The sequence below is a fragment of the Cynocephalus volans genome, chromosome 2 (genome assembly GCF_027409185.1).
Source record: "Cynocephalus volans isolate mCynVol1 chromosome 2, mCynVol1.pri, whole genome shotgun sequence".
NCBI lineage: Eukaryota > Metazoa > Chordata > Mammalia > Dermoptera > Cynocephalidae > Cynocephalus > Cynocephalus volans.
In genome coordinates, this window is record NC_084461.1 from 112,867,020 (window position 1) to 113,155,377 (window position 288,358).

General features: G+C 36.3%; 1 protein-coding gene across 1 annotated transcript; it reads right to left on the minus strand.

Annotated features, from left to right (window-relative positions):
- Nucleotides 1-3,613: 3,613 nt before the first annotated feature.
- FBN2 (fibrillin 2) lies at nt 3,614-233,785 on the minus strand. Its single transcript, XM_063085746.1, has 65 exons — nt 233,532-233,785; nt 232,592-232,674; nt 227,966-228,064; nt 225,010-225,105; nt 216,221-216,316; nt 165,861-166,058; nt 155,634-155,759; nt 127,845-127,970; nt 116,445-116,597; nt 114,969-115,202; nt 113,857-113,994; nt 104,293-104,412; nt 103,228-103,353; nt 102,240-102,362; nt 100,521-100,643; nt 94,973-95,125; nt 92,668-92,721; nt 90,890-91,015; nt 88,190-88,315; nt 83,587-83,706; nt 77,932-78,069; nt 77,227-77,277; nt 76,633-76,758; nt 73,310-73,537; nt 72,727-72,852; nt 70,830-70,958; nt 70,010-70,135; nt 67,647-67,772; nt 67,071-67,193; nt 66,786-66,911; nt 66,368-66,493; nt 64,529-64,651; nt 62,199-62,321; nt 60,284-60,409; nt 56,821-56,943; nt 56,135-56,257; nt 51,293-51,454; nt 50,498-50,566; nt 49,856-49,981; nt 48,584-48,709; nt 47,840-47,992; nt 43,441-43,509; nt 42,296-42,421; nt 41,981-42,106; nt 41,400-41,525; nt 39,480-39,596; nt 37,866-37,994; nt 37,258-37,377; nt 34,161-34,286; nt 33,340-33,492; nt 32,520-32,585; nt 32,081-32,206; nt 31,388-31,507; nt 30,361-30,483; nt 29,769-29,900; nt 21,252-21,377; nt 19,698-19,904; nt 18,658-18,783; nt 16,937-17,059; nt 14,546-14,662; nt 13,699-13,827; nt 11,732-11,851; nt 7,060-7,291; nt 5,666-5,837; nt 3,614-3,988 (listed from the first exon to the last, which is right to left on the minus strand). Exons 1-65 carry the CDS (start codon nt 233,783-233,785, stop codon nt 3,614-3,616), a joined length of 8,739 nt encoding a protein of 2,912 aa, XP_062941816.1.
- Between the last annotated feature and the right edge of the window lie 54,573 nt (nt 233,786-288,358).

The following is a 288,358-nucleotide window of genomic DNA, read 5'->3' on the forward strand; positions in this document are numbered from 1 at the left end:
AAGATCCCTGAAGTTTCCCCCTTTTCCGTTTTTAAAAACATTGTGCTATAGTCCAACCCTTCCCAATAGATTTGCCTCTGTCTTTAAACAGCTTCTAGAAATCCCATGAAGGTCCTGAATATGTGTGGTTTAGACTCTTCCCAGTGTCTTTGCAGCATAAAAGAAAGTGGTGGTCTGAACAAATTACATATACTCTCCCGTGGTCTATTGCGAATTAGGAGTGTAAGTGAGCCACAGGCGGCATGGACAGGAGTGAATGGAATTTATTGTCTTTTGAAGAGAAGACAGATTTTCAGACTTCCAGTCTATTCTTGAAGAAAAGAAATATTTCTGAACTATTAAATCGAACCATATGAAATTGCTATTTTGTAGGTGAAACATGGCCACGTATGGGCAATTTTACATGGTTCAACTTAATATATGAAGATTGATGCTCTATAATTTTTAGTTCTAGTCCTCTCTGTCAACCCTAAGCATTTATTCTGTGAACCAAGAAGGCAATTAATTTAAAATAAAACCTTAGTGTATTTAGAAGGGAAGATTGTACGAATGATCCTGTTTGATATTCCTAGATGATATAAAGGGCAGATCCTTGAATTTAGTGTAACTCTAATATGTTACTCTGTATTATTTTTTCAATGTTCACGTGCAAACATAACCAACATTCATCTACCACAAGTAAGCAGCAAAAGCAAAAGCTACTAAATAGTACTAAATTTTTTAAAAGCTCCAAATCTAAATCAAGTGGAAAGAGAATTCTCATCAGCTGAAGACAAAATTATTGCCTACTATTATAGATACACATAACCACTGGATTTGGTTTATATGTCTGGGCTTATATTATACTTTAGTCTTCTGCAGGGTTTTCTATAACTCAGCTAAGGAAATTTCTGAAACAAATGAGAAATGAATGGGAATGACAAAATAGTATAGAAAATATCATTAGTACTTGGTTATCATAGAGGTGTAAATTCATCATGGCTGTGTCAGTGTTCACAGTAAGAGAATCACAACAAAGCTACCAGAGGTGCCTGAGAAAGTTCCTTCTGGAAGGAGCATCTTGAAGTGGTCATTTCCTTCTAGTACATTCTTCTAACGTCCCTAGAGATGTGGATTCTCAAACATTCTCAAGAGCAGGTTAAAGCTAAACGAAGAAGGGTGTTGCTTAATATCCAAAGCTAGAGTCAAATTTGGTTCCAGGTAATTTCATATTACAGCGCTCACGCTGTTCCAATAATAGATGCCAGATGAAACGGAATATGCATGTTAAGTTTTAAAGGATACCCCGAGGCAAATACTTTTCTTATTCCATGCAACTAATTTCTGACTGGCAAAGAACAGCATTAAGATCAGTCATAATATTTTCTTGTTTTCTTATTTCTTGGAGGAAAAATTTAGGCACACAAATTCTTAAACCATGTATTGAATTAACATCGAAGACTCTTGGAAACATTTCTGTTTGTTTCAGCAGTGCCTCAAAAGAGAGTTCACGTTAAATAACTTGTTAAATCCATTTCACTGCGTAAAATGGCTAGCATTGCAAGAGATAAGAAACTTTGGATTATTTTGGGTGAAGATGCTATTTGGCTTGGGTATGCCTGCTATTACTTTTGCTTAAAAACTTGGGTTCAGAAAAATTTCTGCCTTAAAGAAGGAAGACTTTCTAAAAAAAGTTTCATTTCCTTGTGGATACTTAAAGGACTTTAACATGATGATTGCATTCAAAGCTGACCTATGGAAGGAGTGAAGAAATTCTTTGAGGTCTCTAGGAAGATGAGTCCCAGGAAACTCAGAAACTATGCAGGAGTGAACAACTAATGGCCTTAAGTCCTTCTATTTGAATATAACTTTAAATTGTAATTATTAGTTGAACACTACTGCTTATGTTGTTTCACAGATTTGACAACATTCTCTTCTCTTCCTGTAAGTGAGCCTGGTTCTCTGTCTGGTTGTTTAATACAGGTCCCTATAAGCAAAGTCCCTGGACCCTTCCACAGATACAACAGGGGCTGTAGTCCCATAAAACTCTCAGCCACAAAACTACCCCAAAATAAGCTTTATTGCGAGAAAAGTGTCATATTTGATACATAGACCTACGAAAACAAACAAAACCAAAACCCATAAGTTTTTCCTCACAAACACTTGATTACAAATTTACAGTTTTTTTTTTTTTTTAGTTATTAAAAACAAAAACAAAAACAAAAAAACAAAACCCAAAACACTGGATATAACTGGATCTAATCTTTGGTCAGCACAGGTGTGAGCGGAACAACCGGGAATCTGTGTATACTTTGGCCATTTCACATATGAGGTTTGGTCACTGGTCCAGGGACAGGTTCTTGGGTTGACAACAACATGGAGACGTACTCTTATTATTAGCACATCCTGGTACAATATCTCTTTAAATGACTAAAGCAAACTAAACATCAATTCATTGTACAAACATCTTTCATACACAATAGGCTATGATAAAATGAGGCATATGGTGTATAACTACAGTATTAATGAAAATTCTAAAAAAATGGATTTAATAAAAAACAACAACATATATTCCTTGGCTGTACTGCATGATTTGTTTGCACATATGGCAATCCTGAAATAGCTTGAACATAATAAATGCACCATTAATCTAAGACAGCACCAAACACTACAGAACGCCAGGTGTTCCTTTTCAAAGGAAAGGCGGTTCTTCAGCTGCCTACGGTTCCACAAGTACGCAGCGCACCCTGGGTAAGAATGAGGTGTTGTGGGTAGCACATGTGGTTCCTTGAGGTCATGAGAAGAAAATACAGTACAGTCTGGCCTGCAACGCTAACGGTCTCACAAGCAGTCAAGGTATTTTGCTACAGTGGTTGTGCTTCATCTTCCGTTGCCTGGTGTGTCTGGTGATATGAAATATTGTCCCAATGAGCTGCTCTGGCTTTGATCTCCTTTATAAGGGATCTAATGACATTCATGTCTTTAAAATTATTGATTATGCTGCCCATTCAGCTCTGTGAGGCTTTCTTTAAAATAATCAGGTGCGAACCAGTTGGATGACTGGCAGAAAACCAAAGGAAACATCTCTTGAATCTACTGAATTTTTTAAAAGCACCTCTAAAAGAAATAGCTCAAATTTATAAATCTAAAGAAAAACAAGTGAGTTTCCCTTTTTGTTTACATAGTTTGTTCTTTTCTCCATATATTACTGCATTAAAAATAAATAAACATCTATATTTTTTTAATTAGCAACTATAGCAAAATACCCAAAGTGTTACAGACTGCTAACAGGAAAAAAAAAAAAAAAAAAAAAAAAAAAAAAAGCTCACATTATTTTTGTGCATTTACTGCCATATGCTGATCTCTTGAACATTTCGTTTCTTTTTTAATATATTTTTAAATGAAGTTATATAAAAAATACAGTAACCACGGTTGCCTTTGTACTCAAATCTTTGGCCACACCAGAATCTAAATTATCTCTCCCTGTGAGAGTCAACATTCTGAAGTCTGAGACAGGGAGGAAAGAAACAAAAGTCATTTTTTTTTTCCTCTTTATAATTAGTCACTGACTTTTCAAACACTTCTGAAGGCTGGCTGTGCTGGGATTTGAGCCTGGAGCCAAGTCTGTGAAGGATTAATAGAGTTGAATCTGCAGCCTCATTCTGAGAGCCTCCCCGAGCTCCCCTAGGAGGTAGTCATCCTCATTGCTCTCTTCCAGTTTCTTAAGCTCCTTCTTCCTGTAGAGAGGGATGCTAGTGATTTCCAGTGTGTATGTGCCGGGCATGAGCTGCTTCTTGGCTGTGTGCAAGTAGCTGAGCCCATTCCTTTGGTGGATGCGGAAGACGCCCTCATCATTCCCTTGGGAGATGACATAGCGGATGTGGTTGTTGAGGGGTTCGATGGCAGGCATGAGTTCTAAGATGTGCTCCTTAGAGCCAAGGCCAGAGAGGTTGAACTTCATGTTGACAGGGCTGTCCATGTCGACACTCTCTAGGCTGATCTGTTCAAGCTGGGGAGAGAGCAGAAAATGGCTGGAGACGAGCTTCTACAGCACAAGCAGAGGACTAGAAAGGAAACTGCTGCTGGGGCTACCTACAGCCACAAGGACAGGTGGTGGCTTCCCCCACCTTTCTGCACTCCCCTTACAACCAGTGGATGTGAAAGAGGCTATTGTTAAATTCCTGTCATCTGGGAGAAAAGGTCAATTCCACAGAGAATGCCCTGTAAATCTTTATGACTTCTCACTCAGCCTTAACAAGGTAATTAAAGTTTACAGGACTGAGCCTACAGAGAGCTTTCACATTTTAAGTTTTTTTGGATGAGTTTATGGACTATCACGCTTATTAATATTTTTTTTAAAAGACAATTTAGGAAATAATTGTAGTTTTCTTTCCCCTGGAGTCAAAATGAGTACTGCTATGTCCTGCAGCACAGATTGCAACCTGAAGAATCTTCACTCTGAAGGCTTGGTTTCAATTTGTAAGGCTCGTGCATGATGTGGGGGTTTTACCTGCAGTCGTGAGTGCTATGCAGAGTGAGTAATTTGCAAAGTCCTCAGGGCTCCAGTAGAATGAGCTTTGGTAAAAGCCAGTGGGGCAGGGCCCAGATGAACCAAGTCTGACTTGATTGGCATCTACACTGGCATACTTAAACATCAGTTGGGCACCTTACTTAGGGTAAGTGCAACATGGGCTTATTTGCTATTATAAAATAGGATCACAAACTTTTTGGCTAAAGAAGTGTTATCATATAGATCAGAAAAGTTTCTGAGCCCAAAAAACTGAAGCAAATTGCCCAATTCACACGGCCAGTTAGTTGTTAGCTAGGTTTTTTTGTGAGGTGATCTCTCAGTAACATTAACTGAAGAGAGTGACGACCTTACGCTGATTCTAATTTTCAGGGAAATCATCATCTCTAGATAAGGGATATTAATTCCTGACAAGGACTGAACACGTGCAATGTATATGCCAGACACCATTCCAGGCACTTCACATGTTTCAACTCAATCCTCCCGTCAACCTTCAGAGCTAAGTATTTTCATTTCCATTTTACAGGTGAGGAAATCGAGGTAGAGAGAGGTTATGTAAACATGCCTCAGGTACTGAGTGGAGAGGACCAGTGTGGCCCCCCTTTAACCACTCTGCTAAAATGTCACTGAAGGATGGGAAACACCAGTGGCAGATAATTTAGATCTTTAGTTCCCTGAAAAATAAATAAAAGTTACCTGAAGACAAATTTTTTTATGGCAGGAACAACTTTCTTACAAATAAGTCACAGAATATGAGACCTAGTTGGCTTATTTGCTGAAAATTAAAATCAGCCTAGTAGGCTCCACGTGCATAAAACAGAACTGAGCAAATTCAAAATAATTTCATTTTTCTGAATCATTTCAAAGTAACCATCTCATAGAGGGACATCTCATACCCTAGGGCACAAATCAAAAACTAAAACAAAAGGAAGTGATCTGAAACTGAATCTTAAAGTGTTTTCCCCAGCCTTTGTGTTTTGAGCTAATAATTCAACTAATTTTAATTTATTTGTCTTTACCACATTGGATTCATTAATTTACCCATTAAATTTCAAGACAGGTTTAACTTCACAGAGGCTGAAAACTACATAAACTGCATTGTATACTTGACTCCATATGGATAATACTTTGTGGCAAAACAAAGTGAGATCTACTCACAGCAGTCGTTTGGGGCTCGTGAACACTTCTCTTTTGCCTGCTGTCTTTCTTAGGGTAGCCATTGATTTTGCACTCGTAGCATGCTTCTGGGGAGAGAGCGTTTTCCTCATCGACCTCTGTATCCAGTGACAGGTACTGCCCTTTGTTAAATCCCATTCCTGAGACACAGTGTCTATTTGCAAGAAGCAAAGTATTATTAGTCTTTCCCATTAACTTTGACCATAGTTTTCCAGTGGTAAAACAAACACTTCAGAAATATGAAACCAACAAAGCAAACTCTAACCTCATGAACAGAAAAACCCAATATTCTTTGTAACTCTTTTCTTTATCACTCAGTACATGAGATTTTGCCTTATTTTGAAACAGCAAAATTCTTCTGAGGGCAAGCCCTAGGCCTCCCCAACTTTCAGTCCTAATTGGACTGAAGCCTGGTAAAAGCAGGGTATGAATTTCCAGAGAGAAGGCTAAGAGGAGTTCATCAGCCTGAGGCCTGTGTGTCTGCTGCTCACAACCAAGCTCCCTGCTTTAACAATTGAGATTTCTGAACTCATAGTTTGGTTAGTGGAAGAGTCAAGTGAATTGGCTCTAAATGACCCTTGTGTAGACCAAACCTTTTGTTTTAAGTTAAAAAGACCAAGCTTTTGTTTTATTGTATACCGATGTTGGGCAGACGGGTCCACGTCGCCCAGCCCCAGCCTTGCACACTGCTCCTTCCGAGGACAGCGACCCTGACTGACTCCTAAATTCCCATCTTCTGTGCTACTGAGCACCGCTGCCTTATAGAAGGATACACGTGGCCAGTACCTCAGCCGCAGCCTACAGGATTCGAGAGAGAGTGATTTGCTGGAGGGAAGCCAGCCTCATGGGGATGAGCCTGCGATGAGAGGTGCCACATTAACTAGACACCATCCTCTCTCTGTGCAGCAGAAAAGCGCGATGAGCAAACAGAGGGACAAACTCCACCCTCGGGGACTGCTGGGCTAGCACCTGCCAACACTCATACAAGAATCTGGGGCCATGCCATTCCCACTTCTACCTTACAGCCCAGGCATCTGTGGCAACATGTGAGCCATATTTTTAAACATCTGCTTTTCTCCGGCGTTGGGTCTGACTGAATCAATTCTGGTCATTATGAAGGGAAAAGAGCGATACAGGTATAAAGGTTCAAGTCTTACGCTTGCCACAAAGAAGGTAATTCCTCTACCATGGGCATGCAGTCTGTGTCGCATCCTGGTGCTTATTCGCACACCCTACAAGCTCTGATGAACACTTTTGCCTCGTGGGCCTTTAAACACTGACCCTTCCCTGCAGTGGTAGGTGGTCAGGGAGCCTGGACTCAGTGGGGGAGGGATGACCAGGCTTTCCTGTGCGGGGAGGCTGGTGGGCTGCCTTACCCCTGTCCCACTCTGTAGTACCCAGGTGGGCAGCCGCAGAGGTAGCCCCCTTCGGTGTTGGAGCAGCCATAATTGCATGGGTTCTTGGAGGACGAGCACTCGTTCACGTCGTGGCAGGCACTGGAGAACTGGTCGAAGGAGAACCCTGAGGGGCAGGCGCACTTGTAACTCCCCAGGGTGTTGTAGCAGGATGCAGAGCCACAGGCATTTGGGTTGGAGCATTCATTCTCATCTGTTGAAACAATATGGGAAACTTACTCAGGGAAGCGAGCAGAGCTGGAGTTTCAAGGTACCTACGATTTTATGGAAGAAATAACTCCAGAATCATATTAAAATCGTTTTACTCTGATGGCTGATTTGCAAAGCATATGATATAAAAAAACACTCCCTAAATTATGACTTTAAAAAAAACCTTGCTTTACCCTTTTATCATTATTTTATTTACTTATTTTTTTGGCAGCTGGCTTGTACCGGGATCCAAACCCTTGACCTTGGTATTGTAACAACTATGCTCTAACCAACTGACCTAACCGGCCAGCTTATGTCCCTCCATATTCTGTTTGTGCTGTCCCACAGAGGCAGAGAGTAGATTAGGACTTGCCAGGGATTGGAGGAAGTGAGAAACGAGGAATGATTGCTGTCGCGGATGGGGTTTCTTTTGGGGGTGATGAGCATGTTCCGGAACTAGAAGTGTTGATGGTTGCACACTCTTGTGAGACTATACTAAAAACCATTTAACTGGACTCTTTAAAAGGGTGAATTTTATGGTATGTGAATTATATCCCAATTTTTAAAAATCTATATCTCTACCTGTTTTTGTATCTATTCTCCCAGCAAACCTTTATTACATATGGAGAAAATTTAAAAGCTCTAAATGAAAACAATGAAAATAAACACTATTTAATTGGGTCTATTGGACTAATAACCTAGTACAGATATTTAACTGCTTAAGAATGCATTTGATGTGGACTGTGCCTTCTGAGATAGACTTGCATCCAGCCATCAGCTGACACACAGCTTTTACTAGTTTAGTGACTAACATTATACTATAAATGCCTGACAGCAGGATAATGATAGGTTATATTTCAGTTGCTGTTATCATTTTTACACATTCAAAGCCTGATTGTGCTTTTAACTTTGGAGGTTATAATTTTGCTCTTAACTGTCTGGTTGATATACAGCATGTGGCTTGACTCCTTTGGGCTTTATTATAATCCAAATTTTACTCTGGGCGCAAATCACATCTGTTCTGTGGAATTCTTGCAATTCTTGTGACTCCATGTGGAGCACAGAGTGTCTGTTTACCTAATATATAAGTATATATTTCAGCCCATGTGGGGAAACGAGCCCATCTGCAAGCAGGTGTATGCGGGGGACACCATGGCTAGGAGGCAACTGCGGAGCTGCAGTGACGGAAGATGCAGACAGTCTCAGTGAAGAGTCCTCTCAGACAGGAAATTACACTTCATTAAGGACAGGATAGAGGTTACAGAAAGGGCAGATGTTATTAGGTACATACATATTTGTATCATGATTGTAGTTTCGGAATTAAATGAGACCACCAAATGAAGAATTTTTAATCACCGAATATAAAATATGCTATAATTACTTAATATGTGAAAATTCTTAGCTTAATTTTATTACATGGAGGAAAAGTATATAAATAAATTCCCAATAGCTTGGCTACATATGACATAAATATAAATGCTATTTTATTACTATATTACAAAAGACTTGGAATTCTGCCACAAAGGCTCATCTACTTTTATAATTAGATCTGACATTCATATGCAGTGTTTCTCTCCTAACAAGGAATCTAAATTAGATTACAATTTAAGGAAACGATCTCCCCATGAATACAGTATTAAACATTGTGTTAGGCAGAAAAATTACCAGGCAAAACCAATTAGCTGAATAAACTTCATTTAAAATACCACTTAGAATATTTAAAAATATGCGATATTTTTGGAAGCACCATAATATGCCTCATATTTATATGCTGTAAATATATATCATGGTAAAATTTTATAGATTTAGATAAAGATGTTCTTCTCTGAGACATACTTTGATTCAAGCCTCCCTAAGCTATGCTTAAATTATTTTGAAAAAGCTACAGAAGCAACTGGAAGTTATTAACATTAAATAACAAAAGCTTCATATGTTAAGACATTTCTTTTCATATGCAAATGTTAATAATATTCACATATTCTCAATTTAGAATAATTTATGTTTGAAAATAGTTGAGAATGTTACATATATCTGTACAATCCATATGCCAGAATGTTATAAATTCTCCCTGGGAAATGGCTCAAAACTTCCTAAAGTGTTAGTTTGAACTGAAAGCTTTTTTCAATATTAGTACTTTCAATGAACCTTTATTTTTCTTAAATTGGTGGAAGAATTAATAACATCATAGGTTTACAATTTTATCTATTTAAATTATCTAATGTATTAACCAACAGTTTTGACCGTTTACTAGCAGACTCCAGTAAATCTGTCTGAAATGCTTTGTTCTATAATCCCCCGTCAATCACATCAATGACTGAAGGTATTCACACAAGTAGGGACAGATAAAAATGTTTGTGGCCTTTGAATTTTCATTTTATTAAAATTCTTGTTCTTTTGCTAACTTGTTGATTTTATTAGTTTCCTGATTGGCTATTTCACTCTACTTCTGCCATATATTTGAGTCAAAGTTACAACTGTATTATGTGGATTCAAGGCAAGAAAGTAATCAATTTTATTAGAAACCAGGTATATTCCTCAACCCTGCAGAGAAGAATCTAGAATCTTTTGAATTAAATTCCTGCTGTCTTACCCAGGAGCCTGCTGCTTGGAGGTAGCCATTTTGAGGAGTAGGCTCGCAAATTAATACCGGCCAATGGGGAGATCTGCTCATGTACTTTTCAGTTTGCATTCATATTTGAAGCCATTTATTCCTCTGCCCATAGGGTCTCTCCTGATTAGAAGGCACACAGGCTTCTGGCTGGACAGCAGAGTGAGCCACTCTTGGGTGACTGCCTTGCCCAAGTGTCTGCCCCAAGGATCTCATAAAGGGGAACTTGGATATACCACAGCATCTTAAGTGAGACCATTCTAAACAGAACCTCTAAATTTAGTAAAAATCTGTGCAGCTATTTTTGCCCTAGATGTTTACAGACAGAAACTTCAGGAAACTTAAAAATCTTGAGAACTGAGTTCATACACTATACATGTTCCTGTTTCTGCCTATGTTCTCTTCAAAAGCAAGAATTCTATTTAAGCTGCCACAATGTGAAATATTAAAGAATCATTCTTTTGTTTTAAGCTCCATAGAATTAACCAAGAAGTCCTTGGTATTTACTAAAGTGGTGGGCCTCATATTTTATAAATACTGCAATATAATAAAATTGTTTTACACTATTTTAATATCTAAAAAGTACTGTTCCCTGTATTCTAAAGAGTGTGCCTCCACTTAGGCTGTGTTTATGAATCAATAAATCAGTGCATAAAGTGTTTTGTGACATTTTGTCTTCTATACAGAGAAAAAGAAGTGAATTAAATCTATGAAATTATTTTGATTGACCACTTGATCATTTGGTAATCTTTAAATCTTTGTGCTTCACTTCTTGATCACTCATGGTTTGTGTATTTCCTCTCATGAGTATGTATTCATGGGGTGGCAAAGCATCTGTCTTTGACCTGGCATAAGGCCACAGCATAGTTGTGACCTCTCAGAGTTAGATTCCCTTCTTTGAAATTTATCTTGATTTTCTGCTCAATTCACTATACTGTCATTAGAAACTCCTTTTGAGAAGACCACCAAGGATAAAATCAGATTAATTTATTTAGTGGATCACTACACTACAATATTTGAATGACACGTGGAGTAGCTTAAATCACTACAGAGAAACAGGAAGTACCCTGCCACTTCTCTGCAGGACCATTGCTCAGTTGTGACAGCGTCTAACACCAAAATGTGTCGGACAGTGTATCTATGAAGTGCATTCAAATGGAACCAAGAAATTAGGCTTATGCTAAGCAAGTCAGCTGGCTATTCAAGTAGAGAATAAAGTTGTCTTTGATCCATTGCTCCTTAAAAGGAGAATTTCCACGACTATCATCAATGCAAGGAACACAGCTGAGTGACTACTCATTTCAGTTTACAAACGCTTGTCTGGAGTTGTCAACAGTATTTGCTGTAACTAAGTACTTTTTCTATGTTAAAATACTTTACATCTTTCATTAAATCTATGTTACAGGACAGCACAGATGAACTGTCCTCATTAAGTTGATGTGAGTTCCTTTAGATTTGCACGAGGGGAGTGGATGGGTAATACTTTTACTCCAAATCTATGGATATCAAATTACGGATAAAAAGCAGCTGACCTTGGCAAATGAAGATGATGATTCTTGACACCATCTTCAGGAACTTAAAACTACATGTACCAGAAATTTAAAATGATAAAACCTCTAGTTGAGTTACCTTTTAGGTCTATTCAAAAATGACATTTTTATTATGAATACTTTCAACCATCGTAAGTATAGAGGTAAGCAGAATGAATTCCCATGCATCAATCTGAACCACTGATTCAAAGGCCATATTGCAACTTCAGCCCTTATCATTTGCTCATTTTATTCAGAGACACTTTAGGTGAGAAAAGCAGGTGATGTGTAAGGAACAAGCACTCACCGACACACTGATTCCACTGGTAGTGCTGAATGTACCCTTGAGGGCAGCCACACCTGTAGCCGCCTAGGATGTTCTGGCAGCCATGCTGGCACCTGTGGTTTCCATCACATTCATCAACATCTGCAAGAACAATTCCGGCAAAATCTTAACATCTCCTCTCCTCTACTATTCTTAAATGCATTCCAAAGATAATGTGGAGTAACTATTATCAGGGAACAAACAAACAAGACACAGCACACAGAGAGGCTGAGATTTTTCCAACTTGCGTGGTTATTAGTCAGTGGTGTTGCAAAGAATGGCCCCGAGATAAGAAACCACCCCATTCTTATGCTGTACATCAAACCATGGCACATCAGTGCTCTACATAACGTCTTAATTTCAGCAAATCAACCAGAGCAACCACAAATGTTGTGCATTTTGGATTGATTAACTGCATACGGTACGATTTACTTGATAATATATATCTATATTTGCATTACATATTCCAGTAGATTCAAAAGTGATTTTCAGGAAGATACAAGCACTACAGAGATACCTAAAAAGTATAATAGTTGTTTTGCACGCAAACATTTTTACCATTCAAGATTAATTAGATGCAAATCCTTTTTAAGTATTTAAATATGTTATCTTTAGACAAGATGTGGTATTATTATACATATGGAATAATTTCTTTGTTCATATATGAATTTTTTTTGGAATGACAACTGAGGCTTTGAAATCTACCCATAAAGAGTGAAATAAAATTGGCATGTCTGATGTGTGTGTAACAAATTTACATGGATAATTTATAAGTGGTATCTTATGTGAATGGTCACGAGCTGAGTTCACACGTGGCAAGCAGCTGTAGGTTCAGAATACTCTCAATGTCTCAATGATTTCAAATATAAAATATTAAAATTGAAATTTTTAAAACTGAATTTTTCTTGGCTGAAAATGGGATACATATAAAAGTCCAATCTATCTTTTTTTTTTTTTTTTTGTCATTTTTGTGACCGGCTGCACTGCGCTCAGCCAGGGAGCGCACCGGCCATCCTTATATAGGATCCGAACCCGCGCCGGGAGCACTGCTGCGCTCCCAGCGCCGCACTCTCCTGAGTGCGCCACGGGTCGGCCCTAAAAGTCCCATAGTTCTAATAGAGAGCATATTAAGTACCTTGAATATATTTCAAAATTCAAAATTACATATTTCTAAGAATAACTAATTTGAAAAGGGTGACTAAGATCAATAAAAATATAAATTGTAATACTATACAAAAATGTAAAGTGAATGTATATAATCTTATAATCTCTGGCATGAGTATTTTGTAAAAGATACCAATCCTCATATATTTATTTTATCATACACTAGAACTTGCAATGTAAATGTTGAAGAACTACGTGATATTTTATTGACCGCAGGCAGATTCTTATTTTGTTTCTACTTAAATGCTCTCTTGGACTTTACATGAAATACCTATTGCAGGGGACACTATAGGAGATGCACATTGTAGAAAACAGAGTGAGGCAGGAGTCTCAGCCCATATAAAACAGAAATAGCCGTAAGTTACATTTCTCCAGATCTCTACGACGGTAGGTTTTCTTTTAACACTTAACTTTAACACAGTTAGGTATCATGGGAAAAAAGCATAATTATTTTTTTTTTCTGGTATGCAAATACACTAGGGCAAACCATATTGGGCACAGAGTTCTTTTTCAGCTCAATTCTTTTTCTTATCAGTGATCATGTTAATAGTTCAGATATCTTAAAAGTTAATTTGTAATCTCAGAATTTTTGTTTCATCACATTGTCTCTCCCCCCAAAATGATATACGAAAATTTATAAACAAAAATCACTTGCCGGGTCCTTTTTTATTAAATACTTTTTTTCTTTTTTGAGATTATCTCAATTTCTTAATTACTGTCTTGGAAGTTTAAAGAAATATAGTTCACTGTTTAATAATTAAAGATTTTTGAGCAAATAAACTCACCTTCACAGTTCAGTCCAGAGGCATCAAGAGAGAACCCTCTCTGGCACTCGCAGCTGAAACTTCCAGGGGTGTTTTGACAGATTCCCTTTGCTCCACAAAGAGAAGGCTGAGACCCACATTCATTGTTGTCTAGCAAAGCACAGAGAAGGGGAGGGTCACGCTGCGCAACTAGCACTTGCCTTAAATTTCACTACATAAAGTAAAAAGTGAAGTATGAAAGCCTAAGTTTCATGATGTGAAAACAGCATTTTAGGGAAATTTATGCCAGAATTCACTGTCATGTTAAAGGCAAAAGTGTTAAGAAAAAATATTCTTCAAGAGGCTTGAAATTAGAACATGTTTTGGGGTAATTGATGGCATGGTTTTAGATAATACACACTGAAAGTCTCTTAACCCATGTCTTCTAAAATTAAACAAACAAACAAACCTAGTGTGTTTGTTAGCATGTTCTACATTACAGTGAGCCTATAATCATATTCTATCTGAAAACCACAGTTGTATTTAGAATGAGATATAAAGGCACTGCTTGGAATATGCTTGCAGTGCATGTGCTTGAACTATCTCTAGGCCTTTTTTCTTTTGGATATTGTTCTTGTGAAAAAATACCTATATAATTAGTAACTTCTTTAGACCACTTATTTATGAGGTATTTGTTCTAAAAATAAGTATTGAGACATTATTTTATCTTTTTTTTTGGCAGTTGGCAGGTATGAGGATCCAAACCCATGACCTTGGTGTTATAAGGCTGTGCTGTAACCAACTGAGCTAAGCAGCCAGTCATTTTAAATACAATTTTTATGCATCTACCAAAAGTTTGTAAAATTTCCCATTTGTAATTTTGTCTTACCAATACAAGCAGTGTGATGCTGTGTGAAACCAGGTGGACATTTACAAGTAAAACCCCCAAGGGTGTTGACACAGAGGAACTGGCAATTGTGCTGTTTGGTTTGACATTCATCGAGGTCTGAAATTAAAGAGAAGGTAATGAAAATCCCAGCAGAGTTACCTGGCTATGCCTTTCTCGTGAAGCCACAGGAGGTGTGCACGTTCCATTGGGAACATTGTGTCTAGATTTTTGCTGAAAGCTATGTGGACTTCCATATGCATATGGCAAGCAGTTTCTTTTCACATACTTATACAGCATAAATATTATGAGCTACTGTTATAGGATGGCTAAGGTGATACATAACATAATGTTTTCTGTTTTTTTTTTTTGTCAAAGTGAAAGGGTTGTTGTCAACTTTTTTATTTTGAATTTTTCAGTGTTATTTATATTAATCTTTTGTGGGGCAGTATGTTGTTTCAATACATGCATATACTGTACAATGATTCACTTAGGGTAGATAGAATAGTTTTGTACCCATTAGTCCACCCCTTTCCATTCCCCTTCCCCCTTCGCCTCCCAGCCTGTGATAAAGATTTTTCTACTCTCTACTGCTATGAATACAATGTTTTCTTAAGAAACTAGCCAAATCACAGCAGTTTTCATCAACTGTTCTCCCAGCTAATATCCAAAGGTTATAAATCTTGCATTTAATGCACAGTATAGTACATGGCTAGTCACTTATTCCTATTAAAGAAGGGATTAAACAAAAATGAAACAGAATCTGTAAATTGATGAAGATCCTAACACAAACACTGAGTCAGATTCCGCAGATCCAAAGCACCATCATTAATATCAGAGGAACAAAAACACAGCATCTGTAATTCTAGTCATAAATGGTATTAATATTTGGACTCTACTACTAGAAAACTCAAAATCTGATTTTGGCTAGATTGGAACTTAATTGGGAAAAATGTACTTAAAATGAATTTACCACATAATATAAGATATAGACAAGTCTCATTCATTATTTTATAGGTTAAAAATCACTGTATTTGTACTCATTTGTAATTGATATGCAAAATTAAACTGACCCATACTGGTGCACCAAACAGGTCCAAGATAGTAGCAGCACTTGAAATTATTTTATTTATTTTGTTTTGTCTTGGAAATAAAACCTCCTTTTATTGAGAAAAATCTATATTTAAAAAATTTCCTCTGTCCATTAATTTCATATTGATAAGGTTTATTATAAAATCAAATATGAGTATATGAACATAGTATTGAAGCTATTTTAATGATCTAATTTTGCTTAATAAATGATTACTTTTAATAGTACTTGTGATGTTTATTTTAGGTGTCAACTTGACAAGATTAAAGAATACCTAGAAATCTGGTAAAGCATTATTCTGGGGTATGTCTGTGAGGATGTGTTTCCAGAGGAGATCAGCATGTGAACCTGAGTGGACTAGGTGGGGAAGATCCATCGTCAACATGGGCAGGCATCATACAGTCTGCTGGAGGCCGGGAGAGAACACAGAGGAAAAGGCAAATCTCTCGCTCTATTCCACTGGAGCTGGGATACACTCTTCTCTCCTGTCTGTGGACATCAGAACTCCAGGCTCTTCAGCCTTTGAATTCTAGGACTTACAGCAGCGGCACCCCAGGCTCTCAGGACTTCAGCTTCAGACTGAGAATCACACCATCAGCTTCCCTGGTCCTGAGGCTTCTGGACTTGGACTGAGCCTCGCTGCCAGCATCCAGTTTGCAGATGGCCTATTGTGGGACTTCTCAGCCTGCACAATTATGTGAGCCAATTTTCCTAATAAATCCCCTACCATATGTCTATATACATATCTTATTGGTTCTGTCTCTCTGGATAACCCTGACTAAATGCATTACCTAAACATTAAATTTACCCGTTCATTTTCATTTTCTGCATTAAATGTGTAATAGAGATAGCTTGGGGATATGAAATCTTAGATAAGCGAAAACCAAAAAATCACACAGGTATTGATACTCAATGCTGTACCCCACAGATATGTGCAATCAATTGTTCCAATAAAAATAAATAAATAAATGAATAAAAATATTTGTGACAACTGAAAAAAAAACAACCAAAATCTTATTTTAGTGATTTGTTTCCATCTCCTTCCTCAGCCAAATTTTGTTTGGTTTTGTTCCATTTTTAAAAATTTATGTAAGAAGCAAACTATTATAAATTGGGTTTTTACTTCTTTCCCTCCTACAATGGGCCTGTTAATAGCATTTTCTGCAAGTAATAAAATGGCCACTGGGAAGATGCATTTTAATGAAGGTGATGCACATGGTGTAATCCCTGATTATCTAATATTTGCACCTAAAAGAAGAGAGCTTGGCAAGGGTCACAATTGCCAGAGACTCTTCTTCACTCACCTTTGCACGTCTTGCCATCCTCCTGCAGGACGTACCCCCGCGGACAAGAACACTGGTAACTCCCCTCACTGTTCTTGCAGATAAAGTTGCATGGTTTTGGGGACTGGGAACATTCATCAAGGTCTAAGTAAAAGTGATGTGAGGATTAAATTCCTGGTTAAAAAGAACATTGAATTTCTATCCTCCCTCCATATTCTCATTTAATTCTGTTTGCTTTCCCCCTTCAACTTAAAATGGAATATAGCCACAGAGAAAAGATGCACAGAACACTTTTCTCTAACATACTGGTTTACTTTGTAGCTCAATGTACAGATCTTGGGTAAATATTATAATGTCTAGACAACTGTCTGGGTTCAAAAATATCCACTACATTCCTTAGATTTAGTCTGGCTTACAACTTGAGAATTATAAACTTAAAAGTAAGAGTTCCTCTTTTTTTTTTTTTTTTGACACATAGATGTAGGAGTGTTCTCTCAAAGTCTCTTAGCTGAAGCTCCCCTGAGCATCTTGGGGGATCATGGATTGTGCTGGAAATCTTCCACCTGCCTCTTCGGGTCCAGTCCTCATCCTGGTCCACCCTGCTCTTGAGCCTGGAAGGCTCTATGGATGCCATCAGCAGGCTCTCTTGCCCTCTGTCTTCTGGCTGGTCCTTATTTCCTCAGCTCCCTCCCTGCAAGATGGGCTCAGGCTGGCTTGGTCATTGTGGCCCTCTGAGCACAGCTTTCTCCTTCCAGGTCCCAATAGCCACTCCTTCTTTTCTTTTAGCACAGCACTATTCCTGTGGCTTCTGCATACTCTGCTCACACCTTTATGGATAGTTCCTTTGTTAGGCCCACCTAGAACTGTCCTCATTGGAATATGCAACTTCTTTCCTGCCAGGACTCTGTTAGCAGACAATGTCCATTTCCTCCATGGAACATACTGGGGTGATGGCCACAGAATGCTGAAAGCTCATGATTCCTATTCTCCATACTCTCATGACCTTCTATTTCTACCAAATAAGTTAAATGCTTATAAAGAGTCAGTCTGGTTTTTCTTAACCTTTTTATGCCAGGTGTACTTGCTATTGAAATAGGTGATTTAAAGGAATATCATTTAATTGATATAATTGATATGACTGATATGTTCTTTAATGAAAATTAAGTTAAATACTTTGGAAAAGCTCAGTAACGGCAAGTCCCCCCCAACCCCCATTATCCTAAAATGGTGTGGGTGAGACAATAAAAAAATTAAATAAGAAAAAGAAATTGTAAAATTGTAGGATTTTGTACTGAGAGTGCTTTGCAACTAGAAATTTTAGATGATGCTTAACTGCTTTACTTTTTGCCAAAAGTAGTGATGAGGAACAAGCAAAATGTACTCTCTTCATATACACAAACACATAAATTCATAATAAAAGCTCTTTTCTTTCATGAAAAGAATAACAAACATATGTGCACTTACAAATTTTAAATTAAAATATAAAACACTGAAAGTGTATTCTTGTAATTTTTATGTTTCCCTGATTGCACAGAATTTTTTTTGATGAGTTGAACAATTCTGCATCCCAAATTATTGGACAAAGTGCTGTGTTATTAAGAACCACATTATTGAGATAAGTGGCATCATTTTAATCAAATGTACATTCCAAAGCTCCATAATAAAGATACTCTACTGACAGTAAGTGATTTGTCAGGAATAGTAGTTGCCAGCCCCCCAGACATAGAGGTGCCTTGCCTTACCTACACAAGAGGTTCCACTGATGTCTGTGGTGTAGCCAACTTTGCAGAAGCATCGGAATGAGCCCATGGTATTGATGCACTGACCGTTGGCACAGAGGTTGGGCATTACCTTACATTCATCAATATCTGAGGACAAAATAAAAATAGAGGTTAACATATATGTGATGGCAAAATTGACTAGAATTAGGGATGAGGTAACTAACGGCGCACATGCATGAGTGCTAGAGTATCTTCCTCATTCAGGTGCATGGCAACACGGAAGGGAAAGAGAAATAATCTGAAGTGATGGGACGAGATAAAGAGAGGCTATGTTGAAAGCTCTGTTTAAGAATACTTATTTTGCAACGTAAATACAAATTTTGGTGCGGGGCAATCTAGAAAGCTACCTCTTTGAAGTCTCAGTAACTTAGAATTTGTGACAATTTTCCACGGATTTGGCCTCAAATTCATATTTGAATTTGACTGTAAAGAACAGGTTTTGTTGGCACAGTCATGCACTGTTTGGGAATCTGTACAGTAACGAAGGAAAATGGTATTTTTCAGGACACTAGTACATTAGTTGGTTGTCCAAAAAATGGAAACCACTAATCAATCACGAGACTTGCTAGTTTGTAAATATATTGCAAATAGAATGAGCTCCTGTGTACACACAAATAAGCAATATTTATTTAAATAGGGCAAGTACAGTTTGGGGATTACAAGCATGGCCTTTAGGGTCAGAGAGATTGTTCCATTCCTGGGTCCATCCCTTAAAAAGGATGTGATCTTGGGATCATTACTTATTGTTACCTTAGCTTTGTGCTTCAGTTTCTTCATCTGTTAAAATGGGAATAATAAACTCTACCTCTTAGGTTTGATATGAAGAGTAAATCTTTTAAAAATTTTAAAGCATTAGCAAAGAGAATTCTCTCTCTGCATATAAACACACATATACATACACATATTATTATTATATGAATTTTTCACTTTTCCTTCAAATTAATCTTAATTAATGTAATCCTCTGTATTAATAATATTCATGAATTTCCTCAACTCCTTACCTCTTCCATCAGTGGTGTATCCTGGGCCATGAGGACATATCTTTTTGTACTGGGCAGTTCCAGGAAGTGGGCAAAGCTCACACTGGTGACCCCAGCCTCGCCCACCATCGCAGCAGCATTCTGACTTGGTGACAAGATTGCGGCTACTGGATGCCATCTGACACATTGTCTGCAATACCTCTGCAAAGCAGAGTCCCTGTCGATTGTCTGAAATGGCAATGTAGTAAGTAAGAGTCAAGTTCATGGAACTGACACTTCATTATCTTGGTTTTAAAATTAAACAGGACAATCAATGCTCTCCTTCTTGGCAATAATTTTTTAAAAGATAAGTATTCTTTCATATGAACAGTCACACTGCTTAAGACAGCTGAATTATTTAAAGTTTTGATGTTGGTTAAGTTCAAAGTGTGTTCTTTCGCCATAGACAGTGTAATAAATTTGATAAAAAGTGACACTGTACTTTAGAAATAGATTTATTATTTTCCTTAAATCTATTAGCATCTAAATGATAGTAAGCTACCATTCCTGTAGAAGACAAATGAAAGGAAAATCAAATTAAATTATTTCCCTTTGAATAAGTAAATGAGTATCAGGACTTGTTTTTGAAAAGCAAATTCAGCACTATGCTATGAATATGATACACTCTCGTATTTTCTATGCTTAAAAGACTGAATATTTGGATTGAGTAGATTTTTTAGCATAAAGTGATTTTTCTAATGTAAACAGGCAAAAAAATCTTTAATATGGTTTTATAAGCCATCCTAGCAAAACTGTTAATAATATGAGCAAAAAAACACACTTTCCATGTAGGTTTTCTTTTCAATTTCCTAAAGATTGATTATTAGTAAAGCATAAATTTCAGACAGAAATAAACAAAATATATTTTCTTGAATAAAAATTTCCTAGGATTTCAAGCAGATGACATCATTCTGAGAAAAATCTGATATAGTTGAAACATGCTCTTTTTATGCCAAATCAAGTGATGAGTCAGATTACTGCTCTTATTTTTCTGTTTGCCTTAAATTTTACTATACCATACTTTCACAGCTGCAATAATTAACAAAAATGGTTTAAAATGTATGCATTTTAGCATTAAAATATAACATCTGAGACTTATATTTTCCACAAGAAAATATTTTGTAAAACATTTTTCTGTCCCATAATATAAAAATTTATTGCAATTTTGAAATGTGGCATTTTACTTTGCATTAATATCAGCAGAACTTACCTCATATCGCAAATATTTTCTTTTGGAATTAAATCATCCCCTGATGTAAGTCTTACTAAAGTCACATTTTCCATACAGCTTAATTAATCTTAATTTTGGAAAGACTAAGATTGTTATTTACATTACACATAGATGTACGTACAACACACAAAGGTACAGATATGTTACTTTAATAGATGAGTATCTCTAGGAAGAGGTGTGTAAATTATTCAGATTGGGGGATTTTTTTTTAGCTGACAATAATACATATGCAGAGCTCTTCTGTGATGACATCATAAAGCAGATGTTGTATTTACCAAGTAAAATATATTTGTATGTCGACTTACCAAGGCATTCAGTGCCTGAGGAACTTGACTGGAATCCTTCATTACACTCACACCTGTAGCTTCCAATAATGTTAACACAACGTCCATTTTCACAAATTCCTGGCTTGGCCCTGCATTCATTTTCATCTTTAGAAAAACAAATAATATGAAAAATGAGTATAGACTGTAAAACTGTAATTTACAAATTATCTTCTAATAGGTTATCTTTTATTTAAAACTTCTTCAGCAAAATACTAACAAGATGGGACTTAAAATAGTCATAAGGGAATATAGTTTATTTTTAACTTTACCTCATTCTTCCAGGTGGGTTCTTTCTTAAGATAGCATTTGCTACCCACCTACCCGGGGTGGCAGATGGTGTTTAATGCAGAATTGGAAAATTGGCATATGAAAGGGATAGACTTGCCCTGAGACATCAGACAAGGAGGAGAACTTGGGGAAAGAGGACATCAGCTGATGTGACTTGGTAGAAAGGCTGGGGGGGAGGGCGGTAGGTGTTGTGTGGTGGTGGTGGATAACCTCACAGGCCAGGAATAAAGGACAAGCTCCTAGACTGGCTTTCAGTAAAGTCACAGGAACAGATGTGGTCTGCGAAGGCAGCTAATGGGTGAGGGAATTTGGGTAATTCTGCTCTTCTCATTGGTAATAAATAAGTCAATCTATTTAAGCATTATTGTTTTACTAAAGTTCTCTATATCTTTAGTTACTGAGTTTTTGTTTTTTTCATACTTTGTAAATTTCATTTGAGACTTTTTTGAAGCTATTTTGTTAGGAGCATAAGAGAGCTCATGACAATTATATCTTTTTGATAAACTAATCCTTTTCTCTTTATACTTTTAAGTTTTTTAGTCTTCAATTTACCGACATTTACTTTGTACATGCTTTGTTTTTATTACCATTTGCCTTGAATATCTTGTTCCATCCCTTTATTTTCAACCTGGGTCACATTTTTTTTTTTTTTTTTTTTAATGACCGGCAAGGGGATCGCAACCCTTGGCTTGGTGTCGCCTGCACTGCGCTCAGCCAGTGAGCTCACTGGCCATCCCGATATAGGATCCGAACCCGGGGCGGGCTGGGTCACATTTTCATGTAGGTGTATTTCTTGTAAAAAGCAACTAGCTGGATTTAAAAACAATTTGAAAAAGTACCTTTAAACTAGCAATTTAAACTATTTATACCTATAATGATCACTGGTATGTATGAATTCTCACCCGCTATTGTATATTGTTCTGTATTTACCGTGCTATTGCCTCTTTCTCCCAACATTTTTCATTCTACTTTCCTATGCCCTGCACTTGCCCCCAAGTCATATTTGGAAGTTACAGTTTTCTTTCTCTTCTTGTAATGATAACTATTAAACAATTTCAACACACATTCTTACTGAATACTTTTCTATTAACGTCAAGAAGTATCTGTTTCAAAGGCTTATGGCCATAACAAGCACCAGGGCATGACTTTATGAGAATTCTTTTTGCTCTCTCCCTGTGCCACCTGCTATGTTGATGTGATCTAGAAGTTTTGGTTCGTTACATTTATAATGTACCATCAGCACCTATTTATACTAATCAGGCTTACTGGTTTCTTGGCTCGCCATTGCTTCACATATACTATTACTTCCCCTTGGATTGATTTAAAAATTACATTAGAGTATACAGGTTGGTAATTATTTCAGAGACAGTCTCTGGGTGGTAAATATTCTAAAACAGATTTCTGACAATGTCTTATTTTGTTTGTTTTCACACTTGATTAAGTACAGGATATTAGTTCAAAATTTTTTTCTTAGGACATTTTGAAAATAGTGCTCAATTGTTTTCTTTTACTCAGTGTTACTATTCATTTGTAGGAAATCTGGTTTTTCTTTCTACAAGCTTTAAGGATTTTCACTTTACTTTTAGTATTTTGAAATTCACCATGATGTGTCTTGGTATAGATATTTATCTCCCTCTTAGGGAAAAAACACTTATCACAGAAATTTAAAAATATATTTAAAATGTAATGAATTAAGCTATGAATTTAGAAAAAAAATTTGTTCAAAAAAGTTTGTTATTTCTAGAATCTGAGGGTGCAAGATCTGCCATCTTGATCTAATCTTATCCCTAAAGTAATTCACCTCTATTTTGATTTATATTTTAGTTGCCCAAATTGAATTAGTTTTTTCAAAAAGGGCTCTTGTTGGGTTTACTGCCTAAATTCCTACGTGTTTGGTGATGTACAATATAGCTTTTATACTTGAAAGATAACTTGATGTGCCTCAAATTCTTGGATGACTTTTGCTTTCCTGCCATTGGCACTGAGAATTACTGAGAGAACTTGAAAAAAATATAGCCAGATATTTTTTCTCCTGTTGTTGAAATTTGTGACTTCACTAGGGTGTATCTTGGTGTGATGTTACACCTCCTTTGACATTTTGATTTCCAGCATTACATTTTCTATCCTTTGGCAATTTCTGGACTGCATCAGAATTGACAATTGTTGATATTTTCACTGTCCATCACTCCTGTGTAATGCTCACCTGACTGCACCTACTCTTTGCCTAATCCAGGGCAGCACGAGAGGCTACAGGAAAACAAGTCTCATTCTAATTCCTGACTCAAATCTCAAGTGGACACTTGATCCTCCCTTGACAATCCTACTCTACTGCCTAGTATGTTCATGCTCCCATTTTCAAAAATGACTGCTACACATTAAGTGCGTAAGACATCTCTCTCCTATGAACCACCTGTCTGTGCCCTCACTTTCAATCTTTTGTCCTTTCCAACAGCTGAAGTACCTTTCTTTTTTCTCCAAGGCCAGCCCTTGTACTTGTACTCTGGATTGTGTTCTAGGATTTCACAACTCTCCTTTTTCAAGAAATCATGCCCTCAGCATACGTTCTCTAGTAACTTCTATCTTAAAAAAACAATCTCTCTCAATCACATATTACCTCTCTAGCTAGTGCCACATTTCTTTATTCTTTTTCAGGACAAAATTTCTTGAAAGAATAATCTGTGGTTGTCATTTCCACTTCCTCATCTCCGATTCTTTCCTTAACCAACATGCTCTACACCCCTCCGCTGAAACTTCCTGAAAAGGTCACCAAATCTAATTACTACTTCTCTTTCTATATCTTACTCTACATATCTCAGTATCGTTATATAAAAGTGACCACTCCCTAGCTGCTTGAATAAGTTCTTTCAGCAACACCAGATTGACCTGGAAAACTTCCTGTCTCACTGACTACTCTTTTTTAGTCTTCTAAACATTTTTAGTCACTCTAAATATTGGAATGCCAGGGCTCAGTGCTGCTTCTGCTGTCTCTGAGCTCTCTCGCTCTTCTCATCCAATCCCATGATTTTTTAAGCACTACCTATTTGCTGGCTATTTACATCTATGGCTCATAAATATGTCTGCCTACTTGATATCACCACGTGAAAAGCAAATACATATCTGACACTTAACATGGTCAAAACAGAACTTTTATTCTTCTGTGCCCTCATCCAAACCTATTTCCTCCAGTCTTTTCCCTAGCAGTTAGGAGTAGTGTCATCTAACCAGGATTCAAGTAAAAATCCTAGAACTCATCTTTCGTACCTCTCTTTTTTCATCCACCATGTCCAATGACTCCATCTAATTCAATCTGTTGATTATGTCCAGTGCATATTCTGATTCGGTCCATTTCGCTTCTTTTCCACACTACTATGGCCCTCATCTGAGCCTCCTCCTCTCCTCTAGATGATTTTAAATAGCCACTTAGATGAAATCACTGCTTTTGCTCCTACTTCCTTGCAATGCATTGCCAACAAGGCAGCCAGAGATCTTTAAAAATGTAAATTAGATAGTAACAACAATTCACATTTAATTGAAATTTTACTATATGCCAGGCACTGTTCCAAAGATTTTACTAAATTCTTTAAGTTAATGCTCCCAGCAATCCTAGGAGGTAAGTGCTTGCTGTTTTTACATGAGGAATTTGAGGCACACAATGAAGCCAACTTGCGCAGGGTCACAGAGCTAGAAGATATGAATCTAGATTTCTCATATTCAGAGTCCATCTCCAGGGCCCACACTCTGAATCACTCTGCTATAATGCTCTTAGCATAAAACCAAATTCTTTACCATGGCCTGCAGTGCATTTGCCTACCTTTGGACTTCATTCGTGCCATTCTCCTGCACAAATTCCAGCTACATTGGCCTCCATTCCTGCCTCAGGGGTCTTTGCTTTTGCTGTTTTCTTATTTTTCATTTCCAGATCCCAGCGCAAATGTCCCCTCATCAGGAAAGCATTCCTTGAAAATGTATTCTGAAGTAACTCCCACTCAATTATGAAGTCTTATTTTCTTAAAAAGAACTTTCCTCGGTATGAAATTATCACATTGATTTCTTTCTTTGTTTGATGCCTGTTTCTCCCTGACTGCAGTGTAAACTACTTGTCCTCCTGGTTTATTATTGCATCCCCAGCACCACAGACATAACAAGTATTCAATAAATACAACTGGATAAATGAACAACTGTTCTGCAACAGTTTTTCATCGGGCAGTGTGCTCTTTTGATGTAGACTTTAATATTTTCTACAAGAATTTCTTCCACAAATACTCAAATATATTTGAATATCTTCTGTTTCATTTGTTCAGCTGCACATATTGGATTTCTTTGTCTTCCACCTCTATCATCTTACTAATCACTTCCATATCCACATTTCTGATTGTGTTTTTAGCCTCTATCTACTTTTTATTATTTCTAATGTGACTTTAATTTCTGCAGCAGGTTTCTTTCTGCTAGATCATCTCGGTATGTTCTTACCTTCTTTTTTCCAATCTCTTGTATCTATCTGAATTTTTATTTAATGGTATCTCTTACAGATTATTAAAACTATTTTTCTAAATTCTTGTTTCCTGAGGTGTTTGGATCTGTTTCTTGTTTATTTTCCTTTCTTCCTTTTCTGCCCCAGCATGTATACACATTAGTTGCAGACTTGTGTAAGTATTCATCTTTGCACCATCTACTCCAGTTCAGCTATTTGCTAAAAAATAGTGTAGCAGGTCACTTGCACTGAACTGAGCATAATCTACAGTATCAATTCATGTTTGTTGTATGAACATTCTCTCAACAAATCTGTCATGCTCTCTGCCCTTGGGGCATTAGGTCAGGCTTTCAGATAATTCAGGAGGTCAGTGTGGCTCTGAGTACTTTTAAGTCTTAGAATCTCTAGTGGTTGCTTCCACCCCTCTCCTTGCTGCCTTACCTCTAGCAGCCTCCACATCTAGGAGACTAGTTTGCTGATAATTAAGCAGCACGCCACCACCCTCTCTCTCACTGCCCCTCTCCTGACACTTCAATGAACATTCACCTGTGCCTGTACCTCTCTCATTCACCATGTCCCGAAACTTCTAACCGAAGATTGCTGGATGAACTTTTTAAAATTGGGACAGTTGGCCAAAGTCTAAAGAAGAATATCCCACTGAACATCTTCTACGTTTTGTTTGAATTTCTTTCATTATTTAAAAAACATTCTTCAGAGTCTACAATTGTGACCACTTCTTTGATTAAATTAAGATAGTACAGCACTCTCCTTCCCCTGCCATATTCCTAAAATCAAGGTTTAAGAGTGAGATTAAAAAAGAATTTTAACCCATCATCTTTAAAATAAAACCTTCCTTCCCCTAAATTACATTAAAAATGTTAATGAACCTCAAAAAGCACTGTCATTTTCATTAAAATGTAATGATCATGGTAAAATTTTTCTATTTATTAGATTTCTTTATTCATTTATTTGTTTAAGAAATAATTACTAAGTATAATATATTGCATAGTCACATTGCCATATCTGATTGAATACAGTTTTATTTACAGAGGTTTTAGATTTCCTGCATAACTTTAATCCCCCCCCCCATAATATTTTTAGTTTCTACTGCAATCGATGTTTTTCGGTTAATATTGTTGGATTCTAATTTCACGTACTCAGCGAAATTTTATTTATTTTTTTGTGGCTTTGTCTTTCATCCTGACTTTTGTAAATACTTTTTATTTATAATAATATTTGGCTATTTCTTAATGAAATTTCTCACTGTGAAAACATATTGTCTGCATAAAGTAATGCTTTTCTACAGTTTTCTGATGCTCAAAAAACGTTTTGTAGACATTTTAGCTAGCAACATAGCAGAATGAAAAGACTGAGGATCAGAAGTTTCAGAACCAATATGTTTTGTAGTGTCTTTTAACAATGATAAAATACAAATATATAATGCTGCACTGGGTCTTTTCCTTGAAAAAGTAAATTCATAGGATCATAGAATAGTAGAACTAGAGCGGATATCCTCCTTTCCTCAATTCCCCCCCTTCCTCAATCCCCCCCACCCCCCACTAAGGATGTAGACTAAATTTCTCACTGTACACAGATGAGGAAACTGAGGAGCAGAGAATTAAATCACTTCGAAGTCATCCAACTCATTCAGAGCGAACCCAGGACCAGAAACCTGGGTTCTTAACTTGATTGCTACCCTCTATCCCCAGGAAACAAAGATATACATGTAATGACAGTAAAACATAAAATTCAGCTAGTTACAAAAATAAGAAATTTTCCATGCATAAAAAGAAAAACACATGTATAAGTATTTTAGCCATATGAAATTAGAATACACATACACCTCAAAAAAAAAAATAGACAAATAAATGAAAGCAAGTCTCATGTGCAATAAGAAGAAAGAATGGTTAACAATGTCTATTTCTTCCCTTCCACAGGTGTTAGCATTTTGCCCTGTGGTAGGTTTTGAGAAATGTATATTATGACTTAGGAATCTAGGTTAATCTTCTGGGTTTACAGATCTTGGAAGAATAGTGTTTTTGAAAGAACCACTGCATAACTAAACCTCTGGTGTAGGTCTATTTTTAACTTCATTAAACAGTGCATTTGAATGAAATATCTAATAAATTAAAAGAAACTATAAAAATCCAGTCAGAATTTGATGGGTTGTTGCATACATTTTAAAATTAATTTTATATTACACATGTAATTCAGGAATTCACTCTTTTGCAAAAAATTAAAATTGACAGATGAAGTTAAAATCACTTCAGACCAGTAAGCTCTAATCTCATTATCTTCCCTGGAGGTAACTCCTTCTATGAATTGGGTTTTATCTTTTTAAACTTGTTCCTGTGTATGTATGTGCTTGCATATGTATCTACAGAAAACATATAATATTATTACAATTTTCTTTAAAATGTGATACTTTGCATTATATTGTTCTTTAACTATATGTTTAGAGTTCTTTCTGTATCAGTACATATACACATACAGCTCATTCATTTTAACTGCTGTATACTTTATAGCATGCATATGCCCCAATTTATCTACCTTTCCTTCTATAATGGACATTGAGGTAGTTTTCTTTTCATTTTTCTTTTTTTTGGTACTACAAACAGCACTGTAGTGAACATCCTTGTATTTCTTTTCCTGTGGCAGATTAATATTTTTGAAAAAGCTTTATAGAACTAAAATTTACATGCCATAAAACTCATGTGTTTTAAGTGTACAACTCAATGGTTTTTAGTAAGCTAGAGGATTGTGCAGCCAGCTCTGCAATCCAGTTTCAGAACATTTCCATCTTCTACAGGGCTCCCTCGTGTCCATTTGCAGCCACTCTCCATTCTGACCCCTGGCACCAGGAAATCACTAATACATTCATTTTTAAGAAATCTTATTCCTACTTTGGTATTTTTTTAAAAAAAAATAAGAAATCATTAATAATCTTCAGATGTTCCTCTAAAAATACCCATATTTTTCTAGGTATTGGCGGTTAGGAAGGGAGCAGCAGGTTCTTAATTAAAGGAGGGGGAGTCACCTCTTCTCAAGAAGGGGGAAGGCTTTGTAGTGGGCTGCAGGGTCCCAGGTTACAGCGACTTTAGAAAGAAGTGCTGAGATAAAGAATGCAGTGGTTGTGACCAGCTTCCATGGCATGAGACTTTGGCATGCATCATCAAGTCACAGACCTACCTCTTCCCTTTATAAATGACTTAACTGAGGTCAAAATATGTTAAAATATATATATATATATATATAATATATATATATATATATATATATATATATATATATATATATATATATATATGTGGCTAAAGTCACAGAGATATCCAGCCTGTAGCAAGGATCTGGAGATTACCTGCCTCTTTAGATACGCTCTCTTCATTCATGGAATGACACAACAATGACACCATTACCTCATACTTTTATTTTGCTACATGAGCAGAGCTGTTTCAAGGAGTTTTTCTACACTTCTAAATTTAGAGTTTTAGATATATAGGACACAGGATTATAAAAACTAAAAGGGTAAGTAGGAGTAGACTCAGGCAGGCATAACTGCCACTGCATTATCCAGAGCCCTATTACATTGGCATGAATCCTGAAATAGAAGAAAGCTAGTTATGGCATATCTTTGACACCATTGAAAAAATTGTTGGCTTGCCGTTAAGACGATTTGGGCATAAATTTAGCTTGGGGTAGGGGCGTTCCATAAGCAGATGCCACCCTTTAAAGCTTACCTACACAGCCTTCTCCATCAGGCCTTCGGGCCATTCCAGGGGGGCAGATACACATGAAGGTGCCAATCAGATTCTTACACATCATGCCTCTAGATTCACAGTCGTGCAACCCTTCGGCACATTCATCCAGATCTATAAAATATTTTTAATATGAAAAAAATAAAAATAGGAAATTCTCCAGAGCAGGCTATAGTTTAGTACATTTAAGTAATATTTTTGGCCTTCTGGCTCCTAACATATAATCTTACAGTGTGACAGAGAGAGGAGGAGCTGGTCTTTTTCAACTGTTGCTATGTTCCGATGTATAACAGTTTCAGCATCACTCTGAATGGTAAGTTCAGGGAATGGCAATCTTTGCTTTAGTAAGAGCCCAAGCGTGTGACAACAGTGGGCTTCTCAACCCATCTTATCTTTGACTTGATTGTGCAATCCAGTAACTTATTAACTAGGTATGAAAATCTACCAGCAAAATGTTGTCATATATATTTCTGTAAAGCTCTAGCAGAAGTTAGCTGAAAACTATAAAATCATTAACATGTATTTCCAGCATGGTAAATAAATTTCTAACTTGTTCCCTTGTCTGTGGCCTTACCTTTGCACATCTTTTGGTCTTCCCTGAGGGCATAGCCAATGGGACACGTGCATTCATAGGACCCAAAGGTGTTCATGCAGCGGAAAGCACAGAGCAGTGGGTTCTGGGCACATTCATTGATATCTGATCAAAGAAATGGACAGGCATGTGCTCAGCCTAGAGTATGCAGAATTTGGTACCTAGCAAACTCATCTTCCAAGAAATAACACCTACAAACTCTGGAAAAAAAATATAAACTGCCTGAAGTTTTTAGTGGTGAGTTGAAACAGAACAAACAATGAGGAAGGAGGAAATTCCACATTGTTCTTAAATATTTTTTCTGAAACTGCCCTGTAGATGACCACTGTCCTGTAGTGTCAGTACTTGGTAGCTAAATTTCCAACAGAAACTTTCTGAGATTCTGTTCAGAGGAACCAGGGTAGGGAGCCTCGGGGCAACCAAGGCTGCTGAAAAGTAAGGGGAACCCTAGAAAGGAGAGAGCCAGGGAACGAGAAACACTATTTTTTTCATATACTCAGACCAAATTGCTGACTGTACCAGGCATTTGTGAAGCAAAATCAAGGAAGCTAGCTTCTAAGGTTTAAAGAGCAGAACTGAAATCTGAAACAACCCTCCAGAGGCCTGACAGTCTGCTATTATGTCTACCAAAGTTAATTGTCTGCTAAGACAAATGTATCAACATTCTTCAGAGTAATACAACTGATTCCAGAATCTGTCATTCACAATATCCAGGGTATAAATCCAAAATTAACCAATGTTCTGAAGAGCCAGGAAAATGTGATCCAATCTCAAGGGAAAAGACTATCAACATATGCCAACCCTGAGATGACCCAGATGCTAGAATTATCAGTCAAGGGCTTTAGAGCTGCTGCTGTAACTGCGCTCACTTGAAGTAAAGGGAAATATATTTGTGATGAATATGATGATCAGCAGAACATCATAACAATGTAAGTAAAGAATGGGACCTTAAAAACATTATATAATTGTATACCAAGAACGAATAATGCTTACGACAGGGATTACTTGCCTTCACAATTCATCATGGGCCCTGGCTCAAAGCCTTCATTGCAATTGCATTCAAAACTCCCAATAACATTGGTGCATGTACCATTTCCACATGGATTGCCGATTGAACACTCATCAGTATCTAAAAAAAAAAAAAAAAAGCCACAAAGTCTGGAGACATTTTAGTTTAATAGGAGCATGCCCAGAAAGACCCACACTAACCCTCACCCATTTTCAGGATCTGGGAAGGACACAAATGACCCCTGCATCCCCTTGGCCTTGTTTGGCTGTCATTTATGTGGTACAGAGGACCCTGAAGGATCAGTGTGCAAAACCCTGACCCCCAGACAGCAATGCTTGCCCTAAAGGTCACAAATTCAGAAGACAGATGTGACCCTCTGCTTCAAGAGCAGACATAGAAAGTCATAAAGTAAAATGGATCTCTCTCCTAATTAGAGCTTTTGGCAATTTTAAGTCTCTAGACACATTAGAATTTATATATTTGGTTGAAGACAGAGGTTGGACAACTTCTCTCCATCTTCACATAAACTGGGTGGGACTGGAAAATGTAGGATGAGTGAAGAAGGAACTGTTACTAGCCACTTATCCTGGCTTTGGAAATCCCACCACCATACAGGGTACCTAAGAGACCTTTCACTGAACATGAAAAATAAAATACAACTTTAAAATTGTGTAAAGTGGAGCCAGCACTCACCCACGCAACGCACTCCAGTGTAATCAAGGTTGTAGCCCATTGGACATTCACAGCGAAAAGATCCATCGGTGTTGATACATTGACCATTTGAACAAATGCCTGGGCTCTCAAGACACTCATTGACATCTAAAACATAGAACTGCCCATGAACATCCTCATATAAAAAGATAGGGCAATGTTATTTATATCTATTCAACACAGACTTAAAATTAATAAAACATGTAAATACTTTTGTCAGAGAAATATATATTTTACATATTGTGACATAGTCTTATGGTATACATAATGCATATGATTCATAATAAATATTATACAGGTGCATTAAATAAAAAATACTATATGTTATACAGTAAAATTAGCATGATTTATAAAATAAATATAAAGTAATATATTTGTATGAAATAAGAAGAATATAGGAATAAAATATATCAAAGCACACCTTCACGTGTATCATGAAGACTAGGGACAGTTCCATGGCCATATGGACACAAATCCTGGAATGCAACTACAGAAAAAAATGTGAATTTTCCATTATTGAAGACAAGAACCAATTAACAGCATGCACACATGAAATTGTACTTAATTATCTTTCCTCTACAAAGCTGTCTTTAACAAGAGCCTTTTGTTTTTAGATTTACTTCAAAAGCAACACTGAGCCTATTTAGAGAAGGCCACCCAAGCTTGTCCTTCCAGGGTGCTACCTACTGAGGACTCCTGGTTCTTTCTGTTTGTTCATTTAATGCTGAGTAGCCAAAGAGACCTCCCTGCCCATTAAGTACAGAAGCCACTGCTTACCTACAGAACAAGCCAGTTCGAGCCTGCTGAGAACGATCCTACAATTCACTGGTGCTAATGAGAACCGTGAGGCTGCTGGTCTCTTCCAGCAAACAGCCCTCGTGCTGACTCATCTTCTCAGAATTGCATGTAATATTCTAAGAGTCACAGCCTGTGAGATACAATACCCACGTGGGACTCCCACAGCAATTTGGAATATAACTTGCATTCCCTTTTCGCATCTCCTGCCCTGCACTCTTAGATCCATTCTTTTGAAAACAATCAATACTAATCTCAGGGGGAATAAAATAAAAAGGTAACTCCATCTGTGCTTACATGTGCTGTCTTTGTTACAAAAAACGGGAGAGAAGTCCCTCCGACTAGGTTGCCCACCGAACCATCAAAATTTATATGTGAGAGAATAATTTCATCCTCAAAATATTAAAAAACTGGTCCAAAGTAGTATTTTATGTTGTTACTCTTACCTTCATCATCTTTGGGGCACAGCTCACAGGGGTCCCCCCAGCCCTCTCCTGGCATCTTACTACAGCAGCATTTTGCTTTTGTGGTGTTGAAAGCTTTGGGTACTGAACACTTCCCATTTTCAAAATTTGTGAAGCAGAAGCTCTGGCGAGTATCTAATGAGGAGAGCGACATTACAGAGCTCCTTACCAGTCTTTGAAAAGATGGAGTAATCTGCATACAACTGTTTCTGACAGAACGTTTCTCACAGTCAGATCACATCATGCAGGTTCGATCAGCAATTAAGACAGGTCTGGAAATCCTCAACTGCTAATTTCATTTGCCCATTTAAATTGACTTGTCTATACAATTTTATTCAATTATTTAAAATGTTTATTTTTATAATGTGCTTAGGAAACTTGAGACAGCATACTCAATATTAAAATGATTTCCACACAGAATCTTTCTTTTTTCACAGTTACATTGTAGCCTAACAAAAACAATCTAGGTAACTTTCAGTATGTTAAAGCGCATCAGAAGCAGCTCATACACCAACATACCAAAAACTATGCCAGCAACAAAATGAAAATGGTGAATCAGATAACAATTTTTCTTCTAGCATAAAATTTTTAAAATATGTAGAAACAGTGCCAATAATTCAAAGTACCTTAAAAATTGTCCATTGTATACTTTTGTCTCACAAGTATATTTGAGACCTATATTTTTACTTTACAGATGATGTATTTACCACAGACATGTACTTTGTCATGCCAAACACCAGCACGATGGTTTCCCACCTAGCTTTGAAGTTTCGGAGGGTGAATTATGACAGAGGAATCCTTACCAAAGCATCTCCGCCCGTTGTCAGACAGTACAAAGCCAGGCGGGCAGATGCACTGGAAGCCCCCTGGAGTATTGGTGCAGGAACCAAAAAGACAAATGTTGGGATCTTCATCACATTCGTTTATATCTGCAGAACAGTGGGAGAATTTATCAGTTCAATCAAGTCAACACACTGCTCAATATTTGAAATTAAATAACTGTCCATACTACTAGTCCACTAGCCAATGGATGTTTATTATGAAACAAGAGATTACATTACATATGTTTAACTTATTCTTTAAAAAATAAACTATTAAGGTTGGCCAGATAGCTCAGTTGTATAAGCATGGCCTTATAACACCAAAGTCACAGATTCAGACCCCCTTCCCTGCCAGCCACAAAAACCAAAAAAAAAAACAAACCCAAATCAAAAAACTATTATTACTTCAAAAGTCAAACATTATATCCAGTTTCACCAGTTTCAAGCAACCGTATGTTGGAGAGTCCCAAGCCCACGTCCAGCTTTGCACACCTGATCTCTCGGTATGTGTATGTCCATCTGTCTACCTGACACGACCCGCTCAACATCTCACATGCACTGCAGACTCAATGTGGCCAAACATGTTCTACTGACTGATTCCCCTCCCTGACGCTTTTCCCTGTGACCCAAATTGGGATCCTGGAGTCACCCTTATTTCTGCCCCTGACCTTCGAACCTTCACATGCAAGCAACATGCGGCCTGCCAGTTCTACCTCCTCAGTACTTCCAGGCCATCCATCATTTGCCACCTGGGTCACTGTAAGTCTCTTAACTGACCTCTGCACGTCCCCTTTCTTCTTCTCTTCACATTGTCACCGGGGCTCCCCTTCTCAAACGTACACGTGATTATATTTGAAAATCTGTGCCTATGGAACTAGAACTCAGACTTATTTTGAGAATGTTATCATTCTTCCCTGACCCCAGAATGGTTCCTTAAAATAAATAAATATACCTTACCAGTGATTTTTTTTTTCATGGGAAGTGCTTATTTAATGGGTCATTTAAACTAAATAAATACATGTTACACAATTTCAGGCACATTAGAATGTAAAATCCATGAGGACCTGAGTGACGTCTGTCTAGTTCACAGCTGAACCCCCAGCTCCTAGCATGGTGTCCTGGCACATACTAAGTTCTCAATTTATATTTGCAGAAATTTAATAAATGAGTCATATCACATCCCTTCTAAAAAAAACAAACAAAAACACAAGAAACAAACAAAAAAACAACCCCTGCAATGGCTCCACACTGCCTAGAGCAGTAAGTTCCGTCTTCTTAGCCAGCCATTCGATACCCGCTACTGTGCTCATGTTGCCTGTATTCTCAAATAGCCTCTTCTGTTCTCTTTGCTTCTCTGATTAGTCAATTCATTCTCTACATATGAGTGACTTAAAATGCTACCGATCCTTTGTGGCGAGCTTCCTTGACACACCATCCTATCACCACCTCTATAATTATTCATAACCTCCTACTGCGCTCCTGTATCTTGAACATACCTCCAGTACAATGCTTGTCAGATTGTATTATAAGGATGTCTTTTCAAAACAGGTTCACTTATCTATAAAACAGTCTCTCCCATTAAGCAGTAAGTTACCCAAGGCAGACTATTTCTGTATTTCCAGCACCTAGAAGGCACCCCCAAGGGTTCACTGTAATGCCCACTGAATGTACAAATGGATTAATATGTGTGCATATGGGGTGTGTGGGTGTGTGTGTGTGTACACACATCTATGTGTGAATGTGTGTATGGCCGTGTTAGGAAGGATTTCATCTGAGAAAAATTGGTAGAAGATATACTAATCTGAAGGAAATATTCTTACAGTGAAGTAAGTTAGTTAAATACCAATTTTTCAGAGAAGCAAAATAGTGGCATTGCTGATAATGGATAGAGAAAAGAAAATATTTCAGAAATTTAATAAAATGTAACTCAATCATAGATATAGTTTCACTAAAAGGCAGCCAAGACTATCTGATACAAAGCATACGTATTTCTATTTCCCTCCTAGTGGTTAACATACAGCGGCTATTACCCTTTCATGAGCAGATGAATCATGGAGACAATGAAGAATCATGATTAAATATGAAAAACGAAAATGAAAGAGAGGATCTTAAACTCTTCAAGAAACTTCTCACTAGGATGATTCTAGTATTATTATATTTAGGTATTAAAAACACTAGATAATCTTACAATGAACAGAAAATCAGAATGACTAGGGATACCCATAATATCTCATTATATGATCTGAAAAATAGTTAAATTAGAAGAAGTCAGCTGCTTCCTTCAGCTTTGTCTATATAACTCCCTTGAATGTGAACAGTAGAGTTACATATCTTTAGATGAAATGTTGCCAAGAGTGATAGAATTTTTTTAAAAATTGGATAACTCAAAGGCAAAAAAATCTTAGCAACCCTCTCATGTTAGAAAAACCACACTAAGATGCTGGTGCTTCTGAATTTCAACAAGGCTGGAGAAAATAATTTGTATAAAAGTAAAATAAAATGAATTGTAAAAAGGACAGCCTTCATCATGTCCACCGGGCAATTCTAGGACCCACTTTTGATGTGGTTACAGTGTTCTTGTGTGTTGGAAGAGTTTCAACAGAAAAACATCTGTTATGACAAATGGATTAATATTTTCTGTTTTGACATGAGGCCTTCCCAAGGGGGAAAAAAAGTCTCTACAGCATTGTCAAGATTTTCTGCTTCACATTTCTGGGACTCTAGACACCTTTAATAGCTGTTTTAAAATTGGTTGCCAAAGATTACAATTTTTGTAGACACTCTTTAAATTCAGTAGAAAGTCTGTTGACATTTGGAAAAAAGATTAGAGTATGCCGAAAATTCTTTGACTAGCATAAGATTTCTGTTAATGAAAAATCCCACACCCTTTAGGCTTTTATTCCTACCACTCCACCATCAAATCGTCTCTGATGGTTCAATAAAACAGATGTAGGCAGCTATATGTTTAATTCCTTAGGTGAGCAAGCTCGCAGTGTTGCAACTCAGTGTTTTTCTACTGCCTGTACTAAGTCTGACTATACTGAACAAGTGTGGACCTCAGAATAAATGTTAGTCTTACCAATGCAGTTCTCGCTTTTTACTTCATACCCTGGGGGACAGATGCATCTAAAGGATCCCTCCAAATTTTGACAGGTACCAGGAGAACAAGAGCCGGGAAGGGCAACACACTCATTCGTATCTTTAGAGAGAAAGAAGAGGAAAAAAAAAAAATGTAAACATGAGATAATGGTTGCATAGATTTATCTGTCTGCCAAATGATATGAACATGAATTCATCTCAAACCCTCTGATCTGCTTGGTTGCCATGGACAAATACTCCCTGAAATACTCTTTTGACATCTTGGATATGTCTTATTTGGCTAATGGCTAAATTTCTTGATTTGTTTCCTTTGTCTACTTTTATTGAGACACAAATAGCCTCAAGCCCTGTCTCCCATGAAAACATTGCCAGTGAGACAGTCCCAATTGTCGGTTATACCTTATATCAAAATTTCCCATCATAGCTTATCTTGGTCATGTGATCTGATGATAAAATGAAATGTAAATGAGCTCCGAAGCCGTGGTGGTGGTGGTGGTGGTGGTGGTGGTGGTGGTGGTGGTGGGGGATTCCCATCATTATCTTACAAGACAAAACACCATAACAACTGTTTATTGTTTAGATACTTACCTATACAGTTTTTGCCATCTGGGGTAAGTTCATAACCTTCATTGCATAAACACTTGAAGGAGCCAATTTCATTGAAACACCGTCCATTTCTGCACACCTGACCAAAAAAGGAACTGCACTCATCTATGTCTGTAAGCAAACAGGAATTAGGTTTTCAGAGACAGCTCTGACATACACAGTGTTTCATGAATCGCAACTTAAAAACATACTTTCTGGCATACATTTACGAAAGCCCTACATTACAATTCCTCATCAACACAGAGAAAAATGGCACATTTCATAAGGACTATGTCACTAATAAGGTCACATAGATCCCTACTGTATTTCAATCACAAGTACATTTTTGATGTTGATATAACTCATAAATTTATAACCAGATAAAAATTGAAGGTTTAAGGTATTTCTTTTCCCAGAGGCAAGGGAATATATGAGATTTAACTTGATTGCCTAATTTGCACATACTTTACTTGGAGATAAGCTAACCATACTCAAAGGACAAACAAATGATCATATTAAATACAGAAAGATCAATTATATTAAAGACACTCAAATTGTTGACATAATACATAATTTGGAAAAAGAGAAGAACATTAAGTGTTAGGTTTTCAGTTAAACTTAGGGTTGATTACATTTGAGTAATTTCCTGGGTTGTTTGAAGATTGTACTTTGATCACAGCCGTGACTGTATCTTTAGTTCTCCCTGACTGTACAAAGGGTCTGAGAAACTATAGTTAAAAAGGGTGGTAGCTGAATAAAACATCCAATTAACTCTAGAATTTTTTCACAGTTGCAAGATTTTGAAAAACAAAGAAAACCAAGGGAAACATAGGTAGGATTAAATTAGGAGGTGGGGTTGTGCCATGATGATCTCACGTGGTAGAAAACCTGAGTTACTTTCATACGCCCTGCAGGGTCATGTAAATTAAAACACCAGCATAGTGCCTGGCACACGGTAAACAAAAAAAAAATAAACATTCGCTGTCATTTCTCTCATTACCTCCTCCACCACTTTGGGAACTTGCCCCACTCCCTCTCAATTCTCATTTCATGTTTGTGTGTTAATGTGAGCCAAAGGCTAAAATCCTGTACCGTGAGTAGCAGAGGTTTCTGAGGGCTGACCTGGAAACCTAGTCACTATGCACTATTTTTGTGGGGAAAGGCATCCTGGCTTCAAAAGCGGATGGCAAATGGAATTTCAAGACATGACATGTTTATTCTCAGTAGGAGGCTACTGGTATTTGAATGTAAATCAAGAATGGATTTATGTGAAATACTTGTAATACCACTGAAACAATGAAGTGTCTATCTTCTATCCTATCTAAGGGGTAAAAATGCCCCAAACCATAAATCAGCCCCAACATGTTTACTGTCATTTAAATGGCCTTTTCTCTTGAACCGATTGGTTGAATGACAGAAGTGCTCAAATAGTACATTGTCTTGTGATTATTTAGGCCGATACTATGGTTTTAGTTAGTTAGATGATGATGTTACATAACTTCAGGCACACATTTTCAATTTTAATAATGGAAAATTTTTTGTTTCTTGTTATTTTTTATTTTGGTATATTGTATGAAAATGAACTAGAAGCAATAAAGGACCGACTGAAATACTTACCTAGGCAATCGTTATTATGAGTGAGTTCGAACCCTGGGTAGCACAGACAGTTATAGGATCCAACGGTGTTTTTACAAGTTCCATTTCCACAGGGATGGCGCTCACACTCATCAACATCTGCAATGAAACACTGGCTCAAAGGAATTCAATTTTTGACTAGAAAAAAATAGGCGGTTAATCTTTTATGTTTTTTAAACTATTGAATTATTTAGATTTTCCTCATTCAGTACTAGAAACCCGTATTTATTAAAGGAAAATGAATACAAGGTAAAGAAGAATCAAAATCATAAAATTATAAGAAAAAGGTGCAGTTTAATTACTTACAGGCACATACAATTATTAGAAGTAGTCTAAGCAAGCATCCTCTTTGCAGAGATGTTTGAATGAGCAGGTTTGCTTACCAATTGTAAGTAAACCGATCTTTTGAAATGTTAGAACAATTTGTTTTATTCAGCATTATAAACACTTGCCCATACATATAAATACCTTAATTTGATCAGGAAATCAAAGATAAACTTTAGTTTCCTTAATTTTATGAAGGAGTGGAACCCAAGTTGGAGAATTTAATATTAGCCTTCCAAAAAACCGAACTAAGAAAATATTTAGAAAGGTCATCCATCATATGAAACAGCAGATTCCCCAAGCTATGAATTCCAGGGTGCTGAAACACTACCATGCAAAAAAAAAAAAAAAAAAAAAAATGGTATTGTTCTTCAGGCAGGAAACTCTGTTTAAGGGAGGTCTTGCCAAGGAGCCTGACTGAGTTTTATCATGGAAGAACTGTTATGAATGAGGGCAGATTTTCTCCATATGAATTTCTGAATCATAAATCTCACATATTTTCTAGTAAATCATACTCTCTCAGGGAGTATAGAAAGAAGTATGTGTAAGTAAGCATTTTCAGAAAGTTCACGCAAACAGGACCAGCTCCTGTATTTTCCTTTGCACAAGCATCACCTACAGCATTTTTCCTGTCATCATGGTAGAAGTCCACAGGGGGTCTCTAAGGAAGTGAGGAATGAATGGAGCCGCTCTCCAGGGATTCCGTGTTTTGCGGACACGCCATAAAGGAAACTAGTTCTGTAGTATTGAAACCTGATTTTGATATTCACATAGATAGTATCTGGAATACCAAAAGAGTAGATGTACAAGCCTAGCTTCTTCTACACTGAGAACATGCTAATTATAAACAGCCAAGTTTTAAATGTAATTTTCCTCCTTCAAGTGCAAAGCATAGAGAGAGAACTCTTTTGCACAGGAAGCACCAATTGCAGACATGAGACTTATGGAGTTAGGCTCAGTCCCAGCCTTAAGGCATCCAGTCCATTTTCCTTTGAAAATGTACTGATTATCAGTTCAGCAAGCACTTACTAAGCACTATTATCACTTTACTGAGCATTATGGCTATTGGGAATTTTTAGAGAGTTTAGTCATATTTGCATTTAAAATTATTTTTAAACACAAAAGATGTAGGTAAATTCCATGTATTCAATAATTTGTGTAAAAAAAGTGTGTGTGTGTGTGTGTGTGTGTGTGTGTAAATACATTCATTTTAATACTGTCACTCTTACTACTCCCTTGTATCCTAAAATGCTTTCTTGAGTGGGAACATACAAGGAGTAAAGGGCAGCTGGTATTGTGGCAAATTCCACATAACCTCAAGTGTCCCAGAGTTCAGGGCAAGCCATGTGAACATGTTCTGGGGAAAAGGTTGAGAATCACTAAACTTAAGAGCATATTGTCTTTTGTCCCTGCTTGCAAATTTTAGATTGACTAAAGCTTAAACAGTTTAACATGGTTAACTTCTTGCAAGACCGTTTCTTACAGAGACAGGTAGTTATGCATAGCACGTGACATAACTATAATTTATTCTGGAGTCTCAGACCCACTTCACTCCCTGGAAGTAAACATCCTTCTTACCCATGCACATGGTCTGGTCCTGAGAAGCCTTAAAGCCATTGTGACAGATGCACTGGTAACCTCCTTGCAAATCAACACATAGGCCATGACTGCAAACATTAGGAATTTCTAAACATTCATTGCGATCTAGAATTTAAAAAAAAGGAACATATGTTACACGTATCTGATTTTTATTAAGATTCTTTCATTTTTCACAGATGTGTTTCTCTAACCAGCTATTAATTATTACAGACAGGCTGAAAGTGAATCATAGCAACAGCTTAACCAAAATAAGTAAGTCTTTAATGTATCCAAGCCTCTTTTTTTAATCATGTAATTTTTGATGTTGATTGGTATTTCAAGGATACTATTTCAAGGACAACCCTAGGGAAATCCATTCAAGAGACCTCTTTTCCTAGCAAAATAATCTAAAAGTTATGGTGAAATGGGTTCACCATAAATGAATAGATTGAGTTAGGAAATCTTTTCAAAGTTATTCTTGAAGATTTTTTTTTATAGGAAAGCATGGACATTTGTTTTAGTATAGGAAATCTAAAGAATCGTGTGTTCCATGCCAATGAATGAATCAGCCTCCTGCTTACCCACACAGGCCCCATTGGGTGAAAGTTTGAAGCCCGCCGCACATTCGCAGCGGTAACTGCCGGGACTGTTGATGCAGTCTGCGTTTCGCTGGCAGAGGTTATCGCCATTGCTGCACTCGTCAATATCTGAAAGAGCAACAATTCCATTCTGAAGATTCTCTCACTAGTGCATTAGGATTACAGTCACTTCAACACCTTAATGATCAACTCTTGAATAATTACAGGGAAAAAAACAGTAAAAATCAGAGTACTGTCTAAAAGCTATTTATGTATACCTCACTTTTCTGGATGAAGGACATATATTATTCGGATTACCTTCACAGACCAAGAGCAGATCATTGTAACTGAATCCTGTAGGGCATTCACAGCGGAAACTGCCAATCTGGTTAATGCATACACCATTTGCACAAATGCCTGGAATCTCTTTACATTCATCGATGTCTGAAATTGAACAGATTTGGTCAAATATATGTGGATCTGCTTAACGGACTTACCACAAAATCTCAAATAATGTGTGTGTAGCCTGGTATGAGGACACACATTCAGTGTCAGAAAAATCAATTATATACTGGCATTAAATGATTTTGTGGTTTATGAAAACATGCACCATAAAATAGATCAGTTCCTCCAAACAGTGACAGAAAAATTTAAGTAGCTGATAAAATACACCAAGTGATTTTATAGTCAGTATAGCAATAAACTGCCTAGGAAATCAGGCCCCTTCTTCAAGTTATGTGTCAGGTTACCCTAACTGACACTATTCATCTGACAAAGAAAGTTATGTTTTCTTAATTTTATATATTTTGTTACATATATATTCATAATGGAGCCTTAAAACTACATTGCTTATTAAATCTTTAAGGAAGAAAAATAGAGTGAGCAACAGAAAGTAATTTGTATAAATAATAATTCTGCAAATTCAAAATTTGACCAGTAGAAAGGTATACTGCCAAAATACATCAAAAACTTAAACATGGGGACCGAGCCTGTGGCGCACTCGGGAGAGTGCGGCACTGGGAGTGCAGCGATGCTCGCGCCGCGGGTTCGGATCCTATATGGGAATGGCCGGTGCACTCACTGGCTGAGTGCCGGTCACGAAAAAAAAAAAGACAAAAAAAAAAGAAAAAAAAAAAAAAAACTTAAACATGGACTTGTGAAAATAGGTTAAAATACGGTGAATAATTTAGCCATGTTGTAATACAAGATGCACGACAAAGAAAATTGAAATCTTGAGATAGTCATGTAACTGTCATAAATCAATCACCAGCTTATGCTGATGTAATAATACCATATTAACACTTTAAAGTCTATAAGTATATTATTTCTCTCTTATAACTATATGAGATTGGAATCCAGATTACTATATTTTGTGATACTCTTGAATTTAAAAAAAACACTGAACATATAGATTTTAATAAAATGTTACATAAATGAATTGAAAATAATCTGGAAAAACTCACCAACAGCTTTTCCTGTGTGAATGTCAAAGGTGAATCCAGGAATATTCCCACATATGGTTTTAAAGTCAGCTTTAAAATATAAAAAAAGGAATGCAGTGTTAAAATTTTCAAACACCTTCAAAATAACATTTTATATAATATTACTTTCACAAATTAATATATTTATATTATTCACAACCAAACAAGTTGTGACAAGTTAATTCATTATATTTATTTGATAACAATGCCAGCTTCTTGCAAGGCGTGGGTCTAGTCATTGCATTCTTTACCACTACTATTACTGTTATTATCATTATTATCATTAACTTTTTACTGCTCTGACATTAGTAGGTACGGTAATCATTTCAATATTTAAAATATCTACTTAGGGAATTAAATTCTTTTTTTCTTTTGATATGCAAAGTTTTAAAAATAATCAAATTTAAACAGATTAAAAAAACAGATTAGAGTACAAGTATTAAGGTATTATGAATTGCACAAAGGCACAGACACACAGAAATAATGTGTAGTGAAGAAACAGGTTAATAATGAACAATGAATGAGACATGAATTTTGTCTTTTTATCCAGAAATGTCTATTTGTCAGAATGTGAAATTTGAAGCATCAAAAACAATGCATCATGAAATAAAATAGGGACTATAGGAGTTACTTCTACACATAATTCATCAAATCCGTGGGAATTTAAAAGAATTCTAATTTTTAAGAAGCAAAATGCTTCTGATGCCCTCTGCTACACAAGTGAGTAAAACTCCTGAAAACAGTATTAGGTAAACCTTGTGCTGCACATTATACACCAAGTACTATCAGGGCAGGGATCTCGTATATTTCATCCACCAATACACACTGCACATCCAGAACAAATAGAGGCCGATAACAGATGCTCAATTTAATGGTTTCTAATTGCCTGGCAATGTGCAAGTTATAATTTATATATATCATCTCATTAATCATCATTACAACCATGTGAATTAGTCACTAACATTATTTATTTATTCTCCCTATTTTATATGTGAGGAATCAGTTTCAGAAAGCATAAATATGCTACATGAGGTCACACAATAAGTGGCAGGGCTTTGATTTGAACATAGACCTGTCTCTCAAACCTAGGCCCTTCATGTCCTCTAACAAAGAAAGTGGTATTTTAATTCCTCAAACTAGTGATCTTCAATTTCTAATTATGGATTTTTAAAATTGAGAATTATAAGAATGTTTCTATTTAATTTTATGTAACATAACTATTGCAAGATAGGACTAAGAAAATCCATATGACCACTGAATTTGAGCCACTAACTGAGGCCCAGGTGTCACTTTTAATACCGTCTCTCCATTTCATTTCATCATCACATTAAGTGAAATGTTTAAATGCATATACCCTAAATAATATTTGGTAACAAATGCATGATCACTGTTTCCTATTTGTCCTATTGGTTCAACCCCTAGTATCTACAGCTATTAAAAATTACCATTCTCTAGGTCCTAAAAGAACCTGAGTGGTTGACAATTTTAAGACAAGTAGTTTTTGTTCTTGCCTCTATTATTTTTCACTTTTTCTTTCAAAAGAATCTGTACTTGCGAAAAACATACTACTGTGTAAAGAGAAGTTCTATTTTCTGCCTGAAAATTTCACTAAAGTCTGAGGGAGAGCATGCATAAGGAACACTTTTTGTAAAAAACTTATTAATTAATTATTTTTAAAAAAATTTTGGTCACAAAATAAGTCTTAATACATTTAAAAAGACTAATAAGATCTTAGAAAATTTGTTCTCTGACCACAATAACAGAAGGAAATTTAGAAAATTCACAAATGTGTGGACATTAAACAACACTCTTCTAAATAAACAATGGGTAAACAGAAAAATCACAGGGAAATTAGAGAGTATTTTGAGATAAAAATCAAAGTGCAACATATCAAAATTTATAGGATTCAGGCTCATGCAGTGCTTAGAGGAAAATTTATACTTGTAAACACCTATATTAAAAAGTAAGAAAAGTCTCAATCAGTAATGTAAACTTCTACTTTAAGAAAATAGAAAAAAAAAGAGCAAACTAAACCAAAAGCAAATATAAGTAGGAAACAACAAAGATTACAATAGAAAAATATGAAATAGAGAATTAAAAAACAATAGAGAAAATCAACAAAACCAAAAGTTAATTCTTTAAAAAGATCAACAAAATTTGCAAACCTTATCTAGACTGAACAAGAAAGAGAGAAGACCAAAATTACTCAAATCAGAAATAAAGCAGGGGCATTATTCCATCGTCATTATGGTTCTTTTGTGGTGGTAAGATTGTTTCTTTCTCTTTCTCGTTTGCATTTTTGTTCTACTGGTCGGTTTTTTTCTTTCTTATGTATTTGTGGTAGTGTTTATCATTTTCAGATTCCAAATGCAGGAATTTCTTGAGGATTTCTTACAGGGCTGTTCATGTGGTGGTGAATTCCTGCAGTTTTTGTCTGTTTGAAAAATACACTACTTTCCCCTCATTTCTGAAGGATAGCCTTGCTAGGTATAGTATTCTTCACTGGCAGTTTTTTTCTTTTAGTATTTTGAATATATCATCCCATTTTCTTCTGGCTTGTAGAGTTTCTGTTGAGAAGTCTGCTGTGAGTCTGATAGGAGCTCTTTTAGAAGTGACTTGATACTTTTCTCTTGCTTCTTTTAAGATTCCTCTTTGTCTTTGAACTTTGCCAGTTTGACTACAAACTGTCTTGAAGAGGATCTTTTGGGGTTGAATTTGTTTGGGGATCTTTGAACCTCCTGGATCTGAAGGTCCATGTCTCTCCCTATACCTGGGAAGTTTTCTACAATTATTTCACCGAATAGGCTTTCCATGCCTTTCCCTTTCTCCTCCCCTTCTGGAACACCCATGATTTGAATGTTTGTTTGTTTAAGGTTGTCTGCTATCTCTTAGATTTTCTTCATTTTTTAAAAATTCTTTTTTCCTTTTTTCCTTCATCTGCCTGGGTTATTTCAAAAAGACTATCTTTGATATCAGAAATTCTTTCTTCTGCTTCTTCTAGCCTGCTAATTAAGCTCTAGGTTGTGTTTTTTATTTTGTTAGTGAATCTTTCAGGTCCATGAATCCTGCTACATTCTTTTTTAAGGTATTAATCTCTTTGTAAATTTCCTCCTTCATATCCTGGATTTTTTTCCTCATTTCATTATGTTGTCTCACTGAATCTTCTCATATCTCAGTAAGTTTCCTTAAGATTGTTGCTTGGAATTCCTTTTCAGTCATTTCAAGGGTTTCCTGTTCTACAGGGTCTGGTATTTGAGAACTGCTACATTCTTTTGGTGCTGTCATACTTTCTTGGGTTTTTGTATTTCTAGTATCTCTACATTGATGTCTGGTCATCTGCTGGGCAGTTGCTTCTTCTATTACTCTGGAGCAGGCTTTGAGGAGAGAGATGTCCTCTTCTTTTTCTGGTCTCTGCTTCTGACTCTCCTTGTGTCAATACAGTCGATTGGCTGGCAGGCTGCCTACACAGTAGCTGTGGCTACTGCTGTGGCATTGAGCTGCTTTCATGGCAGCTGTGGCGGTGGTGGTGGGTATGGTGGGGCACCCTCATACAAGTGGTGCTTTTGGTGTGCTCCTTGCCTGCTTCTGGGTGGAGCAGGGGCTGCCCTCACCTCTTGCCTTATGACCCTGAATGTGCTCTCTTGCCTCTGGGCCGAGAGGGTTGCCCTCAGCTCCTTGCATAAGCAACACTTTGATAATAAGTTGTTTTTATGTAAAGTTTCATCAAATATGTAAATGTATTCATCAAATACATTTTTTTTCATATTTTTTAAGATTGAACCAAAATAAAGATACTTGCTAAATTTGATGGCTTTTAAATTACCATAAGTTATTTTTTTTTGACCGGTAAGGGGATCGCAACCCTCAGCTTGGTGTCGTCTGCATTACGCTCAGCCAGTGAGCACACTGGCCATCTCTATATAGGATCCGAACCTGCGGCTTCGGTGCTAACAGCACCGCACTCACCCAAGTGAGCCACAGGGCCAGCCCAAATTACCTTATGTTTTTAATCAAAATATTAACCTTCCATGTCTAGCACAGTGACACACAGTAGAAGCTCACTAAATATTTTTTGGGTGAATAAATCACTAATGAGCAGCAAGGTTTAAGATAATGAATTTAAGTGCATCAAGGCTATAAATTCTAACTCTTCAGCAACGGAGCCTATTTTTAGATTCCCAAAGCCTATTCAACATATGTCTCGGAAATTAGTGTTTGAATTCCAAAGAGGACCACTTGGGAATGTGAACCATATGATAGTCTCAGATATTTTCAGAACTGAGAATCTCTGGTTTCAGTACACATTGACTTCTACTATACTGTTACACATATGTGTGTATCACTGACTCGGCCTTCAACAGAAGCATAGCTGTGCGCTTACCTGTTCCTGGTGTTGGGCATGGTTCACAAGGTTTGTTCCAGGCTTTGCCCACATTATATGTGCAGCAGCACATCCTCTTTGTCACATTAAAAGGTAACTCGTTTTCACAAGTGGTTCCATTATAGCTTCGGTAGCAAAAGCTTTTTCTCATGTCTACACAGAGAAAAACAAATAGGCTAGCCAGTCATAACAGCAAGCAGTTAATAACAAAGGCTGAATACTTTCTTGATTAATGACTCTGAATAATTTCTCAGTCAAATGCAGGTATCTTAAAACATCTCTTCAATTTGAGCATAGATCATCATTAGATTAACATTTCTCTTGTGTTTAAGATAAGGAATTTCACTCATAGTTTTCTTAGGAGACAATGCTAAAACATATTTGTTTCTGTAATCAAAAGCACTCATTTAATTTAAAAAGTATTAAGAATTAAGTTTTCAATGTTCTCTTATTTGTATAATAATGCTCACTTTATATGAATGGAAAATAAAAACTATTTAAGAATATACAACTTCAATATTTGATAAAATTTCCTACCTTAGACTCATACATTTTCAAATGTAACTGCATGTCAAAGGTCAAAAACTTGAAACAGAGCCAGCAGTTTATAAGACTGAAATACTTCATCATTCATGAAAATTTAATTTCCAAGCTTTCTTGAACAATAATTCTGAGACACAAGTGCCTTAGATGTGCAGTCAACAACTGTGACCTGATTAATTAATCTCAGAGACATTTACCTACCCATGCAGTTGTGACCTCCATTGACCTGCATGTATTCAGGTGGGCAAATGCAGGTGTAGTTTCCCAGGGTGTTATAGCAGGTCCCAGGCCCACACACACCAGGATGTGTAAAACACTCATCAATATCTAGACGAGGCATGAATATCCATTAATTAATAAAGACTTATTCCAAAAAATTTATATTATTTGAACTACAGAATAAAGTATAGATGATTCTCAAAACCCATATTTATACAAAATGTAGAAATAAAGAAAATAGCCCCAAATATACATTTATATGTGTATCTTTCTTCAAAAGAAAAAAAACCCAACATTAAAAAATATAAGTCATCAAAATAAATTATTCTAAAGTGGGAGAAATAATTTACATAGCACTGATATATGTTTTTCTAGTGAAATTCACATTCTTCAAATGGAATTTCTTTAAAGCCTGCTTTCCTCTTATGTCATTTAAACTAAGTTTTAATGCCAACTTTAAATGGAATGCAGGTTAGGAGAGCCTTTATCTTTGTAGCTCCTTTCAAATTAGTACCCATTCAGAGATTCTAGAGCAGTGCAGCTGCTGGTTGTTTTCCTTATTAAATCATATTTCTTCCAGATGCATTTATTTAACATGTTCCAAAGGAAAGGTTATAATGGAAATAACTATGCTACATGTTTGATGTTCTTTTTTAGAAGCATTCATTCATTCCAGAAATAAGTACTGAGATTCTGTTGTAAGCTAAGCTGGAACTTGTAGCTATAAAGATGTATTAGATGTGGACCTTGCCTCCAAGCCCCCAGTCCAGCAAGACAGGCCCCCAAAAGGATAATGATAATGCCACGTGATAAATGAGGGGTGGAAGCAAGAAAGGCATCTCCACAACCCTCGAACTTCTTCATGCCATGTACTCCAGCATTTAAACATTACTGAACAACATTAATTCAACAGCCACATTTAAGCTTACTGATTTTCCCTACATAAAATGTAATTCTTATCAATATTTCAACAAATAATTTATTTGATATTGTATGTTTTCACACTACTCCATTTTCCCCATTTATATTTAATCAACCCTCTCAGAAAAATAACAGGAAATTACAGCTCACGAGCTGTAAATTCATTTATCTATCATCCTGCAACTTAGCAATATTGATATGAAAATAAAAACGCTATGAACCAGTCTCAACAGAGCTTTTGACAGAATTTGAGAATGGAGCCTTTCCCCCAGGCCTGAGCAGTCACTTTGTTTTATACAGCGCTAAGCATTTTTAGGTATCAGTTCACTTCACCTTCGCAGATGCGGGTTTCCTCGCTGAGGTAGTAGCCTTGTGGGCACTCACACTGGAAGCTCCCGAAAGTGTTGATGCAGTTTCCACCCTGGCAGAGGCCTGGCAACTCCTGGCATTCGTCAATGTCTACAAAAGGGGAGACAGTTCACTTACAACAAACACCACATTATACGTGCAGCAGCACATTCTCTTTGTCACGCTTTCAAATGCGTGATCTTGGAAGACCCGCAGACTTCCATGCATCCAAATGAATGCACACTTAGATGGTAGGTTTATTTTGACCTACGTCTAAGTGTGCATTCATTTGGGTGAATGCATATTTACACTGTGTTTTCTTGGCTTTGTCATGGAACTTTGCCTTTATCTGAGAAGAGTAATAAAAGCAAGGTTGGGATGATTCAAGGTGGGGGATAATGGTAAAGAGAGTTTCTCTGCAGAAAGTCAGACATCAGATCACTGCAGTGAATCATCACTTCTTGATAAAAGCAGTTATTTAACATACTAGTAACTGATTGCCCATTTGTAGTTGTACTAAATAGTCTTGTTGGGACTGCTCTGCACTAACTTTTTTTTCATTAGCTTTTCTCAAAAATAAACTCTTTACCTTGTTTAAATCTAGGTGACCATTAGAAATGAGCTCACCTTCTAAGATGATTGTGATGGGGTTAGGTCTGAAGCCTTCACCTCCAGGACACAGGGTGTAATATTCAGCTACAAAAACAATGGAAAAGAAGGATTTGACAGCTGTGTTCATGTGGCTGAGACAATGAGCAAGCACTGAGCAACTGCCAGGCTCAAAACACACGTCCTAAGGGGTGTATCCATGTTTTTCTCAGTGTCCTTTGAAATACATTTAAAGTAATATATATTATCTTTTTCTTGAAAAAAGATCATTACTTCATAAATCATATACACAGCAGAACAACAAAAACCATTTACTTTTAATTAAAGAAAAAAGTCCCTTGCAGACAATTTATATCACAACTTTTTTGGCTAGTAAATCAAAACCAAAAGAGACTCTACGGTACAAAGATTTCAGCTCATGTTCATATGGGAGCATATATTTCAGTTTAAGGCATTCAACGATTGACTTTAGGAATACAACACACCCATGAACCTGAACTAAATAAGCTCTGAGAGAACAAATGACCTTTGTCTATGACACCATGAAGAACTGATATTATTACCATTCACAGTGGACTGTGGTTAAAATATTTTTCTTAACATACCGTGAAAAACAACAGAAAGAGAGGAATTCAAATTCCATTTATACAAAATACTCTTGGCACGTTTCAGCATATTCATTGAAAGTAATCCAAATTCAATTTTTTTTTTTTGCCTTCACTATTTCCCCTGTCCCCAACCCAAGAATAACATGGCAACTAGTCTTTAGAATTACTAGTACGTTCCCTTTCTCTTCTTCAGCTCCATACTTACTGCTATTGACAGGGGGGCACGTCTCGCAGGGGTTCCCCCAGGCCTTCCCCAGTGAGCAGCAGCACGAGGAACGGCTGACGCCCACCCCAATCTCGGTGTTGCACGACAGACTCCCGTCTCCTCGAGGACCAAACTTCAAGTAGCAGTTGCCCACACGGTTGTCTGCAGAGCAACAGAGGAGCTTACCATTGCCCTTGCTAGAGTAAGAACTCCTTTTTAGAGAAAAGTCGGACCTTCAAGTATACGAATGCAAGAAATTTTGGGTATAATCAACCTATATTATGAGTTAATGAATAATGAAACAAATCCAGGGTAAGTTAATTTAAAGCTTTGTGTTACATCAAGGAACTGTTGACAGTGCCCATCTCTTTTCTCTCCTCCCCATCACCATCTCCCTTTTCCCATGGTTTAGTTTCAATATGCATAGTGAGCTTTGCAGGTTTGGGGGACATTTAGATTTAACAGATTTAGAAGGGATGTTTAAGGGATCAGTGAATCTGACTTTTTCTTGTCTCTACAGTTACTATCTAGATTACTTCATTGATTCTATGGCTTTCAACACTACTTTTCGTAGCTGAGAACTCTCAAATTTGTGGTTCCATTTCTCACCTCTCCTCTGAACACTAGACATTTCTGTTAACTGCCTTTTTGATGTCTCCTCTTAGATACATAATTGTTATTTCAAAGTTAACATGTCTAAAATCAAACTCTTGATACTGTCTCCTCCACATACAAAATCTCCTCTACTTCTCTCCCACTCTTCTGCATTTTCAATAAATGGATACTCAAATTTTTTAGTTTTGCAGGCCCTAAGCCATGGGGTCATCTCTGGCTCCTCGTTACCATTCTTGAATAAATTCAGTAATAAAGCCTGTCAACTCTACCTTCAAAATATACCCAGGAGCTGACTGCTTCCCACTGCCTCTGTCACTACAACCTGAGCTCCAGCCACCGTTGTCCCTCCACCTGGACTCTTGCAAGCGTTTCCTATCTCACCTCTCACCTTCTATCCTGGACCCAGCTATGGTCAATTTTTCCCTCTGTAGCCAGAGTAATCCTTTGGAAGCACTAGGACCTTCTGCTATTGCAGGCCACCTCCAATGGCTTCTCATCTCAGCCAGAGGAAAATCTGAAGTCTTTACTAATCTACAAAGTAGTTTTCATCCCTTGCTGCACATTAGAATCATTTAGCTGCTTTTTATTATTTTATTTTCTCATTTCATTCATTTTGTTTTTGTTTCTGAATCTTGGATTCAGAGAGGTGAGTTAACTCATGGTCCCTCTCTTATTAGAATTGCATTTATTCATCCTTCCTTCCTCTCTCCTTTCCCCTCTCTTTTATCCCTCTTTTCCGTTCCCATTCCTCTTCCCCTACCGGACCACCAAAATGTATTTAATGTTATTTTTTTACATGTGTTCTTGCAAAATAAATATTTTTGTTTTAATATGTTCATTTTAATTTACATAAATGATACTTTGTCATGTGTCTCATTTCATTTCTATAAACTTTTCCAGTCATGCTTACTTTACGAACATCCAATCTGTCAACACCATGGTATGCAATTGCCTTTAAAAAAAAAAAATGTGTCCACTCTCCAAAAATGCCACTACAAACAATGTTTCAATGAACATCCTATACATGTCTCTGTATGGGCCTGTGAGTTAATTTCTTTGGCATACAGAACCAGCAGAGGAACTGCAGGTTCACAGAGTTTGCATATATTTAGCCTTCAGTATCAGGAAAAACAATCATCATCATTTACCATCTGCATCCAATGGACCCTTTTAATTTTTTATATTTCGAAGTCTTTAAGAAAATAACTTACAAAAGAAAAAAGATAAACTGAAAACAATTCTATTAGTTAATTTCAATAACAATTTAATCACATCTAACTCAAATTTTTGTTCCATATTTTCTTGGTCTTGAAGATATTGCACCCAAAATGGTCCTCCAAATGCAGTTAGTAGTGACTTATCAGTTGTCATTCGTGAACTTGGAATGTATTCATTTTGTAAAAACTGATCGCAGATTTGGAACACACCTCTCATAGGTTCTAGCTTACCATTACTTCTGGTTCTTCTTGTTCTTTCATCATGAAAACACAATATCCAAAGAAATTTTTGGAAATGTTAACAGCTCATAATTTCGTTGACGAGAGGACAGCTACCTTCTTTGCTTCACTTCTGGAAAGGGTTTTTCACTTTCAGATTTATGAACGCCAATTAGGACCATCAATTCGATGACTTTCTTTTATTTCTACCTCACGTATTTCCTTCAAGTAACCTTTTATACATACCTGCCCTCATTGTTTATCCACTTGTGAACCATATCAATTAAATCTTGGTACAGAAAAATCATAAAATATGAAAGAATACAAGAACCTGGGATGGTACACATTCTTGCTGCCAAATATTGTGTGTTGAAGCTTTTCCTACTGACTAAGTGGATGAGAATACCATATTTCTTTGGCTACAGAAATACATTGTTCACTCACTGATTTTCGAGTGTGAAAAATTTCACCTAGGATACTGTTCTCTGAAGAGTTATGGCCTGGAATTGTGCTTAGATGATAATTTCACAATCATCTTTAGAATCTAGACAAGAGTGCTGCTCTGTCTCTTGGCAATCATCTTCTGATTCACCTAACAATTGGGAAATGCTTTCCCCTGCCAACTTTTCCTCTTTGTCATTATGGCCAGTAAGCAAAACTTCTGAATTCTCAACTGTGTTCAATAAATGCTATAAGAAGATTTCAAATAAGGCGTCTCCTGTCTTCTTTTGCGCTTTCTTGAAAGATGATACAATCCTTTGGGCAACACGATAAGAAAACTAAAGAATGATGCGACAGTGATATTTTACTTCACTATTGCATCTTCCTTCTAGGTGACGCTGTATTTCCCACCCTCTTATTATTTTAATCTGTTTTTAGTATCATTGGGCATAACTGATAAGTCTTGATAAAATAAAACCTAGGATAATAAAATGGAAAAACGTTTCAAGATAAAGGAAAAATAAGATTACTAACATCTCATAACGTATCTTAGACTTACAAAAGGGTCTAATGGACTCTTATGGTATTTGTGACACAGAATGAGTCCTTTGTTTTTGGAAGGTTGCTAAGAAAGAATGAAAGCCACGAAGTATCAAGCCATACAAACGAAATTGCTCCAAAAAGAAACTCAAAAATTAAAATTGGTTGTAGGCCGACAGTTAATCTGAATACTATTGTGCAAGAATATTCTCTGCAGGGGTGCCCTGGTCTCATTCTTCTGCCAGCAGAACAGAGGGTTCCTCAAGGTCTATGTCTCTACCAGCACTGCACATTATCTAGGTTTCCTAATTTTTGCAAGCATATTAGGTGTAAAGTGATATTCATATAGTTGTTTTCACTGGATTTTTTCTTATTACTAATGATTTTAGGCATTTGTTTACATCTGTTAACTCTTGCAGTACTGATTTTTATTAGTTGCCTGTTCCCAGCCTTTGCTCCGAGGAAGCTTTTAAGAAATACTGAGGCTCTAGCGAATCAGAATTTCTGCAGGTGGAGCAGGTATCAGTATGTTTTTTTAGTTTCTAAGTGAGATTTTACTGTGCAGCCAGGGTTGAGAATCACTTTGCGGTCTGGCCTACTGCTCCTCCTTTGATTACTCTCCTAATTCCCTATCACCCCCACTCACTCCACTCTTGCTACACACGGTAATGCTATGTCTCTAACACCAGCATCCGCCTGCCACAGGCCCTTTGCACTGGCTGCTCCTTTTATTTGGAGTCATCTTTCAGAGGTCCAACTGACTTGCTCTTTCTTTCAAGGCTATGACTCCCCTTCCCAATACAACAAAGCATTTCTCCAACAACCTCCAGTGTCAAACACTGTTCTTGTTTTATTTGTCTCCTTGCCACCAAAATGTAAATACAAAAGCCGAGAATTTGCTTGTTCTGTTCACTGTGGTAGCTCCACCCTTAGACAGAAGGCACTCAATATTTACTAAATGAATAATTTCGAATGAAAAAGGCAGAACTTGGAGTAGCTATAAATCATAACTAAATGTATTCTACAAAATTTGAAAACAATATATAAATTGTGTATAAATCACAGCAGCATCCTCCATTTGCTGCAGGCCCATAGAAAAACTGATACTGAAGACAGTAGGCAGACTTCCACTGAAGTAAGGAACTTCCTTCTGCCCCTCATTTTTGTGTGCATTCTTAAACGAAATTCTCCAGACCACTAACTCCTCTAGGCAAATGCTCACTAAGATGCAGGAATAGGGCAGATGGCAAAAGCTGGACAATAATTTTCTAAAGATCAGAGATGTTGATGACAGATCCTGAACCTTCATTATGCCTCCTCACCTCCCCTTCATCTCCCAACTGCTTCCATTCCAATGGCTTGGTCATGAAAACCATCTCTCCAATTCTGTTCTCATTACTGCATTTATTCTACTCCTGCATGACCCTTCCCATAGGCAAGATAAATGGGTATTTCAACAGCTACACCACTTTGGGCTGTTCTGGCCAAGTGTGGGATAAGGTGCCAGAAAGCAACACGAAGCAAAGTCTCAGCTCTGCCATTTGCAGGCTCTGAGACCTTGAACCAATTATTGCACCTCTCTGCCCTTCGGTTCTCACGTCTGTGTGAGAAACCAGTTGGAACAGATGACTCGAAAGGTCCTGTTTCCAAATATGACTTATAAAGGTGACCATATAATATTTGGTAATTTAAAGTTTCTTAAGGGAAGGGATTATTTTGCTTTTAAAATAATTGTAGCAAATACTCATTACCAAGAGAGTGTGAACATTCACCTCTGTGTAACACTGTTTGTTTCATAGCTTCTACTTACCAACACAACCCACGCCAGTGGGGTTCAACTGAAAATCAGGTGGGCAGTTACACTCATAGCGACCAGGTGTGTTGACACATAGGCCATTGACACAGTTTATGGGATCTGCACACTCATCAATGTCTGGAAGAAGCATTTAAAATGCCAATGTTAACATCTTTATTTTCTCAACATATACTGCTGTTCTAAAGAATTCAGTAGATTTTTTGTAAGTCAGTAGGCTAAAGATCATCAGGAAGGACTCAGCACAATAAAATAAAAATCTTAAATCCCTGTATATACCTAAAACAGGTTCCATGTATCAAGCACATGGTATTTACGACAATGTCATTTAACATCCTTAATAGATAAATAGAAATTAAATGTTGCAATCCTGAAGAAAAAAGTCGTTATTTGTTTAACTAAAATTATATACACGTACACATGTATGTGTACATATATATGCACATACATAGACACAAGGAGATACTTTAGTAGTTTCATGTTAAACATTTAATATTGTTGTTTACACAAAAATGGATTAAATTCCATAATTAAAAATAAATGTACCAGAATGTAACTTTATTTTTAAGAAAAATGCAAAATCCAATACATAGACGAGCTAAGCAGAAATTTAAGGAATTTTAATGCTTAGTATAGAATATTCATTTCAGGTAATCAGAACACAATGAGCTCACTGGCCATACCTGTACAGTTCCCTCCTGTTCTGTCCAATTCATAACCATCATCGCAGATACAATGAAACATTCCAGGCAAATTATTACATGTTCCAAAGACACAAATATTTTGGAAGGAGCATTCATCAATATCTGAAGAGTTAAAAAAAAACAGTAATCTCTTATTTACAAAAATATTTTAAAACTTTGATTTAATGTACAACATTAATGAATTTTTCTAACTCCTCTAAGGTTTTTATGTAGTAAAAAATTTTCTTTTTCTTTATCTAGATAGGTATCACAAATGGCAAACAACTAATGTTAATCTATGGAACTAACATGTAAAAGAAATATTGTTTTCTTGGAGTATCTTGGATTGTACTATATACCCAAGAAAGAGTTGGCTGAAGGCATAAATAATACAAAAATAAAATGTAAATGTACAAAAAAATAAAATTGTAAAAAATGAAAGATAAACTCAAAGATTCTAATATATTAGCGCAAACTGGATGTTTTATAATTGGCAAATTAAAACAAAAATATATAACAATTGTTAAATATTAAAGATACTAAAATTAAGTTCAACTTTAAAAAAGTTTTTGCTTCTTTTTATTCTATAATCTGATCTTTTATCATAAAGTCAGTTATAAACAGGAAAAGAATTTTTTTCTTAACACCATGTAATAAGATGGTCTATTGCCCTAACATTCTTACAAATTTCATAAACATATCTCTATTGAATTAAAGTCAGAAATTCAGCTTATGAAACACTTGTATGAGATGTTAACTCAAGGTCAATAAATATGAAGTTATCACTTCTCACTGATACAAAAATGAAGGCATATATGTGTATGTACAGCTGTGGAAATAATCTGTAAATCTACTCATAAAAAGAAGGTGGACATTTTTGCACATAAATTGCCTAATATTCTGAGTATGCCAACAAGGCACACCATTTTAGGCTAGACTAGACAGGCCATCCTAAATTTCTGTCTTAAGACAGTGATATCTTAAGTCTAAAGGGGTCTTTGGTCATTTGTGATAGTTAATATAATTAGTTTCAACCACCTTAGATTGAAGGTATGGTTCAAATCATGTTTAAAAGTTCAACTGATATGCAAAGGTGTTTTTTCACACATCAGGGTAATAAAATTATTCTCTCTATATAAATGAGCAAAGATTCATTAAACAAAATTATAGTTAAATTGTGTTAATCTATAAGTGAAAATGCAGTTGTATTATCAGCCCTCTGAGTATGCATTTTACTTTTAAATTACCTTTTAATAGAGCTGGCTGGTTAGCTCAATTGGTTAGAGCATGGTATTATAATTGGAAAGGTTTAGATGGAGTCTCCTAACTCCCTTCTTTGTTTATCAGGATTTTATTTGGAAGACAGGCTGGGGTCTGGGTTTCATTAAAGCTTCTATCCAGTAGCCTCAAGTTTGATAAGTTGGGGGAAGAGGGAAACACGGATGGGAAGAGCTCCAATGGGGCTCTGTGTGCTCTTTGTTGGTGAGCCTGGCCCTGGCTCTTTCTTTAGACACTATACTAACTGGTCTGTACCCAGGTTCACACCACTTAGTGAAATTCTGTCTTGTTCCTGGAGGTTCCTTCAGGTTTTGTAGTCCCCCATATTGGTAGAGAATACTGGGAAATGGCCAACTCCAGTAATTTTTTGGATTCCATACAAATTCTGAAAATTTGTGGTGAGAAGTAGATGTTGGGTGAAAAATGTTGACCTGAGGGTCGGTTCAGAGGGGTATATGTTTATAATGAGATGGGAAAACAGAAAAGAATTCAATTAGTAAATTCAGGAGAAACTGTCCAGTTGAGCCAGATGTTGTGGAATGAGAGAGGACAAAAACAAGGAGAAACAGGCAGAACCATGGAATTATATTTTTGAGATCTCAAAAGTTGGTATTCATCTAACATGGAGCAGAGGGTCTAACTGAGGGTGAACTATGTGTCTGGGACTTCTCTCCGTGGTAATGACTTATGAGAAAGCTAACATGTGAAGGAAGTACAGTACACAGTCACTATTTAGCCACCTTGGGGGGCGGGGGCTGGGGAGAAGTTTGGGAAGGGCCTATGCCACAGACAAAGGAATAAAATTATGAGGTGGAAATTCTGTCTAGGTATAAAGAATCTGTTGGCAAAACGTCTGGCTACTGTTGACTTGTTCCTTTTCCCACTAACTCTTGTCAAGCTGATGAAGACAATAAATCATGCAATTCCATATCCACACTGAGTCACGTTTTCTACCAGTTGGCTTCAGTGCCTAGAAGAAAGCTAGACTGGAAAAAAAATGAAGCTCACTCTACAGTTGCCTTGTATAAAGTAGATTAGATTTTGCCCAATCTAGCGAGTCAACATAGAAGCAGTAATACTTTCAGCTTCTAGTATCACCTGCCCCAGGGCCTACTGTTCATGTCCTTGTTCTGATTCTCTCCAAATTGGTGGAAATTTATGGAAAATCTCATGATATTTCTTCAGTGCCACTACTGGTGGTGAGGCAGAGTTAGACTCTACTCTGACCAACCCCAAATTGTATAATTTATTTTTGTTTGGTTGACGCTGATGAAATACGTGTGTGTGTGTGTGTGTGAGTGTGTGTGTGTGTGTGAGTGTGTGTGTGTGTGAGTGTGTGTGTGTGTGTGTGTGTGTGTGTGTGTTGGTACTTACCATTTTTGTTCATTTGGTTAGACATTAGTGTAGGGGGAATTTTTTTTTTGTCAACTTTAGCAAGCAGTTAGCCTGAGTTATTTTTTAAGGTTTTCTTTGAATCAGAAATTCTGTTGAAACTTCATGGAATATGAATTACTTTCTGTCTCTTTCCTCTTTTAATTTATATTTTCATGTATTCCATATAACATAGTGATGGTCCAAACTACATGTAATATGCATTGAGTTTCTACTTTAAAAGAAGATCAAAATTATTTTTCTTAGAAAGGTATCATACTAGGCACCAAGTCCCATTTCTAGGAAAGGGAAATGATGTCATAGCTAAGACGAAGGAGACATTACTTTTAAGGTGAGGTCATGATGAACACTGAAAAGGACTTCCAGTCCCAGACATACAGACAGAAGACTCAAATGGAAGATAAATGCCAAAAATGAGCTACATAGATTTTGATAAAAACAGTAAATAATTGTGACTAGAGTATGTAATAGATCATATCTTAAAAGGTGAATAGTTTTTCCACATGTCATTCATTTAGGGATACAAAAAGAAAAAGAGAAAAAGAAATGGTTAAAAAAAAATGAGCCAAACTTCCAACTACTGGCTCCTAGCCAGGAAAACTTCATAAGAGATGAAAGCCGGCTTCATCATTATTCATTCGGCAAAATAATCCATGCTTAAACGAATGACTTTTATATGTGCAGCATGTGCTATGTATTTTGCTTCCAGGTGGAGCCTGTTCCAGCCCTTTTTGTGGTTTCATTTGCTGTAGTTGGTCCAACTTGAAAATGAGTTGGAATCCTGGTGACCTACCTTGGCAGGATCTGCTGTCTGAGGCTGGAGTGAAGCCCATCTCACACTCACAGCGATATGCACCCGGGACGTTGAGGCACTGTCCGTTTTCACAGAGATTTATGTTTTCTGCACACTCATCAACATCTGTGCAAGAAGCAAATTACATCTCTATTAAGTTCCAAATTTCAGGACACATTTTTTCCTTGCTCTATGACTAAATCAATTTTTTTACTGACTAGACTTACTGATCCTTAACATGAAATAATTAATCACATTCATCTAAATATGGGTATACAATCTGATAGAGATATTTAACCTACACCTTAACATTCAACGGTTATATGCTTAATAGGAGAAAGGCAGATGTCTCTCATATTTGTTTTAGGTGGTCTTTAATGCCGATTTGATGTATCTGTATTATATCAGCATCATTTAGATATGACCAAGAACATTGGAATGAATCTTAAAATGGTGTTCATTCATTTAAAAATGTTAAAGTGTTAGAATAAACAACAAGTTCTTTTGATAGTCCAAGTATTTTAAAGCAAATTAGGGATACAATGAAAATGTAGAAAGTTTCTCTCATGTCATTACAATCTTATGAAAATACTCCTATCTTAATTATGTAAACAGGCATTACTCAAGTACCTTAAAGATAATTTATTTAATTCTAGCAAGCAGAAAAAAGGGGAGAGGACAGAAACCAATGTTTACGAAGGGCCTAAAATATTTGCCTAGTTGTGTGTCAGTTGCCTGATGTGCAGTTTTTCACTGAGTTCACCAATCCTGTGGGGTTTACAAGAGGAAGAACCTGATGCTAAGGGCGGCCAAGTGAGCTCTGAGAGTCACTCTGAGCTAACGTGGAGCTGAGCCGGGAGCTGACAGCAGGTGTATCTGACGCCAAAGCCATGCTCTTTCCTTGACTCCACAGTGCAGAGAAATGCTAGGGAAGATGCAACATCCCAGGCTCAAAAGTAATAAACCTTTAAAGTGGAATAAACATGTTTTCTTAAAGAGGCATTTGAAAATGATGAGTCTGCATTTTTGACGTCAATTAAAAAAAATTAGAGTTTATCTTTTAATTATGGGTTTCAAGTGTGGGCTGAAAATAAACCGAGAAACAACTATCTTAAAAACTGAAAAGTATCCAACATTATGTCCAGCAAAATGATCTAGTGTTATATATGCATATAATGAGAGGATGTTTTATCCTCAAGAAATACATAATGAATAAAACTGCAGCTAACTGGTGATGGTCAGTTTTGTACCCCATGAATACGCATAACCAATAAAATAAAATAAAATAAAATTGCAGCTAATATTTACCAAACTCTTATGGATGTATTTTTCTAAGTCCTTTACTTGTATTATTCCATTTAATCCTTTGCTTATCATGTGATAAGCTACTGAGATTCTGATACACTCAATAAATAGGAGTAATTGTGTAAGTCACACATTCTCCCTTAAAAAGCTGCATAGTTTTCCCACATTATTTCTTTAGTGATAAAAAATGGTATTATTATCACTATGTCTATTTTAAAACAGGGAAACTAAGAGCAGACAGGTTAAGAACTACTTTAAGGTTACATGAGGAGGAAGCAGCACAGGCAAGATTTTAATCCAGGTGGTCTGACCCAAACAAAGCCTAGGTTTTTAAACAATTATGGTATAAATGAATAAGAGAAAATGATAGTTATTAACAATACATAATTGTAATAAATGTTATTATTTTAAAACTTCCTCCAATGTTTTGGAAAATCATTCAGGTTTTTGTGTTTAATGTAAGAGGAAGATACATTTTCACCTGTAAGTCAAGTATGAAAACAGAAGTAGGCATCTTAGCCTCCTTTAACTACAGTTTTTTTCATACTAGGAAAGCACAGAAGTGTTTCATGACAATCACATCAGAGTACATCTCAGGACTGTCACCTACCTGAGCAGGTAAAGCCATCTCCAGTGAAACCTTCAGAGCAGGCACATCGGTATGAACCCGGGGTATTTACACACTGAGCATTTATGCTGCACTGGTGGGTTCCATTAGAACATTCATCCAGATCTGCATGCCAAGAGAACACAGCAATAAAGTTTAGAAATGGAAATGGAACATTTAAATACGTAGTAAGATTTTCATGTTTTAATTAAAATATAAGGTAGCCAAATGGAATGTGTTTTTATTTGTCTGCATGGTCACAGCTCCAATTCTCTAAGATCTCAGACCCATAACCTAAAATGTCCATGTCACAAATGTGGGCCAAAAAGATGAAGTCAAGCATCTTGTGAGATACCTAAGCAATTAGAATTTTAATGGTTAAAGGAAAGCAGTGTGAGATTCTATTCTCATTTCTGCTGAGTGTGGATTTTATTGCCAGTTCCTTTTAGTAAAGACGGGTCAATTTTTAAGATACTACTGAATTTCAGACAGAAAAATTAGCATAGCATTTTCAAGTTTATTTTATGTAAATGAGGAAACTGAGATATGATTCTTGACCTCTTGGAGACCACAGTCTAGCAGGAAAGACAGATGTTAAACACAGAAAAAACCAATATTGTTATATGTACGGTGAAGAAAAGTCACAAGGTGCAGTGAGAGAATAAAGGCAACTAATTTGGGCACACGCAGGAACAAGGTAGGCCGCACGGGGGAAGGGACTTTTAGTTACCCTCAGACCTGATGAAGAGGAGGTAGCTGACTGAACACCAGCAGGGAAGACTGTCCCTTGCAGAGGGGACAGCACATATAAAGACCCAGAGGAGGAAAATAGCTTGGTGCGAGAAAAGAAATTAAAGGAGGTCAGAGAGGGAAAGCGCAATGCAGGAGATGGAAGGTGATGAAAGATGGAGCTCGAGAAACAGCGGGAACATTCTCTGTGTCTTACAAACCAGGGGAGGAAGCTGGACTTTATCCTCAACTCCACGGGGAATCACGATTGTGAAGAGATCAGATCCGTGGTTCGAAAGAGAATGGATCGCAGGAGGAACGGAGAGCAAATGAGCAGACATATGAGGGGCTTCTCTTAGCGCCCAGTGGAGGAGCTAGGGGTGCGAGAGTGGTTAAGACTAGAGCGGCGGGTTAGACGGGACGGAGAGAGCATGTAGACGATGTTCTGCAGCACAGGTGCCCGGACACTGCTGAATTTCTTGTATTGGAGGGCTGTCTTGGGATGCCAGGGTGACAAATGGACAAGAAGCACAAAAAAGGAGGCTAAAAGAGAGAAAAATAGTAGATATACATGTGGCTAGGAAAACGGGAATGAGGGTATGGCTGAAAAGTTGTGAGATTAAGGATAGAGAGATGACTGGACTAGGAAGCGGCAGCTTGTGAACTTGATGAAGCCATCACAGGACATCACTTAGCAAAGTTATTTGGAAACTATGATAATTTAAATTCTATAGTCAGTTCATAAACACTTGCCGGGCAAGAAATATTTGAATAGATAGGAAAGTGTATTCAAATTAACTTATACTATTGGTAAGGGATTTTAGGCTGTTCTCTAATCCTTACTGCTGGTCTGTAAGCTTTTTCTGAGTAATTGTGCGGATGTCAGTTCAGCTTGCTTTCTTCTCTATTTTCAACTGACCTGGGTAATTTTTACCAGTTGGAAAAATGCTTTATTGTTAAGGCACGTAAAACACTGAGCCTATTAAATAGCACCGAGAATGATACCAAGGGTATATAATCCAGTGCCCTGCCTCACAGCTATAGAAGACTTATTAGACTCTGGCTTAAGAACTACAAAACTTGGAGAAACTGCCTTCCTATGCTCCTTTCTTCAAGTCAGATCTCTGGAATCCAACAAACATTCAGGTTTGACCCTAAGAAGAATTCTATCTTCTAGCAAGAAGCTGCTATTGACTACTTATTATAAACTTACGCTATCTGAAAAAACCTTCTCATTTTCTCCATTTATTTTACCAGGTTTTAAAATCTCACTGACTACTCTATGAAAAGATTGGGAAAACATATTAGTCATTTTTCATCATACAGCTGTTTGGATCACTGGCTGCACATCGAATGATTTTTCCAAACAACAACACATTAAAAAGCAGATGCCAAGGCATACTGTTGTAATTTGATCATTTATATTAAGGCTAAAAGAAACTCTTAGCAAAAATTGTCTTGTAACTAAAGACAGCCTTTGATTTACAAGAGAGTAAATGAAAGTGAAGAGTATGTTCCTATGCAAGTGTGTGGGTTAGCAACTGTGCAAAGAAGCTTTACAAACTTTGAGTCTTAGCAAAGGATATGTATATTTGCAAACCCACCAATACATTTGATGCCATTTCCAACCCAGCCTTCTCTGCAGCCACATTTGAAGCTTCCTGGGACATTCAGACACGAAGCGTGCATGTCGCAGTTGTGAGCACCAATTTCACACTCGTCCACATCTGAGAAACCAGAGTTAATATGAAAAAGATAAAAAGCAAACCAATTGGTTCCACTTCTGAGTATATTTCTCTATCGGTAAAATTTTAAAGTAAATAAAGAACTGTACAGAGAAAATATTAACATCACTTTTATTTTTAATTTTTGTAGACTCCAACAAGATTTGGAAGTTCATGATCTGAATCAAACAAGTCTTTCCCTAGAAGAAATTGCCAGCCACTTTCTGGGAGCAGGGAGACATAGCAGTTACTGCTCCCGGCAGGTGTGTGTGTCATCCCCTACCCAGCCCAGGAACTTACTCCCTGCCTGGGCCCAGGGAAAATTCTGTGTAGAGGACACCTGATTATAGATGTCAAGAGAAATCTTATTTCCAACAAGAGAACGTGCTATTCCTTCCTATTAATATTCATTACATACTTTTCAAGAAGATAAGAACAAGACTGCCTTCTTTAAAAAAGTAATAGTCCATTCTCTTTTTAAAATTACATCATCATTTGTCATTTTAAAAGTCAATAAAATATTTTATAGAGTTTTCAAAACTATCATTTAGATATGCATTTTTTTTCTTCTATTTACCTGAGAATATAGAAAAATATTCACTGGACATGTTATCTGGAAAGTATACCAGATGCATTTACCTGCATGTGTGCATATGCGCATATATGAGGAGTCTTCAAAAAGTTCATGGAAAGATTCATGTTATTTTTTAATTCTATTTTTCCACAACTTTTTTGCAGTATATTTATATATTTGTGTGTATATTTTACGCAAATACACACGCACATATATGTATGCATAACCTATGTAGATTTGGTTCCTCAGAGCTTTCTAGAATATAAAGAATAGTCTGTTCTGCCTAGTTCAGTGATTACATATACTATATGTGGACATCATGCATGCACACATGCTCCTGGCTTCACATCAACCCCGCTAGTGGTGAGCATGCAGAGTACACCTTCTTTTATTACTTGCCTTTTCAGGGAGGGTCAACTTTAGGGATGGGATGCATCCTAAGCCACCCACCTCCTGCCTTGAGCAAAATACCATATGCAAATCTTAAATTGAGCAATGAGAAACACCTGGTCCAAAACCCTGACTTTGGCACTTCCTAGCCCCACCTGTGCACAAAAGGCTAACACTATTTAGTAGAGAAAGGGACCAAGAGGTAAAGTGGATGGAGTGAGCAAAGAAAGACAGTGGAGAGAAAAAAGAGAGAGGCAATTTGGGTAGGAAGAAGAGAAGACACAAGCAAATGGAGAGAGAAGAGAAAAGTAGAGAAGAAAATACGGGGGAAAGGAAAGAAGGGGAAGGGTCTAAACAGAACTCGAGATTCATTTTTAGTAATTTAGAAGAATTGCAAAAATAAACAGAAATTGGGATCCCTCCAGGTGTTTCAACTCTCCTTCTTAATGCGTATTCCCCATTGGGGCAGCAATCATACTAAGAAAGCAAATGCTGCTGCAACAGCCACAAAAGCACATCAGGACCTTGGGAGCAGACTCCACTCCCACTCAGTCTGTGCGAGGACCCACAGCCAGCTCTGTGGTGGGTGGCACAGATAGTGTGCCACCACAGAGAGGAGCCCAGCACAATACGCACACAGTCACAGCCCAGCTGTGGGTCACTGGTCTGAGAGAGGCAAGAGAACAAACGATGCTGAAAGTTAGTTCCTGAAATCTAAGATGCTGGAGCATAGAGGATACAAGCTTGAAACCTACCTGTGCATCCTGTGGTCCCCTTCTTTACTGAATAACCCAGCTGACAGTGGCAAATGAAGGATCCCTTGGTGTTCTCACATTCCCCAAACATGCAGATGTTTGAATTTAAGTCACATTCATTCACATCTAGAAAGTGTATTTTCAATATCTTGGTTAATATTTCTTCATCACAGTAATTTTGAAGCTATCTTTTAAACTAAATAGCATGATACTGAAATATAATCAATTTACAAGGCACAGTACTGCAGATAAATACACTCTCTGGATTTTTTTCAAATAATTTTTTCCTTTTCAGATTTTATAGTTCTAGTAAAATGGTTTGAATTTTTTAAATAAGTGAAAAAGCCTTCCTCTTCTCATGTTTATATGTGTGTGTACATGTGTGTATAACTATCTATCCTTTTCTCATGATACCCACCAATGCATGTTTTCATGTCCATTGAAGCCATGAAGCCATCATAACAGAGACAGCGATACTCTCCAGGAATGTTGGTACACTGGCCACCATCACAGATATCAGGGTTGTTTTCACATTCATCAATATCTGATGACACAAAATGAACATCAAATGAAAGCAAGGATGCCTTTCATCACCCTCAAATGTTTTTTTTTTTCTGTCCAGTTCCACTCAATAATATCTGGAGCTACATTTGTAAGATAAAATACTTAGATGTACAAAGTCTGTGTGTATTCTTTTCCCTACCTGCACACGATCTCCCATCTGGCATCAGGGCATAGCCTTCACTGCAGCTGCATTCGTAGCTTCCTTCTGAATTAGTGCACTGGGTGTCACAGCCTCCGTTCATTATCATACATTCATCTATATCTGGGAAAACAACATGGCAAACACATTACTTGTAAGGTCTACTTCCTTAAAAAGAAGTAAGGAGTTTTTCTCTTTTTTAAACAGATAATTCTTGAATGGCTTACGATTTTTCTCCCCACTATTTGTGTTGGTTTATCACTATACCATTAGTCCTTCTTAGTTCTTTTTACTTCCTTTTAAACAGCATTCCATTTGACATTTAACTCCAGTACCTCAAGATTAAAGAACTCAGAAATACAATAACTATGGAGTTTAGAGCATTTTCTAAAATAAGACCAGTGAATCCACTGCAAAACGAACCAACCACGGCATCTTAGAGATCTGCTCCCATTCTTAGATTCATTTTTGGGACACAGGATTCTCATAGGCTTCATTATATTATATATTCAGCGCCAAAAGTTTTCCTAGATGACTTGAAAAATACAAGTTTCAGACCTGCTTGTCACTCCTTACCTGTACAGCCCTGGCGGTCTGGCGTGGCCTGGTATCCAGGATTGCAGGAGCACTGATAGGTTCCAATCATGTTCACACACTTCCCATTTCTGCAGAGATTGTCACTCAGGGAGCATTCATTAATATCTACAACAGATACACAGAATTAACATTCTTACGCAACAGCCAAATCACTGAAGTCATCATGAATGTGCTTCACTGGGGCAGGGGTCTGCATGGGGTTTGCATACTTCAGGAGGAAGTAAGATGATCTCTTTGCTGTTCAAAGAAAACGCTCGAATCTCTACTTCTGTTATCTCTACCTACAACACTTCTGTCTAGCAGAACTTTCTACAATGATGAAACTCTTATATCTATGCTGTCCTTATGCTATTGAGCATTCAAACATGGACATCATGACAAAGGAATTTTTAATGCAATTTAATTTTAATTAAATTTACCTACCCACTTGTTGCTCAAGACTATGATGTTAGACCATGGAGATCTGGCACATGCCAGAAATGAAGCTTACTACTATTTAATATATGAATTTATACTGTCACGCTCACCTGGTCATTATTAAATGGTCAAGTATTGCCTACATAACTTGAAGTTTCCTGAGGGAAGATGGCTGGCTCCATAAAAGAGAGGCATGACAAAGTGCCCTCACTTGTTACTTGTTTTCACCACATTGTATGTACGTACCAGGTGGATCTACAAATTATATTGCCTATTTTAAAATAAACTCTTATAAGATGGGCAAGTGCCTTTAAAAAACTCATGCAGAGATCTGCGCAATAAACTAGTACTAATAATGCAATCACAAGAGAACAGCAAGGAAATGGCAGTGTGACACATTCCCTCCTATGAGCTCCTTGTCAGACATAATATAAGGTAAAAACAATAACAATACAATTATATATAACAAGAAATTCATCCCAAATTCTCAAAATTACTAAGACGACTATGTGACATGGATTTATTATGATCATTAAGTAAATATTTTATGTTGTACAGAAATATATATTTTATACTGTGCATTGTAACTTTGAGGGGTACTTTTTTCCAGCTACAAGATTCATAAAAACTAAGTAAGAAATAAACTGAACTTAGAAACAGGTTCCTAAATCACTGAACCACAATATGTTCAACAGTGAATAAATATTCTGTAGTTATCAGTGTGACAAATTTTTTCCTACAACTATTAAAATGAAATAAAAATATTCAAAACTTTTAATCCATCTTTTAAAATGTCTGCTTAGTTGATGTAAGATTCACTTCATATATTAGCATAGCAATATAGAGTCATGTATTGCATGACAACATTTTAGTCACTGATGGAAAACATAAACTATGGTCATCTCATAAGATTATAATGGAGCTGAAAAACTTCTATTGCCTAGTGACATTGTAGCCACAGTAATGTCATTGCACAATGCATTACTCACATGTTTGTGGTGAAGCTGGCTAGGAGCAATAGACTATAGCATATAGCCTAGGTGTGTAGTAGGCTATGACATCGAGGTTTGGGTAAGTACATTCTATGATGTTGGCACAATGATGAAATCACCTAACAATGCATTTCTCAGAATGAATCTTGGTTGTTTGTGATGCATGATGTATATGGCTTATAAATAAATATATATGTATTAACAAAGTGTGCTCAAATTATTTTATTAAATGTGGTGTGTGATTTGGTCTATTTTAAGCTGGTCTGCTTAGTTTCAAGAAAGAGTTCCTGTGAAGAAAATACTTCCTGACTAAATCAAAGTTTTAAAGCCAGTATATTAGAACACGGTAAGCCCAGAGGCCTTCATACATTTATGAAAAGCAAGAGGCTGGAATGCTCAAAGAGCAGCCATTAGTCTTCTTCAAATCCCTCTGCCATCCCTACTGAGCTCAGGGCTAGGAGAGAGCATGGGGTTTCTGTGAGAAGTAGGGGTTGAGGGAGCTCACACATTCACACAGATGTGGAAGATCCATGAGTACACACAGGGGTGCAGAGTGGACTCAGCCTGAGTGGATGGAGAAGACGCTGGGCGGGGGACACACAGTGCACAGGTGTGTGCACAGGTGAGCAATCAGAGGGCAGCCCTTTGACCAGGGGCAACCTTCCCATTCTCTCCCACCTGGAGGATGGAACCACATGGTCTTACACAAGGCCCCTCACAGAGGGACAGTCACCAGAATAATGCCAACTCCTTTCAGTGTGTCACTGAAGCATCCTTTAAAGACACAGCCCAAATCCAGATGTAGGGAATCTGAATTTCCAACTTTTAATAAGCTCTGTTTCACGTGCCCCCAAACAACAAGTTTGTTAGAATTGATCCCTGATGTTTTACCAGTGTGCTCGGTGGGTTTATGTGCTGAGGGGACAAACTCACCCACACAGTCCTCACGTGATGGTGACAGCTCGTGTCCCAGTGGGCAGTCACACTGAAAGCTGCCCTCAGTGTTCACACAGGTGCCACCCCTACAAAGGAGAGGGTTACGTTCACATTCGTCAATGTCTGAAAGGTAAAAACGTGAGATCCATTAAAGAACTCTGAGGAAAACAATATTCACGCATACAGCATGGGAGAGAGAATATCAGCCGAGGTAGGTGTGTGCATCAAATGTAAGAGATACAATTAACAGGAGATGAAATAATGTTCTCCTCACTTTTCCTACTACCAGTAGAAAAATTGTAAACATCCTTCTCTTAAAGATATCAAGCTATCAAGAAATTCACTTTCATGAAATGAGCAGGCTCACAAGAGGTAAAAATAAACAATATTTGCTTTATGTCTATGTCTCTAATCAAAATGAAAGAAAAATCGTAGACTCATCACCCAATCCATCCTACGAGGTGAGTCCTAAAAGCCACTGAAAATGAAGCAGTGGGCTAAAAGGCTGGGAATGTCAAAAGCGTTTGTAATAACACACAAATAAGGGAAATAACACGGATTAACATGACAATACAAATTTTGGGGTCACTCAAAATCTAAAAACTGATTTTTGGCACTATGAGTAAACAATCTAGTTTCAACATCTTGCTGTCATTAAGGTGTCAGGAGGTTGGGGCTCCTCGAGAGCTATCTGGGAGCAGGTTTCCTGTCTGACGTTTAAGTCTCCTCCCTGTCCCCCCTGCTCCAGGCCGAACTTGCCCTTCACAGCTCTGAAACAGGCAAAGGTGAGTGGAACAGGCATGCTGGGCTGGCTTACCCATGCAGTTCTTCATCATCATGAAGCCACTTTCGTAGCCCTCGAAGCACTCGCACTCAAAGCTGCCAGGGGTGTTGACACAGATACCGCTGCCACAGAGGTCAGGAGAAATCCTGCACTCGTCGATGTCTGCGTCACACAGTTTAAAAGAAACAAAAACACAGAATGAGATGAGAAGGCGTCAAAGGCCGTCGAGAGCGATCTCGTCTTCCACATGAAGTGCCACACGCTTGAAATGTTGAGGACATCAGTGGCTAAAAGCGCATGGATGTGGTTTCAGTAGATCAGATAGAGGGGGACAGAGCCTTACACGCATTCCTTTCTCCAACTGCCATAACTGTCACAGTTAACGGGCAGGTGGTGACTTTCCACCTTTAAGAATTCTGGAATTGTGGATTTCTCTTTGTGGCTTAGAAATGGTAACAGAAAAATGAACCAAGCAACTGTGGCATGGGCCGAAGGACGCAGGCAGCAAGTGTGGAAGCAGCATAAATTTGGAATGAAGTCCTGTGAGGGACTTGAAGGCACTGCTGGTTCTGCAGCATCCCTGGTGGGAGGCTGAGGAGACAGGGCTACTGCCCCTGAGCAGGTGCTGTAGATCACAGGGAGACAGCCCAGGGTCACATACCAGCAGCTAACCTGAGCCAGAGGGCACACATATGTGGCAGGGCCATTGGGTATGCCCCAATTTGGGTTTTTGTGTTACATTCAGATGTGAAGAGCTTACTGGTCTGATTTTTTAAAAAATAAAGGAAAATGACAGTTTGTGTTTGTTACCTTTTATATATTACAGTAAATAAAAATCTTCAAGAGCCGTGTCTATATGCTTAAAAACAGGATTCTCTGAAAAATCTCCCATTCTAATAACTAAGACTTTTTGATAGAAAAGTCATGCCTATGTTTAAACATAGTCATGTTCCAATAAATCATATATATATATGTTTAAACATGGCATATTTAAAATTTTTTTAATTTAAAAATTAAAAGTTAAAAATTTTAAATCCAAAAATTTGTCACAGTGGGGAAATATGCTTCTGCCACTCTCTCTTTATTACAATGAATTTAATTTTTAAGTTTTTCTCTCATAAGATTTAGTGCATAACTTGTGCGTGTTCTTTTGGGGGTGCTCAGTCTCTGCTTTCCCCCAGAGACTTTCTCTATTGCCCTATTATAGGCTGACATAGTTTTACATATCAGTAGCTTGATCCCCACTGTAACTGCTGAAGGTGGAAAATCCTATTATGGTAATCGAAAGGTAGGGCCTTGAAGAGGTGATTAGATTCTGAGGACCATGCCTAGTAAATGGATTAATAATGGTGGTCATGGGTGTGGTTCTGAGGGTTTTAAAAGAAGAACACATGAGAGATTAGTCTCTCTCTGTTCAGCTATTTTGAAATGGGATACTCTGAATTGCTGCAGTCACCACTAGGACAGAGCCAGGATGGAACCAGATGTGTTCCCTGGACTTTGGACTTCCCGGCCTCTGAAACCAGAGAGAAGGCTGTGCAAGAAGGGTACTGGCCATCAGATTTGATCTCAATAAAGAAGAAAGGGACCAGATAGGGACATGAGAGGGTGTGGAGGTCAGGAAAGAAGTTAGAAGTATACTATTCGAGTTTATATAATTGCTGTGGATTTAATGGTTATATTCTGTAGTACTCATATATTTTCAAAATCATATTTTTATACTTTTCCCATAAATAAACAGCATTTTCATGCTATTTTGCAGGTTTCTCACAGAAGTTTATTTGGAGGACTGGTTTATGTGTAGGGAGAAGAAATAAAAATCAAAATTTACATGTTCTCAGTGAGAGGATGGGCTTTTGAAGGCAGTATTTTCAGAGAGCGGAAGAAAGAGAGCCCAGGTTTACCAAACAAAATAGCAGAGCTGCCTCACCTGTGCAGTTTCTTTCCTCCATGTCCAGAGCAAAGCCACTGTTGCAACGGCACTTGAAACTTCCAATCGTGTTTCTGCACTTTCCGTAGGTGCACATCCCAGGAAATGCTTTGCACTCATTGATATCTAAAAGCAGAACAAAGCTGCAATGTAGAGCTGGTTGATATAAAAGAGTAGGTCCACTACTTTAAGGTAAAAATCTATAGTGATGGAAAAAAAATAATGCACCCAAATAAAAATATCAGCTCTTCAATGGTCACACTGACACCACACAAAAAGTTTCCACTGTGAAAGACTCTATATTCTCAATAAAGAGTTCTGATCCCTTTATTTCTGGTCTTGTAAAGGTAAGTGGGGACAGAGGACTTTTTGCTGGGGACATAGCTGTCGGGCCACCTCTCCTCAGGCTGTGGGAGGGAACACCAAGGAACAGCAGAAGCCAGAGGAGCAGCCTGTTTTCTAGCTTTACTTCGATACCGTCTCACGCAGGTGCTATGGACTCCTGGGCCATAAGGCTGGGAATAAGCAATTCTCAGAGAATATGGAAGGCGTCCTGTCAGTGCAGAGGGACCCAGGCAGGTACCTTTGTAAAATGGCCGCCCGGTAAGAACGTCCCCTCTGTTAGCGAAGCCAGGCCCTCTGGGACACAGGGTCTCGTACTCCTTGGTGCCGGGTTTGGGGCATTCCTCGCACTCGCTGCCCCAGGCTGCCCCGACTGCACAGCAGCAGGCGTCCATGCGGAACTTTCCAGGAACAGGGTGGATACACTCATCTTCATCCCACTTCAAGTAACAGTGCTCCGTGCGGATATCTACACCGAGAGCGAGACCACAGTTGGAGAATAAGCCAAAACACCCACTGAATGTTCATACACCAAGCATGTGCTCAGCACCAGGCAGGTCGCTGGGCCCTGGGGATGCACTGGTGGGCGAGACCTACAGTCCCTGCACTCCTGGGATGGACTCTGTGAGAGCAGTCATTTAGGGAGAGCAAAGGTGGGTTCTCTTCAGTACTACTTAATTCTCATCAGAAACCTTCAGGAAGATAAGGTCCCCTCATGACAGGACTCCTTCAGGCCATCGCCCATCATCCCTTTTTTGTATTGCTCTCTTCAGAAAGAGTAAAATAACTTCAGTGACAGATTCTCCTTGTTCACTAAATTGCTTAAGGTGACTTTTGAGCAGTCCTGTCAGATCCTAGTCATAAACTGTGAATGATCAGCTGTGATCTATTTACCAATTTGGTACAACTATTAAAATTGCTTTATAAAAGAAGGAATGATATTACTGCATTTAAAGTTTTTTTTCCCCCTGTCAAATTTAAATTTTGCATCATGATTTTTGCCCTAGATTATGGAAATCTGTCGTATTAAGGAGCCAAATCATTTGTTTAAATATCATATTTTCCCTTCAGCTTTGAAACATACCAACATTTCAGTGCTTAGTCTGTGCTCGCTAGGACCTCAGAACATCAATAAACAGTCATAAAAAAGGGTAAACCAGCACAGTCTATAAATACCACATCATCTGTTAGCCAAGAGATTCTCTGGTCAAACTACATTCAAACACTTGATTGTTTAACTACAAATATGGATAATGAGTTCAAAAAAGGTTTTACTTAATCAAATAACATGATTTATTTGATAAGAGCATTTCAAGACATTAAATCCTGTTCTCAACCCGAAAACTATCTAACAGAGAAATAAAGATCCCTGATAGAAATGTACACATAAATAAATTAATATGTTTACTATTTTAGTTACTGTCAATACTGATTCTTTCAAGTTCTCAACCAAAGGTAACATCAACTTTAGCAACTGCCTTTAGTCTACAGTTAGAAACATTTCCAAGTATTGCAACTAAAAAGTCCTATTTTTAAAGAAAAAATAATTGTGGTAAATATTCATTTTGATTTGAAGACTGAATATTCACAGTAGGTACTTCTGCCTCTATATCTATATTACCTCTAACCAAAAAGCCACATTCTCTGCCTGATTGAAGTGTGACAGTAATCCAGTCTCATTATTACAAGGGTCTCAGGGCTGGTCTCAGTTATAGCCAGTGCCACTAAGCACTGTCACCAGGGAAATAAGGATCTTCACAAGATGTGAAAGTTTTATATAAGTACAGGTAGTCTGAGTCACACTGTTTCTGAGGTCACTGAAGTAATTTGCTTAAGAAACCATTCTGGTATAAACTGGGGGTGGGGAGAGGCATTTGAGAAAGTATGTAAAAAGTTACGATAGCCTGGAGGAGTAATCCTATGTTTTTACTACTGAGATTCATATCAATATTTACATCGGGAATCAGCACACTGGTCACAAAAGGTTTATAAATGCTTTGATTGGCTTGCACTGAAATTAAAATATGATGTGGAAACCTTGGGATGGTACATGTGCTCTGCGGTTTGCTGCAGTCCCCACCGCTCCCTATTACAACTTCACTCCCTTATTTACCTGCCTGGCTCCAGCAAGCATTTGGGTTTGGGATCCCTGATTTAGATGAAGTCCTATCAGAACAATTTACCACCAGTTTCATTCTCAGAATATTTTACATTTTCATACGCCAATCTTTCACTGAAACTTTCTTGTATCTCCAGACAGAATGAATTAATGTAGCATAATTTGAGTACTGAGAAAAATATTTAACAAAAGTATAAGGATGAAGAATCCAATATATCCTTTCAGATTATTACAAAGGCTTTGATTTTGAGTGATGTTATTGGAAATTTATTCATTGAATGATAATTTACAATCAATGATATATCTTCATATTTTACATCCTTTGGTTATTGAAGGCAACTTGATTTCACTAATCATTTGACCATACTGACACCATTATTTTGCCATATTCAAAAGATATTTATTTTTTTCTAAACATTGTACATAATATTTAGATAATTTTTTAAAGATTTAAAAATTTGAAAAGTATTTGTCTATTTTAGTACTTTGCATATTATGCTTTGTAAATAACTCCATATAATTTTACAGTCATGCTTTCTTCCCAATTTAAACATGCTGTCAAAAATTAATTTAAAATAAGATATGTTAATTATAATAACTACACTGTACAGCATTGCAAACTTTTTTCTTACTAGTAATTTAAAAACCATAGATATATTTAATGCCTAAAGTTCATTAAATATAATGCCACCATTGCTCATGCTTTGTCTGCAAGCTTAAATTTTAAATACAAACCTATGTAAACTTGTTTTTCAAATTAAAAATTTACGGTTTGTAGCTTATTGAAAAAAATGAAAAATTGTTGTTTACAAAAAATATAGAATTGATAGAAGTTTCTTTTTCAATTATGAAATTCAAGTTCATTTACCGATAAAGAATAAGAACAAATAACCATTCCTATAATACGGTGTTGTAAGAAAGATTTCTTATTTCAGATATTTAAAAAATAAGGCATTAAGAAAATTTAATCTTTAAAGGAGTTAAAGGAAAGATCAGGATCAGTGAGTGTTTTCAAACAAAAACAACATAACTCTGCCCATGACTTTTCCCGTTGTCTTAACAGTGCAGCTGCAATGAACTTATAAATGTTAACTTTTAAAATACTAGTCCCCAATTTTTTTTCTGCGTTCAAAACATACATAGTTTTAAAAAAACTCCAGTTAACTAAATGTGAAAGACTGAACCTTCCTAAAGTATCTGATTAGAGAATTTGAAACTTTTGAGATGGATTTTTGAGCTGTACCAAATTTTTGTATTAAACAGAAACAGTTTCACTTAAATATATTCCCTTTTAAAAATCCTCTAGTGATTTCCCTCAAAACATCTCATTTTAAAGCACATTTTCCTATGTACAGACTCAGTGGTATTGAACGGGCCACTGCCCAAAGGACAAGAAAATTCATGGCTAGTTTCATGTATAAAATACACGAGGGCATGAGTCTTACCCAAACACACACGGCCAGTTCCATCCAACGTAAGGCCTTCAGGGCACTCACAATGAAAAGATCCTTTGCTATTGACACAGCGTCCATTTGGACAAATGCCAGGAAACACCTCACATTCATTAACATCTGCAGGGAAATGGAGTAAGCAGAGGGGGAAAGATGTGACAAATAGAAAAAGCAGGTGTAGTCTTACTTCCTGTATAGCACATTCAATATGCAATACAATGTCGATTATTACTGGAGTTAAACAGAAATATTCCACAGCCCAGCCACCAGGTTTCCTAGGTACGAGCCGTGAAAATCACCACAGCCTTGCTTGTCCATAAAACACAGCCCAGACGTGCTCCTCTGCCAGCTGTATGGTGCTGTAAAGGCTAGCGACATCTTTATGAAATTTCCCCAACTACATAAAGAGGAGAATGGGAAACTTTAAGCTGTTTCCTAAGAGTATTACGGTAAAGAATTGTTGATTACAGTATTTTTATTGAAATTTAAAGGTTTTCAAAAATAACAAATATCTTGAACGTTTGAGCATGAATGTGAATTTTATGTACTGTCCTAAACATCTACAATGTCATCCAAGAATACACTCACCTTCACAAGTAATACCTTTAATCCTGGCAAACCCTCTTTGGCAAGCGGTATCTGTAAGAACAATAGGACATATTTTTACTTCAATATAAAAGAAAATACAACTGCTTTAAGCTCAAGGAACAGTATAATAGAATCTAAATTGAACTGAACAAAAACCACAAGGTGGGGTTTTAGAGGCCAAGGACTCCAGCTATCCCTTCTTCAGTTCAGTAGAGCACAAGACTTGCTGTGGTAGCTCCATCAGTGTTGACCCATATTGAGATTATCATCATTTTCCCCACCATTCCTTTTTGCTCTCACATTGACAACTGAATTACAAGTAAATAAAAAATTCAAGGGAAAGAGTCATCATGACCTCCTGAGACATGCACACAAGATACTGGAGGATACAGACAGTTACCATCTCGCAACTACATTCTAGATGATTCCCTTCGTTGTCTAAATTATTCAGAAGGTCTGCTTGTAATAGCAGGATAAACCAAATGCACATCTCAAGAGGTAAAAAAAAAGCTAACCAGAACAGACACTTTAGGAAGGGTAAATGATTTTATGGTCTTCTTCACTAAGGAAAGGTGCCCAGTTGAGGGAGAAGCTTTTGAGTCTGTCTCTACATCAAAGGTAAAGTTCCTTCTTTTGAATAGCAGAGTCCCCAGTAAAATCCTGGTCACTTTACAATTTTTAAATGCCACTTGGTCAGGCTCCTACCTAGTTCACACCGCTCACAGGGGCTCCCCCAGGCAGCTCCGAGGGTGGCACAGCATTCGGATTTCAGAGTGGCTCCGTTAATATTCACCTCACAGCGGTTGTCCTGGATGTTGAGCCAACACGTCCCTTTCAGGCTGTCTGAAAAGGAATAGGAAAGGGTGGGGAGTTCTTATCGCTGAAGAAAATATAATGCTGCTGTGTACACCAAAGGTATTTGTTACAATATTTAAAAAACAGCAGGATTAATTTTCAAAACTTTTAATAACATATTCCTTTGAACATACATATGCATGTATTCAAATACGGTATATTATACATACATGAAAAATCAAATATTTTTCTATATACATATCTGACATGATATGGTAATTAATACAATTATATCTATTTATATTCTGGGATTATATCTATTGATATCTACTGATATACAGTTGCTTAAGATTTTATGGTGGTACTTAGAAACATGATCATTACAATGATAAGACCATCACTTGTGTGAAAAATATTCACAAGATTTATCCTTTATGATCAAAGCTTTGATATTTAAGATTTTATCAAATAAAATCCTTCAGAAAATCCCTTTCTTTCTTAATTCCCTACCAAATAAACGCACACAATAAATGTCCTATTATAGAGGAGCCAGTATTTCTCCAACAGAAAATAACTATCTGATGAGTAATTTGAAAGGAATAAACCCTAAAAAACAAAGAAGAAAATAAATATTATCTATAAAACCATCAGGAAGACAGACCCAGGGCTAATATCTGGTATATCTTCTTTCAGTCATTTTACTATGCATATGTATATGTAGATTTATCCCTAGCTCAAAAAACAATACATGTTTCAGTTGGTTAGACCGTGGTGTTGTAACACCAAGGTCAAGAGGTTTGGATCCCTGTACTGGGCAGCTGCAAACACCACCACCCCCGCCAAAAAAAAAAAAAAACCCGAAAAACAAAAAACATCTTTATGGTAAACTATTTGAAGAAACAGAAAGCACAAAGAAGATATAAAAATCACCTGTAGTCTGACCATCCAGGCATAACCACTCCTAACTTTTTAGAGTCCGTTTCCACATTCAAAGGTAAGTTCCTTCTTTTGGATAATAAGAGTCCCCAGTAAAATTCTGGGCACTTTAAAATTTTTACTCCATGTGCATTAGAGAGAATAATGTGCAGTCAGCATAATAAAAAGTTTTTCAAGTGAACAAATAATAAACAACTGATTTTGAAGCAGTAATAGGGAATCAAGTCAAAGTTGACACAACAAATACTAATTGATTAAAATAAATCATATATGAAGTTTTCGTTATAAAACAGTTAGGTATGCATAATATTACCAAAAGTCTTGCTGAAATGCAGACTTATAAGTCTCCAGGTGTGCAGCCCAGGAATCTGCATGGTGACAAGCTCCTCAGGTGTTTCTGATGCAGGTAGTGGAACCTACCTACAAAACCTTAATGGCATATTGTGGCACACAAACTTGGGAAATGACAAAGAAAAAGTATTTTCTTCCAGTATGTATTTTAAAACTCATTTAATAATATGTGCAGATACGGCTGGCTTTACTTCTAAATTCAACAATAAAAACAAACAAAAACAAAAATAATGCCCACAAATGTGGAAAGGGAGTTACAATAAAACTGGCGGGCCTATGATAGGAGGAGTCATTTCTGATTCCCTAGAGAGAACACAGCAGCAGGGAACAGGAGGTCAACACAGCCCAAACCCTTTTGGAGAGAGGTTACAACAAACAACAACTCTCTCCTTGGCTGGATACAAAAAGTTATGGGGCACAGGCGTGGAGAAGAGTTGGACAGTTCCTTTGCTTTTTTCTCTCTGGCTGGATGTTCAGTTTGTATAAAACTGTACACAAGTGAAAAAGGTTTGCTCATCAGCATTCGTTTCAGGTCTCAAACTACAGGCTTTTGATAGGCTTACACCTGTAAATTCCATAGCACAGAGGAAACAGAGACGCTTGTGTTAGGCTACTGTGTATTTAAATGGTCTTATAATGACCCAGACTACTTACTGATTTATCACCTTGGCTGTAGTCATTTTACATAAAATAAATTGTAATAGTAATTGCTAAGATTTATTACGGTAGTGACAAAGGCTTTCCATGTGTTAATTTATTTACTTGTTAAAACAACCCTATGAGTTATGTACAACTTGTAGATTAAAAAAACTGAGGCACATAGGAGTTCACTAATTTACCCAAGGTCACCTAGCCAGTATAGTGTAAGCATTAAGATTGAAACTCGCGCAGTCTGATTCCAGAGCCCTCATTCTATAGCACCATGCTTCTTTAGTTGGTACTGCGCCAACACTTAAAAGTCACAAATCCAATGATAGATGACACCCCTGCCACCATCCCTATACAGCTTTCTCTCTCCATCTCTGTCCTCTCTCTGTTTGTCATGTGTTCATACTACATATAGACATAGATAAACAGTAAGGGGTTAGTTAAGAACTCTGAAAAAAATAAAGCAGGGTAAACAGATTGATGGTGTAAAGGGGAGAAAGACTTAATTTATCTAGGATGATAAGAGAAGTTCTGATTTATAATGTGACATCTGAACAGAGGCATAAAGAAAACAAAACAAGGAGACCTGGGTGAAAAACATTTCAGCCAGAGAGATCAAGTGCAGTGGACTTCAGGTGAGCACATGTCTGATACGTCTGAGCAAGAAGTATGGCTCCATTGGAGGGGAGGGAGGCAGAGCTGTGGGAGACACACACAGCAGGAGCGAGATCAAGAGGAGACACAGGCTTTGACAAAGATGTGAGCTCCTACTCCGAGTTGAGAAGCCAAGGTTTTTACAGACAGGGTTTCTAGCAAAGGAATGACATGTTCTGACTGATGTTTTAAAAGAATTACCTGGTAGCTATGTGGAAAATAGACTGTAGAATAGCAACTATGGGAGGAGGGAAAGGTAATATATAGAGGCTACAGTAATAGTCAAGAAGAGAAATAATGGTGACTTGGATTAGAGGTTGTTGTTGGTGCTGGTGACAAGTGGTTGAAATACGGATAAACCTCAAGTACCATCAATAGGTTTTGCTGCTGGATTTGATGTGCAGTTGGAGAAAAAGGTGTCGAAGATCATGCTGAGGTTTTGGGGAGTGGCAACTGGAGGAACAGAGCTGCCATTTGCAAAAATGGAAATGTTTCTAGGAGACACAGGTGCAAGCCATAAGATAGGAATTTGGTTTTAGACATGTTAAGTTTGAGATGTCTGTTAGACATCTAAGTGGAGACACTGTGCAGACAGTTGGGAATACAAGTCTGGAATTTGTGGAGACATTGAGGGTAGAGCAGTAAATCTGAGTCAAGGCAGAGGCTATCTAAGGATGAATGTGGACAGAGAAGCGAACAGGTTCAAGGACTAAGTGATGGAGCACTTCAGATTGGAAGGCAAGCGGATGAGGAGGACTTAGCAAAGGAAACTGAGAAAACAGGCCAGAAAATTGAAAGGAGAAGAAAATAGTCATGGCTGGGGGGCCAAAAATGGAAAACTTCTTGAGAAGGAGTGAGTGATGGGTGATGCCAAATACTGCTAAAAGTCTAAGATGAGGAAAGAATAGACCACTGGATTTGACAGCAGGGAGCCAGTGCCCTTGTCACGTCCGTGCAGGTTGAGGACAGAGTGCAGGCCCAGGCCAAAGCTAAGGGAAACCAGTCTAGATTACTCACAACCATCAAGCCAGAGCAGTGTAATGCAGAAAAGATTAATCACATTTACTGTTCTATTATATTTTATCACAGCAACCAGAACACAACAGTCTTTTAAAGCAGTTTGCAGAATAGTTTAAGATGATTTATATTTAGAAAGTTTGAAGAATAGATTCTAAAACCTTAAATATTCTTAAAGTCCAATTAATTCATATGTGGTCTAACTTTATTTTAAATTAGAAGCACATCATGAAATTTTTCTTCAGTTCAAAATGTAGAGACCTGGACCTTGTGAAAGAGAAAGTTGTAGGCACCAATTACTGCCACTGACAGTCCTATTAAAAAAAATACATTCTTAATTTTTTCTATGTATATTTTACTATTTATTTCCTTTTTTCAACTAGAATTCTCTTTTTAATTAAAAAAGTAGATAAAATGATTTCTAAAATTTTAAAATATTAGGTAAATTTATTTCTGAGCAGCTCTAGGCTGGGACATACAAATTTGATCATAACGAATGAAAACACATACCACACAGGCTGAGAAAAATACGTTGGTATTTAGTTGTTGGCACTTGGAAGAATGACATATGACTTGGGAGTAAAAAGTCTTTGTTCTTGTTTCATTAATAACTATAAGAGCAAAAGGCCAAAATAACAGAAGTCTATACGATGAAGCAAAAACTAAGGTATCTTTGATGCTCAAGTGGCATACAGATTTAGTTTTCTGAGACATTAATTGACTAATGCTGAGTTCATTTCCTTTGCATAACAAAATGACTCCATCTCAGTTGGAAATTGCGGCTTAGCAAAAATATTTCTGCCTTACCCGATCCAACCCGCACCCCAGCCCCCCAACCTGGAATTCTATAAGAAAAAAAGTAATGCCCCAGGCAGATGGCGGTCTACTTCCTAAAATGGAGAGCCGAACAAGGCTCACATTTCACCAGCTGTACCTCATTGGGAAATAAAGGGCTGGCGTTTCTAAAGAGAAAGTTTTCATTGATAATTTTGGACTTGGTCATTTCTCTTTATGTAACAAGCAGGTACTCCAGCATCCAGCTAAATATGGTTAACATCAGACATAATACTGAAAATACTGCTGTCTTTGGCAAATATTAAATGAAAATTCATTTTGGCCAGATAACAAACAAAAACAACTTATTTGGCATTGTGTAAAACTGAAATATCTTCCTATATGGAATATATATTTAGCTCACTTTAAAGGCAGAGACTAGCTAATGATATTAATTGTGGTGTGGATGCCTAGTGAATAGAGCCACAGATACTAGAAGCAGGGAAAAATTACTGGGACAGTTTTTTCCCCTTACACATGCTAAATTTTTCCTTACAGTTACATATCAGACTATTTCATTTTATATACAGTTTTTATTATCAAAAACTGACCTTAAATGATTTGAGACATATTAAAAGATGTTAGCTTAGAAGTATTGAAATCTTTCTCTCTAGAGCTTTTCCAAAGCAAGAAAACAGTTCTCTTCTCTTCCTTGGAGACTGTAAATTTATGATTGATGGAAGAAAGGAAAAAATAATAAATTCCCTCTATGTGTTTATAAAGTTTAAAATCTTCAAATTCTTGTCCTGTTAACTGAATCCAAATTCCACATTTTTGTTTATCATTGAAGGTTGTTTACAAAATGTATGCAGTGGGGGTTTGATTGTACTGATGCCTAAGGCATTTTTAGGGTTACAAGTCTGTGTGTGGTATGGAAATGCTTACAACTTATAGCACACTATATCGACTTACACGAAAGAAACACTTCATAGAATCTAACAAAATGTAAGAGGCTGCCTAGTTTATGCTATTATGTTTTACTCCTATCTTGATAATGAAAGAAAACAACTTATGCAACTCCTAATTATTAGTTTCTTATAATCAATCATATTCTGTTTTTATCCACAGTAAGTGTGCTGATTTTTGCAGCAACACTGAAACAGCAGCACAGTGTATGAATCTTACCAATACAGATCAATCCTGTGGAGCTGAGTTTGCTACCCGGAGAACATTCACAATTGAAAGATCCAAGGTTGTTCCTGCAGGCCCCGTTGACACATGGGTTGCTTTCACATTCATTTATATCTACAATCCAGAAGGAAAAGATTCTGTTAGGACTGCCATGTGTTTCTGGAAAATATTATTACAACAAGCCATGCTATGCCAGAATGTCTGGTAAACTTGGCTCTTGTGATTTTAATACGTATCTATGAGGCGTAAAGTGAATGGGGAATAGAGACATGCATTTTGCAGTGTGGATACACATGGACACGACTGGGGACTCAGGAGGACCACAGGGATCAGCTTATTTGGAAAGGTTTCAGTATGTGCTTCATTACTACAACTTTACATAAATTGGATTAGTTTTTCCTCCACAGTAAGATGTAATTCCAGGTGCAACATAGGTTGACTGTTTCTGTCATTTGTGGTTCCATGAGGCTTTGAAGAATTAAAAAAGCCTATCTTAGAAACAAAATATCACAATGCTGGCTTTAATTCCAAACTCCTGGATACAAATCAGGAAACAAGGACTCAAACTTTCAGTGGGTACAGAATTCTTCTCTAGTCCCTATTTACTTTCCCCTCTCTTTAGCCTGTTTACATTTATATGTTTAGTCTGGTAAGTTTTTTCAAACACGGCTAATTTTGGTAAAATAAAAATTAGAAAATTTGATGTAGTACAAGTAAGTGCTTTAAATAGCAGGCCTCTACAGTCATTAATTTGACTTGAGTCCTAAATCAAATCATATACCATAATCTAAACAATTCCTGTTGATGGTCAGAGTACACAGAACTGCAGTATGCCTAGGTCCTCAAGCGGTGACTAAAGAAAATGTCAAGCCTGTAAAGTTAAATAGTTTAACACATGAGTTAATGAAAAATAAATACAAGCTTTGGTTAAAGTACTAGAAACAATATCAAAGACACGTTCAGTATAAATTCAACCACTCAATTTAAAGAAGTGGCACACACATTCTTTCTCTGCTTGGTTAATTATCTGAAAAGGTTAATATACCTCAAGACATTTTATGTTGAACACTAGGCTTTCTGAGTTCACAAGAATACTTTTTTTCCTCTAAACATTTCACTGAATTTAATATAAAACACTTTACTATACTGAGGAAAACATGTAAACAAATAACAAGACTGTAATACTTGCTCTTGAACATCTCAAGTCAAATATAAATTAAACTGATCCTGAAAGGGCAGGGCTCAGATCTGATTCTCAAGTCAGTGGACTTGAAATGCAAATTTAAAAATCAATGTGGAAAACAGGTATGTTCTTTCTTCGCTACTTCAAATTTACTAATGAAGTATCCAGGACTGATTTAATTCCTGAATAGAAATCGTTTGAGGAAAGGTAAATGCATTTTGCTTTCAGGTTATTTGTAGTGAGAAACCTTTTTTTAAAAAAATACAAGACCAGGTTCTATAAATACAGCACAGATTTGTAATAAAAACATCTATTCCAGAGAACTGAAATTCTTTCATGAAAGCACAGTGCAAAAGAGGAACTAGTCAACAAAAAAGGAAGTAGATAACTAATATGAGGATAGACCACATGTAATTCTTGTATTATTTTCACTTGTAAGAAGCCTGACAAAAAACGTCAACATTATATATTTAAAAAATCCCTACTTTAAATTAAGCAATTATGAACTCAAGAACTATAAATGCATGTAATGACAACTACCAATATCAACTATTTAGTTTTCCTTTAAATACAATGTTTTTACGTTATAAATGTCATGGAACCAGGAATTGAAACAGTTCACTGTACATTCCTGGAAATAAACTTCAAAGCACATCTGGTTTACATTTAACTAGTTATGTCACTGGAAACACAATCTAAACCACAGTGCTTGCTGTAAAAATTTTAACTTTCACAGACTCAGAGCTCAAACAAAAAGAAGTAAAATAAAGTTTTTGTAACTTCAGTCTGAAATATAAAGGAACTTGAGTCTTTATTATTACTGCTATTTATTATACATTTAGAGTAGCCTGTGGAAAACATGGATGACAAACAAAATTAGTAAATGTACCAAATATATACTGAGAAAGCTAGAATTTGTAATGAATCTGATAATAATTCCCTGTCTCGTCTTTGGAAATTAAGAAAGAACAGAATGAAGAGGACTGCTTCAGGCAGGCAAATTTACTGTTTGAATGCGATGGTAGAAATAAGGAGGGAAAAAGAGATTAGTGGCCTTTAGGCCTATTTTTTGCAAAGCTCTCAAAAAAATGCAAATAACTATGGGAAGAGAGTGTAGAAATAACAATTATTTGGTTAGGTTTCCCATGACAAATCATTTTTATTTCCACCAATGTCGTAGGACTGAAGTAAAAATATTTCTCCATCATTTCTTCTTTATTTATATAACATGAATTTCTTTCCTATTGAGTGACAAACATAAAATAGTTTTCATATGAAGAAAAGTTTCCGATTCATCAAGAACAAGTACCTTTTGATCACTCTTTTTAACGCTCACTGCTGCCTGACTTGGTTTTCATGTTCTTTAATTCACATGTAATCGCCCAGTGTTATGCTATTACACACCGCTGGCTCCTACTCTGGTTCATGTAAGCAAGTGGAATTTCAGTTCTCAGTACCTTTTGACTCCGTCTTGTTCAAATGGAGAGAATATGCTATAAACAATCACTGACAACTCAGTATACATACCAAACAGAATCAGACCCTATCTGTTTAATTCCCCACTATGTATCTCTCTCACAATAGCACCAAAGGGTACAGCAGCTGTGGATGGGCAAACCAGTTCTAATAATCATCAGTTCCCTAGTTAAATCAAGATGATATCCTAAGCTGCTCTTGCTTCCAAAGTTTCCTGAGATTCTACAGAAGCTCCCCCCGCCAACAGACAGTAGACACAACCGATAAAGGTCAGTGAGAAGGAAGTGTAGAAAGGTGGGAAAAACAAAAACCTTTTAAAATCCCTTCTCCTGACCCTCCAAAAAAATCATGGAGGAAATATGCCTAGAACACTTTTTCACAAAGTACGTTTCTCAGAGCAATTTTGAAGGATAATAGGTGTTAGAAGTGAGAGCAAGATCTGGAAAATAAGGACTCTGCAGTTAAATGGATTTGAGAAGCCTTAGTTGGTTTAAAAAGAGAGCACTTGTCTATAGAAAGATATTTCAAACTCTTAAGTGTCCTTGTTCATCTATGAAGATGAATCTTCAAGTACTTTAACTGGGAACGCAATGAGGGTTCCCCTTTAGAAAGTTCCTGCAAAGGTGTTGGACAACAGGGGAAAGTCACCAGAACTAAGTTTAGCAAAATGGGATTTTATGCCGAGATTTTCTTTTTCTTTTCTGTATTTATTCTTTCTTCAGGCTAATTACTGTTTTTCAGTGTTCTCTCCAATTCAATCCAAAGTTAGAATTGCACTTTGTAATTGCATTTCATTGACTTCAGCAGAGTCATTTGTGTTTTGGCATCTTGTTCAATAGTCCTAACTTGTTTCTGTTCACAAGAATGCTTTGAAGTTAAACAGTAAGATGAAGAGAGAATGTTAACATCTTTTTGCATAATATTACTATTGCAGCTTTCTTGGCTGCGGAATCACTAAGAAACAAATACTTTAACAGATAAGGAAAGGGCTATTTCACAATAATTAAAGATGAAACCTTTTTTTAAAGAAAGCTACAATTCGGAAGTAGTAATTGGATTTGAGAATGTTATGGGCCCCTTCCGCAGGCCCACACAGTGAGACTTAAACAGGAACAATGACTGGTAGTCATGCCACAGATTATTGTGAAATATACAGTACTTTGATCGAGATACAAAAACATAATTGAATGCACTCATCACTTCGCCAGTATCTCACTGAAAATGAAGACTTCTCTCAGCATTTAACTCATTCAATTAACTTCCATGGCAGACAAATGTGGTCAAAAGAAAGGAAAAAGTTTTTAGATATTGATTTATGATCTGTAAGTCCAAATGATAACTTTTAGATTATCACATGAAAAAGACAATTTTCTTAGACTATAAATTTAATTAAAGTGACCATTTTTAGTAAGGCCTGAAATGTGTCTTGGGCGTATTGATCATTTCATAAATAAAATGTCTAAGAGCTTATTTTGCCATTACAATTCAGGTTCCTAGGTTCATGCACCACAGTGGTTTTAGATAGCTTTCTTTTTTTTTTTTTTTTTTTTTTTTTTGGTGGCTGGCCAGGAGGGTAATTTGAACCCTTGAGTGGCTTTAAAAAGTGGAAAACAAAGTAAACAAATAAAAATCTGACATTTTATTTTAGCAAATAATACAATATGGCTCCTTTTACTTTTCTACTTTTTTTTTTTCACTTCGAAATGTTTGTTCTAAATGTTTGCTGATATTTTATGTGAGGGGAACAAAACTGACAGTGTTTGTAAACTGGGTTAGGTGCATTCCATTTTTAAATCTGACAGATTAGCTGAAAAAAGATTATGAAATAAAGAAGATATTCAAACAATACTCTAATTTTTGCTGCAGTGCTCCATCACTGTAATTGATGTTTATACATCTTCTGGTATTCACAACTAAGGAGAGGAAGACAGCTCTTACCTTCACAGGTCTCTGTCTCGGTCCTGAACACATACCCAGGTGGGCAGGTGCAGCTGTAGCTTCCTGGCGTGTTTCGGCACAGTCCATTATCACAAAGCAGTCTGTTTACCAAGCACTCATCAATGTCTGAAAGCAACCATGGGAAGACAGGAGATACACCTATTTAAACATCTATCACAGGGACCACAGTTGTTTTTTCCCTCACCCCTCTCTCTGGCTTAGTCTCTTTGCACCACAGCAGACTCCTTCATACTAAGCAAAATATATGGTTTTATTCAAATGGGATATTCTTATGCTGGTGGCTCTTTTTAAGATGTTTTGAAATCCCTGGAAAGTATGTAGTAGTTTGGAAAAAGCACATTATTGCTTTGTTACCCTTTCATCCACTTTTTGTCCTGTAATGGTACTATATTGGTTGTATTTTAAAGCACTGATGAAATATATGAAACGGTTACATTCATGTGCCTATATACTTGCCTATGTATAATAAAAGTAACAGATGGTATTGTTTCACTTTTTCCTGATTAAATTCCCCAAAATAATGCATTAAACAGCAGTTAAACAAAAGGTATTCACTAACCTTTTTCCATTGTGTTTTTACCTCAGAAACAATTAGTTATTAATGGAAAATTAATTATGTATTTTGCATATTCCTTTAGCAGAATAGAACAGCCTAGTGAGTATCATCTAAACCTTGAGTATAAGCTTACATTGAGTTTAACCTTCATATCCACAATCTCACTTTTAAAAGTGTAGTTAATAACAGAAAGAAATAAAAAATGTAGTTTGAAGTGAAGAGTTCCTTTTGCTTACAGGTATATTTTTAGTCTTGCAAATATAATTGTCCCTTATCAATCAATATACTGACACTGTAAAGATTTGGAAAACAGAGATTAGAAAAATATTCCCTATAATTCCATCACCACTGATAATATCAACTTTTATGTTTTATCTGATCTTTTTCATTTTGGATGTTATGTTTTTGCTCCAATTCTAAATCTTGACACTTTAAAAATTAACACTATATTTTAAGAATGGCCATAATTTTTCCCACGATTGTATGTGTTATCAAGTGACTGCATCACATTTTCCTACCCATTTCTTCATCCTATGTATTGAATCGTGTTCCTCAAAAAATACATGTTGAAATCTTAACTCCCAGTATCTCAGAATGTGACCTTATTTGGAAATAGGGTTTTTTATAGAAGTAATCAAGTTAAAATGAGGTCATCAGGGTAGGTCATAACCCAACATGACCAGTTTTCAAACAAAAAAAGGAAATTTGGACATAAAGGTAGATACACACAGAGAGAAGATAATGTGCAGACACATGGGGACAAGTTGGTCGTGTGACTGGAGTGATGCATCTACAAACCAAGGAATTCCAAGAACTGCTGGCAACCACTAGAAGGTGCACGAGGAAAGGAAGGATTCTCCCCTGCAGCCATCAAAGAGCATGGAGCTGCTGACACCTTGATTTTGAACCTCTAGGCTTCCAAACCGTGGGACAATAAGTATCTGTTGCTTTAAGTGACCCAGTTTTGGATACTTTGTTATGGCAGCACTAGCAAACTAAAACATTCTGTTACTAGAATTTGGCTTTTTTATTTTTAAAATCTAGTTTTAACTTTTCTCAAAATTATATATATACCGACTTAAAGAGTTCAGTAAGTAGTTGCATAACCTGCGTTCAGTGTGTGAATGCTCACTGAATCTTCCTGTTTTCAGTAGGGTACCCATGTTCTCAAATGTATTTGGAAGCTAATCTGAAAGTGATTTTGCTTCTGGTGAATAAAAGCTAGCTTGCTTTGCATATTTTTAGAAATGTTCAATAATCTTTGGCTGGTGCTCTTCCCAGTAGGCATCAAAATCTATCATAAGTACATAATATTAATATAGCTTTATACATCCATCTGTATGTATGTCTTCAACTCAAGATCAAGTAGATATGTTCAATCATAAAAACTATTGCCAGAAAATAGAAAACATGTATTTCTTTCTAATCATAATAATCAACACTTTGTTGTAAAAGTCATTGGTGATTAGTTGTAAAAATTATCATGCATAATAATGTATATTCATTTTAGAAAAGTGAATTCAAATGTTCTATGGGAAAAATCTAGATTCTTCAAAAATCCTTGAATATATGAACTAATAGAAAACAATGAAACATTGTCAGACCTCCACATTACCTTCCTTTCCTTTTGATAAACATAAATTACATACTTGAACTTTTTCAACATTCTAATATAAATTTAAAAAGAAAATACCTTTGTTTCAATTATCCTGTTCAGATATGTTGCAGCAATGGCTGTTTCTTTATAAAGTCAAAGTTCTCTCAACTTGCAACACTTTATTTTCTTGACTTAATATTATCCATACTGCCCTATAATTTCTGAAGTCTATTTCTCAGTGAAAAATTATAGGATTAAGATATAAGCAGCAGAACAATAGGCCAATAATTGAGTATGTGTTCATTCGTTTGGGAAAAGAATATTTTAAATACTAAGCAGTACCACTAAGAACTCTATTACTGTGTGACAAAATTTGATTCCAATACTTTTATACTGATGTATACTACAAAGAAAACAGAAGAAAGTGTAAATGACGAGTTTTAGTGACTTATTTGTATTTTTAGTTATCCTCTAATCCATGGGATTAAACTGTATGAAAGGCTCTTGTATAAATATAACTACTTACCAATACAGTTTCTTCCAGAGGCATCTGGTTCGTAGCCACTGTTGCAGTTACAACGGTAACTACCACGTAAGTTTTCACAAATTCCATTGGCGCAGATATCGGGATCCAAAGCACACTCATTGATATCTGCATTAAATGTTGAAAGTTTAATGCTCACAGACATTTTATTCTTTGTTGATAAATGCAGATCTAATAAAAATCATTCAACATATGAAGTATTTAACTCTGCAAACTCATAATTTGCATGCCTTTCAGAAAGGAAAAAAAATGAATATGAGGAGTAAGAAAATAAAATTGAGAAATACAGAACACTTCACTGGTAAGCCAAAAGAAAAATGAAAGAAGCTGGCAGCAATTCAAAGAATTAAATCATGTAATATGCCTGTATTTATTATAAAATTAATAAACAAAATTTATAGGCTGTTGGCTCAAAATCCAAAGGAAAACTCAACTTGACAGGTACTATCTAATTAAAAGACACAGATTTATTAGGGTGGCCTATATAATTTTATGGTCCCTGAAGGCACAGGATACTTCTATTTTATTATCTCTCCCTCTCTCCTTTTTTTTTTTGCAGTCAACTAAGTAATATAATACTTAATAAGTGTTTCTCATTGTTGATAAGTTGAAATTAATGGAGAGGACACTTTAAATGTGGATGCTTCAGGACCTGATGTTTTACAAGAAGCCATGAACGTGACTACAACTCCATGTTACTCATGGGCAGTGGGAATCGAGGACTGATGTACTTGTCTGAGCGATGAAGTCGTTTCCAACAGGCTGTTGGCTCTATTGGGGATGCCATACTGACAGATTAAAACAAGAGGAGGCCCCAGATCAAATTTTGATCACTATGCATGAATTTCGATGCCATTTTCATCAAGAAGTTAGAAGACCTTCTTAAATATTCCAGAAATGTCTTTCATTTTATACTTGGGAAAAACACCCTTGTAAAAATTTGCTTCTTTATTCTGGTTTTGGATATTCATTGTAAAGGTTCAACATTACGACTGACTAATCTATAATTTGTCTAAAGTCTTCTCAAACATGAAATTAGAATAATATATATATATATATATATATATATATATATATATATATATATATATAAAGTGAATATTAACAGCACCCTGCACTTTTATTTAAAATATAGATGAATCTATATATATGTTAAAATAAAAAAGCATCTTAATTATAAACACATACATACTCAAATGTTCAATATTCCATATTGGAATTTTGTTAACCACAGTATTAAATTTAAAATCAGATAACTGTAAAAATTCTACTCCTTTAGCTGAATAGAAACATTTTAGTGTTCTTAGGCCTAAGTAGTCTTATGCATATTCTTAGGCATAATAGTCTAAATGGGGCAGTATATTTGGAACTTGATTTTTTCACACATCTGTTGAAGATTTTTTTTTTCTAATGCTACCTGCACCATTATCTAATATTTTCTCTTAAAATTGACTTATTTTTTTTAACCTAAATACCAATTCTAGCCTCTTCTTAAGCAATGGTATTTATAAAATCATGGGTGTAGTTTTTAGTGACGGTTTTATATTTAATAGATAAATATTTATCCATGATGAAAAATGTGAATCAATATACCACTTAATGTCCTCTAACTCATAACCACTGCTGTAGAAGATAATTTCCCTTATTATTTTATGCTAGTGTTTTTTCATATTAAGTATAATCATATTCATAATGGTATGATTATAAAGATATACAATTATATCTTATAATTATTAGAAAATTGAAAATTGAAGAGTTACCTCTTCCATCCACAGTGATACCTACTCCACTACTACAAAGGCCATGGAATTCAGCTGCATGACAAAAATAAATAAAAAAAATTAAAACTCTAAGCTGTACTTGTTTCACATAAAAGTCACTTACATAATTCCAAAACTACCACTTGGAAGAATTATGTGCATTAGTTTTTAAAATAAAAAACATTATTATTTTCTAGCACATAATTATTTAAGAATTCTAAAATCACAGATAAGAATTAAAGTTAATACAAATCACTTGAAATCATCATCCTGAAGATCATTAATATATTGATAAGTGTTAGCAACATTTTGTACATATGGAAACTTTAAAAACAATAAATCTAAATTGTATTTTAGAGTTTACTTTCTAATTTTTTCCCTTCCAAAATAAAATAACAACAGCTAAAACTTATGTAATAGTACTTACCAAGTGCCTGGTATTGTTCTAGTATTTCACATCTTATAATTTAATCTTTCCAATAGTACAAACTAGATACTACTGTTTTCTCTCTTTTGCAATTGAAATAATCAGGACACAGAGCAGTACAGTAACTTGACCGGGGTCACAGAGCTTGTGAGTAGGGGAGCAGGACTGGCTCCTGGGTGCTCTATTTTGTCATGTCAATGTCGCATTTAATAGACTAGTATTTTTTTTCTGTTATGTGGAGGTACATAACAGAAAACCAATCTCTTACTGATGAAATTAGGTTTGTCCAACTTTTAGCAACTGTGATAAATAATATGAAGTTCACTATATTACTAGGAAATCTCTTGGAATTAAAACTTCTCAAAGTTAGCCACTTTTAAAGCTTTTGGTAGTCCTCCCCTCCTTAAACCTCAGTTTACCTTTCCTTCAGCAGTAAAAGACAGTACTTTTTGTTATACCCTCACCATCACTGGGAAAAATCAATCATCTATACTTTACCAATCTGATAAACAAAATGGCACCTTATTTTATTTTTATTTTAGAGAGTAGGCATCTTTTTACATGGAATTTACCATTTGCATTTCTAGTTTGTGAAAACCTGTTTGTGTACACTGCGCTTTTTTCTACAGAGGATTTCAACTTCCCTTATTGACTGATGTAAATTCCTTAAAGACTAAGGGATGATACATACAAATATTTTTCCAGTTTACATGTGTATTTTAGTCTTTGGTGTCTGCTTTGAAAGTCCTTTACCACTGCAAAAAAAATCATACATTCCCTATGAAAATTGTTTTTTAAGGTTTAATGTAGGGACCTAACTTCATATTTTTTCCCCCGAAAGTTATCAACAATGCTTTATAATAACCAGGTCTGTTTTTAGATTCATTTTATTAGTTCCCTAATCTTTTTATCTAGTCTTGTACCAATTTTTGTATTTCTTTCATAATATGAATACTTCGGTTTAGTATATTTTAGGGCAAGATTCCCTTCAACACCTTTCTTTTTTAAAAAAAGAAATCATATTCAGTAATTCCTCTAGATGCTTCAAATCATTTTTTTCAAGGTTGAACAATACACTTAGGATTTTTAAGGGAATTACAAACCATTTCCTTCGCAAGAATGCTTTTCTTCCATCCTCCACATAGGAAAGTTCTTTTTTTTTTTTCTTCCCACCAGACCAAACTAAACATGCCCCACTCTGTGAAGTCCTTCCCAGCTGCACAGGCAACTAATTGCTCCTTTCTTTGTGCTGTTTTGGTTCTTTGTGTCCCTTTAAAGGTACTAATCATACTAAATTGAAATTTATATGTTTGCCTGCTTGTATTCTCAACTATTCCCAATTTTAAGGAAAAACAGAGATTGCATTTATTTTTGAATCTCTACTGTACTTACATGCATTCAATACAGGTTTAGTGAAAGTATGAGTGAAAAGTATGAGTCAAACTTACTGACCCAAGAGTCTGGAATTACTGATAGACTGTGGCCTAAGCCATTTGGTGTCAAGATTTAAAAAAAAAAAAAAAAACTACAATCAGATTCTTGTGTATTTATAACCTCAAAAGTGTTAAGAAAATTTTATGCTGTTTATCTTCACAATGACATCACAGATCAAGGAAATTGAGGCTAATGTATTCACGTAAAAAATAATCGTATCAGCGAACAAATTTTTCCATTCACCATGTGTTCTTTCTCTGCCTCAACATCATATGTGAACAGAAGATCTCATTACATGCCTCACATATCAATACAGAATTGGATTTCCTGTCTTCAACCATAAGTAATGACAATACACTTCAGAGCCAATGTACTCTTTGGCCAAATATCTAATGTTGCATTTCTAGATTCTTCGTCAGGTGGAAAACTGGTACACATGACTACCTGAATTTTTAGCTGGGCATGGCTGGCAGGGCTCTCCAAAACCATAGTCTGGATTGGCACAGCAGCATTCGGACTTGGTCACCGCACCAGGGAAAGGACGCACGCACACTCCCTTCTTGATTCCACCATAGCAGGTACTGCGCATGTGCGTATCTAAAGGCCACGGAAGGACAATGACTTCAGGTAAGGATGGAGACACAACGATTTCACACCCAAGCGTCTTTTAATCTTAGTGGCCACTAGATCGAAAGCTTCTAGAGGGCACCTACTACTTCTCTTTTGCATCTTTAGCGTTTAACAGTTTTAAGAAAACAACAAATGTTTGTTGAGTGAGAAAAAACATGAATGCATATCAACAACTTTTTTGTGTGTGCTACACAAGAATCCATGATCCCCCTTATCTTCACAGGCCTTTCATTGAACTACAGATATTTCCAGTTATAAACAGCACTTTGAGCTTTAATCACTGACTATGCAATCCTCAAAATGACACTTATTACTTCTATATTAGAAGTTCTCATGAAGAGTGAAGTGCAGTGAAGTTAAACTACCTTGCGGTGATGCTGCTTGGCCATGAGATTTCTTACCTCAACCTTCTGAATTAGGAGGCCTTTCTTTTCAGCCCCCGGGATAATGCTTGTGACTGTGTTTTAATCTCAGACAGTCAATAAATCCAGTCATAAAAATAATAACTACCACTATGTGTCCTTGGCATTTCACTAGTTGCTTTATAGACATTATCTCACTGAATAGTCAGGTCAACAACTCTGTATAATAGTGGTCATTATCCACATTTTATAGATGGGGAAGATTAAGTTCAGAGCTACATAAGTAGCCCAAAGTCCTAGAATATCCAGTGCCTGAGTTGGGATTTCAGCTGGGCTTTTGTGACTTCCAAAGCTCTTCTTCTTTCCACTATGTCATGCTACATCCCAAAGAAGCATTTCCTGCTTACTTGTCTCATTCTCAATTTTTACGAAATATTCCACAACTTTATGAGACAGTAAATGGTAAACTATAAAAAAAAATTCAGATCATCATAAAGGCCAGAGAAAGAATATGATTTTCAAGCAGTATACTGACATGACAATTTCATCAAAGAGATAACCCTTATTATAAATATCTATAATTATTCACATCTTGTTAAAAATAATTTTATCTGCTTGTTATGCAAAATGAGTCATCTACTGATTTCTTACGGTCTGGGGTGTTTCTCATGAAAGTAATATGATTTATAGCTGCATTAAACAATGAGATATGTGTATGCTCAAATGGAAGAGAGCCATGAGATTTACCATCCCCATCCCTGAGAAGTCCATTTACAGACCTTTTCTGCTTCTGCTACGGCTGAGTTTGTGTAGAGTTTGCTCTGAGCTACACACAAACACAGGACTTGACACAAAGACAAACTGGTACAAATACAACATAATTCATTGATTTCTCATATGATTTTTGTGAGCTCTTTGGACTTTACCAGTTATCTTGGAAGGCATAGAAGAATGGTCAAAGTTATTTCTGTTTTCATATTAGAACATATGCCAGGCACAATTTTTAGAAACAAGTAGATAAAAAGCCTGTGGACCTCACTGGAGGAGTGAGACATGTTACATACTGGTTTGTGTTACAGGTTAACTAAGCTGTTTAGAGTACCCAAAAGCAGAAGTTCCATGGAAAAGAAAGTAGCATAACTTATGTGTGGGTTTTAGGGACATAAAATGTGTCTGGTTAAGATCCCCATGGGGTGATCTTATGAAAATTATTTAATACCTTCCTTATCTATTAAATAAGGTTAGAATTTATATAATAAATGAGAGTATATTTGTTAAGCACTAAACACAGTGTCTAGGACACACAGAAAATACTCAAAAAATCGTGGCTACCTTATATACCTCTTCTATCTTTAACGAGGACAGTCAACATTTTTCTGTTCAAAGACCCCGGGCTGGAATCTTACTTCATATTACATTATTCAAATGTAACTAAGCCACTGTTCATAGGTTGACAGGATAAGAGGACTAATACCAGCATTACGATCAGAATGTGCTCACACGAATGCTCTGCTTGGGTGTTAGACCTAAATGCTAAGCTATACCTGTTCCATATGTTATCAAATTTCTGCACACCTTTTCTTTCTTAAAAAATGGGACTTTTTAGGTTCTTCTCAGGAATTAGCAGATTTTATACACCATTGGTAAAATATGTATGGATGCAAAATGCTAATTTTATTTTTTTCTTTCTTTAGTATCAACTTTATTACTTAAAGCAGCAACTGTAAGACCATGCCTTAGATATGATGCCAGTATTCCAATTTAAACTGGTTAACTTACTGGGCATTTGCTATGTGCCAGACACTGTTCAAAGCGATGCACTGTTCAAAGATAGTTTCTGATATTAGTTTATTTAATCCTTAAAACAACTAATGAAGAAAGGGGGCAAAGAGAGGTCATGTATCTTGCTGAAGACCACAGAGTAAGTAAGTAGCAGAATTTGGATAAAGAAAAGAAAATTAACCTTTTAACCAGCAGAAATGTCAATGCTCAAAAAGATGTTAAAATGTTCTTAAACTAATGTAACAGGATGCTAAGAAGAAAATTTAAGCTGAAATCATCCTATGGCACTAAATATTAAACAACAAGGTGAATTTTGAGACCCCCATCTCGAAGGAGGTAAATATTGAAAAATTACTTTACCTGATCCCTAAGCCACCCCCCCCCCCCCGCCCCAACATCAAGGATATAAATAGTTTAAGAGAGTGGTGATTAAGAGAAGACTTCCTGAGACAGATTTTTTTTTGGCAAGAGCTGGGTTGTGAGTTGGGACTGCTTCCATCCTTGTGTCTGGTCAAGAGAAAAGAGCCTCACAGGAAGCACTTAAAGAGTTCTGGACCCACTCCCACCTGGGCTACCTAACAGGCAAAGACCAGTGGCTGTTATTCCTAGTGCAGGAACCAAGGAGCACAGTGATGGTGGGAATAAGATAAACCTCTCTTCATATAGTTGACAGGGCAGTGGATGGGAGTGTCTTACAGATCGGAAGAGGGACACGTTAAGAGGGGGTCCCAAGACGACCAAGTGAAGGGGTGATGAGACACACTCAGAGAAAGTCCCCCCTGTGAAGGGGACTGCTAGAAGATCCGAGGCTGGGTGAGGAGTGGTTGCCAGGAGAAAAACGCACTGTCTGTGTCTCAGGAAGGGCAGCTGAATGCCTCTGATGTACCCCATGAAATCGCCTACAGGGAAGAAGCTTTAAAAATCTGTGAACCCCAGAAATCTTGAAGACAACTCAGGACAGTCAGTAATATAGGAATTTCCCTGCTTTGATCTTCTATCCTTTCCTCCTCCACTTTGAGCCTGGTGGAGTGAGAAATCTTGTTCCTTAAAGATCCGAGCTTGGAAGAAAAGTTCTACCTTAAAATCCAGTTCAGAGTATTAATTATTATATGGCAGTGAGCATTCTAATTTCTGAATTCAGATTATTTTTGTTACATAAAGTCATCATAGAATATTTTTGTAACCTAAAAATATTCTGTAACATTATCGGGTGGCCTGAGTTTTCTTCCTTACTTATTGGATAAAGTGCGCCATTGAATAAATTAAAAAATAAATTTTAAAAGGACAGGAGAGACAAAAATACAGCTGTCTTGTTTATAACCTGCTTGTGAGTCATGCTTCTTCAACATACTAGTTAAAATCATAGTTTAATTTTCCAAAAATAAAGAAACCAAATCTCCATATCTAGGGAAACAAATAAAAGTGAACAAACATGCAAACAAAAAAGAAATCTAAAATTAAAGTGCTAATCCTATTAATAATTCATAGTAGTTAGTCATTTCTTACTTAAACCATCAATGGGTCCAAAGTGACACTAAAGGCAGAAGACATGAAGAAAACGCGTCTACCATATTATGGGAACAGTAATATATAATTTTACACAAATAATATATGGTGTTTTTATCTTAAAAGGTCACCATGACGATGACGATGCAAAACTGGAGAGGCTTTCCAACAATTTCCGCTGTGTTTCCTGTATGTGGACAAGAGAATGAATTTTTGTTTGAACACTGAATTTCTGACAACTATTAACATGTTGGTGGCTTAACAGAAAAATAATTTCTCCCTCCAAAACTGGCTCTGTATTCAACAGAATCATTCAGGTAAAGGAAAAAAAGCAACTAAATGTATTAAAACAGCTGAAAATATTTTAGCTCTCTAGGTAGGAAGGAGCTACATTCTTGCAGTTGCTGTATTTGAAATATCCCTGAACGAAGTGCTGAGAACCTTGTAGACTGAAATAAATCCTAGATTGGATAGACTGGATGAATTTGAGTGAACAGATTATTTCCATCTGCTGATTCTTCTTTTCGGTCTCCAATCCCTCTTTGGGGTCCGAATGTTTTGATTCTCATAGGTAAGAATAAATTATTAACAACTGTGTCTAAGAATTTCATTTCTCTCAAGCATACTTTTAAATCAATAAGTATTTCTGTGTTTTACTGTATAATCCAAAAAATAGAGGGTGCACAATGGCTAATTCACCCTTGGAAGTTTCATGAAAGCACTGTGGAGAGAAAACTGTGTTACATGTATTTATACAACTCACTCTGCTATCATTGTCATTAGAACATTTTGTTTGGGTTTTAAAATGCCAATGACATTTCTATTTTGTGTGCCCCTTCAAAGCTGATGCCTGGTAATTTAAATTGATTTTCACAGAATTCATTTGACAAAAGATCCAAGAAGAGTTCTGAATGGCTTGGAATAAAACATATATTCTCCCTCACAGTTTTCTGTTGCTTCTATAGTTAGTTGCATGACAGTGAGAAATAACTAAAAACATTTCTAGGTTTTGATATAAGTCCAAGTTCCATGGCATAAGTTATTTACATTTTAAATTTTGTTTGGGTAAAACAAGAGTTTACTTAATTATAACTATTATCCCTGTTTTATGTCTGATTTGTTATTAATGACATAATCTAAATCCACTGTCTTTAGAATTCAGTTATCTGATATTATCAAGTTTGCTGGTTTAACGACAATTTTTTTTTCTTCTCCAACACTTCTGACTTGCATCTCATCAGAGCCTTTTGAAGGGGGCTATCTGTTGTCTCTGTACATTCTTTTTAAAAAATATCTTTAGTAAGATATAATTTATACACCATAGAAATCACCCATTTAAAGTGTATAATGTAATAGTTTTTAACATATTCACAGATACGTACAGCCATCATTACAGTTGATTTTAGAACCTCAAAAATATCCTTTAGTTATCACCTCTCTCTCCTACCACCCCACCCTCTCTTCCCTAAGCAATGACTTTTACTTTGTCTTTATAGATTTACTTTTTCTGGACACTTCATATGAATGGAATCATATACTCTGCAGTCTTTTGTGACTGGCTCCCTTCACTTAGCATAATACTTCCAAGGCTTACGCATGTTTCAGCATGTATTCTGTTTATTCTTGAATAGTATCCATTGTATGGCTATATCTCTGTTCATTCTTCAAAGATCATTTTGGACAGTGGAGCTATGATACAATGTTTCACTTACCAACACAGACTCGTCCATCCACGCCCACAGCCAGGCCTGGGGGACAGTCACAGCGGAAGGACCCTTCATTGTTGATGCAGTGCCCGTTCATGCAGATTCCTGGGGTCTGGCACTCATCAATGTCTGCTCAGGAGGTGAAAGAAGATGGGCCACTATTGGGTAAATTTAACTGCACTACAGAGTTTATTTGTTGCCACTGCTCTATACTATCAACCTTTTGTTTTTAACTTTATAACTTGTGGAAGAACACATAAATATGATAGAAATATTATAACAGATCTTACATGTACAACCAATCCTTTTAAACACATTTTCAGAAAGACTAACTGAATGAAAGTTGCTTTACTTTACCCATTAAGAAAAAAGAGAGCCCCACAAACTCCTTTTTCATTATTTATTTGGCAACTCTGTTTAACATTAAATACTTAATACAAATTAGTTAAGTGAAACAAATTCTTAAAACAACTAAGGTAAACTTTTGTAATTTTTTCACACACAAAAAACTTTAATAATATTAAATGGCTTTCCCAACAGATGAAACAGACTTTAAACACAGAGCTGCCAAATCATAAACATTTCAAGATTTATGGATTAAAACATTTGTAATAAGAAAATTAATTGAAAATAATTTCCAGAAAGCAGAAACTGGTGAGATCCAAGTCATCTTTATGTGCGTATTTAAGTTTCTTAAGAAATGCTGAAACGCAGTTACATGCTGTACCGTAATGCTGCACACTGTTGCATAAAGCTAATCTCATATCCTGTGTTAAATCCAAGTCAGCTAACCTGGAGATGACATTCCAGTCATGAGTTCAATCAGCAAAGCTGCAAAATTTCCATTTAATCTTGGACTCCTCTTTCTTGAATAGTCAAAAGGCTATTTGTTATTTAGAAACACGAGAATCTAGACTTGATTTTTTTCTCTCTACTGTCCCTGGAATTTCACTCAAATTATAGGGATTGGTTATCAGTCTTATTTGGTATTCAGATAAATTTGTGAAATTGAAGGCAGAAAGCATGTGAGTTAATTTTGCCCAAAAGGAGGAAACTGAAAAAAATAAAAACTTGAATCTGAGTAGGAACTGAAAGATGTATTCCATCTTACTAAGTTCCAATTGTGAGTATAAACATAACATAGTCTCATTTATTTCCAAGAGGCATATCATTTGCTTAGTAAAGTTATCACCAGAGTGCGGCCTTCAAAATGGCTTCATAAACAAAACAATGATAGGAACATTCAAATAATGTCTTCACTAAATCAATGTAAAATTTCTATATAACGATACAGTTTCAAATGATCTGTAGATCAGCTTTATGGAAAAGAAGTAATGGTAAACCAGTAATGAACAACAGTGGAAAATTTAGTTCTGAGAACACACAAAAATGAAAATCTTTCAAGGTTTTTTTCTTCCTCTTTTTTATTCAGCCAAGGAGTAGAGAGAAATTATTTCTACTCTGTCTCCTCCAGACTTGCTAAAACCATCTGTCATTCTTTTAATTTTTCCCAGACCATTATTATTTTTGGAAAGATATTACTGTCCCCTAGATGACAGTGTGTGTTTTTCTAGGAAGCTTTAGACACCTGCCTCACTAAATTAGTGAGAGATGTGAATAATACGAAATCCACAGGAAGAAACTGAAGTAATTCTTGCATGGTTCATTCAAACAAAAAAGATGGTTTCAATCACAGCTACTTTCCTATCTCAAAGCCATACATACCAGTACAGTAACGCCCATTTGGAGCCAAGACAAACCCTGGTTTGCAGATACACTTGAAGCTGCCATCCTCGTTGATGCACATCCCATTCAAACACATGTTGGTGGTTGTACATTCATCGTGATCTGCAGAAGAGAGAGTGACTGTGACCACTGGCCTCGAGGGAACCAGTTTTCCTTACATGTACAATCCCCAAATTACACTATATAAAAATGTCATGTGCTAATGGATTTTTTTTTTCTTGTTTTTAAATATGAATGCCAGGTGAGTGAGAGAAAGTAGTGTGAAGAGGAAGGGCTTTTCATATAAGAAACATAAAGGAAAAGAATTAAATAAATTTTGTGTTGAGCTGCTATTAAAACCTCATAAACCATGAGTAGTGTTTATTTTGAACACCAAAGAAGGTGATATGATTTCAGTGAGTGTTTCCTTTGTAAGAGAGAATAAAGCAATGACAAATCTCATTGCACATGGAATGATCTGGACTTTCATTGGTGAATGAAATTTAATGTGTTCCTGTGTGAATAGAATATTTCTGTGGAGTACTGGTATCTGTGGCACTACTAGACATCACCACACCCAAATTTGGAGATTTGTTTACCACATATGCCAAATGTTTTTATATTCCCACATATTGTGGGGGATGGGGAGACCGTTTCTATCTTCTTGTTGTAACCCCAACATCTGAAATACAGTAGGTGCTAATGATTATTTTAACTTACAAAGAATAACTGCTGCTTACAATTAAACATGTACCACACAGGAAATTTCCAGAAGCAGTAAATTATTCATTGTTATAACATTTCCAAAAAAATATGTTCCTTTGCTTTAATGGTCTTATGTTAAATGCATTTATATTTTACCAATCTAAGTTACTGGAAGAACTCACATATGTGGTATGTGAGCCTTCATGGAAATAGTATATATGGTTCTAAATAAAAATGTATATCCATTAAAAATCTTTTGCAAGAGAGCAGGCAATTTCCATACCAACACAGTTTTTTCCATCTGTAGTTAATTCAAAGCCGGCATTGCAAATGCACTGGAAACTTCCATCTGTGTTCACGCATCGACCATTTTTACAAAGAACCCCATTTTGGATGCATTCATCAATATCTGTAAAGATTAAAGATGGACAAACATTATTCTTTTACAATACTTACAGATAAAAATATTACTGTTTTATCTATAAAAACAGTCTATCTAACAAATGTAATTTTATATATCCAGTTTGTTTTTACATGAATATCCAAGATCATGTTGCTTCCTTAGCAAAATTTCCATCTCTCATCAGCTTTTCTCTTGAATTCGTAGGAAGCAACTTTACAGCTGAAGAGAGAAAGAAAGAGAAAGAGAAAACGGGTTGTGCAGTGAGCCTCAGAGAGGGTGGGTAGTGCAGCTGGAATTACTGATGCAGCTGTTTTTGACACGGTGGTTGAGGACCTTAAAAGTCAGAACAAGATGTTAGGGAGGCGTAACTACAGAATTTCTGGATTAAGAGTAATATGATAAAAACTGCTGGAGAAAGTTGTCCAAGCAACAACCTGTTGATGAATAGGAAACGAAAAAGAAGACAAGCAGAGTCATCTGTTAAAAGAGTTGAGATGCATCAGCAGCGAGGAGGCAGAGAGTTTGGACAGCAGGGTCGGGTGTAGCAGTGAAACTGCAAAGAAAGAATAGTCTCCATTTGGTGTGGGGCTCTGCGTGGGGCGTCAAAGAAAACAGTAGTTGGAAATGCCTATAAATCTTAAGCTCAGTTAACCAGAGAAGAGTAATGCTGTTGTTACTTGAAGAAAGGAAGCTGTGATCTAGGAAAGGAAGATAAACTACATTTTTGTGAAGCCAGATACCATGTTGCCTGGGTTATATATGCAAATAGTGTTTACATTTAAAGGGAGTTCCTCCGAGGGTATCATAAAATAAATCTATAATAATATAACGGCACTTATTTCATTCCATATCTTATTTTAGCAAATTTACTTTTAACCTCAACAGCCTTGGTCACTATGTTTCATAGAAGATTTTCATATGTGAAATGAAAGCAAACTGCCTTACCGATGCATGCTTGCTTGGTAGGAGTCCTCTGGAATCCAGCATGACATTTACAATAATAGGATCCAGGTGTGTTAACACAATCTCCATTAGTGCAGGGATTTGATGTGCATTCATCGACATCTGTGAGCAGCAAAAGAAACCATTATAGACTTCACTGCATTTGTAGAAATGTTTGTTTAAAGTACATTTAGTCCTTCCATATTTGAGAGAAGGCCAGTCAGTGGTAATAGTCTAAATAGTGGAGTATTTATAAATGAATGAAAATTCCTTTCTTCAAGTACATACAGAGGCCAGTCTGAAGATTTACAAAAATACTGCCTATTGAAGAGTACAAGGAAATTTGCTGTAATCAACAAATAATGATTTTTCTTTGGAATAATGCCCAATGATTAAAAGCATGTGCTCTAAAAACAGACAACCATGAGTTCCAATAGGCTGTAATACTTACTTTCTATAGCCATCTGTACAAGTTCATAGCCTCTCTAAGACTTAGCATAGTGTCAAAAGAACAATGAAAGGTTTTTGGAGATATATATCTTTATTACACGTTGTCACTACTATTAGTTTTAAAGAAAGAGATTGATGAAATATGAAATTTCTTTGTAACTAATTTTTTGTGAAGTCATCTATATACAACTATCATGCACTGAGGCTTGGATAATATTTTGAAGTAATAAACACGGAGGAGCAGAAAATAAAATCTGATTGAAACCAAGAGTAATATTTTCAGTAGCTTCAGGTTTCTTTAGGATCTTAAAATTGGCGCAGGGATTTTTTGCGTAAAATAAAGTTTTATGCAAATATTAGGTCTGACGCAAAACGTGAGAAACTCACTGCTTTTCACTCCAGGTTTCCTAAGGCTTGGTTAAATGCAAACCCACTGCAGAATTCAGAGACCCTAGTACCAAGTGACAGACTGAGCAGTCTGAACTAGTCACATCCCAGAAACACTGTGTGTGCCAGTGTAAGAGAAGTTTAATTCATCTCTTAGCAATGCCCACTAAATGTTATTTTGAATGCTGGCAAATTAAAAACCTGGATAGCTGGTGAGGGCATAATGATTTGCCATTTCATGTACATGCAGAAGCCATTAACATATACAATTTCAACTAAACTGGAGAGCACAATAAAATCAATTCACAGGCTTACCACTTTAATAAACAGATTACTCCTTTCACAGATGTTCTTAAAAGAGGAACTGTAATCTATCAAACTCACCAACTTCATTTATATAAACACTGAGACTGAATGCAACTAAGCCCTCTCTGGTAAAGGGTGGTGGTGGGGGGTGGGGGAAGAACTCATAGTGAATAAAATGAAAACAACAACACGATAAAATGCTTTTTCAATTCGCCCAAAGATCCCTTCAGTCCATTAAGATTCACTTACATTCAGACTTTTGGTTGATAACATCAATTCTACTGAGCCAAAGGAATGAAGCAAAATGAGAAAAGAGAATTTAGAGCATTAGCTAGTATACAAAGCATTATGAATGGACTTTCCAATATGAGATATCACCTTCAGTTTGCAGCACTGAAGATCACTTAAATTTTCTATGTGTACATAATTGAAATGCAAGAGTTGAAAATGTGCTGCAGATGCAACTTCACAGACACCTCAGTGTAAAGCTCTGTTCTAGTGAAGAACTTGAGAGGCCATGCACCCCGCTCCCCACCCCTTTTAAGATAAACTTTCTGGAAAGCAGTGTCACTTTTCAGGACCTTTTTCTCCCCTTGAGAACATTCTCTCAAGTCTCCTTGTTGCTATGACAGCTCTGCCAGTTATTTTGCCATTACAGTCATAATTCATTTGTCTCCAGAGCCCCTTAGAAATCACATCAAGTGTCCAGTAAGTACATGGAGAAGATATAACAGTTCATTTCCTTTGTGCTCACTTCTCTGTTCTTCTTTGGAAATGAAGATAACCACCAAAAAACTATTACTGATGTTACAATTCCAAACGGCTTTAAAACTTCATTTGTAGTTTTTTGTTTTTTCCAGGATTATAGGAGGGTTTTAAGTTTTAGATTAATCACAAATGGCAACTGCCACCTTTTAAAATGGACATTTTATGCCTCCTTTTTATTCTGAGTCTCACAGTCAGGAATCTACAAGTGATCATGTTAGTTTTGTCTTGTTTACAGGAACAGAAGTACTTAAATACTACAGTTTGTGTACTTTGACTTTTTTCTATGTTTTCATTGGGGACTGAGTATTTTTAAGCAAACTTCATGGGATTTTAAGCTTCTAAAATAAATGAAGAAATTGTGAAAATATTGATTATCAAAATGGTCAAATTCTCAAATAATTAGGGTTAAGACATATTTGCCCTTGAAAAGTACTTCAAATGCCAACCTAAAAAAGAATATATATACATATTTTTTTTTTTTTTGCAAAGGCTCTAGGATTACCTGTGGCCCAATGGAAATAGAAGTTATTTCTTACTATTCCAAAATAGAATGATTTGAATTGAGTTAAAACTATTGCTAAGAGCAGACTGATGTATACAGATACTAGGAGAGTCAAAGAATTTAATTTTAGAGTAGAATTCTCAGGAAAAGGTGAGAAAAACAAGATGAGTAAATAGAACTGTTTTCAGGCCTCAGCAGTAATTCTCACAGTAGCAAAATAGACTGTGAAGGTTAATTCTAGGTGCCAGCTTGATTAGATTAAGGGATGTTGAGAGACCTGGTAAAGCTCTTTTTAAGTGCATCCATGAGGATGTTTCCTGAAGAGATTAGCATGACAGCCTGAGTAGGAAAGACCCACCCTCAATGCGGGTGGGAACCATCCAATCTGCTGGGGACCCGAAGAGAACAAAAAATAGAGAAAACAGGGGAATTACTCTATCTGCTGGAGCTTGGATACACTCTTCTCTCCTGTCTGTGGATATCAGAGCTCGAGACTCTTCAGCTTTTGGGTTGCCAGAACTTACACCAAGGACACCATTGGCTTCCATGGTTTTGCTACTGGCATCCAGTTTGCAGATAGTTTATCATGGGGCTTCTCTTCACAATCGCTTGAGTTAATTCCCCTAATAAATCCCCTCTCATATATTTATAACATATCCTATTGATTCCGTCTCTCTTGAGAGCCCTGACTAATACACAGACCAAATTCTATTTTCCTTCTCTTTGATCCTTGAATGCAGCTATTGCCTTTCAGGTTACGCTGCTTCATCAGGTATCTAATAAAAGTTCCCAAATAGCAATGGTAGTTTGTTTTCTCTAAACATTGACACAATTGAAACAGTCACCACTCTTATCCTGGGCTCCAGTAATTTAAAACGCTAGTCAATTTATATATCCTCTTAACTTTTTCTGATGTTCCAATTTATTGTTCATAAAGTCAAACTCAAACTGATTAAAGCTGACACTAGAAATAGTATAAGATTAAAAATGTTAAAAACTAATTTCGTTAAAATGTGCTCCAACAGTAGGCTATATTACTATGAACTGCAACAGTCAGACAGATAACTCTGCTGCTGGGGTTTTAACTTTGCAGGGCTGAATGATGAGATCCATCTAGAATGGAATCATTTGTAACAATGTTTGGGTAAAATGCAGAAGTTTGAGGTTTATATTAACATATTAATTGTGCAGGCATATAATCCCAACACTACGTTAGACAGAGTTGATAAAAAGAGTGGCAGCAGCCCTTCACATTGGGTTCTGGGGAAAATTAGGCCCCACTATCTTAAGACATCCGTTGCATGTAATTAACTTATCTCCTGTGCATGTAGGGTGGTACTAACTATGCATCATCCTTGGGAGAACTGAGAAAAGTCTTTCAAATCATTTTCTGTAGCATTTAATTCTCTAGCAGAATCCTGATTAAGAAAGAACGGGTAACAAACAGCATGAATGCAGAAAGGAACTCTGATCCTTAAAGACAGTTCATCTTTATATCAATGTCTCACAAATAGACTCCCCAGAGTCAGGTGTTTTATAAGCCAGAATAAGGTGTATCTCATCACTAACATGAAATAAATGGTGGTCTTTGGTCAATTTATAGAAAATATTAAATTTCAGACCTATGTTCACTTATTGGTTAGTGTACCACACAGTGATACACAAATGATAAATATTAATAGAAAGACAAATAATCAAATTTCAGTTTGATAGATTATAATAGTATATGTGCATGCAAGAGGGAATAGTTTATATATAGTATACTTATAGTCATATTTTCTGATAGTGAAATCATTTTCAAGTCATATAATAAGAATAAATATATCAGTATTTCATGGTGTTACAAAATAACGTCATGACTTATGTGGTTTATCACATAAACAAACATCAAGTAGTATCAGCTAAGCCAGGGCTGCTGCACAACTTTAGGGTGCACCATTTAAAAAGATTACACAAATGGTACCCTCTAGGGTGGTGCAGTGTAAAACCTGTGCAACTGTACATAAGGATCTTGAGCTAAGCCTTATCTAATAACTTTGATCTTATAGCCTTGTATGTAATTTAGAATGTTTGGTTTTTCCAAAACATAATTTTTTACTCACGTTTTCTTTTATAATCATAGTGCGCTTATACTTTTTCAAGTTAACTTGGCAAAATTGTGATACTGTTTCTGTACCTGACCTCTCATCTATATTGTTTAAAAGATGTGAACCCAAATCTGGCATTGAGGGCTATGCTAGTTATGGAAACATGCATGCATAAATATTTGCTAATACTATGAATAAATAAAAGAATAACCTCAAAATGGCTCAATTATCATCATCCTAAAACCACTCTTAAAAGATAATCAAAACCCTCTTAATTACCAAATCCAATAGATTTTTTTTTTTGCCTTACTGTGTATGATTTTTCTGCTGTTTGTAACACTTGACCCTACTTTTCTTTTGAAAGTATACCCTTCCGTAGCTTCAGTGACATAACCCTTTCTAGATTATTTTGCTGTCTCTCCAGCACTATGAGCTAGAATAAAGGTGCATATGGGGTAAGCTAGAATAAGGGCCTTAACTGTTTCTGTTCCACAGGATTCCAGATGCAATACAACTGTTATCTTTTCACTTTTCCTGTTGTTCAGCTTGGGTGACAATATTCACCCTCATGGTAATAGCCACCTATGTTGTTGACTCCTAAATCTGTAACTCTCGCCTTGAACACTCCTCTAACCATTAGACCTCTATAATTAAATATCCTAGACACCTAAAACTTGATATGTCCAAAAGAGACTCAACAACTATTTCTTCCCAACATGCCCCTTCTTCTGCATGTTGATGACACCACCAGATACCCAGTTTTGCGGAGACAGAAAGTTAGATATAGTAGTTTTCTAATCTCTCATGCCCTATGACTAATCTGTCATCAGAGACTGGCCTCCCAAACACTTGTAGAATCATTTTGTTGTTCTGCAATCCTACATCACTGTTGTCATAGTTCCTTGCCTGGGATTATTATCAAAATTTCCTAACTGACTTCTTTGTTTCCAGGATTTTCATGCTAAAATCTTGGCAATTAAAATATAGGAAGAATTTCTGCTCCTAGCCAAGATGGATTTACCCTCTTTCCTGAAATATACAAACAAATGAACAAACTACATGAAATAATGATTTTCAAGATACTTGATATCAGGTAACAGAGAATACAGATCCCTGAGAGATGGGAAACAAATGTGGTGACTACATGACTATTTCAACTTGTGGCTTTTAGAAAGTATTCAGACCATGGTGCAGACATGGGGAGGCCAGGCAGAATGCAGCAAATTCCTTGAGTAGAGAAGACAGAGCTGAGAGTCCTAACACAAGCCACCTGATGTTTTAAAATAGAGTAATGAAGAAAAGAGAATTGCATAGTAAGAGAACTCGGGGACTGCAGGTCAAGTTTCAGCAGAATATAGATAAGCATATGAATGTGAGGAAACATCTTAAGACCAGAAGACAACTCACAGGAAGGGATTAGAAGTAAGAGTGCCTGGCCACCACACAGGGCTGGAAATAGTGCCTCTTCCCAACAGCCAGATGTAAAACATCAAGGGCTACTGGGGAGAGTACACAGAGGGTCATGGCTCACTAGTGGGAAATATGAGCCCTGGATTATACATTGCTCCAGTCCTACCTACCAAATCTTAAAAGCAAGACCTGAAAGGATCAAACTGTCTCTAAGCAACTTAATGTACCCCAGAACAAAGCTCAAGAATATTGATAGTGATCCATCCAGAATATACAATCAATCCTCCAAACTCGATAATAAGAAAACAATCCAATAAAAAATGGGCAAAGATTTGAACAGACATTTTACCAAAGAAACATTAGATGGCAAATAAACACATGAAAAGATGGTCAACATCTTTTAATATGAATCATTAGGGAGATGTGAATTAAAACCACACTGAGAAATCCCTGCATACCTATTATGATGGCTAAAATTTAAAAACCTGACCATACCAAGTGTTGACCGGGTTGTGGAAGAACTGATATTCTCATACACTGCCTTTGGAAATGTAAAATGGTACAGTTTAAAAAACATTTTGGCAATTTCTTAAAAAGTTAAATGGACTCCTACCATGTAATTCAACCATTCCACATCTAGGTATTTACCCAAGAGAAATAAGATAAGTCTTTGTAAGGACTTGTACATAATTGTTCATAGGAGCTTTATCTATGATAAAAATTAGAAACAACCCAAATGCCTATCAACAGGGGAATATATAAAAAATGGAAAACTATTCAGCAACAAAATCATTTATTTATTCATACTACAACATGAATGGATCGCAGAATAATTATACTAAGTAAAAGAGGACAGACAAAAAGGTTATGTAACATTATGATTTCTTCATGTAAAATTTTATAAAATGCAAACTAATATAGAGTAACAGATCAGTTGCTGGGGACAGGTCAGGAGTTGGGGACAGAGGACAAGAGGAGCAAGATGGGAAGATTATAAAGGGGCAAAAGCAAACTTTTGAGGGTGATGAATATGTTCATTATCTTTACTGTGGTCATGATTTCATTGGCATATATACATACGAAAACTTAGCAAATTGGATGCTTCAAATATATACAACTTATAGTATCTGAATTATACCACAATAAAGCTGGTTTAAAAATCTGTACACCATTTCCACCATGATTAATCTAAAAAGCAATACGACCATGTCATTTTGGATCATACTGCCATCAACACCTTTTGGAGTCATCAACACCCTTGATACAAGGCATGATCCACGAGGTCTTTTGCAGCTGTCTCACAGCCTACCTTACAGCTTCATCTTCCTGCCTTTTTAAAAAATAAATAAATGCTTAGAATCCCTTTATTCTTCAACATAGGGTGCATGGGCTGGGAAAAATTGAGAAAACATTCAAGGAGTGGCATCTGGGGACCAAAAATCTTGAAAAAACCAAGGCTCTTCATGAACCTATAGCTGGCTTTAGGTTGGGAGTATTAATTACAGCTTTGACTAGTGTCTGCAAACATGGGGTACATCTTGAGATCATGACCAACTGCTTCAAGACTTCAAACTAAGCAAGCACAAATGGGGAGCCTCAACAGTATATGGAGCTGCAGCTTTCAAAATCTTCATATAGAATGGATTCCTTGTCTATCTCTCAGCTGGCTCAGAACTAAGGCAGGGAAAAATGTGGATATATTAATTTTTTTTTAACTCCATGGGGAAATTCCTTATTCTACACAGATACTCATGTAACCCTAACTACTGCAGACCCTGCTGTTGGACAACATGTCTGTCGCTGCCTCTTTTCTTACCATGCCGCTACTGTACAGGTCATCGTTCATGAGTACAAATCAATTAACATGGCATTTGAGGAATCAGAACTGCCAAACCTACCACTGAAGCTGTGGGAAATGTCTCGTGAGCTCCACACAACTCTCTCACTGATAAACTTTTCATATCTGACCTAGCTGGGGACTTTCTTAGCTGAGGACTCTCTAGAGCAGCTCTTCTCAAGGTACAGTCTGTGGGACCCTAGAGGCCACTGAGATCCCTTTCAGGAGTCCTTGATTCAAAACCATTTTCATAACCACATTAAGATATTGTTTACCTTTCTCATCATGTGAACATTTGCACTGACAGTGCCCAAGCAAGAGTAGTGCCTGGGCACAAATTAGGATAGTGGCACCAAACTGTCCTGGTAGCCACTGCCATGAAATCACAGTGCATTAAAAAAAAGCCTTTTTGCTTAAGAATATCACTGATGAAGCAAAACACTTACTTGTATTAAGTCATGACCCTTGAGTATGCATATTTTTAATCTCTCTGACAAAATGAACATTGTTGCTGACTGAACTATCATGAGTGTCTCAAGGAAAAGCATTTATGCAATTATTTGAGTTGTGTGATAAATTAATAGCTTTTTTCCACAGAATATTATTTTTACTTGAAGAGTGACTGACAAATTACAGTTATTCAGACTTGTGAATCTGGCAGACAGTTTCTTAAAATAAATTCAGCCTGTCACTTTAAGGAAAACAACAAGGTGTATTTGATGCTAAAGTTAAAATTCAAGTTTGAAAGTGACAGAATTCAGAAAAAGTACTCACCACTGTGTGCATGACAGTTTCCCAATATCCAAAGGCATTTCTAATGAGTTTGATAGTGATGTTATCAAATGTAATTTTTTGATATTACAGAGTGAAATATGTCAATTTTAGAAAGATCTCCATAGCACAGTGAACCAATAAATTTCCAAGTGACCATACCATGGAAATCACAAAATCCATTGAAAGCACAAAATCCATTGAAAGCACAAGACACCAGTGGACTTAATGTAACAAAGTTCCAAAAGTTTATTGATATGGTTTCAAATTCTACATTGCAATTAAACTTTAAGAATAGAAAAATATCCCTAATCATCTGAAAAGCCAACAAGATATTTCTCCCCTTCTCCAACTACATATCTGTTTGTGGATGCATTTTCATTGCATTCGTCAACCAAACCAACATATCACAACAGCTCTAATACAGAAGCAGATATGAGAATCCAGCTGACCTTTATTAAGGCAGACATTAAAGAGATTTGCAAAAGTGCAAACAATGACACTCATTTCAATAAGTTTTGTTTCGGAAAATATAGTTTTTTATAAAAATGTTACTTATATTAACATGCAATGGGTTTATTATCGTTATTTTTAAATGAATAAATAAATGTTTTGAAATTTTCTTCTTTTTTCTTCTAGTTCTTTCTTCTAGTTCTTAAAAAACATTTAAGAACTACTGACCTAGAGGATCAGATTTTAGTAGCCCTTTGCTATCTTGTCATCTTTTAAAGTGGATTCATGCTCCACAAATCATTTTCAAGACATATTCACTGTTACGGAGATTCCTTTTCATCTTTAACTTATCTTAAGAGTAAGCAATTCTAACAAGGAAAGAAATCAAAACATTTAGGACCTGAAAGGGTGGGAAATTCTTGAAATGACCTGGCTCAGCAGTAGGTTAAGAGGGGCATATGGAATAGCAAAGGAGAGACAGCTTCGATAACAGCTTTACTTCTAAAGACGTTTTCATAAATCATATCCGGTCCAATTTATTCCTATAGTCTAACAGCTATTAAAAACTAAGAAGTATTAAAGTATCATGAACTCACCTATACAATCTCCATTTGCATCCTGCTTATAACCCATGTTGCATTCACATCGGTAGCTAGAAACAGTAGGTATGCAGCGTCCATTTAAACAAAGATTAGCATGGTGCTTGCAGATATCTATTGTCTGGTTCAGAATTGCTATGGAAAGTTAACACACAAGTAACATTTAATCATTACAACATGCATTACTTTTCTTAAAGTTGATTTTTAAAAGAATATCTAATGGTAAATTAATCAGGTTCATGTATATCAGAAGCCCACATTATTCTACACTTGTATTTTACTAAAACTTTAATGTGGTGAATCTAAAAAATATTCTTGAGACACATGGTTGTAACTTGCATTTGTTAAGTTACACATCTGGAAACTGTGCCCACAATGATGGCTTTTTAAAATTTCAGAAATGTTCTACTGTGCATTTGAGTGCTTTCCATTTCTTTTTTGTAACTCTGCTGAATATTCAGATATAGTAAATAGGCAGAATGCCAAAAAGAATAAACATAGCACTGTGGGACATCATTAAATATTATTAGCAAGAGCAGTGCTTTTAAAAAGAATAAACTTAAATGTCAAGTAGATGAATGCCAATTCTACTCTTTAGCCCACGGTTCTCGATTTCTTAGGCAATTTAACAAAAAAGGGTGAGGAAGAGAATGATATGTGCATTACAATATTTGGATAGGCTCAGAGCAAGACTTATTCAGTTTATCTCAGTTGAGAAACCGTTCTGGAAAGTAATTCAAGGGGTGCATGAATAGGGCAGCTGCAAACAGCCAAATGAAATAAACTGGAATCAAAAACATGCTTTTTGGTGGCGTCATCTGGGTTAGAGTATTACCGGGTTTTCGTTTGCATTTTCAAAGAAAGCCCAGGTCACACATTCTTTTCTCCAATCTAGCAGAAAGTTTACACATCAGAAAAATAATATTTTCCTACTACATCTTCCTAAATTTAGTATTACTGTATTTCAGACTCTAAAATAGGTTTTTACGCACACACAAAAACACACATGCATGTGCACACACACACCCCCCTTTTGAAAAATAAAAAATATTCGTGTGTTAGCTATTGAAGCAGAAACTAAAGAGTCCACAGGAAACGTGACCACTTACTCAGTCCAGTGATGATAGGCCCCTGTCCACCGGCCCCCACACCGGCTCCCCCAACGCCAGGAGAAAAGCCATTGCCTCCAGGAATGGGGATGAAGCCTGCCCCTCCTGGGCCATAGCCATTGCCATTGCCACTTGGAGCAAAGCCATTTCCCCCAGTGCCTCCAGGTCTGGAACCAGCACTCCCTGGAATCCCTCCCATTGGAAGTCCATCCGTGCAAAGTCTGCGATATTCCTCTAGAAGAAGAGATAGTATAGTTATACAAAAATAAATGTCTTTTTGCAGAATAAAAGCAATTGGTATGATGTAATAGATCATTTTAGCTTAACTAAGTAGGTTACTATCTTGATAAGTGTTTTCAATGCTGGCAGTAACAGGTGAAATGTATAGATGATTCAGAAAAAAATTTGAAACCTATATGCCACATTCTTTTAACTGAATTGCATAACCAAAGAATAGTTTAAACGTGTATTTTTATTTTATGCCCCCACCTAAGAGCAACTCATAAAATTCCAGACATAACTGTGAATGCAAGACATTTACTTGAATGTATGAAAATTAAAGCTTTAGGTAATTCATTCCATAAATCTGGTTTTACTTAAATCCTCATCACTATTACACTTATACATTTTTCCTATCTTTTTTCTTCTCTTTAAGGGATTAGGTATTAATAAGACTCCAGAATAATATTTTTTCCTAATGTGGATTTTAATAGTAGACAATATTCAGTAAGCTTTTTAATATGTTCCTTATTTGCCCAAGTATGAAGTTGAGTGAAGAGAAGCAAGAATATAGCAATTGCCTTATTTTCTTAACTGTTTGCTGTTATTTGTTATGAAAAATTAATTTGATATAAAAAGTAACAAAATATATCAATATATCTTTATGTGATAAACATTAATCATGTGATAAACATTAATCATACTTTACTATTCATATTACGTATAAGAAGAGCTACCTCTCATTCATCCTAATTTCCCAATATAGCCTCATTTATATGGCGGTTAATACAGCAAAATGAATGGGAAGTATCCTTCTACCCATGTATTATTAATTCTCAAGGTCATGAGAAAAGAGGAAATATCTTCCAGGATTGGGACACTACAAGCTGAGGGTATTCCTGAAATAAAATATAAATGAAGGCACAACTTTGTTATTCAAAGATATTCAAGCTATGGAATGAAAGATTGGGAGATTTAAAAACTGAATTGAAATACTGACATTCAAACAATATTTTTAAATATGTGCACAAAAGTCAATCAGCTTCAGGAATTTGTCTAATATTACTAAATGTATTATCAAAACTGATCCCAAATAAAAAATGCCACCCTATCCCCAACAAAAACACCCAAGTCATACTGAGGAAACTAACAGAAATACAAATACGACTTGACTTCAAGGAGAAAAGCAAAGTACATTGCTATTACTAATTTTCCTAACAATGTTTGTCCTGGGGAGACTAGCATCCAGCTGCTCACCAGAACCTCTGACAGGACAGGCCTCAGGAATGGTTCCGATGCCCCAGCAGCGGCCAGGCTCACAGCAGCACTGCATTTTTGTCATTCTGCCAGGGAGCTCTTGTGCACAGCGACCATTCACCAGGCCGGAGAAACACGTGCCCGTTCTCTGATCTGAACACATAAACATAAATAGAAGATATGGAAAAATTATCTCAGGTTCTTACAGCAATCATTTCACACATTAGATGAATGTTGGTGAAGCAAATTATTTTACTTAATGTCTATTATATGAGGGAACTTCAAAAAGTTTGCATAAAAATGGAATTAAAAGGTAAATAAAAAGTGTATACTTTATTTCTCTCCATCAAGTTCAAGATACTTTTGTAAGTGATGACATTAGCCATTTAGTCTATCCCTAAAGAACTGAGGATCCTGGGAATTTAACCATGTCAATGCAGTTTTCTTTCTTTCTTTTTTTTTTTTTTTTGACATTATTAACTGAAGAAAAATGGGTGCCTTCAAAGATTTTTTAAGATTAGGAAATAAAGAGAATTCAGAAGGAGCCAAATCAGGACTGTAAGGTGGGTGCCTAATGATTTCCTACAGAAATTTTCAAAAATGTGCCCTTGTTTGAAGAGAGGAATGAGCAGGAGCATTGTCATAGTGAAAAGGACTCTTTGGTGAAGCTTTCCTGGCAGTTTTTCTGCGAAAGCCAGAAACACTCTCCTTTTTTTTTAAAAAAAAAACAGAATTTTTTTTTTTTTTAATTTTTATTTTGTTGATATACAATGTGGTTGATTATTGTGGCCCATCACCGAAACCTCCCTCCCTCCTCCCTCCCACCCAACAATGTCCTTTCTGTTTGCTTGTCATATCAACTTCAAGCAATTGTAGTTGTTATATCTTCTTCCCTCCCCCAGTTTTGTGTGTGTGTGTGTGTGTGTGTGTGTGTGTGTGTGAATTTATTTATTTATTTTTAGCTCCCACCAATAAGTGAGAACATGTGGTATTTCTCTTTCTGTGCCTGACTTGTTTCACTTAATATAATTCGCTCAAGGTCCATCCATGTTGTTGCAAATGGCAGTATTTCATTCGTTTTTATAGCTGAGTAGTATTCCATTGTGTAGATGTACCACATTTTCCGTATCCACTCATCCGATGATGGACATTTGGGCTGGTTCCAACTCTTGGCTATTGTAAAAAGTTCTGCAGAAACACTCTCCTAATAAGCAGATATTATCATTCTTTGACATGCCAGAAAGTCAGACAAAATGCCTTGAATATTCCCCCCAAAATGTTGCTATGGCCTCTGCTCTTGAGTGGTCTGCTTTTGCTTTGACTGGACCACTTCCACCTCTTGGTTGCCATGGCTTTGACTGTGCTTTGTCTTCAGGATTGTACTGGTAAAGCCTTGTGTTATCTCCAGTTACAGTCTTCAAATAAATGCTTCAGGATCTTGATCTCACTTGTTTAAAATTTACACTGAAAGCTTTGCTCTTGTCTGCATTCGATCTGGGTACAACAGTTTTGGCACCTATCAAGTGGAAAGTTTGCTCAACTGTAATTTTCCAGTCAGAATTGTGTAAGCTGAACCAAGTGAGATGTCTGTGCTGTTGATTGTTGTTTCTCTTGTTAAACGTTGGCGCTCTTCAATTAAGGCACAAACAAGATTAATTTTTTTCCTCACAAATTGATGTGGATGGTCTGCCACTGTAGGTTTCTTCTTCAACATTGTATTGTCCTTTCCTAAAATGAGTTATCCATTTGTAAACTGTTGACTTCTTTGGGGCATTGTCCCCACAAACTTTTTGTAAAGCATCAATGCTTTCACCATTCTTCCACCCAAGCTTCACTATAGATGTTTGTTCTTGCTTCGTTTTTTTAGCAGAATTCATGTTGCTCTGATAGAGGTTCCTTTTAAACTGATGTCTTGTCCTTCTTAGTGACTCAAACTAGATCCTGTTCAGACATGTCATAACAAGTTAGTACGAGTTTATTCTAGTGCAAAAAATTTTGCAATACGTGCATAGATTTTTAATAATACTCATTTTCCATGGATTTTTTGAAGACCCCTTGTATCCATTCATTTATTCCCTTAATTTCTTATATTTATTCATGTCTCTACTTATTTATTCAGCAAACATTCATTGAGCACCTATTCCATGCCATAACCTAGAGAAACAAAAATGAAAGATATGGAGCAGATATGAGGGCAAACTGCAGTGAGAAGCCAAGCCCAGAAAGATCCGGAGCTTGAAGCAAAGCAGCAACCCAATCCCACCCCTCAGCTGACCTGGAGATGTGTACAGTTGTATGCCACTGAGATTTTGTGGCTGTCTGTTATGCTGCAATATCTGACTGATACAGGTGCTATCTTCAACAGGCTGTCAGAAGCAGCTTGAGACAGTGACATTTGAGCAGAGCTTTGACTAAAGTGAGAGGATGAGCCATGGAGGTATCTGAGAGAAGAGCAGCTCAGGGAGAAAGAAGAGAATGTGCTTGATGTGTGTGAAAGACAAGGGGCCAATGTGACTAGACAACAGCAGGCAAAAGAAAGAGTGGAAGAACATGAGCCCAGAGAGACAGCAAAGGCTATCATAAGCAGCCCTGTAGGCCATCAGGGAAGGACTTTTGGATTTTATTTGGAGTGTTATGAGAGTTGTTGGATGGTTCAATTAGAGAAAAGACAATTGTTTACATTTTTAAGATCTTTTTAGCTGCTATGAGAACTGTCTGTAGAAAGAGCAGGAAGACCAGTGAGGAAGACACTGAAGACATTCAAGTGAGAGATGACGGTGCCTCCATGAGGGCTGTGGAACCAGGATGATGACAGTCATGAGGGCTGTGGAACCAGGATAATGTCAGGGAGCAGACGGCAGGCATCTTTTGAAAGCACTGTCAATGGGAACTTGCTTGGGCATGAGGTATGAGAGAGAGAATCGTGGAAATTTCTTAAGTTTTGGACTTGCACAGCTGAGACGGGGATGGCCAGGGAAGAAATAGTATTAGAGGATTTAAGACAAAGCTCCTCTTTAAAACACTTCACATTTGGGATGCTGAATAAATGAGCCTGGAATCCAGAAGAATAGCCAGGCTGAAGATATATATCCATGAGTTGTCAGTGTACATAGGGTGCTTCAGAAAGATCACAGAGAAATAGAATTAAACGATAATACAAATCTTTACATGAACTTTTTGAAGACCCCCTCATATGTTAATCTAAGCTACGAGGCTGGATGAGACATTTTCATGAACTAGAGGAAACTGACTGTGTCCAATGGTGATGGGAGGTAAAGTAGGCTGAGGTAAAGTAGGGATGTGACAGAACTGCTTTGGTGAGGAGTTCATGTATTATCCTGCAGGATTTGGGGTAGGGAAGTGACATGATTAAATATGACAGTAGTGGAGGTCACTCTAGCAGCATACAAGAAGGCACCGTGGACATTTCAAAAACTTTAGAGTTGCGCTTGGATAGGTTGTCATTGGGAATTTCACAAGTAAGTTTCTATTTCTAGGAATGATCCAGGGAAACAAATTTTGGAATATTCATTCTAGGAACCTAAAGAATCATATTCCTAGATTTGCTTGATTGCTATGCTCCTCGTGAACAGGATGTATATAAGATAACAAAGTCCTAAACTCTTAACAATAGTCACAAATTTTACAAAATCCAACCAGTGCTACAAGGTAGGATGAATATAATTATCTCTTCAAGGCTTCTGCAAGAAGGAGGTTGTAGCATAGGTTTGGGAAAAAACAAAACAAAAGAAAATATGGCCTTGAGTCAGGAGACTGTAAACCAAGGTTTACATTCAAAGATTACTGTTTGAGTTTGCAACTATATTTAACTCTTCTTTCTCATGGAACAGGGTTAGTCGGTGAATAAAATAAAACAAATATATCAGTACTATAATAAATACAAACGGATTTAAATTTGAACTGAAAAGAGAAAAATTTTCAGGCTGCGCAAAGATAAAACAAAAAATTTAGACTTAGGCTGTTTAAAAGCAACACATTTTAAAACATAAGGAAGTGGAAAGATTGAGAGGAAAAATATACAATAAACATATACTTAAGCCCTCCACTTCCACTCACAAAATATGGTACAAAATAATGACATAAAATAGACCAAGAGAAAATATTTAGAAATAGACCAAGAAGAAAGAAAAAATTGTAGAGAGTCAATACATACTGAAAAAGGTTAAATTCACCAGGAAAATATACGTTTAAACATGTATTATCTTATATATTATTCTCATAACATCAAACTATATAAAACAAAAACTTACAAAACTACACGGAGCAACTGAGAAATCTACTACCATAGTGGGAGATTTACACAACTTTTTCAGTAATTCTGTAGGTATAAAGAAAATTTGAACAGCATAGTTAATAAGTTTGATTTAATGGAATTATCTAGAATCTAACATCCACCAACTGGAGAAAACCCATTCATTTCAAGTCTACATAGAAAATTTACAAACATTCATCATTTGCTAAGTCATAAAGCAAATATCAGAATATTTCCAAGGATTGGTATCATCTGACTATGTTCTCTGACTACAATGTATGTAATGCAGTTGGAAATCAATAACAAAAGAAACCAAGAAAATCCCGTAGACTTCTAAGCAACTCGTGGGTCAAATACTATATCACACTGGAAATAAGGTAATACGTATTGAAATGCCAAGCACAACATAGCAGGTACTCATCAGGAATCCATTCTATTCCAGTTTCCAGACTTTGAGAGTCTGACATGGTAGTAGGAGAGGTTCACAAATCCATATTTACACTGAGCATTGCAATACCAGTGAATAACACCTCACAATATATTAGGCGATACTATGAATCACATTCATGGACAAGCTACTGTGACTAATAAAACACAGCTTCATTCAAAATTATTACTAAATACCCAGTAGCTTTTTCATCATGTATCTTCCCAAATATATTAATCATCATGTGGGGATCTGAAAAACATTTTTGATGTTAAAGAAGAGTCTTTAAATTAAAAAAATAAAATTAATAACCACTGTTCTACACAGTTTTGAAACCTTTGGTCAATCCTATAATATATACTGAAAGAAACAAAGTTGTAGGTGAGAAGATGAAGATGCAGGAAGAGAGATTTGGAAAGTAAATCGTAACTTTTTTCATAAATTCCACAATTAGTCTCTTCTAATAACAACAGGGAGTCAGGTAACTTACTTCCAATCCCCTGAGCCAAAACATACCAGGACCAGATACAAACTGATGTAGCGTTTCATAGTTAAGCTTCCCGAATAGGTATATTCCAAAGCAGAACAGAAGCTAGGCGTTACTGCTCTTTCCTTTGTGTGTCCGAAATTTCACGGTCTTTAGAAAGCACTGTGTTAAAAAATGCATATGTGGAAGAATATTTGGAATAAAAAAGGGTCACTGGATAGAAATAAGAGCTGTCCAGGCACACCATCCCTTGAAACAGGGAATCATTAGGAACAAAAGCAGATAAAAGGCTGTAAAAACAAAATCCTTCTAACAGTTGTTATATATTTAACTGTAAGACTGAAATGTCATAAGTAATGAAAACAAGTCTATTGTTCTAATCACTTCCTGTTACCCTCACTACATTTCCTGAACAAGGTTTACGAGGACTCTTATTTACAGCCACACCGAAAAGAGGAAGCAATTTGTCTCCTCTGATTAAAGTTCAAATCTATTTTGAGACAAAATAACAGAGTTTGTTTCTTGGCTTGACATTTAGTCTAAACTTGATTTAAAAGAACTAATGGTTAATTGTACAATGTGATGAAAATTTGGTAAAAGTTGGGATGTACCTTGAAATAAACGTCTCCTGCTGAATGAGCCTTGCTCATTAAAAAATAAAGGGTTCAGCCAGAAAACACTGATGAAGTTGGCCCAGGTCAGAACACTAATGATAGGTGTTCGAGAAAGACCAGTCTTTGTCTCAGTCTTCATCCCCTGACACTGGTGCCTGCGCCCGCCTCTTTCATGGTCTGGCTCCAGCCTGGGTTGCCTTTGATTAATTTTGCAGATTCTTACTATTCCTAAAATACTTGCATGAAAACTTTCAGGTTTGCGTTATTCAAGAGTAACTAGAACTAGGGGCGATGGAAAAAATAGAACCACCATATGGCTCCTACGTTTACTTCCTTTAAAATGGTGAAGTGTTTCTTCCTCACTGTGTAACCTTCTCTTTGTAGGACACTATTTCTTAATTAAAACCGGTACTCCTGCTCCACCAGTTGCCCATTATATGATGCTGAGCTAAAACTAAAACACTGTTCAGTACACTGTTTCATTCTGTCTCTCCCTCCAGCTTTTTTACTTAAACAATTTTAGGAATTATGGGTTCTCCTTCAAGTGTTATGTGGCAAATGCACACATGCACATGTAATCAACACCCAGCGATACATAGAGTGCTGCATATTATATAAACTATTATGCACTTTGCTATTTTAAAAAACATAACTTGGCCATCACTCTATATATCACTGTATAAAGATCTTCCTCATTTCTCTTAAACAGTACTCCCCCTGCTCCCCCACCCTTATTGATTTTTGCCTCTGTCCTGCTCAAAAATCTTTATGGGCTCCCACTGCCCTCAGAATTAACCTGAAACTCCTCAGCATGGCAGTTAATAACCTTAGCAACAGAATCTTAATCTCAACCCATTTCTCATCTTATTTCCAATTGCTGTCTTCCTCAGCTGTTTCCCAGACAAGCAGCGCTCCTCACCAACTCCTGAGCCCACTATGACATTTTCAGCACCTGAAGCTCTGTTCACAGCATTCTCCTTGCTTGGCACAGTACACCCTCATTCCTCAGGTCTGTCTAGCTCCTACCCATTTTTCAAGGTCTACACCAGTGCTCATCTCCTTGAGGATTTTAACTATAATAAACAGGCTTTTCTTTTCAACTGATGGCATCTATTACTTAAAAAAAAATTAGCAATTAATCACCCACTGCCTCAAATTTTCTCTTATATTTTTATTATTGTCATTTTTTCACATTATGCTTTCAGGTTTTCTTTTCTCCAGGAGACTCCAAGGCAATACTGTGCACTGAAACTTTTATATGGCCCATGGAAATGCCTTAGGATGATGTAGCAACATCATCATATTAATGTAAGAACTTCTAAAACTTTAACCTCCTTTTCTGAACTTAACTTGCTGCTGACTGGCACTTCCCAGTCCCCCTGCTGAGAGTCCTTGCTAGCTCTGTGTGCACAACAGCTGCAGGCACACATTATCTTGCATACAGGATTTGCTCACTGCTGCTTCTCAATTCATCATGTACTTATTGGTGGCTGCCAGTCATTCTCCTGTGCCTATATTACAATGTGGAAATTAGGTATTAATAATGTCATGGATATTTCAATGACAATGAATCCCAAAATTACATAAGGCTCTCATTAAGAAATGCTATTAAAAATGCTTTTGAGAAAAGGATTATTAGTATGCTTCAACCCTTTTTAGAATTGGCATGTATTAGCACTCTATGTTAAAAAAGGAAGTTTTTTTCTGGATATTTAAAAACTTGATTAAACACACTAGATAAAAATAAATCAGGAATTTGACTTTCATATTCAGCATACAAAGAAATGGAAAAACTATGTCATTTTATAATTAAAATGGCCAGGTAAGCTCTTATGTCATATAAAACTGTTTTTGTACACGTAAAAGAAAAAAGATCAAGTTTACTGAGGCTTTATAATGTGGTATAGAGTCAGAATATTTGTGTTAACTAGAATAAAGAATTAGGGCAACATTCAGTATGTTCAAAGAATAAAGCTGCAGATAATATGTAGTTCTTTACTCAAAAAAAAATGTTTTCAGTTTGTACAACTCATTATCATTAGCATGTATGTGGTTATAAAATAAATATCATAGAAATATCCATGAAATATTTAATTCAATCATAAATATATTCAATCTAAGAAAATGCAGACTCAGATTTTTAAAAATCAAAGTCAAAGATCTCTTGCGCATTAAAATGTTATATTTATTTTCTTTTTCATAGATGGAAAACCCATACTTATTCCAAATATAACATAGTTATTAGAAAAAATTTTAAGCTGTTTACTTAATTTTCACATTGGTTTTGCAATTTTGGAGAGCCATTCTCCCCTCCTTAGGGGTTTGCTCTGTTCCTTGGGGTCAGGATGTTGATACTGAAACAGATGGGACTCCTGGTTAGCACAGGTCTCAGCTTTCTGGAGCTCAAGCGAGTTCTTGCCTGCTGAGCATGCAGGACAATAATTCAGTGCCACAACATCATGACCAACAAGATGCCAAACCATGCAGTTTAGTTAAAACCAACATGAAGTTATTGCATTCAACCTCATCTCATTCATTCATTTGTTGGTTTTCCTATTCATTTAGAAAAGATTTACTGAACACAAACTTTTATGCAAGATACTACATAAGGCCCAGGGTCCATGAAGCTGCATAAGGCAGGACCTAAAGGAGCTCATAGTCTGGCGAGTGACAATGTGGTAAACACTAAAATGTGGGAAATGAAAAATATTACAGGAGGGGCTGGTGAATTTTGCCCAAGAAGAAAATGTGGCTTAGGTGGAATGGCTATAAAGAAAAGTGATAACTAATTTGGAACTTAAAGGATGAGTTGAATTTTTATGAGCATCGACGGGGGAAATCAAGACGCTTTGGGCTGAGGGGTCACTGTGGGCAAGGAGTGGCAGTGTGGTCACGTACAGCACTGAGAGACAGGTGAGTGTGAGGTGGCAAGTGGTTAAGAGGTGAGTCCTGAAGACAGACTGGGTCAGGTTCCAAAGGGGGTGTGATTGTCCAGATAAGTACTTAGGACTTCACGTAACATAGAGAGGCAAGAGAGAAAATGAATTGATCATAATTTAATGATAAATCAAATTTCTTACACTGAAGAAAAACAACCCCAGTAAATCCCCAGGAATCTTGATCTTGATTATCTGAATATAATGAAGAATATGCCACCTTTTCAATACAAAAATAAATAAATGCAAATTTTAAATGGCTAAAGATTTAGAAATTCAAGAAATCAAATAAAAAGAAATAGTTTAGAAATATGATATAAAACACTAACATTTGTTATGGCAAGTTCTGTCTTCTAACTAGTTTCTCTCCTCACCACCCCAAGCCCCCCATTCTAAATTCATTCACAAAGGCCTTCAATTACTCCACATTGCCCACCAAATATAATTCATACACCTTTTTTGGTATTTCCAGAACTTCACAATAATGACCTTACCGACTTCTCTAGCCATATTCTTTCTAGCTTATTCTAGAACATAAGCTTCCTCAAGCCAGGGTCTATGTCATTCAGCCAACGATGTTTAACAATGACTACCCAAGTCAAGTTTCTCCTATGGAGTTCAATCTGTATCAGTTCCAAGCTGACGACTGTGTGTGTTTGTGTGTGTGTGAGTGTGTGTGTGTGTGTGTGTGTGTGTGTGTGTGTGCATATTGTTTTACTCTACAGTTCAAGAAAATAAAGCCAAGTGTAAGGAGTTCTACTGATTTTCAACTCTCATAGGCAGCTGATTGCTAAATTATATTAAATGAATCAGACTTACTATGCAGTGAGCCAACTGGCAGGAGTGACCCTAAAAATAGTTAATTTGCTCAGTTTTTCAGACTTCATATTTCAACAAAAAATGATTTACCTAACGGAAGATAGAAACTCTGATTCATCTATAAAACAAATAATTCTTACCCAAAGATGTGAAAGGGAGACTCGAAATGGACAACCTACTTCTCAATGCAGACTGTTATATGGTGGTGGAGAAACCATTCATGTTGGGGACCTTGGCATCTAGGCACAGGGTCTTCACCACCTTAGAGTGGGTAAGGAGGCAGTGTAGTGTCATTGTAGCACCGATGCAGAAGGTGGAGAGATGAGGATTTGAATTCTGGCTCCATATTGGCTGTGTAACATTGTGCAAGTCACTTAACCCTCTAAATCTCCATTCTTTCATCTGTAAATCTGGAATGATTATACCAATCACATAGGGCTATCATTAGGATTACCTAACATAATCTATGGGTCCAGTGCAGGCATATCCTCCTTCTCCTCCTCCTCTTAATAATATAATGAGGAGGAGGAATATTTTATCGAACACTTACTAGAAGAAATAGAAATGTAGAGAGGTCAGTAGCTTGCCTGAGTCCTCACAGCTGTGAGGTAACGAGGTAATGGAGATGCCCAGTGCCTTCCAAATGGTATGTGTTTCATAAATGACAACTGTTATTTTTACTACCACTACCACTGTTTCTTCTATTACCAATATTATTACTCTTCTGCTATTATTTACAATGACAATATGGCATTCTGCAGGCACGATCTACATTGCTCATGTCTATTGTTGGGTGGCTAGCACAGTGCCTGGGACATCAGTACATTTTATGAAATGATTTCAGGCCACAGTCCTTTTATTGGTGGCCTAGTACTTAAGCTTACATCCCAGACTGTATCTCCATCTCATCAACTCAGTTCACTCATGCACCATCATCAGGATCTACAAAGGCCCCGCCAGCAAGATGCTGACACACTAACTGCCTGGTCAGGATGGGAGATTGTCACTGCCCAGACTGCTACCCCATAGCAAACCAAGCAACTGCATTCTTTGGGTTCGGGATTAACTTCTTTAATTCCTATACTACATGAATCTTTGGTGCCCCTAAAGAGAAGTGTGCGTTTTTCTCTTTCTCTTTCCAGCTACTGTCAGCTTAAAATTGGAATTAACTAGGCTGAATGCTCAAGAAGAGAAATGAAAGGGCAGCTCACTGTGCCATGTTCATGCATCAAAGGACATTTCATAATCTCTATGCTCACAATTAGACAGAAGTCTAAGGCTTGCTTGATAGCAGATGACTGACACCATGACTGAGAAGCGCTGTTTTATCTTTTTAAACAACAAAGGAGAACATACAAACATATTTGGATTTAATTTGAATATGCTTAAAACACAAAGTTAAAGGTATCAATTCTTTTTTGTAATAACTATTTTCACTAGAATAAACAAGCTCTAAGTAAATAAGATGTTGGCTACATTCATGATTCATAGCAACAAAAGAAGCTTTAATTACTACATTCTATTTCCCAAAGCAGGTTTTTAAAAATGTTTCTCCTGTCTTTTGTGTCTCTAATGCTGGGCAAGGGCAATGTCTTGAAGAAGTCTTTCTTTATGCCCCAAATGACTTTGACAACATAAAACACACCCAGATGGCTTCTGAAATGGAAGTCTTTGCAAGGAGAACCTGGTCTATCAATCCCTCAACGGTGGTATCGTCTACATTAAACAAGTCTTTCAGGCATTTCCCCAATGGTTTTTGTAATCATTGCCATCTTCATACCTGCTTGAGCTGTTCTGTCCTTATAAAGAAGCAGTGTATTGTGCCTCCAAAACACGAAGCTTACCAATGCACCGAGAGCCATCTGTTGAGGTTACGTATCCACGTGGACAAACACAAAAATAGCTTCCCACGGTGTTGGAACATTCACCAGTTTCACATATCCCAGGAATGAGGCTGCACTCATCGATGTCTAATCAAGGAAAGAAGGAAAAGACGGTTGAGAAAGGCCTTCATTAAATAGCTTTTAAAAGGGATTTTTAAAAAAAGAGTACGAGATCACTCATGGCTGATTAGGTCAGATCACATAACCCTGAAGATACTCTTGTTTCAGGCCCTGAAGAATTTCTCACACATATCTATGGGAAAAGAGATGAAAGTAAACTCCCATGGCGGTAAAGCAAGGCCAACTAAAGCAAAACTCTATATCCTTTTTTTACCAAATGCAATTTAAATTGGAAATAAGTAAAGATGTTAATGTTTTAGTTTCCATTCTATATCAACTAGGGAATTATCCTACTAGAACCTTTTTTAAAAAACCACATACATGGATTAAATTTTAAAATATGGAATAACTAAATTTGAAAATTTATAGCTAATTTTCAGATGAATTATTTAAATCAATGGAAAGTGGCAGATACATTTTTGTTTTTTCTAATTGGCTTCAGGAGATGTGTTTGTACTTACATTTGAATATGGTTATATTTGACATTCTGGGAATAACTTCAATCTAAAATAATACAGAAACATGGCAATGGGTGAACTTTGGGAGGTTTTGGGAAGTGTCCAGTTTTCCTATTGTACCTCTCTGCACTTACCCATTCAGCTTACTCAATGCTGGGAATAGTCTATTTCCTTTCACATTAATGAAAGGTCTGCTTTCTTTTAAATTTTTCCTAAAGCAGAAAACCTGGCCATTTATATAAGCTTTAATGTACTCTCTTCTAGTCCAGTAAGCAGCTGAGAGGTGGAAAGTCAGACAAGCTGCAATTAGGTACACTGGAAGATCATTTTTAATACATTTAAAAGGGAATGAGCCATTGTGAGGAAAATCCAGCCAGGCATTCCTGGGAGTTGGCTGTCTTTTTAAAGGAACAGAGGTAACAAAGACCAATGAATAGAGACAACAATTATAAAAGCCATAAATATAGATAATTACTAAAATGTCAAAGTAAACTGAAGCTTTGAGTTTCTTTTTAGCTGTATATATTCTCTTCGAATGTATCAATAAAGCAGACAGGAAAAATAATTATATTCTTGTTGTAAATATAGGAAAACATTTTTTAAACCCAACAACTAAAAAAATGGTTGGCAATGTCTTTCTTGCATTGCTCCATTGGTCTATAAGTTATTTTTTCTTTCCATGTACTTTGACAAGTCAGTCTTGCCTACGAGCTGTATCATGAAATAACTATATGCTTGTGTGTCTCCTTGGCATGTTCTTAGAAAAAGATTTACTAGATTGAGACATTCTCTGAAATCATATCTTCTGTGGAGGCTTCACAGTTAGCCACTGAAGGCACAGAGGTACAAATCAAAATTTACCAATCCCCCAAGAGAGATCAGAATTCTAACGTGAATTGACTACAGGAAGAGCAAATACATAATGTAGTGGAAGAATTACCATCAGACTTAATCCAACAAACTGAAACCATGTGTGCAAAATTAGGACTTGTTGCATCCTGTGTTGCAACCTTGGTGTAATGTGTCTTAATACAACTGAATGTGTATTCAGAAGAGAGATGAAACTGGAATAGCTATACTTTAATCACCAAATAAACTTAATCACCTCTAGATAAAGAAGACAAAAAAAAAAAAAAAAGAATAGTACAAAGTAGAGCAAGCAGCACTAAAGTGAAGGACTAACACTTGCCTTCTGATTCCCTTAACATCTAAAGTTATACCATCAATCTAGGCGCTCATGGAGCCCAGGATTGATGCAAATTCTCAAAAATTAGGAGATTCAAGTCCTTCATTTAAGCATTAACTTTTATTTTCAGGCATTTCTTTTCATAATAAAGAACTTCTTTGTGCCTACTCCTAAATACCCTCCCTGACAACAAAAAAGAGTAGAAAATTGACAAATGTTTGACATTTTTATTTTGGGGGGAAAAATCTGGGACATAGAAGAACACAGAGAGAGATATTAAATTTGTGGGTTTTGTGTTAAATATTTTATAGTACAAAAACCCTGTGTGTTTCACAATTCTCCTTAGAATTAAATAGGAACCTTAAAAGGTTAGCTTCAAAATAATTATATGTAAAAGACTCTCAGGAAGGTATTTAAAGAACTCTGCATAAAAATACAAATGCTTTTCATTTATTTTTGAACTGGATGTCCCCCACGGCCCCACATTTTAAAAATCAGGTGCTTTAAAACAAAAATTTGACTGCATTTCAATATAGTCATGCCCCATATTTATCCATCAATTTAAATCTAGTGTTAACATTTACAGAAGGATGCATGCATTTAGCTCTTCTGAATATTAGTTCTTCACAATCATATGTCATAATCAGATTTGGAAGAAGTATCTTCACAAATATAAAGCATATATTGCCCAGGTATTAACAAATGTGCCTAATGGTGACAAGTCTACTATGGGAAAAGGCAAAATCTTAACAATGGGAACTGGTTTCCTCTATGTTTTCATCTATGTTCTGCACACATAATGTACTTCCACCTACCTCTCCTTGAACTTCTTCTGAAATTCTATCAGTTTGGAACTTTGGTTTGCAAATATCAGAAAAATTGATCCACCCTGACAAAAAACCAAAAATTTAAAGCTCTTATATCTGGAAGTCCAGTAGCAGTTTAAGCCAATGTCTCTTGCTCAGTTTCTTTGAGATACGCTCAGCGATGCCCTCCTCTGTGTTTTGACTTTCTTCTTAGGCTGCCTTCCTTGCTGGAGGCAAAATGGCTAGAGTTAGGTTAGACCTTTGACTGGGACATCTGGCAGAAGAGAAGGTGTCTCTTCCAGTTGGTCTCTCCTAAGAGGAAGGAAACACTTTCCAAGAAGCCCCTAGCAAATCTTCCCTTTTGTCCTAATGTCTTGAATCGAGTCTCATGCTAATCTCTAAATGATTCCTCTGGCCAGGAAAATGTGCTGATTGGCATAGGCCTAGAGTTCTAAACCAATTATTAAGGCAAGTGGAATGCAGTTAACATTAGACTAATAAACAACAACAGCAATAAAAACAGCATGGGCGAGTGAGTCTGAAAATACTACACAGCTGAAGAATGGAAAGTGTACCAGAATGGCTGGGAAACTGACGGACAATAAGTTTAGCTGGTTAGGCATATGCCAGATCCTGGAGAGTCATTCCAAGGACTTTGGCTTTTATTCTGACAGTGATGAATTGTGTCTACGAAGGAATTTAAATTAAACAAGAATATTACATAAGCACGCCAATATTTTAGAAAGACAATTCTTGTTTTTAATGTAGAAAGATAATATAATAGTCTAGTGATAAATGTTGAGAGCCTGAGTAAGGCTTTACGAGGAGGAAGAGAACATATATTCAAGAGATAACTAGAAGGAGAAATAAACAGGACTTTGCCACCAGAAAGACATCTCAGACTACTAGCCTGATTGACAAGGTAGACAATGTAGTGCTATTAAGAGAAGGAAACCCAGAAGAACACCACATTTTGAGGGTAAGTTGAGTTTTGGATATTTTGAACCTGAGATATGTGATAGAAATGGGCAAAAATTCTAATCTATGCAGGTAAAAATTTGGGTATGAAACTTAGCAAAGAGGTAAGTTCTGAAGGCATACATTTGTGGTTTATCACCAAGTATATTGGATTACATTTGTACTTGTAGCAATAGATGAGATTTCCAAAGAAGGCACAAATGAAAAGACTCGAATTTAAGGAGGGAGCCATGAGAACCATCAAGACCTAAGGGAAAGTCAGAGGAAGAAAAGCCAGTATAGGAGACTGGGGAGGAAAGGCCAGGGAGGTAGGTAGAAGAATGTGATGAATGGAGACTAAGGAAAAACACGAAATAAAAGGAGCGATTGTCAAGGAAGCCAGGGAAGGGTAAGGAAAGAGAAGGACTGGAAAGTGGGTAACTTGAAGAATCTGAACAGAGCGTTTTTAAAAAAGAAAACTAGATCTAAACAAAACCATCTGACACATTTCTGACTGCCAAACCACAGAACCTCGTATTTGTCAACCAACATTTACAACATTTACTGTAAATCTTACTCTAAGCAGAATGTAATGAATAATTTGGTAAGTAGTGCTAGTGTGATCTCAGATATCCCTGAGTTCTAAGAACAATGCCCTAGAGATACTGTCAATTCTAATAAGAATATGTCACACAAAAAAGCAGTCCATGTAACAATTATGTTACAGAGAACTTAGTACAAATAAACAAGAAATTTTATTTTAAAAAAGTGTTCTTGGAATATTTTCTTTCCATCGATGCCAAGAATATTTGGCCTATTCTGTATCATTTTTTTTGGTATAGAAAAAAATAAATATATTTCTACTATGCACTGAATTTCTATTTATTGATATACTGTTTAAGATTAGGAAAATTCATGACCGAAGTTTTATATTAAATGTAATAAATTGATGTCTATTTCAAGCTTTCCTAAGGACACCAGGCAATATTGATATGATAAAATGAGTTGCAATGGAAAGGTGATGTCTATTTTCCCCTTTTCAGAGTTTGAAAGCATAGTGTGTATCAACTACATGCAGAATTTCATTGTATATTTATAAACAGCTTTATTGAGATATAACTCAAGTATCGTACAATTCAAGTATTTCGTAAGCTTAAAGTGTAAAATTCAATAGTTTTTAGTATATTTACGGGGTTGTGCAACCATTACTACAACCTAATTTTGGAACATTTTCATCCTCCTGAAAGAAATTCCACTTTATTAGCAATCACTACCCCTATCCCTCTCCAAGCTCTAGGCAACCACTAATCTAGTTTCTATCTCTCTATAGAACTTGCCTATTATGGACATTTCACATAAAGAAATCATAAAGTATGTGGTCTTTTGTGACTGGCTTCTTTCACTTAGCATAATGTTTTCAAGACTCACCCATTTTGTGGCATGTATCAATTCATTCATTCTTTTTAATTGCTGAATAATATTCTGCTGTATGAATATACCACAGTTTATTTATCCATTTATGAGCTGACGAATAGCTGGGTTATTTCCAAAGTTTTTGGCTGTTACCTATAAAGTTGCTGTGAACATTCATATACTAGTTTGGTGTGGACATATGTTTTAAACTCTCTTGGGTATATACCTAGAAGAGGAATTTGCTAGGCCATATAGTAATTCTATGTTTAACTTGTTGAGGAACTGAGCAGCTGTTTTCCAAAGCAGCTATAATATTTTACATTCTCATAGCAACGTGTAAGGGTTCCAATCACTATTATCTGTCTTTTTTTTTTTTTTTTTTTTTTTGGAGTTAGTGTGAAGTGGTATCACATTGTAGTTTGGTTTGCATTTCACTAATGGTTAATGATGTTGAGTACATTTTCACGTGCTTATTAGCCTTTTGTGTATCTTCTTTGGAGAAATATCTATTCAATCCCTTTGCCCAGTTTTTGAGTTACCTGTCTTTTTATTAATGAGTTGTAAGAGTCCTTTACATATGTCCCATATATGACATATGATTTGCGTATGAATTTCCATACGAACTTTATAATCAACTTTTCAATCTCTGAAGAAAAGAAAGCTGGGAGTTTGACAAGGACTGTAGTGAATCTGTATAGCTCAATTTGGGGAGTACTGCCATCTTAACAATATTAAGTCTTCCAATAAATAAAGGTGGACTATCTTTCCATTTATTTAGATTTTTAATTTCTTTTAACAAGGTTTTGCAGTTTTCAGTGCACAAATCTTTTACTTCCTCCGTTAAATTTATTCATAAGCATTTTATTCTTTTCAATCCAATTATAAATGGGATTTTTTCCTTAATTCCATTTTCTGAATGTTCAGAAATAAAATTCATTTTTGTATATTGATCTGATCTTGTACAACTGCAGCCTTGCTGAACTCAATAACTTATTGGTTCTGATAGTTTTTTAGAGTACACTTTACTGGATATCTTATTCACTTTAATTGATGCCTTAACCATGAAATGCATGTCATCTGCAAATAGATATAGTTTTATTTCTTCCTTTTCAGTCTGGGTACCTTTTACTTCCTTTCGTACCTAATTGCCCTAGCTAGAAGCTCCAGCTCAATGTTGAATAGAAATGATGAGAACGGACATCTGTCCCGTTGCTGATCTTAGGGCAAGCATCAATTCTTTCACCATTAAGTACAATGTTAGTTGCAGTTTTTCGTAGATGCGCTTCATGAAGCTGAGCAGGTTCTTTTCTATTCCTAATTGTTGATCATTTTTATAATGAAAGGGTGTTGGATTTTTTCAAATGCTTCTTCTGCATCTATTGAGAAGATCATGGCTTTTGTCCTTTATTCTACTTATATGATATATTACATTGATTTCAATTGATAATGATGTGTAATCCTTTTTATATTGGGCTGGATTTTCTTTTTTTTTAATTTCCAGAGACTTTAAATTATTGGTATTTTTAAAAAATATATTTCACAAGTTAAATTCTTGTTTTACTAGGGAGAGAGTCTACTGAGGTCCTCACTTCACCATTCTGGAAGCTTTACTCTTCCATGCTATGTACTTTTTAATTGAAATTATTATTAAATTAAATTATTATCATTTAATTAATTAATTATTATTAGCATGAAATTATTATTCTTTTATATACAATTTGTTTGTCAAGAGGTTGGCAAATATAATGCCTAGAATATTCTTGTGAATTTTTTCCTTACAGTGTAAGAGTATACATTAAAGCTGGGTATTATAAGATTTCTGAATTATTATTCTGTTATAGCTTCAGCTCCAATTGGTAAATTAATTAGCTCTGTTCTATGCCTGGATCAAGAGTATTTTTATAGGAGAAGTTTATAACAGACTGAAATTTAAAGAAACATTGAAAATTTAGCTTACTGATAATAACTAATTGGCCATAAAAGGGTATAATCTGTTAAACAAATAATTTGTTTGAAAGAAATAATAATTAATGAAAACACTACTCATTCTTTAAAAGTCTCAACTTCTCTTAATTAAATAATCAAATAAACAGATAATGATTGGGCATATACTATTCATTCATGAGCTCATTAAGTAATTACTGATTAAAGGCTTTTGATTTGTCACATACCAAGTACAAATTACACATGATCACTAACCTCCAGGAATTTATAATCTATTAAGTAGAAAATGTAACACAAGGAAAAATATGACTCAGTACACCAGAGATGATTAACACTATATTATAACAATAAGCTATCTAAATTCAGTTATGAGAATCAGCAAGAGTTCTTGGAGAACACAGTAATTGATAAAGAACACTAAAAAATGGGGCAGAACTTCAACATGCAGGGAAGATGGGAAAGGTTCTTCTAGACAGAGAAAATACTACCAGTCAATCAGAAGGCATGGATGAGGAATAGACAGTTTCCCATGAGCTAAGGGCATTTATTCAGAAGAAGATATAACTAGGAATGTAAGTCGAAGGCCTAGAATGTCATTCTCAGGAATCTGTTCTTGCTTTGTAGGCAATGAGGAGCAACTGAATTGTTAAACAGGCAAAGAGAATGGTCAGAATTTCACTTTTGGCAAAGATATTTACCAATATTGATAAAGAAGAGCAGGGATGAGTTAAGAAAGGGGTCAGGGACAGTACTGGTGATGACATGGTCCAATCTCCAATTAGCGAGGATGGGACTAGAAGAGAAAAGAATAAATGCAAGAATATCCTGAAAATAAAAGCAAGAATAAGGGAAAGGGACAGTAAGGTTTCATTATTGAGCTAACATTAATAAAATTAGTGAAGTAAGAAAAAGATATTTTTGGGAAAACTGATGGTTTCTTCATTAATATTTTGGGTATATAATATCGAAAAGCAGCTGAATGTCTAGTGTTGAACTTTGGAAAGTGATTGGCATCTATCTATAGATATAGAGAATTGAAACCATCAGTGTGGCTAAAATCAGTAATACAGTGACTATAAAATAAAGAAAAGAGATCAAAGGAGAAGAGAAAATGTTATTGGTACTAAGGGGATATATTATATTCATCTGAAAGAAGAGAAGCAAGTGAAGATAAAGAAAAGGGAAAGAGAGGTCACCAGGATTTTTGAAAAGCTATTTAAGTTTTAAGGAAGTGAAGAGTGGTAGGCAGAATAATGGCCATCCAATGATGTTATCCCTGGAGCCTGTGAATATGGTAGTTTACATGACAAAAGGGAATTATGGTTGGTACTCTGCTGATCTTGAGATGTGGAGATAATCCTGGATTATCCATACGTACAATGTAATCACAGAGATCATTATAAGTAGAAGACGGAGACAGAAGTGTCAGATTCAGAAGGAGACTTGAAGATATGCACTGCTAGCTTTAAAGATGGAAGGGGCCACAAGCCAAGGAATGAGGACAGCCTCTAGAAACTGGAAAAGGCAAGAAAACAGATTCTCCCCTAGACACTTTAGAAGGAATGCAGCCCTGCTGACACCTTAACTTCATCCCAGTGAGAACCATTTCTGACATCTGTTCTCTAGAACTGCAAGATAATAAATTTGTGTTGTTCTGAGCCACTAAATTTGTGGTAACATGTTATAGTAGCAATAGGAAACTAGCACATTAAGGAACTATATTTAATAAAAAAACAGGGTAATCAAGGATAGCAAATGCTATGAGGGACTCTGGAGAACAAAAGCAATCTTACAAAAGGATAAGAACTAAGTAGGTGGTGAGGAAACTGAAATAACTGATACAGGCTAGGATTTTAGGAAACTTTACAGTGAAGAAAGTCAGCACGAGATAGTACAGTGAGGGGTGAAACAAGATGGAGAGGATTTATGCTAATACACTGTATGTAAAAAGAAAGAGTCTAGAAAGAGAAGAGATATCAGCTAGAAAAGGAACTAATTAATGGCAAGAGTTAAAAGGAGTATAGAAAGGCAGTGGAATTAAGTGCAGAGCTAGAACATTTTTCTCTAGAAAAATGGGAAGACACTTCATCAAAGGCAGGGAAAATGGAAAATGACGATGTAGTAACAGAAAGAATCGGAGGCTGAATAAGTTCATGGCATATATCTTTAGTGTTCTCGATAGAGTAAAATAGAGCACAGATGTTACAAAACTTTAATGTGTGTAGGAATCACCTGGACAGCTTATTAAACATGCAGACTGTGACTTCCACTCAAGATGCTTTGATACTCCCCTTTTGTTGCAAACACACAGCACTGATAGATGACATGTGAAAAGAGAAAAACAAAAAAACCTAGCTGGTTTCAAAATATCAAGATAAACATTTCCTTGGACTAGAAATAGGATTGCAAAGCAGTGAGATGAGCTGAAACCATGGGTTTGCTGGAATCTTTCTGCAGAAGCTGGCAGGGGTGGCCACAAACCAGGATTACACCTGATGACAATATGGTGGGATAAGTACTACAGCAGGAGCAGTGCAGGGTGGAAAGAGAACACAGAGGAAAGACTTCCTCAGGAAAGTGACAATTACACTAAAGCAGACAAGCACACCCAGAACAGGAACTAAGTAAATGCTAATGTGTCTGAATCAGAGCGTGTGGGAGAAAAGAAGATGAGAGATAAGCAGAGAATGATCATGCAGGAACTTTATCCTGAGAATAGGGGATTCAAACAGGGGAGTGACATGACCAAACTTGTGATCTAGAAAGATCCTTGTGGCTGCAGTGTGGAGAAAGGATTGCAGTAGAACATGTAGGAGGTAGGGATACCTTCAAGGAAAGCTATCTCAGTAATCCAAAAGACAGGTGATGGTGATAAAGGCAGAGAAGTGGATGAGTTCAAAATATATTTAGGAAGTAGAATCCATCCAAATGTCTTGGTAATAAAATAGTGGAGTTGTACCTAGGTTTATGACTTGGAAAAGAGAATAAGTAGTTGTGCCAATCACTGCAATAGGGAACATGAGAAATGATGGTAAGTTACATGTGTGGTAGTTGTAGCGGAGCGAAAAACTCCGTCTGTGCATGTTTAGTTTGAGATGACGGTGGGATGTTTAGAGTGCCTGGAAGGCAGCTGCATACAAAGGTAGGAAACTCAGGAGAGAGATATATGTTCCATTTTTGGGAGCCAACTGCGTATAGATGATTGTTTCTATACAAATGTCAGGTAAGTTAAGGAATGAGAAAGGTTCACCTAGTGACTATGATGAAATATCCTCACTTGAGTGTCAAGGATATTCCCTGAATTACAATGGGTTCTGGAGTAAGTCAGAAGAAAGGAAACAGAAAGTGACTACAGACAATTCTAAAGTTTGATGTGAAGAGGAAGCAAGAGAGAAAGGACAGTCACTGAAGGGGAAGATGGAAAGGGCAGGATATTTCATTAGGGTGATAAAAAACATCAGGGGCTACACAGGGGATGGAAGCCTGCGGTCTATCATGTTACATCAATATTCTTGTATTATTTCAGGGTTTTACATATTGTTATTTACATCTTGTATTATTTCAGGGTTTTACATATTATTTCATGGTTTTAAAATATTGTACACTTAAATATTTTTTCTTGGTTCCTCTTTTCCATTGTTGTTAGTCTAGGGAAATACATTTAAAATAGTCTCTGTCTGTTAATATGAATGGACACTAAAGGAACTTTTTAATTATGAGTTTTTTTGTCCACTTGGGCTGAATAATAGCATTTTTTTAAAAGGCTACTACTGTAGCAATGTAATGAATGGTTCCCTTTTGGCTTGAAATCAATACTCCATCCTTTTAAACACTAATTTGGAGTAACTCAGGCATGAAGCAACAGCGGCAAGAGGCAATTCCATCACAGTGCTTTACAACATTACAACAGTTGGAAAGCTATTTCTATTTCAAAATACATAAAAGTTACTGATAACATAGTCAAACAATATAAGCTTACATTTTTGGTCTGCATTCCCAAATATGATATTTCTTGGGAAGCACAGCCATTTACAAGCAGTGGTTTTTCTTTTCTTTTTTTCTTTCGCTTTTTTTTTTTGTGTGTGTGTGTGTGTGTGTGTGATTTACTCAAGGTAGAAACATTTTATTACCCTTTGTTAGTCCAAACTTAGGACACATTAGGACAAACTTTTAAAACTGAGTACATACACTTTCAAGAAAAAAAGGACCAAATTATTTATAGGTTTTAAAATGCTGGAGACAACATGATGACATTGAGCTTCTATAGAATCCTCATAACAATTGAACAGTGAGCTGTTTAAAATCATGTCCTCCGGAATCCTTTTTTCCTGCAATCCTCCCTGCCTTCCGCAATTGCCTTAAAATTTTAAAGTACAGGGAAGATAAATTGAAAAGCTCCTTTAGTATTGGGTAAAACCCAAAATTTCAGCAACACGAAAGTCAGGAAATTCCAAAGTTAAATTTACTATAACCATTTGGACTTGGCAAAGTTGCAACAATTTAGTATTTTCTGTTCCCATTTTTCTTGTTAAGCATCAGTACATTAAGGTGTAATCATAAAACCCTGAGGATTTTAAAGGTATTTTGGCATAATGAGTAAGAACATTAATTTAAGAAGTCTGATCTTTTATCAATACTCTAAAGATGCATTAAAAAGTCATTTATTTTTGTATCTTTAACTAAATGGTACCAAGTAAAAAAAAAATCTGCCCTACATCCCATTATGGAATTACTATATAAATGAGCATTAACCTCTGTGCTTTTCATACTTATTACCATAAAAGGAAATAAACTCAGTGAAGCTGGTATGTATGCTCAGTCACTAAGACATGGACCATGTGAAATGCTTATAAAGAAAGTTAATCTTCATATTGGTACAGTGGTATTTTCATGGTTTGGGTTGATTTCCTTATCCTCCTGATAGGTTACATTCATATATGTCTAGTTTAAATTCAAAAAGTAGCTGTACATACATTAAACTACACAGACATATCTGTGTGAGACTTCGGAGGAGTCACTCTGAAGGCTTAGCCTGTAAAGCACACACTTTGATCTTCTCAAGAAGCTGATGGAACTGTGTAAATCCAACATTCACTAGCAGTCTGGGTGAAATGACAAATTCAAAATGGCTAATGGGGGAGGCTACCAATTCTGAGACCAAACCTTATTAGGACCACACTCTAGCTGGGCTAGTGGAGCGCAGACACATTCACACTACACTCTTGAATGATTGCTTTATGGTACAGGACAGAATTGTTGCTTACACATAAGGAAGTTACCTGGACAATTCTCAGGGGCACCAAACACCTCAAGGTATTGAGACTTTGAAAAATCTTCACGCTTGGATTCCCTTTTCCTTAAATTACTTTGATGATTTATACAAAAGTTAGAGTTCTGCCTGTAGTCTCAAAACTAGCTGGAAATGTTTCAAAAGTTTCATATTAACTGACAGAATATTTGGTAATGGGTATTTGAAACTGCTAGGGTGCCAGCAGAAAGCACCTTTATTATTTCTCCCACTACTATTTTGCACATTCTCTCTTGACCAGTTCTTTCCTGACCTAGGAAATCAAAGGCAGTTCCCATAGGTTTTCACTCCCTTTAAGACGAACAAAATGTCCAGCCAAATCTAACAATCCCAAAGCTCTAATCTCTCATCCAGTTCAAGCTTCTCCTCTTCTCCAGCTAGAGCTTCCTCCAGGCTCAGAAGCCTTCAGTGATGGAGGGGCATGGTTGTCTTCTTTCTTTCCTTTCTATTCCATCCTCCCTGGCTAGCAGCTATCATGAGCACTTTCAAGACTGTGGTGAAGAGGAGAGAAGACAGGTAATAGTAATAATAATTGTACTTGGTTAGTGGAGTTGTAATCTCATGGACTGTTCCTTCTCAGTTGCCTTTGCTGTTTTGTTTTTTTGTTTTTTTTTTTTTTTCTCATCTCCTGGACCTCTAACTGTTGAAGTGTTGCAGGGCTCAGCATGTGGACTTGTCTATTAAAATGGCTCCCTTGGTTGATTTTATCCAGCCTCATGGCTTTAAAAATCACCTATAAACTGAAGACTCTCCAATGTATATTGCCAGCCTCAACCTTGCCCTTGAACTTGACTCATATATACAACTACAACTGCCCACCTGAATGTCTAATGGGTATCTCAAATTAACCATCTAAAACTGAGCTCCTGATTTACCCTCTGCGCCTTTCCCACGTTCTGCCCACAGATGTTCTCCATCTCAGTTAATGGCAACTTCAACCTTTCAGTTCCAAAAACCTTAGAATTACTCATTTCTTTTCCTCTCTTAACCCACAAATGATCTGTCAACAAATTCTGCTGGCTCAACATTCAAAATACATCTGGAATTCAACCACTTCTCATCACTTTTACCACGAAACTCCTGGTCCAAGCTACCATCAAATCTCACTTAGATTATTGCAGTAGCCTCCTAATTGGTTTCCATGCTTCCCCACTTGTTCCCTTATTATATTTTTACCACCCTGCAGCCAGAGCAGACCTTTTAAAATGAAGGTCTGAATATTTCACTCCTCAGTTCAAAACCCTCCCATCCTGACAACTCAAACTAAATCCAAAGTACTTACCATGGCCTGCAATGCCCCATAAAATCTGCATCTCTAAACTCATCTCTTACTAGTTAGTCTCCTCCTCACCTCTGCTCTAGTCACACTGGCCTCTTAATGTCCCCTGACCACCTCTGGTGTGCCTGTGCTTCAGGGCCACTGGACTTAAACTGGCCCCTCTCAGGAAGTCTCCGCCCAGACAACCATGGTTTACTCCCTCACCTCCTTCAGATTTTTGTTCAAGTAGCACCACATCAGTGACTTTTCCTGGTCACTTATTTAAAATGTTACCATTAGCATTTTATAAGCTCTCACCCTGCTTTGTCCTTCAGATGATTTCATCACTTTTGACGTAGCATAGATTTTACTTGTTTATGACGGTACTCCAAAAAGTTCATAGAAAAAAAAGTTCGTGGAAAGATTCATATTATCTTTTAATTGTATTTTTCCATGAACTTTTTGAAGTACCTGTGTATTGTCTGTCCTTTGTTTCTACAGTACAGCCTTCATGAGAGCAAGGATCTAGTTTGTTCATTACTCGATACCCACGGTTTACAGGAGTGCCAGGAACTCGCTAAATACAAATATATTTCTGAATAAACACTTCTGGCACTGACGCCCTCTTGGTGTGGTGGGTCCACAACCTACTACATTTATCGATGTTCTCGGAACTTCCCAATGCTAAGGTCTCTCACATCCACCTCTCACCAGTGATCCCAGGAACACCTCCTCTACCTGGCCACTTACAATTCTCCCATCAGTCCCAGGTGTCTGACAGTTTATCCCCATGCTGGGGTCACCCTCCCTCCAGGTGGTTGACAGAGCCCTCTCCAGACCATTTGGCTCATCTCTTTTCTGTGAGGTCCTCACCTGACAAATGGGAAATCCTTTGCCTTTCAAACTCTGGAAGTGCAGAAATGAGACTTTTCAGGTGTGAGTCAGGCTCCACTACCTACATTCTCCCCCTCCCACACTCTAGTTCACGGACAACACTTTCCAGAAAAGGTCTTCAGTATTCTCTCTTCAATGCCTTTAAGGATTCTTTTCTGAAAGCAGCCTGGAGGTGAATGATGGGCCACTGAAGGCAGAACAATTCTTCGCCCCTTCCTTCTCCCTCATCCCACTCCTACTGCTGCTCAGTTACGCAGACATTGAAGGCAATAGTTACATACAGTAATATTCCATCTTCTGAAAGAGGAACGGATTCTAGAATACATTTTATTCATGCAATCCATACACTCTCTTGATTCCAGATAGAAATATTAATATTTAATTAACGAGCCACAACAAATAGAACGTTTATATACGCTAGTACACAGGATTTGTTATAAAATGAAACATTACACTTTGTGAAAAAAAAAAATCTTCCATCTTGAAGCTACAAAGAAAATAGAGACATAAAAGAAATATTTTAAAATCTAAAATTAAATTTTAAATAAATGCCAGAATAGTGTACTTCCTGTTTTTTCTTTACTAGTCAGTTATGAAAAATATTTTTTATATCATGGTAAATTAAGGAAAAGATTCCATGTGGGAGGAAAAATTATGATAATCTAATTTCTGAATAGCTGTATTCTATGAGCTTATTAAGCTGAATTAGTTTTCTAAGTCTACAACTAAATTTTCACAGTATGGTTTTACTAAAGCATTGGATGAGAACTTTTTTTTAGCCAACTGCGAATGTTTTCTATTACAAAACATCCTCAAGGACTTCAAATCTGTGCTGTCTTAGAATCCAACAAAAGAAAGCAACCTCTGGTATTTTTTCCCAAATATAATTAAAAGCATTTATTTATTTATTTATTTATTTTTGCATTTCCTTTTCTGTGAATTACCTGCTAATATTTTTAGCTATTTTTATATTAGGAGTTAGATTTTTTTTTAAAAAAAATCTATTTCTAGTGGTTCTTTAGCCCTTTGTCTTTAATGAGTTCCAAATATTTTCTGCTATTTGGGATTTTTCTTGACATTGTTTTTGATGTCTTTGCATGTAGAAGTTATTTCATTTTTTGTTTTTTAAAAACTTTTATGTAGTTAAACGTATCAAATTTTTTCCTTTATGATTTCCAGATTTTAAATATAAAGGAATTATCCTGTGTTTTACCATGGTACATTTATTATTTCATCTTTTTTTCCCTTTTTTGTTATACTTGGCTTACCTCTTTATTGTATTTTATATAAATATTTTAAGCATACCATTATGTTTAAAGTACTTTCTTATTTGAGTTCATGTTTAAAACAGAATCAATTCATGTCTAAGTCTATAGCAGTAGTTTTAGAAAGAATTTGCTTATATTTTTGTTTCCCTCACAAAATTATATTTTAAAAATAAAACACAATATTGACTGCAATAGCACGAACCTCCCGTGTTTTCAAAAGCCAGGTTGACTGATTCATATCCCACATGGTACACACGTAGACAGGCTCATAAAAGTAGAACAACCAGGACTGATTTAACGATGTTGAGAGAATTTTGTCTTCTAATTTCAGGAATGGGCAAGTTTCCAACCGCAGTCGAGATAACAGTAAAGAAGGTTGAAAAGAACAGGAGTAGGGAGAATAGGTGGTGATAACTGGATACAAGAAAGGTAAACGTGGAAAGAAAAACAGTGGCGCTAAATTGATCATGATCTAAGCAGCCTATTCCTTCCATTTTGGAACATTCTGGCAAACATAATGGCAATCCTGAGTCCAAGTTTGGCAATGCTAATTTTTAGAAGTCAAATAGCTTTCTAATAATAATAATGATAATAGTAATAATAAATCTTACAGTGCCATTTCCCAAACTTCAGTCATTTAAGAACAACACTTCCGTACCTATTGCTATACTGAGTTGCCTATATTGCTTTTTACTTAATATATTTCTACACATATTAAAAATGTTTAAAATTTAATATGAACTTTGTTCTAATCAATAATATTTTCAGGAATAATAGTCATAAACACATAGTTCTGATGTGCTAGTTATGTTTTTTTTCCTTAAAACATTTTAATAGATTGTAACTATTAAAATAAAACTTGTTTGTACATGGATCACTTAAAATCATGTAGCCAGTCACTAAGAAAATAGCTGTAGAATTAGGTAGCGGTAAGACCATTTGAAACACAGGGTGAGAATAGCAAGAAATCAAGAACAGGATTTGGAAGACTAGACACTTGCCTGTTTTTGTAAGTAAAGTTTTATTAGATCGCAGCCTTGCTCATTCGTTTGTGTGTCTATGGCTACTTCTGCACTACTGTGGCAGAGTCGCACATTTGTGACTAAGACAGTATGACCTGCAAAGCCTGAATATTTACTATCTGGCTTTCTATGGAAAAAGTTTGCTGAGCCCTGACCTAGAAGGGCTCTAACAGAGTGCCTCTCAAGAGTCTTGAGGAGTTTGCTCTATTTAAAGAAATGAAACTGGAAATCACAGCATTTGGGTGAGGTTTATGCAACAATGATGGTTCAGGATGCCATTTTGGAAATCGCTCTCTAAAAAAAGGCCACATCCCTATCAGAGGATTGGAAAATGAAGACTGACATTTTAAGTTGAACTGAAATGCTTAAGGATACATCATTTTTAGGATTTTCTCTTTTACAGGTTTTTTTTTTTTTTATTACTACCAAATACTTAATACCAATTTTGCTACGTAAGAGGTCTTTTACTATAATCCTTAATACAGATAAGGACAAAATACAAAGCTGTTTTATATGATAGAACTATTATGATATCCTAACACTAATGGGAGAAGGGAAGTTTGATTTATAGTCACACAAAACTCGTAGCATTTCTAATACTTGGGAAGATAAAACTAACAGGTGAAGAATATGTTTATGCTTTTGATCAGCGTCAATATAGCTAGTTAAATCAAGCCATACGAAATTTAATATGATAGCATACACCTATTGAAATAGTACCCGAGTTCACCTCTGCCACTCACCAGAATTATAGCCACGCTGGACAACACAAACCTGCAATCGGTCATTCATTGTCCTACATGTAAAGACTGGACAAAAATATACCTCAGGCAGTTTTCATAATTAAATCAAAAAAGACACGTTAACATGTAAAATATGAAACCACAGACCTCTAGAAAAACCAAAGGTTACATAAAAACACAGAAACCCACTTAATATCCACATGACATTAAAAGAAACTTTCTTAGTCTATTACTAAATTTATTTAATTAAATTTTGTGTCCTCTGAAATAGGGCTATTTAAAATAGCTGTCTTCTGAAAGTAAGTAAAATAACCACACAGGCACTTGGAGAAAAAAATTACCTAACCCTGTGGCCAATACAGTAGGTGACTATAGCTAAAATTTTCAAAATCATTCATATTATCTTTAAAATATAATTAACTGTACTGGAATCTAGTAAAGGCAAAGTATAGATGAGAAACACTTCACACTGAAACATGAAAGGATTAAATTAAGATAAGGAGAGATTCCTAGCCTGAGACTAAGAATGAAAGATAATTCAAGCATTATCCCAGCTTGGTTTATTTATATCTTTACTAAATTCTCATACTATACTCCTAAGGATGCATCCAAAGTAAATTAGCCTATAAAAATTTTTTACAGTCCATACATTTTTCGATGCCTGGTAGTAAATGACGTATATACAAGGCCAGTTACTGACAGTACTCAGAAGAAATGCAGTCCTAGTTCTAGGTATTATATTTCAAGTTTTGTTACATTTTTACTTGACTACAGCAGGATATTTCTTTAGAGTACACTAATTTCCTTCAGGCACTGAGCCATGGTAATTTTTGACATAGCCCTTCTCTCCTTCCCTCTTTCCCTTTTCCCTCCCTCACTCTCTCCCTCTCTCTCTCTTACTTTGTCAACAAACTAAAGATATATATAAATACTATAAAAATAGCATTTTATTTTGGCCTGCGTTATTATTTTTTCACTTCCAGTATGAAACAACAATTATTTAGTAAGCAAAATGAAAATTTAGTGAGCAGTTACTTAGTAAGCAAAATAAAGCAATTATTTATTAGCAAAATGAAGTTACATTTCAGTTTATACCTTTTTTTCTAATGGCAAAGTTCAACAAGTTCATCTGATCCTTTCATTCCAGGGTAGAATAAATTTTTTCTTATTAGCACACACCTAATGTTATATCTCTGAGAAAGGTGTTTTAGAAGCTCTCAATTTTTCCAGTGATCTTCAGCAGAAATTGAACTGCAAGAATCATGTGAACTACTTTACAATGCTTTTTTTCATTTTTTTTTTTTTTAGAGGATTTAGACCTACAATGGTACTGGAGAAACAATACTGGTTCCAAACATTTAGGAAAACTTCCCTGAATCCACTAAAGTGCAATTTCCTGACCATGGTCTTATGCTAAACAAAGCAAGTCCTCTGGGTCTCAAATGTCCATTGCTGTAATTTGTGTGAAACTGGGGGCAAGGGGAGTAAAAACAGGCTGAGACCAGTCAGGAATTAATGGATAATCTTGTATCTCTAAATCCACATTCCCTCATCATCATAATGGATTTGGGTCCATTTTGTTGCCTGTCAATTTTTCCTCCAACTAGGCAAACATATGCTCCAGTAGGTCAGTTTTTTAAAAATTTTTTTTTGGTTAGCTTTTTGGAAGAGCTTTTTAAATTAGAAATTCTACTGAAAGTCATTACTGAAATGATATATATCAGAACTCTTTTACAATTCATTTGTCTGTGCTATCCATACCTCTCTTTAACAAAGACCTAAAGTGACAAATGATTTATCTTATATAATATGCATAAAAACCTTAGGCAGAAAAAATCATTATTAGCTCTATTTTAAAGATGCAGGCATTCATCTGTTGGAGAGATTACTCACTCTTACAGGTGCAGCTGGGGCACAGGTCCTGACATCTGGGTCCCAAACCTTGGGCTACCAGCCACTATGCTCTCTTCCCTTCCCATACTTATTTTCTGAATTATACTTAAATCCTGCTATTTCTCTCTACAATTTTCCACTTGTTATTGGGATAAAAACTTTAAACAATAAATTTGTTATAAAGGAAAATTAAAATGTGACCTCGATATTTCAAATTTTGATCCAGATTCACAGCTTGGATCAAAGACTCTCTTTACATCCTAAAGAACACCTATTTGTTGATTTTCTTTTGAAATATGCATTATTTCACAGACTTCATGTTTGTTATGATGATGTACCCACTATGCCTCAAATAAAGAACTCTTACTCCTGTAGGCTTTCACAGAAAACCACGTGTGCAACTTTCCTTGTAAACCATTTTGTTTAGGTTGAAATTAAAGGAGTGATGCCACTTCAGTAACTCCTCAAGAAATACTGCTGTTAGTTGACTAATACTGTCAATGTGCTGTCCAAGTTACTTCATGCATGTGTTTAAATAGTGGAAGTCATTTGTGGGAAGAAACTAAAAGTGTTTAGATTGGCAACTTCTGATAAATATGCTAGAAAGTGATAAGTACTAATTTTGCCTCACTTGTTACCTCTGGGCTGCTGTTTGGCTGCTCTTCTGGAGTTTTTGTCACTCTCCCCTGGGCCTCTCTTTCTTGGATGTGACCTTTCCCTTTACGAGGCACAAAGAAAGCTTCTAAAAGTCAGCCTGAAAACACCAAAGCTAGTGTACCCTTCTCAAATGGCTTATAAAAAAGCATAAATACTTCAGATTTCCATTGTAGATCTTAGCTCTTACTGCACATTCTCCAAATGAATTTGCATTAAATTTCTAAGCTAATTGATGCTCTGCCTCCGAACATAAATGCATCATAAAAAGGAAATTCCTTATTGCAAAGAACTTTTACTATCAATTCATATGCTTACAAGTAATTGTCTATTTTATATGGACGGAGAGAGGAACAGCAAGTTAAAACGGGCTTTGATTCTCGAACCTAGTAGCTCCATTAAAAAAAAAATGGTATGGAGATGTTTGCAGTTATCTTTGTTTCTCTCTTAATCTCTGTAATGAGCCCAATGCCTCACGGAAGGGACTTAAAGAGTAATCCAGAAGATCCAGTTAGCCCTTTGAGCCAGGGGAGGATCACTTAGCAGACGCTTTGCCACCAATCTGGGGGACAGCCAGGCAACACACAGCCTGGGATGAGGGGTAGGTCTCCCTAACTGTAGGGTATCGGGCTTTTTGTTACTAACCAGGCACCAAGTAACAGTAAGCTGAAACAAGCCTTGAGCATGCTAATATTGTTGTGACCTAAGCTGTTTGCACACAGATCTCTCATGATAGGAATGTGAATGAGTCAACTTTTGGTATTAGAGAGATCAAAAGAGAGAACAGATATCCCTCTGAAATATCAAAATGACCCGAACTCTGTATATGCTGGGCAAACTAGGGGAACAGTGGGTTCTACCTTGAAGAAGATATCTGGTTACATACAGCACAGAACATATGTGCCTGAAGGTATGTCAACCACTATTCACAACAGAAAAAATCAGGAAACAAATGCCCATCAATGGAAAAGTAGGTGAACATACTATGGTATATCCACATAATGGAATATTATATCCTATTGTACAGAATTAACTACAGCAACATGAAACTATATAGATGATATCATTATAATATGAAGTGAAAGATGTAAGTTCTACACAGCATTAAATCTTTTTTGTAAAGTTTAAAAACTGCAATAATAATAACGATAATGATGATGAATGGAATATTTATAGATGTGCTAAAACTGTCAAAAAAGAAAAGCAAGAAAAGGCAGAACCCTGATACAAAGTGATGGTTATCGGGGTAGTGCCATTGGTACATGCAAGTGATTGTCATGGCCACAGCTTTTGTTTTTGGTGGTTTCATGGGTGCTTATTACATTATTTAAAATAACTAACCAAACAAAAGTAGGCTATGGGTGCCAACAATAATAAGATTCTGTTGTGGATCAAATACTATGCTTAATATAATTTTATGCACCTAAGAGAGAGAGGGCACACTGTACATACAGAGAGCGCTCCAGATAGATAGATAGACAGGTAGAAGAAATACTGAAATAAACAAATGCAAACACCATAAAGTACAGAAAGAAATTGATCTCTGTTTTTCTACTTTGAAAGTCCTAACCTCCCTAAGTGGAAAGAAGCAGTCTGTATTTTGACTCCTACATCAGTTCTAATTTCACTAGGCCATGCAAAAAGCAAGTCATAATTAATTAAATCAAATAATCCATGTAAAGTAGTTTAAGAACTGTTTAGAATATAGTCAGTACTCAAAAATATTTGCTTTTATTAATATGTTATTTTAGTACATATAAATCTGCTGGCAGAGTCAGGCAAGAAAAATAGATAAATACAATGTGATAAGTGACAGAGGAATATATTATTTGTAATTGGAGCAAAAAGTAAGTTTGGGTTTAGCAGGCCTGGCTTTCTTATTCAAGATAGGGAGAATACATATGTTTTAACTACAATCTTATAAATTTCTTTTTAAAGGATTTAAAAGATCATAGTTTTCATGGGTTTTTTCCCCTCTCAGTTCTAATTTCTTTCTTCTTTCTTTTTTTACATGATAACAATAGAGGCTTATTTTTTATTTATTTTTTTTTTAAATTTTAACTTCTCAATATTCATTGTAGTTGATTTTTGTGTCCCTTTACCCATTCCTTTTTCTCCTCTCCTTCTCTTCCCCCCCACCCAACTACAGCATATCTGCTCACGTGTCTTAACAAGTTCAAGGAATTTATTTGTTAGTGTATTGATTGATTGATTGATTGATTGATTTTTAGCTCCCACAAATAAGTGAGAACCTGTAAGTATTTCTCCTTCTGTGCCTGACTTGTTTCACTTAATATAATTTTCTCTAAGTCCATCCATGTTGTTGTGAATGGTAGTATTTCATTCTTTTTTATAGCAGAGTAGTATTCCATTGTGTAGATATACCACACTTTCCTTATCCACTCATCTGATGATGGACATTTGGGCTGGTTCCAACTCTTGGCTATTGTAAATAGTGCTGCGATAAACATTGGAGTACAGGTATCCCTTCGGCATGATGATTTCCATTCCTCTGGATATATTCCCAGCAGTGGAATAGCTAGGTCATATGGCAGATCTATCTGTAATTGTTTGAGGAACCTCCATACCATTTTCCATAAAGGCTGTAAAGACACACATAGACTAAGAGTGAAAGGATGGAAAAAGATATACCATGCAAATAGAAATGAAAACCAAGCTGGAATAACTATTCTTATATCAGATAAAATAGACTTTAATGCAAAAATCATAAAAAGAGATAAAGAAGGCCACTATATAATAAAAGATTCTATCCATCAAGAAGACATAACAATCATAAATATATATGTGCCCAACATTGGAACAGCCAGATATATAAAGCAAACACTATTAGACCTAAAGAATGAGACAGACACTAATACTATAATAGCAGGGGATCTGAACACCCCACTCCCAACATTGGACAGATCATCTAGGCAAAAATCAATAGAGAAACATAAGATCTTAACAACACTTTAGACCAACTGAACTTGGCAGATATCTACAGAACATTCCATCCAACAACCTCAGAATATTCCTTCTTCTCATCAGCAGATGGAACATTCTCCAGGATTGACCACGTTAGGTCACAAATCAAGTCTCAACAAATTCAAAAAAATTTGAATTATTCCATGTATTTATTCATATCACAATGGTGATATGAAAAAAATCTTATCTGCTTTCAATGTTAACAATCTCTTTACTTCACTCTCCATTTTAGTATGCATTTCTCTTTGAGAAATAGTCAATGGATTTATTATTTATTTTAAAATTAATATACTTTTGGTAATATGAGTAACAGCAAGTACTTTTCAGTTTAGTAAAGAAAGTTTATTTTCCAGGGTCTATCAAAGCAGAGTAAGAACAGCAGCAGAAAAGACTCTGAAGGAAGTTTTATGAGTTTCATGAGCATAAATAAATATATGTGTTGTCACAAATCTCAAACGACAAAATGAAGACTGCACAAAAATTGCAAACAACTAGTTGACACATAAAGAGGCACTGAAAAGAAACTTTCCAATACAATGATGCTCCTTTCCTGCCTCCCATGCTACTGAGATCAGAATAATTAGCTCAAGGAATGTTAAAGAAGGTATAGTCTGGAAGGGGGGATCATGCAAGGATATCTGGCACCTACTTGTGCTTTTATCCATGTGAACTGAAATTCAAGTTAACATATTTTGTTTTGAAAAAGAAAAATGCTGGATAGTCTTCTGCTGTACTATGTCATGTTCTACTGGTGTGTTCTGCTTCCCTTATTCATTTAAATTATACGGATATTTAGATTAATGAATGTTTGAATAGAGTAAGTAATTGAAACAACCTTTCTCTTTGGATGTGAAAAATGGTTTACTCCACCAAAGAATCATTTGCCCACTGTATAACAAAATTAGGAAATTAAATTTTGGAACCAAACTGGCCCATGAGAAATAAAACATGACTTCAGTGGGCACACGAGAAGTTTTATGGAATTTAGGACCCCAACTGAGTGAAGGGGAGAAATAACAGATTCTCCTCAGAACACACACACATACACACACACACACACACACACACAATGAGCAAAAGGGGGAAGGGAGAAATATATATTCCTTTCTGTTTAGGGCTCAGATTTACAACTTGGACAGTATATCTGAACATGGGGGAAAAAATGTCTCATAGGATAATCTACCAGACCAATGATATAAAACAAAATAAGCCTCCATGATATATATTGTCATATGTTTTAAACACTAAATTAGGAGGTGAATGCCACCCCCACCATTTTTTAAAATTTTAGTATATATTATATATGCTCTGTATCAGTCTGTTTTCTGCTGCTTCTAATGGAATATCTGAAACTGGGCAATTTATAAAGAAATGGAATTCATTTCTTATGGTTTTGGAGGCTGGGAAGTTCACGGTCCAGGAGGTACATGTGTGAGGGCCTTCTTCAGGGTGGGAACTCTCTCCAGGGTCCCACAGTAATGCAGGTGATCACAGAGTGAGAATGACAAGAGCTCTTTCATTTGCTCTTCTCATAAAGCCAACAGTCCACACCCATGACAGTGGATTAAACCTTCAACCCATTACTCCATGAATGGATCAATCCATTCTTGAGGGTCCAGTCCTCATGATCCAATCACCTCTTAAAGGCCCCACCTTCCATCGCCATACTGAGGGTTAATTTCCAACATGAGCCCGGGGGCGCTGGGGGGGGGGGGGGACAGCCAAACCACAGCATGCTCAAACTTAATTTTTTGGCAGAGCAAGTCTTTCAGGATAACTTTTCAGGTAAGAAGACATCCCAGTGAATGAGCAGAAGATAGTTTTTCTTTTAGAGAGCAAAGGTCCCTGACTTCAGAAGCATTACCTGCAAGTCACCAAAGCAGAACAATGACATACAAGAGCTAAACACTCCAAACTGCATTTAATGTTTATGATCTTGGTCTCTCAATAGCAACCAGAGCAAAATCAAATTGTTAAAAAAATGAAAAATAATCAGATGAAGGAAAAATTCCCTTGATGAAGACCATTAGCATCTTTCCAAACATAATTTTAACTCTGGTCCACATTTTAACTTCTTTTTGGACATTCAATCCAAGTCAAATAAATTAAATTAACTTATATACACCCTACTCCCAATTAATCAACATACATTTGTTAGGAGCCTACTGTATACCAGAAAGTATTCTAGACTCTGGGATGTACTACTGAACCAGCCAAAGTCTCTGTCTTCAAGAATCTTATTCAAGAGTTGGTGTGAGACAGTAAACAAACAAGCACACACACAAAATAGCAATAACCTAATTTTTAAACATTAATATGATAACTTTGCAGTTCCTTGTTAAGGATACCATCATAGTCCCAATCACTCAGACCCAAAATACTGAAGTTACCTTTCTTATTTCTGAACAGGCCTAGTAATGTAAAGACTAAAAAAGGTTTCTTTAGAGAATTTCATTACTGTACGAATGGGAATATAAAATGTCTGTAGTAAAAACAGGAAGGGCATCATTTTAAAATAAATCTGCCAATACTACTATTTTTTATATTCACATAATTCACATAAGAAATTAAAATGCCTTAACTTTGACAGTTGGTCAAAAGTAATTATATTTTTATTTAGAGCAAACATTAACTTTAAATTTATGGCAACATATTTATAGATACTGAACTATATAAACTGATTATAATTCAAAACCTGTCACTAAGTGTAGCAAGTTTGCAGTCTTTCCAGATACATTATACTACAAATTACATCTAATAATTTTATGTAAGTAAACACCACTTGCTCTCTTACATAGAAGAATGCTACCCAAAGAAAATTGATAATAACCACTTTTAAGACATACCTCAATAAATATGACTTCTGCATAAGTAAAGGTTTCATAAAACATTTAGATTTCAAATTCTAATCACTTCTTCCAATTCTGCTATTCTCCACCAAATCCAAAATATTAAATAACATAATTCTTTCTGAGCCATGGGTAAATGGACTTGGCTGCCTGGGCAGGAAGTAAGGAAAGGCGTGACTGGATTCAGGGCCCTGGGCGGTGCCTCCATTACATCAATAGTCCCCTTTCCTAAAGAACACAGACAAGTGGCGAATAAAGAGTTGCACTGTCTTTTTCCAATTTCTGGCTTGGCTCTCTATGGCCCTTTGATGAAATGTGATGTAGAAAAACTCATTCCATTTTCAACAAAGAAGAAATGAGTAGTTTGATGTGAAATGGAAATGTCGCAACCACTGTAATCAGTCAGTGGCTGTGCCGTCTCACCTAGAATCAGATACTGTCTTTGTTCTTAGGTACATCTAGTTTGGATATTATTCCAGAGTAAAAAGTGAAGGGGAAAGACAAAGGTTTAAGCAATAGAATCAACCCCGAAAACAGCCAAGAGGGAAACTATGAAAAGTAGCAAGGAAAGAGCAGCACAACCCAGACTTTTCTACAGATCCCTAACTTTCTGGTCCAATTCTTCCGTTAATTCAGATAATTTTTCCCATCTTCCAAGTATTTTTCTTAATCTTTCCACTATAGGCAGACTTTGATTATTAACAATGTAAGAAGCATAAATTACTTGGGCATTCTTGCAAACAGTTTCACAGAGAATTTATTTGGCTCTTAAAATAAGCAAGTACATTTTATTACTTTCTTTTTAGGGGGAGCATGAAATTAACTTGTAATAATGTAAAATGTATAACACTATAAACATTAATTTGGAGCTGACTATAAATGAATTTGGGAACAGAAAATATACTATGATACATGCCCCTGGGTTTATGGGATTATGCTTGTTGGCACTGAAATTATAGCATGTGTACCCACACCCTATCTCCTGTCTAATAATATAGTCTATATTCCTGTTTATCTTTTATAATTAAACTGTTATAGTGCCTTTTCCCGTTTTCTACAGAGTGGGACAAAACTCTTTATAACCAATCAACAACAACAAAAAACCCCAATACTGCCTTTTAGAAAGGGAAAGAACAAAAGACTTAATTTGAGTTAATGATAATGCTTATGTCACAAAAAAACGAGAACAGTTACACTCTATGTCTTTAGAAAACTATATTAGATGAAATAAATTGATTAAAGTAATATAATAACTGAAAAGATAAACTTTATACTTCCATACTACTAGAACCATTAAAACTATTCTAAATATCCATGTTCATTGAAGCTATGGGCACTTAGAAGCGTCTTGATTTTCATAATAATGATAAAGATTTTGATCACAGATAAATATAACTAGTAAATTTATTCTATTTGAGGAATTTTTATAGAACTTATATTTCAATATCATAATCCATATTTAATATTCCATAAAATTATATATTTTTTGATATCTTTATTCGAGCAAGCTATTCTTTTATAGGATACTTGTGGTGTAATTTCCAAATCTTTCCTTAGCCAATTATGCAATTAAAATATTTTATTTTATATGACATGGGGGCAACTACTAACGCATCATTTTACACATACTGCTATATTTCACTTGGACTTCTCTCTACTCCAGTTTTAGTTTTCAATATAATTTCATAAGTGGAATGGAAAATTATCTTATTAAGGAAAAATATAAATGGCTGCATTACTCCCATTCTCACTACAGCATAGCAACTGAATAACAAACTAGATATAAAATGCTCGTTAACTCTTTCCAAATCAAACCCATTAAAGTAATAATACACAAATGAATACAAAACTATCATAGGGTTATACCTGCACTTTCACGTTAAAATAAAGAATTATAATCCTGATCAATAGTCTTCAAAATTCCAAATGAAGTGGGTTTCTTGGGGGAATCGAAGTCAACCATTAGGCATGTCTCCCAAAGAAGACACTTACCTTCACATTTCTGAGTAGTTTCACTCTGCTTGTGACCAGCAGGGCATCTGCATTCAAAAGAGCCCACTGTATTGATGCAGTTTCCTCCCTGGCATATCCCCGGAATAGCCTGGCATTCATCGACATCTGCAGAAGAAAACATTTTGAACATAGATACCACTGATGTATTTCTTTAATGTATAGAAGAAACTCAGTTGTCCTCAAGAGAATAGGGTGAGGGGAGTAAGATGCCTTTGTATGCATATATTTTAATTTATGTAAATGGTATTATGTTACAGATCTCATATTCTTTCTTATTTTTTTCCTTTCGGAATTTTGTTTTTAACTTCCATCCATGTTGTTAGGTGGACAATCTGTCACTTCGAACTGCTGCAGAACATTTCTTAATATATTAACTTTCCTGGTGATGAGCACCTGGTTTATCTTTAATTTCTCATCACCTCAGTGAATGATACAGTGAAATGTCCCCACTATGTTTCTTTATGTAGTTGAGTGATTATGAACTTTGAGGACTCAACAAGACTCTCTATCCCCTTTGCTGTCAACCCAGAGCAGAATTACTAGACCATAGGGTATATGTATACCTAATATGAATAAATAGTGCCCAATGGTTTTTCAGAATGCCAGCAGTTTTCACACCACCAGTAGCCTACACGACCACCAGTAGTCTACACAACCACCAGTAGTCTACACAACCACCAGTAGTCTACACACTTCTACCATTCATGTGAATTCCTTTGTTTCCTCTTTCCTGCTAACACATATTACTATATCCAATATCCTAATTTTCTTTGGCCTGCTAATTGAAAAGGGGTATTAATTATTATTTTAGTTTTCATTTCTCTAATTACTAGTTACTATGCTTATTATCTTTTTTATTTCCATATCTGAAAGTTGTCTTTTTATATCCCTTAAATACTTGTTATATTGAGGTTGTTGTCCTCTTACTCTAAAATGTAAATGTCCTCTTACTATAAATATAAAACCTTTTTAGTTTTATACGTTGCAATTATCTTCCTCATCCTTTGAGCTGCTTGTTGATTTCATCCATTTAGAGACAGAAATCCTTTATATTGATGTAGTAAAATTCATGAAGTTATTATAAAGGCTTTTCAGACATAAAAGCTGGGAGTCTACAAGAAAAGGTAAATGAACTTTTTCAGGACAAATAAAAGTGAGATGGAAATTATGATCTACACAAAAAATGAAAGGCACTAGAGATAGTAAATATGTTGATAAATACGAAATATATTTTTCTTTTTTTAATAAACTTAAAAATTGCTTCAAACAACAATAATAATGTATTTTTTTTATAACATACATAGAAGTAAAAAAGTATAGCAATGAAGTGGGAAATGGAAGAAGATTATTGTAAAGTTATCACATTATAAGTGAAGTGGCATAATATTATTTGAAAATAGGACTGGCTGGCTAGCACAATTGGTTAGAGTGCAGCCTTAACATCCCAGGGTTATGGGTTCAGATCCCATAGTGGCCAGCCACCAAAACAAACTCAAAACAAAACCTCTTCTGAAAATAGAGGTAGGTAAGGAAAAAAAGAGGAACAAAGAATAGATGGGACAAACAGACAAGAAATAGTAAAATACAGATTTAAACTCAATAATATAAATAATTACACAAAATATAAATGATATAATAACCCAATTAAAAAGGCTAAGATTGTTAGATTTTATTTTACAAAAGCAAGACCCAATTTTATGGTGCCTACAAGAAACTTGTTTTGACAGCTTAAAAGGCAAAAGGACAAAAAAAGACATATTAAATAATCAATAATTAATAGTAATTTTAATGGAGTTGCTATTTTAATATTCTACAAAATGGGGCTGAGCCCGTGGCGCACTTGGGAGAGTGCGGCGCTGGGAGCACGGCGACGCTTCCGCCGCGGGTTCGGATCCTATATAGGAATGGCCAGTGCACTCACTGGCTGAGTGCCGGCCACGAAAAAGACAAAAAAAAAAAAAATTCTACAAAATGCTCATCAGAAATATTACAATGGATAAAGATGGGCACTGTTAATGACAAAGTGATCAATTTATTATGAAGACATAATAATGTTAAATGTATATGCACTGATTAAAAATATTAAACATCTGGAGCAAATAGAACTTCAGCAGATACAACTGAAAAGAGAAATAGACAAATCCACAGTTGTAGTTCTACACTCCTCTCTTAGTAACTAACAGAACAAGTTGATTGAAAATTGGCAAGGATATATTAGACTTGGAGTATCCTTTCAACCTACTTATTCTAATTGACATTTATAGAACACTCCACCCACTTCAACAGAACACACATTTTTGTCAAGTACACACTGAATATTTACCAAGACACGCTATGTTCTGAAGCCATGCAAACAAGCTCATTAAATACAAAAGAGGATTAAAATCATCCAAAGTATGTTCTCTAAACACAACAGTTAAACTAGAAATTAATAATCAAAAACATCTGGAACATCCTGAAATATTTGGAATTTAAACAATATACTTTGAAATAATGCATAGTTCAAAGAAGAAATCACATGGAAAATTAGAACATATTTCAGTAGATTTTTATGTTAGAGAAAAACTGTATAGAAAAATAAATGTAATATGTAAGCTTATGCAAATTTGTTATAATCTATTCAAATTGACAGACTAACATAATAGATCTATTAATGGTATGTATTCAATTACAAAATAATATATCTCATTGTAACAAATGTTAGGTAAAGAAAAATAGAAACTTTAAAAAAATTTGATACAAGTTCGCAGTCTGTTCTTTTAGACTTTTATTAACACATACATTCAGAGTGGTGATCTACTTATTTAACAATAATGAGATCATATGAGTACTGTATGTGTTGTTCTGCATCTTGTTTTTTTTTTCCCATTTAAAAATATTTTGTGGATACATCTCTGTGTCAATATACATCGATTTACCCCATTATTTTTTGCTAAGCCAAGTTTGGTGTTTTAGTGTGTAAATTAGAGAATCCAAGCCTACAAAAGAGGCTTATTATTTCCTCATTTTAGCTATATCTATAAAACTCATTACAACAGTTTAAAGTATTTTTGTAGCGAAATTAAGATTTCAGTGTCTTATTAAAGAATATCTGATCCAAACAAAAATCAACTAGAATGAAATATATGGCAAGAAGTTTATATACTGAACATTTTAATTCAGAACATTTCAAACCTCATTATTTTAAAATGTACTACATTCTCACCCTCATTACAGTGTGATTTAAAACATCCCTGAAAACTTCTTTTCCTTGCAGATAAATCAGAGAAAAAAAATCATGATATAAGCTGAAAAATGAGGCCAAACCTATAAATCCCTTAATACTATTCATAAAATCTTAGACTACATATTTAGTAGATTCAGTAATTTTTCAAAGGAAAAAGCAATCTGACTATAGGGTTCATTTTGTAATTGTCTAAAAAGTATCTCCGTAGAAGGAAAAAAAAAATCTTTATTTCTGAAGTCTCCAAAATTATGCAGCTATACAAAATTAATTTATTTTAGGTAGATCAAATTAGTAGTTAAAATAAAAAAGGAAATCTTAAAGAAATCATATAGAAATAATCAACTTGGACCTAGAAGCATATGCAAGTGTTCTCTGTGAAAACAAAAAAAGCAAGCCCGAGACCTGCAAACTATGACAAGAGTTTCAACATCTTCAAAGTCTAGCAAAAGCAACTACTAATGACTGATTAATTTTCCACTGCCCAGACTGTACAGATGTACCTCTGTTCAACTCTTCAATTCAGGTACAAACTTGTTTCTTTAAATGCTGAATTTCTTCAAATCACATGTAAGGATTTTAGACACTAAAATTAAACCTTTGAAACTTAAACCTTACATAATCACTTCAGCCTATGCCTATTAAGATTATAAACAATGTGACAAAGTAATAATAATTTTAGTTTACGAACTCATTTATTCTCCAACTTCTCCAAATAAACTTGCCCTAAAAGATTAAACTTATTTTATTATATAAATTAGTATTAGATGATATATTATTTTTAGCTCATGCCCAAATATGGAAAAATATGTGCAGTGGTATAGGCACATAAAAATGGTTCATTTAATTTATGTGTGTGGGAACTAAGGACCATAGAAATTATTGCTGTATTTGATAGCAATACAAATTGTGTTTTGGGCTTTTTAAAAAACTTTTCGTGTCACCAAATCAGATCCATTTTTAGAATGGAAGTTTTTATTTCTATACTCTGTTAAACAGAGCAATTGAAGAATAAGTCTATCTCTATTTGGAATCTGGGAAATATGGGGTACCTTGGCAACTGTTCAGTATGGTTTGATTCAGCCAGAGTACCTACTCACGTGTGATACACAAAATTCGAATGTTGAATAAACGGTCATCACAACAAGCAAATATTGGTAACTTACTACCTGCGGGGCTCTGAATTTGTAATAAAAAGAACAGAGCATGGTTCTGCCTCAATCTTTCTTATCTCAAAAAACGTCACTATCATTTTCCTGCTGTTGGAGTCAGAAACCCAGGAGATAATCTTGGCATTTCCTTCTCGCTTGCCTGACATCCTTCCATGAGTAAGAAGACCTTACTTCTCAAATACATCTCAGATCTTCTGCCACCCCGCGCTCAGCCTCCACTACACACTGTAGTGCTGCAGGAACTCTGTAACTGGTTTCTTGCCTTTCACGCTGGCCCCCACAAGTGATTCTCCACAGGACAACCCAAGCAATTCTATTTTAAAATAAATCAAATCAAGCAGATGATATCACCTCAGAAGTTTACAGACACTGCCACACTGTTTTCTTGTCTATGCACTGTTCTAGAAAATTCTGAGACCAGTTGGGATATTCCCTTATAAAACAAACAAATTTGCTTATCTCACCTTATTATGCCCATGGGATTCTCAGTATCTTCTCTTTTACCTTAGTTTGTGCCTTCCGATCTGCAGACTAAAATCTTTATCTATTTTAGAAAATATTCCTATTTTATCTTTACACATTTTTTTTTTCAGTTCCTTTCACCGGTTTTCTTTAGTATGGCTTCATGGTGTGTCAGTTCTTCTATAATCAGTGTTCATTTATTGCTCTCTGACATTTTGATTTATGTGATTTCCTCAACCTTAATGCCGTATCACTTTTTTTCCCCTGGTTGATGTATATATATATTACTCGCCTTTCAAAAGTAAAGTTTCAAATCCTTCTTCAGTGTCTTTCTTGAGCACTGCCAATTCACTTTTTACTTCATTTGATTATCTTCACTAAACTTATAACTCTCCTTCGAGCAGCTTTTAAAAGAAAGGTCATATTATTTTTATTTCCTTTAGATAAGAGCAAAGTGTGTGAACTCTGCATTTACTTGCCTAGTAATGCTTTGAAGCGTGTTCTTTATTTGCTTTTTCCTTATCTTTCTCTCTTTCTTTTTCAGTTATGTTTAGGCCTTTTCTCTTTTTTGCTCATCCTTCAATGGGGGTTATTTTCTGCTGAATCACAGAGCAGGGAGAACCAAGAGGAAACCATGTTGGTTTGAGAACTTCTATGGAGAACATGGCATGAAACAATTAAACAGTTTTCGCCAAACTCAACCCCCTACCCTACCTTTTATTTTTCTGCCCAGGACATGAATTTTCAGCCTTCAGTTGGTGGTGTGGTTCTCACCTTCTACTCTTTAATTATAGATCCCTTGCCAGTGGTCCCTACTTGCTCTCCCCCCCCCCCTTTATCTCCAGGAGTGACTCTGGGCCGGAAGGTTGGGGAGGGGACACTTAGAAATGGCTTGCCCAAGAGTCTCCTTCCCTACTCCTCCTGTACTGTGAGGGTCCAAAGTAGATCTATCTCTTACAGGAACATTCTCCTCCTCTCCAATAGAACATCCACTCCCTAGCTCTCTGCTCTTAGGTTCAAACACCCACGTAATAGCTTTTCAGGATGATAATATGCACAGCAAATGCTTAAAAAGTCTCCCTGTCCCAATGACTTTTCAACAACTGCATGTGTTCATCACTGCCTTTAATGGGTGTTACAGAAATTTTATTTTAGAATGCTGTGTTGTTCCTTATTATTCATTTTCATGTTCTTTGTGTGTGTGTGTTAGAAAAAGGGGAATATTCTGCCATCTTTAAATAGGAGTTATAATCATTGAGTATGTTCTAAGTAAAGTTTTTGGATTGTATAGGAATGGCTTGTGTTGACACAGCATGAATTAAAGTTAGACATAATTATATGGTTAACTCAGTCGATGTAGACAGCCAAAATAAATGTTTTAGCTGTAACTATCTTTTATACTTTATACTAATCAAATGAATCAGATAATAGCCAAATATCCTTTGTGCTACTATATAGAAGGCCTGAAAATGACTTTCTATGAAGGCATCTTCCTCTTGTTCTACAGCTGAGGAACCAGCCATGCCTGCCTGCTTTCAGCTGAGATTAAACTCTTTTCTATTTTGTTTTTCTTTCTTTCTTTTTATTGTAACAAAGTTGATTGTACATATCTGTGAGGTACAGTGTTGAACATCAATACCTGTGGTGCAAGATGTGATGCTCATATCAGAATAATTATTTTGACTAATATACACTATCATTGCTATTCATGGCTCTATTCTTTTCATGTGCACTCAAACTAAAGGAATTCATATTTCTGTACACTAATGCCATATGGAAGAAAAAACACAACAGCATATGTTTTGCAGGGACTAATTTAGGGTATATAGTGCTATTTCTTACTCAAGTCCTTGTCCTGTGTCCAGGCTAGAGCCTAACTGTGTTGAATATGTGTATTCTAGTGCCACTCGTGTTACCTGGAACAGATCCAATCTATTACTATCATCAGTGATAAAGCAAGGGATGGAATTTAACAAGAAAATTAATTCTGCTATGTTTTTAGTCTTAAAACATTTGGAATAATTTAAAAGTCTAATCCTTAAATATCAAATGTCATAAATTAGTAATTATGCAAGTCTTATTTTAATATATTTTTAAAAATTTTAAGTGCACCCTGATCATTTGAAAACCTAGAAGACCCAAAGCTAAATACTAATCTTAAATAAAACATCACTTCTAATCAGAGTAGATTAATGCAACTAAAGATGGAAAAAGAAGAAACTATTTGTAAGAAAATAATACATCATATGCATGTGGCAGTTTATGACATGTAAAGTTTGTAAATGTTATTGGAAAAGGGTTTTTCAATAATGCCACTGTTTAAATCTTTAAGTCACTCACTTTATAACAGCTTAAATAAATTTTAAGGTCTGTATGAGTTAATTTTGGTCCTTTAGTGTAGTATAAAATGGAAGAAAGTACAAGACTAAACGTGGATTAAGCATAAGGGCTAGAAATCAAATATCACCCTCAGAATGTAACCTTTCTGACTCTGCTTATTTAAGTCCAGAATGTCATCATGGCAATAGTTTAAAATTTTTTAAATTACTGATTTTTTCACAGCTTAATTTTTTAAAAGTAGTATCCTAATTTTCTGATACCCCTTATTTTCCACAGTCATCCCATTTATTACCAGATTATGTTTCATTCCCTCCTAAGTCATAGATAAGGTTATAATTAATTACATCACCTACAGGATATCATTAAGTTCAGAACGTCAGAAATGTCCTCCCTTGCTAATAAATATGAACCATGTTTTAAAGCCAATATTAAGCTATTTACAGTTATCATTCACATAGCTGAGATTTATTTTTAACCCAATAAAACTTTTTAATAATCCTATAAAAACGATCACGATTATAAAGAAGCATGATATACATGTATCATGTTTTTGCATGTTATTTTTTCATGCCCCATCTTTTCCAAATTAATTTGGCATAAATATTTAGGAAACAGTCTAGGAATTTAAAGGGAAAAATGAAATCACAGTAAGATGTAGTCTTAAAATAGCCTGAATTGAGGATTAGTATTTAATTGAGAACTTTCTGACTATGCCATAATTTTGAAATAAAGCAGAACTTTTCAACTTGCTTTTCCAGACATTTTAACCATGTGGCAAATTTCATTTTGTTCCTGTTACTTTGTTAATCCACTAGGTTTTAGGCAAATGGAGCCTGAAGCTTATCTTTGCTGCATAAACAAAATCAAATAAGTAAGCTTTCAGACATTACTAAATCCAGAAGGACATTCAGAAAATTTGAGATCAGATGATACATTTTCAAAAATTGTGCTTGGAAAAACTTAGGCCTCTCTGACAAAATACCAAAGTAAAAAAACGTAAGTATAAATACAGAAGATGAGGCGAGAGGCGAGTCAATAACTTGGGATGTTTTGGTTAAGAGCTTTTCCACTTGAACTGTTTCTTTCTCTGAAACAGTGGGTTTTGGAAGTATTTTAATCTTAATCCCACTTACTAATTCAAAAGATATTTACTGCTCACCTACTACATGCTAGGTACTGTTCTAGATACCTGAGACATTAGTGAATAAAAAAGATTTCTGCTCTCTTGGAGCTCACATTTTAGCTGGGAGAGAATAAAAGCAATAAAGAAAATAAATAAGTATATTAGAAGGTGACATGTGCTCTGGAATAAAGAAAAAGTATTACTCCAGTAAATCTAGGTAGTATTAATCTAGTAAATCTATACAGTAGAGTATTTTATTTTTAATAGCAATCTATATACATTATATAAATTATATTGTAATCTATATACTAATTTGGGAAATAAATGTAGTACAGGAAATACCACATAGAATATAGTATAATGTATATTCCTATAGAAAAAATTGTTGCATTATCAGGAACTCTATATAATCAGACTGGTACTCACATGAAAGATATAGAATTTTACTATCCATGGAAAACAACAGATTAAAAACAGCATTTAACCCAGTCTTCGTCATTAAGGCCTGATCTGCAAGAGTTACTAAAAAAAAAATTCTAAGTCCACAGCTGACATGGTTTTTATATATGATCAAATATAAAGTTGCTAATCTGCTGAGTTATCTGTCATTATCCTCTGAGCATTCTTGTAGTTTTAATTTGAGAAGAGTTTAGGTGTAGACCTTTCTTAAATATTACCTTTAATAAAGCTACAAAACTAACAAAAATCTTTGCAGGCTACAGTCAGGAGTACATTTACCAAATTATGCAGAGAGCCTGCATTTTATTATTCAATGAACTGGGGCTATACCGGGGCTCCCCAAACTACAATTCTCATTTGGGTTTTTATTGGACTGGCCTTCTACAATATACCCCTTCTATGGGCTGGGTAGATAACATCTGCACTTCTGGCACTGCTGACTAACATCAATTTGAAAGACTTCAGATCAAACTTTGTATATGATTTAATTATAACAAATAAACCTAACTCCCCATGTCTCGAATATGAGCAATATAATTTCTGTGAATAATATAAAAGTCATTCCATTTTCCCATGATCTTACGGCTATGAAATATGCAGGCAACTGCCATTTGAGAGCTCATGAGAGAGAACATTTCCAAGAGAACATTTCCAAGAACATCTCCAAAATGGACTTAATACATATGATGGATGTCAAGAAGTATCTAAAAAAAGGTAACAGCTGTGGTGGCTAAAAATTAATTAAAATAATTAACAAGTAAATACAGTATGTAACCATTTTAGGCTACTTGGATTGGAGTCTACTGTTGTAGCATCCTCAAGGCCCTGATCTAGCTCTGATCTATAAATCAGTGTCATGACGTGGTTGGGAAGTTCCAAGAGATCACCTGAAAATAAGGTCATAACCAACCCAGGTTACAAAACTCTGAAGTAACCACAGTCACAGACAGAGTTCACACTTTCTCTTTGAAGGCAACTATTAGTAACAATATAGGACCAATACGGGGTCACTCTCATCTCCCCGTTACCTGGGTTAAGGCTCTTATAACTTGAATGAGATTAGGGGAGAGAAAATATGTTTTTCCTGGGTATTGCATGTGTATAGTTTGGCAGGGGGTGGTGGGAAGCATCATGCCAACTGGACGAAGACAATAAGTGGTTCATCCTCTGATTGCTTTAAATATTTTAAACTGTATTTTTTTTTAATTTTCCCCCAATTTTTCATTTCTCTCTCTTCTACATGAATGTCAAGAGTTGAAACATTATTATTTATTAGGTGGCTAAAAGATGAACCATTCTCTGATCAGGCCCTCTTGGAAATGGGTAATGTGTTAGAGGCTACCGTTCTCAGTGTCAGATTCTCCCACTCCAGTAAACGGACAAGTGACATGTCAGTGATGGGGCACATGGGCAGGTGGCTGCCTCACCTTGGCAGGCTCCGGTGCGGATGTTGGGGATGAAGCCCCGTCGGCAGGGCTGAGGCTGGGCTGGACACATCTCACAGGGGTGGCCCCAGGCCCGTCCAATGGTGGCACAGCACAGAGTCTTCGTGCAGACAATGCCTGTCAGCTGCCCTTGACACATCTGGTTGTTGACCTGAGTAAAACACGGACCTGTCCTGTAATCTGGAATGTGAGAGAAGAAGGAAAGACAGGTTTTATGATCCTACACCAATCTTTTATACCAGTGCCTCCAAATGCATAAAACAGAGACTATTTCTTCTGACCAAAGTGTCTAAAGACAAAAGGCCAGAGAATTTCATTTTGAAAATTCATAATTTTTCAACCATGAGAAGTCTATTATGAGACTACAATGTACTTTCTGCTAGACATTGTAAGTGTGTGGCTCACGGACTGTATCTGGGACACAGATGTGTTTCCTTGGCTCAAATAATGTTTTAAAAGAAATTAAATTAATAGCCAACACTGTAAAATTGGGAAATTTCACATGAAATTTGTATTTCTGTCTTTTCTTGAAAAATCGAAGTTCTGGCCAACCTAGGTCTGCCATGCTGCAGGGCAACGGAGGATGCAGCGTGCTTTCTCCAGGACCCCGCAGTCCCAGCCCCTCTGCTCCCAGCTCTTCACTCAGTGATATGCCCCTCCTGGGCCCTGAAACCAGCAGCATTAACGATTCCTCTTTACCCAGCAGGGTTTTATTTTCTGACTAGGTGGACAAGAGTTCAGAAAATCAAAACAAACCAATAAAGATATACTCCTTCTATATCACAAATATATAAGGGCAGTCTAAATTGTCTAAAAGTATTTAGTTCTGGCAATCTGATTTATGTTTCCCTGTCAGTCTGTTTAGTTCTACGGGTAGCCCAGTTAGGAAGACAGTACTAACAAGGCCCACAGTCATGGATTCTTTACAGGTAAGTTAATATGTTATGATCTCTGTTTTCTAGCAGGTGAGTGTACCATTGTCCAGCTCTGTTATGATGATGATAAAAACCTTAGTAAATGCATGTCTTGTATGATATACAGGCAGACTCCTCTACGAATACTAAGAACAGTTCATTTAGATCCTGGCATCTCAAAGTATGGTCCATTACCCAGCAGCTGCATCACTATGGAGCTGGTTAGAAATGCAGACTCAAGACCCACCCCTCAGACCCACTGACCCAGAATGTACATTTTTAACAATATATTCAGGAGATCCATATGCACCTTAAAGTTTCAGAAGGACTGATTTAGATTGCAGGCAACTTGAAAGTTGGTAGTAGGTATTTCTCCTCTATCCCTCTTTCTGCCATAATTTACTTTGATGAACCTTTTGTATAAATAGTAAACATTCTTTAAAGCAGAACTGAATAATGAACTAAATAGTTTTTAATTTGTGTTTTGTTTCTATAGCTGTTTTGAGGGACACAAGAAATCAGACAAAGGTCAGTTTCTTGTGAAGACTGACCAATGATTCACATTGGATGTAAAAGTAAAACAGAAATATGTGAAAAAAAAATTTTTTTTTTCCTTTCACAGAGATTGTATGCAGACAGTTTGTTAACTCTTGGGGATACAAGTTGCCACTCAGGCTTTCCTGATAAGCGCTAATGCACATATTACTTCATTCTTATTAGAAAACTGGAATCGGTTTAATTCAGATTTTCAAACGAACAAAATAATCTCATGTTCAAAAGATGAAGAGTCAATAAGTTGGTATGATTTTTATAATAATCTTACTGGGAAAATCAAACATGAATATAATTTAACCTTCAAAATGTCAAGCTAAAAAGGCTTAAATATCATATAAATGCTGCGGTATGACAAAAATACAACTTAAAACCACACAAAACACTTTTTAAATAAAGAATGAGGCTTTTTATATAGAGGAAAAGAACGTTTGAAAAGTTCAATATAAAGAAACAAAATCTAGAATAGGCAAAATTTTTGCAAGCTGGTTTAACATTCTGTTAACTCTTCAGCTGAACTTCAACAAAAATAGCTCATTTTAATCCCCTGCATAACAACAACAGATGTGCTGGCTGCAAATCACGTTTTTGAATAAGACAGTCTTTGGAGTATACGTGAAGATATCTCAGCCTTATAAAAAAGCACACTTCCCATATACCACAAAATTGTCAGGTTGTAAATTTTTTAAACCCATTTTATTCTCCTTCAGACTATACATATTTTGTTATTTTCAATAAATATTAAACTCACAATTATCAGTTATATTCTGCACATGTGGGGAAAGTCTATTTTTTACAACAAATATAAAACACTTAATTTCTTTTATATTCATGCATAAATACCTATGTTCAGATTCTGCAAACTTTTAGGATTCCCAGAGAGAAGCCTACACAGCCTCCTTTATAATCCCATTCTTAAGTAAACCAACTTGTCAAAAAATTCATTCCTTCTAACTACAACACCTTCTTGAAATTAGGTCATCTAGTATGGCCTCTGTGGAGAAGGGGAATAGCTGGACATGGGCAGCTGTTTGTCCTCTGCAAATGACCTTTCATATTGAAGGCACTAGTTAAGGCCACCCTAGACTCCCCTTCCCAGGAAGAGATTTTACCATTTCTTATTTCTTTCTTTGGTTTACATTTTCCTCTGTACAAGCTGTGCTGAATCTATTTTCTTATATGATGATATTTTGTTTTCTGATTGGCAACTAATTTATTTAAAATTTAAACTTACAATTTTACCTGCTCATTCAAGAATTACTAACAACATAGGAAAAAATACTAGATACTGAAAAATAATTTAAATTTCCTGATCACATTAAAACATCCCATCTCAAACTTACTTGCATTTTAATTATGGGCAGAAAAGTCCTAAAAAGACTTTAATTAATTGTTACTGTTTGCATTCTTTTCATGAAAGTTTCATCACAGGCAAAATATTATTGTGAACCATAGTAACCATTCACAGTCAAGGGCATACCTGCAGTGTGTTAGCAAAGTCTAAGGAGAGAACTACTTATCACTTGGTATGCTGGAGCCAGTGGGTTGGAAAAGATTTCTTCCTCATTACGACATGACTGAGAAAATTTTGTTAAAAACCGTTCTGTGAAATACAAATATTGCTATTTTGATTTTCTAAAGGCAATATATCTAAGTGCAATAAGGCATGTTAACTTGTTTTATATAATTTCACTTTTTATTTAACATTAAACCTTTGGTACATTTAGAAAGCTCATCAAAAACTCTGGCTGCTCATTGTTTTTTTTTAAAAACAACTTTATAAAGTTATAATTTATATATCAGAAATTCACTTGTCAAGTGTATAATTCAATGAACTGTAGTAAATGTACTAAATTTTGCAACCATCACTACAATTCAGTTTTAGAATATTTTCATCACCCCAAAAAGATTCCTTGTGCCCATTCCCAGTCCCAGGCAACCACTACTCTAGTTTCTGTCACTAAAAGTTTGCCTTTTCTTACAATTCATATAAATAAAATCATACAATACATTGTCTTTTTGGTCTGGCATCTTTCACTCAGCACAATGTTCTTGAGGATCCATCAACACTGTAGCATGGACCAAAGCTTCAATTCTTTCTATTACTTTTTTTTGGGAGAAAGGGGGTTCTTTACATACTGACTACATACTAACTACTGTCCTTTGTTAAAATTTTTCTGGTCTATCTGTGCCAAATTTTTATTCATTTATTTATTTATTTATTGAAACACATGACTGTGCATATTTGTGGGGTACAGCATTTGATATCAATACCTGTGCAATATGTGATGCTCAAATCCGGATATTTAGTATCTTCAACATTACACAATGTAATCATTTTTGCTGAATGGATTTTCATTGTATGGATATACTACGTCTGTTAGTCAGTGGCCATTGGTTTGCTTGCACTTTTTGGATGAATATGAATAAGACTGCTATGAACATTTGCATGCAAGTCTTTGTGTGGCTATATGTTTTTATTTCTCTTTGGTAGTTACTTAAGAGTGGCATTACTGAGTCATATGGCAAATACAGGTTTAGCTTTTTAAGAAAGTGTCAAACTGTCTTCCAAAATAGCTGCACCATTTTATATTCCCACGAATAATGTATGGGGGTTCCAGTTCCTCCACATCTTTGCTAATATTTGTTAATTTCTATCTTTTTAATTATAGCTTATGTTAATATTTCACTTTAAATTTATTTGAGAATTTTGGTATAATTTCACAAGTCCTTTTAAATATAGCTAATGATGCTAAGCCATGGCAGAAAACCAAAGTTGAGCATTATTGTTTACAGAAAAAAATAAATAAATAAATCTTAACTTTCTTAAATAAAATATACTTGTTAAAATCCAAAACATACAGAAAAAATAAAATCAAATAATATGCCTTTCTCATACCATGCTCAGATTTGTGATTCTTCTCCCTAAATAAAAACACAATTAGTATTTCTTACATATTTACTTATAACTTTTTTATTTATACAAATGGTATTATTTATATATAGTATTCTGAATCTTGATTTTTCTCTTAAATGTGTAACTGTGAGATTAAGTCATACAACTAAGTTTTTTGAGTGGCCAGTATATGCTGGACACAGTTTCTAGGCTCTGGAGATATAACAGTGAGGAAAAAGAGTGAGTTAGAAAGAGAGAGGGAAGGAGACATACAGAGGGAAGAGAGAAAGAACAAGCAAGCATGAATGAGCACACCAAGGTCTTTGACCTTTTAGAGTCTATTTACAGTTTGTTGGAAAACAGAGAAGGCCAAGAGAGAAGAAAGTATCTATTAAGAGGTAGAAACGAGGTGCATCAAGCCAATGTGGCTGATGTGCAGAGAGGAGCTTGGTGGAGAATGAGGCTGGAGAAAGTGCCAGGGGTGGGTCAGGATTTTGGTCTTCTAAGGAAAATGGAGAGACACTTAATTGTCTTAGGCATGGAGTGACATGCTGATACTTGTATTGTGAAAAGATCCATGTGGTTACTGTGTGGAGAACAGACTGAAAGTGTTGAGAGCAGATACTGAGAAATCTTTCATACAACTCCTAATCGGGACAGGAGAAAAGGTACAGTGGGATCAGACATTGTGGAGGTGAAGAGGGCTTGGAATTGAGAAAATAAATAGGTGAATGGGGAGATGAGATTAGATGTCGAAGATGAGGAAGAAGGAGGTATCAAAAGCAGGTCCAGGATTTTCGTTTACTTAAGAGGATGACTAATAGTGTTGTCTCCTGATATAAAGATAATGGAAGTCAACAGGCATGGTCCTGTTAGAGACCTTATAATACAATGCCATAAGATACCCATTGCACTTTGATATAGAAAAGAATTTCCTGATCCTAGAAAGTTTATGAAAAAATGTTTGATTTCCCATCAATTTACACTGTCTTTAGGCTTGGGCAAGGAAGTATTTCCATTCTGAGGATCAAAGAAATGTAACATAACATCAAGTGATCACCTTTGTGGGAGCTGTGGACATAAATGCATACAGTGAAGGATTGTGTAATGTGTGTACCTTGAGTCTAAGAATATTGGCTATGTGACCATCTCCTCTGAGAAATGAAGTTTTTGACATAGCAATAAATGAATAAGGTTCCATGCATTCCCCATTACAGGTATAACTGAGAATCTATCCAGTGTGCCAACCGATATATCTGATCACAAATATAAACAGACCGTGCAGAGAAGGCAATCCCCCAAATTATATGGGATAATAAGAGTTTCCTTTGTTTTGATAAGATTTGTCCTGGATGTCTGCAGCTCCAAACTTCATGTGGGGTCTTAATCTTTAGGGTTAAATAAACCCAACTAACTGATATGGTAACTGTATTCCTTGATAGATAAGCATCTTTCAACCTCAAAAAACTCAGAATTAAGTACAGAAACATTTAGGAGAATCAAAATATTGAATTAATATTTTTCCTTTAAGGAATCTATGTAAACGTTATGTACCTATAATGCTTAACAGCATTCGGCCCACTCCATAAGATTGCTTTTTAACCATAATATAAAATAAATAATAAAGTAACTTATTTAGAGTTGTGATTTGTAAGTTAAAATGTCATTATATGCTTATATACAGAATTAAATCATTTAAATGAACTTCATGTTTTGATAAATTTATAAGTTTGAGTACTTACACATGCAGTTTTTAATTTATTAGCTTATAAGAGTTATTTGAATAACTTGCAAAGGTTTTTTAAGGTACACAACTGAAGTACTTAAGATATCAAATGTATTTAGTATATAAAACAGCTCAAAAGGTATGCAGGTGTTTCATAAATTAAGCATGAAAATAGAACCAAGTATTATTTAAAGGCCTCTTAATGTCACTATTAAAATCTGTTAGACTTTAGGAACTCAAAGAGATATTTGTATATTCATATTCATAGCAGCATTATTTGCAATACCAGAAATCTAGAAGCAACCCAAGTGTCCATCAGCAGATGAATGGATAAACAAAATGTGGTCTATTTGTAGAATGGAATACTATTCAGCCTTAAAAAAAAGGAAGGAAACTCTAACACAGGCTACAACGTGAATAAACATTGTGGCCATTATGCTGAGTGAAATAAACCTGTCGCAAAAGGAAAAAACTGTATGAGTCCATTTATATGAGATGCCTAGAGTAGTCAAATTTACAGAGACAGGGAGTAGAATGGTAGTTGCCAGGGGCTGGGAGAAAGGGGAAGGGAAAGTTATGGTTCACTGAGTGAGGAAACCACAGTTTTAGAGGATGGAGAGAGTTCTGCGGATGGGGAGTGGGCACGGCTGCACAACAGTGTGAATGTCCTTTACACCCCTGAACTTAAAAATGGTTAGGATAGCAAATTTTACGTTATGTGCTTTTTACCACAATTAAAAAATAAGTATTAAAAAAGCTCAAGGAGTAAATAGAGTTTTGAAATTATATTTAAATAAAGCAAGCCTGAATTGTTAACATCAAACTAAACAGTGAGTCTTTTTTGTCTAGTCACCATCGAGGGCACTGCAACAGCCCCACGAACACTGACAGCTCCCCATGTGATGGATATTTAGGTTGTTTTCAATTGATTACAAGTGCACATGGTGCCATATGGGCATTATTGAACATATTTACTGACTACGTATTTTGACAAGTTGTTCCATAAGCTAAATTTCCCGCACTTGAATTGCTGGGTCAAATGTCCAGTTTGAAAAATATTGCAGAATTGCTCTCTGAATAGGTGGCCTGACTATGTATTTTGACAAGTTGTTCATAAGCTAAATTTCCCGCACTTGAATTGCTGGGTCAAATGTCCAGTTTGAAAAATATTGCAGAATTGCTCTCTGAATAGGTGGCACCAATTTACAATCAACAGCACTGAACGGAGTCTGTTTCTTCCCTCTCTTTCCAACACTGAACAGAGGCAGTTTAATTTTTATTCATTTAATAGGTGAAAAATTATATCTCATTGTTGAATTATGACAGCAACTCATTTTCCCAATTTTCTTGAAAACTAAGGGAATAAAATTTACTCTGTGGCAGATACTTCATAGTGGCCCTTTCTATAAACTATATACCCTTTTATCCTAAGTGCTAAAAAAAGATAGTTGAAATTTTTACAAATGAAAAAATTGAAAATCAGAGATTAAGTAATATATGGAGAATCAAAGACCTACAAAAAAGTGAAGCTGAGATTCAACTTTGAAGTCCATTTCACTCCAAAGTGCTTGCGTGCTTTTACTCTTAACACCACGCACCTCGTGTTCATATGCCCCACACCCAAGTTATCTGCGTTCTCAGCTTTTGGTAAACTTGCCTTCTCCTAACAGACTAATGCCCTTTAAAAAAAAAAAAAAAAAAACTATTCTAATGAATACTGTCACAACCCCACAACCCCACAGATGCTTTCTCCTGCTCCAAGTATAATTTCCAACTCCTAACTAGCAAGCCCAGTTTTGCTTTTCTTCTGGTTTCTCCCAAAGATGAATCTCCATCTAGCCACATTATAACAGGGAGAAATTCTCTCTCTGTGAATTGAGAGAAACATTAAAGACTTCTACTTCTGCAAATAGATGAGTAATTACTTTAGTTACCACAGTTGCACTGCGTTTTATTGCTAACACAATACCATTATTTAATGTTTCAGTGGAATGTCAACTTGGCAAAGAAAACTGCATTCACCTTTCTCCACAGCCTTTCAAAGCACAAAGCTACTGCTGATATCAAGGGCAGTTTCAGAATGAAGAGGTGGGAAAGATAATTAGGTGCTGGCCAATGATGCAAACATAATTGCTATCTTTGATGTCACGTTTCATAAGGATGAAGGCCATCAAAGATGTGGTCCTAAAATTCATGGCCTATGAACTAAAAGTGCACTCTCCCTAGAGCTAAACCAATTAACTTAAGGACAACAAAAAAAATTCTGAAGATTAAAAACTAATAAGATTATTTTAGTAGAAAGATATTGTCACCTTTGAAGAAGAAAGTTAAAGAGACAGATATTTTGACATGAGTTAACAAGGGGCCAGAGATGCATATGATTAACACAAAAGATGAATCACACACAAGTTAATCAACACAGTGCCCAATTTTATGGTATCTAAGAAAAATCTGTAACATAGTTAAGTAGGCCTTCAGGGAAAAGTGATGTCCTCACAAAACATTTGTTCATTATCAATAGTCAGAAACATAATCAATGGAAACAAGGTGCTTGAACAGATCTTACATATCCTTTGATCCAAACACAATGAGATCACAAAACGGGATTACAGTGGTAGCTATGAATAAAACGAAACACACAGTTTGCTGATGGATCCTTTATATAATAATATGGATTTGATATATTGTCTTTTGTGTGCTCCTTTTAGATTTTTTTAATTTTTTAAAATTTATTGAGGGCCGAGCCTGTGGCGCACTCGGGAGGGTGCTGCGCTGGGAGCGCAGCGACGCTCCCAGCGGCCACGGGTTCGGATCCTATATAGGAATGGCCGGTACACTCACTGGCTGAGTGCCGGTCACGAAAAAGAAAAAAATATATAAATAAATAAATAAATAAATAAATAAAATAAAATTTATTGAAACAAAAGTGATAGAACAGATCTGAGGGTACAGCATTCAGTATCAATACCTGTGTGCAATATGTGATACTCAAATCAGGATAATCAGTTTATTCAACATTGCACAATGCACTCTTTTCTAATTGAAATTTCTGCCCAAATCACTGCCTCCCCAGTGATGTAGACAGCCAAGTACATGCAACTGAGTCAATCAAACCTAATATATTACACCTTCCCTGGAAACTAATAAACAAAAACCTCTCTCTCTCTCTATGACTATGGCCTGACATAGGACTTCCAGTATAACATCTTACTAGATGGGCTGAGATTCTCCTGAGAAGAGACCAAATGCTATGTGATTCATTATTGGGGTTATCATTAGTTGGAAGTTTTAGGGAACTGCTAAAGAACAAAGCAGAAGACCATTAGACCAGCTGGCATTTTAAAAGAACACAGGTAGTGTCTATCAATGGATCCATTTGAATTACAAAGGGGGAAGTCCTGCCCCTGTTACTTCCTGGATGAAGAACGGTGAAGGGTCAACTGATCCTGCTGGCACTGGTGGTCCAGCACGGGTGGTGGTCTGTACTGGTGAAGTGAAACATTCCTGGCTCTTATAACTGGAAATTTATCCCTGTTCCTTATACATTAGCACCAGGAGAAACTCAAAAGCAAGGAGAACCCCTGCAACATCTCGGCAGAAAAGTCATAGCACTGCAATACCAGCTCAGTAAAATGAGAATGACCATATCCTACACAACCTGCAAATTTGTAATTGCTAGAGCAGCCCATATGGCCTGACTAGTATTGGTAGTGAGGAAATTTGCTTCATGACTAGACAAATAAAAATTAAATATTGAACCCATTCAATACTCAGACTCAACAGAAAAACAGAAAAAGAGATAGTTACTACTTAAAGCTAAACTAGTTGTCTGGAAGATCAGATGGAAGAAATAGCTTACAATGGAGAGCAAAATTTCTAAGAAATGTATACAGTAAGTAAAAGATAAGACTTAACAGTATAGTGCCTAGAGACCGAGATGTGAATAATGTGAATTCAAAGTAAGGTCTATGAAACAAAAAACAAAAGCAAATAGAGAAGTAATAAAGAAATAATAAGAAAGAATTTCCTAAGCTTAAGTGAAAAATAGCCTTACATTCTTTAAGTTAAAATGGTTCATGGTGTCCTAGACAGAAATAATGAAAAAAAAGATACACTCAAGGAAAAGAGCCTCATGAAAGCTCTGAATCTCTGAACTTTGAGACTAAAAGGAAAAAAACCAAAAAAACAAAAAAAACAACTTTCCATTTCCAGGGAGAAAGAACTGGCTACCTACAAAGAAGATAAAACAGATTAACATTCATTTTCTCACTTGTAGCATGGAGAATTGGAACACAGTGAAACAACATTTACAGATTATAAATTTATAAATTTTGAGAAGGATTCTCAAAACAAAACAGCCACAAAATAAGATAAAATTTAATAATTGCCTGAAATAATAACGTCAGGAACTGGGAGATGGGGAAGGTATCTGCCATAGTGAGGACCTGGAAACAAATTATTCCTACAATTTCAGTTTGGGACCAGGAACAGTGAATAACTAAAATGTCTTGGGGTGAGAGGAATAGGTATTATTTAATTTAGATATCACACAAAAATTGTAAAAGAGGGACAGAGGTTTCAATACAATGGTGAAAAGATAGAAAGATAACCATTAGTTTAATGAAGAGCATAGTAAAATTTTTTAATTGAGGAAGAAGGATATTGAAAGTAGAGGAGTGAAACTATTGATTAAACCAAAAGTAACAAAGGGGAAAAGAGAAAAAACACAAAATATAATGATTTATATACATAAAACAAAATAGTGGAAATGAAACCAAATATATTGCAATCACAATAAATATGAATAAGTGTAATTTTTAATCAAATAAGTCATTAATAGATCTGAGTAAAATAAGATGCAGATTTAGTCTCTCCATATGAAAAACATCAAAATGACAAAGTGGAAAATACATAGAAGAGCAAAGAAAAATCAGAGAAAATACTAATAATATAAAGCAGAAGTAGCAATAATCATTATTAGATAGAGTGAAATTCAAAGATAAAAGCATTAACTGAGTCAAAAAAGAATATTACATAAAGTTAAAAATTAAAGTTATTTAAGAGTGTATAGATTCACACACCAAAAAGTATAATGAAATACAAAGAACGAAAACTTCTAGAAATACAAGAAGAGATTTTTTTCAAATTTGACAGAGCAAGTAAACAATAAAATAAGTACAAAATCAAAAAGCTTGCTTTAATAGATGGATTTACAGTTTTGCACCATATAAACAGAGCATATATATTCGTCTTGTGTTTTTATGGAATATTTATAAATGTGATCAAATAATTGGTCATAAGCTCACTATTACTTCAGTGAGATTCAATAGATCTCTGGGGTTTCTACTGAATGGTGTGTCTTCCATAGTGTCTGAAACTTTCAACAGTTCTTGCATAGAAGTCTTTCAAGTAATGTGGCTGATGATATCAGAAAAGAACACCTTGTGCTCTTTTTTTAAAAAGGATCACAATTTTTTAACTGTAGAATCTGTGACATAAAACTGAGTATTTTAGAGAAAGAAATTTTAGCAGTTATAACATCTCACACCAATGTGGTTTGTTGTGATATATAGCTGTGCAGTCCAAAGTGGTAGCCACTAGCCACATGTGGCTTTCTAAATTTATACTTACAATTTAAATTACATAAAACAAACATTCAGTTCCTCAGTCACACCAGCCACATATCAAGTGCTCAAGAGCAACATGTGGTTAGTGGCTACTGTACTGAACAGCACAAGGAACATTTCCAGGATTCCAGAAAGTTCTATCGATGCACATCGGAGTAGTTGTCTCCCAACATCACAGAGAAATGGAGAATGAAACAGCATTTGGTGTTGAGAATACAGTTCTTTAAGGGGTTATGTTTGAAACTAGGTGGATTCTGATGAAAACTGCAATAAAATTCAAAGGCATTCTGGAATTACAAGTTGGTTAACATAAAAAAACACCTACAGGTAAAAGTTTAGAAGACAAGAAACTGCTATAATGGCTTCTTTTATTATTATTATTCCATAGAGAGAGAGAGACCGTATACACCAACCATGAAGTTTGTGCTGTGCTTTACAGCCGTCATTTTGCTTCATCTGTGCAATATGATTTGGTCAGCATGAACAGCTTTCCTTTACAGATGATGACAGTAGGTTTCCATAGGTTAAAAAAAATTGCCCTAAATCACACAGGAGGTGCATAACAGAGCCAGAATTTGACTGTCAACGGTGTCTAACATCAAACTCCATGCTCTTAACCATCATACTCTACTATCTGCCAATAGCAGTGGTCATCCTGATGGGGTACAGGGGTGTGGTTCTGTGTTTGATCAACAGTTCTTGCTGTGAATTAAATGTTCTTTTCTGTATACATTTATTCCTTCCTTTAAGACTGTAATTCCTTTATTCAGTTAATAAATTAAGTCCAGTTTATTAAATGCTTCACCGGTCACTTTGATATGCCTCCGAAGAGAGCCACCATATCTTGGATTGCTGAACACCCACCCGAATTTAGACTTTCCACTACTGTTAGTATGCAAGTTCTTCTCAGCTATGGAAATTCTCTGTCAGCGGTACTCCATGGCATTACAGCCCAACCCACTTCAAATCTTATCAGCTCCTTAGTTTCTGTTCTCTGGGTGAGTTGACTGCTAACAAGCATCACGTCAATGCTGAGAGAGGTTGCAGTGGTGGTGTTGGACTGCAGACATGCTGGCCAAGTGTCTAACACTCTGGCTCTACGGAAGGTCGACTCTTATTGCTCAGGGAAGTTCCAATATAATCTGCAGTGTTAAGTACGTGCTGGGCTTTGCTGCCAGCTTCCCAAAAGGTATCAGGCCATCATAGATGAGGCATATAAAATCATTTCAAAAACTGTAAAGTATTATTTAAATTTTAATTATTTTCAATAATAACTTTTAGAGATGGGGCACCCCTAGATATCACTTGATTTGATCGTTCGATTAACAGATGAGAAAGTAAAGTCCAGAAAGTCTCAGCAACTGCCCCAAGGCAAAAAAAATCTGAAACAATGGCTTAGGTCTCCTGACTCATTGTCTTGCAGTATTCCACATAAAATGGTAGTTAGAAACTTACAACTGATGGAATCTGGGGTGTCAAGGCCTTTTCACAACAAAATACACCTGCTCAGTTGAGATCCAGAAATATGGTTTAACTCAGTATTTCCCCAAATGTGGTCAGTGGAACACCAGTTTCACAAAATTATCTGAAACTTATGTCAAAAAAGGATTCTGTGGTCAAATATATTAGAAAATATATTAGGGTTGAACAAAGATAGGAATTTCGGGGTGGGGGTGTGAAACTACATGAAAGCCCTTAATGTACTCATGTGCATTATTAACTGCCAAGAGGAGGCTATAGTAGGCAGTCTTCAAAATTTATATCCTCATAAAATATTTTTATTCAATAGTATTCCTGAAGACAAGTGTAGGATGAAACACACTTTGGCAGACACTTATCTAACTTTATCAGCAGATGAGTCCCTTGCTGTATCCTCAAACATGGCTCCCTAAAAGAGATTTAATAAAACGGTATCTTTTGAGTCGGTTGGCTTTCCTCCAGATGACATCACTACTACCATAAATATCATGGAGAACTTAAGAACCTTAAGACATGATTGTAGCAAACTTTTTAAGCAGTTACTAAACTATTGCCTAAACTGCTAATAATATTGAAGATATTTATAAGTGATCATAGTTCAGAGATTTTTCTGTTTCCTCCCATCATTCTTCTGTACCCCAAAGGTCACATCTGTTTGTCTAGGGCCTAAAATCTAATGTTCCATAACTGGCGATGGAAAGAACGTGGTTCCATATTCCTGTGTAGGATTTTGTCAGCAATGCAGGGCAGTATATACTATATTCTAAAGCAAATATATATGTACACACACACACACACACACACAAGGGGTCTTCCAAAAGTTCATGAAAAGATTTGCATTTCCTTTTAATTCAATTTTCCATGAACTTTTAAAAGTACCCTTGTATAATAAACCAGGAAAAAAGATGTGATAAAGATTCACATAATTACCTTTCCCAAATTTCTTCTAAAAGCTATTAAGGATAATGAGGTGAGGCATCCGTGTTTACTCCACATGGTATTGTAATTTTCAAGATATTTACCTTCTATCTGGGAACCTCAACAGGTAAGGTGTTATCTTTTTTGGCTGTGCCATTATATACATATAAAAGCACTTAGCACAGTGTCTAAGAGCATGGCGTTGCAGTTAACTCTGGACTCACAATCAGAATCTTAGCTTCACCAACTACTTGCCTATAGTCTTGAATAAGTTACTTTAACTCAGTTTCCTCATTTGTAAAATAGGCATCATAAGACAACTTTACTTTTAGCATATGATGTGAATGTGTGCATATCATGAGATAAGAACCTCAAGTGCTGAGCCCAATGACTGGCTTTTAATAAACGCTCAGCCATTAATAAACATTTTAGAGCACTCTCCAGCTTACAAAACAGTTTCCTATGCTTTATTTCATTATGTCATTACAGTGACACTGCAAGATAAAGGATGAGAAAAGCAGAAAGTATCTACATAAACCTCACTGTGGCTTTGATCCTCGTAATTACATATGGATAAAATTTTCTTGGATGTGAAAGCTGGAAGAAACCACTTAAATGGATAGTGAGGTCCTTCCAAGAAATAATATACTTCCTTATGGAGTTATTTTCTCTATTATTCAAGCTCTTTCTTTCCCAAAGATCTGTTTGGAATTAAAGCCAGGTTTCACAGCCTGAAAATTAATATGGAGTAGCCAGAAATAAATTATTTTGTAGAGAGAAATACCAGACTCACATAATTTTTACTCAAGGAAAAAAAAATCTTCCTTCTTACCTAGCCAGAAAGTACAATGGACAAATTTAAAATCACAGCATTTATCCATTTCTGTGGTCTGTAAAAGAGAGCACCCCTTCTGATTCATGACTCTTAGCCTTTATTCCAGCAGTTCTGCTCTGACCTGGCAACATAAACACTGCCATCAATTTCTGACCAGCCACGACATTATCTGGTTTTCTGATCATCTACCTGCAGCCTCTCTCTCCTTGCCAGGAGACTATGCCTCGTGCCACTGACAGCAGGTCCCAGGTAGGAAGAAATTATGGCACAGCATACGATGAGGTGGTCAATGTCTGAGGTTAGGGGAGAGGCTCTGACTGCATAATGAACATCAAAGGCAACCCTGACTGAACATCCACATGCTTCCAACTTCACTAACATTCCAGATATAGAAAAACCTCCTGATGCTCAACTAAATTTTTAAATTTCCAACCAGATGTTTGCTACATTGAGTGTGTGTGTCTGTCTGCCTTCAAAAATTAGAGGAGTATGATTTGTTATTATTTTATATTATCCATTTATATCTTCTGTCCCTAATTAGTAAAGGAAACCAGACTTGAAAATTTCTACTGGAAAAAACACCTCCCTCAAGTTTCTATCAATATCCTCACACATTCCATTTTATCATTTTTGGAATATAGGGTTATGCATATCGTATTTCTACGCAGTAAGCAAACTGTTCTAATTTCTAGGGAACTACAGAATGCTTATCTTAATATATAGACAAGAAAGAGTACATCCCAGGGGGTGGGTTTCCTTAAGTAATTACACATTTTGGAGCAAACTAAACTGTATGTTTACCAAAAAGGCTCTATTTTAATTGCTGGAAAATGTTAACAGTTGAGATCCATAGAACTGTTCTAACAGTGTTTTCAATATTGTTTCATTGTAAAGCTGAACTCGCAACAAAAATAGATACATAAAGCTCATAAAAATTATAGTCAAAATATATGATGAGCTATGTGGAGAAAATGCTGATATATCTGGCCTGTCCTCCATCCAAATATCCTTCCCATGTGGGGGAAATTTCTATTATGTGAGTTTTGGTGGGAGGAACTGATACAAAGATACACACCTGAAAACTGTACCCAGCCACAGGAGGACAGTGGAGGTGGCAAAGGACTAGCTAGGGACTAACTACCCAGGACCCCAGCCATGTTCTCTGCTGGTAGCTTCTCTTCGTATTTCCAAGTTTGTTTCTCCAGACTGCCTGTAGATTCTATGATCTACCCAATACCCTTCCATTACATTCCTTTGTTATTATTTTTAATTCAATAAGTCAGATCTGGATTTTGATCTTTTGAAACCAAAATCTCTACTTGACACAGGTGGCACCCTATTCATAATGGAAATTTTAAGTTAAGTTAGAAACGTTAGCTAAAACTTAAGGGCTCTTCATAATTTTTCCATTTGTACATTTGTAAGTAGGGGGTGGTGTTCCTGGGCAGTTATTCTTTGCATGTGTGAGTTCAGATTAGAATTTTAAAACATTGACATATGAATAATATTCTTTGCTAGAGTCCCAAATTTTTTAATCTTTCCCATGTCACCTGCAAATATTAATAAAGATGTTTAATGAAGTCTTAAGCTTTAAAAAGGTACATGTGTATGTGCGCTTGTTTTAGAAAAGATTCCTTCTAATTATTATAATTTGAAAAACTGCTCTTGTCTTACTCATATTAGCTCACCAAGATGTGGGACCAGCCACAAGGCTTCTAAAAGATATAAACAAGGAATTAGATGAGCTGCACTGATTTAGCATTCATATGAATAAAAAGCACTTTATGAAAGTGACATCCAATAAGTTATGGAGAGAACGCATACTAGCTGAAAATGAGACAGCCTTTTGGAAAACTACCTGGAGTTGGCTGACTTTTTAACTTATCTTGGAAGAGCCTGACAGCCTCAAAGCAATTTGTTACATTTGAGGCAGAAAACTCAGGAAAGCTTAATGTCTGCCCATTTTCAAGTTCTGAATTTTTAATAATTCTATGTTAAATCCTTAATGAAATACTCAGGTCAGGTAAGTCCGTGGGACACATAAAATGTAATGACTTTGAACCCATAAAAGTATTCCACACACTGAAAAATGAGTTGTCTGGGGGGAAAAAAAGTCAGGGAGTTTTAATATATCATTTGAATCAATGGTTCTTAAAACATTTTATTTCAAGCGATAATAGCTGGAAAAAATTTTAATGTATACTGTAATTCTCTTCAAAAACATAACCCTCTTTATAGAGTAGACGAATCTGGTTGCCAACAGAGGCTACTTAACAGCATTTCAATCCTGCTATCGTGTCTGACTTGGGAACTATGACGTAACATTTTCCAGCACATATGTGATAGAAGCCTGCGACTGACTGGCCTGCCTCTCATGCTCCAGACACTGAACTATGTACAGAATGGGCAAGGAGCAGGGATGGGAGAAAAACTAATTGCTTTATATAGAAGTCCATTTAAATTTTTCTTTCTTTAGATTATCATAAATTTTAGATTATCATAGAACTTTTATCACAGCTTTTTTTCAGACTTATGTTATCCATACTTGATCACCTTTATTCTCATTCATATTCTCTCTCTTCCTCTCTCTCTTAATAATAACACTGACAACTACGTCTTTTAAAGCTGTTATTACTTAAGCATTAAACAGACAAAGGATATTAAATATTTCAACATACCTAGAAATTAGATATTTATTTTTGAGCAGAAATCCTAAAGGAAGAGAATAGTAAATGGGAATTTGTTAAAACTAAAATCTTCTGTATAAAAAAAAATCACCACAACCAAAATTTCAAAGGCCAGCAACAGTCTGAGAGCATGCAGCTGAATCACAGAAACATGCAATGTATATATATATACATGTCATATACAAAGAATTAATGTCCACAATAATTCAATAAGCATGCAAATCAACAAGTAAAGACAAACACCTCTAGAAAAATAGAAACAAATATTAACAAGCAATTCCCAGAAGAGAACACAAAAGGTTGATAAACATATGAAAAGATGTGCAAACTCATTCTCAGAGAAACAAAATTAAAACAAGACAGAGGTAAACAACGGATGGGCCAAAAATGTGGCAAGCTCTGATCTAAGTACTTAAATATTTTATGTCATCTAGTCCTCATGAAAACCTTACAAAGCATGATTATTATTATCCTCATTTTACAGATGAGGAAAGTGTGGCACAGCTAGGCAAGGGAATGTCAAAGGTCAAGGTCATGAGCTAGTGGACAGCATTCGTGCTGAGATCCACAGTACAGGCTCTCATGCACTCTGCAGCCCAATTCTCAGTCCAACAACACTAAGTGTCGGTGACAATACTGGATAAGAGAGGACCACACTCAGGGGCATATAATTGTTTTGGACAGCAATCAGACAATACCTAAAAAGTTGAAGATGTATACATGTATAACCTAGCACGTTCAGTTCCAGGTGTTCAGTCAACAGAAAATCTTACATATATGCACAAGGAAACATTTTAAAAGATGTTCATAGTAGTACTTTTTTATTTTGAAAAATGGGAAATAATCTGAGTGTCTATCAGTGAAAGAATGGGTAAGTAAATTGCTATACATTTATGCAATGGAACACTGCACAATAGCTAAAATGAATAAAGTAGTTCTAGATGTATTAACATGGGAAGATCTCTAAAACAATGTTGAATGAAAACAGCAAGTTGTTTAATACATAGACAAGTAGCATTTATGTTATTAAAAACATTAATAAATGATGTCTAGTATTTATGGAAACAGTGGATATAGTAAAGGTCTAAACAGCATGGACTAAATACACCCCAAGTTGGAGTGGTTACCTCTGGAAAAGGAGTGGAAATGAAGAATGAAAAGCAAATAGGGATTTCTATTTTATCTGTAAAGTTTTATTCCTTTTAAGAGAGAGGAAAGAAGGGTAAGAACTGATTTGAAGCTATTTTTTTAAGTTAGTTTTCTTTTCATTTGTGTGGTATGCACATGAAAGATTTCTTGAAATGCCCTTCATTGTAGTCCAGATTTTTTAAATTATCCAAAGTATTGTACTTAAGCTCACTTCATCAGTTAAGAACAGAGCATTCCTAAACAACTGAGTGATTGGGGGAATTTCATCCTATTTTCCAGGACCAAATCAGACTTATTTAAGAAAGGGATTTATTTGGAGGCATTTCTCGGAGTTTAATTGCAAGAGATCAGACATACTTCACTAATGCCCATATGTAAAAATAACGGAATGTTTAGAATGTTACATTTTCTACCCTATATTCTTTTACCCTACAATTTTAATCCTTAGACCTCTTTCTCTTGTAGAGGTTATCAGAGACAAGTGAAATCATCAAAAAAACAAAACACAGTTGTTTTTATAAATCCAGTTGCCTTAACTATTAAATGAAAACCTTCTAAAGAAAAATTAGTATATCCTAACATCTTATTCCAAATCCACCATAAATGGAACATGATATGAAAAACTTTCCAATCTAAAGATAACCCCACTTACAACCAATGAAAAAATTATAGTAAATGATGAAAGATTAGGAAAAATATTTCCAGCATTTTGGTCAAAATTACCACATTAACATTTTTATCGTAAGACAGAAAGTTATTCAAAACAATGACTCTCCTACCCAAAATTTAATTATATAAAAATTATTATTCACACCATTCCATTGTTCCATTGTTTTTCTTTTATGTCTTTAAAACACAATCACACCTCTTTCCTACTTTAGGGCCTTTTCCTATGTAGTCTTCTTTACCAAGAACTTGTTCCTCCTCTTAGAATGGCTAGTCCCTTCTTATTCATCAAGCCTGTACAAATCATTAGTGCTGCTCATCAATATCTAATTTTCCTCTTTTTGGGTACATAGAAAAATGTAAACCCCTTTTAATATGAGGTATAGCCATATCATGTGACTTTTTTGTCGCCAATAATATGAGAACAGAAGTGTCACTTCCAGGTAAAAGGTTTTAAGGGCCAGCACGTTAGTCACCATGTCCAGCTTCTCTGCTTCAGCAACCACAGAGGCGTGTGTTGAGTGAGTCTCCTTCACTCTGAGTCCCTGAATAACTATGAAGATCGACGCTCCCATGCCAATTTACACTGGACACTTGGTTATATAGGGTGAACTGATATTAACCTTTGTTTATTAAGTAAACAAACCACAGAGATTTTGTGGTTCGTTGTTACAGCAGCATAACCTAGACCATCCTGACTAATACAAGGTCTCAGATTAAATGGCAGCTCTTAAGAGTGGAATTTTTTACACAGTCATTTGAAATCCCTTTAGTCCATTATCTAAGAAACCTCTTTTTCCTTCAGAGCACTAATCACAATATATATTTTTAAAATGTATTTGTTTTAAATTTCTCCAAACTGATTGTGAATGCCTTACAAAAAGGATTTTAAATATCTTGGTTACAGTGGTTTCCCTAGTATCTTGAACCACGACCAGCAGATGATAGCTTCTTAGCAAATATTTGCTGAATGAATGAATGTTTCATTTTCTTTAATTTTAAATAATACGTTAGGAGCTTCATAAATTTTGATACATAGTCAACATGTTTGTGCAAAGCAATTCCAATGACAACAAAGTGTTAAAATGTGCAACTTCTCAAAACACATGTAAAAGCTCTGAATTTGAACATCTACATCACATATAAAGTATGTATATTATATTAGGGACATAACCACCTCAATTTAGAGAACATTGGTTAAAGGGGATTTCTTGATTTATCATATAGGAATAATTTCAGATAAACTCAGATGCAGTTCATGTAAATAGAGTGTAGACATAAAGTTACCCAACATATAAAAAGTCATAGGATTTATAAAAATAATATTTTATTGAAGGTGTAAAGAACACATATACTAAGCGAGTGTCCTTACTTTCCTGCTGGCAGTTTAATAAATGTTTCAGTCATATTTACGACCATTTCATTTTCCACATATCTTTTGTTGCCAGGTTAAAATCTTAGGAGTTCATGCTTCAATAAACTCAGACTCAAGAATCTATTACAAAAATGAATTTTAAGCTGGCATCCACTGAAGCTCTAAATCTTCTGATTCAACTGCCAGGTGTAAGAGACTAAGGCTTGCTTTGCTAACAGTCTTTGTCAACTGCCACACTTTTGCCAGTGAATATTCAGTATATTAACCATGGATTGTTGTTGAGTTTTTCTCTTTTGCATGCTTTTAGTCTTTTATTTTTGTATCTTCTCATTTAAAACATTTTTTCTTTCTATTCTATTTAGAAAATTTTAATGTAATGTAGGCAATGCATAACTATCTTAATGAAGTTAAAAACCCTGGTTTTTCGGTAAATGTCTTTGTAGGTATATCACAAATTAATGAATGAGATATAAAAAATTTTTTAAATTTTTTATAAGGAAAAGAATGATGTTTCTTTGTAATAATAAAAATATTAGCAAACAATTACAAAGTACTCATACATATTGACCACTGTACTACTGCTTTGTGAAAAATAATTCATTTACTCCTTACAGTGAGGTAGGTATAATTATTATACTCAATTGACACATGAGGAAACAGATGCCCTCAGGTTAGGTGCTATGTCCAAAGCAATACAGCAACTTAAAAAAAAAAAGTATGTGTGTGTGTGATTAGTTATTAATTACAATGCATGACCAGGAGAAAAAATACAGTTCACCAGTATAGTAGAAAGAGTACAGACTCTAAGAAAACATAGGGGAAAAACTCCAGGAAGTAGCAGTGGGGACAGACTTCATGAATATGACCCAAAAAGCACAGGCAACTAAAGGAAAAATAAACAAATGTGATTATATTAAACTAAAAAGCTTCTGCACAGCAAAAGAAACAATCAACAGAGTAAAAAGACAACCAACAGAGTGGGAGAAAATATCTGCAAAATATACATCTGACAAAGGATTAATACCCAGAATATACAAGGAACTCAAACAACTTTACAGCAAAAAAACAAATAACCCAATTAAAAAATGGGCAAAGGAGCTGAACAGGCATTTCTCAAAGGAAGATATATGAACGGCCAACAGACACATGAAAAAATGCTCAACACCACTCAGCATATGCAAAATGCAAATCAAGACCACTTTGAGACATCACCTCACTCCAGTCAGGATGGCTAATATCCAAAAGACTGAGAATGATAAGTGCTAGAGAGGTTGCGGAGAAAAAGGAACTCTCCTACACTGTTGGTGAAGCTGCAAAATGGTGCAGCCTTTACAGAAAATGGTATGCAGGTTCCTCAAACAATTACAGATAGATCTACCATATGACCCAGCGATTCCACTGCTGGGAATATACCCAGAGGAATGGAAATTATCATGCCAAAGGGATAACTGTACTCCCATGCTCATTGCAGCACTATTTACAATAGACAAGAAACCAGCCCAAATGTCCATCATCAGATGAGTGGATATGGAAAATGTGGTATATCTACACAATGGAATACTACTCAGCTATAGAAAAGAATGAAATACTACCATTCGCAACAACATGGATGGACTTAGAGAAAATTATATTAAGTGAAATGAGTCAGGCACAGAAAGAGAAATACCACACGTTCTCACTTATTTGTGGGAGCTAAAAATAAATAAATAAATAAACACACAAACAAATAAGGCAGGGGAAGAAGACACAACAATCACAACAATTCCTTGAACTTAAGACGAGTGAACAGATATGATGTGGGAGGGAGGGAAGAAAGGAAGGGGGGAAAAGGAACGGGTAAAGGGTCACAAAAATGAACTACAATGCATATTGAAAAGTAAAAATAAAAAAATAATGAAATAAAATAAAATAAAAAGAAAGAGTACAGACTCTGGAGCCAGACAGACAGACCTGGGTTCAAATTTTAGCACTATCATTTACCAGTTACCTGACATTAATTTAGTGAAATAATTCATGGAAAAAGACTTAACATAGTAGGTGCTCATCAAAAGAGAGCTATTTATCATATTATCATTTAGATATGACTTCAACAATTTTCTGCTAATGGTTGGCATTTTCTAAGTTTTGCATAATAACTATGTATTATTTTTATAATCAGAAAAAAATCATATAAAAGTAATTTTATTATGTTGACAATTTGAAATTAGAGTCATACACAAATCACGTATTAAAAGGACAACTGACCAGCTTCGTATCAACTATTTCAACAGACGTTAGTCATGTTGATGGTGAGAAGGCTTGTGAAAAAGAAAAAATTTTTGTCATAAGAACTTGCATTGCCGTTTCTGCTGAAGACAAAATCAAGACTGTTGAGATGAATCATGGAAACCACAGAAAGTGCAAAATGAACCAAGATAAGAGAATAATAAAAATCTTCAACCCATTTCTCAAAATTCCAAAACTTATTCTCTTAAATGGAAACTGGAAAAAAAGAGTTTACTCCCTCATAACTAAAAACCATTTATATACTGGGACGTGGAAATGTCAACACTAATGCTCACATTGTAACATCAAATACATACAGTAATGCATATCTGATCACATCGGTCTATGTTCCCCGGAAACACATAGTTTATTTCTAAGTCTAATCATTTATATCCAGGAATTTAATTTTTTAAAAAAATTTAATTTTGGAACAAGAAGAATAGTGAGCAACTAGCACAGTATATGGCACATGGTACATGTTTATAATAAAGGTTGAAAACTACAAAATAAATTAGGGGTTTTTTTGCTCCTACGATTAGCAGTAACAAATACATGAACAATAAAAAGCAAAATTTCTGCTTTACTGATTAGTGACTTTTATGAAAAACAAACAGGTTACTCATTAATTTCTTAACCACCAGTAAAGCAGAAATCTTGGATTGCATTTTTTCCTTCCAAGTACAGAATGCTCCTGAGTTTGTTCTGATCTATTTCCACAATTATTTGATCCAATACGCAGAAAAACCTTCATCATATGTAATTTCTTCAAATGTTTAACTCGTGAAGATAATAACACCTTAGGTTCAGAGAAAATGATAACATGAGGCGAACAGAGAAAAAGATTTATGTTAAATCTCATGTTAATGATTTTAAGTTAAGAAGACAAGGAGAAAATTAATTTTCGAAAAGAGGAAAGGAATTCTTTTTTGAGTTACAATTAAGAAAAGGTACACACAGTCTGTACTAGTTTAAAAAATGAGTTTTTAAAGTTCGAATAACCTTTGAAAAGGACAGTAAGCCTTTTACTTTCCAAAGCATAACTGGAATTTTCTTAATACAAAACAATTTTTTTCTGCAGTGCAATCAAATGTTCTTAGAACATTGTAAACTACTCTCTAAGCAGTGAGAGACTATGAGATTCTGCAATTTACTGAGAACAAAAGCCAGGTTATTGGCAAAAGCACTGCTGGCATGCGATCTTGCAGGATCAGGTAGTACCAGAGCTTAGGGAGCAATCGCACTTGTCCACACAGGAACTGGAACAACTATAGACTGCCAGAGCTACCACATCATTAACGCTACCACACCTCATGCAAGCTACAAGCCTGGTGGCTTTGTCACTATACTGTCATTTACTCGATCAACAATCTTTCTTACTCTTCAATAGCATTAAATTTCTTTCTTTCATAGCTGCTCCAAAATCTGAAGGTAATTTTCTAATGGTAAGCATAGGGGCAAAACATGCAACAACCAAAACGACTAACCAAGAAAAAGCCCACCTTAATGAAAAAATTCGCCACCAATTTTAAAGGCGAAAAACCAATCTCATTTTTTCTAAATCAAAGCCAAGATTATTCAAATACTCATATTCTACTAAGGATATTAATGACAAAGTCTTTTTTAAAATACCTTTTGAGCTATTTTCTCTGTCACAATCCCTTCTGATAAACATGATCGTTGTTGTGATTTTGATCTATGACATACAAATTCTCTTCAATTATGATGTAATATTTGAAGAAAGTTTATCCTCTCCTAAAATCAGTTAAAAACATTGAAATTCACACTTAAATGACAGTTAAGTTTTCCCTCCATCTCACTTTGTCAAAGTCAAAATTGCTCAGACTACTCTGCAATTATTTATGCTCATGTATGTTCATTCTGCAAATTATGCTAATTTATGTTCATTCTGTTAATCTGTGTTCATTCTACTTTCTCTCTCCTAGAAATACAGTTGAATATAGTTTTGTCACCGACTATAACTCAAGATCAAGGGTAAACACTTTTATTCAGAGCTAAGAATCATCTTCTCCTCCAATGTACAATAAACTGTTTCTAAAGTCAGAAAGGAACTAGCCACGTAGGTAATAAATATCAAGGATACTTCTGAATTAGAGTGCACCTATTCTACACTAAGAGGTAGCCACATAACTATCACGGAACTGTTGCCAGATGTCAGAGACCTTTAGTCCAGGTTTAATAAATAGGGTGAAAGTTTATTTAAAATATATAAATATTTGCCTATTGGTAGAATGGGGAAGATTGGTCAATTAGACAAAACTTTATTTTGAACTAAAATTAAAGTGCAAAAAGCTCAATGTCCATTGCAAAACCATGTAATGAAAAGGAATGTAAAGACAAGCAATAAAAATAAATTTACATTAAACAAACATTTCCTGGGTAAGTGCTATATGGCTTTCACCACTTTAATTAGTAGGGATCTGGGGATACAAAGACAAATAAAACATGAACACAGGCCTTAATGAGCTCCCAGTTGGTTAAGGCAGGCACACTGACAACTACATAAATGGCAAACGCTCGATGTATATAGTAAGTGCAGTGAGAAATACTCTCACAGTCCTTAGTTGTAGTCACAAAGCACTACAGTGGGAAACACAGGCAGAGAAAGCATCAAGTACAAAACACAGGTGAAAAGGGAGGGCGTGTATGGGAAAAGAAAATTAGTTCACTGTGGTTGGAATGCGGCATATGTTGGGGGTGGGGAGGTTATGCAGGAGAAGGGGTAATAATAATGACAATAACGGCTAACAATTACTGAGCACTCAATGGTTCAGACACTGTGTCAGCCCTTGACATGCATCTTGCCATTGAAACTTCATAACTTCCCTAATGCATGTTATCCTCACTTACCTTCTAAGGTTCATAAACATTAACAGGGTGCAATCAATCATAAAGGGCCTTCTATGTCAAGTAAAGAAATGTGGACTTTATTATATACTAACAGGAAACCAAAAAAAAAAAAGTATTTTGTTAGGTCAGTACTTCAGAAACCTCCTTAACTGAGAAGGATGCAGAAAAAAAGTAAACTCTGAAGGCTGTGTGATACTGCAAGAAGGATGGGGGCTGGAATGGTCTGGGAAAGAGAAAAAGAGCTGAATCAAGGCATCAGCATTTTACTGAAGAGGAGCGTCTGCATTCGAGTGACACTGCAAAGGTAAAATTGACAAGACTTAGTGACAGATCTGTTACAGGGATGAGGTGAGAAGTATCAAGAACTACCATGAGGTTTTAGTTTGGATGACTGGGTCTATGCTGATAACCCCATCTCACATGAGGAATACTGAGAGAAAACCACAGATGTAGGGAATGACAGTAGGTTCACTGTAAGACATGTCATACCCGAGATGCCATGCGACAGTCAGACAACTCTGTCCAGTAAGCAATAGCAAATATGGGTTGGGAACGGGAGTATAAACTGGAGAAAGAGATTCCAAAGGAATGGGTGAAAAGGGAAGCTTAGGAGTTGAGAAAGATTCGGAGAAGACAGCAATATTTAACAGACAAAGAGACGATTTCTTTAAAAAGATATCAGAGAGAAAGAAAGTTGATAAATTATAAAATTAAATACTTAAAACATACATTTTGTGTGCAGAAAAAATTCATAGAAAATGGCATCATGAGGAGCTTTGGTAACCTGGTCCCCAATAAAACAGTCAAAACTGTTAAAAAAAATACTTTTAAAAATAGGCAGTTTAAGTCTTTGAATATTGCTCTATGGGCATAAAGCAAACCAAGAAACACTTATTCAAGAAAATCTATTAAATCTCAGTAACAACAGCAAGGCGCTGTGTCACCTGAGCCTCGCCCTTTTCCTCCCTGTCCACCTGCCAGCTCAGTGTGATGGAAGCTCCAACCTGGGCAAGTATGGCCAAAAAAATGGGGCCCACTCTCCCCCTCAGTTCTCAGTCAAGGGCCATGGCATGGTATCTCCCCAGGAAGGTCAGGCTACCAGTATTTATTACCCTCAGCTTCATGTTGCAGAGGCTAAATTCCAAGAGAGTGCACCTGAGAGGTCAAGGGACCCCTTTCCGCACCAGTCCCACTCTCAGAGTGGAGGCTCTATCCCAGGTGCAGCAGGCCAAGAATATTGGGGCCCTGAGTGCCCTTGCCCCAGCATGCTGGCAGGGCAGAGGTTCCATGCCAGGGGAGGCAAGCCAAGAAGACCAGAGGTGATCAGACCTGCCCAATGTGCTACTCATAAAGCAGTGTTATCACTCCAAGAGAGACCACTGTCTCTACCTCCAGTCCAGAGCACTGGCTTAAGAGATTTTTCCCAGAGGGAAAGGCAGGCCATAAGAACAGAGAGCTCTGAAGCTCTCCCCAAAGGAATTGACTTTATTTGAAACAGATAAAGTAGGGAAGTTCAAACCTAACAATACTCTTGAAAATGGAAATTTTGATGGTAAGCAATTAGGAAGAGGCTGGTAACTCTATGAGGGCAAGGAGCTAAACCAAAGGCCAGTTAGTTTATCAGAGAGAACCAGATAAAGGGATGGCTAAGTAGTCTTCTTGGGGTCAGAACAAATCCCAAAGACTGGACTCAAAAAATTCTCCTGCAAAAAGGCCTGAATTTAACTGGATCCAACCATGGAGCAATTTATGTCCTAGGGTGTTAGAAGAAAATAAGAAAGTAATCAGAGAGCAATTGGAGCTTAGCCAATGGGTGTGATACCAACAGAGGCAGATGGCTTAACAGAGAGATCATGGAAAAGGACAGGCAAAGAGAGAGCCCTGCTAAAACCGCTGTCATCCCAGGGTGACTGTGCACATGCTCAGGACTGTGTCCCCTGAAGAGCAATTTGAGAGGTTGTCCACTGCAGAAGAAATAGACTCTACTAAGAAAGCTCATCCAAGTCACTAGACAAACAAGTAAACACTAGTGTTAAGCTCCCTGTCTCGGGCAGAGGGAAGTATCAAGAGTTGCTGTAGTATATTACTTTAAATGCATAGTTTTCAACAAAAAATTATGAGACATGTGAATAAACAGGAAAGTGTTACGATAGTATGCAGGTAAAATCAGGCAATAGAAATGGCCTCTGAAAGTACCTAAAGAATCAGATTTTACAGACAAAACCTTCAAAGTAGCCTTTATGAATATGTTCCAGACCTAAAGGAAACCATACTAAAAATGCAAGGTAAGATGACAATGTCTCATCAAAGTGAAAATATTATCACTAATGAGACAAATTATAAAAAAAGAACCAAGTGGAAATTCTGGAGTGAGCAAGTACAATAATTAAAATGAAAAATTCTCTAGAGACAATCTAGAGTAGACTTTAAGTGGCAAAAGAATCAGTGAACTCCTTGGTGATAGATTGATAGAGATATGTAATTTGAAGAATAGAGTAAAAAAAGAAAAAAAAATGAAGAAAAGTGAACACAGTCTCAGAGAAACATGGTACACCATTAATCACACCAAAATATGCATAATGGGATTACCAGAAGGAGAGAAGTAGGAAGAAATGAAGAAAATATTCAAAGAAATAATAGTAGAAAACTTCTCAAACTTGAATAAACACATTAATCTATACCTCCAAAAAAGTTCAAGAAAATCCAAGTAGTATAAATGCAAAGAAATCCAAACCTGCTCATCATAGTAAAAATGTTAAAGGACAAAGAGAAAATCTTGAAAGTAGCAAAATAAAAACAAGTTCTCACACACAAAGGAACCCCTATACATTTAACAGATGAGTTATCAGAACAATAGGGACAGAAAGTCCTTAAAACTCTGGAAAAAAGATGAGCAAACTAAACTTAAGGCATGCAGAAAGAAGAAAATAATAAAGAACAGAGCAGAAATTAATGAAATAAAAAATAGAAAAATAAGAAAGAAAAATCAATGAAACCAAAAGTTGATTCTTTGACAGATAAAATTGACAAACCTTTTGCTGGACAGACCAAGAAAAAAAGAGAGAAGACCTAAATTAGTAACATCATGAATAGAAAAGGGGACATTACTATGGACTTTACAGAAAAAAAATGATCATAAAGTAATACTATGAGCATGGACAACAGTATGCCAATAAATAAGATATATGAAATATACAAACTACTAAAGTGACCCCAGAGTAATTAAGAAATTAGATTGTACTTATAATAAGTAAAGGGATCCACTTAGGAATCAAAAATTATCAGCGAACAGAGGCCCAGGCCCAGATGGCTTTATTGGTGAATTCTACCAAAAATTTAAATAAGAATTAATATCAATTTTTCACAAACTTTTTTCAAAAATCATAAGAGGAATTCTATGAGGCTACAATTACATTGATACCAAAACCAGACAAAGACATCACAAGAAAAGAAAACTACAGACCAATATTCTTTGTGAATACAGATGCAAAAATCCTCAAGAAAATCCTAGCAAATTCAGCAACATATAAAAAGAATTATATAACATGACCAAATGGGTTTAACACAAGGAATTCAAGGTTGGTTCAACAAATGGAAATCAATCATTGTAACACAAAAAATTCAATAGGATAAAGGACAAAAATAATATGACTGTCTCAATAGATACAAGAAAATTGACAAAATCCCAAATCTTTCATGATAAAAACACTCATAAAACTAGGAGTAGAAGGGAACTCCTTCAACCTGATAAAGGGTGTCTACAAAAAATCCACAGATAATATCATCCATAGAGGTGAAAGACAGGATGCTTTTGCCCTAAGATCAGAAATAAGATAAAGATATATGCCTTTACCACTTCTATGCAACATTGCACTGGATGTTCTAGCCAGGGGAATTAGGCACAAAAAGGAAATAGAAGGCATCCATATTGGAATGAAAGCAGTAAACCTATATTTTAGTTTTGACTAGTTTAGTAGATGACAGTATCTTGTATATATAAAATCCTAAATTATCCATTAAAAAACTATTAGAACTAATTAACAATTTCTGCAAGGCTGCAGGATACAATATCAATACGTAAAAATCATTTGTATTTCTACACACTAGCAATCAATGATTCAAAAATGAAATTAAAAAAACAATTCCATTTGCTATAGTATAAAAAATAAAATACTTCAGAATAAATTTGACAAAAGAAGTGCAAAACTTATATTCTGAAATATAAGTACAAAACATTGTTGAAATAATTTTTTTTAAATGTAAATAAATGAAAAAATATTCCATGAAAGGAAGAAAGGGGAAAAGAACAAATTAAACAATCATTTGAGACTGTGGGATATCCTTTCCTAAATGTCTTTAACAAATACGAGGGAGGTGGGAAAGCAAGCTCCCTGAATTGAGTTATCCTGATTGTCAGCTGGATGCTCAGGAGTTCAAGGGCAGCTCGATGGCATGTCAACACCTGGGACACCAAACATCAGACTTAGGAGCACTTAACCTATAACACATGTGGATGTGCCATGGATGAGGACACTCAAGAAAATCCAGATCCTCAGATTCATGGACCACATTTCCTTGGACGACTATAAACTGTGAGCTCAATTTATATCTATTTTGGTAATCAACAGAAATCTAATTCCAAATAAATGAGAAACAAAGTAGTGAGGACAAATAGTCCACTCCAAACTTCCACATGGTGGTTAAACTTCATCTAATAAGGTTTTGCTTTAGTGCCACCTTAAAAGGCAATAAGGTAGCCTGAACCATCCAGAACGAGCATGCAATAGGAAAATGGTACAGTAGTCTCTGTGCAAGGCTGATGCACAATGTAGTCATCTAGATTTCTATGTTTATTACGACAAATTCCTGGCAGCAAAGTGTCTAGGAAAAGGGGCACTTCTAGTTCACAGTGGTGCCTTTGAGATACTGAAAGGGCTGTAGCCATATTTCATTCTTTGCAATGTGATATTTATAATAATTAATACGAGATCTCCAAATAGCTTTTAATTGAATGACTGAGTGAGTGTGTTTCATAATTATAGAAATTAGAGAAGAGAAAACATTTATTTGGCATTTATAACATGCAATGTACCAAATTCTTTACATATGTCAGAGTGTACTTTGTGAAATAGCTCCCAATTTAGAATCGCTAATCCCTGGGGCCCAGCCTTCCCTCCATGGCAGCCATCTGGTACTAGGAAAAAGAAAAGTGAAGGCAAAAGGAAGGACTGTCCCTCTGTCCTGAGTACTGTGAGAAGTCAGAGGAAGGGGGAAAGGCACGACACGAGAAGCTCAGTGTGGGGAGCTTGTGTCAGATACATTACGAGGAATGCAGAATGTAGGGTGCATTTGCCTCCTTTGGGGACTCCAGGATGAGGTCACCTCACAGACTCAAACCATTCTGGAGGTGATTTCATCAAAGTGGTTCCTCCATGGCCTCACAGGGACCCAGAAGTTACCGGAGAGTCTGGCTAGGGCTTCTGAAAAATCTCGAATATTTTCCTGAGATTTTTGAAAAACCTCATATATTTTCATATCTAATAGAAAAGAAGGAAAAAAAAAAACCCTCAAACATCTCACCACAGAGCCGTGGCTTTAATTAATGAATAACATACTTTCCATTCGGATTCTCCAAAGTACCGACCTCCCTGCCTCTCGTCTCCTGCACCATTATCTGCTCAGCTGTTCTTTGATCTTGTCTGATTCCGTCTGCAGGTTTTTTTCCTCAAGTGCTATGTCCCTGAAAAACGATGCTTGGTGTTCCCCAGCACCAACCAAGCCCTCCAAACTGTCTTTTTATCTAACAGCTTTTCAGACACCACCTCCTTCACAAATCATTCCTGACATAATTACAGGAAGGAGATCAAGTTCCTCTGGCCTCACTCAAATGCAGGAAGATAGACTGTACTTTAGTTTTGCAGTCATTAACAGCAGAAAATACATAACTGTGTAGTGAGAAATGAAGACTTAGGAATGCCCATGATTATTTTTAAAGAGAGGCAACATTATAAAATATAAGTAATATGAAAAACGAAAGTAATGTCATATTGCTTTATACATCTCACTATAAGATACACACTACAATCTACAAATCTATAATGTAATCACTGAATAAGATTTAGTGTTTAATTTTAGCATGATATGGTGTCATGAAGTTTGCTTCAAAAAATGGGACTTTTCCTTTTATAAAAACTAGATAAAACTTTCTGTTTATCTAATTTATCTAAAAATTATTCTATATATAATTTTTGAAGTATATTTGGATTACAAGAGTACTTTAAAAAGTTCATGGAAAAATAGGATTAAAAAATGGTATGAATCTTTCCATGAACATCTTGAAGACCCCTCAGATCTCTCAGTTTACCACTTACTAACCAAGCCAAGAGTGGAAGCCATTAAAAACATTGTTGGCTCAATTCTGCCCCCTGCAGGGAGTATGTACTTCTTACTGTGGTTATTGGGATTTAAAAATATGAGATATGAAAAAAATATTAAGATAAAGTCGACTATTTCCAAATCTAATTTTGCTGCATTAGAGGAAGGCAAAATCTATTCTAATGAGAGAATTTTACAGACATTATAAATCTGTTCAAAATAAACTAGTAGTAAATTTTATTCAGAGTGGCTTCATTTTGTGTCCTATTCAATATGAAAATTTAATAATTAGGTAAAATCCTGAAGATGTTTTAATAAATGATTTCTTAAATTGTCTAGTTATACAAATATCCTGTGGTGTTCTGTAAGGACCTCATGCTAGACCAGTGTTTCACAAACTCCACTTCACAGTGGAACTACTTTGGAGCTTTAAAAATTGCTGATGTTTGAGCTTGGGTCCCACTGCTCCAGAGATTCTTATGTAATTTATCTGGGATGAAGCCTGAGTGACAGGATTTTTAAAAGCTCCCTGGTGTTAATAATATGCAACCAAGTTTGAAAATGACTGGATTCAGAGGACTAAATCTGAATTTCTAGGGGACAGGCATAAGAATCAATATTTTCAACCAAAATATCCAGGTGATTCTTATGACTAAGAAAGATGGGTAAACACTGACCTAGCTCAATGTTTTCATTTTTTAAACAAGGAATTACTTATGAATCGACTTCCTCAAGAACACAACAATTTGTTAAATTCTGAAGTCTTACTGTGACATTCAGAAGTTTTCTTTTCTTTTTTTTTTTTTAGGATGAAAACAATCTTGTTCAAGATTTGGAATGTGCCTTATATGCTATTTTTAAATCCGATGAAGACATTCACAAACATGCAGCTTTGACCATATGGAAGAAGTTTGCATGCATTAAACCATGACATTAAGAATGGTCACGGGAAACATAGTCTTTAATCCACAGAAGATGAGGCACCCATAGAATTAGCGTTTCTTGGCTTAATAATGTGCACTTAATAAACTGCCACGATCTTACTTGGAAATATCAGCTTCAGTATCACAAATTATAACATCTTCTATCCAAAGCCCCTCTACCTGGCTTTCTGTGTGATTTTAGATAATTTCAGGTCAAAAACTTTTAAATGTGATACCATCTTCCTGGAAAACACAGCACATTGAAACATATCAAAGAATCTCCCTTTCCTGCAGCTAAAGCAAACAGCAACAAAGGTCAAGGCTAACGGGGGAAAAACAAAGAGAATACTACCAGCATCAGTAAAAGAAAAGAGGAACAGACTCCTGCCATAATATTTAAAAAATGGCAGCCAAGGAATGAAACAGAATCAAGTGTCATAGCCCCTTTTCCCTCAAATGATACAAGGAATGAAGATGATTAGTCAAAATCCTAAGAAATCTCACTAATGCTCCCTGGAGAGCTGAGTTTGACTTCAGCTTACAGACAAATCAGGAAGAATTTGCAGTAGTAAGAGTTCCTACATACCAACACAGCATCTCATCAGAAGCAAAAAAAAAAAAAAAAATCCAGAAGGGCCCAGTCATTGTAATTTCTACCAGATGGGAGACAGAATGATCATCAACACACAGGGCCAATTATTCCCAGCATTAAACAGGAGAAGAGGAGACACAGGAACACAAGGAAAGGGATTCTCAGGGAGCAGGAGGTTGGACTGAAGCCCCTTACAATAATAGTGGGGAGGAGCAACTAACACTGGAGGACAATGGGGCAAATGGGGTAAACTAACAACAAACATAATTTTCTGACAACAAAGGTGCACCAGGTACTGCAGCTAAAAAGGGAGGAATCATCCAAATTTCAGGGATACCCTCTGTGAAAAGTGAATGCTCCTATGACAAGATGGAGTAATCCTGGCACAAGGCATGCCTGAGAAAGTGCAGAGCTCAGAACCTTTTGTTAAAGCTGCCCAAATTCCACCTGAGGTTTGCATTTAGGATGTTCCTGAAATACCCAGCTCTCAAACAGGAGCTAGGGAAGGAAAACAATTCTTAGGCAATTTTGGAAGAAGAAAAGAAAAGTTCATCTACACCAAATTAGTGCAAATAGATCTGGAAAGAACTGCCCATTTTAAGAAAGCAGAAGATAAAAAAAAAAAAAAAAAAGGTACAGAAACAACGTAACCTACTATAATTAATTCTTTCTTAAGGTAAAAAACAGATAAAGAAAACAAGAATACTCCATTATAGGAGAAAAGCATAATCACAAACAAAAGAAAATAGTATTTATCTGCACTACAGAGGTATCTAAGAAGTACATAAGAAAATGAATTCAAGGGCTGGCCCGTGGCTCACTTGGGAGAGTGTGGTGCTGACGACACCAAGTCAAGGGTTAAGATCCCCTTACTGGTCATCTTTAAAAAAAAAATGAATTCAGTAATAAAGTGGCTCAACAAAACCTAGGTAATAAAACAAAAAAGTGAAATAAATGAGAAATTTCTAAGCTAAAGAACCAAACTGAAGATAAAATAAAAACACCTCACATAACTCTCAAACCATTACATTAACTGGCAAAAACAGGACAGAGACAGCCAAAAAAAAGTTAGTGACAAAGATCCTAACGAAGAGCAGATAGATCAAAAGTCTACAAAAAAAAAAAAAAAAGTCAATATACTTGAAATAGAGAACCTAACAATGAAGAACTATCCAAAGATATAATAGAAGAAAATTTCCCTAAAATTAAGAAAGAAAACTGTCATTCCAGATCAATCACACCATTTTTACTAAAACGTGCACAGGATAAATGATATATATATATAATTATAAGGTAAAAATAGTCTGAGCATTCAAGGAAAAAAGTAAGTGACTTAGAAAGCAGAAAGAAAACCAGGCTAGATTCAGACTTCTTCATATCACACACAATGCCAGAAAATAATTGGACTACATCTCCAGAAATATGAGGGTAGAAAAGTGTAAATATCTAGAATTAAACCTATCCAAGTTGGAATTCAAGTACGAGGCAACAGGTTAACATTCTCTACAATGAGAAAGTACTCATGAGCACATCCTAGAAATGCCACTTGATAACAAAATCCAATCAACCTACAGGCGTGATGAAAAAAAGCAATAATAAAGGATACAGTACTTACTCCCTTCATGGTGGTGAGATAACAGAAACTGGGTAATGTTGATAAATCAAGAAGTACTAGCCTAAGTATATTTATCAATCAGATTTTAAAGTTCTAAACAAAATAATAAGGTTACAAAGAGATTTGTTTAATGTTGAAAGTCTAAAAAGAAATTTAAAAGAGTTTGAAAAAGAAGTTTTTAAAAGAAATTTAAAAGTTTAAGTATTTTTTTTAAAAAAATTTTCACTAATTTTGTAAAGACAAAGTCTTCCAACGAACAAAATAGGCAGGCAGAAAATTTCTCTTCCCTATGTGCTATGGCACTTTTTTCAACATAAATTTAGTTTTTAACTTCTTGAGAAGTTCCCTGTATGACTGAAAATAATAAAAATACATCCTTAGTATGTTTCTAGTCATATTTCTGGCTCCCCAGCCATCTACCCCTTGAGAAAATCACACTGATTATGCAGATAAGAATTAGTGACAATGCTTTCTCAAAATTCCAAAATAAAAGTCCCCAAAAGAGTAGGCCCAATGATTCAGGATATGTCCCTCCCTCACTGTTTCTAATCACAAATGAATACAGGTTCAATTCTAGCAGGGGACCAAGAAAGCACAAAGGATTATTGTATACTCCTGGAGAAGAACTAACTGAATTATATTTACTATAGTATTCATATACTTTTTAAGAGACATACAGTTCTCATTCCCCAAAGATTTTTTCACCCACTACACACTCTAATTACTTCTTTCATAGAGCTAAGCACTGGGATTTATTCATATTGCATATTAGAGTGCAGCATCAACTAGTTCTGTAGAAGGTGTTAAATTCAGATTTTAATACATGCGTTGTTTTCCTACAAACAGATAAAAAACATATACAGTCAGAGGCATTAATCTCAATACATAAGTCAACTGGAACAACTGCTTTCATTATTCAATTTTTTAAAGTTTTACTGACGTATAATCAACATACACTAAACTACACGTATGTGAAGTGCACAATATGTTTGTACATGTGTATAAGCCTGTGAAATCATCACTACAATCTAAATAATGAACATATCCATTATGTCTGCTCCAAAATATAAAATTTTGATCTTGCTTCTTTGTAATTACTCCATCCTGCCCTCCCGTACTTCTCCATCCCTAGGCAACCACTGATAGATTACTTTGAATTATCAACAATTATATAAAAATGAAATCACAGTGTATATACATTTCCAACTGGTTTCTTTTGCTCAGCACAAATATTTTGAGGTTCATCTATATTGTGTGTATTAATAATTCATTTTTTTTATGAACAAGAAGTATTCCATTGTATGACTATACAGTCTGTTTATACATTCACCTACTGATAGACATTTGGGTTGTTTCCAGTTTGGGGCTATTACAAATAAAGCTGCTATGAGCCTTTGAGTGCAAGGTTTCGTATACATATATGCTTTCATTTAAGTGGGGTAAATAACTAGGAGTGAAATGGCTAAATCATATAATAATCACATGTTGAACTTTTTAAGAAACTGACAAACTCCTTTCCAGTGGTTGCACCATTTACATTCTTACCAACAGTGTATGAAGTTCAGTGCAGTGATCTCTCTTGTGATTTTAATATCTGTTTCCCTAACAACTAACGATGATGAACGTATTTTTACGTGCTTATCCGTCACTCACTTTCCTAGGCAGTGTTTGTACAAATCTTTCCCTGTGTTTTTAATTACATGGCTTGTTTTCTTATTGCTTTGAGATTTCTTTACGTATTCAGGATACAAGTCCTTTATTAGATATATAATTGGCCAAAAAAAAAAAGAAAAAAAATATTTTCACCACTCCATGACCTAACTTTTCATTCTCTTAACAATGTCTTTCAAAGACTAGAGTTTTTAATTTTGACGAAACCAAACTTATCATTTTTTAATGGGGTCATACTTTTGATGTGGTTTGAAATGATCTGTGCCTACCCCAAGGTCGTAAAGATCTTCTGTTTTGTTCTAGAAGTTTTATCACTAGAGATTTTACATTATGATTCATATTGACTTAATTTTTGCATTTGGTGGTAGGTATGGTTCAAAATTAATTTTTTGCATATGAATATCCAATTGTTCCTGCACCACCTGTTGAAAGACTTAACTGAATTACTTTTGCATCTTTGTTGTTAATCTGTGGTCCATATACCTGTGGGTCTGGTTCTCGGCTCTCTATTCATTTGTCTATCTTTATGCCAAACTCTCTTGATGACAAATCTTGAAATCAGGTAGTGTAAATCCTTCAACTTTATTCTTTTTCAAGTCTGCTTTGGCTACTTTATGTCCTTTGAATTTTCATGTGAATTTTAGCTTCTCAATTTCTCCAAAAGGCTGCTATGATTTTGATCAAGATTGTGTTGAATCTATAGATCAATCTGTAGAGAACAGACATCCCACAATATTGTGCCTTCCAATCAATAAACACAGTATATTTCTCCATTTATTAGTTCTTCATTAATTTTGCTCAGCAATATATTGCAGTTTTCAACAAATGGACCTTGCATAACTTTTGTCAGAATTGCCTCTCAGTACTTCATAATATTTATGGTGCTGTGAATGGTATTATTTTTAATTCATACTTTCTTTGATCACTGTTAGACACAGAAATACAACTGACATTGATCTTGTATCCTGCAACCTTGCTAAATTTATTTATTCATATGAGCTCTAATAACTTTTCTGTAAAGTCCATTGGATTTTCTACATAGACAATAATGTCATCTACAAATAAAATAATTTTACAGCTTCCTTTCCAATATGTATGACTTTTATTTCTTTTTATTGCCTTGTCACTCTGGCTAGAACCAAAGAGCGCAATGTTCAATGGAAGTGGTGAGAGTGACTGCCCTTGCTTTGTTACTATATTAAAATGAAAGCATTTAGCTTTTCTTCAAGAGTGAAATTAGTTACAGGTTTTTTGGCAATGCCCTTTTATCCTGTGGAAAAGGTTCTCTTTTATTCTTTGGTTTGCTGACAGCTTGTTTTGGGAATGGATTTTAGAATCTGGATTTTGTCAAATGCTTTGTCTGCACATATTTAGAAAACCATTGATTTTTAAAAATTTGTTAATATGGTGAATTACACCGATTTTTAAAAATATCCTAGGATAAACCCAAATTGGCTATGATATATAATCCTTTTACTATACAAGTATTGTTGATACACTTTGCTAAAGTTTTGCTGAGAAATTCTACATCATGATCAGTATTTATATGTTGTTTTCTTCTCTAGAAATATGCTTTTCTGGTTTTGGTATCAAAGTAATTTGGCCTCAAAGAACAAGTTAGGAAGTTTTAACTCCTGTTCAATTTTCTAGAAAAGTTAACAAAGAACTGGTATTGTTTCCTGCTGAAATGGTTGGTAGAATTCACCAGTAAAGCTATTTAGGCCAAGAGTTTTCTTTATGAGAAAGTTTTAAACTACATATTGAATTTCTCTAATCAATATAGTGATAATCATGCTATTTATCTCTTCCTGATTGAGATTTGGTGATTTATGTCTTCCAAGAAATTGTCCACCTCTTCTTTATTGGCTTAGAGTCATTCGTGATAGTGCCGTGTTATCTACTTATTATCAGTAAAATCTGTGGTGATGTCACTTCTCACATTCCTAATATTGATAATTTGTCTTTGCTTTTTCCTAATCAGTGTGGCTCATCAATTTTATTGTTCTCAACAAACCAGCATTTGGTTTCAGTGATTTTCTTGCTTTTTCTGTTTCCTAACTCATTTATTTTCACTGGGAACTTATTGTTTCTTTTCTTCTGCTTACTTTTGGTTTAATTTACTCTTCTTTTTCTAATTTCTTAATGTAGAAGCTGAGGTCATTGATATGAGACCTTTCATCTTTTGATATAGCCCTTTACAGCTATAAATTTTCCTCTACTTCTTTAGTGGCATCCGACACATTTTGATATATTGTGTATTTATTTTCATTCAATTAAAAATGCCTTCTGCATTCCCTTTTGATGTCTTCTTTAATCCACTGATATTTTAAGTGAGTTACATAGTTTCTGAGTGGGTATTTTTCCAGAGATCTTTTTGTTATTGATTTTTGATTTCATTCCACTGTGGACTGAGAACACACTTTGTATAACTTAAATCCTTTAAAAATTTATTGAAACTTGGTTTATCACTCAGAATATAATCTTTCTTGCTAAATGTTCCACGTGCAATTTAAAAGAATGTGTATTGTTTGCTATCATGTGTTGGGGTATTTGATGTCCCTTAATGTAATTTTCTTCATGTTTCTTTTGTTTGGGGGTCTATTGTTCTTTTTGTTCCTATTGGTTTATAGCTTTTATCAAATTTTGAAAATTTCTGACCATTAATTGTTCAAATATATTTTTTCTGACATCCACTATTTTGATAACTCCAATTACATGTATTTACTTTGCTGAACATTGTCACGAAGCTCACTCATGCTCTCATTTATTTCTTAGCCAGTTTTTCCTGTGCTTCATTTTGAATAATTTCTATTGCTATGTCTTCACACTCACTAATCTTCACGTCTACAATGTCTAATCTGCCAATACTCACATCCAGAAAATTTCTCACCTTAGACATTGTACTTTTCATCTCAGTTCAATATAAATTCCACATCTCTATTTAAAATTTCTAGCTTTATGGACATAAGGAACTCCTTTATAATAACTGTTTTAATCACCTAGTCTGTTAATTCTAACATCAATATCAGTCCTGTGTGGATTTTGATTGATTAATATATATATTTTTAATTTTGATCACTCTCTCCTGCTTCTTCATAGGAAATTTTTGATTTACAGTATTCAATTAGATGCCATAAATTCTGAGTTTTTCCTTACTGAGTCCTTGGTATTTTTGCATTCTTACAAATATTCTTGTACTTTTTTCTTGGGTGTTTTATCCTTTTAGATGTTACTTTTAAGATTTATTCCCTAGGGCCACAGCAGCATTTAGTCTATGTCTAATTATATGACAACACCTTTCTCAACACCGCACTCTCCCGAGTGAGCCACGGGCCGGCCCCGACAACACCTTTCTGAGTACTCTAGTGCCTCCCAAATTACGTGACTCTCCAGTCTGTTTTGACAGAGAGGCAGCATTTCTAGGCTCATGGGCACTCTGAGTGTTGTTCCTTCTAATTCTTTTGGCCAGTTCCTTCTCCAGCCTCAGGTAGATTTGTCACATGAATGTGCTGATCAATATTTTGCTGAAAACTCAAGAGAGATCCTTTGTAGATCTCCAGAGTTCTCTGTATACACCTGTCTGTTCTCCAGTATTCTGCTTTGAGAACTCTAGCCATCTTGGTCTCCCAGAATCTCAGCTCCATCCCCCCAATATAAGGAGTCTGCCAGGATGCGCCTGGGTTCTCTTTCCCTGTAGTACAGCCTGGAAAATCCCTCTCAAGCAGCAAGCTGGGGAAATCAAATGGTTCACATTGTTTCCTTTCTCTCAGGATTCATTATTTTTTGTTTCTTGGTGTCCAGAATCTTGAAAACCACTGTTTCATATATTTTATTCTGTTTTTCAGTTTTTTTCAGGCAGAAGGATTAATCTAGTTCCTGTCATTCTTGACTGGAAATAGAAGTTTTAATTTTGATTTAAGCATTATGAGTTTTGAATACTTTAGAAGATTACAAACATAAAGACACTCTGGGTATATGAATTCAGAAGTATAATATGAAATTTATATACCAAAAAGGTTTCCCTAGGCCAGATAACAAAAGAATCCAGAAACAGCAAGCCATATTCTTCATTCAGTTGGCATCCTGTGCCCTGTTATCGTTACTCATACTGAACAACTGATACAATATTGTTCTAAAGAGTGGAAATATATTACTTTTGTAACATTGTGTTTCACCTAAAATAAAGTTGTGGCTAAGTATACGGCTTCTGAGGTTATTCTACCTGTGTTCAGATCCTACTTTCTTCATTTAGTAGCTGAGTGAACTTGAGAGAATTTCTTTACCCCATTGTGTTTTAGTCTTATTTAAAATATGATATTAAAAAATAATATCTCTGGGTTGTTATAAGTATTAATTCCTCCAAAGTGTTTATCATAGCAAATGTCCAATAAATGCTATTTTCCCCCAATATTATGAAATTTTACATTTCACATTTATATTAGTAATCTAATTATGCACACATAAATCATAATCTCAGTGAATACATTATGCAAACTTAATACATCTATTGCTATGGCCTAGCTAACATGCAATGATGACATGCACTTCTCCTAAGTGGTCTCTCTGCCTTCAGTGTCTCCACCCTCCATTCTGCCATTTGTCCCTCCAGATTAACCTTCGTAGATAACTACTTTCAAATATAGAAGTCATTCACAGCTGCTCTCCCCAGTGGCTACTGATAAGAGGTCAACCTCTTGACTCTGGCATTCCAGACTTTGTACATTAAGATCCATCTATTTTTCCAGCCTCATCTATTTTTCCCTTCCATTCACTGTGTATTACAGTCACACTAGATGGATAAGCCTCCATGAACATTCAAGAACCTTTACTACCTCTGCACTTTTTTCATACTATTTCTTCTACTTGGAATCCCTATGTTTATGTAGTAACATATGGTGTGTCTTCTGTTATGCTGCATTGTGTGAAATATTGGGAACACACAGGCAATTTAAGATACAAATCTTTGTTCTTAAGAGGCTGACATCCAAGTAAATAAGCAGTCACAACAAAATGATGAACAGAGCTATTCTAGGGAAATGGAATATATGGCAGGTAAGATAAAAGGAGAGCATGCCTAATTTTTGCCAGGTAAATAAGGTGGCAGGAGGGAGGGTGGTCAAGGAAGGCTTCACAGAAGAACTGATCTCTGGACTATTCGAAGACTCCTCTAACCTACTTCTATAAGATTTAGCAATATGCAAGTCTATTGAGTACAAGAACCCTGGCTGAAATAAACTCTCTCTATATATTAGCTACACCGTGAAACACTTAGAACAATACCTTGTGCATAGGGAAGGGGCAGACAAAGACATTTTAAAGAGGCCAGTTAAACAGTGAGCTAACTACTGATAACAACACTGGTATTTACGGTAAAAGCATGTCAATACAAGATAAATAGAGTCTAAAGATTCAACCGCATAGCAAGCAAGGTAGTGCTAATTATATACAATATTTTCCAGTCAATCTGTATTGTTATCAAAAAACCCACAAAATTTAAGACGATGAAACTTACATGGGTCACAACTGATGTACCCTGAACTGAGAGCGTTCCAGTGATCTTGAAACATTCTCTCTCTCTCCCATCAAGACAATTTTATCTAAGACAGCATATCATACCTTAGCTTTACTTTTTATAATTGTAGCTTATAGTTTATTGAGAACCTCCTCTGTGCCAGACAATGGCTGGGCACTCATTTCTCACTTCACTGTAATATCAGGAATGTGAGCTTCTCATAAATATTCTGTTTATTATAACCTACTACTCTCAATAAAAACAGCAATAAACTTTATTTGTATAATCTAAACATTTCACAGAATCCTTTCTTCCCTCTCATTCGAGATTCCATTTTTGAATATTCCATTTCTAACAGCCAGTCAACATATCTATCTTTTTGATAACTGAGGAGTCTTGTGAAAAAGATACTAGCATCAATGATCACCATTTATTGGGTGCCAGGCATTATACTATACCATTTAATCCTCACAAAAATAATTCCAGGTTGACTGTAGTGGATTGAATTATGTCCCCCAAAACTCATTGAAACTTGATCTGTGTCCCCCAAGTTTCATGTGTTAGAAATTTAGCCCCCACTATGACTGTTAAGATGGTGGGAAATCCTATTATGGTAATTAAAAGGTGGTGTCTTGAGGAGGTGATTGGATTGTGGGACCATGCAGTAGTGAATGGATTGAAAATAGTTCTTAGGCTTAAAAAGAAGAGGAGAGTCTGTTTCTTTCTCTCTCTTGCTCTCTCTGCTTCTACCACCTTGCAATGTGACACCCCTGGGTCACTGTCGCCACCACCAGATGGACTTTGGACTTCCCAGCCTCAGAAACTGTAAGCAACAAATATTTTCTTTATAAATCACCCAGTTCAATGTATTTTGTTATAAGCAACAAAAACGGACTAATACATTTACATAGTAGATACTATATATGTAGATGTTATCTAGGTAGAAACAGGTATCAGAGAGAGAGCGATCACATTTCCAAGGCCACACAGGTCTTAATATTAAGCTTTGATTTTGACTATACCCTGTGTTCCTAAAACACAAGAAATAACACTTAGTGGATACCTACTATGTGGCAGGCATGCTACTTATTATGTGTCAGGTGCATAACACACTACTGCTTTTAATCTTCCCAATGATTCCATGAGGTAATCACAGGTCCACAAATCTGAAACCCCTGGAGGCTTTGTAATGTTAGGGATTTTTGAAACGTGATGCATGCTACATAACTTGCACCCCCCCACACACATTTTATTTACTTACTTCTGACTAAATCCTACATTAATAACATTTCATTACATTTAATTTGTGTGTGTGGTAGCTTTGACCAGTTTCTATACCTATTAACCTCTAATATTGTCTAGCCTGATGTCGAAATAGGAAAATAGTTATAAAGCTACACAAATATAAAATATTTCAATATTTTAATTTTATATTTCAGGTTTCCCTGCCTCTAGGTGGATAAACCAAGAACAAACCAAGATATGTGTGTGTGCGTGCGTACGTGCGTGCGTGTGCGTGCGTGCGCGTGCGTGTGCGCGTGTGTATCCGCACGTGCACGCACTTAGAGCTGGAATAATGAAAATACTCATTGCTTTAGTTCAAATGAAGCTAAAACATCAGGGTCTAATGGGGCTGCTGAAACATTCAATCTTATTCCACAGATCTTAACAACAAAGACTTAAACTAAGGCTTGAGAAGTGGAAGCCCTGGCCTCTTCCAGATGGATCATGCAATGAGCTGATTTTCTCCCAAAGTTAAAGCCCTTCCTCTACACAGCCAAGCACGCACACTCCTCATCCAGCGCTGCATCTCCCTTTGCATCATCCTTCATTTCCTTCTTCCCTTCTTTTCTTCCACTTCCCACCGTCTGCTTTGTCTTTTCTCATTTTCTTTCCGTTCTGTTCTTAATGGCACTCAAGATAAGGATGTCATCTGAGCTAGTGCCAAAAGCTAAGTTCCCACAGATCTTTTGGTATTTCTCTGATGCCCATTTAAGGCTAAGTTTAGCTTAGAGAGTGTAAGGTTATAAAATGTTCTTTTTAATGGCCTCACAAATACAGAAACGTGTGTGTGTGCGCTTGTGGGTGCATGTGGATTTGACATCTGCAGTTGGTAACATTCTCTCTCTGTTCCTTGTTATTTCCATTCTACTAAATCTTCAGAGTACAAGAAAAAGGGAGATGTTTTATTTCTATAAACAAACATCAGCTCAGTGACTATGGTAACTGGTAATTAATTATGAAGTTTAAATAATGTTAGCACAGAATTCAGTCATGATATAAATTATAATATTAACACAGGAATTACAGGAAAAACATTGTTTTCCCCACTATAATGAGCTATGCTTTTCTCATTCTATGTTCATTTAACTGAGAGGAATCCTTTTCTAATTTGCCCTTAAGTAGGAAGCATTTCTGAGTTCTCATATAAATGTGTTCCTACTCCTATTATGCTATTTACTATGTCATATTGTATCTTCTTGTTTACAGTAGATGACTAATTCCAGTCTTTAAACGGGCAATTTGCTTCTCACTAACAGGGGAGTATATCTTGTTTTTCCTTATAAATCAAGTTCCAAGTACTTAGCCTAATACTTAATAAGCACTCAATAAACATTGGCTGAATAAATACTAAATGATTATAAATAAGTTTAATTCAGTTATCCTCCTGTATATTCTAATTTGTGGTTAAAGAGATAAAAATAAATAAAATCCCAAAAGCGCTAGTAAAAAACTTTAGATAAGATTTGGAAATGGGAAATGATTTTCTAAACTCAATACCAAAGGAATAAATCATAAAAAAAGCCTTTCTAGAGGGAAATGAACAGAGCATATCAAAAGTTCTAAATTTTCATATACCCAATGACTGGGCAATTATATTTCTATGATATATCCTATCCTAAGAATATAATCAAGCATATAGATTTACCCACAAAGATTTTTATCACACATAGCTAAAATACAAACAAACCAGCAAAACACAAAGAAAATCTGTAAATGACCTTGAATGTCAAATAATAGGAAATATAATTATGGCAGCCAACTAAAACACACTAATTAAATTTAAGGTCCTGAATTAGATAGGTTGATATCTTACTCCTCCTTTTATACCTTGAGTGCTACAAGTTTGACCTAAACAAAGCTTCCTTATTTAGGAGATGGAGAAAATAACTTTATTTAAAAATAAGTCATAGGGTTACTGTAAAGAATGTCAATGCTCAGCCCTCATTATTACAATATACAGTGCAACCATTATTACCTAGGACATAATATAATATCTTGAATATCACAAAAGGAGAAGCAGGATATAAGTACACTTCATGTTACAGAACAGTAGATTCCAGTAAGAACAGAAAGATCCCATTCTTTGTGAAAACTACATGTGCAGTAAAACAAAAAATGACTCCAAGTATATTCTCCAAAATGTTAGTAGAAGTTAATCCTGAGTGGAGGAATTATGAATAATTGCATTTTCTTCTTTTATCTTGTTTTATTTTCTAAATAATTTTGTAATAAACATGTATTACTTTTAAATAAGAAAATTACAGTGGAAGAGTTTTTATCTAAAAAAATACTGCTTATACATTTCTTGAAAGTTACCAAATCCACTGTGTACAGCTTTACGCATACTGTGAGCTTGTTCTCTTCATACTCCCCTGCATTCCTGGTCATCCTATTAATTTGCCATGTTATTTGAATGTCCACAGGCTGTATAAATCCACCTTGTGTATTTTGTAATAAGTTCCAAGCCCATGGAATTAACATTGATTAACATGTGTATCAGTTATTTCTGAACAAACAAGGGTCTGGTCAACATCTAGGAATTTCCAGAATTATAGGAAAACCCCAATTTACCTGTCTCCACCCCTGGTTTTGGAGGATCTAGAAAAGGCCGGTGTAGGTTTAATGGCTGTCACAGTTATTCCACCTCCTGAAATGTGAGTGGATGAACAAAAATTTAAAGAATAACTCAAGAGTTTATAATTTGACTTTAAGTTGCTATCATGCACACCTGAATAGTAGATTGTGGTTGATTATTTTCAGAGAAGTTGCCATCATCATGTTCCCACTGAATTAGACAATAAATGATGTGCTATACATCTGTCAAATGCCCCGCTTGGGCAGTTCAACAACCAGGACTCTGACATTGAAACACTGTTGCACCAGGAAATGGGTGAGTGCCCCTAACTAGAGATGTCCAAGCCGAGAACTGAGTGACTCCTTCTTGGCATGCTTTTAGTCACTGAGGTCACTCATTAGCTTCTACAACTGGATGATTTTATGAAAGTTGCCCTAAAGGGATATAAACCCATTTTCATTTACACAAAGTTTTGAAAGTTTAGATTTTATAAACTCTAACATTTGTGACTTCATCTCATAAATTTTTCTTTGCAGATGCAAATAAACAAAAAGAATTTTTCTTGAAAAATGTCTATAGATTAAAAAGTAATTCTCTTAAGTCTACCTTTTTAATGGTCTTTTTACTGAAAGATGTACATTTTAAAGGAAATGTCACTAAGCAACAGGGCATTTAAAATTGTGCAGAATTTACTCACTTTTTAAAGGAAGTCATGTTTACATGATAAAAACAATTTGTAGTGTAATATATGTACAACTTAACCGATGGTCCTTATATGAGATTCAAGGAAAATTCATCTATGAAATAAGATTTCCACAATCCTTTAAGTCAAAGAAATTGAAAGAGGGACTTTGGGCAGGACACATTTGTGACCAAGTAATCATTTTATTTTGTCCAGAAATCTTTTAGGTAAACTTATTTCTTGCCTGCTCACTCCCTCTCCCAAGTTCCTATTGATAAATAATAAGGTAAATTTTAAATGTTAGGGGGAAAAAACCATCAACTCTTGGTATGTAATTTTGATTCCATTCCTATTATTCTCAGGTGTGCATTAAGAGTAATAATTATCTTTTTTCAAATAAGGTCTGTTTGAAAAGAAAAGCAAAAAGAATTGGGTACCTTTATTTGCCTTGAAAACAGCTGAGCTGTCTGCATTTGACAATCAGCATGCAGTCACGAGAATTCTTTTTCAGATGCTAAGTATGAAAGGTCATTGTACATATCAACAAGAGTGAGAAGAGAGGTTCAGCTTACCCAGCACCAAGACTCAAGTTAAATACCATAATCATGCCAGTCATTAGTTACCACTCAGTTTCTGTCTCCAGTCCGGAAACCAGTCTGCCAGAAGCCCAGATAGCTGGAAAAGCAGCCATGTTTTATCATACAAACTGATCCCAAGAGGCCAGCTTACAGGAAAATTACATGTATTCTACGTTAAGGAGGAAAAGTAATCCCAAATTTTACAAAGGTCTTTTAAAATTTTTTTAGATAACAAGAAACATATTTTGAAATTCAGTAATTAAAAAAAACAATAAGAATTTAAAATGTTAACAGAGCACACAAGCCTATTCATTAACCTCAACATAAATGAATTATTCTTTTTGTGTCTATGTAGACACAATATTTCCTGAGAAAAATTATGAGCGCCATTTTTAGTAGAATTAGCTAGTATGCATTTTAAAAACCCAATTGAAATGTTAAAGTTCGTGGTTGCAATCTTAGAGGGAAAATTATTAACTCCTACTTTGGAAAAAATAAAGTTTTAGAACTTTCATCTGAAGGGTAGTAATTAAAAAGACTGAAGAAACAATCCACATTTTAAAAAATATCCTTAAGTTCAATTCATTAACTAATTCGGTAATTTCTTCTGTAAACATGCTACTGTACATGTAAAAGGTATGTAAGTTTTTATAGGACTCCTATAAATTTAGTAAGGACTAACAAATCTAATGAATGCATAACTGTTGAAGAATAATGATGTAATGCCTGACAGCCTCTGAGTTGAAACTACCCACCCCGTTCCTTTGCCAATTAGGAATTGAACTTGAAATATACTTTAGGATGAAAGAGCTGCAAAGTTTACATGACTTCCAGAAAAATGAACATCATCTCCACCAATTATGACTATGTTTGAAATTATAAATTTAACATTCTCCATACTCTGGTGTTTAAATAAACTTATCACCTAGGAAATTTGTGTTATTCCATTATGAACAACTTATCTTTTCATATTAACATGTCACAATTAATTTTTCTTCCCCAAATAAATGCATCTGGTAAAGACATTTAAACTCATCCTAAGTGTAACTATAAATTCTGTCATTTGTGGAATGTACTTTGGTCCCAAGAAATCTCAATTATGTTAAGGAGGATATAAATATCTTGATGCATATATACATACAAGTGTATGCTAAAAGGCTGCATAAATTTTACTTTTCAAACTTCACCATATACTTCTAATTTCTCAGTTTCTTCTCAAGATTTAGCCTGAATACCAAATGAAGTTTTTGTCAAGGCTAATGAGAATGATTTTTTAAAAATATAATGTTTCTCGGCAATTCATAGCCTCTATACATATATAAACCATCACCACTATTTACCTGTTATATTTCATTGACATAACTTCACATACTTTAGTTTCACAATAAAAAAGTGTTATACAACTTTAGATGCTATTACAAGCCCTGGGAAAATAAATTGAGGATGTACATAATATTGAACGATTATGTAATATCACTTTTAGTTGAAGCTTATTTTTTACTCTTATGGTTCAGTGCTAAATAGTTATTTATCACATTTTATAAAGTTTAACTTCTTTTCTATGCCACAGCAACCACTTGCCATCAGGACATAATTAGTAGGTCACTTAGTGCATCAATATTGGAGATTTTCAGCAGTCTATTGGTCATGAGTTAAATGTCATTAAAATTATTGTAAATTGGTTTCATATAGGCTTGATTAAAGCTTTACATGGATAAGGTGGGCAATTCTAAATGCCTGGTCAGCAGCCATTCCCTCACCCCTTTTCTCCTGCCCAAAGCTGTACTGGGTTCAAATACCCAACCATTCCTTCCATGTGACTTTGGGCAAGCTTACATCATCCCCTGCTGCAAGGATAGGTCCTGATAAATCCATATCAAACATATTAACACCGTCCCCCTTGCCATGAAGTACTTCAAACACTCAAGCTTAACCCAGCCAGTATATGAAATCTCTGTGGAGGCTATTATTAGCCCATGGTTACAGGAGAGGAGAGTTCCCTATCTGTGAACAAGCCTGCTGCGTTGGTGACTGCTAACAGCCATCTTACAACCACAAAGAACTCCAGGGTAGGGCAAAACTGAAATGCAAAGGAGCGTAGGGCCAAGAGAAATAGAATAACATAGTGAAAGCCTTGATTACATCCTACCTGAAGCCCACTAGCTCTGGACTTTTTGTTATGAAATGTGATATATTCCTTTATTGCTTATGTCAATTTATGTCAGATTTTGAAAGTTTTCTTTTTTTTAAACGAAAGCAGTACTCCCAACAGTGACTCCTAATTTGAATTAAGCACATTATTAGAATTTACCATTAGTCACTCACTTAAAATTACCCTCAAATCACAGCCCCAGAGTTGGCCTCCCTAACTGAAATCACTCTGGTGGAAAAAACTGAGATGCTTCTACTACTATTAGTTACATTTCAAAATATTACCATTCAAGTTACAGACGATCAAAGAAGAGCAAAACTATTATTCCATTAGAAAAATTTTCATTGAATAACAAAAAACTATACATTTTTACAATAAAATATACGTCTTCAAAGTGAGGTTCTTGTTTCTCTTTTCTTTTCTTACCTCTTTCACACTGTGGACCAGTGAATCCATAAACACAAGCACAGCGGTTGGGTCCAATACAACGTCCACCGTTCTGACATCCATTTTCACAGACAGCTGCACACAAAAACAGCAAGAAGCTCTTTATAGAGGAAATCTCCAAATACGATATAGTAGTATGGTGATGCTGCCAATAAAGGATCTTACATAAAATTACATCTCTAAAACACAAGTTACAGTTGGCATCATGCACATAAGTAAATAAATTTAAGCATATAATGAAACAAAAGCCTACACAATTTGTGTAAGCACATTGTTAAGCAAGCGTTTGATAACAGGTTGTTTTTATTTTTGATCAGAATCATAAGAATTGGCTGTCTCTGATGCTTCCAGAGTTGCAATAAAACTATTCAAAATCCTCTATTTCCATAGGTAAGGAAGTGAATAAAATGTGGGGAAATGAAGGAAAAAGGAGGCAGACTGTAGGTAGCAGGAGAAGGGAGAAAGAGAGGAAGATGTGACATGGAAAAAGTAAAGGTCGAGATGGCAATAATTATCCTGATTTGAGCATCACATATTGCACAAGAATACTGATGTTCAACTCTACCCCACAGATATGTACAATCAACTTTGTTACAAAAAAAAATTAATTAAAAAAAAGATGAGATGGAAATAAAGGGAAAAAGCAATATTCAGACAAGAAAAAGGAGCCAGGAAAATAAAAAGGTAAAGTAGGAAAGGCAAGACCAACATGAAAAGTGGCAGAAAATACCATCAACAGCTATAAAATACCAAAAGGAGTAACCAATGTATAGTGACCATGTGCGGGTCATAGAATAAAAGAGAGGAAAAACATTGTGTAAGCACGGTAAGTTCTTTCTTACATAATTAACCCACAGTCCACTTTTCTCACGCAATGACGACAAACACACGGCACACACTCTCCTTCACTCCTTTCTACTTGTGACCTGGGAGACCAGGGCTTGGAGCTCTGTAGGTCCAGAAGTGACTTTGAGCCGCCCCCTGCTGTCCACTTCCCACTGCTCCTCCTGGCAGTGACACTCAGCTCAGCAGTCAGGACCTGGGACAGGAGACGCTCCTACAAGATCACTCTCTAGAATCTTTGAACAACAAGCATTACCACTACCCGTCTTGAGGACAGCTGAATTCAAAAATCATGTCTTCTCCAAAGAAAAAGTACTCAAGCTTCTCTGTCAGCCCACCGACCCTGTTGAACAGAAACACTGTCCTCACAGATAAAGAGGAATATATTCTATGACTTGTGCCCCCAAAATCCAGCTGAAGTTCACTAATTATTTTAAATTAAAGGGAAGAGAGGGGGCAAAACACATTTATGTGCATTTCCTATTAAACATGGGAAGGTGAATAAGTATACTGATATCTAAAAATGCGATAATGCTGCTACTTCCTTGCCAAGCATATTGAACTGGATTACCTACCATCATCCAGAATGCATAAAGCAGCAACGCCAAAATGCACTTGGCAACAAAGATATCTTCATTTTAAAACATCACTGCACCAGTGGCCTTGAAAGCATTTGTGTACAGTTAGGCTTTGATCGATGGCATGATCCTGTGTGCTTTTGCACGAGTACATCTCCCTAAGAACCACACCTTTCTGCTGCCTCTGCCCCAAGCTGAATTCCACGTAGCACTTCATCATTACCTTGAAATGTGGGGCAGGCAATAAATTAGATGAGTAAATATACAGGATAGGGAAAGGGAATAAAGGCCATGAGGAGTGTCAGGAAGATGGGGTAGACAGGAATGTGGAAGAAAACAAAAACCTATCAGAGAAACTCTTTGTGTATAATTCCACAGAAACAACTGCCAAGATTTGAAGATTTCTGTTGTTAAAAGGTCAGACTGCAAAAGGGTAACTCTAATCTAATGTGATTAATTAAAATGCGAGGAATTTTCTTTAAATGTTATCAAGCTGTAGGAAATGTTATCTCATCACTATGCTGGCCTTTAAAAAAACACACAAATGGGGCGAAGCAGTCTGGCACTGATGGTGACACTCGGCATCATCCTCGGATAAGTGGAAAAAGAGCTTCTCTCAGGGTTTTCCAAAACAGCTTCCAAATCCTAGGTAGGAGACCAGGGCTAGAGCTTCTCCCAGAAAGAGCTGGTCCATAACAGGTTAAACCCGATCGAATCTGTCTAAGTTAGACAAATGATGCCTCCCTTCTCACTACATTTTTTTGGAGGTTTGGAAAATACAGTTATTGTTCATAAAAAATATTTATGTTAACTGTAACATGAGTTTCGTGTTATTTTTGTGTGTGTGTGTGTGTTCCTCTCAATGCTTTTTTAAAATATTTTACACTTGGAACATAATTCATTATACATATTTATGGGGTACAGAGTTGACTGTCAGTATTTGTGTTCAGTATGTGATGATCAAATCAGTATTATGAGCATGTTCATTACAAATCACAATCATTCTTTGTGTCTATTACTCAGTTTCTTCTTCCCTCTCGTCCCCCTCCGCTTCCCCACCTCTAGTGACCATAGATCTATTAATAAATACTTTTCAAATCTCTCAGTTTTAATTTCAAATACTGCAAATATCAATAAGATAGAACCCATACAAACAAAAGATCTTTGAGGCCCTCAATAATTTTTAAAAATGTAAAGGGATCCTGTGAACAAAAGAGTTGAACCCCATGAACACAACTATTTGATTATTTTCCTCCCTTTCACGTGACAGTGGCTCTCCCAGGATAGTCAACAGTTTGTTCGCCTTTGAATGTTCATTGCCCACTGCAATGATATTCGATATACCTACCGCAGGAATGCAGCAAAATCTTGCACCATGTCAAAATTTCACATCACGTTTTGACATTTTTTGAGGTAGAATGGTGGAGTGGACAGATCATGAGCTCTACTGTCCCCAGCACCCCCTAACTGCACCATCTCTGTGGTTCTCAGCTTCCCTGCCCATAAATAGAGTTAACAGTCCCTACCCCACAGGAGCTTAAGGATTAAATAAAATGATGCATAAAAAAAAGTGCACAGGGATTGCACCTAGTTGGTTTCCTACATTCTTCATTCTCTTCCTCTTTTTTACTACAGAACATTTGTATAAAAAATGAGACTTGTTCTATAGCATCCAAAGTTCACACTAAAAAGCAAGAGCAAAAGAAGTGAAGCAGGAATACAGATAAAAGTAGAAGGAAAAATAAGACAGGTAAATTTTTTCTTTTGAATGAGTTATGATGAAAGATGTTTTACAAAATAGTATTTTTTGTAACAAAACATAATGGAAACAGTAATTTACATTTCAACTGGAATTGGAAAGAAACTTGAATGTGCCTAAATTTCTACCATGGAAGGAATGCTGACCATCCAGGAAGAAAAAAAAAAATGCCTATACCTAGTATGGAAGTAAAGCTAAAGGCAGGGGAGAAAAAGATATACTATAGATGAAAACAAAAGCCGGTTTCTTAATTGTCCACCACCATCTGGGGAGAAGGGGAAAGTGTACTATTTCACATTGGTCAGCTCGTGAAACAGAGCATTGGTCATGTACGGTAAAACCCAGATATTTAAAGAACACTTTTATTCAGCAGATATTTACTGAGCACCTACTTTGTGCCAGGTAATATGACAGATAAACAGTTTTATTAGACAAACTCCTGTACCACTCAGCAGAGATATAGACACATGAGCATAAGCCAAATTTGAAATTATGGTTGTTACTTCTATACAAACATACCAAATAAAAATAGCATTCTAAACTAGGTTAAAATGTTAAAAGGAAGAAAGAAACAAGAGCGTATTGCCTTGACATAATGCAATATGAATCTTTACTACTGGTGCGGCCTTCCTCCTTTGTTTTCCAGGACACTCTGCCAGATTTCCTGTGATCCTGTCGTCTACTCCTTCTCACTCTTCTTTGCTGGCTTCTCTTCCTCTTCCCCACCTCAAAATGTTGGGCTGAATGAGGGCTCTGGTTTTACCCCTCTTCTCTATCTACAACAACTTCCTAGTGATCTTCATCTAGGCCTATGATTAAAATATTGTCTATATAAAAATCCAATCTATATGCTCCTCAATTTATGTCTCTATCTCTGACCTTTCTCCTAAAATCTGAGTTCACAGATCTTTCCACTTGGAAGTCTAACAGACTTCTTTAACAAAACAGCACTCTTGTCCTCAGCCCCACCACTCCCTACACAACCGCTCCTCATTCAATCTTTCCCATATCAGGAAATGACAATACCCTTCAGCCAGGCTCCACCAAAACCCTGTAGCTGTCACTTTTGATCTCTGCTTTTTCTATTTGTTTCACCCACCACACCTGGTCCATCAGCACATACTGTCTTCCATAGATCCTACCTCCAAAATACAAGTTTAATCCAAGCACTTACAACATATTAAAAGATTACTACAGATGCAACATCATTCACTGGCAGTAGCCTCCTTACTGGTCTTTCACTATCTCTTGCCTTCCCTACAATCCAGTCTCAACACAGCCGAGTGAGCAATTTTTTTTTTAATTGTTAACAAGATTGCATCATGCCATGACTCAAAATGTTCCAATGGCTTCCCACAATATTTAGGGTACAGTCCAAATTTCTTTCCTTGGCCTGTAAGGCCCTGCACCTCCCTCTCTGAACTCACTTCTATCTTTACCCCTCTTCCCCACTTTACTCTGTGCATATGGATCTTATTGCTTCCAAAACACATGAAGCCTGTTCCCACCATGGGTCCTTTGAATTTTGCTTTTTCCCTCTGCCTAGAACACTTTTCCCATAGATCTACAAGCACAGACTCAGGTCTGTGTTGAAATGTCACTTTCTCAGAGACCCCCGACATAAAACAGCAGAGAACTGCTAATCCTGACTCAATCTATCTCCTCCTTACCCTGCCTTATTCTTCTCCCAGAACTTCTCACTTCCTAAACTTGTATGAGGTATGTACCTTTCACTCACTTGTTGATTGTCTTCCCTAGCAGAGTGTAAGCTCTGTGTGGCCAGGCATCCTATTCTCGTTCACTGGTGTGTTCCCATCACCTTGCACAGTGTAGAACACACAGTAGCTACTCAGTCAACATTGCTGAAAAAAATGTAAGAATGCTTTCTTTCTAAAGAATGCTGATTACATTTCCAGGAAATCAGCTAAGCGGTTGAAATGTTTTTATAATCCTCATTTTAGCAAACATCATATTGCTAGGATTTTTCTGAATTCACAAGTTGAAAATTTTTTTATCTGCATCTTTACTCTCAGTACTGTAACACTCTACATAAGACAACTTAGAAAGTGTCTTCCTTAAACTATTTCTTGAGCTGATATCTATTAGTTACAACACCTTCACCTTCTTCTTTGCTGACTAATGAATTTTGTCAGTTACATATTTTGCTTGTAGCATATGTTCTATTATCCCTGAGACAAACATTAGACAAGAGAGCTTCATCCCATGAGACACCTACAGAACAAATTTTAAGGTATACGCTGATTTTCTAACCCAGTACCTTTTGCTTTTCCCTGACTAGAAAGGGGATATCACCAATACGGTTTGACACAGGGGCAGAAGACTGTCAAGTCACTACCCCATGCCCTAGCTTCCCATTTCTGTGTGAAGACAGGAAAGAGAAACACCTACCAGAGCAAAATACATACATACACACGTATGCCCAAGACAGGTACAGCAGCTTAATTCAGGCTCAAAAGGGCTAGTTTCAGGGTCAATTTGAGCAAATACTCTGAAAAAATAGGCAAGGCAAAGCTCTTACCCCTGTGATTTTAAAGTAATTATCATAACCCCCCACTGTGGAACAAAAGGTTAAGTTTCAAGAAGGTTAATTGTGTCTCTTCTCTGGCTACCAAACTGTAAAACAGAATTTTAATCAGCTTTCTTAACACTTTTGTCAGGTGTATAAAAGGTACATAAATCTGCCTTCTTATAAATATTGTGCTCATAATGGACTTTTGCTGTTTTTCTGGTTATAAACTGTTGTCCGTTTTATAAAATTTTGTAAATACCTAAATATACAATAATAATAATAAGGACAAAGAATCATCCATTAAAAAGAAAACTTTGCTGCACACATCTGTTCTGCTATTGTCCGGCTCTTTCTTCCTCTCTCCTGGCCAACCCCAGCCTAGAGAAGTACACTGGCCCATCCTATTCTTGCTAGAAAACTAGCCTCAATGAACTGTATTCTCTTTAATATCTTAATAATCCACTTCTTCAACTTCGGTCAATCTCAGATTACCTTAACAGCTTTTGTCATACCTGAGAACAACCCACACAGAGGTCTGAAAACTATGGCCCGAAGGCCACATCTGGCCCACTGACTGTTTTTGTACTGCCCATGAGCTAAAAGGGGTTTTTACAGTTTTACATGGTTGAAAAATCAAAAGAATAATATTCTACGACAAGTGAAAACTATATGAAGTTTGAATTTCAGTGTCTATAAAGTATTTTAGCAATAAGGTTTCGCTGAAATACACTCAAGCTCTTTCATTTATATATTGTCTGTGATCACTTTTGCACTATAATGACAGAGTTCAGTATTTGCAACAGAGAAAGCAAAGTCTAAAATATTTACTACCTGGCCCTTACAGAAAATGTTGGCCTACTCCTGGCCTTAACAGAATGTTTTTCTTTAAATTGATTCACCTACTTTACTTAAAATGATTTTAAAATTTATAGCACCTATAAATGGAAAGCTATAATTACTCTAAACTAGAAGGCAACTTTAAAAATAACTGCAACAACCACAATAAGATACCACTTCACACCCATTAGGATGTTTATCATTAAAAACAAAAATAAATAAAAACCAGAAAATAACAAGTGCTGACAAGGATGTTGATAAACTGGAGCCCCTGTGCACTACTGGAGGGAATGGGAACATAAAATAGTGCAGCTGCTGTGGAAAACCATGTGGTGGCTACTCAAAAAAATTAAAAATAGAACTATCGTATGATCCAGCAATTCCACGTCTGGGTACATACCCAAAAGAATTGAAAGCAGGGACTCAAACAGACATTTGTAAACCCATGTTCATAACAGCATTATTCACAATTACAAAAAGGAAGAAGTAACTCAAATGTCCATCAACAGATAAACTGATAAACAAAATATGGCAGTATATTCATACAATGCAATATATTCAGACCTTACAAGAAGGAAATTCTGGCACATGCTACAACATGGATAAACCTTGAACATATCATAGTAAGTAAAATATGTAGGTCACAAAAAAATATGTCAGTGCACAAATACTGCACGATTCCACTGACATGAGGTACCAACTATAGTCAAATTCATAGAGACAGAAAGTAGAATGGTGGTTGCCAGGGCTGGGGTGACAGGGAAATAGGGAGTTACCACTTAATGGATACAGAGCTTCAATTCTGCAACATGAAAAAAGTTCTGGAGAGGCATGGTGGCGAGGCTTGCATAGCAATGTGAATGCACTTAATAGCACTGAACTGTACCCTTAAAATAGGGAAAATGGCAAATTTTATGTTATATATATTTTACTACAATTTTTAAAAATGTAAGAACTGCAGCAAAAATAAAATGTTAATCAAAAACAAACTAGATATTCTCACATACCTAAAACTTGGTTTTGTTATGTTAAAAAAAAGAGACCAAAAATTCTGAGGGAAGCCTTGAGATTAGTATCAAGCATGGACTGCATCTAATGAAATGCTAATGAAGTGAAAAGGGACTTTCTTACTACTTGTGATTCAACTTTCTTTAATGTCATATCCTTCTACTCATCTAAAAATATGTGAATACCCATAAAAGTCCTACAATTTTGGAAACAGTAATCAAAAGTATTCCCCAGTGATGAGTCACAATCCTAGAGCTACAATCCTCTTACATCCTTGCTAAAAGGTTATTTCTTGATTAGTACAGGATATTCTCCAGTGAAGATACTAGCTTTTCTGGATTAAAGCTCCCTCTTTCACAATGACATCTGATTTTTAAAAATTGCTTCACAGTGTATTGTGGTATTAAACATATTCAAGCAAAGGATAATTTGTGATATTGCTTCTCTTCAGGTTAATTTTGAGATATCCTAAAAAATCACATACAGTTATCTCCAGGAATCTGTGGCTAAATGTTTCCAGGACCCCCACCCCCACCCCACAGACACCAAAAATCTGTGGATGCTCTAGTCCTTTATAGAAAATAGCCTAGAATTTGCACATAACCTATGCACATCCTCCTATATACATTAAATCATCTCTAGATTACTTATAATACCTAATACAATGTAAATGCTATGTAAATAGTTGTTACACCATATTTTTGAATTTGTATTTCTTTTAATTGTTGCATTGTTATTTTTAATTTTTTGGTTGGTTGAATTGTAGATGTGGAAGCTGCAGATAGGGAGAGCCAACTGTGCGTGCGTGTGTGCATGTATTACATATATATACAGAGAGAGAGAGGCAGGGGAAGGAGGAAGGCAGAGAGAAAGAGAGATGGATCACGGCAAATGTCAACTTTTCTTCAGAAAAGTATAGAAGTTTTATGGAGCTAGATAAAAGAAAACAAGTAAATATTTACCTGTGATATGTGTCAAATTTGATAAAATCCTAGTGGTATTCAACAACATCAATACTATAAAGCACCTTCTAAAAGAATTAGAAAAATTTTTGTAGGATAAAAATTACAAATTCAGTTATAAGGTATGGCTTACTACATAGAATTATTTTTTCAAAGGATCATAGACTTTATAAGACCTGAAATTATGACTTAATCTGAAGTACCCACTAAACCAAATTATTTCTAATGGAGTCTCTTCCAGTGTTCCTTACGTTGTCCACAATAGGTTCCGATGTATCCCTGCTGGCATTGGCAGTGGTCATCGGCACAGGACCCACCATTCATGCATCTCACGCTGCACTGCTGAACTGCCAAGGACAACAAACATAGAAAGATCAATCACCAAAGTTAGAGCATGTGCGAGAGTTACAAAACTGTAAACCAAATATCCAGCTCAATGACAAATATCTTCTACAAAAGTAAATGTTACAACCCAGGCATATCTTTATTTATTATTTGCCATAAGCACACACACAGGCATATGTTATAACATGTTATTTGGTATGTTTTAAAATACATTACACTTTTTTTTTTCTGAAACTGTATTTTTAAAAAGATACACTCTCAATGTTAAAGAAATTAGAAAGAAGGTGACTAGTAGCCTAGTTTCCGGCATGCAGGAAGCAGTCTGTTCCCCACCCAGAATGCAGGGGCTGCATGCCTGCCACGTGGGTTGGTGCAGTACCGCCATGATAGGCTTGGTGACTGTCCTCATGAAGCTCACATTTCAGTAAGGAGACAGACAGAACACAAGTAAACAAAGAGCACAAATATAATCAGAGATTGTGATAAATTGTCTGAAGGAGGATAGCCTGGTGCCAAGGAGAAATCTAGATAGAGGAAACAAACACGACCACTGTGATGTGACACTGACACTGAGCTCTGAAGGATAAGAGTGAGCCAGGCACGGGAGGTACCCAGGAGGAACTTCACAGGGAGAAGAACCAGCATTCAAAAGACCTTAGGATGGTAAAAGTTTTCCTCTGAAGAACTGGAAGTTTCACGTGGCTAAAAAGAGAAGGATTAGGAAGAGGAGGTCTTGGGCAGGCAGGCAGAGGCCAGCCAGGTCATACAGGGCCTCCTCGGATATGTGAGGGTTTGCATTATATCCCAAGCACAGCAGGGAACCATTGAAAGGATTTAAATAAGAGAGTGAAGTGATGTGATTCATATTTTTGAAAGATTACTCTAGCTGCTCTGCAAAGAATGGAGTTGAAGAGGGCAGGCAGAGAGTCCAGGTGAGAGATGAGGATAGCTTGAACTACAAGGTACAGTGGAGGTGTTAAAGGAAAGATGGACCTTGAGGAATAATTTTCAGTAGAACCTGCAGGTCTTGTTAAAAGAGTTGACATGGAGAAAGAGAAGCAGCAGTTGGTTTCTGGATGGACAGTTATGCCATTTGCTGAGGAAGGAGAAACTGTGGAAGGAGCAGACTGGTCGGCAGTGAAGTGAGAGTTGCATTCTGGACATGCTACTAAGTTTCAGGTGCTTACTGTGCATTCAAGTAGAGATGTCAGATAGGAGATGGAACATGTGAGTGGAGCTCAGTGAAGAGACGGAGATGACTACTACAAGTTACCAACACGTTGGTAGAAGATGAAGGCATACATGTAACTGAGTTCACCCAGGAAGAACAGAATTTTGGGGAATACCAAACTCTGAATGGAAGGCTGAGGAAGATATAGAAAAGAGACTGAAAAACAATAATCAAGAAAAAGAGCACTGTGGGCAAATAGAATTACAGAAATATTCTTTGAAAAGGCATTTCAAGAAGACAGTGATTAATGGTGCTAAAAGCTTTATCTAGGTCAAGCAGGATGAGGATTAGAAGCTTTAGAAAAGTTCCTGTTGGAAAGGAAGTACTACCCAAGGCCAGATGAATGAAGGGACTCCATGCTAAAACTATACACCATAAACTGAGAGTGGGCCAGTGAACACTCAGCTGTCCAGAGGAAGGAAGGAAGAAGATGAATCTTAAAATTTCTCCAGGATTGTTTTTTTTTTTTTGCCAAGGGAAAATATGTGAAAACTAAGAATAAGATAATGAAGATATGGGCAAGGGCATCTTGCAGGCAATCAGGCAAGGGAGACAGGTTCAGGCAAGCAGTAGAGGCAATGTGCTGATCAGGGCGGTCAAGAAAGTCTCAATGAATTTGGATGATAGGTTTTAAAAAGCTGGGAAAATGGCAGATCATATTTAAAGATTAAAACTAGAGTTTTTCATCAGAAGTTTCATCAGAAGGTAATGACATCTGTTGTATGAAACTTGAGTCTTATTCCTGAGTCAGACAGACTAGAAATTACCTTTGTTTAGGGAAAATTTGTAGAAAATAATATAAAAAATATAACAACTTCACACTAGTTTGAGGCATATTTAAAGCATTTCTTTAATTATTGAGCAATTACGTAAACAATGTCTGCTTCTGTCTTATAATTTCTTAAACACGGGCCTAAAAGATTAATCTTGGACCTTAAAGACCCAACAATCTCTAATTGGGTCACACATAACACAATCTTACTCCACTGTTATATTTTACAGAGTTACTGGGAGTTAATATGTGTAAAGCAAAATAAGTTAATACATGTAAAGTATCTGGTCAGTACTCAATAAATATCTGTTATCTTCCCAATCTTCTCCTCCGTTAGCCCACAAAACAGGATATGTACTGCAGTAATTAAGCAAAGGTGATAAATATAGCCTAGTGTTTGAGACTACAGACGTACACATCCGAATACCTGGATTCAAGTCTGCGTTACATCGGGCAAGTTACTTAACTTATGCGTGCCTCACTTTCTTACTCTGTAAAATAGGGTAATAACAGTATCTCATAACATCAATGTAAGGATCAACTAAGGTAATATAACCAAACACTTAAAACAGTATTTAGAATATAATAAAAATCAAGTATGTTATAGCTATTATTAAGAAAGAATTACTTCTCCACTGAATCCTGGCTCTTCTACTGCATAGACATTTAGCTCATGGACCAGAATTAAAGTATTTTTCTTACTGAAAATCATTACCCATTTGAGGCAGCAACTAAACCATCAAAGATTTTTACTCCACAGATTAATACAGATTTATTATCCTCTTTGTAAAGGCCATTTAGCATATACTGAAAAGCTTAAGGAAAATGCAGTAAATAAGGCCACATATGAGAAACATACTTGATTTTGATCCGCAGGTCGGTGATATTTGGCCGCTGGAACAAGTACACATGTTAGGACGGGAACAAAATCCATCTCCACAACTATTTCTACAAATTGCTGTAGAAAGTACAATAAGAAGGCAAATGAGTAATCATATAATAAACTATAGTTTAAAAGCAACAAAGCTATATTTAAAAAGAATAAGCCTGAAAAATTATGATATTAAACATGTGATATAAAATATCTAACTTCAGATATTCAATGAAATTACCCATTGTACAGATGCGAATAAGTCTCACAAGCATCCTTATGACAATGTACAAACAAACGAAGCTATTTCAAATTCCACAATACTAATTCTTTAACCCTCCTATCAATACAGCTTGTCTTTTCCGTTCAAGACTGACAGTTTAAAGGCAGAATTCACCAACAGAAAACAGTCTTGATTCTAAGGAACTAGCTGTGAAGGTTGAGGAAACCCAGAGGTCCTTCACACCCTTAGATAATACAGCCCACTATGTAAAGGACCTTCACAGGAGACAGAGAATGTGGTATTGGCTAAGCTGAAGACTCCAGGCCTAACAAGTTGGCCAAGCCTCAGGGGTTCCATGCACATTCCTTCCCAGCTGGTATCTGACCGCCCCATCATCAATCTTTGTTCCCCTTAATAATTCCCTCTCTCCCCTCTCCAGCTTTTCTTCTCCCATATTAACTCTACAACCTAGCCTATTCCTGCTACTCAGAAAAGCTACCGAAACATTTTGATGGGGTGGAGAGTCAAAGCCTCCTGCAGCTGTGACCTTCAATGAACACAAAAGTATGAGGGTCACCACAGTAAAGAATGTAAGGCTCACTGACATGGCACATACCACAGACACTCAAAACCTGTAGTTGAGAGCCTTCCCAGCTCTCCCATATTCAGACTTTAATTCATACAAGAGTTGAGATATTTATCTCTACACTCACAACTGAATTCTCTCTTTGAGCACAAAGACTGTGTGCTTTTGTGCTCCAAGACTGGATGCATGAAGACAAGAAGAGGAGAGTCTCTGACAGCCCTGAAACTAGCTGTGAACATTACACCAAGGTGCATATATGTATCTGGTGCTAGGAAGGGATCCCACAACTTTCAAAGAGATCTGAGATGCCTGGTAGTATAAAGGACATGGTCCACAGAAGCAAACTAATGCAATAATCCTTTTCCTTCTCCAAATTGCCTTTTGACATCCATATAATATGGCCAGCATCTCCATTAGTAATCCTTATAAGTGAAAAGTGTCAAATATACGGTGTGAAGATAAAAAAAAAACAATTTTAAGCAAGAATATGGTTCCCACCATGGAGCTGACTATGACTTCTTAAAATGCACAAGGGTTTCTGATCGCCAATAACTTTCCATTGACAAATGTTCATCAAAATATTGCTTTATTTCAAAGTCCACTCTTTCCCAGCAGGTAGATATTTATTCTAGGCTTAGGTGAGATACAAAGTGCCCCATCCAGATCCTAAACCCGATGAAATTTTGACGGGCTGAAGACCGGGCATCCTCAGACAGTTACATGTCATGGCTATTGGTGTGTACTCTACATCTGTGAGCCAGTGAGAAGCAAGGGAGTTAGGCCCTTTTTCCCCACACTTGTCTCAGATTATGATATGCCTCACCTAAATATCTATCCCTCCCACAATCACTAAAATCATGAGACCTAGAAATACCAAAGAGAGAGGGAGAGATGACGAAGGTGTTGGAACTTCAGTGTTGCTGGGAGAAGTCACATGGCCAGGTAAAGAGCACATGGTACCCAAGAGGTCTGAGGTCAAGTTCTCACTCTGCCACTGACCTGCTGTGAGCTCTGGAAAAACTCACAGCTTATTCAATTCAGTTTTCTTATTGACAACACAAAATAAAGGTGTTATACTGGAGTATTCTATGTCTCCTCAGGTCTCAAATGGTAAGAAGACGGACCAACCCTGTCCCACTGTTAATAACTAATCAAAATGCTGTTCATAGCATAATTTCACAATAAATAAACTAATAAGCAAGGTTTTTCATTGCTTCATGTTCTAACAAGATAAAAACAAACAAACAACAACAAATAAGTATAAAGTGAGAGAGTGAATTCCATCCTTGTGGAAATAAATGTTTGGAGTTTGGAAGTACTTCAGTGATCTTTAAGGCCACAATTAAGAACAATAACAACAAAAGATAGATTCAAATCAGAACGCATTAGGTTTCCAGCATTTTGAGAAATACATTTTCCTTTTAATATCTTCTTCTCTTCATGAAGCCTGGTCAAAGCCAAACAGACTAAAGTTCTAAAAGTTGATCATTTTAATATCTTTCTATATAGAAAGAATGCCGAAGCATAAATGTATAAGAAAATTATCTTTAGTCCTTGTTTTCTAGTTGTATTTTTCTTACTGTCTTTTTGTAAATCTCCTCAGATCTTTTCCTTTGCTAAATGGTGAGATATACATAAAATTCAATATATAACACAATTATAATATATAACATAATTCAATATATAACATAATTTGATATCATCAGGAAAGCCTGGAATTAAAATTCTTGATTTTGAGTTTGTAATGGTATTAATTTCATTGTTACCTCCACATACGATCATTTTAAATGTCAAAATAATTGACTTCTGAATTTAATGTAGTTTTTTGAAAGTTAAAAGTTAGGTGAGACACAGGGAATAGAATATAAGGCATTACATCTCCCTCTATTTTGTGCACTATTTTATACTCAGGGACTTCAATTACTTTTTTAATGTGCTAATAATAAATATTTTTGTAGATACCTCTTGATACAAGTGTTGTAAATGTTTCTTGGAGATAGAAAGATCATCTCAAAGTTTATGCTTTTTATAGATTTCTGCTACAAATAAATTCCAATGTATCTTTTAAGCACCCAAGTATTTCCAGTAGTAGAATGCAAGCTACAAGAGTCCCTGTTACACTCTGAGATTTTCAGACTGATCTACTAAAAAAGTAAAGGGCACAATGTTACTCAAAGACCAAACGTATTTAAAGCTGACACTCAGTGGGTCATACATATATTTCTACTGCAAATATTCTGGAAGGCTCTGCTCTCTGGAATTCCCATTCCCCACTGATCCAATAAAATCTGACTTTACAGATTTTCAACACGTACCATAAACCGATCCCTTCTCCTCGGCTGCTCTCCAACTTAATAATGGTAGTCACATTCATTACATTTAGTGAGTCAGACTTTCCGCAGTGCCTAAGTCACTCCCGGCTAGTATGGCAGGTGTGTGGTGAGTGACGTTAGCTGTTTCAGGATTCTAGGAAATCATGTAAGTTTAAAGCAGCCATGGTAATGCCCTACTGGCTGAGAGAGTAAATGCACCCTCCACAAATGCTTCACATATGACTTCTCTGTTGGAGAGAAAAAAATGCAATCTCCTTTCCTTTTAATAAAAGCAAAGCCTTAAAATCAGAAGGTTTATTTACAATATTTATGAATCACTTTGAAGAACACAGTTGTTGTTTCCTATTTTTGCCTCATTACTAGAGATTGTGGGATTTTAAGGTAGAAAAAATAAGAAGAAAGTAGTCTTTATGACACTTGAGATCGCATTCCTTTTTAAAAACTGCCCCCAAATAACATTAAGGGTCTATCTCAAACCCACAAAACCAATAAATATAGAGTTAGAGATGCCACTACATCCTTATTATCCCTTGGCTAGTGTGGCTTGCCCTTTTTCTCTGTTGACAGTTGCATAATTATTTTTTCCCTGGAGGACATCAAGGCCAGTCTAAAGTCAAGACTGGCTCTAAGTGAATGTGCTGTCTATGATACCTGGCTCTCCTCCTGACAAGACAAATGTGGTTGTGCTATATAAACACACGGGAGAAGGCCTGTCACACTTCAAGACACAAATTCACAGGCATGTGAAACACGACATCCCAGAGTCCATGATGAGGCTGATAATTAATGAGCTCTCCAATAAGAACTTGGAGAGCTGTGTATACGCTTTGGAAACATTATAAAATAATCAAAACTTTTAAGGTCAGATATGCAGAAGATTTCAAGTTCACCCCACCCCCAAAGTCAAGCCACTTATAAGAGTTCTCTCTTTTAAAAATTTTGTTAACCTGGGTCAACTCTAAACCCGTGAGAGTGCTCCTTTCATATCTATGTTATGTGGCTGTTCAGATGAAACCAGAGATAATAAGTGGTTTTGTATAAAAGCCTAAGAAACCTTTATCTTCATCAGGCCTAAACCTCACGCAGAGTCAAAAGCCAGATAATTTACATAATAACACTGTTAGACTTTTTTAGGAAAAAGTGGTTTTGAGTTATCTAGGGAATTACTCTACACCCTCCCCTTCAGTTTATATTACTAGACATAGAAGGATAAAACTTCCAAGTATCTTTGAAACCTTTATCATTATTGCCCTTCAACAGTCTAGAAGTGAAGTCTGAACTGACGCAAGCCGGCCGCTTCCTCTCCACCATTCAAACGGGGCCGCGTCCAGTCGCGATTATCACCGCTAAGTGGCCACTGGATTTTAAATGCAACTGTGTGTGCAAACGACTGAATGCAAGAGGTCGGCCCTGAGATGAGGCCAAGCGTGCCGCCTGCCCCAAGCTGCGATCCCAGCCAAGCAAGCACTCACGGACAATGCACTGGTTTCCTCCAGGGAGCGTCTTCCATCCCGGGCAGCAGTAGGAGTGGAACCTGGAGCCGCATACGTTGGGCCTGCGACAGACAAGCGCGGTCACACACACGTAGGGAGGGGTGCAGTAACACAAAAGTGGTTTTCGTAAGCAAAGCCCCGAGTATTTTTCAGCATAACAAACACACCAAAAACCACACTTCAAATTACTGGGGACTTGGGGGCAGACGTATAAGTGAATGGGCTACACGCTGGGAATGGGGGAGGGTCAGAAAAGTCTAACCATTCCCTTTCATCTGTCCTCCCTTGCCTGCCCTTTTAAAAAGGCAAGAAAAGAGGCATGGAAACATGTCATTTGGTACTATTCTAGCCTCCAGATGCAGAGAACAAAAGAAATATTCCGTTTCAAAAATTCTTGCTCTCGTTTCCAAATCCATTCCTCCTTGATCAACTGTTACTTTGGCCCCGACGTGTCAAGGAAGGCGCGTCGGAAGGTGGAGCACTGGGGTTGATTAGAGAGTGAGCTGTAAACCCCGCACAAGTCCTCAAACAAAAGGCTCAGCAGCGGCGCCCCCGACGTGGGGCGCAGCAGGCTCCCCCGGCGCCGGCGCGGGGCGGGCAGACTCAAGCCCGCCTTCTGTCCGACATTCAGAACCTGTTCCCGCACCGCGGGCTCTGCACAAGCGCTGGGATCCGCACCCGGGGGCCCCCCGCCCACCCGCCGCCCAACCCCCCGAGGGAGGGCTCTCCGCCGGCTGAGTTGCGGGGTCGAGGAGGAAAAGGGGGAGGCGCTCCTGGCGGTCTTCGGGTCTCCTGGCGGAGGGAGCCGCAGCTCTAGCGACCAGAACCAGGGTCAGGGAGGTGGTGAAATGGAAAGCGGCCAAGCGAGGTTCCCCCCATACGCTGGCCGCCCCGGGCGCGGGCCCTCCTGCCCACCTACCCTCGGAGCACGTCCTGCTGTCCTCGCCTGCGAACGCGGCTGGCCACCGCGGTACCCTCCTCCCGGTACTCGGGCGCCAGGAACCCGCCTTCGGAGCCCGCCGATGCGGGCCGGACCTGTTGCGGCTGAGGCTGAGGTCGGGGTGGCTTGGGCAGCGGAGGCTGGGGCTGGCTGGCGGTGCTCTGCGCCCAGAGCGCCACGCATCCCAGCCACACGAAGTAGGGCTGGAGACATAGTCGCCGCCGTCTCCCCATAGCGGGCGCTGAAAGCGCACCGACCGAGGCCCGCGGAGAGCGAGCGATTAGACAAAATCTGCGCGGCCCGAAAAAAGGCAGGGTCTAACAAGCCCTTCGCCGGCTCCCGAGACTCCCTCGGGCTCGGACTCCCTGCTCTAGCGGGAGCCCCAGACAGAGCGCCGGCACCCTGGCTGCGGGCGGCGCGGGGTGCGGGGCGCGGGCTCTAGCACAGTGGGCGGCGAAGCGCGGCGGCCGTGCAGCCCGCAGCCCCGCGCGGTCCACGTTGCATCCCCCGGGCCACGGCCCCGAGCGACTCCAGGACCGCCAGCGAGCGGGGGCGGGAAATTACAAAAGTAACACGAGCAGTCCCGGCGTAAAGTTACAAAGAAAGTGGACCTCAAAAGCAAAAAGGGCCTGCACGCAGCGGATTAGCGGATTCCCGTGCGCTCCGGGCACAGATCTTGGAAAGCTGCAAAAGTCACCAGAAAGAAGCAGGCAAGCAAACAAAGTCGCCCCCAGAAGAAGAGGAGGGTCTCCTCTGGGCTCGCTTGGAGTCCCACGGGGCAGCGACGCGCGGGCAGTGGCTGCGGAGCCGGGCGGAGGTGCGCGGGGCCGGGGCGAGCAGCCGGCGAGAGGGAGGGCGGGAGGCTGGACGCCGGGGAAGATGCGGCGGAGGAGGGCGCGGCGCGGGGGTTTTAGAGGCCTGGCGAGGCGCGGGGCGGGCCGGCGGGCGGCGGCTGTCAGTGGGGGCCGGGGCGCAGCAGTCCACACGTGGGGCGCAGCCCGGGCCGAGGGGCAGGCGCAGAGTGGGCGGGGACAGAGTCAGGGGGCGATGGGGTGGGGAGGAAGGAGGGGAGCGAAGTTGGGGGAGGGGAAGAGGAAGGAAGGGGGGGCAGGGCGAAGGGAGGGGAGAGGACGGAGATTGGGGAGAAGGGGGGCGAGCCCGAGAGGAAGACCGGGACTGGAAGAGGGACTTGGAAAGAGGGATTGGCGAGCCCGGGTGCGAGAGGAAATGAGCGGGGGATGGGGGCGAGGTTAGGGCGAGGAGAGAAGTGGGAAAGGGGAGGGAGCGCCGGGGGCCGAGAGGAGGGGGCTGGGGGGCCGGCCGGAGGGGCGAGGCGCTAGGCGGCTTTGCTTCCCGTCCCCCTCAATTGGCCGCTAGCACTGTTTTGACTGCCTGTACAAAGCGAGCAGACGGCGGGGGAGGGGGCGGTTAGGGACCGGATTTAGGAGAGGAGGCAGCAGCCCCTTCCCTTCCCCCTCCGCCCTCGCCGGGCCAAGAAGCGGAGACTCGGGTCTCTAAGCGCGCCAGGCTCGGCTGGACCCGCAGCTGACCTTCCCCGCCGGACTGAGGCTGCGAGGCTGAGACGAGAACGGGCCCTCTTGCAGAGACCCAGACCCTGACCCAGCGTGGGGAGATTCGCTGCCAGTCAGGAACAGAGGCTCGCTCGGGAGTTGGTTGCAGCTTCAGTACGAGGAGCCCGCGCACCCCACCCCCCACCGTCCTCCTGCCCCACCACCCCACCGGGAACGGCGTCAGTCTGCGGGACTCGTAGAGAGGATGGGTGTTTCCAGACTGAAATGTCCCCTCCGCCGCCAAAAGGGAGTTTACGCGGCCGCGGGGGGCCTCGGCAGCGCGCCGGCGCCACGGTCCTGGGGAGTGCGCGCAGGGGGTGGGCTCCGGAGTGACCCCTGACAGGACTTTGCCTGTGTTGCATCCAGGGAGGGGTAAGAGACCCTTATGTTGGGGTGGGGGGAGGCGGGACCGGCACGGGCCGGTAAATGTAGCTTGAGGCATACATATCCTTAGTTCCTGGCTTGGACTCCTTCTGATTAATGATTAAACTCTAGCAACTAGTGCAACCCTCTGTACCCCGAGAGTGCCTCTGTGCCCGCCCGGCTCAGGGATCTTTCTTTGTGGACCTGCTTTCATGAGGTCTCTGAAGCTCTTGTCATCTCTCAGTCAATGGAATCTCATAATTGAAAAATCAAACATACCTGAAAACTAGGAATGGTCGTCCAAGCACAGTTTGGGAAACAGTACGAGAGAGTAGTGTCTGGATTATTCAGGTCTGGAGAAACCTACTTTAAAGAAAAAAGAAAAAAAATATATATATATATATATATGGTCCAAATAGCCCAGATGTGCTATTTGACAGCCAAAATTCTCAGCGAATTGGCACAGCTCCCTCCTTTATTTCCCCAGTGTAATCAGACAAAGAGTCTTAAGGTAGTAGCCCTTCTTACAATATTTCCATAAAGCAGAAGAAAAAGTAGTGGTTACATATTTTCATATGAGACAACAATCTGGTAAAGTCCAAAGAAATTAGAGCAAAAGAGGTATTTTTCGTGTACTTTGCTTCAAATAAATCGTTTTAACTAAAAGAGCTAAATAAAGTAACTATCTCCTCGGTTAAAACAGGTTTTTTTTTTAAATCATACCCTTTAAAACATCATGTGTATGGTTTTATTTAATACTTAAATGGCCTCGTGGTTTATTCCTGCCTATCGCATTAAATCCAAATGCTATAAAGTTGCATATGCATTTACCCTTTGGCACAGCAATTCCACTTTTAGGCATCTATATAAAAGATATGTAGGCATAAAGTAGGAAATGATGGATGCATTAGGTTGTTTATTATACTATTATTTGTAATAGTAAAAGACTAGAAACAGACTTGTAATAGCAAAAGACTAGAAGAATAACTGGTTGAATATAGTTTAATTCATTAAATGGAATACTATGCAGCTGTAAAAAGTGAATGAGAAGGAATTCTGTATGCTCCTATAGAGTGATCTCTAGCATATACAGTTCAATTAAAAAAAAAAAAAAAGCAAGGTGTAGATAGAATAGGCAGTTCAATGAGACAGGAACTGGGATAAAGTGTACCAGGTGCTGGGGAGAAATGAGAATGATGAGTTATTGTTTAATGGGCACAAAGTTTCTGTTTAGGATGTTTAAAAAGTTCTGGAAATAGATAGTGGTGATGTTTGCATAACATTGTGCAAATGCTACTTAATGCTACTAAATTGTACACTTAAAATGGCTAAAATAGTTAATTTTATGTTATGTATATTTTTGCAATATATATTTTTTTAAGTGCAAGATGTAAGTATTGTACATTATACACAACCTTTGGGTGTGTGTGTGTGTGTGTGTGAGAGAGAGAGAGAGAGAGAAAGATTTTTAATAGAAGTATAAATGAAAACTAATAAAAATGGTTACATGTAGAGAAAGGAGAAAATATGGGGGAAGAGACAATGATAGAAGCTGGACCTTTCTAAATATACCTAGTTTTATAGTTCTAACTTTGGAACCATGTATATATTTTATATAATTGCAAACAAATTTAAGTTTAAAAAGAGCAATGCTAAAAATTGAGCACAAGCTAAAACAAATGAATTTGTTACAATGGTAGCATAACCACAGGGAGAGCAATTACTCAAAATGATATTTAAACACAATATCTGGACTATACATCTTAATGAAATATAATGTAAGAACAACAGGAAACACAAAGAAATCTGAATTTGCATTTAATGGCAGTAATATGTGTGTGTGCATGAGACAGAGAGAGAAGGCAAATATGCAACTATTTCGATGTCATTAGTAATCATGATTTCAGCATAAGAGAAAAAAGATTAAATATAAAACAAAAAGTAACAACCTTATATTCTTAAACTGACATAAACTGCCAATATGAAATCATGACTTACATTTATCCTTTTAAGAAAATGTGCATTTTCTAGTTCGATTCATTGCATATACCTAGAAGTAGTGACAATCCAACAGCAATAAACACCCATTGTGACCAGATTATGGTCCCCAAATACCATTTCCCAGTAAAGAAATCATGCCTACTTGGGTAAGTGGCTGATTCCAGGTCTGGGGCAGGAAATGTATAAGGTGGCACTGGACTATCTCTTTTGTCAAGGCTGAAAGCAAGGAGATTATCAGACTATTAGGGTCATGTCAAAAGGTAACCAGTGCTAACTTGAAAGAGATCCCACTGACTAAAAATGGGAGAACTTGAGCATCAAAAAGAAAAATTATTGCAAAGGATTAAAATATATTAAATGTGTTCGAGATAATTATATAAATATTCGAGAGTTCCAAATGATACTCTAAACACAAATTAGTTGGTCACTTTTAGAGGTTGTTAGGGCCCAGCTCATTATTCCAAAAACATTGATAATCAAACAGTTATTCTGCCTTGGCTGGACAGACCCAGAGAAGGTACTTCTCTTTTAAAAAATGAAAGTTTTAAACAGAGGAATGATAGAATTCGAAAAATCAGTACTTTGAAAACCCTCATGAAATCATAGACCCAGGAATGACTGCTAAAACCATTAGGTCAGAGGTTCTCAACTGGTGACTGTTTTCTCCCCAGGGTACATTTGGCAACATCTGGAGACATTTTTATTGTCACACCAAGTCAGTCTCTGGGGGTGGTGCTAAGAGTATCAGGGATGCTACAAAACATTCTACAAGGCACAGGACACTCCCCAATAACAAAGTATTGTCTGGTCCAAAATATCAATTTCTTTGAGAAGCCCTGCATTATGTGAAAGGTCAATGGAGAACATTTTAATGAATGATTCAAACTTACTTTCGAAACCAACTGATTAATCATTAACTTCTGAAAAGTGAGACAATCAGACATTATGTGTCTATTTATGTGGTAAAATAAGAGGTACACTGAACCACCTATGATATATCTTTGTCAAAAAAAATTGAACCAGAATATAATTATACCTCTACATTTAACTCCCAGTTTCCAGGTACTATGGGGGATCACGAAACATATTAAATGATGCCTCAAGAATATAGTCAACTGAATCTAGAATGTGTGATATACCACAAGACCAAATTTCTTCAAATAAATGACATGAGTAGAGAAAAGGGAGGGAAAGCGTTTTGGTCCAACAACCAAAGTGTATTAGTCCGTTTTGTGTTGCTATAACAGAAATACCTGAGACTGGGTAATTTATAAGGAAAAGAGGTTTATTTGGCTTACGATTCTGGGACAGCTGCATCTGGCATGGGCCTCAGGCTGCTTCTACTCATGGCAGAAAGTGGCAGGCAGCCGGCAGGTACAAGAAGATCACATGGTGAGAGGAAGCAAGAGAGAGAGAGGAGGCGCCAGGGTCTTTTTAAGCAACGAACTCTCACAGGAACTAATAGAGCAAGAACTCAGTCATTGATCCCCCCTTCCCGAGGGAGAGTGCTAATCCATTCATGAGGGATCTGCCACGTCCAAACTCCATCACAAAGGTAATGTTTGTACCTTATCTGGGATTTTTATATGAACATAACAAGTGTAAAATGACTTTTTGGGGGGAGGGATTGCAAAGCTGATTATTAGATATTAAATATTTTCAATTTTAGGGGGTGTGACAATGGTATCACGGTTATATTTTAAGATAACATATTTACTAATATTGTATATACTAAAGTCTTTATAGATGAAGTGATATGATACCTGGGATTTGATTTAAAATACTGCAAGTAAGACAAAGGCAGGGTTCTGAAAAGATGGATTAGATGTATTTCTCTCTATTCCTCTTGCTAAGTATACTTAGCTAAACACCTTGGGCTTTTTATACATATGAGTGTGTGTATGTGTGTGTGTGTGTGTGTGTGTGTGTGTGTGTGTGTGTGTGTGTGTGTGTTTGTGTGTGTGTGTGTGTGTGTGTGTGTGTGTGGAGAGAGAGAGAGAGAGAGAGAGAGAGAGAGAGACCATAAGAAGGCTCTAAATGGTGGAGAGAAGAAGGCAAACTAGTTAATGTTGTTAGGACCTGAGGAATGACATGGGAGTGAGTACCCTGAGTTTCATTTTTGCCTCATGTATCCTGGACTGGGTGCTGGATGAAACTGGCAACCTGGAAATACCAACTGGCACAGACCAAAGAAAGCCTCCAAGAAAAGTCTGCTTTCTCTAGCCAAAGGACAAGATAAGGGCAGCCTACCAAGAGAGAAAATTTTTAGGCAATAACTGCTCTGCAATCAAACACCACAGAAAAAACCATGGTCACTCCTTACCGGCAAAGGCCAAGTGGAGAACCTAGACTTTTATCCTCACCAGGCTATAACAAGGTGCCCCTCCCCTCCTCCTGCATGGTATCAAAGAAGGTCCAGTGGGGAGCTCAGTCTTTCATCCTATGGCCTAGTAATGAGCCATCCCTTCTCCATAGTATCAGTGGAGAACGTGGACTTCTATACCAACCTGATAGTAATGAGGTGCCCCTGTTGCTGAGATGGTGTCAGAGGAGACCTAGTAGAGTCACGATTTTATCACTGCCTAGCAGTAATAAGGACACCACCATCATCATCATGGTGTAATAGGCAGGCACAGGAAGTCACATGGGGAGCAGAAATAAAGCACCCCTGTCCCTCCCAGCCAGAGGGGTATAGTAGAGCTTTAGTGGAAAGTCTGTACTCTCACCCCTGACCAGCAATAACAGGGTGTTTCTCCCCCCAAGAATGTCAACAGAGGCTGAGTATAAAACTTGGACTTCCATTGCCATCTAGCAGCAATAAGGCAAACCACCACTCTCTACCAGTGCAGTGTCAGAGGAGGCTGCTAAAACAGATGATTTAAATACAGTCCAAAGTCTCATAAAGCCCAAATGTCCAAGATTCAACTGAAAATCACTTGTCATACCAAGAACCAGGATAATCTCAACTTGAATGAGAAAAGAAAGTCAATACACACCAACACAGAGGTGACACAGATGTTAGAATTATCTGACAAAATTTTTAAAGCAGTCATGATAAAAATGCTTCAATGAGCAGTTGTGAATAAACTTGAAACAAATGATGAAAAAAGAGAAAGCAAATAGAAAGCATTATTAAAGGCACAGAGGATATAAAGATGAACCAAATGGAAATTTTAGAACTGAAAATACAATAATTGAAATAAAAAAGGTTAGTGGATGGGTTTAACAGCAGAATGGAGAGAAAAGAGGAGAGAATCAATGAACTTGAAGATAAAAGAATAGAAGTCATTCAAACTGAACAATAAAGATAAAAATACACTGAAAAATCAAACAAATTATATAACCTCAGAGACCTTCGAAACTGTAACAAATGTTATATCATTTGTTATCAAATCTCAAAAGAAGAGAAGGAGGGTAGAGCTACCGAAAAGTTACTTGAAGAAATAATGGCTAAAAATTCCCTAAATTTGTCAGTAGACATAAACATACAGATTCAAGAATACTAGTAAACCCCAAACAGCGTAAAACCCAAATGAATACACATCAAGACTCATCATAGTCAAAGTTATGAAAATTAAAGGCAAAGAAAAAAAATCTTGAAAAGAGCAAGAGAAATGACACATTTTACCTGTAGGGGAAAAACAATTCACCTGGCAGTGGATTTCTCATCAGAAAGCATGGAGACCAAAGGAAAGTGGCACATATTTCTCAAGTGCTGAAAGAAAAGAATTGTCAACCCAGAATTCTATACCCAGTGAAAATATCCTTCAGGAATGAAGGAGAGCTCAAGACATTTTCAGATGAAGGAAAACAAAAAGATTTTGTCTCTAGCAAGCCTACACTAAATTAATAGCTAAAGGAAATGCATTAAACAGAAATGCAATAACAGAAGGAATCTTGAAATATCAGGAAGAAAGGAAGAACAATAGAGTGAATATATGGACAAATACAATAAACTTTTCTTCTCTTGATTTTTCTGTGCTTGATAGTTCAAGGAAAAATTATAGCATTGTCTCATGTCTTCATCTATGTATGCATAGGAGATACTTAAGAGAATTATATTATGAACAAAGGAGGGTAAAGGCACATAAAAGGTGGTAAGGTTCCACCTAGGTAAAGTGTTGATACCAGTAGACTGCGATAAGTTGGAGGGATAGCAAAGAGAGATGTTTGTGGTGAGGGAATGGTTAAAGAAGTGCTTCGTGGTGCTTACCCAAATCTGCGCATGTGATAAAATGGCACAACACTGTGCTCATACAATGAACCAATGTCAATTTTATGCTTTTTAAAAATGTGCATAAGAAGTAACTATTGGGAGAAATTTGGTAAAGGGTAGACAGGGCCTCTCTTGCTATCTTTTCAACTTTCTGTAAATCTATGGCTTTAAAAAAAATTTTATAATATTAATGAAAAAATTTTTTAATTTTAATGTGATTTATTTTTACCTTCTCCTATCAATGTAAAGTGGAGACATTTTATCCCATGAGATTAAAAACATGAAATTAATTGATAAAATAAGATGGCAAAATGTTGGTAATTGTTAAAGCTGTATGTACCACTTTCTATCAGTAACTGACAGATCCAGCAGGCTGAAAACCAGTAAAGACATAGTTGAAATGAATAATACCACCAATCAATTGGATCTAGTTAACATTTAAAAAACACTCCCTCTAATAGCAGCAGAATGCACATTCTTCTCAAGTTCATATGTAATATTCACAAAGATAGACCACATCCTTTAAGAGAATAGATATCATGCAAAGTGCACTCTCAGACCACAGTAGAATTAAACTAAAAACTAACAGAATGATAGCTGGAAAATCCCCAAATACTTGGAGATTAAACAACACATTTATAAATAACATACATGTCAAAAAAGAAGTCTCTCAATGTCAAGGGTTCAGATCCCCATACCAGTCAGCTGCCAAAACAAACCAACAAGAACAGGAGTCTCAAGAAAAATTAAAGAATATGTTGAACTACAGGAAAATGAAAATATAGCTTATCAAAATTGACAGGATTCAGTGAAAGCAGTGTGTAAAGGGAAATTTATAGCACTAAATGCATATATTGGGGAAGGAATATATAACATTGATGATCTAATCTTCGACATTAGGAAACTGGGAAAAGAAGAGAAAATTAAATTTAAAGTAAGTAGAAGAAAGGAAATAATAAAAATTACAGCAGATATCAATGAAATTGAAAATAGGAAAACAATACAGAAAATCAATAGGACCAAAAATTGGTTACCTGAAAAGTTCAATAAAATTGATAAGCCTCTAGCCAAGCTAACCAAGAAAAAACACAAATTACTAATATCATAAATGAAAGAGAACCATCATTACTTATCCCACGGACATTAAAAAGATAATAAAAGAATAGTATGAATAACTCTGTGCTATAAATGTGATAATTTAAATGAAATGGACTAATGCCTTGAAAGACACCAACTACCAGAACTCACACTAGGATTGAGAGATCATCTGAACAGGCCTTTATCTATTAAAGAAATCGAATCAATAATTTTTCAAAAGAGAAAGTACCAGTCCTAGTCTTTCAGTGGTCTTTTCTACAAAATTGCTGAAATTTTACCAAACATTTAAGGAAGAAGTTTTCTACAATCTCTTCAATAAATAAAAGCAGAGAGAACATTTCCTAACTCTTTCTATGAGGCCATCATTCCCCTAATATCAAAACCAGAGACATTACAAGAAAAAAAAATTATGGGACAATATCTTTCATAAACATAGATGCAAAAACCCTCAACAAAATAGTAGCAAATCAAATCCAACAATGCACATAAAGTATTATACACTGTGACCCATGGGCATTTATTCTATATAGGAAAGACTGGTTCAACAGTTAAGAATTAACCAATGCAATCCATTACATCATTAGGCTAAAGAAGAAATTCAATAAATATCAATTCAATACCCATTTATAGTAAAAAGTATTTGATGAAATGCAATACCTAATTATGACCAAAACTCTCAGCAAACTAGGAATAGAGAGGAACTTCCTCGACTTGATAAAGAACATCTACAAAAAACCTAGAGCTACCATTGTACTTAATGGTGAGAAACTGAATGCTTTCGCACTTAGACTAGGAACAAGGCAAGGATGTCCTCTCTTGCCACTCCTATTCAGCATTGTACTGAAATAAGACAAGAAAAAGAAATAAAATTTTACAGATTGGGAAGGAAGAAATACAACTGTCTATGTCTGCAGATGGCTTGATTGTCCACAAAGAATATCCTAAAGAGCCAACAGAAAACTCCTGGAACAAATAAGTGATTATAATAAGCTTGTAGGATACAAGGTCAATATAGAAAATTCAACTGTTTTTCTATATATCACTAATGAACAATTAACAATTAGCAAAAGAGAAAGATACTTAGGTAAAAATTTAACAAAATATGTGTAGTATCTATATGAGGAAAAGGAATAAGATAGGAATAAAAGATTTAAGTAAATGGAGAAATATTCCTTGTCCATTGATAGGAATAGTCAATACTAAGATGTTGGCTCTTCCTAACTCATCTGTAGATTCACCCCAATATCAATTAAAATCCAAGCAAGTTATTTTGTGATATTGACGTGCTGATTCTAAAGTTTCTATGGAAAGGCAAAAGACACAAAATAGCCAACACAGCACTGAAGAGCCAGTCAGAGGAGACACTACCCAACTTCAAGATATACTATAAAAGCTACAGTCATCAAGACAATATGGTATTGGATATTCCATATTCCTCTCACTAATTTTGTGTATGTTTGAAAGCTTTAATAAAAAAAAAGGTTTTTAGGGCCAAGCCCGTGGTGCATTCAGGAGAGTGCGGTGCTGGGAGTGCAGCAAGGCTTCCGCCGCGGGTTCGGATCCTATATAGCAATGGCCGGTGCACTCACTGGCTGAGTACCAGTCACGAAAAAGACAAAAAAAAAAAAAAAAAAAGTTTTAAAAAATTGTTTTGAAAAGTTTTTTTCATAATGAAAAGTTTTTCTGAGAACCTTCCTCAACTGTGCTTTTCTCCACGTTTTCTCCCTTCCCCTAAAAACCACAGACTTAATCTATACTCTAGGTTTTATCAGTTTTGCTGATTTTCTGTTTCTCAAATCAGCAATTTTTGCTTTATTCATCATTATCTATTTCTTCTCTTTTCCTTGAAAACATATGGCTTAATTTTCCAATTCTTTTTCTAGCTTTTTGAGCCCAGTGCTTAATTTATTTGTTTAGATTCCTTTTCAATTGCTTAACAGTGTAAAACTATCCATTGTTCTCTGAGCTTAATTTTAGGTAATCCCTAAATTTGTTGATATGTGATGTGTTTATTACCTTTATAAATTTTCTACATTTTTATACTTTAAGTATTTAAGAAAAAGATGTACAATTTTCCTATGATTAGATATTTTTCTTTTAATGACTTAATTTCTAGTTTTATTGCAGTATATTCTGGGATTGTGGTCTGTTCTTCATATATTTGTGTATATATTTGAAAACTATCTGTTTCTTTATATAGCATAGGTTTTTGTAAAGTTCTATGGAGGCTTGAAAAGGAGGAATACGTTCTTTCATGTTATATATTGTGGGACATATCTGTTAGCTGAGGTATAATAGTTATATCATTCAGATTCTCTTTATGCTTTTTTTGTTGTATAGCTGATCTGTCATAAGCCTACAGAGGCAGGTTAAAATCTACTGCTAATACTATGTTTCTGTCCATTTCTTTTTTATTTTTCTGCAGTCCATGTGTTCTGTCTTTTACTGTAAATGTACACATCTATGGTGCTGTATCCTCACAGTAAATTGCATACCTTATACTCATAAAAGGGACCTCTATGTTATAAAATATTTGTTTTGAATTTAGTCTTTGTGACATTGATATTTCTACCTTAGATTTCTCTTTGTTACTATTTGCCTGTTATGTCTCCCCCCGCCCCCCCCCATACAGCCTGAGTTTTTTAGCTCTGGATGCTTCTTGTGCATAAAACATATTGTTTAGTTTTGTTTTTTAACCAAGGTGATAACCTTAGTGTGAATATATACCATTTACAATAGGTGTAAAGACAAATAAAATTGTTTTTAATTTTTTCATTCAATTTTATGGCATACTTTTTGTTTTAAATGCTTCCTTTGTTTTCTGCCTTTCTGTACATGGATTTTCATGTCATTACTTTGGTTTTTGTATGTAGTGTGTGCTGACCTTGTAATTTGGAAGGTTTATATCTTTTTTATTTTTATTTGTTTACTTATTTTTAATTGAAAAATAATTGGCAAAACATATTTGCATGATAGAGAGTTGAATATCAATACCTGTGTACAATGTGTGATGATTAAATCAGGATAGTTAGCATGTTCATCATTACAAAACATGATCATTCCTTGTGTCCATTAACCAGTTTCTCCCTAAACCCCTTTCCCCTTCCCCTTTCCCACCACTAGTAGCCACAGTTCTGTTCTCTCCTTCTGAAAGTTCAATTAATGTATTATTGTGGTCATTCTCTCTCTCTCTCTCTCTCTCTTTCCTTTTTTCTTTCACTCCCACTTATGAGTGAGGACATGTAGTATTTCTCTTTCTGTGCCTGGCCTCATTTTAGATGTTGCTGTAGAGACATTTATTGGTTTATACATTTTATCTAAACACTACTTCTTGATATAGCAGCTTTAGACAGTATTAGTTGATGTCCCCTGTGAAAGATTAGGTAATTAGTACACTATATTTTCTCCTACCCCTTTTCTTTCTCTTCTTCTGATTTTGTTAGTTGTAGTGTTATTTTTAATTCTGGTGATTCTTTTTATGACATACAAACAATACATTTAGACTACCATTTGTTGATTTATTCACCTTGAAATGATTAATTTATCTCCAAGAAAGGGGAGAAAATGATTATATTGTTTCTTCTGCCCAATTTTAATTTTGCTTTTTTATTTTTACAACTTATAATTTACCAACACAACATTTCTCTTCTCTAATTATGCATTCTGAAACAGTTTAGTTCTTGTTATATGTTTAAATTAACCCTGTTACTATGGTTGGGCAGAATATTTTGATGTTGTCATTGTTTTCTCCCCACTCCCCGCAATAGGTCATTGCACAGTCATGATTTGTTTTATTTTTTAAAAACTATTTTAAATGCTTATTGTTTGAGAATGCATTTTATTTGGGAATGTCTGCCTATTGACTTTGTATTTAAATAATTGTTTGGCTGATTATAAGACATAATATTTTTGAGTAGTATGTTCCTTTCATGAGCTCTTTGGAGATTATTGCCACATTTTCTAATGGCATTGAATGTGGCTGTGGGTCAGCATGTGCCCAACCTGACCTATCCCTCTCACCCCCACCCGACATTGAGCATGATTTTTATCCCTGGAAAATGCTTTCATTATTTTTGAAGTTTTATGAACTTACCTAAGACATATTTCAGTGTATATAATTATTTAATTTTTTTTCTGGAGCATACTATAATATTTTGATCTACAGATTCAATTCTTACTGTTTTCAAGAAAATTTTTTTGTTCTGTGTTTGAATATCTTTTCCATTCTGCATTTGGATTCCTTACTTGAGTGACACAAGTTACATTTGCCTTGGCCTATTATCTACTATTCACTTGCTTTGATCTCCTGGTCTTTTTCCTTTACATTGGTTGTGGTTATCCCAAATCTTTCTTTGTTGTTGAGTTGGTTATCAGCCAAGTCTATTCTCAATTTATTTCTTAGGTCTGAAGCTTTCCTTTTCATTAAACTCTTTTTTAAGGTTCTCTGCATTTATTAAGTTCATGTTTTATTATGTGCTTCCACACACAAAAACTTCCCAGGGAAATTTCTTCTGTTTCTTTGGTTATCCTTCCTCTAGATAAGATTTGTCATTTGTGGCATATATTAACTAGTAGCCTACTCAGTATTCATTCTTCTCCATTTACATATTTTCTTACCACTCATTTTATTCAGTACGGTAATGTGCCCAGCTTAAAGGCAATATTTTCCAAAACCTTATAGTCACTGGTAGCTAATGCCTTTGTTCTTACTTTCCTACCAGGACAAAGACATTTAAATTAAACTGTCCCATATTTTTCCTTGTGCAGGTGCAACTTTTGTGTGTTGGTTCACCTTTCTCTATGTTTGAAGGCCTTAGTATAATTTTAAAAAAACTTTTCACTCACATTTTTTGCTTAATGTGTGTGTGCATATGTGAGTGTATTGGGAGGGTTGGAGTAGGAATTATGTTTTACTGAAAGGAATCAAGACATATGGATTCAAGATTCTTCTCTCGCACACACACACACACTTGGGTTGCACATTTTGCATTGTATGGCATGAAGCTCTGCCCTTTCCTTTGGTTGAGTCTGAGGTATTTTGACCAGTTTGGTCCTATTTGTTATTTTATCATTAGGGTCGGGGAAAGGGAGAGTCTCAGATGTTTTCATTCTACCATCTTAACTTGGAAACCTGTACAAGTACTTTAAATAAATTTTAATCAAAGTAATACAAACAAATGGCCACAAATCAAATCATGTAAAAATATTGTGATAAGAAACAACTGAGCTTGGCTCCATTGTGGTTTGACCAAAACCTTACTCTGGGAGGCATTATTTTCTTTTTCTTTGTAAATGGAGAAAAAAAGTACATACTGTGAAATGTACACATCATAAGTGTTAAGTTTGACAAATTGTGACAATTGAACATACCCATGTAACCCTCTCTATTAAAATATAGAACATTTTTTATCACCAGAGAAAGATCCCTTATGCAGCTTCTCAGTTAATCCCCACCCCACCCAATCCATCCCAGAGGCAATCACTGTGTGGTCTTCTTTCACCTTAGATTAACCTGCTTATTGTAGAACTTCATATAAAGTTCTACAATTGAATCACACAGTAGGTACTCTTTTATGTCTACCTCTTTGCTTTGCCCCATGGGACTTGGAAGGCAAGGATAATAGGTGCAAACCAACCTGGAGCTCATGCTGTTCACTACCACTGATGACTAGAAGCCCTTTTTCTTTCATCCAGGAGTTTCATTTCTTCTATCAGCATCCATGAAATAGTAGTACTAGGCTGGCCTATTAACTTGCAACGAGTTGAAATCCCAAACTCTTCACAGTTCCTGAGCCAGTAAACTTCCATTTCTTCCCTACTGTCCTTTGTGTTATTCTTGTCATGTATTTTTTCTTTTACATATGTTATGAAGCCCTCAATACATTGTTATTATTTTTACTTAAACAGTAAATCACCTTCTAGAAAATTAGGACACATGAAAAAAATTGTTCACATGTTTACTATTTCTTCATTCCTTTGGTGTTTTTGATCTTCTTACCCTTGTATGACACAAGGCTTTGGTAAAAGGAGTATTTTCTGGGCAGGACATGCTTGACAAATACACTTCAGCACTCCTATAGCTCAAGGTCTGAATTCTTTTCTCTATATTAAACTAAGGAATTTCTGGCATCTGAACTTTTTTTAGTGAGGACCACTGTTGGGAATCTATGACTTCATTTACAAGCACAGCAAGCAATTAGAACCACATATATCCTCTCCAAATTGAAGACTGAATTCTATTTCTAAGGTGCATGTCCCTGTATCAGGACACGACTAGGTGGTGAATTTAATTGACATTGTATATAAGCGATCTTCATGGTCAAACCTCAAGTTTGGTTGTTGGCTTTGATAGCTCTGTGGCTTTAAGAGATAAGAGATGATTTTAGCAAAGTTATAGACATTCCTTAGGCTTCATTTTTCCCTTTGACTGAGAACCTAGGGAATTGATCAAGGTATTCCCTTCCTTTAACATATCTGAAGACTTCTTAAGCAGCCACACCATTTAGTAGTTGAATTTCTCATGTACTTCTTACTGTTTGTTTGCAGTTGCAATGCGTTTCTCTAAAGCCTAGCCCTCAAAGGGCTTTTGACTACAAATAAACAGTATAATGATTAGCTATTTGCCTTCAGCTCCAGCTAGGCCATATTTCACTACTGATTCCTGAAGGTCTGTTACCTGGAACTTGATTTAATTATAAGACAAGCTAGTATTCTAATTTGCAAGCCAAAGAAACCAAGTATCTATTCTAAGGGGGAAGGAAATCTATTAGAAGGACCTTAGATAGCTCACACATTTGATAAGAATCATAGAACAAGGCTGAAGGAACAAGCAGACTCAAGCAGGAGGTATGGCCATTATCTTTTAGCAGGTATAGGCCTTTTGTCACCACTAGACATTATTGCAGTTACCCCTAGTTACATATTTCTCTCCATTTGTCCTTACATCATTCACTGCTGATGCAAAGTCCTGGATAGCAGTGTTCAGTGGCAGGATATAGGTACTAGCCCACATCACCTCCAGGGGAGGATTTATCCATTTGTCTTTCTTAGTTGAAGGTATAGAACTGAGTCCTACCAATACTGCTCACTTTGGGGAGTAATCCCTAGAAAAAGAAGCAGGTTGGATAAGGAACAGCCAAAACAAAGCAACACAAACAAACTTTAATAAGCCAACAAGTTCCTACAACATGTCCCGAAATTCCAAAAATATATCTATTCTGACCTGTAATTTGTCTGGTAAATGTTATGAGCGCTACATTTAGTTTGTTTGCTGCCCTTTCACTTTTTAAGTTGCTCTGTTGTTTTCTACCAGTCAGTGAGCCATGAGGATTAATGCCAGTCTGATTTTCATGCCTTTGCAAGTGAATTGGTGTTTGTTTTTCCTTTCTTTCTAGAAAATGTGACTACCTTTTTTTATTCCTTGGGGTTCTCAAATTTCATAAGGAGGCGTCTTTTTTCACTTATTATGTTGAGCATTTCATGGACTCATTTAATCTCAAGAATGATGGTGTTCTTCAGTTCTTTGATTATTTATTTCCCCCTGTCTTCTCTATCCCACTTTTATGAAACTCCTAGGAGTCAAATATTGCACATTCTGAAGTTTCCCTATTTAAATTTGTTGAATCTTCTCTTCAATGGGTAAGCCCTCTATTCCTGTTCTTTTTACTGTTGCATGTTCATTTCTTTTTGTGTTTTTATTTTCAGTCAAATACAGGGAAGGACAAGAAGCAAATTCTTATTTTGGTCTTCCTATATAAAAGTCGTATTTGTGATAATGATAACCCCTTTCCTTGTTCAGTATTTGTTGAAGAGGTTTTATGTGTTTGATGCATCTTTTCCTTTTAAATTATGTTTTCTTATTTACTTACAAAAGTTTTTTTAAATCTGTCAATTTTTTTGTTAATTTTTTTCTGCCACATCGGAAAGCACTTTCCTAACTAGAAATTTGATATTTGTTTTTATTTTCTTCTATTTTTTGACATTATTCTATATTTCATAATTATTCTGATACTTGATGAGCTGAGTGTCCAGCACTAATATTAAATATACCACCCCTAAATAATTTGTTATTTTATAATTTAGTTTTATATGGATTTGGGTGTAATTCTTTTCTATGTATTCGGTTCCATTACTCTGTCTATTTTTATAACAATACTACACAGTTTTGATTCCTTTAGATTGATAAGGAAACTGGGGAGCTTCTCTGACACAAGTTCCCTTGCAGCCCTCTTTAATGGGAGCTACTGATTTGTTTTTTCCACACGTCCTGAACATTAGGGAGTAAATTCCCTCCTTATGCCTCATTGATAGCATCAAAACAGCTCTTCAATCTTCAAAGCACCCAGCTCCTTTGATGCTGATACCATTTGACCGTGTCTCCTACTGTTCCTCCTCATTGTCATTTTCCAGTTTCTCATCCTTCCCTGTCATTCATGGAAGTCTCGAGCGAACTCCTAGATCAACCTCTTCCTCTCTGGTTCTACTGCTGTCATAATTCCCACGGAGCAACCTCCATGGCAGTAATATATTCATACGCTGGCCTCCTGGTTATTGGACTTATTCATTTCCAATCTTCACTCCATCCCACCTCGGCTATGCATTCCCGTAGCCACACCCTGCTCTGGAATAGGGCAGCCCAACAGGACTTTCTGCAATGGTGAAATGTTCTATATCTGTGTAAGTTCGCTGTTTTGCGGCCAACAGAAATTATTTAATACTTTCTCCATTTTCTTCACATTTCCCCCTACATCAGCTGCTGATCTCACTCATGCTTTATTGAGATGAAACAAGAAATAAGACAACACCACCTTCATTTTACCAATTCCCAATGTACTAACCTATCTGCATCTGAACTTCTTTGCCTCACCTCTTGCTCAACTGGAAGAAATATCCATTTTTCACTCTGAAGCCAACTACTCCACTTAATCCTTTGGATCACATCCCCTCCAGCTTTATGAAAGACTTCAGTCTTCCAGCCCTGCATCAGTACAGCAGCATTCTTAAGTTATCCATCACCTTAAAAAAAAAAATCTCCTTTGCTTCTGTGTCTAATTCTACTTACTGTGATACTTCTTTGCAAGTCTTCACTGTTGTCCCTACTTCCTCATCCACAATATTTATTTATTTGGCCACCAATAATCAATTTATTAAAACAGTTAAAGTATCTGTGATAATGACCTCAACCTCTACTCCTGGCTCAGTACAGATGGAAGTATTCTGCTTAATCTCTGAAGAACTGTTCAAGTCAATGAGTCACTTGGGGATTGATTCTTATCTGGAAACCTTACCAACTGTTAGAACCTTCACCATAGGGACTCTTTCTTGTAGCGATTCTTAGAGTCTTGGTAGATTTCCAAACCTGCTCCTTCACTTTGAGGTTCTTCTTTTTTGTGCCTCTAAACAAGTCAGCACACCTTCTCCAGGGATTTTACATTGCTGCTGTTAGAATAATTCTAGTCCTGTGAAGTTCTAGCAGTGGGTTAGAACAGGTGAGAAGTTGAGTCCCTGGCTCTTGTTCTGCAGAGTTGTTCTAAACCGTCTTTATCCCTGCACAGAGGTCTCACCACTTGTAGGTGACCTTTCATTGCAGGCCTTGCTGCCTCTGGGTTCTGATAACTAGTACTTTCCTTCAGCTCTAGGAATAATAATGATGCCCCCTCTTTTTGCAATTACTAATACAGGGATTCTGCACTATTCCTTATGGTTTCCCTACATGCTGCTACATCTTGATTACTAGTTCTCTTAGTAAACTCTCTTCAAATTACCCTAATTTGAATGTGCCATCTGTTTCCTGCTACAACCACTGACTGATACAATATCCACATTGCCCCCAAAGCTCTACTGTCCGAGGTACTTGTCACATCTCTGTGTATCTCTAAGCCTCTCTCATTCTTCCCCCATCTACCTTTTCTCAGAAGGTGCCTCATATGCTGACCCTAATCTGCATAACCAAAAGCTCATCTAGAATGCTCAGCAAATAAAATCAAGTTATTAGCTTAAGGAACAACCATTGTCTCTCCCTCAAATCTTGTTCTGGGAAGACTCAATTTTGCTACAGTTTCTTGCAGGTTAAGGAGACTAGAGACTACAATATTTTCTTGTGGCACATCTAGGGTCTCCCCGACTAACAGTCTGCTCACCCACTAATCCCTTCATTCTCTTGCAGGGTGGAGTGCACGGCTATTTCTAAATCTCTGTTTATTCTCCTGCTGGCCCTCCCTCCCAAAGCCTTCAGAGATGTGAAACTGGGGAAGGTACACCTGTCACGCAGGCACTCTTGAAGCATCTGGATTCAAGGGGTAAGAGAGCAGGATTTGGAGTAAGGTTTCCTGTTACGCTTCTTCTACCTGGCACTTTAGCGCCTCCTAATGTTTCCATCTGGAACCTGTGTGCAGCATCAGGGAACACCTTTCTCCCAGATGTCTGACTCCTGTGAATGTAGAAAGATGGCAAATGTAAAAATGCCAGTGCTCTCTGTCATAAATGCCTTACATCCTCACACTGATTTCTTGCCATAACCAAGACAAACAATAGGACATTTCAAACTCCCAAAGTCCAGAGCAGCCTTAGTCTGATTGTGAATGTGCTATCTATACTGGCTCTTCTAGATGTATCTTCTTTGTGGACACCAAGGGCTCAATAATATCAAGTCAGTGGTGTGATCTCTGGCACGGGCCTTGGGCTGGTTGTGAGGAGCCAACCAATTCAAGCCTCCTCTTGCATCTTTCTCCACAGGAGGTTCTGATGCAGGACGCTGGGTCATATGCCCAGGGCATCCAGCTTCACTGAGTCAACCAAACGCCTACTGACAACTGAGAATTCTGTTGGCTGGTGAGATCTTTCTGGGATTTACTCTCTTGCTGGGTTAGCTCTGTTGCTCTTGACATTATTACCATATGATTCCCTGCATTGTCACTGGACTCTGCAGAGAGTCTCCACCCAGAGAAGAAGGCCTTCACCCGATGTGCACCCTGGACCGTGGACTTTCCAGCTGCCAAAACTATAAGAGATAAATTTCATTTCTTTATAAATTGTGTAGTTTCAGGTATTCTGTTACCAGCAACAGAAATGAAATAATATACCATGTCTCTCCAGTCAAAACATGTGCAGAGCAAATCTCTGCTTCCTGTTGACAAGCTCTTCAACAAACTTGACAATGGAAACATGCATCTCTCCCAGCTCATGCTACACTCTCTTTAGACGTTATGGTACAAGCACAGACCCTGTGTAATTCTTAAAACAGTGCCCTGTAGACTCCTCTTCCAAGACTTGTCACCTGAATGTCCCTGAAGTTTTTTAACCATGACTCAGAGCCATCTGCCTTCCCTAGCACTACACTCCTTGAAAATTATCCTAGTTTCAGATAGTAGGTTCCATTTCATGATTCTATTCATGGTTCCAAAGCTATGGTTTTCCCCAAAGCACGGTATCTTAGCAAATGACGCCAGGTCTTGGTTGTCTTTAGATGTAGTTGATTAATAAATGATTATTAGAGAAATTCCATGTCTGAACACTGGAGCTCTATTGACATGTAAGTTGTCAGGACTGAATCCAAAGACTCAAAGTCTATTCCTGACTCTTTCTAGCCAAGTGATTTCTGACTAGATTTAGCTTTTCTGAGCCTCAATTTACTCATCAGAAAATGAGAGAGCTGGACCAAATTAGGGAAGACAACCATTCTTTGTAAAGCATGCCATTTCTGTTGAGTAGTAATAACTGTATTGAGAAAGATTCAGGAGTCAAGTTCAGGCTTGGTGTGAAAGAAAGCCGTTAGAGGGAAAAGGTCAGAAGCTATGCTAGATATTTGCCTTCCCTGGAGTAGATTTCTAAATCCCCCTTCAAAGCAAAAACATGACAATACTGAAGATTTCTTCAATACCTGACCAAGAGCTACTGGTCCTCTGGTCCATCTGCAGATGAACCTATTAACTAAGAAGCCATTTTACATGTATTGGTCTGAAGAATACAGAAGTACCAGCCAACAACCCAGGTAATGCAGTGAGTGCTATTCTAGTCACTGTATAATTCCTTCAGGTGGTGCCTTTACCCTTGCCAGTGTCTGTAAAGAACAATCATATCCACCTTCCTGTAGTTATGGTAAACATAACTACATGACAACTATATTATTTGACATGCTAGAAATGAATCTAAATTTTCTTCAATATACTATCCCAGCCAGTATTTAAAAATACAAATTACACTTTAATACTTTGAAATAAAGGGATTAATATATGCAAAGAAATTGTGTGCTGGGTTTTAAATACACTTGTTCTTTTATGTTAATAGTAAAATATTAAGCCCCAAATGACCACTTCTTAATTTTTGTCTTTTTTTCCTGTTAGTAAAATGTATGTACAATATGTGAAATATTTTACCCTGGGCTGTAAAGGGGAAGGGTGTAACTAACATTTCCTTTTCAGTCTGAAAATTTACAGGAATGCACTAGGACATCTGTATGGAATTAGCAGAGCTGATTCTATAGATTCATGTGACTCCCCAGTTCTAGTTTCGGTGCTTCTGAGGCCAGCTTTTTTTTCTTTAATAAAAATATGATTTGTCTACATTATGGATAACGTAATTAAGCCAGGATAATACAAACTTGTTTAAATATAAACTCCAAACCATCAAGTTGCTTCATATGTTTGCATTCACTTATAAAATATGATCTCCTGAGATATCTTTCATTGGGCTAAACACCAAAACAAACAAATGGATTTAAAAAAATGGAAGGACAGCATTCTGGGATTTTGAAGTTGACAAATTAAGCGTTCCTATGTAATAAAATGATTTCATCTTGGAATCCTCTTTTGCTGTTTAATTTATGTACTCTACATGATCCAAGCTTACATTTCATAAAAGTGTAAATATATTAAGACAGATCACACTTGCTTCATTACTCATGATATTAGACTTTCAACTCTGAACCATAGATATTTCCAATGTGGGTCTATTGGGAAATCCCTCATCGTGTTAATATTTTTGACTCCCAAGGGCTTGTTTACTTCACTTTCTAACTTTATACAAAAATTAAAGTTTCAGCTTATTTTCACAGCTTTTATATTTGTCTAGATAAGCCACTGAAAAGAATAATACAATTTAGGGAAGAGCCACAGAATACAGTGCATGATGTCAGAAGCCATGAGAGAGTATTAAATTTTTTAATATTTTTCATACCAAGCCATTCATCCAAAATGACAGATGAGCTCTCTTCCATCAATAAAAATATACATCATTATATAAACACAAATATAAGAAGTAATCTACAAGCAAGTGTAAACTAATTACAGTCCTGTGGAAAATTTGTACGTCTAAGTGCTTAGGGTAGGCAGAAAATATGTAGCACAGTAATTAGCCTATAAAGAGAGTATAGAGTGGTTGCACTTTTAAGGTACATTTTGCTAGAAAAAAAAGGAAAAGTTATGTTCTAGGTAAAGTGACACATGTAGAAGTTTGGTGATGAAAATACTGTGGCTGTAAAAATCCATGTTAATGATTAATGATGATGATAAAGAGTATAACTGAACAATAGTATTAGGACTAGAGAAAAATCTGATTTGTTTGACAGGAGTAGAAAATCCAGGCCAAGGGAATTAACAAATATGAGATGGGTAGTTAGTCTCTTGGAATAATTCCGAGAAGTTAGAAACTTATTTTAGAAGCTGTACAAGGGAGCATATCATTTCTGAGCTGGGAGTGAGAAGGATGACTTGTTTAATCTGGTTCTGTGTAAAAATGCATCTATATAAAGATGAGGTTTATGACGGCATGCAGGTTGTTGAGAAGGATAGGTAGAATATCCAGTTTTGGCGAGAAGTGAATTTGAGACAAAGTCATAAAAGTGGAGAGTTAAGAAATTAGAAATTCTGCAAAGCAAAATTTAAGTTGGAGAGAGAAAAAGTAGAAAATCTCTAAGATTGTGCCTCTAGGGAAATCCATGATGATCTGTTTTTACATCAATTCTAAAGTCATTATAAAAAGCCAATGCAGAAAAGAGATCAAAATCTTGCAAGACCATATTTTCACTTAAAAAAATAAACAAATCTAGTGAGCACTATATTGTTCTTTTAAAACACTAAGAATTGCACTTTAAAATTTTTTCAATAAAATTTTTAAAATATCAACTTAGCGTTAAAGTCACTAGAAATGTATTGATGCAAATATAAAGAAAATTTATAGACAAAGAATTTTACTTGCTTTATACATTAAGAAAGGACAAACTTTCAAGAAATAAGATCCTTTAGAATGAACATGCTTTAACAGAGCCACTTAAATTTCTGTTCAGGGTGAGCATGGAGCCATTCTACATTTGAACAGGAAAATCTTCTTATTTATAAAGGACTTCCTCATCCAAGAATCTTAAATGTACTATTGCCATTGACTTCAAAAATAGACCCTATAAATTGCCTAATATAGTTTAAAGATGGGAAATTTGAAACTGCAGGACTATGCTTTCATAAGAAACTTTCACTATTTCAGACAGATGAAGGGAAGGAGGACAGAAATAAAAGAAACTGGGAATTGTGAAAATGAAGTCCATACAAATCTATAATAAATTCAAAATTTGAAAAACATTAAAAAAGTAGAGATGTAAGTGTCTTAGCAACTTACTATCTCTTGAATATATTTTAGGTTTTCCTTAGGAAATAGTTTTTATTGAATTGTGAAAGAAACTGGGAGTTGTGAAAGTGAAATCCAAACAAATCTATAATAAACTCAAAATTTGAAAAAAAAAAAAAAAAGTGAAGATGTAAGTGTCTTAGCAACTTACTGTCCCCTGCATCTATTTCAGGTTTTCCTTAGGATTTATTTTTTACTGAATTGGCTGAGAACTTCCTTTAGGGGGTAAGGGGGAGAAAAAACTTGCTTATTCATTTGTTCTTTTTAGGTAGAAAATGGAATTTTTATTGATTATATTTACATGATTTCAGAAAAAAATTAAATCAATTTCCTGCATATTGTACCAGCATAGGAACCAAAAACTGGTTTGGAAAAGGCCTACAAAGATAAAAATAATATAAAACTTAGTATAGTATTTTAAAGTATTTTAAAGCTTTTTTAGAAGAGAAAAGGTTTGGTTTCTTTAAATAAATCAGATGACTTAGAAAGTGGAAAATATGCATTTTCATGATGAATGTTTTAGCAATACAGAAGTTAAAGCTATACTATATGCCAGTAATGAAGAAGATTAATGAATCCTTAAAGACCTTATATTTATATTTCATGTAACAATTTAAATTTTGGATGGAAGAATTGTTTTATATTAGGAAGTCTTTTCATATACTACTCATCAAATGGATTAAATTTAAAAGATCATGTCTTTTATTCAATGACCATGGCTTATTTTAAAAGTACTCATAAAAATGTAGAAATACATCCTTAATGTAATAAAGAGTAATTATACCAGAAATCCGCCAATTAAAAATTTTAATTTAATGGTGAAATAACATAAGCAATCTTATTAAAATTTAATTTTGCATTGCCATAATTAAATAAATAGCAAAACTATAAAGCCTGCTCTATATTGTTATAGCAGTTAGTGCCATTGTAATAATATAGGAATAAAAAATTTATTTACTTAGAAATAAAATGACAATGGTTTATTGGCAATACCAAAAAAACTAAATATAAAGTCTATTCCTAAATGTGAGAATTTTTAATAAGTAGAATTTGTAAAATTATTTATATATAAATAAAATCGATTTCATTTAATAAAAGCAAATTAATAATATTCATACTATCAGAAAGAAAATATTTAAAACATTTTTTTCATCATAATAACAAAATAAAAACTACCTGATAAAAATCCAGCTGTGAAATATATGTGAAAGACACCATGAACCTTTTGTTGTAATTGTAACGTAATTGACTGTACATATCTGTGGCGTACAGCATTGAATATTAATACCTTTGTGCAGTGCATGATGCTCAAATTAGGATAATTAGTATATTCAACTGTACACCATGTAAGCATTTTGGGGGGCTCTTTACCAGTTTCTTGCTAACCCCCTCATCAGACCCCCTTTCCCACCTCTGGTGGCCCCAGTTGTATTCTCTCCTTTTGAAAGGTCAACAAATTACTATGATTGTTGTATCTTTCTTTCTTTTTTATTTATTTGTTTATATTTTTAAGTCCCACTTGTGAGTGAGGACATGTTGTATTTCTCTTTCTGTGCCAAGCTTATTTCACTGAACATAATTTTCTCAGAGTTCATCCATGTTGCTGCGAATGTCAGGATTTCATTCTCTTGTACGGCAGAATAGTGTTCCATTATGTATATATACCTCATTTTCCTTATCTAGTTGTCTATCGATGGACATTTAGATTGTTTATTTTTGGCTATTATAAATAGAGCTGCAATAAACATGGGAGTGCAGGTATCCCTTCAATATGGTGATTTCCATTCCTTTGGGCATATGTCCAGTAGTATGATTGCTGGACCATATGGCAATTCCATCTGTAGTCATTTGAGGAATGTCAATACAATTTTCCGTAATGGCTGCACTAAATTACAGTCCTACCAACAGTGTAGGAGGGTCCCCCTCTCTCCACGTCTTCACCAGCATTTGTTCTCCTCTGTCTTTTTGATAATAGCCAGTCTAATTGGGTACCATGGATAAGATGATATCTCAATGTGGTTTTGATTTGCATTTCCCTGGTGCTGAGTGATTTTGACCATTTTTCATATGTCTGTCATCCATTTGTATGTCTTCTTTTAAGAAATGCCTAGTTAGCTCCTTTGCCCATTTTTTAATTGGGTTGTCTTTTTACTATTAAGTTGTTTGAGTTCCTTGTATATTCTAGATGTTAATCCCTTGTTCGATGCCTACTTTGCAAATATTTTCTCCTATTCTATAGATTGTCTCTTCACTCTGTTGTTTCTTCTGCTGTGCAGAAGCTTTTTAGTTTGATATAATACCATTTGCTTATTTTTTCTTCTGTTGCCTCTGCTTTTGGGGCCTTATTCATAAAGTCTTTGCTTAGTCCTATTTCTTGAATTGTTTCCCCTATGTTTTCTTCTAAGAGTTTTAGAGTTTCTGGTCTTATATTTAAGGCTTTAATCCATTTTGAGTTGATTATCATATATGGCAAGAAGTACGGGTCTAGTTTCAATTGTCTATATATGGATGTCCAGTTTCCCCAGCACCATTTATTGAAGAGGCAGTCTTTTCCCAATGTATGTTCTTGGTGCCTTTGTCAAAGATCAGTTGGCTGTAAGTATGTGGGCTGATTTCTGAATACTCTATTATGTTCCATTGGTCTGAGTGTTTTTATGGCAGTACCATGCTGTTTTGGTTACTTTGTAGCTTTATAGCATAATTTGAAGTCAGGCAGTGTTATGTTTCTGGCTTTATGTTTTTTGTCTTGTTTTGTTTTGTTTTTTGCTCAGATTGCTTTGGCTATTCAGGGTCTTCTATAGTTTCATATGAATTTTAAGATCGTTTAGTTCTATTTCTGTGAAGAATGTCATTGGTATTTTGGTCTGGATTTATTTAATTTGTAGATCACTTTGGGTAATGTTGATTCTTCCAGTCCATGAACAAGGGATGTTTTTTCATCTTTTTTGTATCCTCTTTAATTTCATTTAGCAGTGATTTGTAGTACTGGTGGTAGGGATCTTTCACCTCCTTGATTTAATTGATTCCTAGCTTTTTTTTTTTTTTTTTTTTTTTTTGGTGACTATTGTAAATGGGCTAGCTTTCTTGATTTCTTTTTCTGCTAGTTTGTTATAGGAGTATTAAAAAGCTACTGATTTTTGCATGTTGATTTTGTATCCTGAAACTTTACTGAAATTGTTTATCAACTCTAAGAGTTTTTTTGTAGAGTCTTTAGACTTGTATATTTAGGATCATGGTCATCTGCAAACAGGAACAATTTGACTTCATCTTTTTTCTATCTGGATGCCCTTTATTTCTTTCTCTTGCCTGATCACTATGGTTAGAACTTCCATTACTATGTCAAATAGGAGTGGTGAGAGTCAGCATCCTTGTCTTGTTCCTTTCAAAAGCTTTCAACTTTTCTCCATTCAGGATAATATTGGCAGTGGGTTTGTCATATATGGCTTTCATTGTGTTGAGATACTTTCCTTCTATACCTATTTTTCTGAGTGTCTTTATTGTGAAGAGATGTTGAATTTTGTCAAATGTTTATTCTGCCTGTATAAAGATGACCACATGGTTCTTGTTCTTGATTTTGTTGATCTGGTGTATCACATTTATTGACTTGCTGTGAGGAAAATAGAATAGTTTGGACAGGCTCCCTCACCTTGGATCTGGTTGGGGGTGGTGCAGCACATTCTTTGTAAACAAGTTGTGTGTTGGTGTAGTTAGTGTGCATTCATGCCAATGTACCTTTTTCTTTTGTTGCTATTCTTGTGTTCTTCAGAGTTTGTGAAGTGGACAGAGGGCAGAGCTTACATCTAAAAATAGAGCATGTTTACTCTGCTGGCAGCTGCTCAGTTTTACTTTGGACTTTGCTGGTAGCAGTTGAGTTTTTGAGTTTCTCTGTGGACTGCTTAGCTCTTAGATGTATGTGTGCTGAATAAAGACTACTTTTTCTTCAACAAAGGCTCCAAGGACCTTTTTGCCAGTTGCCTAACTCGTGGACCTGCTTGTGAAGGGTTTGTGACCCAATAGGGACAACGGGCTTGAGGGGTCTGTGAGCTCTAGACCCAGCCCTAGCTCTACACTTGCATATGTTGAACCATCTTTGTATCCCTGGGATGAATCCCCAATGATTGTGGTTTATTATTATTATTATTATTATTATTATTATTATTATTATTATTATTTGATATGCCGCTGTATCCTGTTTTCTAATATTTTGCTGAGGATTTTAGTGTCTATATATATCAAAGATATTGGCCTGTAGTTTTCTTTTCTTTTTTTTTTTTTGTATCTTTGTCTGGTTTGGTACCAGGATGCTGCTGACCTCATAGAATGAGTCTGGGAGACTGGCCTCTGTTTCAATTTTTTGGAATGGTTTGAAGAGAATTGGTTTTAATTCCTCTTTAAACATTCAGTAGAATTTAGCAGAAAAGCCATTGGTCCTTGGCTTTTCTTTGTTGGCAGACTGCTGATTACTGCTTCAATCTCATTGCTTGTTATTAGTCTGTTCAGGCTTTCTGTTTCTTCTTGGTTCAGTTTTGGTAGTTTGTATGTGTCCAGTAATTTATCCATTTCCTCCAGGTTTTCAAATGTTGGTGTATAATAGTTTATAATAGTCTCTAATGATTCTTTGTATTTCTGTGGTATCTGTTGTAATGTCTCCTTTTTCACTTCTGATTTTTGTTATGGGTCTTGTCTCTTCTTCTTTTTTGTTAGCCTAGGTAATGGTTTGTCTATTTTGCTTATCTTCTCTAAACACCAACTTTTTGCTGGAGCCGGGAGAAGCCAAACCCAGCAGCAACCAGGCACACCACCACCATCACCCTGGGGCCCTGTCAGGGTCCTGAGGTAGAAGCTGGGGGAAGTCTAACCCAGTTGCAGCTAGGTAAAGAGCACACTCAAAACACCATTTCCATGCAGGTAGCCCACCATAGCCACTGCAATTGCCACAGCTGCCACAAAAGCGGCTAGTCACCATAGCGGTAGTCACAGCCACTGTGCAGATGGCACTCCAGACACTCAACTGCAGTGACACAAGGAGAGTCACCTGCAGAGACTATAAAATAAAAAGAAGATGTCTATTCTCTCCACAAAGCACACTCCAGAGTAATGGAAGAAGCATCTGCTACACGATACTTGTGGGGGACCTGAACACACTTCTCTCAGTATACAGATCATCTAGGCAACAAATCAACAGACAAACAGTTAATCTATCAAAAGGAGAGAACAAATCTCTAGTTATTAGAGGGGGAGGGGGAGGGTGATGGGGAGAGATTGGATAAGGGGCATAAAGAATAAGTATGTTTTATAGTAATGAATATGCTAATAAAAAAACTTAAAAACCCAACTTTTTGTTTCATTAATCTTTTGTGTCATATTTTTGGGTCTCTTTTTCATTTAGTTCTGCTCTGATTTTAATTATTTCTTTCTGTCTACTAATTTTGGGATTGGAATGTTCTTGTTTTTCTAGTACTTTGAGCTCTAATATTAGGTTTATTTGAAATCTTTCTATTCTCTTGATGTGAGTGTTTATTGCAAAAACCTTCCATCTTAGTATTACTTTTACAGTATCCCAGAGGATTTGGTATGATGTGTCTTTATTTTCATTAGTTTCAAGTTATCTTTTGATTTCCTGTTTTATTTCTTCTTGGACCCATAGGTCATTCAGGAGCATGTTATTTAATTTCCATGTGTTTGTATAGTTTCCAGAGTTTCACTTATTGTTATTGATTTCCAGTTTTAATCCATTGTGTTCTGAAAAGGTACTTGAAATGATTTCAATTTTTAAAAATTTGTTGAGACTTGATTTGTGACCTATAATGTGTTCTGTCCTGGAGAATGTTCCAAGTGCTGATGAGAAGAATGTACAAACTGTAGATGCTGGATCAAATGTTCTGCAGATTTTGCCAAGTTCAATTGTCTAAAGTGTTTCTCTGTTGATTTGTTTCCTCGATTTTCTGTGCAATGGTGAGAGAAGGGTGTTCAGGTCCCCAACTATTACTGTATTGAGGTCTATATCTATCTTTAGGTCTAATAGTGTTTGTTTTATATATATGGGTGCTCTGGTGTTGTGTGTATATATATTTATGATGGTTGTGTCTTCTTGCCGAATAGATCCTTTTGTCATTATATAATGGCTTTCTTTGTCTCTTTTTATCTGATGTAAGAATAACCACTCTGGCTCGTTTTTGGTTTCCACATGCATAGCATATCTTTTTTCATCTATTCACTATTAGTCTGTGTGTGTCTTTACAGGTAAGGTGAGTCTTTTGTATACAGCATATAACTGGGTCTAGCTTAATCCAATCAGCCAGTCTGTGTCTTTTGAGTGGGGAATTTAACCCATTTTCATTTAGGGTTGTTATGGAAAGGTATTGTCTTACTACTAGCATTTTATTGATTTTTCACTTAGACATTTTATATATATTTTGTTCTTTCCTTCCCCTTTTATTGCTTGTCTTTGGTTTTTTTTTTTTTTTTTTTTTTGTGTGTGTGTGTGTGTGTTCCATATGTTTATTGAACAAATTTGGAAACACCATCATCTTAGAAAGTAAAAAGTGACTTAGTACATTAAAGGCACTGATAGGTCCTGCAGTCAGGAAACCTCTTTTACTCTGAACAAGGCAGCATTTTTCAAATGTCTTTTTTTTTTTTTTAATTTTATTTTGTCGATATACATTGTGGCTGATTATTGCTCCCCATCACCAAAACCTCCCTCCTTCTTCCTCCCCCTCCCCCCAACAATGTCCTTTCTGTTTGCTTGTCGTATCATCTTCAAGTAATTGTGGTTGTGATATCTTCTTCCCCCCCATTTGTGTGTGTGTGTGTGTGTGTGTGTGTGTGTGAATTTATATATTAATTTTTAGCTCCCACCAATAAGTGAGAACATGTGGTATTTCTCTTTCTGTGCCTGACTTGTTTCACTTAATATAATTCTCTCAAGGTCCATCCATGTTGGTGCAAATGGCAGTATTTCATTCGTTTTTATAGCTGAGTAGTATTCCATTGTGTAGATGTACCACATTTTCCGTATCCACTCATCTGATGATGGGCATTTGGGCTGGTTCCAACTCTTGGCTATTGTAAAGAGTGCTGCAATTGTCTTTGGTGTTTTTATTGGTTTTTTGAGGGGGTAAGATATAGTTTCTTTCTCTTTCTCATTTGCATTTTTGTTCTACCTCTGAATTTTACTTTTTTCTTGTGTATTCATAGTAATGATTACAGTATTTCAGATTCCAGATGCAGGATTCCCTTGAGAATTCCTTCTTAGGGCTGTCTGTGTGGTGGTGAACTCCCACAGTTTTTGTTTTTCTGGGAAATACACTATTTCTCCTTCATTTCTGAAGAATAGCCTTTCTGGATATAGTATTCTTGGCTTGCAGTTTTTTTCTTTTAGTATTTTGAATATATCATCCCATTCTCTTCTGGCTTGTAGAGTTTCTGTTGAGAAGTCTGCTGTTAGTATGATGGGGATTCCCTTCTAGGTAACTTGATGCTTTACTCTTGCTTTTTTTTAGGATTCTCTTTTTATCTCTTAGTTTTGCCTTTTTGACTATCATTTCTCTTGGAGAGGACCTTTTTGAGTTTCATCTGTTTGGGGATCTTTGAGCCTTCTGGATCTGAAGGTCCCTTCTCTCTGTTTAATGGGGAAGTTTTCCGCTATTATTTCATTAAATATGTTTTCAATGTCTTTTACTCTTCCTCCCCTTCTAGAACACCCAGAATTTACATGTTTGTGCACTTAAGGTTGCCTGCTAGCTCCCTTATATTTTTCTTCATTTTTAAAATTCTTTTTTCTTTCTTCTCTTTTTGGTTCACCTAGGTTATTTCTAAAAGGCTGTCTTCAAGATCAGGAATTCTTTCTTCTGATTGCTCTAGCCTGCTGCTTAAGCTCTTGGTTATGTTTTTTATTTTGTTGAATGAATCCTTCAGTTCCAGGAGTTCTGCTACATTCTTTTTTAAAGTATTAATCTCTTTGTAACTTTCCTCCTTTGTATCTTGGATAGTTTTTCTCATTTCATTGTGTTGTCTAACTGAGTCTTCTTATATCTCATTGAGTCTCCTTAAGATTCCTGCTTGGGATTCCTGTTCAGCCATTTCGAGTGTTTCCTGTTCTGTGGGCTCTGGTACTTGAGAATCATTGTATTCGTTTGGTATTGTCATATTTTCTTGTTTTTTTTTTTTCATATTTCTAGTAACTCTAAATTGATGTCTGATCATTACTCCTTGTGTTACTTTGAGTGGGCTTTGAGGAGAGAGACTTCCTCCTGTAGATGTGTTTTATATTGACTGTCAAGTATGGTGTTTTAGTATTGGTTCTGAGTAGATGTAGTGGAATAGTCCCCATATGTGTACTTTGGCCATATTCAGTGTCTCAGAGTTGCATGTGATTGCCTCCATGGCCTAGGCACTGGGGCACTTAGTGTTTCCTTGCTGAGGTTAGTGGCACTGTGTTGGGTTGTTGAGGACATGGGCGAGCTCTCAAGTTCTTGAGACAAGTTCCTGGGTGCCCTATTGCTCTTTGGCTGGGATAGGTGACTCTGGGCAGGAACGTTGGCTCCCCAGCTAGAAGCCTGTGACTCTGATGGGTGCACTGGGAGTATACTGGAGTTCCTCAGTTTGCATGGGTGACCCTGGGCAGGGTTTCTCTTTCCTCTTTCCTCCAGGAAGAGGTTCCTTCTGGGTCCTTGCTACCCCTGGATGGGGGATGGGTTGGTGGATATCCAGGGTCTCTACACTCTCTGGGGGTTTCATGTGTGTCTCTCGCAGGATTGAGGCAGTTATGTGGGCTGCACACATACCTCCCACCCCCAGGTGCACTACTATAGGAGGCAATATAATTCCCTCTGTGTGTTGGGCCACTGGGTCATGAATTTTCACTCTTTCACCTCTTTCCTCAGGCTCTACTTGTGACCTTCCTTGTGTCAATGCAGTCGAGTAGTTGGTGAGCTACCTACATGGTGGTGGTGGCTGCTGCAGCCACAGTAGCTGCTGCTCTGGCAGTGGGCTGCCCTTACAGTGGCAGTGGCTGTGATGGACCACCCAGGTGGTGGCAGTGTGTGATGATGCCCTGCACTCCTCCCATCTGTTTGTGGGAGCTGTCCTTGGTTCCTGAGGTCCCTGCACTCCTCAAAACTTTTATAAGCAATAAAAAATAGTAAGTGAAAACAAATCTCTCATTCCTGAATGGAAGGAATAAATTTTATAAGGATATTAATTCTTCCGAAAATATTTACTCAAATAATGCAGTTCAATAGAAGTCAATGCAATTCTCAAGTTCATCTACAATGATAAATAGATAGAACTAGAGCAGTGGACATTTTCTGTGTGGTCACCCAGCATTCATTTCTTCTATGTTCTTTCCTTGTTTTCACTCCTTCCACAAATGGCTTATGTGCTCCGAGGGAAGCCCGTTTAACCCAGCCGGCAGTGGTCCATGATGGGCTTAAATCAGTCAGCTTTTCCCACTTGCTTACCAGAGTAATTGTTTCAGGAAGGTCCTGTAACCTAGTTCAGAAAGATTCTTATTTTACAAGGAACACCAGAGAGGAAAAATCCATGCATTTCCTTGAAGTTACCTGGAGCATTCTCTTTCAACTCTCTGTTGGGCAGGAGCCATCCACTAGAACAGTGCCTGCCAACAAGTAGACTTTCAAAAAGTTGTTGCCTCAACTGATTAGAACACTGTAGCCTTCCTAGTAAAGTCATCCAAAAGAAAATGTGTGCATAGAGAAAGGCAAGGCCAAGACATACCATAGAGAAATGAAAAACCTGTTCAAACAATGCCTTCAACCCCTCTATTGTGGACATTTGTCATCTGTGACTGCCTAATATATTTTGAACTTCTTCTCTAGATTTCTGATAGTTCCCTATGTTGTGAATCTTGCCTTGCCAATATACAAACAAAACTACCTTTTAAAAGTCCCTTTGACTCAAGTGTAAAGAAACATGACTTCATTTCTGCTATGAAATGCACCCACAGGAGGACTGAGTTGGATTAGAACTGTGTAAGGAAACAGGCAGGGTGGAGGTTTCACTTCAGGGGGTAGCAATAGAGGTAGTATGTTCTGGAGGTGGTAATGACAGTGATGGAGAAAACTAGCAGGTTTGAAGAATGATTCTGGGAGTTTTTCTCAGAGGCTCAGCCTCTGTTCCTCTCCGTTTCTTCCAATGATTTTGTACACATTCTCCTATCCTTTAATAAATCTTATTGATGAATAAGCACAGTGAATTCTGCTGTCTACAGCTAAAAATCATGACCAATACACAACTCTACTTTTGTGTTCTCTGATTTTTAAAGCCACTTTTGGCTGCAAGTTGTGTTATTAACAATGTAATTTATTCCAAGAATAGCCATAGCAACTTGGAAAAAAGATCAAGAAAAACTAGAACTCATGCTGACAGATAGTAAATGTATTATTAATACCAGAAAATATCACCTAGGGAGGGACTGTAATCAGAGAAGGTCCATTGCCAGGTCCATTTAGAAACCTGGCATGGGAGAAAGAGCTGGCAAGAGATTGAAATTGGTAAGTAGTATGGTGGGAGGAAAGTTAGAATGCAGTGTTATAAGAGCAAAGTCAAGAGCATTTCTCAAGAAAGAGTGATCAATTATTTCAAAGGTTGGGGTTGAATGAAATGAAATAACTAAGTGTGAGTAAAATGAACACAGGATCATATCTCCAGGATTTGTCAACTTAACACTCATTTGATGACCTTGGAAATGAGTAGTTTCTGCCTACAGGACAGGAGAAACCTTAGTGGGCATGGGTTTAAGAATAAATAGGGGCCTCTAATGCAATGGCAGCTCCAGGAGAGTTCAGGTCCCCCTAACTCCCTCTGACTCACCTCTGTTTGCTCTCCTTGAGAAATAAGTGGGTCAGGAAGTAGCACTGGAACTATGGTTTTTAAAGATACCAGAAAGACAGTGCTTCTTGAAAATAAAGGTGTGTGTGTGTGTGTGTGTGTGTGTGTGTGTGTGTGTGTGTGCGCGCGCTTGATGAAGGGCTTTACGAGGTTAACTTTAAGATAGGTGCCAACAAAACTCAGTTGAATTTGGTTACCCATATTTGAGAGATATTGAGCTTAAAGTGTTCCTTTTTTTAAAAAATGAACACTTATTTTTTTAACCATCTCGTAATTTAATTTATTTAACTTCTTAAGCACATTAGATTATTTTTTAAAATTTAATTTAATTTTACTTTACTTCTCAAAATACATTGTACTTGATTTTCATGCCCCTTTACCCGTTCCTCTCCACCCACTCCCCCACCCCTGACATTGTATCTGTGCACTTTGCTTAAATAGTTCAAGGAATTTTTGTGGTTATTCTGTCTTCTTCCCCCCACCCTTTATTTGTTCGTGTGTTTATTTATTTATTAATTTTTAGCTCCCACAAATAAGTGAGAACATGTGGTATTTCTCTTTCTGTGCCTGATTTGTTTCACTTAGTATAATTTTCTCTAAGTCCATCCCTATTGTTGTGAATGGTAGTATTTCATTCTTTTTTATAACAGAGTAGTATTCCATTGTGTAGATGTACAACAGTTTCCTTATCCACTCATCAAATGATGGACATTTCTGCTGGTTCCAGCTCTTGGCTATTGTATAAACAATAAATATAGGAGTACAAGTATCTCTTCGGCATGATGGTTTCCATTCCTCTGGGTATATTCTCAGCAGTAGAACAGCTGGGTCATATGGTAGATCTATCTGTAATTGTTTGAGGAACCTCCATATCATTTTCCATAAAGGCTGTACCAGTTTGCAGCCCCACCAACAGTAGATGAGAGTTCTTATTTCTCTGCAACTGCTCCAGCACTTATTGTTCTCAGTCTTCTGGATGTTAACTATCCTAACTGGAGTGAGATGGTATCTCAATGTGGTTTTGATTTGCATTTCCCAGATGCTGAGTGATATTGAGCACTTTTTCATGTGTCTGTTGGCCATTTATATATCTTCATTTGAGAAATGTCTGTTCAGCTCCTTTGCCCATTTTTTAATTGGGTTATTTGGTTTTTTGTTGTAAAGTTGTTTGAGTTCCTTGTATATTCTGGTATTAATCCTTTGTCAGATGTATATTTAGCAAATATTTTCTCCCACTCTGTTGGTTGTTTTTTTACTCTGTTGATTGTTTCTTTTGCTGTGTAGAAGCTTTTTAGTTTGATATAATCCCATTTGCTTATTTTACATTTATTTGCCTGTGCTTTTTGGGTCCTCTTCATGAATTCTGTACCCACTCCTATTTCCTGGAGTGTTTCCCCTATGTTTTCTTTAAGGAGTTTTATTGTTTCAGGGCATATATTTAATTCTTTAATCCATTTTGAGTTGATTTTGGTATATAGTGAAAGATACGGGTCTAGTTTCATTCTCCTACATATGATTATCCAGTTTTCCCAGCACTGTTTGTTGAAAAGGCAGTCTCTTCCCCAGTATGTGGACTTGATGCCTTTGTTAAAGATAAGATGGCTGTAGGCATATGGGTTAATATCTGCGTTCTCTATTCTGTTCCATTGATCCATGTGTCTGTTTTTATGCCAGTTTAATGCTGTTTTGGTTATTATAGCTTTGTAATATAGTTTAAAGTCAGGAAGTGTTATGCCACCAGCTTTATTTTTTTTTGCTCAGGATTGCTTTGGCTATGCATGGTCTTTTGCTGTTTCATATAAATGTCTGGATAGCTTTTTCCATGTTGGAGAAAAATGTCATTGGAATTTTGATGGTGATTGCATTGAATTTGTAGATCACTTTGGGTAATATGGACATTATCAAAATGTCAATTCCCCCACTATTATGGTGTTAGTGTCTATTTCTTTTCTTTGATCTAATAGTGTATGCTTTGTAAATCTAGCTGCTTTGACATTAGGTGTGTATATATTTATGATTGTTATGTCTTCTTGATGGATAGATCCTTTTATCATTATATATTGGCCATCTTTATCTTTTTTAATGGTTTTTGCTTTAAAGTCTATTTTAGCTGATATAAGAATAGCTACTCCAGCGCGTTTTTCATTTCTACTTGCATGATGTATCTTTTTCCATCCTTTCACTCTTAGTCTATGTGTGTCTTTACAGGTTGAGTGAATCTCTTGGAGACAGCATATTGTTGGGTCCATCTTTTTAATCCAGTCAGTAAGTCTGTGTCTTTTGAATGGGGAATTTAGTCCCTTTATATTCAGAGTTATTATGGAAAGGTGTTGATTTACTCCTAGCTTTATACTAATTTTTGTTTAGATGTATTAAGTATCTTTTTTTCCTTTCTTTCAAATTTTCTGTTTGTCTTCTGTATTTGTTTGTTTCTTGGAGTGATATATAAACTTTTTTTTTTTCTCTTTGGCTAGCATTTTTGTTTTGCTGATAGGTATTGTTTTTTCTTGTGTATTCATGGTAGTGATGGTTGTCTTTGCAGTCACAAGCCCAGTATTTCCTTGAGAATTTCTTGTAGGGCTGGTCATGTGGTAGTGAATTCCCACAGTTTTTGTTTGTCTGAGAAATACACTATTTGTCCTTCATTTCGGAAGGATAGCCTTGCTGGGTAAAGTATTCTTGACTGGCAATTTTTGTCCTGTAGTCTTTTGAATATATCATCCCATTTTTTTTCCTGGCTTTTAGAGTTTCTGATGAAAAGTCTGATGTTATTCTGATTGGAGCTCCCTTACAAGTGACTTGTCGCTTCTCTCTTGCAGCTTTTAAGATTCTCTCTTTGTCTTTGATTTTTGTTAGTTTGATTATCACATGTCTTGGAGAGGACCTTTTTGGGTTGAATCTGTTTGGTGATCTTTGGGCTTCCTGAATCTGGGGATCTGGGACTTTCCGTATACCTGGGAATTTTTCTGCTATTATCTCATTGAGTATGTTTTCAATGCTATTTCCTTTTTCCTCCCCTTCTGAAATACCCATGATTCAGATATTTGAGCACTTAAGGTTGTCAGTTGTCTCTCTTAAATTTTCTTCAGTTGTTTTGATTCTTTTTTCATTTTTCTGGTCTGCCTGTGATAATTCAAACAGCCTGTCTTTGAGGTCAGGAATTCTCTCTTCTGCTTGTTCAAGTCTGCTGGTTAAACTCTCTGTTGTGTTTTTTATTTCATTGAATGTATCCTTCAACTCCACAAACTCAGCTACATTCTTTTTCAAGGCATTGATTTCTTTGTACATTTCTTCTTTCAGATCCTGTATGTTTTTTTCTCATTTCATTCTGTTGTTTCACTGAATTTTCTTGCATCTTATTTAGTTTCCTTAGAATAGTTACTCTAAATTCCTTGTCTGTCATTTCAAAGACTTCCTGTTCTATAGGATCTGGCACTTGTAAGTTATTAATTTCCTTTGGTGGTGATGTACTTTCTTGATTTTTCATATTTCTGGTTTCTTTCCTTTGGTGTTTTATCATTGTGGCCGGGGGTATCACAGTTCACTTGTTTCACCCTGATGTCTGACTTAGATCCTGAAGGGTGTGTTGCTTCTGGACAGCAGAAACTAGTAGGGGACGGAAGTCCCACCCTACTTGCCTTTACCAGCTGGTCAGGTGGCACGGGAGTCCAGAGCCTCTCAAGTCACTCACGGAGACAGATGGCCTGGGTCAGAAGTCCCTCCCCACCTCCCTTCACTGGCTTGTCAGGCTGAGGGCTTGGGAACTCGTGCCTCTCAGATCGCTCACGGAGACGGGCTGAACACTTTTATTTTTTATTCTTTCTTTTGACCTTTTCTTGAACAAACTCCGTATAATAAAAAATGTCTAGACTCTCTGTCACTGGTGAAATTATGACAAAGCATTAAGTTGGGTCTCATGGGCTGTTGGGGTTCTTGAGTTTGTATCTAGAGTGCTTTCACAGATGGGTCCCAGTACCTAAGATAGTGCAATACACAGAGTAGGTACTCAATTTGTGGGACTTAAATGTACGAATGAGTGAATGGATTGAAAGGTTCTTGACATAAGCCATTGCCTGCTTCTGACAAAGCAAACCAGGGGGAATAACACGACCCACACCAGAAGCAGAAGGCCTCCTTCCTTTTGCTTTTTCTCTCTTGTGTTCCCTGTTACACTCATAAAGAGAGGGGAGTTGAGTGAGCATAGAGGCCAATGGTACTTAGCCACCATGACACCAGCTGGAGGCAGACAGGAGAACTTCACCCTTCTATACTTGCAGAAGTCCAGGGAAATGTGTCTCACTACTAGGAAGGCTGTCTGGTTCCCCCTTCCCAGCTGTGCAGAAGACAATCACCTACTATCCATTCCCCTGCAGAAAAATAGCACCCTTGCAAACTCACTGACTGTGTTTAAAGGAGGGAGCTATTTTTTGTACACTGGGTGGACAGCAAAGCAGGAGGCTTCATGAAGGCTTTGTTGTGGAGTCTGATTTTACTGCCCATGTCATTATACTTAAGTCCAATAATTCTGCAACATAAAGACTGTATCTGGCTGAATGCTGTGACAGTTTTTCTTTACTTAGAACTATTTCCAGTGATGTTACATTTTCTTAACAGCAGTCTATGAAACAATGAGTCTTTGAACATACTTTGGCAACAACTTTCCCACTATTCCTGTGTTTCTTCTGCCTTTGCTTTTTCATCAATACAGATGTCTCTATGTTTTTGCCAATTTATTTGATGGTGTGTTAAAAACTCATCTAAACACTTAAGAATCCATTCTCTTGTTTTCTTTGTGTCAAATGCTTTATGAAACAATAAATCAACATACATGAACATGTTATACAATCTATAAACATCCTTACTCTTTTCCCCATGAACCATAAAGATTTCATGTGTCTTTGCCTAAGGACTAATTTTTCAAGTATGCATTTTTTCCTGGGACTGACTTACCAGATGATGTTATTAATTATATTTTTGAGACCCTATTCTTCCCTTGTACTTACGGCCTTATTAACTGTTAGTGTTTGACAAACATCTCTAAAAGCATGCTATTCTCTTTCATGTGCAGTATGGTAACTTATTTTCAGAGATCTTTTAAATGCATTATTAATGTTAGAGTAATTGAGAAGTCAAAATTTTGTTTGTATCAATATTTTTCAGTTGAATTAAGCTGTCCCACTTACCTCAACCTCTGTAACATACCTGCTTGGACCCATCTGTGGGAAGTTCTCATCCCCAAAACATTATCTCATGTTTTAATCTTCAACTATTTTTCCTACCCACCGGGCCTAAAAAAGCAACCCCACCAGCCCTCCCTGACTAAGGGACTCAAAGCCTCAGGTTACCCCCATAATTTGTGCAACTCCACTCTACCCACAGGATATATAATATCATCCTCCTGATTTGAGTCACAAGTGAGTTCACCTCAAAGTAGTTGACTTGGCTTTAAAAAGTATGTAGAGACAGGGCATTTTAGCTCTGACATAAAGAGTTTGGAAACAGTCACCCCTATCCTTACAAGAAGAAACGTGCTAAATGAACTGAAAATCAATGACTTTTCTTAGACTCAGGAGAGAACTGTGGTCACAGGGCAGACTATCACTATGAAATCTGGAAAGGCAAGGTAGATATAGAAAATCCCAGTCGAAATCAACTTACTTGGAGTAGAAGCCACTGGAGCTATCAACTGATAGGAACACTAAATGGTAATTTTGATGACTTGATGAAGGCTGAATGTGGACTGGGTTAAGAGCAAGAAACTCATGGGAGCCCAGTCATAGAGGGTCCCTATACTTTTGTGGTTTTTACTTCCAGAAACCCCATCAGATTCTCATGGTGAACATTCAAAAATATCCTCTCATATTTTAGCAGGAGGAGGAGAAAAGTAGCCATTTTAAAATATGCTCAGCATTCTCTATAGCAAAGACCTGCTGTCCAAAAAAAAAAAAAAAGAAAGGACTTCACTAGAGCTTTATCTGACCTGGGGAAAGGCAATTAGCCAACTCCAGCTCTTCTAGCCCTCCCGTCTCACCTTAGCAGAGAAAAGAAAAGACCAAGAAATATTTCTGAAGGTCACAGCTCAAGGACTTAGGCCCACTCAAACAATAAGATTTAATTACAAGATTATAGAACATTTCCACTTCCCACACCTTACTATTTCATTAACAGGGCTCCAGAGCCTCAAAATATATGAGTCAAAATAGATAAATTCACTACTTTAGTTGGAGATTTCCTTCTAGCAACCACAAAATTAGTAGGGATATAGATGAACTGAATAGCACCACTGATCAACTGTATCTAATTGACATTTATACTCTTAGAATGAATCACCCAACAGCGGAACAGTATGCAGTACACTTTTTTTTTAAACTTGGAAAACTCAACTTGGAACATTCATCAATATAGACAACATTCTGAGCCATATAACCTATCTTAGCAAATGTAAAATAACAAAAATTATACAAAGTTTGCTCTCAGACTACAATAGAACTAAATTAAAAATCAGTAACTAAGAGATAGTTGGAAAATCCCCAAATGTTTGGAGATTAGACAACACAAAATAACACACGAGTTGAAGAAGAAGCCTCAAGAGAAATTTTAAAAAGTATTTTGAACCAAATAAAAAAGAAAAAGAAAATGAGATATCAAAACTTAGGGGACACAGTAAAGCAATTCATTAAGGGAAATTTATGGCATTGAATACCTACATTAGATAAGAAGATGTAAAATCAATAATTTATGCTTCCACCTTAGCAAACTAGAGAAAGAAGAATACTTAAGTGTAAAGCAAGAAGAAGAAAAGATAAGAAAAATGAGAACAGAAATCAATAAAATTGAAAACATGAAATCAACAGAGAAAATCAATGAAACCAAAAGTTGATTCTTAAAAAATATCAATGAAATTGATAAATCACTACCCAGGCTAACCAAAGAAGAGAGAAGACACAAATTACTGGTATCAGAAATGAAAGAGCGGTCATTCCTGTGATCCAATAGACATTAAAAATATAACAAAGGAAAGTTATGAACAACTCTGTGCCACAAATCTGATAACTTAAATAAAATGGACTAATTGATTGAAAAACACCAATCACCAGAACTCACACAAGGATAAATAGATAATCTGAGTAGGCCTTTATCTCTATTAAGGAAATTGAGTCAATAATTAATAACTTTCAATGCAGAAAGTATCAAATTTAGATAGGTTTACTGGTGAACTTGAAGAAACATTTGAAGAAGAAATTATACTAATATCTTCAATCTCTTCCAGAAAATAAAAGCAGAGGTAACACTTTGTACTTTATTTTATGAGGTCAGCATTACCCTAATACCAAAACCAAACAAAGACATTACAAAAAAGGAAAATTATAGACCAGTAACTCTTATGCACATAGATGCAAAAGTGCTCAACAAAATAGCAAATTGAATTCACTGCATATGAAAATAATTATACAACACAATCAATGGAATTTATTCCAGGCACATAAGGCTGATTCTACATTTACAAATCAACTAATGTAATCAATCACATCAACAGGCTAAAGAAGAAAAATCATATAATCATATCAATTGATCTAGAAAATGCTTTGACAAAATCCAACACCCAGTCGTGATAAAAACTCTCAGCAAACCAAGAGTGGAGGGAAACTTTCTCAACTTGATAAAGAATATCTACAAAAAATCAACAGCTGACGTCACGATTAATGGTGAGAAACTAGATGCTTTCCCCCTAAGAGTGGGAAATAAGCAGAATGTTCCCTCTCACCATTCCTATTCAACATTGGATTAGAATAAGACAAGAAAAGGAAATAAAAGGTATACAAACTGGGAAGGAAGAAATTAAACTGTCTTTGTTTGCAGATGACATAATTGTTCATCTTAGTCCATTTTCTGTTTCTATGACAGAATACTCTACCAGAGACTGGGTAATTTATGAAGAGAAGAAATTTATTTCCCTCAGTCTGGAGGCTGGGAAGTCCAAAAGCATTGTACCAGCATCTGGAAAAGGCCCTTGTTGCTGTGCCATAACATAGCAGATGGCATCACACGGCAAGAGGGCAAGAGCATGTCAGATCAGGTCTCACTTCCTCCACTTATAAAGTCACCAGTCTTATCATGGGGGACCCGATGCTGATAACCTTATCTAATCCTAATTACCTCCCAAAGTCCCCACCTCTGATCAATATATGAATTATGGAATTAAGTTTTGAATACATAAAATTTGGGAGACACATTCAAACCATAGCATTGTCTATCTAGAAAATTCCAAAGAATCAGCAAAAAACATTCTGGAATCAATAAGCAATTATAGCAAGGTTGCCGAATACAAGGTCAATATAGAAATGTCAACAGCCTTCCTATATAGCAGCAATGAAAAATAGAAATTTCTAATGAAATTTATAATACCATTTATATTAGTACAAAAAAAGAGAGAAATATTTAGATATAAATCTTACAACATATGTACAAGATCTATATGTAGAAATCTAGAAAATCTGATGCAAAAATGTGGAGAGTACTAATATTAATAGAACAAATGTATTTCACAAGACCTAACTTTTTAAAATTACACATAGAAATATTAAGCTTGCAAAAGATGAGAAACTTTCCCCAGGCTAAAATCTCTGTTGTAGATAAAGAATCGTAACACAGCAAAATTGCTGGCTCAAAGGGCAGATGTCCTTGGTGCAGGTTAACCTACTGATTGATATGTTGAGAAAGTTGCTTGATTGTTGTGTAAATATACTGAGGAAATTGCTGTAGGAAAAGAAAGTGTTTGCTAAGAACAAGCTTTTGTTGGTGGATCAACTTAACCTTTTACAAATTGCATTATGGAATGTCAATTCATTTACTTCACTGATGTTACTAGTTTCCATTGTTAAAACTATACTTAGCCGTAACTCTGCCCATGTCCTTGTGTTCTTTGTAATGATTAAATCAACTGAATTTTCCTGTGAAACTTCCTTGTCTTTACAATAAAAGGGAGAAGCTAACTTTGAATTGGGGCTGTCACATTCAGCTTTCTCCTCCTAATGGGGAAATTACTGAAGTGCAGTCCTTCTGGGCCTCTCAATGCATTCCTAGTGCTTTAAGTAATAGAGTAATTCTTTTTTATGTCTCCGTTATACATGGGGAAGTGTAACACAAAAAGTCAAAGAAGACCTAAATAAATAGAGAGATATGATGTGTTCATGGATTAGAAGACTCAATATTGCTAAGATGTCCATTGTCCTAATTGGATCTGTAGATTCAACACACTGCCAATCAAAGTGCCTACAAGCTATTTTGTGGGTATTGACAGACTGATTTTGTTGTTTATATAGAAAGACAAAAGATTCTGGGTTTTTTGTCTTTCCATATAAACAAGAAAATGAGTTTGTCAATATAGTACTGAAGAAGAACAAAGTTGGAGGACACACATGACCTGATTTCAAGACTTTCTATAAAACTATAGTAATCGAGATGCTGTATTATAGAAAAAATAGTTGGCACATAGACCAGTGGAACAGCATAGAGACCCCACAGATAGACTCATACAAATGTACTCAACTGATCTTTGACAAAGGAGCAAAGGCAATTCAACTGAGAAATGATAGTCTTTCAACAAGTCATGCTTGAATAATTAAACAACCATATGCAAAAAAAAAAAAGAGTCTAGACACAGACCTCGCACATTTCACAAACATGAACTCAAAATGGATCATAGACCAAATGTAAACTGCAAAACTGGAAGATAACACAGGAGAAAATCTAAGTGACCTTGTGGTTTGGTGATGCGCTTTCAGAACAACACCACTAGCACAATCCAGGGAAGGAAAAATTGATAAATTGAATCATTAAAATGAAAAATATTTTTGCTTCATGAAAGACTGTTTATAAGAAACATTATTCAGAGAATGAAAAGAAAATCCACAGACTGGGAAAAAATATTTACAAAACACGTATTTGATAAACAACTTCTGTCTAAAATATACAAAGAATTCTTAAAACACAATAATAACAACCCAATTAAAAAATGGGCAAAAGATCTGAATGGTCCCCCCACATCAAGGAAGATATACAGTTAGCAAAGAAGGATATGAAAGATGTTGAACATGATTTGTTATTAGAGAATTGCAAATTAAAAATTAAAACAACAATGAGACACAACTATACACTTATTAGATGGCTAAAATTGAATCAATCTGACAATAACAAATGTCGATGAAGATGTGGAGCAGCAGAAATTCTCATTTATTGTTGGTGGGAATGCAAGGTGGTTCAGCCATTTTTGAAGACTGGCAATTTCTGACAGAGCTAAATACAGTTTTAACACAGGATCCAGCAACTGTCTAGCTATTTACCCAATTGATTGGTAACTTATGTCTATGCAAAAACCTACACACGAATGTTTATAGAAGCCTTATTAATAATCACCCCAAACTGGAAGCAACCAAGATGTCCTTCAATAGATGAAAGGATAAACGAACAGTGGCACATGCATTCAATGGGACATTATTCAGTGATAAAAAGAAATGAGCTATCAAGCTACAAAAGATATGAAAGAAACTTAAATGCATATTGCAAAGTGAAAGAAGCCAGTATGAAAAGGCTACATACTGTATGGTTCCAATTTTAAAAAATTTATTATTAAATTTTTTGATTAAAAATCATAATTGTATGCATGTATGGGATAAAATATGTTGTTTTGATATGTACATATATATATACACATACACAATGCAGAATGATTAAATTAAGCTAATTAGCATATCTATCACCTTGCTTGCCTATCATTTTTTATGGTGAGACATTTGAAATTTACTCTCTTAGTTATTTTGAAATATACAATTAGGTGACTATATTTATACAATTCGGGTGACTGTATTCACCCTACTGGGCAATAGATCTCCAAACCTATTCCTCCTGTCTGTCTGCAACTTGGTACCCTTTGATCAGCAACTCCGCATTCCCCCTTTCCCCACCCACCAGCCCCTGGTAAACATCATTCTACTTTCTACTTATATGAATTTAACAATTTTATGACATTTTTGAAATGGCAAAACTCTAAAAGCAGTAGAAGTATTAGCAGTTGCCAGGATTCAGGGTAAGGTGGTGGGGGTGAGGATGAGCAGGTGAAACACAGGGATTCTTGGGATGGTGTAACTTTTCTGTACCATACTATAGTGGTGGATACATGACATTATGCATTTGTCAAAGCCCTTAGAAACTTAAAATGCAAAGAGTGAATCTTAAGGTATGCAAATTTTAAAAATCATCTAGGAGTTCAGGGATCCCAGGAATGAATGCCAATGGTGATGAGAGAATCTCACTGTGTAACAAATGTAGGAAACAACCTCGATGAAGTGGGTGGGAGAAAGGTGCTGACCTTAGTAACTTTGAAACAAATGGAGTCTGCTAGACTAAAGACAAAAGGAACTGGAAAAAAAGCACAGTACTGTAGTTGATAATGTGTCTTCTTACCTTATCAAGGGTATAGGTTGACAATGCATGTTTATAAGAATTGAACAAATAATAAATGGATGGCAGATGGTGGTAGCCAGTTTTCTCACCTTTGAAGTGGGAATTTACAGATAAGCAAGGGAGGAAGCTAGGAAGATCCGTGTGGTAATAATTGAGCAATGGATACATCAGTTTAACTTAATATAGATAAAGATAGTTACATATAGAAACATTTATAGATATGTACAAGTACACGAGTTAGTATACGCACCTATGAGGGTACTTCAAAAAGTTTGTTGGAAAATAGAATTAAAATATAATACGAGTCTTTCCATGAGCTTTTTGAGGGTCCCTTATATATTTCTTTGCATTTTCACTTGATAGAGACTAAAAGAATTGACGCCACAGTAGCAACAAACACACCTAGTACCCAGATCTTTCCTAATACCATTGCCATTAAATGGTACCATTACTCCTTGGAGAAATGACTTTTTATAGGACCGGGGCAGGGAATATACAAGATAAGCCCAAAGCACCTTGTAGTGCCAAAAATTAATGAAATGCTCAAAACAAACAAACAAATAATAAAAAAAAGTGTGCGCACATTGATGAAGAATGCCAAAGGGCAGAGGAGCCAACTGAAAGAGCTTCCAATGACCAAAGCTGAAAAATTTGCATAATAAAGTACTATTGGATTGTAACCCAAAGTACAAAATAAATAGCCGCAAGTTCATACTAATAAAAATAAATTTTTGAATAAATTAATAAATGAGAGCGAGGATACAGATCTCCTACGCAGATGAATTTTAATAAATTATGTCATTATTTCAACCTAAAGAAGAGGGAAAATAACTCTGTACTCCTTAAGTGTGGGCTGTGTATAATGACTTCCTTCCAAAAGCACAGGATAAAAAGTAGGAAAAAAAAAAAAAAAAGAATACCCTTCACAGTGGAGAAACCTAGCAAATACTATGTCAGACAGATGATCACGGTCAACGTTAACAGTTAGAAGTCATGTTGATACTATATAATCATATTGATACTGTATAACGATGTGATGAAACTGGTACTTTACCTTTGTGATCTTGCTCCACAAACCCATAAACAACCCTAGTTTAAGAAGAAAAACATTAAACACATTTCCAATAGAGAAACATTCCACAGCATGCCTGACCAATATTCCTCAAAACTGTCAAGGCCATCAAAAACAAGGAAAGTTTAGAAAACTGTCACAGCAAAGAGGTGCTTAAGGAAACACGACAATTAAATGTAATTTGATGTTCTGGATGGGATTCTGGAGCAGAAAAAGGACATTAGGTAACAATTAAGAAAATCTGAATGGACTATGGATTTTAGTTAACATAATGCATCAATATTGCCTCATCCATTGTAACAATAGTCCCATATTAATGAAAGATGTTAATAATTAGAGGAACGGGTGGCAGGGGCAGGAGGGAAAAATGGAAAATCCCTGTACTATCTGCCCAATTTTTAAGTAAATCTAAAGCTATTCTTTAAAATAAAGTCTATTAATAAAACAAGTATACAGAATCCCTCATTTCATACAGTGTGAATTCAAATTCTGCATTTTACCTATCATAAATAAACATTTCACAATGTCTTTGAAAATTGGTTAACATCAAGTAAGAACATGTTCAGCTTAAGCATAAGTTTCAGTGCTCATTGATAATGTTTTTATGTCACAACATTTTGTCCCTACCTATTACATCTTCTGGCTGATTGGAGACTTGAATTTGTGAGGACTCCCTTGGTTCCAAGTGACAAAAATGCACTTAATCTACCTATGGCAAAACTAGCTAACTTTTCTGGGAGGTTGAAGGCTGGTGTCTTCGGCCATGACTGAACTTTGAAACTTTTCACCGTTATTATCAGGAATTAGACTCTTTGTCTCTCTATCTCATATCTGCTGTACTCTGTATTGGTTCTGTTCTCAGACAGGGTATCACTATTCAATGGCAAAGATGGCCAAAGCCAGACCAAAGTTTGCAAGGTCTCTAGATTCTATCAACCTCAAAGTATAGAGTCCTTCTTTCCTAATATTCCCAGAATGAGTTTTAATTTACTCAGCTTGGATCTCTTGTTCATCCGTAAGCCCATTCCCGAGTTTGATCCAATGCTGCCTTGGTCAAGCACAGGTCATGTGGCCCACCTCTGGGCAGCTCCACTTGAACTACTAGACTGAGAGAGAAAAGGGAGATTACCCAAACGAAGCATGAGGATTCCATTAGCCAAAGAAGGAAGGAGGGATGAACACTTTTTTTGTATACTCAAGGCTTTGGGCCAAATTGTATCAATTTGGCCTCTGGGGGGCAGGAGTCTGAGTGGCCAAGGTCAGTCATGCATGGGCTGTGTGCTTACATGATTGGCCACCAACAAAAACCTTGGACACCAAGGCTCAGGTGAGCCTCTCTGGTTGGCAACACTTCAGTTGTGTTGTCACACATTGTTGCTGGGAGAACTAAGTCTTATTCATGTGACTCTACAGGGAGAGGACAACTGGTAACTTGCACCTGGTTTCTCCTAGACTCTGCCATGTGTGCCTTTTTTCTTTGTTGTTTTTAATCTGTATCATTCTACTGAAATACACTATAACCCTGAGTATTCAGCTTTTTCGAGTCCCATAAGCCTGTCTAAGAATCATTGAGCCTGAACATGGTCTTGGGACTTTTGATACACCAACATTAAAAATTAAAATAGTTTACACAGAAATCTGAAATTCTGGCTTTTCTTGAGAAATCAGAAGATCTCGTAACCACTCCAAGTTCTTCTGATAATGGCAACAGCCTGATATTCCTTTGGGAAATTTCCTTCCTCCCACTGAATATAGACTTTTACGGATCTTCATCAGTGTGACTCATCTTTGAAATACCATGTCAAGCAGTTCTCGTACTACATCATTTTAGGTCATATTTGATTTTCTTCACTTTTGTTGTTTTTTGGCTTTTGAAGGAATAATATATTTCTAAGTTGTTAAAAGAAAATTTAACATTTAGAAATTCTTAGAAATAAATTTAATATGGAATATTACTTCTATTAAAATAGTGTTTTATTTATTTAGAGTATGTAGTGTAAATAATAAAAGCCATATTCTTTGAGAATGTCACTTTAATATAAAAATATAATTTCTACAGATACAAGGGAAAAAGAGTGGAACAGAGATCCACCCTATGCACAATACCTTCCTTTCTTTTTGATTTTGTTGAACATTCTTTTAAAGAAATACTTATAAAAAATACTAAAACACTGAAACTCCTTTATTCCGTCTCATAATCTTGTTATACTGTTTGTCCCTTCATTAATAAATTTTATTGTAAGTTGGGCTATGATCTTCTTGCTCAAGTCTTTAACTTTTGCCACATATGCATGCATATGTGTGATACTACTATTTTGTATTTTTGAACTTTACGTAAATAATATCATGCTGCACATATTATTCAGATACTTGCTCTATTTTTAAACATTATGTTTCTATAATTTCTTTATAGGGATACATGTAAATCTAATAAGTACACTTTAACTGTGGTGGTTAATTCCAGTGTATTATTACATGATCCTTTATCTGTTCTCTTAGTAGTGGATTATCCACTGGCTAGAACTTTTTCTTATTAGGACCAATGCTGTCATAATAATGATCATGGCTAAAATTTGAGTCCTTATTATGTTGTAGGCATTATTTTAAGAGTTATACAAATGTTTAACACATTTTTATCCTTATAATAATACCCAAGAGGTATGAATTGTTATTATTATTATTACTATTTTACATTTGAGGTAAGGAAACTGAGGTACAGAGAGGTTAAATAATTTTCTAAGGTAACATAGCTGAAAGCAGCAGAGCAGGGATTTGAGTGCAAGAATTTTGGTCCAGAGCACATACTTTATTGCCTTGGGCAAATCTCGATGTACATGTGCATGTACATGTGCATCCATGCTGGATTATAAGGGATGAACATTTTACTATTTTCAAATGGATTTCCAGAATAGTTGTACCAACCTATATTCTCATTGGCGTTAAATGAGTGTCTTGGTCTCCAGTCTTTCTCCCCATGCAGAGAGTTTATAGTCACCAATATTATGCAACATAATACACATATCAATATTATGATATCGACTGGCCATCTGTGTTTGTTGATGACCTGAAGCCTGGGAGGCCTGTGCCTTCAGCTCCACTTACCACATCAGGTTTTGATTTGTTTTATTTTTGTTCTGTTATCTTTTTTTGAACATGAATATCTTTTAAATTTTTCTCTCTTACACAAGGATACCTCAAAAAGTTCATGGAAAGATTTGTATCAGCTTTTAATTCTATTTTTCCACAAACTTTTTGAAGTACCCTCATATTTAATCTTAATTGTTATGTTTGAGTAAAGAGCATTCTCAAAACATAAACTTTGAACACTACCCAGACCTTCAATTCTATTCATCTTCCGCTATAAACTACCGAACAGTTCCTAAAACTCTTTTCCTTTGTTCTATTTACCCAGAATCCAACATAGATTTATTGACCATCTTTTTATGGACACTGTTCTAGATAGAGGGCATACAAAAACAAATATGGCAGAATTCCTCTGTCTGAGGAACTTACAAAAGAATTAACCACATAAACAGCGAATTATGATGAAATGTGATAAGTGCTGGTGTGGAAGTATAATCATATGCTACAAGAATATACATGACAAAGTATTTATTTTTGCTTTATGTGGGGCTTAGAAATGGTGACATATATGCTGGGAATTGAAAAATGAGTGAGATTTTCTTAAACTTTGAGGAGAAAGTGCAGGTATTCAGTGAAAGGGAGGAACATAAACAATTGCTTGAAGGCCTGAAAGTTCATAGCATATTCAAGAATTAGCACGTGGGACAGTTTAGCTGTGATACAGTGGATGACAGAAATTGGGGTGGCGGTGAGGGTAAGGAAGGCAGCATATAAAGCTCAGAAGATAAGTTGGCCAAAATTTTGGAAGTGGTTGCCTAGGGGAGCAACTGAGAGGAGGGGGAGAAAAGGAGGCATAGCTCACTACCACCTCCCTAGTTGCTTTTATTGGTTTTGTATACAGTCTAACCTGATCTATCACTTTTTCCCTTAAAGACTTTTTAGTGTAATAGCTCTTGAAAACTCATACCCCTTTTAAGACAATGACTCCTTTTTTCCAGCATAATGACCTTTTTGCCTTAAAATTCACTAAATAAACATACTATGCAAAGTTATATTTCAACATTACTGTTTCAAACAAAAGCACGCTCACATATTTGTTTTATGCAATAGTTTCTAGTCAAAGAATATTACATGGAACAAATTTGAAATGCATGCTATATTTGGATGGACCCAAATGTTTTGCTTTGCCTATGAATGCCAAGCAAGAGGAATAAAGAGGTATAGTCTTCTACTACATTTCATTCTCGCATATGTGTACTATTTCTTCATGTTTTGAAGCACATATTTTTCTATTCAAGGAAGCCATTCTTTTCTCTTTATGTGAATGCCTTTCCTATCAGGTAGTTATTTTAGGGTTAAAGTGTCAAGGGCAGGAGAATTGTTAAACCTATTTGATTCTGATATTGAATGCCTGTCCAGTGTTCAAACACCTAACTTTTTCTACCACCTTCCAAAGAATGATTCCTCATCTTTCCTCCTCTGGCCACCACCCACTATTAAGCTTTCTCTTCCTTCTTTGAGAATACAATAAAATTTTATTACATTGTTTTCTATGTAAGAAATTATATTTATTCACTTTTAAGTGAATTATATTTATTCACTTTTAAGTGAATTATTTCTTATAAATATGCATTTACTGTTCAGTTGATATATATGAGAAAACTACTGCATGGCTTAGATAGGTATAAACACATCCCATACATTTTTATTTCATAACTTTTCAGTTAGTGACATTACTTTGAGAAATAACTGAAGGTTATTACAGAAGGAATAGATGCATTTGGATTCCACACAAGATCTTATTTGTAGAAGCACAACTAATAAAAAAGTCAATCTGTTCTATAGACCGACAATATTATGCCCATTGTTCTTTGATTCCAAGAAAAGAATTCAACTCTGACTGCTCAAGTAAAAACAGACATTTTATTGGAGAAAACTCATTGTATTGGTTATTTCTTCAAAAAAGTGCCAAATAGTCTATAAGTATAAGAGTGAGGGCCTCTGGGGACGTAGTTGCCAGAGATCCCGGGCCATCTTCTTATTTGTGCTGCCTTATTTTTGTTTTCCTCTGCATCAGATTCAAATTCCAAGAAGGGATATCTAATAGGCATGTACTAGGTTGTTCTGACACATCAGTGACTACTTTGAATGGAAGACAGATAGTTTCCCAAAAGAAAAGAAAGGTTTTTATTAACCGTAAAAAAAAGGAAGTTTCTTCATATAGGAAAACAGCAGATGCCCACCAGATTCTATCAATAGCCTAGTAGTCAGTGTGTTCATGCATGCATACACACACACACACGCATTATTTTCCTTCATATATAAAACTTTTTAAGACTACCCTCAGTTGGATTATGAGTCTGTCACAAAAAGAAAAATTATCTCAGCAATGTAAAGTAGACTAATTTGTTGCCCATTTAATTCATTCAGCTTCAGGTCTGGAATCTCTAGATGATATATCTTCCTTGTTTCTGCAGCTGGTCATAAAGCCTTACCAGCTATTTATGTCTTCCCTTCACAACCCTTTATATGTGTCGCTGTTGTCGTGACTGTTGTTTTTCTAAACATCTCTTAGACAGTGGTGGCCTTCTGGTAAACATTCACACAGGACATAAATATTACTAACCTTGGTCTATTCTGAGAGCTGCATTTGGGCAAATCATTAGCCAGTGCCTACCCATCAGTATAGAAACTCTTCTCAGGTTATTTTTCTTTAAAGAAATAGCAGGTAAAGAGAGATGCAACTAATAAGTCTTCCCATTGGAAGGGCTGTCTCTCTCTACTGTCTTTCAGGATCACACCTGGGTAGGACTGAAATTCATTAGCGGTCTATAACAACTGTTGGTGAAAATCACCTGAAAACCAAGCCAGCTTTTTATCCTCAATTATCTAATTGAAAGAAATTACCAATTCATTTACTGGTGTGGGTTTAGAAAGATGTGCATCTTTTAAGTGTTTTACATGACATAAATCTCTCAAGTTCTTTCATGTGACAGACTACTGTCATTCTTCTTTTATTCTTCCTGAAATTACTTCTAGGTTATATCTCTCAGCTTTCTTTGTAGTTAGATGTGATCATTGACGATATTCTAGCAAATGGAGTGAAAGTAAAAAATGAAGGCCTCCATTTTAAGGCCAAGACATTTCAGAAGTATTTGTGCTTCTTTTGCCATCTCTTTTCCCCAACTCCCACTATGTGGATGTAGAGAATGGTAATGTCCTAGAGAATGGCAGAGATTTAAGAGGGAAAGATCCTGGATCTCTGAACCACTGTGTGGTTCATCCAGGATCACCCATATTGGAATGTTACATGAGAAAGAAATTCATTTGTGTTGGGTTAGAGGTCTGAAACCATGGGATATATGCATTGTGCAGTTAGTATTAGCCCTTGAATTAAGAAACACTAATGTCTTGCATTTGTCTCTTCCTGTCATAATGGCTCTTACATCATGGGTCAGTGAGCCAGTGTGGGGATTCTGCCAGTAGCCAAAGATGTCCATCCAAGAATACACCAATAAGCTGTGAAAATAGCAATTGGATAAGTTTGCTTTTCCATTGGTCTTGGGCAAGTTCTGTATTTTGTCACATGATCCCATAAGTCTCATTCTGACTATGAGACCACAGTGATTTTATGGGGTGCTGGAATTAGAATTACCTAACACTCAGTATCCAATACCACTTAAAAAGTTCTGATAATTCTTTTTCCTGTTTTTCACAGTTTGAAGTACTTTATGTTCATTTGGAGAAGGTTGGGAGGAAGGACTAGAGAACCTGCGTGTGGTGTTACAGTAGATCCTTCTTCACGATATATGATTTTGTCTTCATTCAGGAGCCTCCACGTATGGGGAATTGTGTCAGAGGCTATGATTCTGTAATGCGGATGGCTTAAGGTAGGTATCTAGAGTATTGTTAGTTATACAGTTCTTGTAAATCCTCACCACCCGTTAATTATATTTTTGTAGCTCCAAAATTAATAAGCTGTGTGTCTGACATTCTTGGAATTTGCATGACTGTGCTTACCCTATTGTTAGATATGAAAACGCTTAATGATTTTCTCCTATTACACACTGGTAGTTTGTAGTGGCCAGTACCCATTTTGATTCATTGATGCCTGGGCTGTACTGGCCATTGATTATTTTGAATTTATCCCCTGATAATAAAGATGCATATTGTACCTTTGCCATTGTCTGGACTTGATCAGCCCAGAGTTCCTCTCATATCTACTGATATCAGAAAGCCCAGTTATGAAGATTGAGGGCCTGATGGATTATGTTTATTTCAGAGGATGTATATTCTAGAAAAATAAAGTTATATTTCTTATGAACATGGTCTTGAAATCTGAGAAATGTATATATACTATAATAATTTAAAATTTATTTAATAGTCTAAAACATTATTTAATTAAATACTACTAATGAAAACTTTCTGTGCTTTGGGCTTCTGGAAAGAAATATTAGACTGGCTGCTA

Coding starts and splice junctions, on each gene's coding strand:
- FBN2 (XM_063085746.1), bottom strand. CDS start 233,785: ATGGGGAGACGGCGGCGACTATGTCTCCAGCCCTACTTCGTGTGGCTG. Junction 225,106..227,965: donor GACCTGCGGATCAAAATCAA/GTATGTTTCTCA, acceptor TGTCCTTGGCAG/TTCAGCAGTGCAGCGTGAGA. Junction 56,944..60,283: donor AGACAGCAGATCCTGCCAAG/GTAGGTCACCAG, acceptor TTAACTCTTCAG/ATATTGATGAATGCTCCTTC.